We start from the raw sequence: 288,358 nt of genomic DNA, 5'->3' as shown, positions 1-288,358 counted from the left end.
AATTAGCTACATCATAACAGTATAATGGGGGGACGTGGGGGGTATTCTACACAAGAACAATTCATACTGGTTAAGTAGAAATGGGAAGAGGATAGAGCTAGAATATTAACTTATTCTTTATAGACCTTTATATCATTTCCTTTGACACAACACACTCATCATTTTTGTACTTTAAAAATCTTAGAAACGTGTTTTTGAAAGTGACAGTAACTTTTTAAAAGTAAAAGCAAGGATTGCCTTGGCACATGCTCTTCTTTCTACATAGAACATCTTCCTCGGGACACCTGGGTGGCTCAGTCAGTTGGGCGTCTGCCTTTATCTCAGGTCATGATCCCAGTGTCCTGGGATGGAGTCTCACATTGGGCTCCCTGCTCAGTGGGGAGCCTCCTTCTCCCTCTCCCTCTGCCTGCCACTCTGCCTGCTGGTTCTCTCTCTCTCTCTCTCTCTGTCAAATAAGAAAATAAAATCTTTTAAAAAAAGAACATCTCCCTCTTGTTTACATCTCCCTCTTGCTTATGTGAGCAGTAGTCTGCCTTTCCTCCAGTTCTCGTTTTGAAAGCTGTGTTCTTTGGGAATGCTGCAGACAGTCACATGCTTTTTCTCAATGTTCCTATAACATTCTAAATTTTGCTTAGCCGAAGATTAGTAATGATTCCTATTTGTCTGTTTTTCCTGTTGTATTATATATTTTATACATTGTCTTATTCAATGCTGTTGTCTCCTAGCACCATGCCTAGTAATACTGAATGGCTTGCAAATCTGTGCTGAATTCATGAATGAATGAAGAAGCGAGTGAATGTTGAGATACAGCATTTGGTATGCTTGTGGGACCTTTGCCTTTATGATGCTTATGAAATAGGCTCAGTAAGAGTTCTACTTTCTTGCTCATCTTGCTCATTTCTTATCATCGTTTCATGCAAGAATATATGCGTCCCTGGCATAATTTTCAATACCAACATCTGCGACCCATAAGGAAGGAATAAAAATCTCCTATAATAAGTTGTCAGGCATCGTGGAGTAGGAGGTGAAATTATACTACTTCAGACCCACATTTTGAGTTCTGGACTCACCATTTATTAAGTGTGGAATTTTGGAAGAGACTTTTAACAACTTGCTCTGAGTTTCAAGTTCATCATCTGTAAAATGGAATAAAAATTGCTATTTCAAAGATTTATGGTAGGGATCAAATGAAATAATATATGTGAAAACACTCTGTGAACTATAAAGTTAGAGGTACATATTTTTTATTATAATGCAGATAGAATGAAGTCTTACATTTCCTTCTGGAGCACTAAGGTTTTTCCATTGTTAGGGTGAGACATACCATATTTAATTTTTTGGGCATCTCTGGAGGGAACATTCATAGGATCATAAAATATTAGAGTCTGAAGTTGATCACAGAATTCTAGGCCATCCTCCCCATTCTGTAGCTAGGAAAACTAAGGTCCAGAGAAATGTTCTGACTTTACTCACGTCATAGGGGAAGTTGGTTCAACTGAGGTCTTCATATGCAAAGGATTGTCTTAACATCTTTTCACCGACTCACTTTTTTGTGCTGCAGAAAGAAACTCATTTCAGGCAGAATTTGCCTTGCTTTGACAGAAAAAAGTACTCTTAATCCCAAGCACAACACAAAGACTTCTTTGAGGAATTTATTCATGTGTTGAGCAGTGAATTCAATTATTGCAATGACAAATGCAAATTTCCTTGAAAAAAAGGTGTCATCTGTTGGCCAATTCATAAACGAATCTTACTGCACAGTCTGCGTGAGCTTGTGCAAGCCTTGTGCAACTCCAAGGAAACAAATATTAATGGCTATGAAAAAAAAAAAACCACAAAAACTCTAAAGTCCGACCCAATAAGAAGAGAGACTGTGAACCACAACTCTGCCTTCCCATTGATACTGTGTTTGGGGAATTGTTTTGGGAAGCGAGCTCAGGGTTTTGTTTTTAGTATGGTAACAATAACTACCCCTTACACTTCAGAAGGCCTTCAGAATTTTCAAAGCAAGATCACGCACATTCTCACTTTGATCCTCACAACAGGCCTGTGATGGAAGCATGCAATTTTCTAAGAAAATCCACTCATGTTTTTCAACTGATCTCCTCTTTTGTTTCAGGCATATTGCGACTCAAGGAGCTACAAGTCTCAAGTGCAAAGAGTCAGAATAATTCAGAAAGACAAACATAATGGTTGAGTTTTTCTAAAGGAGGTGCGTGCATGTGTGTGTGTGTGTGTGTGTGTGTGTGTGTGTGTGTGTGTTTATGCGAATGATAAAGAAATAATAAGCAAATGTGGGAGGGACTGGAGGAGAATAGGAATTCCAGTGGCCCTAAGGGAACAGATTACACATAAGAACTGGATATGCTCCTTTAAATTTACTATTTATATGCTTCTCTTTGGATAAGGCTAACGACTTTATAGCCTCAATTTTGAGGAAGTTTTTTAAAAAGATTTTATTTATTTCTTTGGCAAAGAGGGAGAGAGAGGGAGGGAGAAAGAGCACAAGCTGGGGGAGCAGCAGGCAGAGCCTGAGGTGGGACTCGATTCCAGGACCCTGGGGTCATGACCTGAGCCAAAGGCAGACACTTAACCAACTGAGCCACCCAGGCACCCCAATTTTGAGGAATTTTAAGTTCAACATGGCAGGGGTAGTCATGGTTGAATGATTTCTTCAGTAACAGAGATCATTAGCTATGGGATAGCGGCACTGGGACAATATAGTATGGTGGGTGGGAGTGTGAACTCTGGAGACTACCTGAGTTCAAATCCCAGATTCAAGCTTACTGGTTGTGTGGAGTTTTGTGTAAGTCACTAAACCTCTCTGCTTCATTTCCTCTTTTGAAAAATAGTTATAATAATAGTATTTACCTTATAGGGTTATTGCGAAAATTGAATGAGTTAGTATATATAAAGCGCTTGGAACAGTGTCTGATACGAAATAAGTACTATATGTGTTTGCTATCATCATCATCGTCATCATCGAGCATCAACATTGTTTCTAAATCTATGTCCCCAACCTCTTTTTGCACTAGGTATTAGAGGGCAAAGTGTGTCTTATCATATACAAGGCTTTATATTTTGGCGTCAATATTTTCTGAACCTTTTCACATAATAAATGTGAAAGGATTTTGCAACTCATTTTGGAATTTCTTACACGGGGATTAGAAGTCCTGGCTCTAGAGCCAGATGATATGCACAAAATCTCTCCTCTACCACTTGCAAGCTTTGTGATTCTGGGCAAGATATTTACTCTAAACTGGAGCTTGGTATAATAATGGTACCTACCTCACTGGGTTGTTTGAGGTTTAAATGAGATAATATATGCAGAGAGCTTACCAAAAGGGCTCCACATAGTTGTGAAATTCGTCACCATAAAAGAAGGAGGAAAGAGAATATACTTGGACTCAGAAACTAAACTTCTGGGGTGCCTGGGTGCCTCAGATGGTTGAGCGTCCAATTCTTGATTTCGGCTTAGGTAGTGATCTCAGGGTTCTGGGATTGAGCCCTGTGTCGGGTTCCATGACCCACGTGGAGTCTGCTTAGGATTCTCACTCTCTGGGCACCTGGGTGTCTCAGTTGGTTAAGTGGCTGCCTTTGGCTCAGGTCATGATCGAGTCCTGCATGGGGCTGCTTAGCAGGCAGCCTGCTTCTCCCTCTCCCTCTGCTGCTCCCCCTGCTCATGCCCCCTCTCTTGCTGTGTCTCTCTGTCAAATACATAAATAAAATCTTAAAAAAAAAAATTCTCACTCACTCCCTCGCCCCTCCCCTTGCTCATGCTCTCTCTCTCTAAAACAAATCTCTTTTTATTTTTTTAATTTTTTTTAAAAGATTTTATTTATTTGACAGAGAGAGATCACAAGTAGGCAGAGAGGCAGGCAGAGAGAGAGGAGGAAGCAGGCTTCCTGCTGAGCAGAGAGCCCAATGTGGGGCTCGATCCCAGGACCCTGGGATCATGACCTGAGCCGAAGGCAGAGGCTTTAACCCACTGAGCCACCCAGGCGCCCAAACAAATCTCTTTTTAAAAAAGAAACTAAACTTCTATTAAAAAAAAAAAAAAAAGGAATCAAAAGAATAGCTAAAATGTAACAAGAACTCACTGTTTGTGCCAAGTGTTATACTAAGCTCTGTATGTGCATTATCTCATTTAATGATGATAAATAGATCATTTTAATATTAAATATTTATATATATTATATTATTAATATAAATGTTAAATAAATATTAATATTTAAATATTGAATAACATTTGATAATGATAAATATATCATTAAATGAGATATCTCATTTAATGACTATATCTATATCTATATCTATATATTTTTAAAATTCCTGGTGTAGCTCTATCATCTTTTATTCTATGACACAATTTTGAGACTGTTTTTTTTCTCTTTTCCTCTAAACAATCACTGTCAGCTGACCTGGATTTATGATGCTTTAGTAAGGATGCTGAAAAAGTGAGAACTGTATCAGTTTCTTCAACAGTTTTCAAGACATCAAAGTCTCCATCCTAAGGTACTCAAACAAGAAGGACATTATGCACTGTGCTGTTTTATAGGGTAACTCTATGTTCAACTTTTTGAGGAACCTCCATGCTTTTTTCCAGAGTGGTTGCACGAGCTTGCATTCCCACCAACAATGTAGGAGGGTTCCCCTTTCTCCACATCCTCGCCAGCATCTGTCATTTCCTGACTTGTTAATTTTAGCCATTCGGACGGGTGTGAAGTGGTATCTCATTGTGGTTTTGATTTGTATTTCCCTGATGCTGAGTTATGTGAAGCATTTTTTCATGTGTCTATTGGCCATCTGGATGTCTTCTTTGCAGAAATGTCTGTTCATGTCCTCTGCCCATTTCTTGATTGGATTATTTGTTCTTTGGATGTGGAGTTTGCTAAGCTCTTTATAGATTTTGGATACTAGCCCTTTATCTGATATGTCGTTTGCAAATATCTTCTCCCATTCTGTCTGATATTTATATTTTAATTTTTTAAAGAACCAATATATTATTTTCCATGATGGCTATACCAATTTACGTTCTCAGTGACAGTGCATGAGAGTTCCTTTTTCTCCACATCCTCACCAACACTTGTTATTTCTTGTCTTTTTGATTCTAGCCATTCTGACAAGTATAAGATGATATCTTATTGTGGTTATGATTTGCATTTCCCTGATGGTTAGTGATGCTGAGCATTTTTCCATGTGTCTCTCTGCCATTGGTAGGTCTTATTTGGACAGATGTCTATTCAAGTGCTTGACCCGTTTTTAATTGGATTTTTTGTGTCTTTTTGGTGTTGAGTTGTATAAGTTCATGATACAATTTATATTAATCCCTTATCAGAATATTTTCTCCTATTCAGTAAGTTCCCTTTTGTTTTGTTGATGGTGCAAAACGTTTTATTTGAGTAGTCCCCATAGTTTTATTTTTGCATTTGTTTCCCTTGCCTGTGGAGACATATCTAGAAGGATGTTGCTGAGGCCGATGTCAAATAAATTAGCGCCCATGTTTTCTGTTGCGAGCTTCATGGTTTCACGTCTCACATTTAGGTCTTGAATCCATTTTGAGTTTATTTTTGTGTTTGGTGTAAGAAACTGGTTGCACTGGATTCTCGAGAAGATGCTCAGTTATAATCCCTGGTCTTCTTTGAGAGCGAAAGCTGACTTAAACAGATAAACGGCTGGCCTCAAAAGCACCTCGATTGTTTGAAGGTATCGACCATCCTTTTGCTGTAAGGCAAATCCTGGGTTGTATGTATGCCTCTTATAGGTGATGTTGTGTATTTAATCTAAGGTCTAGATATTCTGAAAACACTGATGTAGGCTTTATGCTTTATTTTTACAAACAATATAGATAATAACTTTTTTGGCTGAAATTATCTGGACCAACATTGCAATGACAGAAATGTTCCATATCAGCAATATTCTATACGGTTGTCACTGTCCACATGTGGCTCTTGAGCACTTGAAACTTGGTTAGTGCAACTAGTGTATTGTCGAATAAATTTCTAATTTTACTTACTTTTTAAAAAGATTTTATTTTATTATTTATTTGACAGAGAGAGAGAGAGATCACAAGTAGGCAGAGAGGCAGGCAGTGGGGGGTGGGAAGCAGGCTCCCTGCTGAGCAGAGAACGGTTGCAGGGGTCGATCCCAGGACCCTGAGATCATAACCTGAGCCGAAGGCAGAGGCTTTAACCCACTGAGCCACCCAGGTGCCCCTAATTTTACTTATTTTAACGTAACTTTAAAATGTTAAAACCAAATAGCCGGGTAGCACAATTATCTGTGGCTCCGTGGCTGCTTCTTTAAGGTCTGTCCACCGAGAGAACCTGGGAGCAGGAAAGGGCCCAGAAGAAGCAAAGTCCAAAAGCAGTAGCAATCTAGTGTCTGGATCTTGGTTCCCCAATACTGTTCTCTGCTAAAAGGAACCAGAGCTCCTTTGAGAAATGACTGGTTCAAGGGCTGAGGCAAAGACAATCTAAGATCAGCCCAGAGCCTTGTTTAATCAGAAACAAGGATATGTTCAAAGAATAATGGACACATGTTAAAAAGACACGGAAGCGTTCTGGTTTTGATCCAGATGGAAAAAGCCTCCCCCACTCCATTGCTTCCACTGACTACAACTAAAACCCTGGACAGAATGTGTAAAGCAACTATCAGAGGACTCTGGGAGGGGGGTAGAGCAGCAGACTGTGGGGAAACCCAGTGTCTGAGGGACTACCCAGCCGTGAACCTCCAAGGTTGCTTCTCTTTTCCCTCCTAGGTATCCTGTCCCGGGTTCTAGAGCAGCCTAAAACCTAGAACTACAAGTGGGTGCAGATGGGAAAGCCTTTAAGAAAAGCCCATGCTTTATAACCAGATGGCTTAGAGGGGGCAGTCCTGTGGGACACAAGTCTTTTAATTTTTCCCCTCTGAATGAGAGCCAGCAAAGAAACAGCAGGTCACATCTCCTCTCCAGTGACAGCAGCAGCGGAAGTGACCCCTGTAGTGTGCAGCTTCTGAAATTGTCCCTACCCTTTACCAGGCGAGCTCCATTGACATGGGCAGAGATGCTCACTACAGGGCTGAGCCCTTGTGAGTTTCCAGCATACATCAAGTGAGCGCCAGCAACAAAGGGTCTTTACTGAGATGCTCTTCCTGCTATGGCCAGTAATTCAAGACGGCCGTACCTATGTGAGTTGAAAAAGCTGAATCCTTATTGGTGCTCTGGATAGGATAAACAAAGGAAGGAGACAGAATACAGAATAAAAAATAATATTGGGGGTCTCAGTATAACTGTGTGACAGGGAAGCCTGACCCTCTCTACTGCTCCCAGACACCTGCTGCTATGTACTCCTTATCTTGACTCCGTTATAAACAGCCATTCACTGGGAGGCAGCCTGGACTGTTTCCTACCTCAGGCTACTACGTTGCTTGCAGAGGCCAAGGTGGCACCACGTGATCAGAGTGGGAATAGAGTAGCAAGACTATTGCTGAGAGACAGAAACCATGAGAGTGGTGTCTGCGTTTAGGGATATGAACGGAATTTCTGGCTTTGGGCCTTCGTCTGCTGTCACTAACAGAACACGAGCTGTCTTGCAGCCCACCATGGTTTTAAGGGTTGTTATTGCCAGAGAGATTGCAAGCTTGCAAAATAATGTCTTGAAATCGATTTGCTTCTTTGGCAATCCCTAGATGCCAGAGCTCAGAGCAATAGGAGAGAACTGCTAAAGCAGGGCAGCCTTCAGAACAGGAATTCCCCCAGAGCATACCTTCCTGGAGCAGCCATGAGGCATGGGACAGTAGAACTTCCCTCACTTGCAAACTTAGCCTTCACTAACACCAGCAGAATTTTGTTTCTCTCTTTTCCTAGGCTAGGATGGCTCAAGACATGTATCTACTCCTCCCCTATCTTCCCAGGCGCAAGATCTCCTCTGGGGGTCATCCCTCCATGTTCATCCCAGCCCTGAGAGTAGAACTGAAAGCAGAGAAGGAGGAGGGATCATATTGCCTTTGGACCCAGGTGACGTCTGGATGTTGAAGCCTGGCCTGATATGTTTTTCCCACTTTAAGAAATACCCCAGCCCTGAGAAACTTCCTCACGACTGATTGAAATTTCCTTATTATCTGTTAAATTGGGAGTTTGAACTAGACGGGTATTCAAGTTTTGTTTTGTTTTTTTTTTTCCAGATTCCTCTGGGGCATAGGACTCAGGCATCTCATTAACTAAAGTGCACCCTATTTAAGGAGCCATGGCATATGAATGGGTCCCTCTAATTCCCTGGCACCATGCCACCTTTGCAGTAGGTTTCTTAGTGACTATCCATTGATTACTAATCTGGGCCAAAGCCAACACAGCTAAACCTTCCTCCATATAGGTTCATTTTGCCTTACTGTTCTTGCCTTGGGCTGTTGTAGTCTTTTGATGAAGGTCTTAAATTAACAAGCTCGTTTCACATCTAGAACTAAGACAACCCTTCCTGTTCACCCCATTCCAAATGAGAACAATTTCATCCCTATCACTCTAAGATCCCTTGTCCCCAAAAGCTCAGATACCAATTAGCCCCCATTGGAGATTAATAAACAATACAATAATGACAGATAAAAAGACTAATTCTTTGGCTGAGAGAATCACTTTAATTAATTTAATCCTGGCTGAAAGATCAGCTGTGCTCAGGCCTGCTCACCAGCAGGGTCCATTTATCCCAGTCTGTCCCTTCCTTGAAAGCCAGGGTGTGCTTGGGAGCTGGCCCTTAAGCAACAATGAGAAACAGATTGTACTGTCAGGCTTCATTAAAGGTCATCATTAGTATTCCAATTTGAAGACCGTAGCTCTAGCTCAACCTTTTACCAATTCTTTCCTGGCGCATTGTGAAGTTTGGTTCAGCTGTGAAATGTAAAATTTCTCCCTGGGCTCCTGGCGTCAGGATGGGTATCGTTTGACGCCTGTCGCTCTGCAGCTTAAAGGGCAAATCCCCCCCGGGGGAAGTGATGGTCCCAGGACTCTATTTGAAAATCAAGTCCTGTGCAGCTGCCTGGGATCCGAACATTTCAAGGGATGGAACTTTCTAGAAGTCAGCCACAGCAATCAGAAATAGGCCTTGTCATCTTACCTGGGGATCTATTCCAACTGTTCTTTTGCAAAATAGCTGAAAAAGACTTCTTAGTGGAACCCAAGCTAGTGACAAATAGGAACCATCATCAAAGTGGGAAATTGCCCTGGGACAAAAGCTCAGTAGAGGGGTGGGGGAACTACCTCCCCACCCTCCTCCTACCCTCATCCACCATTAGGTCCCTCAAAGCACGCGCTCAGCGGGCTTTGGGGAGACAGTTTTCAGACTGCTCATTGCGCACAGGATAGGAAATGGTCATTTTCCTTCTCTGCAAACAGCCAGTTTTCTAACCACTTTACCTCTGCTGAAGCAATTTTTATTTTTAGGTGATTGTATGCATAGGGGTAAATTTTTACATACTTTTTACCCTTTTTCCTAGTAAGTAGAGCAACATCCTAGTTTCTGCCTGTTTTTTGGAATGAGGTCACCTCCTCTGGGTGCCTCTCCATCACCTGTCTTCTCTGACTCCCTGCTGTCTGGTTGTTTTCAGCTGCTTATTTTCATTGTTTTTCTCTTGGCTCTTTAACCTGCTTGTCTCACGTCTGTTGGTGGCAGGCCATGATGTTCTTTTTTAAAATTAGTGTCTCTTTTGTACTGGATTCTAATCTCCAAATGAATCTGTCCCTGGAATGGATCTTATCCCTTCCTTCCCTCCATCCCTCCCTCCCACCGCTCCTTCCCTCCCTCCCTTCCTACCCTCCTTTCCTCCTCCTCCTCTTCCTCCTTCTCTCTCTCTCTTTCTCCCCTCCCCCTCTCTCCCACCTTCTCCCTTTCAACTTGTCATGGTTCAGGTCGGTAAACAACGTCTAGGAGAGACAAAGTTAAAACAGGAAAATCAGTGGACTGTCAACCACATTTGTCGACAAACACCTGGTGTCCAGAGTGATGTGTTACTGATGACAAGGTCTCAGTGGGGACGTTTTCACAAAATCAGGGGGAAAGTAACTTTTAAGAAACTGCACTTATAAATGAGCCAACTTAAGCCCAAGTCTACCTTGCTGCAGTGGTTTCTGTGTCTGTTTGAGTGTCCTCTGCAGCAATATATTTTGAATAGTCCAGCATTAACCATAAGGATGAAGTCTTAACAATCACAGATCCCTCTGGTGAACTCTGCTTCTGATAAAGCTCAGCCCGTGTCAGTGTTTCTGTGGGGTTTCCTCAGACACCTCCTCTCCAATTAGACGTCACAGCAGCCTGTTCCGTGTCCTGGAGCTGTCCAAGTACATCCTGGATGATAGCAACGTCAGCACGTCATTCTAGCGTTCTAGCTGCTTGTCTGTGAGTAGCCTAGAAGCAAGGATGGCTTGTGGTTGTTCTTCTTTTCTTTATTTTTTAAACACTTATGCTCCTAGTACAGGCCTGGCACAGAAAGAAAGTTCAGTACAGTTTGACTTAGAGAAATCACAATCACCACTTGGCTCTTAGCCCTCAGCACACTGGACTGCGAGTTCCATGAGGACACAGGATGTGAAGTCTTGTTCACTGCCATACTCTTGGCAACTACTATAGTGTCTGGGGGCATCGTAAATGATCAAATGATAAAAAAAAATTAGTTTTGGAGTTCCTTCCTCATCCAAGAACTCTATCCTTCTAGAACCCGAAGCAGGGATCATATTTTAAGCCTCTCATTTCTGCTCCATATCGATGTTGATAATAAGGGAAATCCCTGGTTATTTGTGCAACACTCTCTAGTTCACAGAGTTTGGCTGTGTAACGTGTCCTGTTGGACCTACGGTACCAATGCCTTTTGGAAGTAGTGAGTCAAGAAGAATGGTGATGATCTCTTGGAGTTGTTTTGCTAGACAGAGCAATCAGTTGATGAGTACCTGCTGCCTGGGAGACAACAGGTGCATGCAAATTCATCAAATGAACAAATTACTGAAGTATTTACTGATCATCGATTGAATACACACGCTGTGTTAGGGGTCCTGGGAAATATAAAAAGTATAAGATATAGATCTTTGCACAATAGGCTGAGGGAATCCTCAGCAACTTTGTTTGTGTCCTGCCCTTCTGCCCAAAAGGGCCCTACTGCCTTCATTCACGTGGACATCGGTGCTCTCTGTGGCTATAAGTTATGAGGCGAACAAATCCCATAAATCATTCATACTTTAGGGTAAATTCGTGAAAAAGCTCCCACCATAGGTTGAATTCTGCTTCTCAAGTACCCAGTATAGGACCAAAAACAGAGCAGACAGTCTGTAAATTCACAGAATCTGATTGAAACAGGAGAGGAAGGGGAGAACTCGAAGGAGGGTATCATCGATGGAAGGACTTGCAGTATATACTATGGCAGCAGGGCCTTCTTGGCTTCCCTTAAACTCTAAACAGTTACTTACCTTTCCTTCCGCTAATCCACGCAACACCCCATGCCTTCTGCAGAACTGTGAGATAAAATAAATGCCCTTTGTTACAACGCCTCGAGTTTGAGGATTGGTTTACTATGCAGCTTTATTGCAGCAGTAGGTGACTAACTTAGGGTGGCACAGGTGCTTCGAGGGGCTTGTCTGGCGTCGGGGGGTGGTTGGGAGGGTGTGGATGACATGAGGGAAGCCACGCAGGCGGCTCAGGACTGCACCCCACTCCGACCACCGACCACCGCAGCCGTACTTAGATCTACTGTACATACCAGGCTGTGAAGAAGGGCGTCTGAAGCAAGGACCTTTTCAAACCAGTGTGCTATTTGATTTCCAGTGGTTTTCACAGACTAGAGTTTCTATGATCCTAGGAAGACTCCCAAGTTCTGAATTTAAGTCTCACTAGACATAAATGTGACTCCCAGAAATAAATACTATCGGAAAGGAAAAACAGCCCCCCCACTGGACATTTCCTCTGCGTTTTCTCTGCTCATCAGACGCCCTGCATGTCGCCTAAGTGGGATGGATGAAAATTTGGAACTTCATTTGGTCCCTTCTTGGTACTCATTAGTGGTGCTGTGTGGCCGCCTGTCATGCTACTGTTTAAACCCGGGGGGGGGGGGTCTTTTCTGGATGGCAGGCTCCGTGTTCTTTGGAAAACGCTTTAGTGCAGAACCCCCTGTAATGGGCAATTGCCATTATTTGGCTGCCCAGCCATTCATTAGTCCCACGACTTTTTTTTTTTAATGCCTTTATTGAGATATAATTCATGAACCAAGAACTGTACATTTTTAATATGTACAATTTGATGAGTTTAGACTTATGCATACACCCATGGTGCCATCACCACAATGACGGTAATAAATATCCTTCACTTTCAAAAGTTTTTTGTGTCCTCCTTTTTTCTTGTGGTAAGAATGCTTACTATGAGATGTACCCATTTAATATATCTTTAAGGGCACAATACCATGTTAATTATAAGCACTATATTGTATCACAGACCTTTGGAACTTACTCATCTTGTGTAACTGAAGCATTGAACAACAATTTTCCATTTCCAGCTCCTGGCAACCACCATTCTACTCTCTACTTTTGTAAGTCTGATTATTAATATAAGTGGAACCCTACGGTATTTGTCTTTCTGAGACTGGCTTATTTCACTTCATATCATGTCTTCCAGGTGTATCCATGTTACGGCAAGTGGTAGGATTTTCTTCTTTTTTAAGGCTGAATAATATTTCATAGTATGTATATGCCACATTTTCTTTATCCATTCATCTGTTGATGATAGTTGGATTTTCTCTGTATCTCGGCTACTGTAAATAATGCTGCAGCAAACATGGATGTGCAGATGTATCTTTGAGATCCTGATTTCAATTCTTTTATATATAATACCCAGAAATAGAATTGCTAGATAACATGGTAAGTTTATTTTTAATTTTTTGAGGAACCTCCATACTGTTTTGCTTAGGAGTTGTACCATTTTCCATTCTCACCAACATTGTACAAGGGTTCCAATTTCTTCATATCCTTGCCAGTGCTTATCTTTCCTTTTTTATAATTGCCTTCCTAACTTCTGTGAGGTGATAGCTCTTTGTGGTTTTGATTTGCATTTCCCTGATGATGAGTGATGTTGAGCACGTATTCATGCCTCAGTGGCCATTTCATATATCTTCTTTGGAGAAATGTCTGTTCATGTCCTTTACCCATGTTTTAATCAGGTTACTTGCTTTTTTGATATTGAATTGTAGGTAGTCTCACTTCTTATTTCCTTTCTGGATACTTCCCTTTTGTGTTGTAGTCTTGGTAGGAGATAGTAGCTAGCTCCTATCCTAGAAGCCCAAGGTGCTAGATTTCACTCTCCATTTCATGTAAGATATAATAGACATGTGACTTCTGGTGGATCAATCTTGAGCAAGCAGTGCAAGGATTTGGGAGAGATGGACATCATCTGCATTGCAGAGTAGACTTCGGACTAGACTATTGGTGTAGCCATTCCTGATGCTTACCCTCCCAGGAGTCTCAGGAGTCTCATGCTTCCTTCACTGTCTCCAAGCCTGGTCTCTCAGCCTCTTGGCAATTCTGTGAGCACCTAGTGTCTACTTTATGGACTTCTTTTGTTTTTCCTTAATATAGCCAGAGTCTGTTTTCTTTGTTCCTCTAAAAAATTCCAGTGATACTCTCTGCAGGTTCACTTTCCATCTGCCTCTCCCTCTATAGAGTCTCGTGCAAAGAAAATGGTGGATGTGCTAAATGTCTGAAGGGAAGGATACAGGCAAGAGACTGGAGGTAAACATCATGTTTACAGAGTCTCAGACTTCAGTTCCTTTCTGAGTACCTTTAGAATAAGAATAAATGGACTTGTGCTTTAAAGTAGTTAGCTAAAGCTTTATAGTTATTCTAACCTATGATAGGAAAATCTGGAGTACACTATGTTCTTTCAGCCTCCCTCCTTCAGAGCTATCCAGTGGTTCCCAGTCTTTAGTGTGCCTTAGGGTTACCTGAAATATTGTTCATACATAAACATGCTGGACACCCTCTCCCCATCCTACATCCAAAGATTCTACTTCAGGAGGAGATTCTGATGAGGAGGGTCTTGGTATTAAACTCTGAAAAGCACAGGAAGCCAACCTAAAGATGAAGACGTTACACAAAGAAGGAAAAATTCAAGAAAATCAGACAGAAACAATGGTAGAGCCCTCTTCAAGCTGTACTTAAAGTTGGATCCACTGTAGAGTTAAGGAAGAGAATACATTATTTGTATTATTTTTTAAGACTATGTTTATTTATTTTAGAGAAAGGGAGCACTAATAGGGGGAGAAGCAGAAGGGGAGGGAGTTGGGGGCGGGGGAAGAATCTCAAACAGACTCTGTGCTAAGCGTACAACCCGATGTAGGGCTCCATCTCACGACCCTAGGACCATGACCCGACCTGAAACCAAGAGTCAGAAGCTTAACCAACTGAGCCACCCAGGTGCCTGTACATTCCTTGTATCCTCTAAGCTCAAATTAAAGTTGGTTTTCTGTTACTTACAACTGAAAGCATCCTAACTGGTATTAAAATGCTTTCATCTCATACATCTGATTGGATAATCACAACCACCCATGAAGAAGGTTTTAGTTTTATTCCTAGTATCAGATGATTAAACCAGGTGAAAAAGCAGTAATCTTTGCATAAATTGAGCATAATTTATAGAGGTAGGTCTTCTTGAGGCATAGTGACCCTCTATTAAGGAAAATAGGATTTTTACCCCTATTGGTACTGATTTTGTGTTTTACTACCTTCCTGAAGTCTTTTCTGAAAACTGGGTCCATTCTGATATTCATTATGAGCATGTAATTCAGTTTTTCTTACATGGTTTTATGTTTCAGTATTTCTTTTTTTTTCCAAGTCTTTCATGAGTTTCTCAAAGACAAAGAGCACTTCTTGAATCCCTCACATTCCCTAGAAGATGCTCGACCTAGAAGATTGCTAATTACTGGCTGACTGGATTAAAACAAAAGGACAGGTAAATGCAAGGGTAGAATAAAATGGTTTATTCAAATGTGTAACTGAGTTCCAGTAGTTTCTGACACATAGTCTGTCCTTAAAATTTTTTGCTGAATGAATATCAGTAGAGCCTTTCTGTTAAAATGAGACTTCACATCCATGACATTGGCAAAGGGGCTTTTTAGCAAAACACTGAGAAATTAACAATAGGTTAATACAGGGTCTTATCTATCTTCAAAGAATAATGGTTTGAGATTGACAGATGCTTTGAGATTGAGCAATTTGAAGATTCTTTGTGATGCTCTTAGCATCAGTGCCAGTAGCACTAACCATGAGATGTTTATAGCTCAACTTTCACATAATTTAAGATCAGTATTTCTGATTTGTTGTGCAGCACAGAGCAAGAACTGGCTTACGCTCAATAAAAATTACACCATACTCAGACCACAGGTTAGGACCCATATGGCAAAAAGATTTTAAAAATTAAGGAATCTAACCACTGCTGAGAACCAAAGATTGAGATTCTAGATTTTATAGTGTATGCCTACTATGTTTTAATAATATTAATAATTACAAAACCTTATATGTTGCCTAAGTCATAAAAGTTCAAAAATGTGCTCTTAACTAGGCGTTTCAACATGACACGGTGGACTAGACAGCAATTGTTTTAGACTAGAACACCTGATTCCATTTCCAGCTGTAACATGTACTGCGGTATGGATGGACTTGGGCGGGTCATGAACCTGAGAGTTCTTTCCTCTACTGTTAAGTACAGATGACACTAAAACCCACTCCACTGAGTCAATATGAGGGTCCAATTATGCAATAGATGATGGAAAAGTACTTTATTAAATATATCATTTCAGGTGATTTGTATGGCAAGAACAGAAATTTCCAAGTAGATGGAAATGTTGGCTTTCATAACTGGAAAGCCCTGAGATGGATTAGGCTCCACCCCTCTTCTGTGTACAGCTCTGCTCTGCTCTTCTAGTAGGTGTATTTATTGGTAGGTTGGTTTCATTCTTAGTTTTACAATGGCTGCCAGTGGTATTCTGGGCTGTGGACTTTCTCCTTCACATCTAGGAGGAAAGGTGCTTCCTATAACCTTCAAACAAAATTTCTAAGTTTTCTCGTGATAGGACCACTCCTGAATAATGACAGAGGTCAGGACTATTCAGATTGGTATAGAGCAATCAGGGCTAACCCCAAGACCAAAGGATGAGATCAGTATTACCAAAAGTACATAGATACTAGAAAGTGAGTAATATTTTCCCAAAAGAGAGTTAGGAAACTAAGGGAGGAAGGAGGAAATAAACACTGAGTGGACACAAATCTTTGCTCCACTGTATACAAGCATGGCTTTATATTCTGATTGATATTAATACCATAGCTCAATTTGGTATACGTCTGTGTATTTAATCTGTTTTACAGTTTTGCTTTAAGATATTTGTGAAGGGTTTAACTCATGCTGTTTCCTTCCTTAGTTTTTGTTGCCACTTCTCAAATTACTGACAGTGCCCCTATAATGAGAGTCATATACACATTCAATTTGTAGCATATGGAAATACATAGAAAACTGGAAAGCCCTGTGCAAATGGCAGATACTTTCCCTGCTACTTTGCTTGTCAATATGGGCCTTCGACTTTGGGGCTGCTGACTAGCATGTTAGGATTGCGTGATTCTCTGGACGGTCACATTCTTTGGAAGCTAGATTTATTCATAAAGGATATGCATTTTACATTCCAAGACGAAGCTCCTCAGCCCAGGCCTTATTAGACAACTTAGCCTCAGGCTTTTCTGAAACAGGTGGCTCACGGGCTCTTAGTATAATAGTACTAGTCATTTCGGTAACGGCTTAATTTGTGTAATGGCTGACAGTTCCCCAACTGCTTAGAAAGTCTAGGAGCAGTGGATGGGTGCGGGAATTCTGTAGAACTTTGTCCTAGGTGTCAGATCCCTGCGTGAGTGGAATGTCCAATATAGATGGAGAATAATCATAACCAAAATTCCTAGTAGCATAATTGTTTAAGATCTAAACCCGATTTTAGTTTTTTATAAACTTCCTAAATGTCTGCAGCTTTGTGATTATTGAATGTTTTCACATACCTTAGCTCATTTGATTCTCACATCTCTTTTGAGGTAGGTGAGGACTATTAGCTTTACAGATGAGGAAACCGAACCCCAGAAAGGATAAAGGATTTGGCCAAAGGTCAAATAGAAAGTGTCAAGTCCAGATCTTTTGATTCCAAATTCAGTGGTCTTTTTCCATGTATATCAGATTCACTTTGGACTCCAGGAAAGAACTTAAACATTCGTGTGAGTAGGCACATAGAATCAATTAGTAAGATAGGAATAGAGTCCTGGGGAGTTTTATAAGGTCAGAAGAGTCTCCACCTTAATCCCAAGAGGCTGCAGGAACGGCTTAAAAACTCCAACTCTTAAATTCGGGAGTTCTGGAATCCATATTTCAAGGGCAGATCATCATTCCAAGAGCTTTGATTACACTGTTAAGAATGACCTACCCATATTAAAGCATCTGTTTCTGACAATTAACATGTTTTATTAACAATTAGTTTCACTTTTGAACCATGACCGCAGAGTGAACTAATGTTCTCTGGCAGTCTGTCTTATCCCAGGGAAAAGAGGAATACCAACCAAATGAATTGATGTTGGCCCTGTCGGAAGTGTGTGATCTCCCCTGTGCAGTTCCAAGGGGAAGGACCATCCAACTTTAAATTGAGGAATTTAGTTGGCAGATGAAGCCATTCATGTGGCCACTAGCCATAGTTACCCAAGTTGATAACCATTACTCTCTTAGAATTGGTTTGATTTAAATCACTAGTTTTCCTACAAAGAACACATTTTTGGTTTTCTTCTTTACTCCGGTCAACATATAGTCCTTGCAACTCAGATAGTTGCAGTGAACATTTCTTTTTAAGATTTTATTTATTTCTTTATCAGAGAGAGAGAGGGAGAGAGAACATGAGCAGGGGCAGAGGTGGGCAGAGAGAGAAGCAGACTCTCCCCTGAACAAGGGGCCCAATGCGGGGCTCAATCCTAGGACCCTGGGATCATGACTTGAGCCAAGGGCAGATGCCTAACCAACTGAGCCCCCACCCAGGTGTCCCTGCAGTGCACATTTCATTATCAAAGCACAATACATTTAAGATAGTAGCTTTGATATCCATTTTTGTAGAATATTAGTAAACTGAATGATGGGTCGCCTGGGTGGTTCAGTCAGTTCAGCGTCTGCCTTCGGCTCAGGTCAGGTCATGATCCCCGGGTCCTGGGATCAAGTCTCCTGCCAGGCTCCTTGCTGAGTGGGAGCCTGCTTCTCCCTCTGCCTGCCCCTTCTCCTGCTTGTGCTCTTTCTCTCTCTCTCTCTCCCTTTCTGTGGCAAATAAATAAATAAAACCTTAAAAAAAAAAAGAAAACTGAATGATGATTTTGTTATAAGCAGAGTGAATTAAAGCAGGTGCTTTTGAAGTTACAGGAGAGGGTGGTGAATCCTCTCCAGTATAACATGGCTATGTGGGGGTTATTTTTTGTTGTATTAGCACAACCAGACTATTGCCGAAATTAACTTCAAATAAATGCTTATATTTTGGATGTTTTATCTTAATAAGCATGTAAAATTATTTTAACACAACAAGCACATGTTTATCTTAAGATTTAATTACTATGTTTGCATTTCATTCCAATCATTTACATGTAGCTCGATTTGTACCAAAAAGGATATAAGGCAGGATGCTACATTATAATTAAAAAGTAAGGTTTCTAAAGGGTATATAGAGAGAGTATTTCAGATCACCAGAAACCCAAAATACTAGCAGCTGATATTGTACTCATCTTTTTGCTTATGTACAATATGAAAATAAATTCAAGTCTTTCTACTTGAATTCCCAGATGAATTCTTGATTCAGCCTGGATGTGTCCAGGTCGGTAGTGATGGTAGAAATCTTCCTGAATCTGCAGAATATTTACCCCTATGAAGTGTTAGACTCCCATGCAACAATCTCTGGGGGACCAGGGAGCTTCAGGGACTCCTTCTGGTCCTTGGTTCTCCTTTCTTTAAACTCTCACCAGACAACATTGACTTGTTCACTGATACATTCATAGCACAGTGATTTATTATGATTGAAATCATGGAAGGATGGTTGTTGTATGCCCAGGTGAATTCTTTTCACCAGTTAAGGTTTGGCAGTCTTTTATATTGAAAAAATAAGGACTACATTATTATTATTGTTACTACTGTTATTAGAACGGGTATTGGGATTTGACAAGAAAAATGGGATTATGAATTCTTTTTTTTAAATTTTATGTGTATTTTTTTTAAAGATTTTATTTATTTATTTGACAGAGATCACAAGTAGGCAGAGAGGCAGGCAGAGAGAGAGTAGGAAGCAGGCTCCCTGCCAAGCAGAGAGCCCGATGCGATGTGGGACTCAATCCCAGGACCCTGAGATCATGACCTGAGCCGAAGGCAGAGGCTTAACCCACTGAGCCACCCAGGTGCCCCGGGATTATGAATTCTTGACCTGCTGGGCTCTACTCATAAACCTTTGTTGTTGTTTTTAAGATTTTTAAAAATATTTTGTTTATTTATTAATTTGACAGGGAGAGAGTGAGAGCACAAGCAGGGGGAGCAGTAGGCAGAGGGAGAGGGAGAAGCAGGCTCCCTGCTGAGCAGAGGACCGCCTATGTGGGGTTTGATTCCAAGACCCTGGGGTCATGACCTGAGCTAAACCGACTGAGCTGCTCAGCGCCCCTTAAGGTTTCATATTTAAGTAATCTCTATGCCCAACATGGGGCTCAAACTCACAACCCCACATGCTCCACAAAATGAGCCAACCAGGCACCCCTCATAAACTTTCTTTACCAACATCGTTACATATAATAGGACATTTTCATCTGCTGTGTTTCTGCAGAAACTCTAATTTCTACATTCCAATGAGTTATACTATACCAATCTCCATAGTCAATAGATGGTTTTTCACCATGAGAATGCATGTTCTAAACTAATTACACTTTTCACCCAGGAAGAGGAGGAAAATGAACTGTCTGCTATCGTAATCAGATTGCATATTACTTATCTTGCTCAGAAATGGGAAGCATTGTAACAAAATTTGGCAATAATAGTAATCAGTTCTGCTGCAGCTCTTTTGTCCTGAGCACTTCCTGTCCCTTGTCCTTTCCAATTGTCCCAAGAATCTTGTGTGCCAAGGCATCCGTTCTAAAGGAAGTCTGTACACTTTTACCAACCTTCCCCACATCCCCCTACCTCCCCGATCCTGACAGACACCATCGTGTTCTGTTTCTAAGAGTCTGACTTTTTCCCTTTCCTGACCGTCTGTCGCTGCAGTCAGCTCTGACATACTTAGCACTGCACTGCCCTCTTGTGCTCTCCTCCGAGCTGACAACACCAAGACCAGTAAAAACCCCTCACTGCCTTCCTCCTATGCAATCTTTCCTTTTCCACTTCAACAGTTGAGTTTTACATTTAAATTGAGATTTTCGAAGGTTCTTTGCAGATAATGGTGTCTTTGTCCACGCTGGAATCCTGAATGCTCCCTCCCCTGCACTCGAGATTTTCTCCCCTTCATTGCTCTCTTAACAGTAAATTGCATAAAAGTGGTAAAAAGACCCCAAACCAACCAGTTTCTAAGAGCTCTGATGTTTGAAAGACAAACTACAATAGTTGTCAAGTAGCTGACTGTGTTCTGACAATTCGTTTTTATAATGACTCAGTTATGAATTCCCATTATAAATAACTAATCCATGTCCAATGGATCTCCTGAGAGGAAACCTATTTGACAAATGGCCAAACTGATGAAAACTCCAACTCAAAGGCGTACTTAAAATGACTTCAGAAGAAAAGAAATATAAATTCCTCAAAATGACAAAAATGCTAAAAGATTTTTTTTTTTTTAAAAATCCTCTCCCCAAAGTAAACCAAGACAACCAATTTTTGTAAAACCGGTAACGGAGAAAAATTAGGTTTTTTTCTAATTTAGTTTGCTCACCGAACCATATTTTGACGAAATTGTCCTAGGAGCCAAGTTAATTTCAACCAAATAGCTTTCTTCCAAATTCTATGTAGCTAAATTATTTCCAGTTTGCATTTGGCCAAATCCTATGCTACCCTCACAAGCCAATCAATATAAGACATTCAGTCATCAAAATGAGGTTTTTAAACCTCTTTTACCCAGAAATAGTATGTATGTATTAAATTTATGCCTTCCTTTGGATATCTTGCTAGGTTTTTCAGCCTTTTCATAACCATATAATTTGATCCTCACAGAAAGCTGAGAGATCATTCCTATTTTACACCTGAGGAAATGGAGGTTTAGTGAGGCTAAAGGAGTAGTGGCAAGGCTGGGATGAGACCCCAGATCTTTCAGGCTCTATGCTGTGGCCAGTTCCATCACAACAGTGACAAGAATGTAAACCCTGCTTTTTCCTTAAGGATGGAGCCTAGAACAGAGGTGAGAACATTCACATTCAGTTGAGGTGGACTAAGCAAGTGCTCACAGGATCCTGCTATGGAATCTGAAGGAAAGGAGCTCGTTTTAAGGATAGAGTTAAAATATCTATCGGTCAACATGTGTACACATGTGCATTTAGCTCTTATGATGAGATGATATGGAAGAAAGAAACAAAAAGGGATTTTTAAAAAGATTTTACTTATTTACTTGAGGTAGGGGGAGAGAGCACACACTCAAGAGGGTGGGAGGTGGGGCAGAGAGAGAAGAGAGCAGACTCTTTGCTGAGCAGGGAGCCTGATGTGGGGCTCGATCCCAGGACCCCGGGACCATGACCTGAACTGAAAGCAGATGCTTAACCAACTGAGTCACACAGGCGCCCCCCCCAAAGGAATTTTTGACCAATGTTGTCAAATGCATAATGTTCTGAAGTAATCTAGTCTCCAAGTAGTCCAATGTGGTCAAGGAAAGCTGAACCATATTTGTTTGTTCGGCCACTCAGAAAATGTTTGTTTAGTGCCTATATTGTGTCAAGTGTCCTCCTAGGTGTTGGGGACATAACAGAGGACAACACAAAGTCCTGCCTTCATGGACTGTTCCTACTAGTAAGACTGTAAATAGGAGTGCATGGTGGGTAATTGAGGGATAAATGTGAGGGCTCTGATAGTGACCTTGACCAGTACTCAGGGAAAGGAAAAGTCAGTGGAGGTTCCAGTGTATGGAAGTGTGCCTGTAACATGGAGTCTCAAATGACCGAGGTCATACTTTCTAACATGTTACAAAAGCACATGGTTTTGTCATTTCTGGGAACATCAATTTTATAGTAAGAGTAAGACTAGAAATGGCTTCAGACCTTGATTCTTCTATTTTTTAGCTGTGTGAACTTACATGGGCTACTTAATGCTTTTTACTGTTTCCTCATCTATAAAATGAGAATCATATCAGTACCCATTTCATCTCTACCTCATAGAGCTATTATGAGGATTAAAAGAGAAGACAGTAAAGACATGGAAATTACTTTGCACAGAAACTGACACAGATTTGAGAATTAATAAATATAGCTGCCATATAAGTCAGGATGCTTTCAGTTGCAAGTGATTGAACCAAAAGAGAGTTTATTGGCCTGCATAATTATATGAGACAATGCCTTAGGACCTAATCTCTCTGTGATTTCAGCTGGACTCCCAAGGATGGGTAGTATCTGGATAAGAATGAACAGACATTGAGCTCTTAAATATGACACGGTACCAAACACTTTGCATGAATTATCTCAGTGAAACCTTGCAACACCCAACGAGGTAGGTATTGTAACCTCCTCAGTTTACAAATGAGGAAAGTAGGGCACAGGCAGCTTCCTAGCTAGAAAGTGGCAGAGCGGGGAATCAAACCCAGCTGTCTTACTCCAAGGCCTTTGTGCTTATCCCTTCCACAGACTTCCTCTGAAGACGTTAATGGTGAATAGATGAAGAGGCTAAGGAGAGTTCCAGAGAGCATTATGAACATTTGACTTGTGAGTTGCTAAGGAGTTCAGGAGGAAATCATGTGTTCACTTTTTGTGTCCCCGCCAGCATCTAACCAGCAGGCACACAGAAAGCAGCTAATAGATGTTTGACAAATGGATTAGTTCATCCCTAGCAATCTCCTTTACTTCTGCATTCTCCAACAGTGCTTAACTATTTTTTCATTTGTGAACTACCGACCTCGCCCAAAAGTATTAGCCAGTAAACTTATGCCTATAGTCATTTCATTAAAAAAAAAAAAATCAATCAGGGGCGCCTGGGTGGCTCAGTGGGTTAAAGCCTCTGCCTTTGGCTCGGGTCATGATCCCAGGGTCCTGGAATCGAGCCCCGCATCAGGCTCTCTGCTCAGCAGGAAGCCTGCTTCCTCCTCTCTCTCTCTGCCTGCATCTCTGCCTACTTGTGATCTCCGTCTGTCAAATAAATAAATAAAATCTTTAAAAAATAATAAAATAATAAAATAAAATAAAAAGAACTAATAGTGAGCATCCCTTCACTACATGAAGATCAGAGAGGATTTTCTAACACTGGGGGTCCAGAGAAGACAGACGTTTCCGCCATCTCTGGCTCCCCCTGGTGCTTTGTGGCGGAAACTAATCAAGGGTGCTGACGCGGGCGGGAGTGGAGGGGCGTGAAACCGAAACCGGATCTGTTTCCTACAGGATGAGCACACACCCTTACAGACCACACTTTCGTTTTGTCTCTCCGCACGCTACTGTAACCAGTGCCTGTGTCAGGAGTTGTAAAATATTATGTGACCTGGGCTTCCCCAGTCCCCCTAGGGGCTGTGATCTCCTTTATCAGTCTGACTTCTCCCCCCCCCCCCCCCCGCTCCTATTCCTAGAGAATCACACCGCCGGTAAACAGCACCACGTAGGGGAAGTGTGTGTCACATGTGTTATCCGGCAGGACCGCTCTCACTGGCCTCTAGGTCTCTCCCTCTTCCTCGGGCCAAGGCTCTGAATTCCCTGAGAAGTTGAAACGGCGGGAAGTTCTCTTCGGAAGAAGACTCAGCTGTTCCCCATTCATTTTTCCTTTACTTAAAGAGGCTTGCCCTTTGGTGTCGCGCACTTTGTGTTTCTTCGCTAATGAAATGGGCCTTTTAGCTCTTCAAGCCTTCTTGCACACACCAAAGAATTCTTACATGCCAGTGCTGGACTCGAACAGAGCTTAGGAGGAAAACTCAAGTGACAGATTCCCACATGGCCTTAAATCAGGTGTCCTGCCCCAGCAGCTGGGAAATAAAAGATTCTTACACTGAAGCTGGAACCTGCCTTATATTTCCATATAACTAAACAATTAGTGATCCTATATTAAAATTATGAATAATATGGCTGACTTTCAATCGGTGCTTAGTAGATTCTAAATACATTGCTGAGTACTCTGCGTAAAGCATCCCACTTAATTTTCACGAGTCCCCTGTGAAGTAAGTCATGTTATAATCCTCATTTTACAGATAGGGAAACTGAGGTTTAGAGAGGTCATGTGCTTGAGAGACACTACGGCTTTCAGAGAATCCGTCAGGGGTCATTGTTTGAACCAGAAGACTGTTGTTCCAACGCCAGTACTACCTACCTACCTTTCTAACTAGGTGAATTTTGGTGAGCTGCTTAACCTTTCTGTGCCTCAGTTTCCTTATCTGTAATACCAAAAATTCCTGCTCTGTAAAGATGTTGTGGGTATTAAATGAGTCAATACATAAGTCATTAATGGTACATGACATGTAATAAGTACTACACTTTTTTTAAAGGAGGAGTTAGGCTCGGGATACTTCAGGCCACTTACATGGTCTCTTTAAAGTAAAGACTTTTTGTTCTCCTTATGGATATTAGGAAATGGATCCTAATAACATGTTCTGCTGTGGTGAATTTCTCCTTCGTGCAGCAGATTCATCTGAGAAGCATTAAAAACTATGGATCTTGGAGCACCTGGGTGGCTCAGATGGTTAGGGTCTGCTTTCAGCTCAGGTCATGATCTCTGGGTCCTGAGATGGAACCACATGTAGGGCTATCCGCTCAGTGGGGAGTCTGCTTCTCCTTTTTCCTCTGCCTCCCCTCCGCTCAGCTCTCTCTCTGTCTGTATTAATGTCTCAAATGAATAAATAAAATCTTAAAAAAAAAAAACCAACGATGGATCTTGATTCTAGGTCTAGGGCAAGACCCAGCCATCTTCATTTTTCTGAAACTTCAAGAGATGCTTCAGAGTAGTCAGAATGACAAGTCACTCAGTACTTAGATTTTCTTAAAAACAAAGTTTGCAAAGTTCCTCCCTGTAACAAGACATGTATTCAGTGCCTGTCAAATGCTAGGTACTAAGTGCTTTATTTGGATCATCTCATTGAACCACCCAACAAAACCTCCATGAGTTAAGTAATTACCATCATTCACACTTGACAGATGGGAAAGCCAGGGAATAGAAAGTCTAAGGAACTTGCCAAAAGTCATTTAGCTGCTGGTGGCAGAGCCCGGACTTTAAACCAGGTGCACTGATCCCATGGCATATCCAGTTAACTAGCCTCCTCTGCCTTCCCGTGTCCTGTCTAATTGGAACTTTGCCATTAATCTGGGCAGTCAGCTGGTTTTGCTATTATCCCCCCATTTATAGGTGAGGAGACTACAAAGAAAGACTTAACCAAATGTACAGCAAGTCACGTTGAAGCTGGGGCTTATAACTTGAAATCCTATGCTCTCTCTATTGCACAGAACTTTGAATAACCAAGGATGACAGTTATTTTAGAAAGTCTCTCATATACTTTACTTCCTCCTCTTTCCTGCTGTGATTCTCCAGTCCACACCTTCCTGCTTTGGGTTACTCTGGTGAGGGCTTCAACTACAAGCCCTCTTCTGTATTTATCCCTTCTCTGCATACCCCTGCCAGCTTCACCTTCACCCACTAAATGCAGAGCTCATCGAGCAACTCTTTTGCTTAAATTTGACTAACATTTGTCCCATTTGCCATCTGTAGTGGGTTGAATGGTGGCCCTCAAAAGATATGTCCACATCCTAACCCCCTGTGAATGTCACCTTATTTGGAAAAAATAATCTTGACAGATGTAATTAAGTTAAAGGTCTCCAAATGAGATCATCTTGGATTACCTAGGCGATCCAACGACAAGTATCCTTGTAACATAGAGAAGACACAGACACACAGAGGAGAAGGCCATGTACAGACAGGCAGAGTGAGAATACTATAGCCACAACCATGGAATGCCTGGATCCTCCAGAAGCTGGAAGAAGGAAGGAACAGTTCTCCCCTACATCTCCAGCAGGAACGTGGCCCTGCTGCCCCCCAGCTGCAGATTTCTGGCCCCCAGACTTGGGGAAGAATAATTTTCTGTTGTTATAAGCTGTCTGCTTTGGTGATTTGTTATGGTGGCCCTAGAACACTAGTGCACCAGGCCTTCACTTCTTCTTGACTTTTAGGGCTCAAGACATCTGTGGCTTCCCCACTCATCCAGCCCTATGTCTCAGATAAACCCTCTGTTCCAGGCTGGTTCCCCTTCATGGTCTTCTGTCTAGGACCCTCAGATCCTTAACATGATTTCCCTCTTGGTGCTGCTGCTGCTGCTGCCTCTTCTCCTCCTCCCCCTCCCCCTCATTCTTCTTCTTGAAAATTTTATTTATTTATTTGACAGAGAGAGAGAGATCACAAGTAGGCAGAGCAGCAAGCAGAGGGGGAGGGAGAAACAGGCTCTCTGCTGAGGAGGGAGCCCAATGCAGGGCTCGATCCCAGGACCCTAGAATCATGACCTGAGCCAAAGGCAGACATTTAACCAACTGAGCCTCGCAGGCACGCCTCATGTTGCTTCTTCTTACTGGAAAGCAGACGTGCTAACACAATGAATTCCCCCCTCAGAAGGGAGCTGTCTTTTGAGGTGTTGTGGTTTGGGGAAGGAGATGAGCTCTGCAAGGACATGGGGTGGTGTGGGCAAGACACCTTTGTCCATGAGCTCCTTGTCATATTTCCTCCTCTTTTTAGCCTTCTCCATGTTGTCACTATTAAAGAGCACGCCTGAGGCTTACTGCTTGCACAAGTCATGCCTCGTTCTTGGGCATTATCTGTAAAGTAAGGGTATTTGACATGCTGACCTCTTTCTCTCCTAGGTCTCCTATATAGAAAATCCATGTACACCAAAATTTTCTTGAACACCTACTAAGTGCTAAACACTGCCCCCAAAGCTAGGGCTCTGGTGGTGAGATAAATGTGGTGCCTGACCTCATAAGGTAGACGCTTCTTGGGTTGATGGATACTTGCTTGGCCACTTGGACTTGACCAAGGCCACACAGCTATTCAGAGGCTGTCCAGGATTTACATCTACTTCTGCCTGACTTAAAAGTTCAGGAATTCCAATGTAACTGGTGCACTGGTCAGAGTTTTGGCAGTAAATAATAGTGTGTTCAAATGGTAGAACGGAAGAGCTTTTAAAAAGAGAAGAGTTAACAAGGGTGTGGAAAGGTTAAGAAGAACAAACAAGGAATGGTGCTGGGTCCCAATGCCAGCACTAGCAGGAGGCTTTACCACACTAGGGTCTGAATGGGTGGCATCAGGAGGTGCTTACCAAAACTTGGGAGAGTGCCTGTAACTGCAAGGGAGGTGGGCAGGCAGGAATTGTGCTCTCTATCAGAGCGCCAACCCACAAGAACCCTTAAGAAGGGACTTGGGAGGATAAACACCCTAAATTCACACTTCTTCCCCTTTCCATCTCCTGCCTGTGCTTCCCACTGGCCAAATTCTACCAGAAGCCAGAGGACAAGGGAGACCAGATGGTGCATGCCTTGAAGGTCAGGTCTGGGGTCATGGAAAAAGGTGCAGGGTGAAAAGTAGGTCTGCAGGGATAAATGAAAAATGCCCAGCAACCAGTGTTTTCCAAATGGTACTCATTTAAATACTATCTTCATGAATTTGTCATATCCTGCATGTACTATACATTCCCTTTTTCTTAGTATTTTTTAAAATGTTTAATAAATTTTTAAAATTTCCTCATTCTTACATCCTGTTTTAAATGTATTGCTAGTAATAAGTATTAATAAATGTACTAATAGTAATTAAAGTAATATGCCACTACTTTAAATTGAATAAAACCATTGAAAGTACAATGGTAAGAAATCAAGTTTAGTAAATTAAAAAAATAAGTAATAATTACAATGATAAATTATGTTAGGAGGTCCTTTACAGTCTAGACCCCACCTGCCTCTCCAGTGTCCTCTCCTCTGTCCCTGTCATATGCTTTCATCCTCCCATCTTGATTTTTTTGGCCCCTCAAAACCAGCCACACTCCCACCTACCACATTCCCCCAACATAGATCACTGACAGAATACACTCCAAAATGCTAGGGAACCTGAATATTACAACAACAAATATAGGACAATCAGCTAAAAACAAGAAGAACTATGCTTTCATAAAAAAGATTCTAGAATTGCAGTAGTATCACTAAATATTTTGTCATTGATCTGGATATCTAGGTTCTTGTTCTGACACCAAAGTTTAACTCTATGATGTTAGATCAAATATTTAACAGATATGTGACTCAGTTTCTCCACCTATAAAATGAAAAAAAAATTAGCATGGCAGCAGGAAAGGAAACATGGCACATATGCCAAGAGCCCTCCACTCTCACAGCTTTCAAAAGGGGGAAAAAAAAAACCACTGTCAAAAACATAAGTAGATATACTAAATCAGCCTCCTAAATTGTTGAATGCAATTCATGGTTGCATTTGTTCTGTGACAGGGAATACTGCAAAATTTTCTTCCAAAAACCTATCTCTACCAAATCCAAACTCTCTGTTCCCAACCAGATGTCCCAGTCATGCTACATTCATGTATAGCCCTCCTTTACAAAAAAAAAAAATTATCCAGTATGGATGTTTATGGATAAATGGATAACAAATGGACAAGTATGACCACTTCAGATGCCATTTAACATCCATTCGCTTTTCTTCTCTTAATAGTGACATCTGCTTTCCTTGGGGGCTCTACCTCCTCACCTCCATCCAGGCTTCATTCCATTGGCCACGGTGATGGTCAGAATGTAATCAGAATGAAGAGGTACAACTGGGGATTTTTGTTTGCAATTGTGACCTTTTCTGTTAAACTTGAATCTGGGAGGATGCACTTGATGTCTTGAATGATCTCCTCTCCTCATTTCTTCACCCTGCTCTCTGCCTCTGAGAAACCTAGTCTGCACCATGCAAGTTCCCCCTGACTTCTAGTTGAATTCAGCCAGTTAAAAGTACCAGCAGGAGACCAGAGGGAGGGAGAAGAGAATGTCTGGGGTATCATTCCCCTGACTTCTCCCCAGTGGAGTCTCCTCCACTGAAGATCACAGCTCCTGTGGGACAGTCCTCTCTAAGTTCTGGTGACTCATCATCTCTCCCACCTTTGATCTTTTAAACACGATCCTTTTAGTACACTTACCCTAGATTACCCACTTGGAGTGCCATTAGCTTTCCTGTCTTCGACCCTGGCTGAAACAGAGGGTGAAGGGCTGGAGCTGCTCACATCCTTCAGGTTATCTTGTGAGGTCTGAAAGAAGATCAACTTGAAGGAGACCAGAGTCCAGGCAGCCAGAAGGACTGAGTCCTGGCCCTGTTGGCTAAGACCTGACTCTAGGTTATGCCCACGGCTGTCACGCACACTAATTTTTCATTTGCATGAGCCAGTATATTTTCTTTTTTGCTCCAAGCATTTTGAGGTAGTGTTTCAATTGCTTCAAACAGAGTCTAAATTAAGGTGTAACTAAAAATATAGCTGAAAAGTGAAGATGCACGGATTCTTGACCCTAAAGAATTTCCATCTGAGCCAAACACGGAACGACCCTTCCAGTTCTGTCTCCATGAAGCCCGACCCTACGGCAGATCATATTTCAGGTTTCTGGGAGATTCGGTCTCCCCTACACAATATGTGTGTCCTTACAGTACTCACCTACAATATAGCATGGGTGAGAGTCTCTGCTTCTTGGAGCAAAATAAACCTAATAAAACAGTTCTCATTTTACAGGTAACAAAATGGAGGCCAAGATAATGAACAGACTTCATTTAAGTAAAGGTGATGTCAAACCTGAACTTGCTGCATAGGTCTTCTCACCCAGGATCTTTCCATGTTCCTTTTCCCCTCCTTCCCTTATGCTTTTCTCTCTCCACTGACCATGGACTTTTGTGGCTTAGAACATGTCACATTATCTCAGGGCTTTGATGCTTGCCAACTGTCAGAGAAAAAAAGTCATGGGCTTGTCTTTCTCTGAGTTTCCATCACTTGTCTGTATACTCACTTGGCATTTAGCATGTGCAAAACCCTATGAAGGTTTTGGGGATGCTTGAGAATGTTATCATGTACTTCTTTTTGGCTCCTCAAGTATTATTCATGACTTGCCTTTTCAGGTGAGAGTAATTGTATCTGGTATCTGATTCATCTTGGAAAAATCTATAGTACCTAGCACAGTATTTAGCTCACATTAAAAAATCACTAAGTGTCCATTGGCAAGATTGACTAAAAGGGTTTTAGGCAACTGCTGGCTAAGCCTCGGAAGCAAAATTATGGTGGCTCCAACATGACAGACGTTCACTTCTCTCCCACTGCCCACAGGAGGGCAGACAGTCCAGGCTGGGTAAATGTCTCCGTTCTAGGAAGTCATCCAGGGACTCAGGTTCTAACTTCTTGCTCTGAATGGGCTGGGGTGTTTTCTTCCCATGGTCAGAGCTGGCTCACTAGGTGGCTTATTGGCTCAGTATGCACCACATTCATGTTCTGGCCTAATGATAGGAGGAAAGGGAAAGTGGAGGGAGAGCAGGTAACTTCCTTCTTAAAATGTGATTCAAGGGGCACCTGGGTGGCTCAGTTGGTTAGGCCTCCAACTCTTAATTTTGGCTCAGGTCACGACCTCAGGGCTGTGGGATCAAACCCCAGGACCAGCCCCATGTTCAGCAGGGGGTCTGCTTGTGGATTCTTTCTCTCCTTCTCCCGGCCCCGGCCCCGTTCATGCTTTCTCTCTCAAATAAAAAAATAAATCTTTAAAAAATGCAAAAATAAATGAAATAGAATGTGATTCAAACAGGTACATATTATATCTGCTTGCCACTCATCGGCTAAAACATTGTCACATGGTTACATTGGCTTGCAAGTGATACTGGGAAATACAGAATTTAAATGGACAGCCATGTGGTCAGATATATTGCTAAAAGAAAGATGAGGAGCCATATCATCATTTAACATTCACTAAATGACTAAAATTAAAAAGGTTGATGATACCAAGTGGGTAGGAGTATAAAATGGTGTGTTCAGCTGAGCGAACTCTTCAGTCATTCCTCTCCTAGGTATTTACCTAAGAGTAATAAAAATACATGTCCACAGAAAGACTGGTACAAGAATGTTCATAGGAGCCTTATTCATCATAGCCAAAATCAGGAAACAAACTAAGAGGAGAATAATGTCCATCAAGAGGAGGATAATGCAACCTGTTGTGGGATATTCATACAATGGAATGCCACTCAGCAATACAGAGGAACAAAGTACTGATACATGAAAAAACCAGGGCTGTCTTAACCATTTGGCACAGTAGGTACAGTGCCCAGGCCCATGAGAATGTTCCAATTTCTTTACAATCAGGAGGAAAAAATGAACTTTAAGCCTGAAGAGAACATTTAATTAATGTTAATTAATACAGACATATTTGTATAGTAACACAGATATAAAAGATGAATTTTTAACTTTATTTTTTTATTAAGAAAGGGGCCCATGAGGTCACTAGGGCCTTTGAAGGTCATAATGCAACCCTACAAACAATACGGATGAGTCTTAAAAGCATGTTGAGCAGAAAAACTTGAGGCACCAAAGAGTATACGCTGTACGATTTTATTGAATGAAGTTCTGTAGGAGACAAAACTAATCTGTATTAATAGATCAGAAAATGGTTGCTTCTTGGATGGGGAGGGATTGCCTAGAAAGAGAAATGAAGGTATGATTCCAAGATGACTGAAATGTTCTACATCTTGGTTTAGGTGGGTTACCTAGGCGTATACACAATTGTCTAAAATCATGGAACTGAACTGTTAGGACGGGTGTGTTTTATTGTATAGCAATTATGCCACAACTAAAAAATAATAAGGAAGAGAAGAAGAATGGACAGTAGAGGAAAGTTAATAATCTCTGCAACAGATACGATGAACGAATTCTTGAGACAGGGCTAGCTAACAAGATTTTAAGTTGCATTTTAGTAGAAAAGCTGTAGGGACTAAAGGGAGGGGTCTAAGCACTGTGACAGGCCAGTGGGGAACAAATCACTCTGCTCTGTATCATTCAAGGTTTTTTATTGCAAGCAAGAGAAAGTAGCTCTGGTTAATTTAAGCAGGAAACGAAATTTTTGGAAGAATAACAGAAACTATAAAGAACAGGCTCTGAAAACAGTCTGGAATTAAGGAGGCAAAACACAGAACCGAGCACACCATCAGCTGGCTGACAGATCAGAGGATGCCCTTATCCTATACCTTTGTCCCACCCAGCCAAACCCTATCTCAGGCTTCCACTGCATCTACTTAATACTCCCCGCAAAGCGGAAAAACCTGGATGGCAGTGTCTGATGAACTGAACTCAGGTCTCACCTACATACAATTCCCAAGGAGTTGAGTGAGGTAACAAAGCTTTCACTTGGCTTCTAGAGTGGGAGGTGGGGTCCTGCCTCCCACTTATTTTGGAATTCCCAAAAATAGGGATGGAATTTGAGTCCTGGACAGCCCCAAATAACCAACAACACACTCTGTCTCTGTTGTCTGAACAACAGATATTGTGATTCTATCTCCTTGTGATTCTAACTCCTGTCCAGAACTTCCAAGATCCAGAGCTTGTCTGGTGTAGACTGTTACGTTCTAAACACCGCTGATGTGGCTTGGGAGAGCGAACCACGGGATGGGGTGTGGAAGGTCACCCTGGCTCACCGCCTGGGCCAGGGCAGGGAAACTGGTTATGCTGGTGAGCTATGGCGAGAGCAAGGCTTACACAAGAGAAGTATCTGAAAGGCAGATAGGACAGGACTTGATTAAAATGGGCTGTGGAAAAGCCAGGAAAAGGAGTCAAAGGGGACCGCCCAAATTTCTGACTTGATAGAGGAGGGAGAGGTGAGGAGTGTGAGAATGCATAGGAACAGTGAGACCCACGAGAGGCAAGGAGTAGGTTTGTTCCATCTGTTTGGGGTGGTTGGGTGGCAAAGGTTAAGGTTTTGACGTGCTGAACTTGAGACAGAGTTGTCCAATATACAACTGAAACGTTTTAGAAACCAGCAAAGGTCCGGTCTATTGGCTGAGGCCATGGATGGGGCGAGCTTAGCCTGGGTGGTGACACGAAGCGCGGAAAGAGGGTGCTCGCGATTGCTGACGTTTAGGGGGCGGTCTCCAAGCTCGCGACACCGCCTGGCGCCGCGCACGTGTTGGTGGCGGACCTGGCCCTGCGCCCAAACACCCGTCCGCACCCCGCCCTCCCCCAGGCCCCGCCCCGCTAGGCGGGGCGAGGAAGCGGCGTCGCGGAGTCACCCGAAGACGTAATCGGGTAGGCGCAGACTCTGCTGCTGGAGACCCCCGGGAACACCTGGGAGGGGCACCCGCCAAATGGGGCGAGGGGACAAAGAACCGCGGGGAGGGGGTGAAGCCCGGACAGCCGGGCCCGCGGCGCTGAGCGCGGCGGCGGTGGCGGCTGCGGCCGTGACACTGGTCGCCGCCCTGCTCCTGCTGCGGCGTGAGGACGCGGGGTCGGGGCCTGGCTCCAGGTAACCCCTCCGCGCAGGGGACCGAGCTGGGCCCTTGCACCCCAGTGGGGGGAGGAGGGATGGGGTTGGAACCCGGAGTAGCGTCGGGAACGAGGCCTTTAGATGCCATGGCACCTGGGCGCATTCTCCTGTTAGGGTCCCTTCGGAGGTGTAGATTGGCTCTGGTTCGGGCGATGGCCGGGGTGCCACGCCCTGCGGGTGATTCAGCACTTTCCCCTGGGCCGAGACTGCGGAGAATAACATATCTTTTCCCAGAGCAAATAAACCGCCACTGTTACCCCGGATAAGCAAGGGCCATCCCTTAAACATCCCAAGAACAGCAGCTATCGATGTTATTTCTGCAGCATGGCCGAGACTGAGGCACTGCCGAAGCTTCGGGAAGACTTCAGGATGCAAAATAAATCTGTCTTTATTCTGGGCGCCAGCGGAGAAACCGGCAGAGCGCTCTTAAAAGAAATCTTGGAACAGAGCCTGTTTTCCAAAGTCACGCTCATTGGCCGGAGAAAGCTCACCTTCGATGAAGATGCTTATAAAAATGTGGTGGGTATTTGAGCTGGAACTCAAAAATGTAATAGCAGTGATTCTGCGGAGTGAACATATATTCATGTCTAAAGGCTGAACATTTCCCGGCCTGTGGTGGAGGAGAGGTGATCACAGTGTGGCCCAGAATGGTGTGTGAGAGTCCCTCCTGGAAGCTGGAGTCCTGGTTACAGGCCCGGGTTGGCCTCCCCACTCACTGTATGACCTTGGGCAAAGCCCTTCTCTCCATCTAGACCCCTAGAAGGCCAGCCTGGCTTGTAATGAGGGCTCAGAAGACAGAAGAGCCAGTTTTCAGAGCCATTCAAGCTGGGTTCTGGAGACCACCTGATTACCTGGGGCCATTTTCTCAACCATTTTGCCTGTTTTATTTACCTGCCCACTCAGTATTAATGTCAGTTAATTGCAGGCAAGGTCTATGGCAATAAAGGTGAGATTATTCACCTACAAGAATTGCCGTACCTAACTTCCCAGGGCTGTAGCCTTGTAAGTGGAATATTCTCTTCATTGTCACACTTTCATGGTTCACCAAAGGATACGCCAGACTTCCCCTAAATGTTTGCAGTCTGAGCTCTGTGGAGATCCCTTTCCCCATGTAAAGAGAGTTGTGAAATACAGTAAATTAAACTATAGTGTGATCCCGAGACCCCCATAGCTATAGAAGTTGGTCCCACAGGCTTCACAGGTAGAACATCCCAAACAACAAGTGGTCTCACAAATAAATATTCTTAACCCCTGTAGGTCCATGGTCAGATCATTTTACATCTATTCTGTGTCCATCAGGACTTTTCTGTTCAAAATGGACATCTTTGCTCAGACTTAGTTCATATGTGGTCTTCACATCTGGCTTCATGGAGTGTGTCAAATACCTCTGGTAATTAGAAACTGATACTGAGTTCTGTGCTTTGATAATTGAGTATTGGTGGCATGTCTTTTGGTTATCCACTTAATGGGAACATATTTTTCTTCAGCATGCTCACAGTGCCAGAAAAATCGTTTTGAAAGAGCTGATGGTAGGGAAGGAAAACTACATTTTATTTGAATTCCTGGATGATGAGAACTTCTCAAACTATCTTTTTAAAGTTTCACAACAAAGTTGTGAAGTGACATGGAGGTTCTTTTTTTTTTTTTTTTTTTAAGATTTATTTATTTGTTTGAGAGAGAGAGAGTGAGAGAGTGCATGAGCAGGAGGAGGGTCAGAGGAGAGGGAAAAGCAGACTCCCCGCTGAACTGGGCTTGATCTCCCCATGACCTCAGCCACAAGCAAGAGACGGACCCTTAACTCTCTAAGCCACCCAGGCATCCCTACATGGAGGTTCTTAAATCTGAGTGAGCACAAGAATTACTTAGGATGCTTATTAAAAGTGCATTTTCTGGGGTGCCTGGGTGGCTCAGTCATTAAGTGTCTGCCTTCAGCTCAGGTCATGATCTCAGGGTCCTGGGATCAAGCCCTGCATCAGGCTTCCCTGCTCAGTGCAAAGCCTGCTTTTCTTTCTCCCACTACCCCTGCCTGTATTCCCTCTCTCACTCACTCTCTCTGTGTGTCAAATAAATAAATAAAATCTTTTTTTTTAAAAAAAGCATTTTCTGCTTCAGAAGTATTGGTGTGACACCTCCTAAGATGCCTTTTTATCAAGCACTCACTGGCTGATTCTAACACGGGTGGTTCATGAATTGGACTGAAGGAAAGATTATCATTCCCATTTTATTGCTGGAAAAACTGAGGCATATAACTTGACCAAAATTACATGCTTACTAAGTAGCAGGCTCAAGAGTTGAACCTAGGCCTTTGAGATCCCAAACACCATTACTTGCCCTGACATTGTACTTCACTGGTGTCCCTCCTGGTAGTATAGACAGGTCTTTTATGTTTCCAGAGAGAAAATTATAATTGAACCTGAATTTAGAGATCTGAATCACTTATGGTCCAGTTATGTGTACCATGGACATACAGTGCATTGTTGATTTTGAATTCAGATAATTGCTTTTTAGTGGGAAAAAGATGAGCTTGCAAAAATTTTTTATAATATGATTATGCATTTTCCTTAATTTAACTTCTGTTTAATTATATTATTAAACCTGGTTTGTCTCCCAGCAAAGTATCCATTTGGTGAACAGTACCTGTAACAGTCACTTGCTCATAGGTCTTAAAAACTACCCAGTACCTTATTAATATTGTGTAAGTTATTAAGTGTATCCATGTTTAATATCTAATGCCCCAATTTTTTGCCACTCTGCACCAGTGCCACTCTAGCTCTATCAGAGGTTTCTTAGTAGGTAAAATAAGCACTCTGTGGAATTATGATTCTCGTGCCGTAGGAATCTGCCCTACTAAATAGACGTGCATGGAAAAGATAGAAGAAGAATGGCAGGAGAAAGAGATGCCAGAGCAGAGAACTTGCAAAGTTTGATGATAAATGAGAAGCCTGTTTAGTAATGTTCTGTAATTTATTCTTTAAATCTAGAGGAGTATTTTTTCCCCTCTTTTTTAATAACATCAAGTTATATACAGCTGTGTCCTTGTTGTCTAGAATCAAGAAGTGGTGGACTTTGAGAAGTTGGATGACTACGCTTCTGCCTTTCAAGGTCATGATGTTGGATTTTGTTGCCTGGGTACTACCAGAAAAAAAGCCGGGGCGGTAAGGAAGACATAGACCCCTTTCTCTTTCGCTGGCTGGTAATGTCAACGATTCCTTTCTTGCTTACTCTTTTTCTTTACATCCGTAGTGCCGACATGTAATAAGCTCTTATCATTTACGATTTCATATACTGCCGTAGCCTTTGCTGTACTTTGAATAGTACTGATAAATTCATCTTTCCTTCAAAGTAACCCTTGAGTTCAGGCCTTCGTGCTGGAGACATCATAAATATTTACAAGGTCTTGCCTCTTACAAATATTGCTGTCTTTACATCCCCTGACTAAGGCAAACCATTATGTCTGAGTAAAAGTAACTGGCTCATGCTGTTAGCAATAAGCTTTTTTTTTTCTTATAAATGTTTTAAATTTAAAGCGTTCTCTCTCACATGAATGATTTACATCAACCTATTTTCATGCCAAGTTTTAAACTTAAGATACAGAACATCAGAACAGAGGCACGATTCAGCTAGCCATTAGTGATGACTCAGCCTTTAGTGGTGATTCAGCCCTAACTGACGCAGAACTGTTCTAATCCACGTTTTATCTTCTTTTTGATGGTGTTCTAAATCACTTCTGCCTCTGTCCAGAAGTCCTAGGTTACTATCTAGTTAAAAGTCATTGCTTACGGGCGTCTGGGTGGCTCAGTGGGTTAAGCCTCTGCCTTTGGCTCAGGTCGTGGTCTCAGGGTCATAGCATCAAGCCCCCCATCGGGCTCTCTGCTCAGCAGGGAGCCTGCTTCCCCCCCTCTCTCTGCCTGCCTCTCTACCTACTTGTGATCTCTCCCTCTGTCAAATAAATAAATAAAATCTTAAAAAAAAAAAAAAGTCATCCCTTACTATGTAGATCCTCAGCAAGTGTTACTACATCTTAATTTATACCTTGACTATAGTTTATTCCTCTGGCAGGAGATTGTCAGAGCTAAATGTGTTTATTTATTTATTTATTTATTTATTAGAGAGTGCAAGAGTGAAAGTGGCAGGGGAGGGAGATGGGAGTGGCAGAGAGACAGGGAGAGAATCCCAAATGGGCTCCATGCCCATTGCGGAGCCCCGAAGTGGGACTCGATCTCACAACCCTGAGATCATGACCTGAGCCGAAAGCAAGAGTTGGATGCTTAACGGACTGAGCCACACAGGTGCCTAAATGTGTCTATTAAATATGCAGGACCATGATGTTGCCGTGGGGCCTTATCATAGATTTATAAACAGGCGCGTGTATCAGACTCATTAGGAGGGCATGTGGTTAAGAACTGTTGGTTCATATCAACTAAGGAGTTCAGCTCAGATGTATTTCTCTGGCCCTGTTGGTGATTCAAAGAATATTCTATTTATGCTTTTGGTAGGGATGTATTTCCAAATCTTCTGCGGTTCTGTCATGTCCACTTTGGAACCCAGCTGGGTTTTGAGCTCTGTGCTGGGAAGTCTGGATTATAGAGAAGTTTAATCTCCCAGGAATTAGCACATTGTGTCTCCTAGAAAGGGTCATTTTCCTGCTCAGCATCTAGTATAGTTTCTGTCCCAGAAGAGTCACAAGCAGTGTGCCCTCCAAAAAGCATTGAAAAACTTTTGTTCTAGTACACCGCAAGTTGAACTGTCTGAAGTGCTAGCCTGATTTTGGCAGTGACTCAGCAAAATAAAAACCACTGCATTAGGCATAGAGCAGTTGATTTTCATGACATAAGGCAAATCTCATTATAGGGTGCCCCAAGAAAAAGTCTAAATTGCTTTGTTGCACTGAAATTGTGTAAAGCAATTTTAATCAGAGGAATCTGATATCTTCCCTCTCCAGACTATTTTTTTTTTAAGATGGAGTTGGTTCCCCACCCCTCAGGCTCCAAAATCAGTTTGAAAAGATAACAGGATTAATGGGTAAGCAGAGAAAAAAACTAGTAAGCCAAACGTAATCTCAGAAATGAGTTGGGGTTTAAATGGTTCAAGAGGATAGTGACAGAAAGTAAGCTGACATTTCTTCCAGAAAGTCTTTTTTAAAGAAATTTGATGCTAATTTAGGTTGGATGCAATACAAAATTTGGAGGTTGTGATAACTTTAGGCAATTCAAAAGAGGTGACAGTTCACAGATGGCTAGGTAGTAATAGTTGTTTGATGGGGACTGTGGGTTTCCAAGCTCATCCTACTGGTATTCTGGGTCGGCAGCCCTGTCTACAGAAAAAAGAGCTCATCAGGTAGATACCAAGAAGCTGGTACAAGCCTGGTGTCATTCTGGAGCTGTTTTGTAACTGGAACATCCCGCAGTTTACCTTAGCAATAGGACTTTCCAGTATAGAAATGTCAAGAAATTCCGGGTTTCTGTCTCATTATTGACACCCTCTGAGTAGCCATCTTGTTTCTCTGTGATCTTCAGTGTGTGAATTTGCTGGGGCTCTTATAACAAAGCACCATACCTAGGGTGGCTTAAACAGCAGGAATTTAGTGTCTCACAGCTCTAGGGGCTTGAAGTCTGAGACCAAGGTGTTGGCAGCTTTGGTTCCCCTGAGGGCTGGGAGGGAAGGATCTTCCAGGCTTCTCTTCTTGACTCATAGATGACATAGATGACCTCCTTCTATGTGTAACTCTTCATTCAGTGTTTTTCCCAAGTACGTCTGGGATATTGGGCTCTGTCCAAATATCTCCTTTTTACAACAGCCCTAGTCCAAGTAGATTAAGAACCACCCTACTCAGTATGACCTCACCTTAACTTAATGTCACCAGCAATGACACCATTTCCAAATAAGGTCACACTCTGAGATACTAGAACTCATGATTTCAACGTGGGAGTTTTGGGGAAAACATTACAACCCATAAAGTTCAGTCTTCTCAGATTTCCTCTGAAACTGGTGTAGGGATAGGTCTGTTGGCCCTTTCAGCTGTTTGGAAAACCATTTCTTTAAATCGTGTTAGATGCTGATCTTTCTCACATCCACAGGCCCCAGCTCTCCAGTCCGTGCAGTGGCTTCCTTACTTGGCCCCAGATCTACTGGGTCTGAATCTCCAAGGCTGGAAATTTGGCAACTATTTGTAGCATCTTGGGAGATTTAGACGAAACCAACCATCCTCTTGTTGGAGCTGCTTTCACAAGGCATTAGGGTGTGTTAGTCTTCCTCTCCTGCTGCTTTTCTATGTACTGGAGTCCCAGATGGCCTTCAACTGGCTTTAAGAAGCAACTTGTGTGCAAGTAAAGGTTGCAATACCCTTTGAAGACATTGGCTTGGGGTGTAGAGCAGAAACTCGCAGATGTCACTGAGAATAGCATTTTCTCCTTATTTGTATTCAGAGAAGGATGTGGCTAGTGAGTTCGAGGTGGTATCATAAGGTTTTGCCTCTCCATTGGCTTCCTCGCAGTCCAGGTTCTTGGATTCTGTTGAGTGGACAATGCCAGTAATGTGATTAAAGCAGCCATTGTAACATTCATGAAGCCTTGTTAGAGTCTCCTGGCTTCTGATTCTAATGAAACATCCTTCAAATCCAGGGGTTTGCGGACCAAGGCTGTGGGCCACATACAGCCTTTGTGTTTTTGTATAGCCCATGGAGCTAAGAAGATTTTTGTATTTTCAAATGGCTAAAAAATATCAAAAGGGGAATAATATGTCATGTGAAAATTTAAGAAATTCCAATTTCAGTATCGATAAAGTTTTATTGGAACACTACTACTCTCATTACTTTATGTATTATCTGTGGCTGCTGTGATGGCAGAGCTGTGTTGCTATAACAGAAACCTGCAAATCTGAAAGGGTTTGCTCTCTCATCCTTTATGAGAAAAGCTTGCTGCTGTTGTAATGTGTACCATTTGATTCGATGTCTAGAAGGGGGCTTGTGAAGTCATAGGGCCTCTGTGGCTTGAGCCTGTGGTTGGATACCAAATAGCCATGGGACCTTGGGTGAGCTGGGTCGCTCCCATGGGCAGGTGCCTCCTCGTCAGTACTGAGAAAGAGGTGGCCACTGAGACTCCCTTTAGTCTGCAGAATTCTTTGACTTCCATCACCCAGAGAAAAGAAGACCCCACATGGAAACATTATGTGAGAACATAAGAGATAGACTCAGGAACCTTAGTTATCTGTTTGATTTTCTTTTTATATCCAGAGCTTTTTCCCTAACCAGGATCTTGGTTCTACCACTGTACATCAAATAGAGAGATGCTCTCCAGAAACACCAACAAATGAGGTCTTGGATTATACCATTTGTTGTTTTTCTGCATCTCTGTCTTCTAGTCTAATTTATAGGCCTGGGTTGAAATGGGAGTAAAGCAGAAAGGAATCTGAAGCAGGAATGTGGCTAAGTGCGCCCCTTTACAGAAGGACAGATCCTTCCTCCTTGGAAAAGGAAGCCCCGGATGTTGAGTCACTGTGGGGTGCTCTCTGGTCATGCCCGTCAGTGCTGAAATACCTCATTAGGAGAGGTTGTTTGTAAGCTGGTGTGTTCCTAGTTTATAGGCATGTGTAAAGAAGATTAGAAGAAATACTTAGTAGTATTTCTTAAAGAATTTCTTAAGTAGTATTTCTTAAAGTAGTACTTGGATTTTAATAAGATTTAAAGAGTAAATGGTTTGTGGAGCCTGTGGAGATTCTGCCAAGTTGTATTACGTTGTGTTTATTCTTTCGAGCGGGTGCTGGGAAAGGAAATTTATAGTAGGAACTTACTTAATCAGTTCCTTTTTCTGGAAGAAGCTCTGATTCCTAGCTTAAAATAAGACACACTGAGTAAAGAATCATAAAGACACTGCAACAGAATGGTTGTAATGCTCTCAGAAGAGATGTCTTTTCTCTTGCCATATGGTTTGGGAAACTAAATATGGTTTTTCTGGGAAAACACATGAAAACTGTGTTTCTGGGTTATGAAATAGCTTGTTTTAGCTTGTTTCTTCTTCTGTTGTTGTTGTTGTTGTTGTTGTTTTTATCTGCACCGCTAGAGAACAAGAAAGGAAGTTAATTAGATTTTAAAGACAGCTTCCTTCTATCTCTAAATGGAATCTTCCTCACTGCAGAGAAAATTAGTGTGTGTCGGTATCTCCAAGTCTGTCACCAGGATCCACGCTTAAGTTTGGTTTCTAAGTCCTTGAAAGCCGTTGACCCCTCTGCTTTTGAGTTTCATTCATCAGCTAAAAGGCCACGCATCAGGGTGGGGGAAGTGAAATTCAAAAATTGTGGGCTTGGAAAAATGCGTATTTATAATTAGCTTGGGGGCTCAGAGGATTTGTGAAATCATTTTGGATTAACAGCCATTGATTGCTAATAAAACAATATTTAGCTTTGTCCAGAGAACAGCAGTGGAGAAAGGTATGGGCACCTCATCAACAGGGCCCATTGAACAGGGATGACGGGCCCAGTGTGGGGGTCTGCGCAGCAGCGTGGGCGCTCGTCCTTCACGGAGCGGTTGTCAGTTGTTAGCCAGGCCCGTGAAAGGAAGGACGCCAGAGTCTGATGGCTAGGGTGGTATTGACGTGCTCTCGCTGACTAATCAGATTGAAAAAGTCCCATGGCATTTATGTCACTTTAATTTTCATCAAACAATTGGAGATGGCAGGACTCTATTAAGAAGAGGTTGATCCAGAACTAAAGCCAAATAAATTAGGGTCTCAGTTTAATCAAATTATCCCTTTACTGGCCCTGGATTAAGGGAGAGAGACAGCGTCGGTCCAGGGACTTGTGATTGGCTGAATCTTTCCTTTATTTTTTAAAGAAGCTGATGAAAGGAAAAAAAAGCATTTTATCAGAGACAACTATGATGACGCTTCCAAGAAATAGGGCTAAAACAGCAGCAACAATGAAAAGGAATTGATTTCACCAGTCAACGCTGTGATTTCATTGTGAATAACAGACCTGTTCTCGGAATCAGAGTTTGGGGATTCCTTCAGCACATGTAAAATCTCAATTCGGAGACTGGCTCTGAGGAGACTCAGGGCCCTCCCTGAGGGGCAGGGCAGAAACGCGGTTTGCTTCACACAGGTGTGGAAGAGCAGCACCGTGAGTTGGAGTCAGTGCGTAGGCGAGTCTGTTGTGAGGCTCAAACGTGGACGTGTACAACATGGAAAAAGGGGTGGTGATGTGTGGTGACCAGTGACGTTTATGTTACGCCAAGTGAGACCTAACACTGCTCTGCAGGTAGCGGGTGTGGTTAAAAATATACTGTCACTGCTGACAGGAGGACAGGAGAGGCTTTTGGGGTTCAGGATGACATTCTAGTTCTTGATCTGGGGGTTGCTTACAGAGGGTGTTCAGTTGATGAAAAGTCACCGAGCTCTATACTTACAATATGCTTACTTTTCTTTTATGACTGACTTCCACACAAATCTGGAAAAGTTTGGGCCTGTTGTTTTAAAATTGAAATCTGATTAGTTTCCTATTGCTGCTGTAACAAATTGCCTCAACTTTAGTGGCTTAAAACAATATAAATGTATCATCTTACAGTTCTATAAGTAAGAAATGCAACATGGATTTTGCTGAGGTAAAATCAAGGGGTTGACAGGGCTGTATTCCCTTCTGGAGGCTCTGGGTGGGGGGGCGAATCCATTCTGTTACATTTTCCAGCTTCTAGGGGCCGCCTGCGTTCCCTGGTGTGCAGTCCCCTCCCTCCCTCTTCAGGGCCAGGAACAGGGGACTGAGTACTCCTCACACTGCATAGCTCATCCCTTCTCTTCCGCTTCCCTTTTCCACCTTTAAGGACTCTTGTGATTACATTGGGCCCAGTTGGATCACACAGAATAACCTTATTTTAAGGTCAGCTGATTAGAAACCTTAATTCCCCCTGCAGCCTGAACTTCCCTTTGCTGTATAACCTAACGTATTCACAGGTACGGGGATGGGCACACAGACATCTTTGTGGGGCCACCCCAGTTATGAGTGAGCCCTCTGCATTAGCTGCAGGCAGTGTGAGATGAGCAGGAACTGGGCACAGTGGAGAGCATGACTCAGAAGCAAGAATCAGCATTCCGCTCTCAGCTTTCTCTTCCGACCAGACGTTCACCAGATCACTGGACCTTGTTTTCACATCTCCCAATGAAGCGGTTGGATATGGTGTTTCCGGAGGTGCAAGACCCACCTCTCCTTATGAAATAAAACATTTAGGATCAATAAGTCCCCTAGGGTAAATCTTGAACTAAAAAAAATCATTACGGTGGTAACATAGTCTTCCGATTTGGAATCATCCTTATAGAAAACCTCATTATGTAGTTGTAGGTCTAAAGTTTACTAGGCTTTAGACTCCTCTCCAGCACTCTGGATTTTGAGGATGCCAGCATTGGTGGTGGTCCTGAGAGGCTGTTGCTTCCGGCTTTCCCTCGTCTGGGTACAGGCATGTGTCCCTCCATTAGGCCCTGGAAGTGAGTTTACATTCTACTGTTTGCACCATTCTCCCCTCTCCCATTTATTGCCACTTAGTTTTTTTTGTTTTGTTTTGTTTTGTTTCCTAACTGGATTTGCCTTTCTCTGCTTTCATTGGGCTTTTATTCATCTGTTTAAATCTTTTGAGATTACCTGTCATGTGTTGCGCATACACTAATGCTGAGATATGAATTGAGAAGAAATACCCTACCAGTACACTCACCCAACTGAGTCTAGACCAGGGGTCCCCAAACATTCTTGATTATATACCCATCAGTAAAAAAAGTGAGGATTCACTCTTTCCTGGTATATGAAGTATATTGTAAAACATACACAAAAGTGGGAAATTAAATGGACTTTGTTCTGATAGTGCCTGGATAGTGTTCTCAGCTATGCCACAAGACCCCTGCCCATTAGAGCTGACACAGAGAAAATTGAGAATCGGTAAGTGACTAAAAGACAAAGAGATGTGTGACTTCAAGCCATTTCTTAGCCTGGTCTTATTATTCCTTTTGTTCCTTGCAGATTTGTTTGGTGTTTGTGTCTCAATGTCACTGTTCTTATTATTTCACTGGCCTTGCTGCCGCAGCTGGGCTCTCTGTCCTGAGGATCACACTTGGAGCGTTTCCCGGAGCCTCTGCTTGGACGCATTTTATTTAGATTCCTGTTCCCCTGCAGGCCTCCTAGCCTGTCGCCCAACCTGAGTAGTCATCTTTAAGATGAACTCATAGCTTTTTGGAAATAACTCACACCCTTTTTCCCCCTCAGGAAGGATTTGTTCGTGTCGATCGAGATTATGTCCTCAAGTCTGCAGAGCTGGCAAAAGCTGGAGGGTGCAAACATTTTAACTTGCTGTCCTCTAAGGGAGCTGATAAGTCAAGCAGTTTTTTATATCTGCAAGTTAAGGTTTGTGCACGTTTCTGTCTTTCATATACTTTGGAGAACCCTGGCTAATTGGCAATACTAAGTAATGTAAAATGTTAAGTGATGCAGAAATGCACTATGTTATCCATTTTTTCATAGCAGCAGGTACTGTTTTTTGCATGGATATATTTTGTAAACAGGAGTGATTTGAAATCCAATGTCTTTCCCTGTGTTGATTATTTGATAATCACAAAATCAGTTGTGACAGCTCTGGTCTTGAATGGCAGAATGGAATCTTAGTATTAGAAGAGACTTTGAGGCAGTGATTCTTAAACTTTCCCAGAGTAGGTGATATTGTAGTATTGGTTGTGGCTCTTACCTCAAGGTAACTCTAATCTGCTTCTTTGGGGATTCCCCAAGGCTAGCCCCAAGTTTGGTAATTTGATAGAAGGTCTCGCAAGACACCACATATAGTTATATTCATAGCTATGATTTATTACAATAAAAGGCTGCGAAGCCCAAAGTCAGTAAAGAGAAGGAGTGCATGGAGTGAAGTCCAGAGGAAATGGGTGTGAGCTTCCAACAGTCTTCTCTCAATAGAGTCGCACATGCTTAATTTCTTCAGCAATGAGTGTTGAGAAATGAGAAAAATTTGCCTGAGCACTGGAGTTCAGTTTTGATGGAGTCAATTACATTGGCACCTTGAGTGTGGAAAAAAAATTATAAACTTCCAGAGGGAAAGCAAATGTTCAACATAAGCCACATAATTTGTACAAATAGCTTAGGCAATATAAACCACCCTATCAGTTAGGAAATGATGGGGACACTCCTGAAATCCAAGTTCCCAGACACAAACCAAAGGTCACCTTGCAGGCAGACCTTTCTAAGGTAACAATGTCCGCCTGCTATGTTAACTCTTCTATGCACCCTGCTAATAGAGACAGAACCTATCTTCATAAAAGCTAAGAGATCTGTCCACATAAACACTGGTATATGAATGGTCGAGGCAGCATTATTCACAATAGCCAGAGTAGAAACAACACAAATATCCATCAGCTGATGAATGGTTGAATAAAATCTGATACATATATAGGAAAGAATATTAGTCACCCGTAAAAAGGCATGATCCATGCTATAAGATGGGTGAACCTTAAAAACATTATGCTAAAAGAGAGAGTCCGGTCACAAAAGGCCACAAGTTGTAGAATTCTGTGTATATGAAATATCCAGAATAGGCAAATATAGAGACAGGAAGATTAATGGTTGGCTAGGGCTGGTGGGGAGGGGATGGGAGTAAGTGCTAGTTGGTGTAGCGTTTTTTGCAGGGGGGTGAAGAAATAATTCTAAACTTAGGTTGTGGTGAAGTATATCTGTGAATATACTAAAAAACATTAATTTTTAATGAATTTTTTAAAAAGCTACCCAAGATGATGTGACGTGTCAGGTGAGGCACCAAATGAACAGTATGAACAGGCCAAGAAAGAGGAGAGCGTGCCACTGAATTCGCAAGGCCTTCAGGTGTCCCTGTGGCCTGAGCTCCTCTGGCACTTCTGTTCTTAGAGATGCCTGGCATGAAAATTCATGGTTTGTTTAACAAATTTAATTTAAAGCCATCGTATAGATGTAATCTCACTGTCTCTTGAAATCCGATGGGATTTGTAAGGAAGACAGTAACAGAGAGAGTCTGTGCATCTTCTGACCCACTGGAACTATCTAGAAACCAGAAAAGGGTTGATGTTCATCAGCCTGCAATGTTAATTCCAGATTAAGGAGAAGTTACTCACTGATGGCTGAGCTCCTAACAGGTTACCTACTCTCTGGATCTGTTCTAAAATCAGTCACATGAGAGGCCGGACTGACTGGGCAGCCATCCTCTCATTCAGGACATCTTTTATAACTCTTTACTGCCTATCGGGATAAACGATCTCTTCCTTAACTTCCCAGATTCGAAAATTCCCGATAACAATATTTACAATTGTTGAGACCCGCAGAAGCAGATTATCTTCAAACCCCCAAGTTATTCCCTTCATAAGCATTACGGTAAATTGGTCTTCTTGATTAAATACGAGTGGTTTTTATTAACAGGGAGAAGTGGAAGCGAGGGTTGAAGAATTACAGTTTGATCGTTACTCTGTCTTTAGGCCTGGGTAAGTATTCATACTTCCTAATAGTACGCTACTGTTCGTTATTCCCTAGAAGTTAGTTTTTCATGTGAAGAGGTTGACAACTAGGGTATCTAAGGTATGAAAAAAGTTGTTTAGAGTTGAATTGCTCCTCTGAAGAACATGCCTTCTGGCTTTGAAGGAAAGGGTAGACCATTTGTTGGTGCCAGGTTCAGAGTAGTCTGGAATTTCCTGGGTCGCTTTTGCTGCCTTAAAAAAAAAAAAAATCCTCTTCATTCGCCAAATAAAACCTTTCACGCATTGTATTAATCTGTTTAGGCTGCCGTAACAGAATAACACCACAGACTGGGTGGCATAAGCAACAGAAATTTATTTTCTCGGAATTCTCGAGGGTAGAATCCAAAGTTAAGTTGCCTTCAGAGTCCATGTCTGCTGAGGCCTCTCTTCCTGGTTTGTAGATGGCCTCCTCTCTGTGCCCTGACATGGTCTTTCCTCTGTGTGTGTGTGGAGAGGTATCTGAAATCTCTCCCTCTCCTGTAAGGATACCCATCCTGTCAGATCAAGGTCCCACCCTTGTGACCTAAACTAATCCGAATTACCCCATAAACGCACTGTTTTCAAATACAGCCTCACTGGGGGTTAGAGCTTCAACATGAATTTGGTGGGCACAGTACAGTTCATAACACCCTGTATGGTCTGAAGACAATAAACCATCTCTTCCTCTGCTTTTCTTTTTCTCTTTAGAGTTCTGCTGTGTGATAGGCAAGAATCTCGCCCAGGGGAGTGGTTGGTTAGGAAATTCTTTGGCTCCTTACCAGAATCTTGGGCCAGTGGGCACTCTGTGCCAGTGACGACTGTGGTTAGGGCAATGCTGAACAACGCTGTGAACCCAAGTGGCAAGAAGAAGGAACTTCTCGATAATAAGGCCATCCATGACCTGGGGAAATCCGATAGCTCTCTCACGCCATGACCGTACCGGAGAAACACTTTCTACTGGAACTCAACACCCACTGCCTAATTGGTACTTTCAGGGTCTAAAAAAAGTCAGTGTGCTTTAACTGTGGTTTCCCTAGTTTCAGCTGCCGGATCCAGTAACAAATTACTGTGTCCTGCACCAGCAGTGAGGAGCCTGGTCGGTACATTGCCCAGGGATACATCGATACATTGCCCAGGGAGCTTTTCAAAAACAGAGATCCATAGGCTGTACCTCAAACCTCTGAAGCAGAATCTTCAGGGCATGAGCACAGGAACCTGTTGTTTTTCTTAAAGCTTCCCCTAGTGGTTCTGGTGCCACTGGTGGGGAGGCCCGCTTTGAAAGGCTTGTCTGCACAAATCTTATATGTTATGCAGATGATTTCTGTTCTAAAATTGTCATTTGTGTCTTTGAGTTACCCACTGCTGACTGCCGTTATTTGTATCAGGGGCATCTTGCCTTACTACTTCTTTACGATGTATAATAAAAGCCATTATATAACCGAGCTTGTAAAATTCATGGGAGAATTAAATATAGGAAGGAAGATAAATGGATAAGTCCTGGGTGATCATTAGGAAATGTCTAAGTGTCAGTGCTGATACGCAGCATTTTGGCCAGTGGAATGACAGAATAGAGCTAGTATTTATCCAGTACTGGCTAAGTACCAGCCTTTACTCTCTGTCTTGTAACCCTCCACAATCCTTACAGTCCTTACAGGTGCTACTATCATCCCCATGTCTCAGATGGGGAACTGGAGCTCATTGTGGTTAAGTGCGTTGCTCAAGGGACCAAAGCTGAAGACCAGAAGCTGGGAGTGGCAAAGCCAGGATTCTAACCCGAATCAGCCTGACCCATAGCTTGTATTATTTTTAACCACTCTCCAAAAGCCTCTGGTAGCCGTGTATTTCCGGGAAGTAACAGTTAACAGTGACTGGATGAGTACTTGCTATGGATGAATAAAATTGAAATATTTATTTCTTTTATAGGGTCTAGGATCCCAGTAGTGATTAACCACAAAAAGTTCACATAGCCAGTAGAAGTGTATGTCAAAGTGCCACACTTTAAAAACTATGGAAAAGGAAAGAAAGATGTGGAAGGAGGGTCAAAGTCGACTAGCTAGTGTTAATTTCCATCCACGAACAAAGGTTAGTGGTGAAACCTGTCTTAATGTCTATGCTGAGAGAGACAGTGATTTGAATGATTCAGTCCATTTTTACCGGGTCTGTAGTATGCCAGGTACATTTCAAGCTTCAGGAGACACCAGAGGATAAAGGCCATCCCCTTTAATTGGGGGTATATATCCGTAGAAGGGATTGGACAGTCCCATTGTCAGTCACCCAGGAAAGAGACGTATTTTAGGAAGGGGTGGGGTCTTAGGATGTGGACTTTAGGAAGGAGATGGAACATTTCTCCTGCCAGGCAGGGGTTCCAAAGAACAGCATGAAGTGAGGGGACCCCATGAGGACATCCTGAGGCCTGTGGGCTCTAAAAGCAGCTAGCCCCAGTGGCCAATTTTAACTTATTCTCTCTCTGTTATTTCCTTACCCACCAAACCTTCCGTCAGGTCATGTTTAACTTTTTGTTCTGGCCTCAATAGTGAGATGGGATGTTAGGGGGAGGGTCAGTCTGTGTTCGTCTTTGGAGTAGAGAGGAAGGTGGCTTCTTCCCAAGCCCAGCATCGTGGTGAGACACAAACTTAAGAGACAAGATTCTGGCTCAGTCACCCTTCTAGACTGTGGGTTACTTACTTTAGTGTTGACTGGGTGTTACAAAGGAATTTAGCAGATTTCCCTCCAAATGTTACAGACACAGGGAGATGATGGCCTATGCTGGAGAAGGAGTTTATGTTGGAAGGATGAAGCAAAAAGGTAGATGGGCCCAGGTTACAAAAGGCCTTGAATTCATTCACCATACTGAATGCTTCCTATGCTCCTGGACACACAGGAAGTATGGATACATCAGTGAACAGTAAGTCTAACCTGTTGGAGCCAGCAGCTATCCCGGCAGTATAAGGACAAATATTAAAAACTAATATTTGATAGATTCTGTCCTCTGGTTTACAGATAAGAGGAGTACATTCAGAAGAGTTTAGCAATAGAAGGCATCATTTTTATTCAGCAAATTTACCAAGTACCTACCATGAGTTAGGCCATCTATTATGTGCCAGAGAAATGAAAGCAAAGAGAAAAGGCCCTTACCCTCATGGTACAGTGTTGGGGGTAAAACCAGAACAAGCAAACGAACAAGCAAATGGTACATGCTAAGAAAGAAACTAATGGAGGGCTGCTGGAAAGACGGTGGAAACTTCTTGAGAAATGATGGTTCATATTTGTGGAGAATTCTTAGCAAAAGCTTTGAGGTGGGAAGATGATCAGCTCTAAATCAAAGGCTGAAGGGTTGGGTTGATATGGAAATCAGGTAGGATTATGTGGAGTCTGGTAGGCCAAGGTAGTCAATTTAATTGGATAAACATGTGCTAGTCTCTGGAACTAAAGCTTGGTCAATTACCTACAGAAATTACTGCTGCCCACTCCTACCCAACAAAGCGGTCTGTAGTTTGAGTACACGTTAGGAAAGGTGAAAAAAAAGGCATGAAGCACAGAACCTTTGTGTTCTTCCCACCCAGCAGCCATAACGTCCCTTTCTGAACGTATGGAAGAGCCACTCTCAGCTGCTACCCATTGTTTAGGATAAAGTTAACAACTTACTGCCCAAGCACTTTACACGTATTAACTCATTTTATCCTTATAGTGGCTCTATTGCTAGTGCATTCATTATCCCTGTTTTGTAGATGAGGAAGTGGAGGTGGTGAGAAGTCAACCTTGCTCAAGATCAGACTGACAAAGTGACAGGAGGAGGATTCAGACTAAGTAGGTTGGATCTGAGTCCATGCTCTCACTTAACCACTGCACTTAAAAGACTAAAATCCTTAAAACGGTCCGCCAGGCTTTGGCACCTATGAGTGCTCTAGTACGCCCACACTGGCTCCTGCAGTCCCCTCTAGACCCCAAGGGAATCAGAGATCCCAGAATCAGTGGAGTCTGAGGTCCTTGCCTGCGCTCCGCCTCCTCTACCACAAGAGGGCGCCGCGGGTCGGCCGCCCCCTCCACTAACAGCCCATTCGGTCGAGTTGGAGACGCACAGAGGGCGCGGTGGACACTGTAAAGCCGCGGCGGCGGGTGTCTGCGCTTCTGGGTTCAGGGGCGCAGGCGAAGGCCTCCCGGAGAGACCTGCCGCAGCGCGAGGAGGAGACAAAAGTCACATCAAAGCCTGCGACGCTTAGTACCAGATTCATCGCCGAATCTGCGCGCGATACGTGAACCTTGGCGCTGGAGGAAGCGGAGAACGGGCTCCCGCCCCGCCCACGCAACTCACGTGACCAACGATCGCGGCCTCGAGGCCGGAAGCGCTCCCAAGCCCGCGCGCGCGCGTTCTCGCGTTTCTGGGCGGCTGTGAGGCTCCGCGAGTGGCATCCCTGCCGCGCGCTCGCGCTCGTTCCTAGGCTTCCGGGCCCGGAGAGCTCGGCGGCGGCTGCGCGCGCGCTGCCCAGCCTGGTCCCCGCCCCCAGGCGCGCGGGGTTCCGGGCAACACAGCCATGTGCTCCTTAGCGTCGGGCGCTGCGGGTGGGTATCCCTGGCTTCTTAGCACCCTGTTCGCCCGGCGCGCAGCCCGCGGGGCGGGAGAAAGACCTACCCCTCCCGCTGCCTGTCCCATTTGCGGGGCGGGACGGTGGGGCCTAGCTGGGAGTGGGGAGGCGCTGGCGAGGGCCGCGGGGGAGCGGGGCGGAGGGCGTCGCACCCCCCACCCTGCTCCTCGTGCGTCCGGCTCGCACTGGCGTCCGTCCGGGGCCGGGCTGATCGTTTGCGTGTGCTAGGCGGCCGGGGCGCTGTGGAGGACGAGGACGACCTGCCAGAGCTGTCCGACAGCGGGGACGAGGCCGCCTGGGAGGATGAGGACGATGCCGAGCCCCCCCACGACAAGCAGCAGACCCCCTGCCTGTTCTGTGACAGGTTCGTCCGCCTCAGTACCAGGCGCCACCCCTAGGGTGCCCGCGCCCGGTGCGTCCGTGTGGCCCGTTCGTCTGAAGCCTGGCCCGAGCGGCCTGGCCACGAATCCTTGAACCAGTGCTGTGGAGTGAGGGTTTGTTGAGACGAAGCACCGTGCTGTAGAGGGAGGAGCCGTGAACTGGAAACCACGTTATACTTGCTTCTTTTCCGCCGGCCTCAGTTTCCCCTTGCGTGAACTCTGAATCTGTGGTTCCCAAGTCTAGTGGTGCACCCTTGGCTCCTGAGACTTTAAAGGATGCTCAGCCCGGCGCCTCCGCCCTTCTAAATCAGGCGCGGGACCTCGGAATCTTACATTTTTATAAAGGCATTTTCTGAGATGATTCTGAGATAAGTTTGCCAGTCACTAAACCAGATAATCCCTGAGGGCCCTTCCAGCTTTATCGCTCTATAATTCATTAATGAGTGCAGAGCTTCTCAGGTGTACTATTTCCACTTGCGCCATCTGAAGAATCACCTTTGTTAGGTAGGGGCTTGCCATCTCTTGAAGGGAAAGAAATTGATGCCCTTTTCACTTAGGGAGAAAGAAGCGATGGTATCAGTAACTCGTTCACAAAGGGTTTGTCGTATATCCAAATCCATGTTTTTCCACTTAAAATTCTGCCTCTTCATCTCAGTAAGCTTTGACTCTGGTCAGCCTTTTGGAAGTGGGTGTGAAAGAGGCCTGCTTGGCATCGGCCAGTGTTACTTGAACAAACATTTTCCAGTTTTCTATAAATCTAGGCACGGTGCTGATTGGTGGTATATTAGCTCCTCTTGATTCGTCATTGTTCTCACATGTAGCGCCATTTGCCTGGGTACAGAATGTCCACTACACTCCAGTTGTCGTAAAATAACACTTATTGAGCATCAGGGGTGTACTTCGTGGTAAGCCGTATAAGTACAACAAGGTAAACATTTGTTGAAAAGTAACAGCTGCATAGGTGCTAGGCCTGTGAAGGAGATAGGTAGCTCCTCGCTGTGTATTCCTATCTCAAGTATCCTTTAGTTTCACAGGTCACGTAATGAAGAGGCTTGGTCCTCACCGTGTCTGTAACACAAGTACTTTCAGAACACTGCAAGGTCATCTTTGAAATAAGCACTTTGGGAGTATGCCAGCTGTAAAAATTACATTTTATGCTTTATTTCTAAAAGCACTCTGAGCACTCTCAGTTCAAAGCCTCTGGAAGTAGCATTGACACAGAGCAGAAAAGAAATCTTCTGTAGGGAGTTTTCATCTCTTGAGAGAAACTATCTTTCAAAGGGAGTTCTCTTCCTTAAAAGCTTTTTGATAAACTTAGTGCTATTATTCGGCAAATAAATTAACTTTGACGTTTAAAATGTAGTTTGTAGGGTATATAATGGGACACAGAGGTTACTAGTTCCCTTTAGAAATGCTGGGTCTCTCTCATCTACAGGCATGTTTGATTTTTCTTAATTGGATATAAAATAGGACTTAGCAGAATGGGGGGAGGTGTATTTAACCTGAAATCAATGTTTAGACTTTTGAGAGGACTATTTCATGAAGTTATGGTTTGATTTTTCAGGTTATTTACATCTGCTGAAGAAACATTTTCACACTGTAAGTCTGAGCATCAATTTAATATTGATAACATGGTCCATAAACATGGTGAGTATTTTTTAGAATAAAGGAAATTTTCATTGTAGAATTTAAGTTCAAACTTTGTATTCTTCCAGACCTTTCCTTTCCTACACAAGTTCAGTGTCATGAAAAATACAACAAAAACCTCTCTTACGAAGTTTTTTTGACAAGTGGCCTTCGAAGGAGGACTAATAATAATCATTCTTCTAGATGAGATTCACTCTATTTAAGCTTATATTGACTGTACAACTAAAAAGGGGGAAAAAAGCAACCTTGGCATATGATTGCATTTTTATCATATTAGAATTAGGGAGAGCAAGGATAGAGGTGGACTTTGGAAAAGGAGGTGGGTCATTGTGAAAAAAGACAACTTACCAGTTCAAAGCATAACATGAACTTCAAAGCAGAAAGGTTGAGTTTGTTAAGAGTATAGAAAAAGGAGTTATGAAGTTAAGGTGGTAAGCAAAATATTTAGATGATTCTTTTCAAACTTGTGTTTGAACATACTTCCCTTATAATTAAAGTCTACTTTTTTAAATGTATGCAAAAGAGTTACACTGTTCCAATAAAATTAACTAAATACAGAATTGGGGTTTTTTGTCCCTGTATTTGCTATCAAATAGCAAATACATTAACATTAAATGTGTGATGAAATATGTTTATAAATCATAAATTCAACTGCGGCTGCTTTTATAAGACATGAATGATTTATTGGTTTTTTTTAATGTGCATTTTTAAACTAAATTAGAATCATACTCTATAATTTTTAAATTTTTTTTACTTAACGAATAGAGGTTTTTATATGCTATTGTGCATATAAAACATCTTCAATGCTGTTATGTTTCTCATAACAACATTTTTCACAACAAATAATACTCAGTTGGATATTCTGTTACTTTTCCATGTTTTAAATGGTGCTTCATTTCTGGAAAGAGAACAAGCCTCTTTGTTTTTTAATTTATATCACTTACTTAATGTAAAAGCTGGTGTATAATTTGAATACTCCATGTCCAGGCAAAATTATAATTTGGTAGGCACCCTAAAAATAGGGGATTTAGAGACTTTTGGCTCTAATATCAGCTGCCAAATACTTGTTAAAATCTATAACCAAATTTTCCTGATTTGTATTGTTCTTACAAATGAAAGTTTGAATTCAAAAAATTAATTTCCTCCTTTTTCAGAAATGCAAGAAAAACATTAGAAATTGTTATCCATGTGGCTGTTTCTCAATTAAAATACTGAGAAGTATTAAAGATACTATTCTAATTCTTAATTAGAAATTCAAATTATTTTAAGTTGTAGTTTAGAGAACAGAAATATTTTATTATCTAATCAGAGAAGCCTCTATAGAATATGCCATTTAAACAAAATGCATATTAAAATAGGTGAATTATCTTTTTTTTCCTCATTAGGACTTGAATTTTATGGATACATTAAGCTAATAAATTTTATTAGACTCAAGGTAAGTCGGTAGCTTCATTTACAGTTTTGTTTGGAAACTAAAGAAATACCACAGTTCCTGTTGGGGTGTTGATTTTAGAAGAATTCGAAGAACTGCTATGTAATCATACTGGGGGAATCATGGACATTAGGAACTAGTACAACGTAACAAGCACCAAGTAAATGAATACACACCATGCTTAGTAAGGTATCATTTTTAACTATGTCCAAGAGGTGAATTGATGCTATGTGAAAAAATAATTCAGTGTCGGATAATACTGATACACAGGATTTCCCTGAATCAGAAGTAATTACTAGTGTGATTTCAAGTACTGTGGTTGTCTTTTTGTTCTATTTTTCAAATACTTAGTCCTTTTTTCACTTCTATTCCAATGAATGTTTATGATGCTACTTCCCCTAAATCCAAACAATAAAAAGGTGCATTGAAACCATATTGCTTAATCTAAGCAATCATCCAGTCAAGTTAATGAAATGACAGGTGAAGCAGAGACTCCTTAGATACAGATTTTTTGTGAGGTAGACATGGTTCCCTTTGTTTTTTTGCTTAGTTTTTCTACTTTTTGCTGGGTGGGGGCGTTGTGACTATATACAATGAAAAAACATGCAATTAATTTTACATCCAGAACCCTACAGTTGAGTATATGAATTCCATATACAACCCAGTGCCTTGGGAGAAAGAAGAGTATTTGAAGCCAGTATTAGAAGATGACCTATTACTTCAATTTGGTAAGATGAACCTACTGGGTCTGCTTTAACACAGGGTCATTTATAATGGCAAATGGTGGTTAAGTTTTCTAAGAAAATATATCATCTCCTTAATTCTCTAAAGACTTTACCAGATAGTTGGTTTCAGTACGAAAGCTGTTTGATAGTTACAGTGACCATTACTAGAGAGAAATTTAGAGGTAGAAGTTTGTTTCAATACTATGTATAAGATGTTCTGAAACATAGGGACACTTGAGAAAATTTTTTTAAAGATTATTTATTCATTTATTTGACAGAGACAGTGAGAGAGGGAACACAAGTAGGGGGAGTAGGAGAGGGAGAAGTAGGCTTCCTGAGGAGCAGGGAGCCAGATGTGGGGCTCGATCCCAAGACCCTGGGATCAGGACCCATGCGGAAGACAGATGCTTAACCACTGAACCACCCAGGCGCCCCAATAATTTTTAATTGTAGACTAATTTTTAGTCTACTAAAATTGACTAAAATTTTAATTTAGCTAATTTAACTAAAATTAACTGAATTTTAAATTTATTTTTAATTAACCAAAATTTTTAAATCTACTGATTCAAAATGACTTTTTTATTTTTTTCTGCTTCAGTGTAACATTGAAGTAGTTTTAATAGTATTTGCTGCTTTTGTCTGATGCATTTAGATCAGATAATTGACTTAATTTAAGACACCTAATTTACTGAGATTTTGTTTTGATGCAAAACAGATCCCACTCGAATTTCCAGGGGCTTATCTACATACACTAACTCTACAGCCTTCCTTGTGGCAGGGCCACTTTCATTTCTTGACTATAGCTTTCTTATTTGCTCTGTGTACTCGCTCATTCCTTATTTTACTCTTTTTAAGATTTATTTATCTGAGAGAGGGAGAGTGTGAGTGTGTACATGTGAGTGGGCAGAGAGGTTGAGGGAGAGAATCTCAAGCAGAATTACTGCTGAGTGTGGAGCTCGAGGCGGGGCTTGATCCCAAGACCTAAGAGATCATGACCTGAGCCGAAATCAGGAGTCAGGCTCTTAACTGAGTGAGCCACCCGGGTACCCCAGCTCATTCCTTATTAAACAAGGATCTTAGGAAAATTCTATTGGCTTCTTATAGATACTTTATTGTTATAACTTATCAGGGTTAATACTTTTTTCCCCCTCATTTATACTTATTTAGATGTAAAGCATTTGCTCTCTTCAGGTCAGTAAGACCATTCTAAAAGGACATGTCCCTTCACATACAGAAATTTGACAGTGTGGACTTGAGCAGTTCTCTGATTAGTGAGAGCTATAGAAAACTACTCATTTCCTTGAGAAGGACAATCATTAAGATGTATGGTACTGTGATGTAGTAGTTAGGACTTTAATGTTGGATTCAGGAACTGTTTAACCCTGGACAGAACTTTTTGTTACTAAGTTTTCATCTGAGATTCTTTCTGGCTCCAAAATTTGGTGAGTCCCAGGTTGATTTTTTCCTGTTTTTACAAATTCTCTCTAATCTCATTTCTCCCCAGAGTGATCAAAGTGACCTCTGATAAATGACAAAGTGCCCACTAAGTGCTCTTCATGACTTCCTAAATTCAAAATCATCCACTGAACACTCACAGGATAAAAGTAGTACATCAAATGCCTTAGAAACATGAAGAAATGACTCTTTCCCATAGGGAGGCCACAGTATTAAGAATATTTTGTTTTTAAATGTCTGTCTTGTATTAGGTCAAATATGACAAGTTTTTTGAGAAGTAGAAAAGGTGGTACTGTTCAGAAGAGGGAAAGGTTATATCAACAGATATTGAATGTTGTATGCTGGTCACTGTGGGTGCAGATCAGTATTGAATCTAACTCTCCAATGGGTATATTAAGTTAATTTCCTTCAGCCCTAATTTGTAAAAAGGTTGTAATGACACTTAACCTTGTAGATTTGTTGCAAAGATAATGCATATTAGCACAGTACCTGTCAGAGGGTTAACTGCTTAATAAAAGAGAATTTATTGTTACTAGCAAATAAATAAGGTCTACAGGAGTTTGGATGAAGAAGCCACGACTGTGATCTGGAACACTCAAAGAGGCCAGTAAAAAAGGAGAACTTGAACTGGGCATGTCCTTGAGTGTGCTGCCTGTGTTCTCTCAAATAGTGCTCCTAGCCCTTGGTGGAGAGAGATGGAAGAGAAGGTCATTGCTGTCTTGGCTCCAAGCTTATTGACCACTGAACCTCCACTGCCTTTCAGTAAATATTTATCAAGCATCTGCTAAGTATTAGGCTTTGAGGATTTAAAGATGATCGAATTAATAAAAAAAGATGACTAAGAAAATAGGCAATGCAAGTATAGTATAAGGGGAGGCCAAGTAACTATAAGGGAGAAACCTGGCAAACACTAGCGTAGCCAGATAATCACATCAGTGATAAATCACGTTGATGTTATAAACTCTTTATAATGTGTGATGAGAATGGCACTTTCCCTCTAGTCTTCCTCCCCAAAACCAATAACCTCAGTCTAACCATGAAAATCCATCAGACACACAAAGTAAGGGTCATTCTACAAACTACCTGACCAGTACTCCTTAAAACTATCAAGGTCATCAAAAACAAGAAACATCTGAGAAATCGTCATAGTTAAGAGAGGCTTAAGGAGATACGACAACTGAATGAATTATAGTATCCTGGATAGGCTCTTGGGACAGAAAGGGGATGTTAGGGAAAAACTAATGAAATCTGAGTAAATAAAATGAGTTGTGTTTTTTTTAAAGTACAATGTAATATTTGGAAAATATTCCACAGAGTGTCGGTATTCTTTTATAAACAAAGAACCTTTAAACATTGAGGGACAAAGGATCAAACACTTGATAGAACAATAGGAAAAAGTACATGATGAGATAGTTCACCAAAAAGAGTTCAAAAGTAGCCCAGCAATGAGATACCTTTTCTTACCTATCAGACCAGTAAATATTTTTAAAATATGACGTATTTTATTGACAGAGAAGGTACAGGCACTGTGATACATTGCTAGTAGAATGCAAATTTGGCAACACCTAACTAAACTGTATGTGCCCTTACTTTTCAACACAGCAGTTTCACAGATAAGAATCTGCTCTGAAGGTACACATCCAACATTCTGAAAATACATGTATGCAAGATTATTCAAGATAACATTATAATTTCTAAATATTGACAACAGCCTAAGTGCTCATACATAGAAGAGTAGTTGAGTAAACTCTGGTAGGTCCACACCGTCTATTAAAAAAAAACAACCCAAAGTTCTCTGAACTGATAGAGTGATTTCCAAGACATACAGTTAAATAAGAAAAGGCAAAGCTCAAAGGAGTATCTATGGTGTGATATTCTTTTCATGTAAGAAAGGAAGGGATTTGAGAAAACGCGTGTGTCTGCTCATTTGTACAAGAGAAATACAGTAAAGATAAGCTAGAGACTAGAGAGAGCAGTTAACGTATGGGGTTTAGTGGGACAGCGATAGAAGGGCACAGTGGGGTGGACGTAACAGGGATAATGGGGAGTGACATTTCTCGGAGAATGTACCTTCTGTATAGCCCCCACTCTTAGGACAGAAGTATTATTTCTCATAGTCTTCATGTAATTAAAAACAACAACAAAGCAACCAGGAGGTATGAGGGTAGTGGTGGTGCAAAATGGAACACAAACACTTAATGAATGAACTTAGCTGTATTAACACAGGACTAATGTAATGCTGAAGGGGGTGGGGAAGGAAAGAGCTGTTTGAGTCACTAAAATCTTGACTGGATATTGCAAAAAAGACTACATAAATTCTGTAATCTAGTCAGTAAAGATTTTTCTCGTAAGGTTTGAGCTAGCAATTCTCGGACTATGTATTGTCTGTGATAGCATGGACAAGTAAGTAAATATATTACAGATAATAAGAGCTAGGTTTCTCACTGTTGGGAAGGAGGTGTCAGATAAGGAAGTACAGAAGGATGAAATGAGTCCTATAGTGATAGATTGGAATCAGAGGTATCAGTATCAACTCAGTTTTTAATATACATGCACATAGGTATGGGAATACAGGTGTCTGTGCATGTGTCTGTTAGTATACACACATGTATTTCCTGGCTCTGTTGAGAAAGCTTAGAAAAACCCCAGTAGCAGTAAACATGCCTATTGCCCAGATTTTAACACCATTGTCCAATAAAAATTTTTTTAAAAATTTGGAGAAGTGATTGATTCCATGGATGGCATAGGGTGATACAAGACGAGTCTGGAACAGTTTGTGCCACAGAGTAAGGAAGTGCTTAAAAAGGAAAGGGGGGGGGGTGGGGGTGGGAAGAGGGAAGACTTACAGGTGGGAAGAAGGAAGACTTACAGGAATACAGGAGCCAACCTGAAGGACTCTTCATGGCCAAAGCTTGAGTAATTTGAGGAACACAAAGTGATAGTACTGGGTTTTAGCTCATAGGATAGAATAAATATACCTGAATCCATACTGACATAATCAACTAAATAAATAAATGGAGAAGGAGCAGTTCAAACCTAGAGTAAAATTTTAGAAGGGAAGAGAGAAAATGACCATCATGCAAACACCGTAGTAATAACTTGCAGAAAAGATGCACCAATGGATGCTAAGATCAGTGGGTAAAAATTTAATATGAAATAGGATTTGCATAGTTCAGAATATCTCCCCAGGAAGTTTAAATACAAAGGAGATGTTAACTTTTCCAGCAGACACTCCCACAACTGACTGATCAAGGTTAACATGACCATTAATAAGTCCTATTGACACCTTGGAAAAACGCACTCAGGATACAACATCATTTTTCTGCTGTACTTTATTCCAATAATGAAAAAACATCAGACAAATTCAAGTTGACAGACTGACTGTAAAATCAGTCCTCTAAGGAGTGTCAGATACAGTTTTTGGGTCCACTAGTCTAGAAATAGTTCGAGGTATTGGATATTTTAGTTGTGATCTTTTATATGTTTTTTAATTTCTCTAATTCATCAGTCATTGATGGGGTGTATTTACATTTCTATGACTGAAGAATTGTCTGTTTTTGCCTTTTAATTCTATCAGTTTTTGCTTTTGTGAGGTTTATACTCATATACTTATACTTTATACTTATAATTGTTATGCCTTCTTGATGAATTGACCGTCCTTTGTGGTAGTTCTCAGCTGCCAAAATGAAGTATCCAGGTGATCTGAACCTCCTGAGACAGAATGTAGATGTGGAAATTCATCTTCCTGAATATGGTTTAGGACTTTGAATTAGACTTTTGATACATTGTAGTTATGGATCTTAATGTTGACTGAATCGTTTCTCCTTTTCAACATTTCCTTTATATGATTATCTACATATTATTAGTGTTGAAAGATTATTCTGTCTTCTATTGCAGCAAAAAGCAAACAGAGAAACTTGCTGAAACAAAGAAATCAATTCCTTTGTTCAGTTCTCATCTGTAATTTAGACCAACAAGCTGGCTTGTAAACAGTTTGAAGAAGTTTGAAAATGAGTTGTAGTAAGAAGTAGAAAATATGGTGTACTGTCCTTAACATATTTTGTTGTTCTCATTAAATTTTGGTGAAGTAAATAGCAAATGAATCTATAGTTGTTTTAAAACAGTGACTCAGTATTCTGCCAGACTAATTGGAGATTAGTGGCATATTTTACTACTGCTCTTAGACGGAGTTCAGTGTAGGCTCTAGTCTAGTCTAGTCTTCTCATGTATTTGTTAAGCTTAGTTCTTTTTTCTCAACTCTGTAAGTGTCACAACTAAAAACTGAATATGGAAAAATAAAGCCATATTTCTTCCAGTGCTTTACTGAAGAGAAAATATATCTGCATCATTTTTATTGTTTTAAGTTGATCTGAAGGTTAATTGGACTGATTAATAGACACTGGGATTTTGACCACAGTCACTAACTCCATATATTAACTTCTGTTTGCAGAGTTGTTAGTTCTACAGTGGAAGTTAATGAGTTTATACATCAAGATATTAAAGTTAAGTCTTTTGATATTAGGAATTAGGATGTCAATAATACCAGCAATAAGACATTGGTGTATAGATTACACTACCCATTACCTAGGATAAAAAAGTTACTGAATGTATAGAATTCTTTATGTACACACTGTCCTTAGTGAATATCTAAATGTAATACCTGTTATTCTATAGATAAAGACTCAGAGTCTGAGAAGGGACCTAGTGTAGTGGCAAGAATATGAGCTAGGAGGGCAGGCATGGGTTTGTATCTTAGTTTTTTTATTAAATCACCAAGTGACTTCGGGCTGCTCCCTTAATTTCTCTGAAATTTATATTTCCCATGCCTTAAAATAGGGATAAATATTCATATCTTGGGTTTGTTTTGAGGAAGAAACAAGATGTAATGTGTGTTCTTGAAAGAAATCTGGTGATCAATACATCTTAGGGCTTTTTCCTTCCATTTTTTTGCTTCTTCCTGAGTTTGGTTCAGTATAATTAATGCTTTAATATATGGTTAATTTAGCCACCTAATGAAAAAGTTAGACTAACAGAATGCTCTTTAAATTTAAATGGAAACAGTTTGGATATTAAAGATTTATTTAACTAGAAGTACTTCTACAACTATTTCTCAGTTGGCTGCATAATAGGCACTTAGTATATATTTATTGATAACATGTTTATATTTGCTTCATTGTCAGAAGATGGCCTGATAATAATGTCCATTTATTTCTTTAGATGTAGAAGATCTTTATGAACCAGTGTCAGTCCCATTCTCATACCCCAATGGACTCAGTGAAAACACATCTGTTGTTGAAAAATTGAAACATATGGAAGCCAGGGCACTGTCTGCTGAAGCTGCATTAGCTAGAGCGCGTGAGGATCTGCAAAGAATGAAGTAATTTATCAATCTTACAGAATATTAGTTATTTAGATCCCCAAAGTAATACCACTAATAAAAAGGTGGAATATGGTAAAACATTTCATGTATTGGAAAGCACAATGTAGGTATTTAATTTTAAATTTATTTTAAGTTAATGAATGGTATGCAACATTTTTATATGTTATAGTTGATTAACAAAATTTTGTGGTTTTACCTGTTTTCACATTCTTTATAATTACTTTTGTACTTGCGGTTATTGTTATAGGAGTGTTGTCCTCTTGAGTGTTTTTGTTCTTTGATATTGCCTTCCTTTGAATTACTTGGTAATCTAATAGAATCTAATAGATTTCTCCACTTACTTTTTTTCTCCTAGCCTCTTAAGGGGGAGTAATTAATATTTTTTAGATTTGGGGACAATACAGTGTTGAAATTTTTGTTTTTAAAGAACCAAAATATAATTATGTAGTATTGGAAAACGAGATACATAGAATGATTTTGTCCAGTGAGTAAATTAGCCTTCTACTGGTTTACTTCACAGAATATACTTCACAGAATTTAATGTGCATGTGAATCACTTGGGAATTTGTTAAACTGTACATTCTGATTCAGAGGTCTGAAGTAGGGCCTGAGATTCTGCATTTCTTCAAAGTATAGCTTTAGCTGTTGGATTTTTGTAAGTTGGTTGCCATTCCCTCAGTACCCATTTGATGGTTTGCTAGAATGTCCAGGGAACAAAGTGTAGCTGACTGTGGTTCCCTTTCCTTTTTGAGATTTTATGCTGGTTAATCTAGTAACCAACAATAACTTCACTGTCTGCCCCCGCTCCTTAGCATCTCTCCCCCGTGCATACGTTATAGATACTTAATATGTTGTCATCAGAGAGGGAATTGAGTTTTAGAGCTGCAGTGGGTGGTGGTGGTGTAGGTAAATAATTCTCAATTTGGGTCAACTTTCTGCCCATATAACCCTTTGATGAAATATTGTGGTTTCAAAGAATATTAATAGTGTTGAAATATACCACAATGATTCATTCACCTGCTAAAATAAGATTTTAGAACAATAGAAATAATAAAATTGAATAAAAATAATGTGGTTTTGTTCAGTTGAAAGATACAAACAGCTATAATCTTCTGTTGGCAGTGTTTCTGTGGTTCGCAGAAGGCATATTTACGTCTGAGTTTGCACATGCTGTTGCTTAAGATCCAGCAGGGGGAGCCTTCCGTTGCTTCAGATAGAATGTTGAGTTAGAGGCTCATCACACTGCATACCAGACTCCCTCCCCTTTCTTCTCCCTCAACCTCTAGCCTTTCCTTTTTTCATGGTCCAATAAACCTGTCTCAGGGGTGTATTTCAAATTGATTACAGACAATTTGCTCAGGATTTTGTGATGAACGCAGATGTCAGAACCTGCTCGTCATCTACTACTGCCATTGCAGACCTCCAGGAAGATGAGGATGGCGTTTATTTCAGCTCATACGGGCATTATGGGATACATGAAGAAATGCTAAAGGTTAGAAAAGAGCACAAAGTGCTCCAAATCCGTGCTAAAGGAAAAACCGAATGAAACAAGTTCTTAATATATATTCTGTAGGAGAACTGGGGTTTTTTTGTGTGTTTTCTTAGAACTGCTTTTTAAATCTCTTTGGTGCTTTATAGCGCATCTTGGGTTAAAAAGACTACAGGAGCATCACAGCCACTGTAAATTCAATTTAAGATCATTCTTAGTCTTTATGAAATCTTTACTTTTGCTTGAAATAAAACATTGGAGAAAACTGCTGCTGGTTTTCATCTTCTCAGGAGCAACTATTAAATAGTAACATTATACATTTGCCTTTTAATGTACAAAGGGGATGATTAATTTTAGTGTTCTAAATAGTAATATTGACTTCAGTTTGGGCAGATAATTTTTTGGTAAAAAGCTTAATTGTAAATAATTTTTATAATTGTCATAGCATAACTTTGTTACATTTGAAATCATCGATATGTAGAATTTCCTAAATTGGTCAAATCAGGTTTTTAAATTTGGTTAGTTTTAATTTTTATAATGATAATGTCCATATAAAATATAAGTAAATTTCTAGCCATACCTAGTAATTACACATTTGATTATGTATTATAGATTGTAAAATAGTAACATCTAATTTTTTAATTCGATAAAACTATGGTAGAACAAGTGTTGGAATGTAAAAAACTTCATGAAAGTGTTAGATGTTCATCTCTGTAAATTTTAGATGCCACTGCCTTTTCTTAAATCCAGCCAACAAAAAATGCATTCCTAAATCCTTCCTCACAAGATTGTTTTATTTTGGAAAGCCTGGAGACCATGTTCCTCTGACACAGATAGATTTAAAATAACCAGGGATATTTAATAATAACGTATGTATTTTGTTGAGTCAGGTTTGCAAGATCACAGGGTGGAGGTCTCCTGATTAATAGTAATTGTAATTACTTGGGGTGTGTTAAAGCAGTGTCATGTCATTTCTTTAATAATGACATGTCACAGTAGGTTGTGCTTTTTGTTGTCACTTGGGTAATGGCATAGCATTATAAATAAGTTATCTTATAAGTGATAAATTATTTTAAGTCGGAGTGAGTTTGTTTAAAAGAAATTGATTTACTCTGTTTTCTTTGTTAAAATTAATTTTATTGTGTCTAGAATTCTTTTTAAGGGGTTCACTTAAGCCCATGTTTGTCATTTTAAATCACCCCATCAATTTAAATGCCATGAACCTTTAATGCCTTTGGTATGGAAATTGTGTGGGTTTTCAGACAGATAAGGTTACTGAGACTCCAAGTAGGTAGGACTTAAACGTATCCTAAATACAATCATCAGGGAAATCCATTTTGACTACTTATTTCCAAATATCTGTCCTGGACATTTGTAGCTGTATATCCATAACTAGAGGATCTTTACACCTGGTCATACATCTTTAAGTCCTTTTGATGTACATATGGATTTAAGAAATTCCACCTTGAAGTTTTCAGTACTACCTTTTCCCTTTTAGAGAATCGTTTAAGAATCCCTATTAATATAATTTTCCATGCCTCACTTCCCATTAGCTGTTACACAATGTAATTACCTCTCCTTGGGGATGACTTGATTAAGTGTTCATAAGAAATAAGCATATATTCCTTGCAAAAAGAACTATTTATCCAATTTATATTTTGCTAACTTACATACTGTGGGTGAGTAGGAAATGTTCTGTGTATCTAGCAATATTCTGTTTCTTATCAAAGCAATTCTTAGCTCACATAATCTGTTTAAGGTTGTGCTATTACCACAATCTCATTTGATATTTGTAGATAATTTAAAATTGAGAAACCATGGATTGGATTTATTTTTATGCTTAGAATTAGCCTTGCTTTTATGGTAAGAGTATTTGGATTTTTTGATTGCTTAGTCTCAGGTATTTCAATGATGGTATATGTTGTGATTATAATTATAAATAAAGGTACTTGTGATCTTACTTTCTAGAATTCAGATGAAGATAACATTTTTGAATCCCAGAGATAACAGCTGATGGAGGGATGGATTACATGAATTTTCAAAATCCTTTGCCACTTTATCTTTCTGAAGAACAGTCATTCTTGACTAATGTTGTAAATCTGAGATGTATCACTCTCTTTTTTTTCCAAGAAAAATATTGTTCATCCTGGTAAACATTTATCACATCATAGTACCATTATATAATTTTTCTTTACTGCATTCTTCTGATTGTATCTCCATCTGACTCATGCATTCCTTCCACCTTCATGAGCCTATACATTTAAAACATACTGTTATATATACATAAAATTCATAGTATATACTTTTCTGTAGTCTCATTCTTAAATTTTTTTTGTATTTGTAGGAATAGTTCCATGGCACTTTACGAGTCTTAAAAAATGATGTTGCTTCTTAGTATTAGAGCTTTTTTTGTGTTCCTTAGTTTAAATAGGCTGGTGAAAAAGAATTTTTTTTAATTTCTGTTATCTTATTTTGAATTGAAGTGTTTGTGTTTTCTTAGAATATATTTTTACAAGTGGTTATGAGTGCTAGTCTTTTATTTGCTTGCATTTTCATTTTTAGTGGTTTTCCTTTCAAAACTTCAGTTACTGAACTGAAGCTCTGCTATGCCCAAGGCACTCTGGTATACTTTGGATTTTATTGCACGTGAATGAAAGCAGATGGATCTATAAAAAGAGCCCGGATGAAGGACTGTAGTTGAGGGAACAGCGGTGCATGGATTTAGGACAGGCATTCGGGTGCTTGCGATCAAGTTGGAGCAGTGGTGAGGCAGTGTGGTTGGCGAGAGCTTTCTGAGTGACTGCCTCCTAGACTGATGTTCACTCACCAAAAATCACTGGCTGTAGTACAAGATGAGTATAGAAATGACAAATGTATGGAATGGTATACATTTTTTTATATAAAGCAATTAGAAATAATTCCATCAGAAAACATGGAATTAATTCTGCAGTTCCCCATTTTTTTATATCCTGTAATTAAGTAGAACAACTTGGCTTTTAATTTGAGACATTATATGGGGTTTGGGGGGGTTTTTCGGCCTAAAATTGTTTTTTGAAGAGTATGAATTGCATGAATTTTGATATCATAGTATTTGCTGTAACATTTCTCTTTACCTAGTGTGAAACCTAAAACTGGAATTCCTATTCTATTTTTATTGTGCTCATTTTATTTACTTGGCAGCAGAGGCCCTTACTGCTTAATTTGCTGTCTATATGTGTCTCAACTAAAGTAATTTAAAAGGGAATCGGCTCTATTCATGAACTAAAATAAATGTTCACATTCAATGCCTGCGTCAGTCGCAGGTCATGTGAGACTCCAGAGTGTAGAAGTCTCAAATGTGAGCTGCAGGGCTCAAATGATTTACCTCTGAGATTATAGGCTTTTAAGCATCATTTCCTACTACAGACATTTCTAGAAACAATACAGGATTATAAACCAGATAGGTAATGATCAGTGACTTTCTTAGAAAAACCATACTCCGTGTGGCTTCATTTTTTTATATGTAACCACAACTTTTAACATTTCTCTGTTTTGGCTCTTTTTCTCCCATATTTTAACGTAGCATTTTAACATTTAACCTAGTAGACTCCCTTTACTATACAGGCTCTAGACTCCAGGCCCTATTTGGAGCAAAACATCATGTTCAGCTTCTGTTAGCTTTAATTATCAGTTGAAGTCTTGAAGTGATAACACGTGGTGAGACAAAAATGTGTACATCTTTAAGAATTTAGACCTTATCCAACTTTCAGTAATTTTCTTTGTGTGTTGTTAGCATTTCTATTTTTTATTGTTTTCTTTTAGGACAAAGAAATTAAGCTTAGCTTTCCAAGCAAACTAGCAATGTGTGATAAAATAACAAATAATCTTCCTAGAAATTTTTATATTTTCAGTCTATCCTATAAACAGAATGTTTTTCTTTCTCCACTCTAGGACAAAGTACGAACAGAAAGTTACCGAGATTTTATATATCAAAATCCACATATCTTCAAAGACAAGGTGAGCAGCATTGGCTACAGAATTGTACCTTTCGCGAGGCTCTTGGGCAGTAGAAGTCCTCATTTGGGTCTCATTGTGCTAGCAGTTGATTTAGTGTACTCTGGCTTTATTTCGTGGGAGACTTTTATGACGCTTCTCTGTGGTGCAGAATCCTGATAGCAGAAATGCTGATTGGTGCTGTTATTCAGTCTACAGATTTTTTTAAAATTGAAATTCATTAAGTACAATGACATGGTATAGTTAAACTTTACTTATCCAGATTATTTTGCTTAAACCATATTGTTGATGTACTGTGATTCCTATGAAATTCAAATGTATCAGATAAGCCCTGTACCAAAGCATACTTTTAGTGATTAGTATGTGTTAATTAGTTAAAAATTAATAATTTTAAGACGTTATAAGTAGGGTCAAATATTGTAAGGTAGAACTTAAGTGCTTTCTTTTAAGACCTCATCTACTCCTTTATAAGACACTTTGTGTTTTACATTTAGTCTTAATACCATTTCAGGTTTTTTCAAAGATAGAATTTCACACTGTGTGTGTGTGTGTGTGTGTGTGTGTGTTTGAAATTTTTGTCATTTGTATTTCCTCCCTTATGAATTGTTTTCATTTTTTCTTCACTTCCTCCTTCCCTCCTTTTCTGTGTTGGCATGTTTACCTAAAAGTTCAAATTTTCTGTTTGTTCTTTCTTGGTGGAAATTAGTCCACTAATTTAGTAAAAAATATTATCATTTCTGCCACATATATACTTTGTTTGGGAATTTTCCCCCACCCTTTCCACTTCAAGAACATATATATTGATAACATACCAGGTTTTTATAATTCCCCTTTCACCTTCATTTTAAAAGGTAGTTCTCGAAGGTTATTTTATAAGCTTCACATGGTATTGCAGCAATGGCTAGCAATCTTTATATTTAAAAAAATCCTTTTCCTGATTTGCATTTTGTTTGGAATATAATACAGATTGGCTTTTCATTTTCCATATCTGTTTCCCAAGAGCTATGTTTTACTTGTGACTTCACTGAGTTAGACAGTTGGAATTTATATGGTTCTCTGATATCTTCACCAAAGCATTACCTAATGAAAGGTTTATGATAGTATGTGTTTCTTTGTATTTACTGATCCCCTGTATACACAAATAGGTGATTTCATTTTTAAAAGCTTGGTTTTTATCAGTTCTTTGTACTTAGCTTTTTTGTGTGCTTTTTACATGTTATGACAGCAGAGACTAAGAATTTTTTTATAGTTTTTATATTTATACCCAAGTGCTGGAACAATTTATTTAATATGTCCTAAAAACCATTTTGTTTCCCATGAAGCAAGTGTGTTACTATTAAAAATTTTGCTTTATATTTGTAGGTAGACTGTGCCCAGATTTTTGTTTTATTTTTTTCATTAATATGTTGTAGAGAAATTAAGCATGTACTGGTCTGGGCATCATTAGTCCTGCCTGGCTTCTCAGGAACCAGATAAATAATAATTTTAGACAAGTGAGTGGATTTCTTTGGGCCTCATCTGTAAAATGAAATCATTTTAACCCCTTCTGGTTTGAAGATATTATGATTTTTTTTAAATTGCGAAAGCACTGTTTTTGAGCCATCTTTTCATAATACTTTTTGATATAAATACTGTAAGAATTTGTTAAGTGAAAGTAAGTTAAAAGTATCTTTTCCAGTAGATTTCCAAGACTCTACTGAAAAGGCATAAATATCTGTAATTAGAAGAGTATTCACTGAGAAATTAAGTAATTCTGAATATTTCTACATGTAGGGAATGCATCTTAGTGGATTCATAGACATACACAGTCACTTCTGCTTCTAGTTTTTTATTTTAATGGTATTATAGAAATGTTATATATATTTGTTACACATTTTCAGACAAAATACATGCCTATGGAAAATAGATAATGTTCAGTTATTTTGTGTTTTACTTACTGCTCCTACTGAAGACAGTAAATCTGCCAAAGTCAGAAAACAGCTTATTAATAATTTGGGACTGTTTTTCCTTAGCAGTTTCTCTAAAATGTTTTCATCTAAGTTAATCAATGTGTAATTAGTTTTGCTTGGCATTTATGACTTCTCAAAAACATACTGCAATGTAAAATATTAAAACTATCAATTTTTAATTCCTTAGAACACTTTCATGGTTTAATTTCTGTAATTAACAATATTTAATAATCTAGAGCTTTCATATTTTTAAGTGCTGTGGAATACTATTCTTTATTATACTGTGGCTACAGATTTAGAAAATTTACTATCATATATTTAAGTAGCATTTGATAATTTATATATTGCTTTCAAACATGTTGTGTCATTGTCACTGTATAATATACCTGCAACTAGGCAGGGCAAGTGTTTATCTCATTTTGCACATGTAGATATTTGAGACCAATAGGTTAATTGACCTGCCCTAAAACAGGCAGCTAAAATAAAAACAAACCTGAGGGTTTTTACTCCTAGTTTGGTGCCCTTAAGCCTATGCCATTGCAGTTGAAACACCATTATGTTAGGATAGAATGAATAATTAGAGTGGGATGCATTAGTTATATTTTAATTGACATTATTTTTCATATTTAGTCATATGATTTTTGTGCGCCATGATAGAATATGTTCATAAAATTATTTAAATCTAATTCTTTTTTAAATGTATGAAATAACTTATTTTCCTAAGTTTTATTAACATTGTTTTTGTTTGCTTTTATCTGTATTAGGTAGACAAATTTTATACAACCCTAGCTCCTATATCATATTATGTAGTGCATAGTAGAGATTTATTTTTCAAAAAGGTGTTTATAATTACAAATGCGTTTCTTCCTTGCTTCTCTTTCTCAATCCCCCTTCTTGCCTTCTTTCCTCTATTCCTTTCTTATTATTGTTTGAATTCACAAACCTCCTGTGGAGGCCATATGGTTTCTCAGATTTAATTTAACTTTGGGTGGCATTTAATCGTGTTATCATGCACTCATAATTTCTATTTGTAGTCCATTGAAGAAATTCACAGTTAAGTGCCTTCACTATCCTTTTGATTATTATCTACAGTTAAATTGATTCACTTTTTTCCTTCTCCTTTTTTTTTTAAGAAAAAGGAATCAAATTCCTTCAACATTTTATAAAATAATGTTAGTTTATTCTGTCATCATTTTTACTTTCCTTTGATTATATTAAGTTTTTAGTTTATTACCTAGTTTTGAGCTAGGTGTAATAAGTAATTAATATATAATTAAAATATTTTTTTAAATATAGCTTTAGAAGCAGATTGGCCTATGTTTGCATGTTAGCCTTACAAATTAGCAACTTTATGATCCTGACCTGTACCCTTTTCTCTCTCTGAAACTCTCTCACATTCCTCATTTGCAAAATGAGCATTAAGACACACACACACACACGCATGTGTATATAAATTATGTGTGTGTGCATATAGTGTTACAAAAGAACACATACTTTAATTGTAGTATATAATATGTATCCTTTTGTACTAAGCTTTCTTCATTCAGCAACTTTCCTTAGAGATGATTCCTTATTAACATTCTTTTAATGGCTCATATGTCCAATGTAAGAATGTCCATAAGTTTTAATTTTTAATACTAGAAATAATTCATTTAAAAATATAAAATACTTAAATTTGTTTTTAAAATACATAAGAGTACAATAATAACATAAATTCCTAGCAGTAGACTTCCTGAGTCAAAAAAGATTATTTATACCTTAGATGGTATTAGTGCTGCCAGCCTGTCTTTCCATAAACAATGTGTGACTGTTGATATTCCCAGTCACCATTACCAAATACTATAGTATCAAACTTCTAAATTCCACTCTGACTTTTTATTTTTAATTTTGAAATTTTGCAGATACTTTATTTCACTGAAAGTTTCTAGGAACTTAGCACTTATGATTATGTTATATATTTTTCCATTTTTATTTTATGCCATATAATATTTCAAACTAATGTACTGTAAGCATATATGCTACCTATTATAATATTTTCTTGCTGTTATGGTTAACACATTTTATTTGTAACTTAAGGAAATGTTTTAGTTTTGTTTGCAATGACGTATAGTTTCCATCTTAAAATCCTTAACTTCTTTTTGTTAAAGTAGTTATGTTAAAATGTGGTGACTCAACTCAGACGGGGCACAGATTCTCTCCGGATGAAAGCATCCGGGCCTTGTCCTTCTTTGGGGGACACAGGATAGGAGACACAGAGTAGTAAACTTTTGACAATTTTATTGCTTCAGTGAAAATCAGGCTGTTTAGATTTTCTCTCTTTTGGAGTCAGTTCTAGTAAATTATGTTTTCAAAATATAATGGAATGAAGCACTCCACTCATAACAGTAAACAATATGGAAGATAAAATGCATATGAACAAACTTAAATAATGTGCAGGGCTAATATGAAAAAAAACTTTTAAATCTGAAGAACATGATAGTTAATTTAAACAAACTGAAAGCCTGTGTTCTTGAGTAGGAAAACTCCAATTGTCCTTTTTCCCTAAATTAACTTAGAATTTTTAGCTCAATCCCCATAAAAATACTAAGATTTTTTTTAAAGCCTAGACAAGTTTATTCTCTTGTTCTTATGAAAAAATAAATATACAGAATTTTCCAGAAACACTGTGAAAAAAATTTTGCAGTGAGGGTGGCCCAGAGAGTGGACCAGCCTTACTAAGTGCTAAAACATTCTGTAAAGCTTCTGTAATTAGTATAGTTACTGGTACATGATTATATAAACTAATGGAGCAGAATAGAAATCCAAAATATATACATAATTTTTACTTAATGCTCCAGGTCCCATTCAGGTTGCTGTAACAAAAATACCATGAACTTATTAGTGGCTTGTAACAACAGAAATCTATTTCTCACAGTTATAGAGGCTGGGAAGTCCAAGATCATGGCACTGGCTAATTCTGGTGAAGGCCTGCTTTGTGGTTCATAAAATGCCTTCTTCCTCTGGAGAGGAATCTGTCCTGGGGCCTCTTTTATAAGGGTACTAATTGCATTCATGAGGCTTTGCCCTTATGACCCAGTTACCTCCCAAAGACCCTCGTTTCTAATACCATCACTTTTGGTTAGGATTTCTACATATAAATTCTGGAAGGACACAGATATTCAGCAGATCTTAACAGTCAATATCAAATTAGTAAGGGAAACAGACTGTTTAATAGTGTGTTGGAACAGTTGGTTAGCCATCTGAACAGAAGTAAGGTTGAAACCATACCTCTTAATATAAACTATGATAAAAACAGTATATATATATATATTTTTTTCTAATATTTTATTTATTTGACAGAAATCACAACTAGGCAGAGAGAGAGGGGGAAGCAGGCTCCCCCCTGAGCAGAAAGCCCGATGTGGGACTCGATCCCAGGACCCTGAGATCATGACCTGAGCTGAAGGCAGAGGCTTTAACCCACTGAGCCACCCAGGCGCCCCAAAACAGAGTATATTAATGAAACCATAAATATACCAGAAGGAAATGTATGAGGATGAAATAGGGAAGATGGGGAGGGTCAGTCTAATTATGAAAATCCAGAAGGAAGCCATAAAAGACATGATTGATGAGTTTTACTGTAAGTAAAGAATTTCTACATAACAAAAGTCACTGTAAGCTGAATCAAAAGACAAAAATATATGCTGAGAGTGGGGCACCTGGGTGGCTCCATCAGTTAACTGCCTTCAGCTCAAGTCATGATCCTGGGGTCCTGGGATCGAGCCCCGCGTCAGACTCCATTGTCAGCATAGAGTCTGCTTCTCCCTCTCCCTCTGCCTCTCCTTCTACTCATGCTCTCTTTCTCTCTCAGAATGAATATATTTTAAAAAATCTTTAAAAAAAAATCAGTCTCTCATAGCTACTAAAACAAGAGTTCCTTAAAAAAAATATGCTGAGAGAAACATTCCAGGTTTTATTATGGAGGTTTAATTTCCTTAACTTACAAAGAATTGTTGTTTGACAAGATTTGTTAAGAAAATTTTGATTAGAAATTTGATAAGAGAAAACTTGACTGGAGAAATAGAGGAGGGGTATATAAGTAGATAGTTTCTAAACAAAGAACTACATATGGCTCTACAATGTAAGGAATGATGCTAGATCTTGTGATAATGGAAATACATGTTTTAACTAGACCAGTATATTATTATTTTGTACTTGCAAGATTGGCAAATAGCCAGAAGTGTGATTGTATGTTCCATAGGCTAGTCTCACCTGTAAGGACATCAGCACTTAAACGTTGCTGGTTAGATTGGCCCAAGGAAGAGAATTTATTTGATTATGTCTGCCATGATTACAAATATGTATATTCTCTGTGATAGATTTGCTCATGTGTGAATGCAGTTGGGTATAAGGTTATTTATACCTTTGATTATCTTAGGAAAATTTCAGAAACTACCTAAATGTCCATCAGTAGAGAACTAGGTCCGTAGATTATGGTGCAGCCATAATATGGAATCCTATACAACTGTATGAGAGAAAGAAGTTCTGTAAATTGATACAGAAAGATCTCTACATTACATTGTTAAATACAAAAAGCAGTACAGAGCGAGGGTAAAAGGGGAAGGAAAAAAAATGTGTTGCATTACATTTGCATAGAAAGTCTCTTGAAGGATAACTAAGAAATACAGTTTTTATGTTTAAACTATTTGACTTTATTACCTAGCTGAAGAATAAAATAATTCTTGAACAGTTTAATAAATTCTTAATTCTCGTTCTGTTTTTCTTACGATAACTTCCCGTTACTCAGAATAAAATCCAAAAGTTCTGTGTGATATGGCCCCTTCTTAACCTCTGACCTCACCTCCACCTTTTCTCACCCAGCTTAGCCACATTGGTCTAGCTTTGCCTGGTATTTCGTGCCTTGCCTTTAATATCCTCCGTGGCCAGAAGACACTTCTCCAGATCTCTGCATAGAATGCTAATTGCCTTCAGTTCTGTGCTCACATGTGGGGAAACATATTCACAGACCTATTTAAAATTCCGAAAAGATGTGTCCCCTCTTCCCTGCTCTAACCTCTACTCTGGTGCTTGAATTTCTTTATAACACTACCACCTGACGTTATTTTATATTTGTTCATTCATTGGTCTTCTCCACAAGAGAATCTCCCCCTTCCTTAAGACAGGGGCTTGGTCTTGTTTGTGGCCATATCCCATCACTGTGATCAGTGCCTGCTCTTAACTGCACTAATATTTACAGAATACTGAAATCATTTCATATTTTGGGATAAGTACATAGGATTTAGACCATCAATAATGAAAGACTTAAGGCCCTACAGTTTTCAGTAATTTCACAGAGTAGTATACCTCTGAGTACTTTGCCTAATGTGTGTCCTCAGCAATTTGTTTTTGTTTCTGTTTTTTTTAAAGATTTTATTTATTTATTTGACAGAGAGAGATCACAAGTAGGCAGAGAGGCAGGCAGAGAGAGAGAGTAGGAAGCAGGCTCCCTGCCAAGCAGAGAGCCCAATGTGGGACTCAATCCCAGGATCCTGAGATCATGACCTGAGCCGAAGACAGAGGCTTAACCCACTGAGCCACCCAGGTGCCCTGTTTTTGTTTTTGCAGGTTTCACTATACAATCCTGAAAATAACATGCAGTTCTTGATTTAGAAGTAATTGCTTTTTACTTGTCTCCAGTATCATCATTTTTTTAAAAAAAGATTTTATTTATTTATTTGACAGAGATCACAAGTAGGCAGAGAGGCAGGCAGAGAGAGAGGGGGGAAGCAGGCTCCCCACTGAGCAGAGAGCCCTGTGTGGGGCTTGATCCCAGGACCCTGAGATCATGACCTGGGCCGAAGGCAGAGGCTTAACCCACTGAGCCACCCAGGTACCTCTCCAGTATCATCTTAAACTTTGATTCTTATTATTACCTTCACTAATGATAATGAGTATCATTTTTATTTTATTTTTTTTACTTATTAAAGATTTTATTTATTTGAGAGAGAGAGAGAGAGAGACAGAGATAGTGAGAGAGAGCACAAGCAGGGAGGAGAGGGAGAAGCAGGCTCCCCACTGGGCAGGGAGCCCGATTTGGGGCTCCGTCCCAGGACCCTGGGATCATGACCTGAGCCGAAGGCAGACACTTAACTGACTGAGCCACCCAGGAGCCCCGAGGATCATTTTTAAAACTTATATTTTGAAGTTCTGAATTCTGGAAGCCAATGTATTTTTAATGTACCTGTATTATTTAAATGAGTTGAATATTTAATTTTGGATCTGGAGGGGATATGACAATATTCTACATCTAGGATTCCTTTATAAGCATGTGTTAATTGTATTGGATGAGGCTCTTACCTGCTTAAGTTAATTCCTGCCTTTCAAACTTGAGAAAGTTTATTTCGGCTAAAATTTAGAACTACTAAACCTTAATTAGAGCATGCATACATACAGTAGGGAAATTATAAACAGAATACTTCCCTATGAGGTCTATACAAATTACATATTTCATATAAAACATCTCTTAATTTACATTGTTGCATCTGATTGTAGCAGAATATAGCCAGATATGCTATTGAGAATGTAAAACAACCAGGGTGCCCAGTTGGCTTAATCAGTAGAGCACAAGACTCATTCTTGGAGTCATGAGTTCAAGCCCATGTTAGGCACAGAACTTATATACCCCCCCCAAAAGAATTTAAAACAGCCCATTGTAATGATTTTTTTTTTTTTACGATTTTATTTATTTATTTGACAGGCAGAGATCACAAGTAGGCAGAGAGGCAGGCAGAGAGCAAGGAGGAAGCAGGCTCCCTGCTGAGCAGGGATGTGGGGCTCGATCCCAGGACCCTGGGATCATGACCTGAGCGGAAGGCAGAGGCTTTAACCCACTGAGCCACCCAGGCGCCCCTTTAGTTTTTTTTAATAGAAATTACTACTATCATTGATCTGTAAAATTTTAAATTTTGTGGTCTGTTCCTTCCCGGTAATGTCATATATATAAATAGAACTTAAAATACTAGACCTTCTCAATAACATCTGTTTTTTTATTACACCAGGTGGTTTTGGATGTTGGTTGTGGAACTGGAATTCTCTCTATGTTTGCAGCTAAAGCTGGGGCAAAGAAAGTTCTTGGAGTTGATCAGTCTGAAATACTTTACCAGGCAATGGATATCATAAGGTAGATGTATTTTAAGGCTTGATTTAAGATTATTTTTAAATATGATGATTAATCCTCTTGTCTGTAATAGCTGTCTGAAGCAGACTCAAGACGTGTGTCTTTTAGTAAAAATTCATTCCAGAATAATAAGATTTTAGGTTAGATTGAACTAGGAATGTTTGAGGTATGAACAGTCATTTCACAGTTCTCACTGATGAGAATTATTTTTATACAATTTCTTATCTTTCCAATTATGGATATAAATATGCTAATTATAATAATACAAAATTAGAAATCATTGACATATAAGGTAATATTGTTAGAGGACTCAACAAAACTGAATATTCATTTCATATTCAGCAAATAGCAATCAGACTAAAGACTAAGGGTTATATTTTTCCTTTTTTACAATACTAACATTTGCGCCTCCTTCAAATTAAAATAAGTGAATTCCGAAATGATTACAAACAAAGCAGAGTGGATTTAGATTATCTCCTAAAACTTAATTTTATTCTCTATAATATCTCCTCTCTTTGAGGAGTTAGGTTAATTGATCAAGGATTGACTTTACAAATTGGCTTATGTCATAGTAAGAAGGACTTTATTTGAACTATGGCTTAGAGAACTAGATTTCTTCAGCTGTGTTCTTAACAAAGCACCTTATACTTGGAACTTGGGAGTAATTTTCAGAGTAAATAACTAATAGGAGCTTCTCAGCAATTCTCTCCCCCATGGCTCCCCACTGCTTTATTGAGATAAAATTGACATATAACATTGTATAAGTTGAAGATATACAATGTATTGCTTCCATACCTTTGTGTATGCTACGGTTAACATTACCTAACACCTCCATTGCATCATGTTACTACCATTTCTTTTTGTGTTGAAAACATTTAAAATCTACTCTCTTAGGAACTTTCAAGTGTATAAACTTTTAAGTGTATAAATACAATATTATTAACTATAATTACCTGCATACACTACATCCCCAACAATAGTTCTTAAATGGTCCCCCCATTGATACTTCATGTTCTGTTCTTAAAATTGATTAATATTAATTCTTCCTTATTAGTATTAAATTTGAATATAATTATGTAAGATGTTTAAACTTGTAGATATTATTGTATCATGTAGAGTTTAGTGTTGTGGTTAAGAGTGCAAAGTTTGAGTCAGGATTGGTTTGAATCCTCACTCCTGCTTACCAGCTATTTGAACTTAAATTATATCTAACCTCTTTGACACCTGCTGTTTCACTGTCAAAATTAAAATAATAATACCTCATGATTATGAGCAAGGTAAGTTATAAGTAAGATATACATATAACTCTTTGGCATATTGCTTGGCACATAATAGGTATTCAAACGTTAGCTACTATTATTATTAACAAGTACCAAATTGATCTTAATGAAAAATTACAATGGTCTTGGTTAGATTTTTCATAGTTCTGGGTTTGTGCTTATTCTTTTCATACTGGAGAAAATGGCATATATGTTGCATGTATATAGGTAACTCTGTAATCTAGTGAAGTTTTTCCTAGTTCTTAGGATGCCAGTAAGGACATCATCATCATTTTGGGGTTTCCATAAAGAACACCCTCACTTGCTTGTGCATTGCCATCCAAACAAATATGAGAACCAGAGTTCTCAAGAAGAGATTGTTTTAGAACAATTATCAAAAATACATTTTTGGTAGGAAGATTATGGTAAGATATTTCTACTTGAAGCTCTAATCTTATAAAAGACCATGTACATTTACATGTTAATTTTCACTTTTGGTTTCTACAAAGTGCTCTCATTTTAATTCCTTTATGGAAGAAAAGGAAAAGGATGGTGATAAGTCATTTTATTTTATATTGTTTTATTTTTGTTTCACATAATTGCCTAGTGACTTTTTAGAAATATCTTTATACAATGATTATATTCACATTCATTGTATATAAAATGTAGTGCTGCAGTGTATGGAACTTTTGCATAAGGGCATTTATTGAAAATGACTTAGCACTCGGTTTTAGGTACTTCATTTTAATAATAAAAATTGCTGGGGTGCCTGGGTGGCTCAGTGGGTTAAAGCCTCTGCCTTCAGCCCAGGTCATGATCTCAGGGTCCTGGGATCAAGCCCCGCATCGGGCTCTCTGCTCAGCGGGGAGCCTGCTTCCCCCTCTCTCTCTGCCTGCCTCACTGTCTACTTGTGATCTCTCTCTGTCAAATAAATAAATAAAATCTTTTTTAAAAATTGCTAACATTAATTTAGTACTCTCTGTTGAATCTCATTTGAGGTAGATGTAATTACAGTATATGATTATCCTTATTATAGAGATGAAGAAATTATGGCAGAGATTGAGTAAGTCTCCATATTTGTAGTGGAGCCAGGATTAGATCCCGGGCAGCCTGATTCCCTCATCCTCACAGCTGATTTACTGGGCTGTATCTCCGTTTAACTACTTACAGGGCTTGTGTTAGTTGTACTCAATAATTTGCTTTACTTAGAACCCATAGAATTTGAAAATCAGCCCTTTTTGCTTTAGATAAATTTTGTTTTAGCTAAACCAACATTACACTGTTTCTGAAGAGATTTTGACCTTTGCCTATTTTATTTTGTGAAAAAGATAGTTACATCCATAGTGTCTGTAAGCATCTCTCCCTTGTCTTCCATTTGAAAATTTGAAATTTATACTGTTGGGTAAAAGAACTTCTATTTTTCTATTTGTGAATGTCTCTCTAAAAAGGTATGCAGGAGACAGTTTACTGTTAAAAATCCCACAGTTTACTGGCTAATTGTTCTACCAGATGAGGAGGCAGTCTAGCATATTTCTCTCAGCATCTGGAAACACATGACTTGATTTCTGGTTTTGGCTTTTTGATTAATTAGCTACATAGTAATGATCAAATTACTTCTTTAATCTCCGGTTTCTTCCTTTATAAAGTGAGGTTGATGGTGGTAAGATTGTTATAAGGATTGAATCCATTCATGGTGGTTTACAAAATGGCTGACATGTACCTGCTTACTAAATTTTAGCAGTAAATGTAATATTATTAATTAGTAGTAGTAGTGGTATGTTTAGCTTGGCACCAGTGCCTCAAGTAATATTTTATATTTTGTTGGTTATGTTTCTAAAATATCATTTATTGTAGCTATCCCCCCAAAATATGATGACTCTCTTTTCTGCATTTTTTCTCCCAATTGTTCACAGTCTCTACTCCCTTAAACCATTAAACTTCAAGTTTTGGCCAGTTTCATTCTGTATTCACTCTCTTCCCTTCAAATCTACTCCCATCTTCTTTCTCTCTCTTTTTTTTCCCCCAAGATTATTTCTTCCTCCTCTTTCTCGTTTTTCTTCTTCTTCTTCTGTAGAGAGAGAGCTGCTGCATCCATGGGGTGGATAGGAGAGACAGAGGGAGAGTGAGAAAGAGTCTCAAGCAGACTATATGCTGAACATAGAGCCTGACCTGGGGCTGGATCTCATGACCCTAGAATCATGACCTGAGCCAAGCCAAGAGTCAGACGCTCAACTGACAGAGCCACCCAGGTGCCCCCTCTCAAGTTCTCTTATAATTGTCTATTATTGTATATTGGAGCTTTCCAGAATTATCACAGTCAGTGAAAACAACTCTTCCAGTTAGCAGGCTCTGAGTCTTTGCTCTTCTGAGGCTGTTTTGTCAGCAATCTGTACACAGTAGAGTTTCTATAAAACTCTGTAAGCTTATATCTGTAAAAAAGCACTTTAAATTCTAAGAGGGACACTTTTAAAATGCATTTTTCATTATTTTTAAATATATTTAGTGTACAGTCCTTGAATTACATTCAGAATGTGATAAAATAATTTGTATCCCTTTATTTAAAAAAAGAGATCTAATATTTCTAAAGAAATGAGTTTAGAATGGAGTAAATAATGATTTTAATCTAAACTGACATGTATATTAGGGCTTATAATATATATCACACATAAATATATATGTATATTTGGGCTTAAGATGAAGGTCAGGCTTGCAGTTTTGAGGTTGCAGACATGATATAAAGTAGAATATAGGTTTTCAAAGATGTTGTATTAGCAGGGCCAAATAGAACTCCAAGTGAAACATGGAAGGACGAAAAATTGTCTCTTATTCATGCTGTTGTACTTCGAACTCCGCAGTGAATGATCATTTTAGAAACATAAACTTACCTAAGGACAGCAAAGCTATGGAATTGCCAGACAATTGTATACTGTGTTCACCCTGAGGAAACAGGGGTAGCATCTGGTAAAATTTTTGATGTTAACTCGGGCTGCCTTTGGCTGCTCATTGACTCAGCCATGGAATAGCTCATTATTCAGACTTCTGCATGTTGTTGCACAGGAGCTTCCAGGAGGAGGTTGATCCATCATACAGCCACGGTGCAATGCTTTCAGTCTCACCATGACATTAAAGATGCAATCTTTTATATTGCCTGTATCTAGAATACTGTTAGAAATGAAACATTAAGAAAAGCCTAGAGAATATTTGATCTGTTGTCATGTTTATTTAGGTGTCCTCTGGATTCTAGGACAGGAGCTATATTTTCTTAATCATTTTATTCTGAACACCTAGCAAAGTGTCTGATTCATGGCAGATGGCTTGGTAAAGTTCTTTGAGAAGAATTGACATAATGATTTCAAAGATAGTGGTGATTCCTATATCAGATTTGGAACAAGATCACAAAATATACGAGGATAAATTCTTGAAGTAAGGATGTTCCTTTACATTTTGTTTCTAAATTCAGTGGAAATAACACAGAAGAGTGAGTTAAAGCTGCAGAGAATTTTGAACTGCTAATGAAGTTAAAATGGCAGAAAACATATTTGCTGCTCAAAAACTGTAGAATTCTAATGAAGGTAATGAAGGTGATCGAGACACTGTACAAGAAAACTAAATTCATTTCTTCTCCACCCCACCAAATTCTTAATTTCCTGTCCGCTCAGTGATCCTGTTTTGAAGGTCTCATGACTGCCCTCTAGTCCAGTGGTTCACTGGGAAAACTCCTTACATTCAATATAGAGTTGTATTCACAGTTAAGATTTATATACATAGCAAAAGACATAGTTCAGGGACAGCAAGAAAAAGATACCCTTCAGTAAAGAGGTCATGTAGAGGCTCCCAAGTAATCCTTTCTTCGCAAGAGTCACGCAAAATGTACATTTCTCTCTAGCTGCAAACCTCAGAGGCACATGTAAGATGTCTCTTCCTAAGGAAGTTTGCTTGAGTCTTAGAGTCCGTAGTTCTCAAAGAGAGCTGGTCATATAGGCGCCTGCTCTGTGACACCCCCCCCCCATGGTGTAAATGCATGTCAGACCCCACGTACACAACAGGAATATTCATGTTTGCTTTAAACATGGTGTCAGGCTGGTTTTTCTTGGTCCATGGCTTGGGGCATATAGAAGAGCATCATTACCCTCCAACTATGTGAGTGTTCAGGAGTTTTGTAGAGTCTGGTCAAGAATTATTGCCATGGTTACAGAGATAAGACCTGAGAGAATAGATCTGTATTGGTGCTTTTCTCACGGGTAAAAATTGAAAACCTGGGATTCATACTTGACTATTGCTTCTTTTTTTTAACCAACATTCCTGTTGGAGAGAATCCTGTTAACTGAGAATCCTTATTGTTTCTCAAATCCATCCCTCGTCTATCATTGACATGTCTTGAATCCATGTCTTAATTCAGATTCTTATATTTCTCACCTGAATTCATACAGCTGCATGTAACCGGTTTGGTTATTTGTACTTTGCCTTTGCTTCCAGCAGCTGTCAGCCATTCTCTCCAGGGCAGTGGGACTGATTTCCCTACTCAGTTCTCCTCCCCTTTAAGTAAAAAAGTAGGGGAAAAGAATGTTTTGTGTTGGGAAAACGTAGAGAGGATAAAGAAGAAACTAAAGATTTTCTGTGATCCTAGTATGAGAGATCACTATCAGCATTTTGGTAAGGCTTTTTAATTTTTATTTATTTATTTATTTATTTATTTATTTATTTTTTAAAGATATTTATTTATCTGACAGATCACAAGTAGGCAGAGAGGCAGGCAGAGAGAGAGGAAGGGACGCAGTCTCTCCCCACTGAGCAGAGAGCCCAATGTGGGGCTTGATCCCAGGACCCCCCAGGACCCTGGGACCATGACCTAAGCTGAAGGCAGAGGCTTTAATCACTAAGCCACCCAGGCGCCCCTTGGTAAGGCTTTTTAAAGCTTTAGGTCAGGAGATGAAATACATAGAAATGCAAGATTTTCCAGAATTTCAGTTCCTCAAGTTTAGACAGGGATTTTTCTCTTTTTTTTTTTTTTTTTTTTTGCCACCAGGAAAGGTGATGTGTGTGGCACATGGTAGGTATTCAGTTTAAATATTTAATGAATGAATTTATAAATTAATAAATTTTTAAGACCTGGGACATCAAACATTCAAAGGTAAATCAACATCAAACCTGAAAGCCCATTTTCTGTGCCTGAATCCAGATGATTCTTTTCATCTTTTTTTTTTCATTATATTAGAAGCCGAGTTATTGCTAATTTTAAACAATAAATGTTTTCAGTGCTGGTAATCCCACAGCTACACACCTGTAAACACAAATGATAATTTGGGAGGGAGGCAGTTCATTGTATTTAAGGAATGTACAACTTATTCTGACTCTATGTCAGGGGCCTGCATTTGAAATGATCTGCCTGGTAGTATTTATTTTTCATGGGATGTACTTGCATCTATCCTTTGTCTCAAATGGTTAAGAATCCTTGTTTTTTAGGGTACCTGGGTGGCTCATTCTGTTAAGTGTCTGCCTTTGGATTAGATCATGATCCCAGGGTTCTGGAATCCAACTCCACGTCAAGCTCCCTGCTTGGAGGGAAGCCTGATTCTCCCTCTCTCTGTACAGCTCCCCCTGCTTGTGTTCTCTCTCTATCAAATAAAAAAATAAAATCTTAAGAAAAACAAAATCCTTGTTTTTTTGTTTGGATTTATGAATGGAGGACTAGATTTTTTAGTAAAGATAGCTGGAATGTGATTTGTCTCTGAGAGGAGCAGAGGGAGACCTCCCTTTCTTTCATTGATTTTTCGGTGTCCGTCACTTCTACCTTGTATACCTTTTTACTGCAGGGCTCTGTGTTGTGAAGAATGACTTCTACCTCCACTATAATCTCTGCTATGTACACTAAGCCCTGGAGCCTTCTTGACAAGTTTACCAATAGAATTTAACCCCCTTTCTTCTCCCACTAAATTATCAGAATCTTTGCTTCTTTGATACCACCTCCTAAAATCTTTATGCACTTTTCAATTTATTGTCGTATTTTGCATTGCTTTATTGTCATTTCTGTGTGCTTAGGGAACAAAAGAGAAATATCTGTGCTTGGGTGCCACAGTAAAATGAAAGCAAAGTAATACTATGTAAACCTTATATGTTTTTGTATCAGGATATTCCCTCCCTGCCCTTCCCTAGCACTCATGTATTCTTCTAGACGAACTCCATAATTACTTTGTTACAAACTTTAAATGCCACCTACTTGACTACAGGTCTTCATTGCAGGAGCTTCTCTGATGCTTTACTCTGCTTGCGTTTATCTCCCTATTAGACCATGTTCTTCTTTGGACTAGACGAGGTCTTTAATCTAAGTCACATCGGACAGAAGTACATTACACATTTGATCCTATGTTTCCCGTTCTAAAAAATCATGAAATGACTCTTTACTGCCTTTAAATAAAATCTAGACTCTTCAGTATCACCTCTACCTCTCATAATCGTCACTGTGTTCTTCTTGCTCTAATCATATCGAATTATTTATAGTTCTTCAGATTTGCATTTCTCTTCCATACACACACACAGACACATGCCCACAGAGGTGACCCTCCCTTACCCACAAAAACATGTATGTCTTTTTGTGGGTACTGGTTAAACTCAAATGTCCCTCACTTACTTAAGGGCTTTTTATATAAGCTCCTGTGATACCCTATGCTGCTTACTGTTCTGTCTCCCTTAGACCGTGTTCATAAATGTGTGGACTGTGTCTTTCAACTCTGTATGCCCAGTATAAGATAATTAATCATGCTGATATTGTGAATCGTGAAATAAAAGTTAAATTGCTACTTTTATGATAGAATGACCAATATTTTCCCCATCTTATTTCCTAACAGAATTTTCACTCAGAAAAATAGATGGTTTTAGTACTCACTGGAGTACTCACTGGAGTTAAGAGACTTACTTAAAATATTCTTCTTCTTACATTGTCATATTTCTGTAGATTAAAGCTATGCTAGTTTCTGAGCCGGTGATTCTAGAGATAAAATTCATTTGGCATGCTTTTATGCTAAAGAAAGGTTTAGTGAGTAGACACTTGAGAAAAGTCAGTAAAAGGTATAGTTTTTTTCATGAATGGGAAATCAGGTGGTGATTAAGATGAGCAGTCTCAAGAAAGAGGTTATCTATGTGAATGATACCTGTGTTGAGCTGTTTAATACAGAATTACTGGGAATTATGGCCTTTGTCTTTTTTTCTGTGTGTTGCCTGAAATCTTAATCTTTCCTGTTATATTTATATTTGAACAAGTAATTACTGATGCAAGTAGGATTATGACTTGTAGCAGACAATAAACAGCCTGAGCAGATGGCCTTTTACAGAACACATCTTGTTTCAGCATTAGCATTCTGAAGATATTTCCAGGCAATGGGAAGATTTTGCTCTTTTAGGAAGCTCACTTTTTGTTTATTTTGAAGTGTTTGTAACTGTTGGAGCCACATAAATATTTTAGTAAATAGTAAGCAACCACAGCAGTTTTATCAGAAATTTTATTAAGTGCTTATTTGAAAAAAAAAACAAATATAATAAACAATTCCTTTTTCTTAACTTTTGTGTGAAATATAACATATGTATTAAATGTGCATAAATAACAAGAAATTGAACTTTACCACACTGTAGATAGAATCCCACCCACCTCCATTTTGCCCTTTTTCAGTCAGATGCTGCCCTTGCCTCTTTGAGTTACCATCTTGACTTTGATAGTAATTACTTCTTTTGTTTGCTTTCTACTTTAACCACTGACATTGCCATCCATTTAAGATAGTTTAGTTTACTCAACTCTGATTTTTAAATACATAAAATGATATATTATGCATTCTTTTTGTCTAGATTCTTATAGTCAACATTTTTTTTCTTAGTGTTCATTCATGGTACGTGTAACTGGAGTTCATTCCTGGTTATTATTGTAAGGACTGTAGTTGATGACTATATCACAATTTTCTGATCCATTCTTGGTGGACATTTTTTAGGTTTTTCAGATTAGAGCTATTACGAAAAATTCTATTACAGACTTTTTATATATAATGGTTCTGGTTGGTATTGTCTTATCTTTTCCATTTTTTTCCAGTTGGTCTTAGAGCACCTCATTACAATTTAAATTTGCATTTCTGTGGTTATTAATGAGGCTGAGCACCTTTTTCAGTGATTACTGGCTGTTTGAGTTTTCTTTTCTGTGAAATATCTGTTGATATCTTTTCTCAGATTTTTGTTGAGTTGGAGCTTTTCCTTTATTTGTAGGAGATCTTTATATTTTTAAAATTTTAGTTGTTTATAGGTGTTATATAGTGCAGATATCTTCTCTTGTTCTTGTGTGCGTTTTCCCTTCATAATGTCTTTTGATGTACTGAATTCTCAATTTTCACACAGCAACATTCTTGTTTAAGGCTATTTTTGAGCTTATTGAGATATTCTCCTATATTCTGTTGTAAATGCTTTATAGTTGTGTTTTTTACATTTAGGCCTGTGATCTCTTGGGCATTGTTTTTGTATATTGGATGAAGTAGTGATCCAGTTTTATTCTTTTTTTTTTTTTTTTGTAATCTGTTTAAATGACCTAGTTGTCCCAGTCTCACTTATTACAGAGACCATTCTTTGCTCTCCACTTTGCAGTGTCATTCATCTTTGTCAAGAATCAAGCACCCATATATGAGGGTAGTATAACCTTTATACTGAAATTCTACTAAGGCAGTAGAACAGAAAATTACAGGTTACTCATTCATGAACATATATGCAAAAATTTTAATCAAAATATTAGAAAACTAATTGAGCAATATATTGAAAGGTAAAGTTTATCCCAAGAATATAAGGTTGGTTACGTATGAGAACATCAGCCAGAACAGTCTATTGAGATCATCTCACTAGATGTAGAAAAAATGGCTTGATAAAATTCCATATCCATGCCATATATCAGTGGATTACAGTTCTTAGCGAACTAGAGCTAAAAATGAATGTCCTAACATGAGATATAGTACCTACAAAAAAACACAAGCCCTAAGGCCCATGTCTTGATGAGGCATTGAAAGCATTTGCTTTAAGTTCAGGAATAGGACAGAGATATCTGCCATCACTATTTCTGTCTAACTCTGTAAAGGAGATCCCAGTACAGCAAGGCATTAAAAAGAAAGTTATGAGAATTGAAAATGAGAAAAGAAAACTATTCATATTTACTAATGGTATGTTTATAAATATGCACTTCAGAAATAAATGGTAAATAAATTATTCCAATAATAAAATTATCAAGACGCTGAATACAAATCAATATACAAAAATTACTTGTATTTGATGTGGTGTTCCATGATTCATTGTTTGCACGTAACACCCAGTGCTCTATGCAATACGTGCCCTCCTTACATCAAAACTAATGATATACTGTATAATGACTGACATAACATAAAAAAAATCAGTTGTATTTCTGTAAGGAACATGAAACACTTAAACTTTGGAAATTAAAATATATCAAAGTGTATTGTTATTATTTCTAACCTCCCAGATAATTCAAAGACATTAAGTCACTTTTAATGGAAAATTTATCCACAGGTTGAATATCCCCCAGTAGAGGTTACACATGAATCACAAGTCAGCTGTTTTAACTTCTTCTTATAACATTTTCTGCAATAATTTCTGCTAAGAATAACCCTGTAAAGACCCTGATGAACCTACTAAGATATGAACCATCCTCTACAAAGCTTGTTACTAACTCCTTAGTAGTGAACTTATCTAATTCCTCTTTTTCACACTGTTTTTCCAAAGCCATCTAAACTGTCCTTCTCAATGAGCTGGGTTTTGTTTACTCCATTTTTTTCTTTTGTTGATCCCACCCCTTTCTTTTGTATGTCAGCAACATCATGGAGTCCCATTCTTGGTAATTAATGTAATCAGAAACTACATCTTGATTACAAGGTTGCATAAAATGCTCAAGAATGGGGGCACCTGGGTGGCTCAGTGGGTTGAGGCCTCTGCCTTCTGCTCAGGTCATGATCGCAGGCTCCTGGGAACGAGCCCTGCATCGGGCTCTCAGCTCCGTGGGGAGCCTGCTTCGCTTCCTATCTCTCTGTCTGCGTGCCTCTCTGCCTACTTGTGATCTCTGTCTATCAAATAAATAAAATCTTTAAAATGCTCAAGAATGAGGAGTCACTGAGTTCCACATCATCATCTCTGTCAGTAGCATTCAATCATATTGTTATTTGTGAAGCCAGTCTAAGTTTACTTGCACTCACAGCATTCCTTCTGCTTTAGAGGGCTGGCTATCTGTGTGTTGGGAAGAGGATAGAGCAGTTACCCTCATGGGGTAGGTATACTGTAGCCCAGCTCTTACTTACTGAGCATTTAGTTGTTGTACCACCTAGAAGCACCTGTTCACCGCAACATAGGAATCTATCATCAACTCAAGTAATCCTTTCTGCTCTGTTGTATGTAAAATAAGTGATGCATCCTCCTGATTGTCCATGCCAGTAATGATTCACTAGGCTTTTCTGGTATGTCTTTGTGAAATGCCCTATTTCTTTCACAAAATACGCCCAGCACTCAGGAGTCCTCTCACCTTGTCCTCCATCTACCTTTGGGATAACCTATAGCCGTAAGTTCATTACTTTCCTAATGGATACTTCATCTCCCCAAGTAGCCATATAAGCACAAGGAGGCTTTCCAGTGAGAGGAAAAATTGTTCTTGCAGGGTTTTTTTCTCCTTCCTCTCTCTCCTCCCTGAAAGGACTAGTATTTCTCAGACATGCTAATAAACAGCCAGAGAATAGAACTTTTCACTGTCTTCCCTTCCGCCTACTGATGCCTGCCAGGCCAATGGCCAGTTTCTATGAGTCTGAGTATTCTCATTTCATACCAAAGATGTCTAGGTAACCATCTGAGGATTAATCTTTCTATTTTTTTATTTCCCTCCTTTTCCTGGTTTAAAAGTGCCCCGAACCTTTGTGATTCATGGATCTGTATGAGAGTTCTCCTACTAGCACCACACTGAGCTAACTTATTTTCCAGTAGACTCACACAAATCTGGTTACCCAGAGATATTACCCAGTAGTAAGCTTCATTAATAATTTCAAAGATATTAACAGTCAAGAGACTCATGTAGTAGGGAACAATCTGGTACATGGAGAGGAGCTCCTTATTTAGAGATCGTGTGTCTACACTGGGTGAGAGAATACATGCCTGACATAGAGAAGGAAAGACCAAAGCAGCTGCCCTTAATGTCCCAGACTTCTCCCTAATTAGAACCTCTAAATTGCCTATATTTTTGAAATTGTAAAGCTTGACCCTGGGTAAAATCTGTGGTTCGTGATCCTTTGCATTCACTCACCCATAAGTCCATCCTCTTTTCTTATTCCTTCATATTTCAGTATCTGAGATCATTTTCCATCTTCCTGAACTAATTCTTTAACATTTTTTTTCATTGTGTACTTATGGCTGTAGCCAAACAAAATCAAAATGGTGTTGGTTTGTTCAAAAATATATTCTGCTTCTATCTTGGAGATATTTTATCTGTGTGGCAATTCTGGATTGGTGTCATAATGCTCTAGTATGGAAGTCCACAAACTTCAGCCATGGACTGGCCACATGTTTTGTAAATAAAGTTAGGATATAGCCATGCCCTTTTGTTTACATATTGTCTATAGCTGCTTTTATCCAACAATAGCATTTGAGTAGTTGCAAGCAGAAACCATATGGCCTGGGAGTCTAAAATATTTATTATTTGGCAAGTTAATAAAAAGTTTGCCTACCTCTGCTCTAGTTCATTGGTATTATCATTCTATTACCTTCTGGCCTCTGTTGTTGCTATTAAGAAGTCACATGTCAGAGTAACTTATTTTTATTGGAGATAACCTGTCTTTGTTGGAAATTTTGTCTTTGTTTTTGATTTATTGAAGTTGTAATTTATAGATTTAAAAGAAATTAGTCTTAGATTCTTTGGATTCATCTGTGGCTTAATGCTTTTAGCCTGTTCTAGAAAATTCTTATCCTTTTTTTTTTTTAAGATTTTATTGTTTATCTGCCAGAGAGAGCGAGAGAGTGTGAGAATACAAGCAAGGGGAATGGTAGGCAGAGGGAGAAGTAGGCTCCCTGCTGAGTAAGGAGCCTGATGCAGGACTTAATCCCAGGACCCTGGGATCATAATCTGAGCTAAAGGCAGACACTTAATGGACTGAGCCACCCAGGCATCCCTCATCCTTTATTTCTTCAAGGGTTTTTTTTTTTTTCCCCCTGTTCCTTTTATTTCTTTTCTTTCTGTGACCTCATTTTTTTCTATTGTAGATCTTCTCACTATGTTCTTTGTCTTAGCTATGCTTCTGTAGTGCTCTAAAGTGAGTGTTAGCAAACCTTTTTGTAAATGGCCAGATTGTAAATATTTTAAACTTTGTGAGTCACTTGCGCTGCTTCCTTCTAGCTTGCTTCTTCCTTCTTAACAACGCCTAAGCCTGTGAACATACAAAAATGGGCACAGGCTAGAAGGCCATAATTTTACAGTCCTTGTTCTAAAGATTCAATTCAAAGACAGATTATGTGTAACACTCAGTGCTCTACATCAGAAACTAATGATGTACTATATGTTGGCTAATTGAACATAATTTTTTTTTAAAAAGGCAGATAAATAAATAAATAAATAAATAATACATAAATAAGTACATAAAAAGACCGAGATTGTCAAACTGGATAAACATAAGACCCATCTATTTTCTAGCTTCAAAAAAATCCAGTCTAAATACAAAAATGCCATAGATTAGAAGTAAAAGAATGGGGAAAGGTAATGGTATGAAGACACAAGTAATTTATAAAGCTGAAACGAATATATAAATGTCATATAAGCAAAACATTATAAAACTTTAGGAGTTCAGAAGGGTATTTCATAATGATAAAGAGATTAAATAATCAAGAATATGTGATAATACTAAACCTATAGTCATCTAACAAAGGCTTCAGAATACATGAAGCAAAAACACAGAAATTAAAGGGGAAATAGACAAGTTTATAATCATATCAGGAGATAATCAGTACTTTTCTGTCAATAATTGATAGAACAAGTAGATATAAAATGAATAGAAGTATAGAAGATCTAGTTGACACTTACATAACACTTTATCAAAAAATAGCAGAATGATATTCTTTTTTTTTTTTTTTTTTTTAAGAGAGAGATCACAAGTAGGCAGAGAAGCAGGCAGAGAGAGAGGAGGAAGCAGGCTCCCCGCTGTGCAGAGAGCCCGATGCAGGGCTCAATCCCAGGACCCTGAGATCATGACCCGAGCTGAAGGCAGAGGCCTATCCCACTGATTCACCCAGGCGCCCCAGAATGATATTCTTTTTAAGTGCACATAGAACATTCATCAACGTAGATTACATATAAGACAATAAAAAGAAGTCTCAATAAGTTGAAAAAAAACTTAAATCTTATAGACTGAGCTTCTTAGCTTACTAAAATTTAATTATAAATCAATAACAGAAAGATATCTGATAGATCCAAAATATTTGGCAGTTAAATAACACATTTCTAAATAACGCATGGTTCAAAGAAGAAATAACAAAAGAAAGACTATAGAAAATATTTTGAACTGCATTAAAAGCACAGTGTATCAAAATTTGTGGGATGCAGCTGAAGCCATACTCAGGAGGAAATTTAGTTTTAAATGCTTATATTAGAAAAGAAGAAGTATTTAAAATCCATGATCCTAATGTTTCATCTTAAGATATGGTAGAGAAAGAAAAGTGAAATATACCAAGAAAGAAAGTAAAGATCAGAGGTCAGTGCAATACAAAACAAAACAATAGAGAAAATTAATGAAAACAAAATATATTTAAAGAAGATAGCATTAATAAACCTCTAACTGGAATTATCAAGAAGAAAAAGAAGATACAAATTATCAGTATTAGGATTGAAGAGGGGAACATCACTACAGATCATATAGACAAAAGATAATGAAGGAATATTACAAACACCTTTATGCCAATAAATAATAACAATTTAGGTAAAATGGAAAAATACTCTGAAAAATGAAAGTTATCAAAATTGATTCTAGAAGAACTAGAAAGTCTGAATATACCTAGATCTAATAAATAAAATGAATTGGTGGGTGCTTGGGTGGCTCAGCCTGTTAACCGTCTACCTACGGCTCAGGTCATGATCCCAGGGTCCTAGGATCAAGCCCTACATCAAGGCTCTTTGCTCAGCCGGAGCCTGCTTCTCCCTCTCCCCCTGCCTGGGCTTCATCTCTCGCTATCTCTATCTCAAATAAATAAATAAAATCTTAAGAAAGAAAGGAAGGAAGGAAGGAGGAAGAAAAGGAAAAAACAGAAAATGAGTTGGTAATTACAATCCTTCCCATAAATTAAGCTGCAAGCTCAAATAGCAAATTTCTTATAACATTTAATGAGGAATTAATACTAAACTCTTAGAGGTGGACAGGACCTTTCACAACATAATTTAAAAGGCTATTACAGTGATACTAAAGTCAAACAGATATTCCAAGAAAATAAACTACAGACCAGTATCCCTATGAACATATATATATTTTTAAGATTTTATTTATTTGCGAGAGAGAGAGTGCAGTCAGAGGTAGCGGCAGGCAGAAATCCCATCCATGGATGTATGGATAAACAAAATTGTTTTATCCACACGGGAATACTAAGCAACAATAAGGAATGCACTAGTGATATACACAAAAGTATACATGAATCTAAAAAGTATGCTTATTGAAAGAAACCACACGCAAAAACGTACATTTGTTATCATTTCATTTATAAGAAACTACAAAATAAAAATCTAATATGTAATGAAAGAAGGAAAATCAATGTTTGCTTGTGAACAGGAGGATTTTCTGGGAAAGAGTACTAATGAATTCAAGGAGGTAGAAATGTTCTGTATATTGATGATGATATTGATCACTCAAATGTCTCTCTTGTAAAAGTCAACAAAATTTACCCTTTAAATGAATGCACTTAATTTTATGTAAATGATACTTCAGTGAAGTTGGGAAAAGACGTCCTCCTTTGTTAGCAGAAAAAGTCCTTTGTAATTCAGATATACATCCTCTGAGGAATGAGAGTTTATTTAACTAGATATAAACTTAGCAGCTTGCTTTTAACTTTTTGAAATCATCTCCTTAACTCCGTTGTCTACTTCATATTTTAAAAGGAAGGTGAAAAATACGTGCTAGTCTTAGACCAAGCATATCAAAATACCTAATGAATGTCAGTGGACAAGGTTAAATAATTTAAGGTGGTAGTAGACAGTCAGGTTTTATGCAGCATACAATATTTTGAGGAAATAACGTGCTGAGGATGTATGTGCTGCTTTCACAGATATTTGATCCTCATAATAGGCTGTGAAGTAGATAGGGAAGGCATCATCATTCTCTGTTACACATGAGCACACGGGCTCAGAAGATTATGATATAATTTGATGAAGATCACTTAGCTGACAATTACTAAGGGATCTAGAGTTCAAATAAAGAGTTTCTGGCTTTTAATTCTCTCTTCACTGTGAAACACAGCTTGCCTTTAAAATATACTCTTGTTGCCTGCTCTGTATGTCTCTCTCCACCCCTCCCTTTGGAAAAAAACAAAACAAAACAGTAACTTTATTGACATACATTCTTGATAAAATTCAGATTTCTTTTCAGGCTGAAGTTTTCAATATTGGTTCAGGGTATTGCCATATTAATCAGAAACATTTGCGGACATTTATGCAGTGATCAAAAATTAATTCTAGTGCTCAGGGAGTAATCAAACTTAGAACATACAAAATAACCCGAACAGTTACCAAGAAATTATGTAATTTGACTAGTTTTCTGAGTCTAACATACTAATTTAATTCATTATAATAATTTTCAGACTAAATAAACTTGAAGATACTATTATACTAATTAAAGGAAAGATTGAAGAAGTTTGCCTTCCGGTAGAAAAAGTGGATGTTATTATATCTGAGTGGATGGTAAGTGTTTATAGAAAAGACTTGTATTGGTTTTAAAAAAAGAAAGCAATGAATAAGGTAGTAGTTTTCTGCATTTAATTATATTTGATAAATGGCCGAAAAATGGCATTATTTTAAAAACAGCTACAATCTTTTTATGGTAGTTTATTCTGATATGGCACTTACTGGCTATTTGTAATCTTATTAAAAAGAGAATAAATTAGCTTTTTTACTTTTAAAATCATAATAAGGAATTATTATTTTTCTGTTTTCTAAATTTGTAGAGAACTACAATTGTTTGCTGAAAAGTCTTTGAGGTCTAGTAAGGACTTACTAGGACTGTTTGATCAAACTTAACATGATGTTGCCAGTATTGCTGTAATACTGAATATCCTGTCTTTCTTATGTCAGGCCATGTACTCAGTGTCCTTTATCACACAATAAAATTGAGATATGTTATATAGTTTTAGAATTTGCTTTGGAAATCATCAGTCAGGGTACAGAATGTTTATTTTTAAATGTATATGAAGTAAAACTAATGGTATTCAACAACTAATTTGACTTGTTGATAATGCCAATTTGATGAAGACAAGTTAGTACTTCTAAATAAAGATTTGTTAAGTATTTGGAAGGTTTTTAAGCCTTTTTAAAAAACCTGTATATGATACATATATTTTCACTAAATGAACTTATCAAAAATTTTTGGGAAAATGCATTATGCTTTATATTATCTGTACATTTTGAATAAACATAGCAAAATAGGAGGGATTTCAGGGAGCTTTTGAAATGTTCAGATTTAATGTATAAGTAAATTTCAGTCTAGAGCTGGTGACAGTCACCATTGTTAGTGGTACCTCTTTTGTACATGAAAGAGTATGCTGTTTTTTTATGGTAGAGTTGGCTTTTAATAATTTTTAATCACAGTGTCATTATTTATCTTATACCAAAGAATTTGTATTAGCACTCTGATTTCTTGTATGATTTGGGTGAAAAGATAGGGGTTTAGTTACATATAATTAAAAATCCAGGATCTTTTAAAGGTGCTTTGTAGAAGCACATTTGAGGCATTTACTCAGGAATAATTTATAATAGTGTATACTGAATGTTGGCTGACATCCTCATTTCTCCAGGGACCATTTTGCTTTTCTTGGAAAATGCATCTCTTAAATTACTCCAAATTAGGATATAAGCAAACTGAGACAGACTTTACTAAACTTCCTGTCACCTCAGTTGAACATTTTTGCATATCTGGGTATAACTAGTTGCATCGTTCTTGACCTGCCTAGCAGAATTATACTTCTAGATATTGATGTTCTAGGAATTTTTATTTTAAAATCTGAAAGATGATCTAGAAGTACGAATATTCTGTTGAAATCTTAGAGCCAGTTGGTATAATAGCAAAAAATTAACTAGGTTGACTGAATTTGTGAGATCGTCACATTTACAATATGAACTTTATTGAAAGGCTGTGCTGGTCTTGGGCTTATTTGTCCTCAGGTGCATTTTACACACTACCCCTACTTGCTTCTGTACTGAAGGAGGGCTAATTCTGCAGGCTGCTTTTTCTAGGCTCCAGGGACAGCCATCTTCCATGGGGTTTGAGAAACCCAATGGGAAACACTGATGGGGGATTTAAAGAAAGGGAAAAGTCAGGACATTTCTTTGCTTCTGTTTGCCTCTAGTTATATTGCTGACAGAAGCTATTTCTTTTGTGACTCCAATTCCTGCTGGATAAGTCTGTCATTAATTCCAGTGACTGTGTGACTCTGGCCGCGGACTCTTGCAGCAGTGCTTCTTCCTTTTGTCTCTCTAGCCTAGGAATAGTAGTTCCTTCCTGGTGTCTGCTGGTGTCTAGTTGTCTCCGTCTCTTCTTGATCACTTACCGTATCGTATCTTTTACCCTTTCTGTAAAAGGTAACAACTTCCTGCATTCATTTTTCTCTATTTCATGACCTATGGTTTCTGGTCTCCTAGACTGTAATTGGTGTAAAGGGTACCTCTCATTTTGGAGGATTGGTCAGATATGATCTCTGCCTTTATTAGGAAGGCAGTATAATAGAGATAATTCTGAGTCACAGGAACCTGGAATGAAAACCAGTTGTTTGGAACCAAGATGCTTTCAGAAGCCCTTCCCTAAGAGAAGTAAATCAGTGTATTCAAGAAGTGTTAACTAAGAACTTTTCCTTATTCCTCTTTACAAGGGTGTAACTTAAGAGTTTGCATTATCTTACTGTCTCCCTTTCCTTATAGGTATCAGTGGAATTGAAGTCTAGCAGATGGTGTTAAATGAGTTAGGTGGAGCATTAGACACTCTAATGCAGTTATTCTAAGGCAGTCAACTTTGGATAGCCTTATTTCTCTAATAAAATTTGCGTTAAGCTTTTTAAATAGGTTTGTGCTAAAATGTTTGAGTCAACTTTGTGGATTGGTAATAATCATTTATAGTACTTTCTAAATCCTATAAGTTCTTATTTAAATTGGGTACTTCCAGGATTTCTGAGCTCAGTAGTTGGAAAATTCCAAATACCTAATTAAGCAGGAAGAACAGATACGCTTTTTAAAATATATCCAACATTTTCCAGATATTTCTGCTTTGGCTGAAATAGTGGGCAAGTGGTAAATCATTGAGTTTTTTTTTTCAAAGATTTTATTTATTTATTTGACACAGAGAGAGATCACAAGTAGGCGCAGAGCAGCAGGCAGAGAGAGAGAATGGGAAGCAGGCTTCCTGGTGAGCAGAGAGCCCAGTGCGGGGCTCAATCCCAGGACCCTGAGACCATGACTTGAGCCGAAGGCAGAGGCTTAACCCAATGAGCCACCCAGGTGCCCCAATCATTGAGTATTTTAAACGCACATTTCCATTAGCCAGCATCTTAAAACTAAAATATATTGCATAGTATCCTCTTTCCTTTTTTTTTTTTAAACATATGGTGGTAATGATACAAAAATCTAGAAACACACAATTTTAAGCCATAGCATAAATTTTTTTGTCTTTTTTAAAAAGTTCAACAAGAAAAGACAAAAAAATACATACTCTGCGTAAAAATTGGACTCAGATGTTTAATGTAGCAATGTAGGTATCATATGTTACAGAGATGTACATCTCTTTTCTTCTCCTGTAGTCCCCTAACTATTCCATGTTAATCTAGATTTATTTTTTTGTCTACAACTATTCATGAACTTTGCCTTTATTTTGGAAGATGTCCTTAGTTAAGGATGTAATTTTAAAAGCCAAACCATTGCTATTAGCGTGTTATTTAATAGGACATCACTTGCCTCTTAGAGTTATGAATTTCAAGATTTAGGCTTTCCTTTAATTTTACATTTTCATTTTTATTGAATGGAATTTCCATTTGTTAAAATTTTTGTCAGTTAAATAAATAACTGATATTAAATAAATAACTGATATTAAATTAGCCAATATTAAATAAATAACTGAAATAAATAAATATGAGTTAAGTCAGTTTAATCTCTACAAGATGTTAATATTTATACCCATGAGTATCTCCTTTCTTTATCCATAAATTTACTCCACCAATAGAACCATTCTTTATGACAGTTTATTTCTAATTGCCTAATAAAACTGTTCAAAGTAAGTGTCCCTAATTCTTTTTTTTTAAACATTTTATTTATTTATTTGACAGAGATCACAAGTAGGCAGAGAGGCAGGCAGATAGAGAGAGGGGGAAGCAGGCTCCTTGCTGAGCAGAGAGCCTGATGCAGGGCTTGATCCCAGGACCCTGGGATCATGACCTGAGCCGAAGGCAGAGGCTTTAACCGACTGAGCCACCCAGGCGCCCAAGTGTCCCTAATTCTGTGCTACAGACCAGTTAAGCCAGATTAACTCATTTGGTGTTCGTGTTTTCCATCTATGTCTTTAGCGTGACCTCCTTGTAAATATGTAGATAAGATCCTGGCATCATATGATACGATTGCCAGCAATGATTCTTGTTTGCACCTTTATTTTTCTGTCATCAGAATTATCGGCAGAATTACACATTATATTTCATTATCGTGATCATTACTGACCTGCATTCAAATTGCCTAAGGTCCTTTGTTGCAATTTTTCTATCTCAGCTTGCTTTTCACAGAAGCTACCTAAAATTTTTCTTCACTCAAATATTCTTGGATGTGTCCTTGAAATTTAGGAATTAACTTTCCTACCCCATCTTCACCAGCACAAGTGTATCTGACATGCATGCACACACCCATAGTGATATTGTCTGTTCATATTTAATACTCTTTATTAATGAGTAGCATTTCAAGATACCATTTAAAAAACAACATGGCTTGTGATTTGGCTTATCAGCAATCCACAGAGTGACCAGGAAGCCTGTCATAGGTCACATTTTAAACTGGTGGGTGTTAAAATATTTTTGTCATCTTTAGTTTAGTCTGACAGTGAAGCCATGCCATTTCAGCCAACTGCCATGAGGACAGGTGGCCTTTCCTGGTCTGGTTTTTAACAACACAGATTACACTGTATTGTAATTAATTGTTCATGTACTTTTTTCCTTTCTCCTGAGACTGGGAGCCAGCATTTACTTGGTATGGCCAAATTCTATCACAGGGCTTAGCATTAGTAAATGATGAGGGAATGTACCCCACAAGAGAACTTTACCACGTAGAAATTCACTGGCCGTAGATATGATCTTATTTATAATTTGCTATACGGCACATGAACTCAGGGGGGAAACATATGAGAGGGTTAACCATGTTGCCCTGAAGTCAGACTGCCTTACCCTTCGCCCTTTTGTGCTGCTTGGGTTTGTTGCCTTGGGCATGTTACTGAACTTGTCTGTGCCTCAGTTTCTTTCTCTATAAAATGAAGATAATAGAAATACCTACTTCATAGGGTTTTTATGAGGATTAAATAAATTAATAGATACAAATTTCTTGAAGCAGTTTCTGCGCATAATAGAATCTCAGTTAGCTATTTGGTTTTGAAAGTTGTATAGTCTGTTAAGCACTTGCTAACTAATGAATGAGCTGCCTAACTAGGTTATTCAATAAGTAAAATTTGAAAATGATAATATACTTGAAGTAAAGACTATTAACACTTAGGTGAAGAACATTCTTAGTGCTTTTCCCTTGGTTTATGAGCCCTGTATTAAAGCAGAAGTAGTAATGTTGTTTACTTCTACCTGTGAGTGAAAGAAAGCTCCTAAAATTTCTAGTTTGCATTTTCAGACAGTTGGACATTTAATATAAACTCACTTAGATGATCCTATGTAACTGAGGTGGCACAGTGGTAATTATTGTAATTAGTGTGAAGTGTTTCACCTCAAAAATTATCCGTGAACAGATACTTGATTCACAAGAATTGAGTAATCATATAAATGTCACCAATTTGTAATAAAGAAAACTTTCTTACACACCTCAGCCTGGATTTAGAGAACCTGCCAATCATGTGTTTGAGAAATAACAGATTAGGTATAGTATGAAGATTGGGGAGGGAAAAAGCATTATTTGTATTTCTTTGAAGTGGAATGCAAAATTTCACCAATTTTTAAGATAAAACATCAGCTTTCATAGCTTTTTAAGTCTTCCCAGGGCTGATTTTACTAAGTCCTTCCTAGTTCCTTGGGAGTTTCAGTTCATTCTCTTTTGCCATTAGAGCTACTTTAAGGGACAAGTTTAAGAAGCCATGACTTACACTGCTTTTTGAAACTGATTTAAAAAGGCTTGATGAGGGGAGGGGCCGGTCCCGGCACGCGGCGGAGCAACGGAGCACAAAATCAGGACTTTTAAAAATCTGCTCCACGGAAGGACATCGCTCCAGAGGCTAAACCGGGGTGCAGCTTACGTGGGGTCAGCATAACCCCAGGTCCCACAGGATCACAGAAGGACTGGGGGTGTCTAAGTGTCGCAGAGCTCGCAGGTATTAGAGCGGGGAAGCCGGCTACAGTGACAAAGCCCAGGAGTAAGCTCTCAGCTCGGGGTTACTTTGAACCTGTCGCAGGCTGGGTTAGCTCAGAGCGTGGCTGGAGGCCAGGGAGCGGAAGCGACCAGGTGCTTTTCTCCAAGTGCAAGCGACTGAGCGCTTTTCTCCAAACGCGACCAGAAGCCAGGGAGACGGGAGCAATTGGGTGCTTTTCTCTGAGGGCGCACTGAGGAGCAGGACCCCGAGCTCTCGGCTCCTCCGGGCTAGAGATCGGGACGCCGCCATAATCATTCCCACCCTCCTGAACGGAAAGCGCTCAGGGAACAAAAGCTCCTGAAAGCCAACCCAAGCGGATTACTTAGCCCGGCCCCGGATAAGGGCGGGACAATTTCGCCTGCGGCAAAGACACTTGAGAATCACTACAGCAGGCCTCTCCCCCAGAAGATCAACAAGAAAGCCAGCCAAGACCAACTTCACTTACCAAGGAGAATAGCAGAATTCCAGAGGAGGAGAAAGCAAAGCAAGGAATTCATGGCTTTCTCCCCATGATTCTTTAGTCTTGCAGTTAATTTTTTTTTTATTCTTCTGCTAATTTTTTTTTAACTTTTACCCTTTCCTTTTTTAACTTTTTTTCAAACTAGTTTATCTTAACAATACCTTCCCCCCCCAAAATAATAATAATAATCTTTTTTGAACCTTCATTATTATAGTCATATTTTATCCTCCATTGTATCTAACTATATTTTTTGTATATACATATATTTTCTTTTTTTAATATTTTTTCCTTATTTGTTTAGTTTTCTTTTTTTTTTCTTGTTTGTCCCCTTTCTCCCTCCCATGATTTGGGGTCTCTTCTGATTTGGTTAAAGCACATTTCCCTGGGATCTTTGCCACCCTTTTAACATTTTATTTGCTCCTTTATATATTCTTATCTGGACAAAATGACAAGGTGGAAAAACTCACCACAAAGAGAAGAACAAGAAGCAGTACCGAAGGCTAGGGACCTAATCAATACGGGCGTTGGTAATATCACAGATCTAGAGTTCAGAATGACAATTCTCAAGGTTCTAGCCGGAATCGAAAAAGGCATGGAAGATATTAGAGAGACCCTCTCCGGAGAGATAAAAGCCCTTTCTGGAGAACTAAAGGAACTAAAATCTAACCAAATTGAAATAAAAGAAGCTATTAATGAGGTGCAATCAAAAATGGAAGCTCTTACTGCTTGGATAAATGAGGCAGAAGAAAGAATTAGTGACATAGAACACGAAATGACAGACAATAAAGAAGCTGAGCAAAAGAGAGACAAACAAATACTGGACCACGAGGAGAGAATTTGAGAGGTAAGTGACACCATAAGACGACACAACATTAGAATAATTGGGATTCCAGAAGAAGAAGAAAGAGAGAGGGGAGCAGAAGGTATATTGGAGACAATTATTGTAGAGAAATTCCCTAATATGGCAAAGGGAACAAACATCAAAATCCAGGAGATGCAAAGAACGCCCCTCAAAATCAATAAAAATAGGTCCACACCCTGTCACCTGATAGTAAAATTTACAAGTCTTAGCGACAAAGAGAAAATCCTGAAAGCAGTCTGGGAAAAGAAGTCTGTAACATACAAGGGTAAAAACATTAGATTGGCAGTAGACTTATCCACAGAGACCTGGCAGGCCAGAAAGAACTGGCATGATATATTCAGAGCACCAAACGAGAAAAACATGCAGCCAAGAATACTATATCCAGCTAGGCTATCATTGAAAATAGAAGGAGAGATAAAAAGCTTCCAGGACAAACAAAAGCTGGAAGAATTTGCAAACACCAAACCAGCTCTACAGGAAATATTGAAAGGGGTCCTCTAAGCAAAGAGAGACTCTAAAAGTAGTAGATCAGAAAGGAACAGAGACAATATACAGTACCAGTCACCTTACAGGCAATACAATGGCACTAAATTCATATCTCTCAATAGTTACCCTGAATGTTAATGGGCTAAATGCACCAATCAAAAGACACAGGGTATCAGAATGGATAAAAAAACAAAACCCATCCATATGCTGCCTACAAGAAACTCATTTTAGACCCGAAGACACCCCCAGATTTAAAGTGAGGGGGTGGAAAACAATGTATCATGCTAATGGACATCAGAAGAAAGCTGGGGTGCAATCCTTATATCAGATCAATTAGATTTTAAGCCAAAGACTATAATAAGAGATGAGGAAGGACACTATATCCTACTCAAAGGGTCTGTCCAACAAGAAGACCTAACAATCGTAAATATCTATGCCCCTAACATGGGAGCAGCCAACTATATAAACCAATTAATAACAAAATCAAAGAAACACATAGACAATAATACAATAATAGTAGGGGACTTTAACACTCCCCTCACTGAAATGGACAGATCATCTGAGCAAAAGATCAACAAGGAAATAAAGGCCTTGAATGACACACTGGACCAGATGGACATCACAGATATATTCAGAACATTCCATCCCAAGGCAACAGAATACACGTTCTTCTCTAGTGCACATGGAACATTCTCCAGAGTAGACCACATCCTGGGTCATAAATCACTTCTCAACTGGTATCAAAAGATTGGGATCATTCCCTGCATATTTTCAGACCACAATGCTCTGAAGCTAGAACTCAATCACAAGAGGAAATTTGGAAAGAACCCAAATACATGGAGACTAAACAGCATCCTTCTAAAAAATGAATGGGTCAACCAGGAAATTAAAGAAGAATTGAAAAAATTCATGGAAACAAATGATAATGAAAACACAATGGTTCAAAATCTGTGGGACACAACAAAGGCAGTCCTGAGAGGAAAATATATAGCGGTACTAGCCTTTCTCAAGAAACAAGAAAGGTCTCAAGTACACAACCTAACCCTACACCTAAAGGAGCTGGAGAAAGAACAACAAAGAAAGCCTAAACCCAGCAGGAGAAGAGAAATCATAAAGATCAGAGCAGAAATCAATGAAATAGAAACTAAAAAAACAATAGAACAAATCAACAAAACTAGGAGCTGGTTCTTTGAAAGAATTAATAAGATTGACAAACCCCTGGCCAGACTTCTCAAAAAGAAAAGAGAAAGGACCCAAATAAATAAAATCATGAATGAAAGAGGAGAGATCACAACCAACACCAAAGAAATACAAACAATTATAAGAACATACTACGAGCAACTCTACTCCAACAAATTCGACAACCTGGAAGAAATGGATACATTTCTAGAAACATATAAACTACCACAACTGAACCAGGAAGAAATAGAAAACCTGAACAGACCTATAACCAGTAAGGAGATTGAAACAGTCATCAAAAATCTCCAAACAAATAAAAGCCCAGGGCCAGACGGCTTCCCAGGGGAATTCTACCAAACATTTAAAGAAGAATTAATTCCTGTTCTCTTGAAACTGTTTCAAGAAATAGAAATGGAAAAGAAACTTCCAAACTCATTTTATGAGGCCAGGATCACCTTGATCCCAAAACCAGACAAGGATCCTACCAAAAAAGAGAATTACAGGCCAATATCCTTGATGAACACAGATGGCGAAAATTCTCACCAAAATACTAGCCAATAGGATCCAACAGTACATTAAAAGGATTATTCACCACGACCAAGTGGGATTTATTCCAAGGCTGCAAGGTTGGTTCAACATCTGCAAATCAATCAATGTGATACAATACATTAATAAAAGAAAGAACAAGAACCATATGATACTCTCAGTAGATGCTGAAAAAGCATTTGACAAAGTGCAGCATCCCTTCCTGATTTAAACTCTTCAAAGTGTAGGGATAGAGGGCACATACCTCAATATTATCAAAGCCATCTATGAAAAACCCACTGCATGCAAATATCATTCTCAATGGAGAAAAACTGAAAGCTTTTCCGCTAAGGTCAGGAACACAGCAGGGATGTCCGTTATCACCACTGCTACTCAACATAGTACTAGAAGTCCTAGCCTCAGCAATCAGACAACAAAAAGAAATTAAAGGCATCCAAATTGGCAAAGAAGAAGTCAAACTATCACTCTTTGCAGATGATGTGATACTATATGTGGAAAACTCAAAAGGCTCCACTCCAAAACTGCTAGAACTTGTACAGGAATTCGGTAAAGTGTCAGGATATAAAGTCAGTGCACAGAAACCAGTTGCATTTCTTTACACCAACAACAAGACAGAAGAAAGAGAAATTAAGGAGTCAATCCCATTTACAATTGTACCCAAAACCATAAGATACCTAGGCATAAACCTAACCAAAGAGGCAAAGGATCTATACTCAGAAAACTATAAAATACTCATGAAAGAAATCAAAGAAGACACAAAAAGATGGAAGACCATTCTGTGCTCTTGGATCGGAAGAATAAACATTGTTAAAATGTCTATACTGCCTAGAGCAATCTATACTTTCAATGCCATTCCAATCAAAATCCCACTGGTATTTTTCAAAGAGCTGGAGCAAATAATCCTAAAATTTGTATGGAATCAGAAGAGAAACTGAATTGCTAAGGAACGGTTGAAAAAGAAAAACAAAACTGGCAGCATCAAGTTGCCTGATTTCAAGCTTTACTACAAAGCTGTGATCACCAAGACAGCATGGTACTGGCATAAAAACAGACACATAGACCAGTGGAACAGAGTAGAGAGCCCAGAAATGGACCCTCAACTCTATGGTCAACTAATCTTCGACAAAGCAGGAAAGAATGTCCAATGGAAAAAAGACAGCCTCTTCAACAAATGGTGCTGGGAAAATTAGATGGCCACATGCAGAAAAATGAAATTGGACCACTTCCTTATACCACACACAAAAATAGACTCAAAATGGATGAAGGACCTCAATGTGAGAAAGGAATCCATCAAAATCCTTGAGGAGAACACAGGCAGCAACCTCTTCGACCTCAGCCACAGCAACTTCTTCCTAGGAACATTGCCAAAGGCAAGGGAAGTAAGGGCAAAAATGAACTATTGCGATTTCATCAAGATCAAAACTTTTGCACAGCCTGCAAACAGTTAACAAAACCAAGAGACAACTGACGGAATGGGAGAAGATATTTGCAAAAGACATATCAGATAAGGGGCTAGTATCCAAAATCTATAAAGAGCTTAGCAAACTCAACACCCAAAGAACAAATAATTCAATCAAGAATTGGGCAGAGGACATGAACAGACATTTCTGCAAAGAAGACATCCAGATGGCCAACAGACACATGAAAAAATGCTCCACATCTCTCAGCATCAGGGAAATACAAATCAAAACCACAATGAGATACCACCTCACACCAGTCAGAATGGCTAAAATTAACAAGTCAGAAAATGACAGATGCTGGCGAGGATGCGGAGAGAGGGGAACCCTCCTACACTGCTGGTGGGAATGCAAGCTGCTGCAGCCACTCTGGAAAACAGTGTGGAGGTTCCTCAAAAAACTGAAAATAGAGCTACCCTATGACCCAGCAATTGCACTGCTGGATATATATCCTAAAGATACAAACGTGGTGCTCCGAAGGGGCACGTGCACCCGAATGTTTATGGCAGCAATGTCCACAATAGCCAAACTGTGGAAAGAACCTAGATGTCCATTAACAGATGAATGGATAAAGAAGAGGTGGTATATATATACAATGGAATACTATGCAGCCATCAAAAGAAATGAAATCTTGCCATTTGCGACGACGTGCGTGGAACTAGAGGGTATTATGCTTAGCAAAGTGAGTCAGTCGGAGAAAGACAACTATCATATGATCTCCCTGATATGAGGAAGTGGAGATGCAACATGGGGGCTTTGGGGGGTAGGAAAAGAAAAAATCAAAGAAGATGGGATCGGGAGGTAGACAAACCATAAAAGACTCAATCTCAAAAAACAGACTGAGGGTTGCTGGGGGGAGTGGGGACAGGAGAGGGTGGTGGGGATATGGACATTGGGGAGGGTATGTGCTATGATGAGTGCTGTGAAATGTGTAAACCTGGCGAGTCACAGACCTGTACCCCTGGAGATAAAAACATATGTTTATTAAAAATTTTTTTTAAAAAAGGCTTGATGAAGATAATTGTCCTCAGAGGTTTTCTTCTCTTGGAGTAAAGATCTGTTACATGTTATATTTTCTTTACTAGAGGCTCCTAATTGGTAAAATTTAGATGGCAGAACTATGAAGTCACTGTTTAGTTAGGTGAAGTGAGAATTAGGGCAGGAGTGAGTTAACAGTAAATTTTGATCTGTTCTAATGAATGAATGTTTTTTCTGACCTGTTTTTGGTAGATTATATATTTTGAGTAAATACTTCAGTAGTGGTGATACATCGATTTGGTCTGCGCCATTTTCCATTCTCGAACCTTTATCCATTTTTTTTCCCTTTATCCATTTTTAATACTAGAACATTTATTTGGGAATACCCAATTTAAAGTAACGTGAAGTTGAGTGAATGTGAGGACCTTCTCAGGAATTCAGTATTCAGTCTTAATTTTATTAATTTGTGCTTCTATCCAATAAAAGCAAGTGACCAGAAACAAACTCAAGGTTTAAACTGGTTCCTGTTATTAGGAAATGACATGTAATTTGTTTTGATCAGTTTTGCTAAAGGTTTGTCACTGCTCTTTCCAAAGAACCCGAATTGTGCCTTTGTTGATTTTTCTCAATCAACATTTGTTTTCTATCATATTGATTCCTGCTTCAGTCTCTATTATTTCCCTCTACTCTCTTTAGAGTTTGATTTGCTGCTCTTTTCTAGCTTCTTGAAAAGGAAGTGTAGATCATTGATTTCCAACTTTTTTTTTTTTCTAGTACTTGGCATTTGAAGCTAATACTTCTAAGTACTGATTTAGCTGAATCCCACATTCAAGTGATTTTTTTGGTAAGATTTTATTTTTTGTTTGTCAGAGAGAGAGAGAGAGAGAGCATAAGCAGGGTATGGCAGGTGGAGGGAGAAGCAGGCTCCTGCTGAGCAAGGAGCCCGATACGGGACTCCATCCCAGGACCCTGGGATCATGACCTGAGCCAAAGGCAGACGCTTAACCAACTGAGCCACCCAGGTGTCCCAACAGTCAAGTGATTTTTAAAAATCGTTTTAAGTATTACTTTTTTCCTGAATTATTATCCTTTATGCTGTTATTAAAAGAAGAAACACTCAAGTATTATATTTGGGAGATAATCTACCATTAATAAAATAAAGGCACTGCGGCCTTGTTCTCCACATAAGCTGATGAGGTGCTCTAAGGAGCCCTCATTGCAGAACCAGTAAACCCTGAAGAGCACCTATTTTACATTTGTTTTCTTATGGATATCAGTTTTGACATCATTTTCTCTTTTCTTGTTCAGTTCTATTGTGACCACTGTTTTTTAGAAGAGAAAATACACACACACTTTTTTTTGTTAGATAAGGAGTAAGCCAGACTGTGATGTGCGTCACAGGCAATCACAAAGAGATTGCAAAGACAGAAAGAAACCTCATTCTTTTATATGGCCAACAGATACAACCCATTACAAGCTTGTTCCCAAGATAAAAAATAATAAATTTTGTGACTGTTTTTAATTCCTAGTTTTTTCCATTTCATTATGTAACCAGAGAAGGAAATTCTGGAGTGCAATTGTATAAGAACTTGAGAGGCACTACATAATTCAAATACTTAATAATGTTTAAGAACTAACAGTTCCCACATTCAGTGTGCTTATGGCTCATTTTGGCATTCTGCGAAATTTCAGTCAGTTTCTTTTGGCTGTATTTCTTTTGAAGATCTTTATTTTTTAATTTTTTTTCTGAGCACTCCTTGTGTATTTGAGTTGCCAGTCTGTTGTTAGGACTCTTCTTTCGTTTTCTGCATCTCGTGGTTTCTGGGCACATATTAGAATTTAACTCTCTGTCCCCTTCGAAGTCAGATGTGGCCCTGTGGCTTACTCTGGCCAGTGAAAGTCCTATCCAGTCAGAATGTTTAATATCCAGTGCACAGTTTGCCTTATCCCCTTTCTATGCATCAGTTACTGTGGAAGCTTGTCAGCCTGACTCCTGAGGAATTATAATAAGCAATGACTCTTGTCAGCCTGTAATATAAGAAATAAATCTTGTTTTCGGTGATGATTTGGAAACTGTTTGTTAAGGTAGGATAACCTAGCTTGTCTTGATGGATACCACTGATGGATTCCCTATCAATTATGTTTGTTAGCAGCACATAGCTTGTCATTGCATTATTTTTTGGTGTGATTTGATGAATAAGACAGTCTTATGTTTACCAGAATTCTTTTATTGTTAGAGTTTTTGTTTCTTGCTTAATAAATCTTTTTAGAATTGCCATTACATGTTTATTAGACTTATCTATCTTCTATGCCTCTTATACTTCTTCATATTTTCTGTTGTTCTGACTCTTTTGACTGTATTCTGGATAATTTCTTCAGTCTTCCAACTTTTAACTAATTTTTTCTGAATCTTTCTAATTATCTGTTAAACTCATCTATTGAGTTTTATCTCTTTAAAAAATTTTTTTAGATTCTTTTTTTTTAGGTTCTTTTAAAATTTTGTTTGCTTGTTACTCTTATCTTCAAGCCTCTTAATCTCATAAATTATAAATTGCAGGTCTTCTTTTGCTGACTGTTGTTTCTACTAGCCTTCATTCATGGTGCTTGGTGCTTGTTTATTTGAGTGTGTAGTACTATTAGATACTCTGCCATTTATTTTCTAATGAACTTTATCTATGGAAAACTCTTTGGTGCTTGGGTTTTACCCCAAATGATTTGACATTTGTTTTGCTGTGTACCTGGGACATTTACAAATGCAGACTACTGTCACTTATTCTTTTTAATTTTTAAAAACACTTTATTAGGGAAAATTTCCAATGTAAAAACTTCAGAACGAATGTTTCAATGAATCTTATGCACCTATCACCTAGCTTCAACAATTATCAATATTTTGCAGTTTTTGTTTTATCTTTGCACTATTACATTTTTTTGCTATCTTTTTTAATGATAAAGACTTTTTAAAATCCATATTTATTATGCCTTTATGTATTATGTCATTGAGCCTAAACAAAATTACCAATATAGGCACAATTCCATATTACAAAAAAAATTCCTAATATTCAGGCTGTGTCCACATTTCCCTGATTGCTTCATGAATTATATATATATATTCTTATATTTGATTTGTTTGAATCAGGATATGAGTTATATATACATGCTGCATTTGATTAATTTGTCTTATAAATCTTTTTTTAATTAAGCTCTTTATTTTGAGTTAATTGTAGATTATATCACATGCAGTGGTAAGAAATAATAGAGAAATGCCTTATTCTCTTTACCCAGTTTCTCTTAATGATAATAGCTTGAAAATCTATGGTGCAACAGCACAACTAGAATATTGATAGTGATACCATTGGATACAGAACAGTTTCATCACTACAAGAAGCCCTTCTGTTATCCTTTTATGGCCACACCCACCTCCCTCTTCTACTCCCCAGCCTTGACTTCTGACAGTCACTAATCTGTTCTCAATTTGTATAATTTTGTCATTTCAGGAATGAAATGGAATTGTACAGTATATGGCCTTTTGGGGTTGGCTTTTTTCATTAGTTTAGTTCCCTGAAGATTCATCCAAATTATTGTACATATCCATAGTCTCTCCCCTCTTTCTTAGTAGTATTCCATGGTATGGATATACCATACTTGTTTTAACCATTTAACTTTTGAAGAATATCCAGGGGCTATTGGGGCTTTGGGGCTCTTGCAGATAAAGCTGTATGAACATTTGTGTATATAATTTTGTGTGTACATAAGTTTTCCTTTCTCTCAGGTATATGCCCAAGAGTACAATAGCTAGTCATATGGTAATTGCATGTTTAGTTCCATAAGAAACTGCCAAACTGTTTTGCAGAGGGGCTGTACCATTTTATATCCTTACAGGCAATACGTGACCATTCCAGTGGCAACATCTGTCTACATTCTTGCCAACATTGTATATTCTCACTATTTTTTAATTGAAGCCATTCTGATATGTGTATAGTGATATCTTATTGTAATTTTTTAAAAATATTTGTTATTTATTTGACAGACAGAGATCACAAGTAGGCAGAGAGGCAGGCAGAGAGAGAAGGGGAAGCAGGCTCTCTGCTGAGCAGAGAGCCCGATGTGGGGCTCGATCCCAGGACCCTGAGACCATGACCTGAGCCGAAGGCAGAGGCTTAACCCACTGAGCTACCCAGGCGCCCCTCTTATTGTAATTTTAATTTGCATTTCCCTAATGGTTAATGATGTTAAACATCTTTCCATATGCATATCTATCTGCCTTCTGTATCTTTTCTAAAATCAATAAAATGTCTGTGTCTTTTTCTCATTTTCTAATTGGATTTTTTACTGCTGAGTTTGGTAGTTCTTTTTTACTAGCTTTTAATTGGATATGTGGTTTGCAGATATTTTTCCCAATCTGTAGCCAATCCTCTTAACAAAGCCTTTCACAGAGCAAAAGTTTTTAATTTTGATGAAGTCCAATTTATCAATTTTATTTTTATGGATCATGCTTTTGGTATCGAGTCTAAAATCTATAGTCTATAGGTTCACCTTCTCCTTTTTTTTTCTTGCCATTCTTTGAGAAACTGAGTCAGTTGCCCTGTAGAGTTTTCTGCATTCTAGATTTTGACAATTGCATCCTCATGGTGTCACTTAACATGTTTTTCTATCCTTTGTATTTCTTGTAAACCAGAAATATGGGGTCCAGAAATAGAGCTTTAACATATTAAAGTTGTCCTTCTTACCCCAGAATACTTCGTGGGGAGCAGTGGTGGTTAGTTTCTGTTGCATTGAACAAGGGACTCAATATCTGCAGTCAAATGCTCTTCCACTGAGCTATACCCCCTCTGGTTGTCTCTTTCTATTATGTTAAAGTTGATCAGTGGCTTTTTGGAGCTATCAGGCTAATCTATTCATTATAAACCTACCTAATGGTTTTAGAAGCATTGAAAATGATTTCCTTACTTCATTAAAAGTTGCCAAATTATGATTTTCTACCTGTACCGATTATTCTTTATTTGTTAGCTGAAATTATTCCCGAAGTACTTTCTCTCATGAAATATTTGGTTATGAACCGTAGTTGAATAGGAAAAATAGGATAAAATCTCAATATTTCCTATTTATTTGCCATTTTCAGAGTAATGAATTATCAATGCAATGTCATTGCTTGTATGTTTATTTTCGTAGACAGATGTAGCTAGTTTTTTTTTTTTAATATGAAAAATTTTGAGTTTATACTGATTTTTCCAAATTAAGATTATGGAATTTTTAAAGCTTTTAATTTTATACTTATATTTCTTCTCTACAGAAAATCTTGATTTTTAAGATAATGCTAATTACTTATTGCCTTTATCATGTAATTGCCTATTGTAGTTTCACAAATTTTATACCACCTTTATTACTAACAGTAAGGCTTCTACATGCAATTGAAGATTTCCTTGTAATTTCTTTTGTTCTAGAATATATCATAGGAAATGCACAGTGTACTGTGTTTGAAAGTCATTTGAAGTAATTATTTTCACTGGTTAGGTAACCAACGTGACATACAATCAGATTTATTTATTTCCTGTTCTTCAATTTGGGACATTGTTTCTTCCTTTATTTAGTTTAATTTTGTGTTTTAATTATGAAGAAATGATGTGATTCTATTTCTTTTGTCTCTTAGTGAATAACCTTTTTTATGCTTTTGACTTATTTAAAAAATATTAGATATGTATGTATTTATATTTTCACTCTTGTGTTAAACAAAAGTTAGCATATTTTATAAATTGTTTTATATATATATATATGTACTCTAATAGAATTCTCTTTAATAAAAATACTAGCTAATACTTTAGTTGTAATTTTTAAAGTAGAATAGCCAGTTATAATTAATGGGTTTTTTTCCGACTTGTATGGGGGTTGAGAACACTTTTAAAACTTAATATTCAGGGTGCCTGGGTGGCTCAGTGGGTTAAGCCTCTGCCTTCAGCTCAGGTCATGATCTCAGGGTCCTGGGATTGAGTCCCACATCTGGCTCCCTGCTCAGCGGGGAGCCTGCTTCTCCCTCTGCTCCCCCTGCTTGTACATGCTCTCTGTGTCAAATAAAGAAATAAAATCTTTTTTAAAAAAAAATATTCTTTGGGGCACTTGCCTCGCTCAGTTGGTAGAGTACACAACTCTTGATCTCAGGATTGTTGTGAGTTTGAGCCCCACGTTGGAGAAATAAAACCTTTTTTAAAAAGTAAGAATTAATACTGCATTTCATACTCTTATCCTTGGAAACAATCATGATTCTGTAACTCTGGAGTAAGACCCTTAAGTGTATTTGGAAAGATCTTGAGATGATTCAGTTTTGCCTTTTTCTTTTTCTTTAAGATCTATTTATTTATTTTAGGGGGGGTGGAGCATGTGAGCAGGGAGAGGGGCAGAAGAGGGTAAGGGAAAGAATTTCAAGCAGACTCCCCTGTGGAGCCTGCTGTGGGCCTATCACAACCCTGAGATTATGACCTGAGCTGAAACCAAGAGTCAGACGGTCAGCCGAGTGAGTCACCTAGGCACCTCTGGTTTTACCTTTGATAGTCTTGCTTATTGGACCTTTTGCTGCAGTTTGAACAAAAGAACCAATTTGACTCTCCGTCTTTTGTTCATTAAGTGAGAGTGCCATCTAGGGGAAAGACCTTTAAGATGGTAAAGTTTTTAAAACTTCAGAAGAGTATGCAGAAGGAAGGAAGTAGCCTTGACAGAGGGTTGAAAGCACATAATAAATGGTAGCTGCTATTATTATTATTTTATTATTATTATTTTCATTTTTCTTGCATGGAAAGGAACAATTAAGTGAAGTAATAATAAAATAGGAGCTGCTCTGACAAATAGTTGTTATATACATGTAAAATACTTTTTGACTGAATAATACATAGAAGTTACAAATTTCATCTTGTCTTTACACTACCACTCAGGACCTACACTGAATCCCCCAACAAAATCTGTTACCAAATTCTAGTGTATCCTTTCTGAAACATTATAATAAGTTATAACATATGTCTCTACTTCTTGTCACATTCATTCATTTCTTCAACAAATATTGGGAGGCTGCTATGTGGCTGAGGCTGTTCTAGGCAGAATAAAGCAGTAAACAAAATACATGGCAAGCCCCACCCTTATATCTAGTTTAGAATAAGCATATTCTGCATATTATCCTACACCTTGCTTTTTTCTCCTCTTTTAAATCTATAAATTTCCCATTATGACTACTGTAGCTGTATCCTGTAAATTTTTTGTTCAACTCAAAATATTACCTTGTGATCTCTGCTTTGGTAAATGAATTATTTAGAAGTGTGTTGTTTAATTTCTAAATGTTTGGAAATTTTTTAGGTACCTTTCTGTTAATGATTTATGATTTAATTTGGTTGGTATCAGGGGACATAATGTATATGTTACCATTACATTAAATTTGTTCAGACTTGCTTTATGGCCAAGAATATGGTCTGTTTTGTTGAGTGTTCCACATTCATTTAAATGAATGTGTATTCTGCTGTTGTTGAATGGACTGTTATATACTTGTCAATTGGGTCAAGTTGGTTGACAGTATGATTCAAATCTTTTAAGTGCTTATTATTTTAAGTCTATCTGTTCTATTAACCACTAAAAGAAAAATAATGCAGTTTCTACCTATAGTTCAGGAGTTGTTTCTCTTTTGACTTCTGTCAGTTTTTGCTTCAGGTATTTTTATGTAGTTTTTAGGTACATACACATTAGAGTTGTTATGTATTATTGATAAAGTTTGGCTTCTTTATCATTATGAAGTATTGTTCTTTGTCCCTGTTAAATTTGGTCCTTTAGTTTACTTTAACACTTTTCTCATTAATTGTGTACTATTCCAGACACATTTTAACATTTACAAACAGATTTGAGTGTGTGTTTCTTTTGCCTTCTCCCAGACTATTGCATATTATATAACTAGTCATAAAATCTTCCTTTTAATAAATTGTGAAATACAACATGCACAGAAGATAGGATAAACTTACAGACGAGTGTAAGAAATAGTTATATATGGGGGCCTGGGTGGCTCAGTGGGTTAAAGCCTCTGCCTTCAGCTCAGGTCATGATCCCAGGGTCCTGGGATAGAGCCCCACGTCGGGCTCTCTGCTCAGCGGGGAGCCTGCTTCCTCCTCTATCTCTGCCTGCTTCTCTGCCTACTTGTGATCTCCATCTGTCAAATAAATAAAAAAAATCTTTAAAAAAAAAAAAAGAAATAGTTATATAATGAACACCTGTGTAATCATTAGTTGGATCAAAATATAGAAAGCAGCTGCCAAGTATCTTTTCAGCTTTCTTCAAATATCTTTATATACTGATTTCATCTTCAGATGTCTTTTTTTACATATCTTCTCAAATATATTTAAATTTCTCTTTTTATTTTTTAATTGTGTCTGCTACAACTTCTTTCCCATCCCAGAAAGCTTACTCTACTCTACTGACCTCTGTGGTAGTCATTTACTTGCTTTATGTTTTTGCCACTTACATTTATATTCCTAATCAGTTTAGTTTATATTTTCCAGTTTTTGAGATTTATGTAAATGGAATAAAAACATAACTATGTTTTTGTATTAAAAATAGCTTTTTGCTTGCTTCACTAAGTCATGTTTGTAACATTCATCAATAATGCCAGTATGGATCATTTGTTCATTTTCATTTTTGTATATTCTATTATGTGACTGTTTAACAGTATGTTTATTATGCTACAGTTGGTGGACACTGGATCATTTCCGGTTCTTTCACCATGACAAATAATAGTGCCGTTGTATACAGGTACATGTGTGCCATTACACTCAAGCGTGCTTTTCTACACGTTTATCTGGAAGTAGAATGGCTAGATAACAGGGCGTACTGCTCTTCTCCATTACTAGATGATGCCAGACTTTTCTTATTAAGGGTTGTGAAACTTTTTTTTATTGTTCCATAGACTTGTCAACACTGGACATTGTATGATTTTGTAATTATTGCCACTCTGCTAGTTAATAGTAGTTTCTATTTGTGTTGAATTAGTAATGAGGTTCACCAGCTCTATATGTGATTATTGGCTCTTTGGATTTCCTGTTTTGTATAATTGTGTATAATTCTTTGTCCATTTTCCTTTGGATTATCTGTTTTTTTCTTTCCTTTTTTTTTTTAAGATTTTATTTATTTATTTATTTGACAGTTAGAGATCACAAGTAGGCAGAGCAGCAGGCAGAGAGAGGGTTGGGGGAAGCAGGCTCCCCACTGAGCAGAGATCCCAATGTGGGGCTTGATCCCAGGACTCTGAGATAGTGACCTGTGCCTAAGGCAGAGGCTTAACCCACTGTGCCACCCAGGCGCCCCTTACCTGTTTTTTTCTTAATGAATAGTGTTCTTTGTGGGAAGTAAAGATATGTGTGTGTTTGGTATCTTTTCAAACTCTGCCTTTTTAATTCTTTTTATGTTCTTTTGATGAACAGAGGTTCTGAATTTTAATCTAGTCAAACTTATGTCTTTTTCTTTATAGTTAATACTTCTACCCCACCCCAGAACATGAAAATATTCTCCACAGACTTTATGTCTTTTTAAGCTATTTGTAAGTCTTTAATTCACTTAGGTAGTTGTGGGAATAAAAATTGTCAGTCTTTCTGGAGGCATTTTGATGACACAGATCAAATTCTTAAATGTGCATGTCTTTTAATCCAGAAATTCTGCTTTGAAGAAGTTTATCTTAGCCATATATGTAAAACATTGAAAAGATGTCTGTGTGTATATGTGTGTACATATACATGTTCAAAACATTATTTTTCTTACCTATTCCACAGTAAACAAATGCAAAACCTACAATATTCTTGTTGCATGATAACAGCGGCCATCTTGCCTTTGCCAAGTGTGTGACTGTAACACCTGTCTCAGTCATTGTAGAGCTGTCAGTAAGGAAAGTATCTCAGTATTTTCTCTATAACATTTGTGATACATTCATTCGCATTAGCACATGTTAAGTTGAAAGAGGCCAGAGATAGACTGGGGAATCACTGAAAAAAACTTTACAATTCAGGTATTCAGTGTGTAAGGCTATTATAAATGTTAACAGTGAAATAAATAAAGATTATATTATATCCTGTAAAAACTGAAGTTTGGTACATTTTTAGCAGAGAGCATTGTAGATTAGGAGAAAGTACTGATCTAATTACTTTTTGGATGTCTTTAGAGCGGTTCTCATGGTGAAGGGTATCCAGTTTTGCCCACCTGGGAATATTTGGGCATTGGGAAATGTATGGAAACATCTTAGGTTTTTATAGCCGGTAGAGGGGAGGCGGTTAGGGAGGAAGAGAGACAGGAGGAGAGTGCTGGTGGGCCTGTGGTAGGTAGAAGCCAGGAGTACTACTACACATCATACAGTGGACAGGATTGTCTCCACAAGAAAATATTACCTGGCCCAAAATGTCAGTAGTGCCGAGGTTGAGAAACCCTTTAGTTCTCATTCCTATGCACTGATAATAACTCAACTTCTAAATGAGATCATATTATAAAGGACACGTAACCTAATATGGGACATCAAGGAAGATTTTCTTTAAAAGGTTATCATCATTAAGAATATATTTTGTCACACAGATATACAATAGACACTTCCTTAACCAATCTGCATTTAATTCAGCAAATTAATAATGTTCTGCGTTCTCTCTGTATAACGTGCTAGATTTCAATGGCTAACTGAACACTTAAAGCAGGTAAATTACCTTCAGGGTGCTCCTCCTGTTTTGCTTGTATTAGTTGTGTTATAGGTTTACCAAGAGCTGATTGTGTTAGTTTCCCTGCTTCTTTATATAATATCAGTTAATATTAGCATAAACTATTGAACACACTATAAAAAAGATTCCAGTTGAGTAAAGTAGTGAGTAAAACGATTGTGACAGAATAGAAGCAAGTAGGTGGGAATTATGGAATTCAGAGATTCGCCACTTGGCAAGGTACCCTTAGATTCTTTTTTCTATTTTAAAATAACCCAAACTGGAAATTACTTACAGTACATTATAAGTGTGGTTTATGCAATGAAAATTGTGATGATCCTCATTGATAGATTCCCCCTTAAAGAGTATTAGTTAAAAGGGACGCCTAGGTGGCTCAGTCCTTAAGTGTCTACCTTCCGCTCAGGTCGTGATTGTGATTCCTGGGTCCTGGGATCGAGTTCCGCATTGGACTCCCTGCTCAGCAGGAAGCCTGCTTCTCCCTCTCCTACTCCCCCTGCTTGTGTTGTCCCTCTCTGTCAAATAAATAAATAAAACCTTTTTTAAAAAGTATTAGTAAACATATCTACATTTATTTGTGTTTTTTTCTTAAAGCGTCTTGTTTTCAGTTAACAACCAATTAATAGTCCTAGTCACTGTAGGTAACAGTTCTATCTACAGTAAATTTTATAGAACTGAGAGTAGTATTGGAAAAAAGTATCATGAAATATTTATTATGCTTCAGAAGTATACTGAAAATTGGGTTTAGATTTTGTAGCCAATCTTTTATTTTTATATTTAGATAAATTCAGTTATTATTTGTCACTAGACTTTCCACAGATTAACTCTTCATTTTATCTGGAACTCTCCCCTGCCTCTCTTTTTTAATAATTAATTCTGCCTCAGGGTGTATCAGTAACTCAGTTATTTGTACTAAAAAAAAGAGAGAAAACTTTATACTGAATGTATCAGAAGTATCTTTTATCACTAATTTATTCTAAGGAGATATGAACAGACATTTTAAAAATAAGGTTCCCATTTCAATGAATAATGTTAATATCTTAGTCCCAGATTTAATCCAATGTGTTCCTTTTGTGGTAACTAATTTTTGAAGTATAAATGCAAATTTTAATTTTAAAAAAGTAAATGTCTCTTTGGAAAAAAGAGTGCCCCATGAGCATCATGGGAGAAAATATTGGGTATAATTCTCTTCCAGATGGCACCCCTACAGGTGAGGCAGCAGCCTGTGAAATTACAGTCTGAATTACACTGCAGATGAGCCGGGCATTTGGAGGAGCGCCTTCTGATATCAGTAATAAATGACTTGGTTCAGAACCAAGGACAGTTCCCAGGAAATTAAAGGCTGTTCTATCACGTAGAGAGCCTATAGTAAAATGAAGTTTAGCAAAGTGGAAAGTTGAGAGAAAGGACAACAGTTAGCAATACATATATAAATCTTTTCATCTGCTAATATTTAAAGCTAGGTATGTTAATTTATTTCATAGATGTCATATATTGGTTCTACATATATTCTAATATTTGCATTGATTTTCTAAACTGATAATTTTCATAATGTACAGTGCTTATACCCAGTTGCCAACTAGGCTATCACTCTGACATATTATGACTCAAATACCTATTATAAATTCTAATCTTATTTGATATGTTTAATGGGAAATTTTTCATTTCAGAACACTCGAGTCCTTAATTACAAAGGTAATATAATACAAACACTAAATCTTATTCTCATTTAGGTATATCAATTTAAGAAGCAACATGGGGGGGTTCCTGGGTGGCTCAGTCATTAAATGTTTGCCTTCACCTCAGGTCATGATCCCAGGGTTCTGGGATTGAGCCCCTCATCGGGCTCCCTTCTCAGCAGGAAGCCTGCTTCTCCCTCTCCTACTCCCCCTGCTTGTGTTCCCTCTCTTGCTGTATTTCTGTCTGCAAATAAATAAAAAAAATTTTCTTTTTTTAGAAAAAATCAATATAAGATAGTTATTCAGAACGTGACTCTGTAGTTAAACCAAGGTTCAAATTCTGGGTCGTTCAACTATTTCTGTGACTGTGAGCCGTGTTTTAAATCCTGTAGTTTATGCCAGCTCTTGATCTCAGCCCAGGTCTTGTTCTCAGGGTTGTGAGTTCAGGCACCATGTTGGGCTCAAAAAGCGTTCTTAAAATACCCAGTTTTATTAAGTACGAGAAAAATAAGAAAAAGCGGGTACTGTTTCATTTTTAACAAATATAATAATGTGTGATACTAATAACTCTTATTTTTTTATTTATTCAGAAGTTTTTTACTGAGTTCCTACAATCTACTAGCCACATTTATAGCCCTCAGGAATGCACCTTCAAACAGTATAAAGTCCTTGCTCCTCTTGGACCTTACATTTTAGTCAAGAGTTAAACACAAAAATAAACCACATTTTAATTCATGAGTGTCACAGTGAAGTACAAAGTAAGGTAAATAGATGGAGCTTAATAGAGGAAAAAGATGCTATTTTATGTGGAGACATCAGGAAAATCCTTTTTGAGGAGGTAATAGTTGAGCAGAAATCTGACTGCTGAGTGAAATGAATGACCAATGAAATTGTCAGTCTTCACTGAGTCTAAATGTGAAGAAATATTAATCTGTTCTTGGTTTGAAGGAATGCTTTTCCGCTGATTTACTAGTTTAGCTAATCTTTAAGTTAAGGCTTACAAACTGCTTCGATAGATCGGAGCCTCATCATATACTTACATAAGCAATACCTCGATACTGAAGTACAAAATTTATAGCTATAGAATACCATTATTAATCGTACAACAGTGCAGAGAGAAAAGGGAGATAAAAATGGGGAAAGGTGAAAGAAGAAAGACTTGCATTAGCCTTCTGCTTCCATCCATATTAGCCCAGTTCTACGACATGGTAGCTGAGCCCACATAGTGATTTCTACCAAATTAAAGAATTATGTGATACAGTTTTTCACAGGTTTTATATATTAACCCTGTGCCAAGAACTGTGCTAAGTCCTTTACCTGTATCAACAAAAGCATTTGATTGTTTGCTTTCAGAAATTCTCTGATCAGTAATGATGACTGATTGAAAAAATGGCAAGGAACAACATGGCATTTATTGAAAGAGTATTTTTGCTGCCAAGGATGATTATCTTTCTTTTGTTTGTTTGCACTTGATTTTACTGTTTAATTTAGCAGCAATAGGAATTGAATCATAAAACCAGTGTCTTCTAAGGGGAGCAAAAAATCGTCCAGTGTTATTCATCCAGTCACATGACTTAAGGCATTGAACTTCTCTATTGTTGATGTCTGTAATGTGATATTAGGTTGTTTGAATAGTTAAAACCTTAGGAACTATCTCTAATATGGTTTAATCAGAATTGTAAGCTTAGTGAAGGTAATCATTATAGGCTATGTGGAAAAATGTTTATTGATGTTAACTATTTTAAATAGAAGCAGACATATGGGAGTGTCTTAAGTGTAAATACCAAAATTTGAAGTATTAAATAAAGCTGGTTTGGGGTTTTTTTGTCTTGGGGGGAAAAATTCCCTGTGATTATCTTTGTGAGAAGAATCTTAACGTTGGAATTGGCACTAATTTGGCCATTGTGACCAAATTATTTTTGGGGGGGTCTTAAAATTCTATTTCTTAATGTAAAGAAATTTTGAGTGTTTTATATTTTTTTGTATGTGCACACATATACATAATCTTCACCGGTCTGAAAGAAGTGACACAAGAAAATGTATTCTCTAAACCCCCTGGAAAAAGAAAAAAGAGGAATTCCAGTTCTGACTCATGGGTTGTAATATAGGACCCATTGACTAAATAAACATGAGATGATTCTGGACAGCCTGGTAAAACTTTATTTTCTAATTATCAAATATAATTTTAAAATTTTGATAAGCCTTCACAAATATATTTTTTAAATAGCTCTTAAATTTTAGGCTAAATTAATAAGATTTATTGTTCTAATCTTTTATATGTATTAACATATTTAATCTTCGGAACAGCCTTATAAAGTAGAATACCTTAGTTGTCACTTTATAGATGAAGAAACTGAGGCACAATGATATTAATTTGTCCAAGGTCATATAGAGAAAGGGGGCTCCATGATGTGCCCAGATGGCTCAGTCAGTTAAATGTCTGCCTTTGACTTATCTCATGATCCCAGGGTCTTGGAATCGAGCCCCCCCCCCCAAGCAGGGAGTCTGCTTCTCCTTCTCCCCCTGCCTCCTCCTCCCCCCTCCCCACTCATGCTTATGGGGTCTCTCTCTCTCTCTCAAATAAATAAAATCTTTTCTAAAAAGGGACTCCACTGGGATTTAAACCCAGGAGTATACCCTTTTCACCACTATTGGCATTGACTGTAGCACCGGTTTAAAATATGCCACAATTTAATTTCTAATGGATAGCCAATAATAACTTTATCATAGATATAGTAAATAAGCATGTTGTTAGAAGGAGCTACTTTCAGTTACTGATGGAAAAGAGTTTGGTTTATTTGTAGTACATGGAGGTAAGACAGTTTGGACATAGGAAGCAAATACTTAGCTTTTTGCCAACTACTTTGAAAGTTAATACTAAAAACAGTTTGACACAGTGCCAAATCAATGACAAACTAATTTTTTTTGCCCCCTTCCAAAAAAGACTAGACATACTAATGAATATTTAGTACGTATCAAAATGTGAATTAATTTATTTTATTTAAATTAATGTTTTAACATGCAGCAATCTTGCAAATAGGGACTGTTTTTTCCCTATCAAAATGTTTTACCAGCTGATCTTTTTCCTTTGTCTGTGCACACATATACATAGTCTTGGCTCATCTGAAAAAAGAAGTAATACGAGGAAAACAGAAGACTTCTCTTTGAATAATTCAATTAAAATTCACTTTAATCAACACACGAATGCTTATTTACAAGGAGTTGTGTGCATAGATCTGCATGAATTATGTCAGATTGATAAAAATTTCTTAGTTGACTTCCAAAAGTTCCTTGCTATTTGAATACACAGATAATATTAATAGTGAACAAACTTGTAAGAGTTAGACATATTACTGAGATGCTCTAACCAGAAGAACAGCTTCCACCAAATCCTTAATTTTCCTAATGTAAACAAATTAATAAAAGGCTTTGTTGCTAAGTTTTCCTTTTGTAGACAAGTATTTTCTTTTCAGTGAATTGGCATGTTGCTGGGAGTGGGTAAACATCAATGTAGAGTTGCTAGTGGCAGTTTAATTAGGTGGGTTTTTTTTAAAGTGATTCAGGCTTGTGAGCTGTATTTTCTATAAATTTAAATGTGCTGTTAATCTTTTGTGAAGATTTGGGGCACCTCAGTGGCTCAGTTTGTTAAGGGATCTGCCTTTGGCTCAGGTCATGATCCTCAAGTCTTGGGATTGAGTCCTGCATGGGGTTCCCTGCTCAGCAGGGAGTCTGTTTCTCTCTCTGACCCTCCCCCCCTCTTATGCTCTCTCCCTCTCTCTCTCAATCTGTCTCTCTCAAATAAATAAATAAAATCTTTAAAAATAATGATAATAATCCCTTGTGAAGATTATCCATCTCAAGTTTGCAGGTTTTCCTATTCTAGAGACCCCTTTAAAAAGATGCGATGTTGGGGGGTTGGGGAAGTAGGAAAAGAAAAAATGAAAGAAGATGGGATTGGGAGGGAGACAAACCATAAAACACTCAATCTCAAAAAACAGACTGAGGGTTGCTGGGGGGAGGGGGGACGGTAGAGGGTGGTGGGGATATGGACATTGGGGAGGGTATGTGCTATAATGAGTGCTGTGAAATGTGTAAACCTGGCGATTCACAGACCTGTACCCCTGGGGATAAAAATACATTATATGTTTATTAAAATAAATAAATTAATTTTTTTAAAAAGTCTTTGTTCATGTGGCTAAAGAGTATTGCATTTGTCCTGTCAGTTATTTGTGCACAGAACAAATGAGTAAGTGAGAACAGTTTTTATTTAGAATGCTGTCATTAGGGCAGAATTCCTGTTGGTTTGCTGTGCTAAGCACTGTACTGAGCACTTACTTGACTCTTCCTGCTGCTCCAGGTGGGGAGCAGGGTAGACTCTAGAAAGAGAAAGACTGACTCAAGCTGTCTTTGATCGATCCCTTACTCATGATACCAGTAGTGGTAAATTTTCTTTTCACCTGTGCTATGATTATCCTTTCTGGGTGGAGGATTCATTACTGGTGTCTAAAATCTGGAGTACTGCAGGGCTGTATTTCATGAACATAGAACACAAGTTTTGCAAGGTATTGATAGGTGTAAAGTAGGGGAAAAAAGAGATTTGTAAGCAAAAGGGTAACATATAGTTAAGATATGTTCAGTAGTCCTCTTTACCGTAACACTTCCCAGAACTATCAACGTGATGACGTGCATTATGAATCTCAAGAGGAGGATAAAGCATCTGGGGTTTCTTAAAGATTCCCTCCTTTTTTTTTTCTTTCTTTCTTTTTCTTTTCTTTCTTTCTTCCTTCCTTTATTTATTTACTTTTTTAACAAAAGAGAAACTCACTGGATAAGAAGCTCTTTGGGAAATGCTATTCTAGACTAGGCTTTCTTTTTTTTTTTTTTTAAGATTTTATTTATTTATTTGCCAGACAGAGATCACAAGTAGGCTGAGGCAGGGGGTGGGGAAGCGGACTCCCTGCTGAGCAGAGAGCCTGATGCGGGGCTCGATCCCAGGACCCTGGGATCATGACCAGAGCTGAAGGCAGAGGCTTTAACCCGCTGAACCACCCAGGTGCCCCTAGACTAGGCTTTCTTAACCTTAGCCCTATCAACTTTTGGGGTTGGACCGTTCTTTGTCATAGAGCTTCTTGTGCATTGTAGCATGTTTATCAACATTTCTTGACTTTACCTGACTAGATGCCAGTAGCACCCTTCCTTGCCCCCTGGTTGTGATCATCAAAAATGGCACTAGATATTGTCAGATGTCCTCCAGTGGACAAAAATCTGGTTGAGAACCACTGTCTGGATTAATACTGCAATATTCTAGGTAATTAGAGGGTACATTAACAATTTCTGTCTCAGATTTTCCTTTTAATGAGGAAGAAACAATGGTCTAGAAAGCAGAAGCACAGATTAAGAAGGTTCAGTACATTTGACTGTAATAAACTGTCTGAGTCCACTTTATACCCTGGCCTGATTTTTTAAATGTACTTGGAGAATTTAATGCAGAAGGTAACTTCAAACTTTGTAGAAAATTACATGGCAGAGACCAAAAAATATCTTTTATAGAGAGAGTAGCCCAGATATTTAAGTTGACATACTTATGAGGATATTGATTACACATTTCTAAAATCCTTTTTTTATGTTTATTTATGCAGGGCTATTTTCTTCTTTTTGAGTCTATGTTAGATTCTGTCCTTTATGCAAAGAACAAATACTTGGCAAAAGGAGGATCGGGTGAGTAAAAATTCTAGTTTTAATAATGTAATTTTAGTCTGGCAGAACCAAGTGAACCTTTGGATTTCAAATAAACTATGCATGACTGAGAAAGTTCCCAATAGAAATGAAAGATGTTTCCATTAGATGAAGTTTGAAGACAGTCGTTTACTATACTGTTGATAGTAGAACATTATAGAAGATATGCAGGACTCCAAGTTAATGGTATTTCAAGAATGCTTTGTATAAAAATACTAGTGGTAGGATTAGCTTTGGAAGCTATTTGATGTTGAGATCAAAATCTTAACAGAAACTGCTTTTGATTTTTAATCCTTATGACATCTAGGTGTTTGTTTTTTTCTAATAGAGTATTTCATACTAGGTTGGAAAGTACCTACTTTACTGGAAAATTTTCCGTGACCTCACTATATAAACCTGTCATCTCTGTAATTTAATGAGAACATTTAAAAAAATGACTTTATGAAGTGCAGCATACCCAATAAGTATTTTATACTGGATGTACTGGATTTTTTATCAGTATTTTTTATTGGATCCCAATAAATTTGGAAAGCTTTCTCATATTCTGTATACTGTAAGTGAGATTGTGTTGTTATAAGCCTTCTGCTGTGAACAGTTATATACAAACAGTCCGTTTCAAGGCAGGGATTATATTTTATCCATATTTGACTCTTGAACAAGCTCTACTGCTCCTGGAACATAGATAGAGCATCATGTAAGTTTATTGAATCAAGTCATTAAAACTGAATTGAATGGCATCTGTCTCCCTTCATTCACCTCTCCCTGAACTTTCACTTTCTCAAAGCTTCAAGATCAACAAGTGGTTTCTGTGGCCAGAGTACAGTTGTTAAAATTATTATGTAAAGGGGCACCTGGATGGCTCAGTTGGTTAAGTGTCTGCCTTCAACTCAGGTCATGGTCTCAGGGTCTTGAGGTGGAGCCCTGCTTAGTGGGGGATTCGCTTCTCCCTTTCCCTCTGTCCCTCTCCTTCCCTCCCCTCATCTCATGCTTTCTGTCTGTCTCAAATAGATAAATAAAATATAAAATCTGAAAAATTATTATGTAAAAAAAGGTAGATGAAAATTGGACATTTTGAGCTAATGACATAAAGCACTCGATCATAATTATGCCTCCTGCCCATCCATATTCTGTGAAATCACTTTGGCAATTATGGTACCGTAAAAATCAGTGAGGCCAAAACAAAGCACAGAAAATTCTCCAGTACAATAGAATTCTATTATACTAGCTTTTAAATGGTTTGCCTTTCTTTTTCAAAATACTTTCATTTATTTTATCACTATATTTCCTGCAAGCATTTCAAGATGTATTACTGATCTCTGACATGAACCTGGCTAGAATTTTTAGATATACTTTACCCTGCAAAAATCGGCTACATCTATCTATAGTTGAGTGGCTTTTTTTAAAATGACTGTTATACTTAGTGACTGAAACTAATATCACTACCATTTGTTGATTGTTCTACTAGCTGCTTAATACTATACTTTTATTTATATTATTACATGTATAATCGTCACAACAGCCCTTTGACTTTAGAAACAAAGGTGTCCTAGAGGACGCATATTAAGTGGTCAAGCTTTGACTATTTTTTTTTAAAAACTGAGATCTGCCAATTCCAATATTCATATTCTTTTCAGAATCCCTTTTTGTATCCCTACTAAAGTGTACTTTTTTGATTCTGATTCTTGCCTTGACATTGTAGGAAAGATTCAGGAAACTGTTTCCATACCTCCCCGAATGGTATTCATTGATCTTACTGAAGGACTGACAGCAACTTAATGCATTTAAATGGAACTCTCAGTGAAATTCATTAAGAACTTACAGCATGAAAATAATGAGGTTATAGTTGATGAAACAGTAACAGAGTATTTCCCATCATCAGGGATGAATTGGAGTCTCCTAAGTCTAGTTCTTTTCATATTTTTATATAGCTCGTATTAGCATTAAGGTAATCTGGAAGCATATTGAAGAGAGGGCAGCATTTAACTGCCTAGGCAGTGCTATTGAATGTTGCTCATTGACAGAATTGAGAAAAGAAGGCAAAGTCGGAAATGAGTAACGTGAAGTAGACCATTTAACTTCTTTTGTGTTTGAGTATGCCTAATGAATATCACCAGTCATCAGGTGCTCGTTCTTCTGTTACAAAGCAAATTTTTCTTTTATGTTTTTCTGAAAGAAAGATTTAATAAGCAGTTAATGCAATGATTTTTTAAAAAGAATGATTGAATTATGAGAGGGGAAAATACTAAAGATTCATATCAGCATGAAGGGACCACAATTGATATTTTTCCATGAATTTAGGTTCAATTTATGTCTCACTATACATATGATGGTATGGAGGAAGTCCTTTATAAAACACAGTCAGCCAGAGTGTATATTCTCCCTGTTATCACCTAGCAAATTCTCCAGTATTTTGGAGGTATTTATTTACCACTATTACTACTAATAAAAATGATTTTATAAAGTTAATGAAAATGTATTTACTAAAGATTGCTTCTACTATTTTTAGCTAAGATTTATAAAGTACTAGTTGTGTTCAGGAACCATAGTGTTTTACATTCAGCTAACCTATAGATAAAGAGGAAAACTAAGAAAATGATATGCTGTGGACAGGGAGATGGGTTAAATACCTAATGGGTATAAGGAGGGGCACCTGTCATGAGCACAGGGTGTTGTACATAAGTGACAAATCACGAAATTCTATACCTGAAGCTAATATTGCGTTGTATGATAGCTAGATGGAATTTAAATTAAAAATTGGGGGGAAAGAATGATGTGCTATGACCTATGCATATTTTTACAACTAGAATTAAGACAAAAACAAGTTTTAGGATTATTACCTAGAATGTATATATTTTATACTCTAACAGTGTCAAATACTACATTTTACAAAAATTGGAAAAAGAATGCAGGAGGCAGGTGGGAAGAAGCGTATATACTTGAGTTGCATTATCTTTAATAGCAAGAATTCATGGAATCTCATTTAAAGCTGACAAATCAAGTAATAGAATTGTAAGCACATTTAGCACTGCAGAGTTAATATTAAAATAGTAGTATTGATTAAAATCTAGCAGTGAGGATTGTGGTGAGAGACTATCTATATTGATTGTAGTGGTGATTATGTGACTGTATATATTTATCAAATCACGTACAATAATACACCAAAAAGGCCAAAAAGAGCAAGTTTTTTTTTTTTTTAAGATTTTTTATTTATTTATTTGACAGACAGAGATCACAAGTAGGCAGAGAGGCAGGCAGAGAGAGAGGAGGAACCAGGCTCCCCGCGGAGCAGAGAGCCCGATGTGGGGCTCGATCCCAGAACCCTGGGATCATGACCTGAGCTGAAGGCAGAGGCTTTAACCCACTGAGCCACCCAGGCGCCCCAAGAGCAAGTTTCATTATTGCATATAAATTATACCTTAATAATAGTGACATTTAAAAAATGTGAAGTGCCATTTCCCACCTTGAAGTCAGTTGGACTATGACATGGTTTGATTTCTACTAAGCTGCATATTAACTCTGTGCCCACTTCTGTATTCACTGTTAGTATCATCAATACATTATCTTTTGAATTTAAAAAAAATATGAAAAAAGGGAAGGGAGGAATAAAGAAATATACTAATTTCATCATTGTTCATGATAGGAGATTAATAGTGTTGAAAATAGAGAACTGAAAGTATTCTGTAATGTAATTACAAAGTTAGCTATGAAAACAAAAACACAAACTTCCTAAATGTAAGAACTAATCCTTGGGAAAAAGTCCAAAAGATCATGTAGTGAACTACTTAAAAACAAAAGAAAAATTACAGATACAGAAAAGATAAAATGGGGTAAAGGATGATCCAAAAAAATGTTTGTCATATCCATAAATGTAAACGGGTTAAACTCACCTATTCAGAGAAAAAAAATTCAGTTTGGATCACAAAAAAAAAAAAAAAAACAAAAAACCATAATTCTCTATACTTTATAGAGGCATATCTAAAACAAAATTATTTGGAAAAGTCTAAAGGATGAAAATGGATAGGCAAATCCCCTCATAATGAAAGTAGCAGTCATGGTGTTATTGATACCAGACAAAAGGGAATTGGAGCAAAATGTTGTATAATCAATCATATGAGTAGGGCTTAGAGCTAAGACATAAAAATCATACCTGTATTCATAGATAGTCAAAAGGTTTTTGATAAAATATAATTTATATTCTTGATTGTTTTAAATGAGAAAATATGAATAGTGAGATATCAATAAATATCAATGATAAATATATTATATAAATATAATAAATTAAAAATACAAATATAATAAATTAAAATAAATATAAATATCAATAATAGCTTATATGATAAAGTATACTTATCTCAACTGAAAATCTGTATCATGGTTAATGGGGAAATACTAAACACATTTCCTCTATAATTAAAACAGGATTTAGATGGCTACTATTACACCATTATTTAATATTTTACCAGCAGTACTAGTCAGTGCTGTTAGAAAAGAGAACGTAGAAGATAAATCAAAAAGGGGATAAGGGGCGCCTGGGTGGCTCTGGGTTAAACTCTGCCTTCGGCTCAGGTCATGATCTCAGGGTCCTGGGATTGAGCCCTGCACAGGGCTTTCTGCTCAGCAGGGAGCCTGCTTCCCCCTCTCTCTCTCTGCCTGCCTCTCTGCCTATTTGTGATCTCTCTGTGTGTCAAATAAATAAAATCTTAAAAAAAAAAAAAAAAAGAAAAGTAGATAAAACCAGTTTATTTGTAGATTTTGTGATTCAGACCTAGGCACTTCAAGTGAATCAACTAAAAAATGATAACAAATAATAAAATAGTTTAGTACATTATTGAGCTACAAAATAACATAACTAGAAATAAAACTTATACGCAAACAGCTTTACTACTAAAAGACAGAAAAAGGATAAATAATTTTAAAGATAGACCATGTTCTTACAAAAAGACAATCAGTGCCATAAGGATATTGATTTTCCCAAAATTAATTTAAAATTTAGTGTAATCCAAAACCATTGAGATTTGTTGAAGGTAGATGACAAGTACATGAAAGTTAATTATGCTCTTTTATTTCTGTGTGCATTTGATATTTTTGTAGGATAAATTTTATAAAATTATAACGTAATTCCAACAAACAGTTTTGGTGTTTTTAATTAGGATTTTTTAATTTTTTGGTAGTAATGTAAAGGAAAACTGAGATAGAAGGGTGTCAGTGTGGGGGAGCAGGGGACAAGAAGGCTAGTGGTACCAAATTTAAAACATATTACAGAGCCTCAATAATTAAAACAATATTCTTGAATGGACAGATAAATTGAACAGAATTGAGAATCCTGGTATAAACCAAATAATATACGGCATCTCATATAATTTACTATAGTAAATTATATTGAGACAGGTAGCCCTCTGTGTTAAAGTAAAAAAAAAAAAAAAAAAAAGGGCGCCTGGGTGCCTCAGTTGTTAAGCATCTGCCTTGGGCTCAAGTCATGGTCTCAGGGTCCTAAGATTGAGCCCTGAGTTGCCCCGTGTCAAGATCCCTGCTGAGCAGGAAGTCTGTTTTTCCCTCTTCATTTGCTGCTCCCTCTGCTTGTGTGTGTTTGCTCTCTCTCTCTCTCTTTGTCAAATAAATAAATAAAATTTTTTAAAAAAGAAAACACAATAAATTATAAAGTAAAAAATGCACACAGTGTAAATATTACATGAGTCAAGATTAAATGCAGAAAAAATAAAAATACTGGAAGGAGACATAGGTTATTTCTTTATAAACTTGGGAAGTGTGGCTTTCTAAACAAGAACTTAGATTCAGATGCCTTTATTAGAAGAAAGATTGATATATTTGATTATATAAATAAATTTCTAAATGGCAGCATATGCCATATGCAAAGTCACATGAGAAAGTGCAGACTGAAAAACTTTTCAATTCCTGTCACCAACAAAAAGCTAATTTCCTTAATATCCTACAAATAAGACCACAAACCCAATAGAATATTGGGCAGAGAATTGAATGGCAGCTCACAGAAAAGGAATACAGATGACTCTTAAAAATGTGCTCAGTCTCTGTCCTCTTAAGAAAAATGTCCAATCTGAGGACTCTTATTCAAGGTTACACTGAATACTCCTGTGTTTTTCTTGACGTTGCAGCTTTGACATTAAGGTCTGTGGTGCATTTCAAATTAATTTTGTGTGGGGTGTGAGGTAAGGATAGGTGTTAATATTTTCCAGCATTTTTTGTTGAAATGATTATCCTTTCCCATAAATTGTGTGGCATCTTTGTTGAAAATTAATTGGCCATATATGTTTGGGTATGTTTTTGTACTCTGTTCATTTGATCTGTAAGTCTCTTTTTTCATCAATACCATACTGTCTTAATTACTATAATTTGCTTTGGCAGTTTGGTCTGTGTGTGTGTATATGTGTGTTTGTGGTTTTTTTAAAATAAATTTTAGAATCTTACCAGTTTTGAATCTATCAGTCTATCAATTTTAAAAAGATTGCTAGAGGGACGCCTGGGTGGCTCAGTTGGTTAAGCAGCTGCCTTCGGCTCAGGTCATGATCCCAGCGTCCTGGGATCGAGTCCCGCATCGGGCTCCTTGCTCAGCAGGGAGCCTGCTTCTCCCTCTGCCTCTGCCTGCCACTCTGCCTGCCTGTGCTCGTTCGCTCTCTCTCCCTCTCTCTCTCTCTGACAAATAAATAAATAAAATCTTTAAAAAAAAAAAATAAATAAAAAAATAAAAAGATTGCTAGAATAAAAAAATAAAAAGATTGCTAGAATTAAGATAGGATTGACTTGAATGAATAGATCAGCTTGAGAATAATTAGCATCATAACAATGTATGAAGTCTTCTAAACCATGAACATAATACATCCTTTCATTTTTTAAAGCCTTTAATTTCTCTTGACACTATTTTGTAACTTGGAATGTAGAGATCTTGTACATCTTCTGTTAAGTTTATTCTTTATTAAAAATTGTATTTATTTGAGAGAGAGTGTGTGTGTTATGTGTGCATGAGTGGGGGAAGGGGGGACCTGGGAGAATCTTGAGCTGACTCCGCACTGAGCATGGAGCTCGTCACAGGACTCAGTCTCACCACCCTTAAATCATGACCTGTGCTGAAATCAAGAGTCGGACGCTCAACCAACTGAGCCACCTAGGCACCCCTGTTAAGTTTATTCTTAAGTATTTAATTTCTTTGGTCATTTTTACAAGTGGAAAGTTTTAAATTTCATTTTTCAGTTGACTACTACTAGTATAAAAATAAATTGATTTTTGTTTATTAACCTTGTATCTTTTGACCTTGCTAAGTTTACCTGATAGTTCTAGGAGTTGTTTTATGAATTCCTTAGGCTCTTCTATGTGACCAGTCATGTTGTTTGCAAATAGAGACAGTTTTTTACTTCTACCATTCCATACTTTCTTCCTTTAATTTGGGGGGGCAAGAGGTGCTATAAGTCTTTGAATAAAATAGGAAACAACTCCACTGAGATATAAATAAATAAATGAATAATCTGAAAGTCTGATTAAGAATGGAATGTTTACCGGGACGCCTGAGTGGCTCAGTTGGTTGGGCGGCTGCCTTCGGCTCAGGTCGTGATCCCAGCATCCTGGGATCGAGTCCCACATCGGGCTCCTTGCTCGGCAGGGAGCCTGCTTCTCCCTCTGCCTACCACTCTGTCTGCCTGTGCTCGCTCGCTCTCTCTAACAAATAAATAAATTAAAAAAAAAAAAAAGAATGGAATGTTCACCTAGTTTTTTAGAATCTCCCCACAAAATAACTACTAATTACAAAAGAGTAGATTTCAGCTTAGAAGCCTAGCAGTGTCCACCTTCATCAAGTAATCAGGGTTGACATTCTCAGGAATGGGTCAGATTAAAATTGTGGTCACATAGGGGCACATAGAAATAATTCATTTCTTTGAAACATCCTTAGAACTGATAATGGTTTTGTAAAATCGCATAGAAAATTTAGGAGCTCATGAAGGGAGATATCCTCTTCCACATTACTAGAAAAGAATGTTGTTTGTATTGCCTTTCATTACAAGCAAAATGAAAAGTTTTTCTCCCTCACAAAACTAGACTCACTTTTTTCTGGGGTTCTTCAGAATATACATCTTTGAGTTGTAATTATCAAGGTTATGAAGTTGAGGACTGCGTCCAATACAATGCACAATTACCAGGGCAGTCAGTTCCTAACTTACAGTTTTCTGATCTTGACAGACCATTATAATTTCTGGGGCCTTTTGTTAAAAATATGGATGTTCAGGCCCCACATCAGATCCTTTTGAACCAAAATGTAGGGGGAGAGTCCTGTTTTAAGAATGTGTTCATTTGGATCTCAGGGTCCTGGTATCAAGCCCCGCATCAGGCTCTCTGCTCAGCAGGGGGCCTGCTTCCCCACCCCACCCCCGCCTCTGCCTGCCTCTCTGTCTACGTGTGATCTCTTTCTCTCTGTCAAATAAATAAGTAAAATCTTAAAAAAAAAAAAGAATGTATTCGTTTGTTTGTTTTTTTAAGAACTTATTTAAAATATACATTTACCTTTGTATCACTCGAGGTTACTGTTGGAAGAAATAGAAATCTACCTTGGCTATTCAACAGAGCAGGACTTTATTAAAAGGATAGGTAGGGTAGATTTTTAGGTTCTTGTGAGAACTAGAAAACCGGGCTAGAAGTCTATGCAGCCAGGAATAATGTTTAAAGTTATGTTACAGGACCCCGTTAGAAGTGATTCCACTACCCTAATATTGGGCACTAGCTGACATAAGACATTGCTGATCTTACCAACAGCAGGCATTGCTGCCTCTGAGAAGTATCCAGAACTTTAGATGCTTATCATTGGTGGACGTAGGTCATATGTGTATGCCTAACTTACAAGGGAGTGAGCGAAAGGAAGCTTCTGTCATTTTCAGCCTCCATAGAGGAGGCAGGCCCTGCCTCGTTAACATAGAGAATTTCACAAATGGTTCAGAAGTGGGCAGCAAAATAGAGTGGCAGATACAGGGGAGTATATGCTTCACCAGTACTTCTGTCTCTGTCCACAGTTCTGCATTGGAATTTGCACTGGAAACCTGATGTATGTTATGAAGTCCCCATTTGCTTCTCTGCCTTCCTTGATATTCTTTTTTTTTTTTTTAAAGATTTTATTTATTCGACAGACAGAGATCACAAGCAGGCAGAGAGGCAGGCAGAGAGAGAGAGAGGAGGAAGCAGGCTCCCCGCTGAGCGGAGAGCCCGATGTGGGGCTCGATCCCAGGACCCCGGGATCATGACCTGAGCCGAAGGCAGAGGCTCCAACCCACTGAGCCACCCACCAGCCCCTGCCTTCCTTGATATTCTTTATGTAGAAAGCTAAATTGTACAGCTTACTCAGTGCTCCCTCATTTCTACTTGGTTGCTTTCCTTTTTAGTTTTTCTTTTTGCACCATGATCTCCTTCCCTAACTCAGCTGGAATAAGTAAAGCTGAATGTTTCCATTTCCTCACTTTGCCCTGACATTTTATTAATCTCCAATCTTTCTCAACCCCTTTTACCCTCCTCTTTCTCTGTTAACAAGTGCCCATTTACGTGGGGGGAGTGGGACTCCTCTTTCTCCTTCTTCCATTTGAAAAGCATAAAATGTAGCATCATGCATAATGCAAAGCATATAGACTTTGTGGGTAGACCTTATGTTGAATCCCTGCTTTGTCAGATAACTAGTTATCTAAGTTAGCTGATTAAGACTGGTAATTGGGCAAGTTACTTTACTTTCAGTTTTCTTATCTGTAAAATGAGGATTATAATCTAGCTTTATAGAATCAGAATCATTAAATGAGTTGCTTGAAATGAAATGCTTGCTCAAAATGGTTAATTCCCCTCCTGAGTTACATCTGGTAAACTACAGATTTACAGTGAAATGAGCTATAGCTAGTAAAATGAGATTAGTGTTAGGTTTATGCTTTATATAAGTTTTAAAATTAATTTAAGCATCATACTATTAAGACTTGACTTTCACACAGTTTATCTCAGTGTAATCAGTCACTGCTCATCGTTCATAGTGCTTGGAGGTTTGCCTTTAGTATTTCCATAATTCACTGTCTACTTTCTCATCTTCAGATCTGTGTTTTTCATATTTGTTATTTTTGTTTTGTTCAGGGATATTGTAGTAGGATCATTTTTCACTATTTTTCAATATATAATTTTTCAGTGTATCTTGCAGCTAGCTAAGCTGGGCCTAGTCACTATTTAATAAGTTAATGATGGGAAAATGTTTCCAATTTCCAAATAAGGGTTTTTTGAAGATATCTTTATTATATAAATTGGAAATTGATTTTTAAGCATATTCAGCTTCAGAATCTTTGCTGATTTAGTAGCTTAGTAGTATACTTCCCTTTATACATATCAGTCATTTTGTCATTGACTGTTTAAAATCCTTCTCCATATTGTTGACATGTGTTGTGAAAAGAATAGTTTATTTTCACTTATTATCTCCTTTTATTCTAAACCTTTTTACTCTCTGGTTATTTATATACATGCAGTGATGCCAGTGCTTACTAGGAATTATTTTTTTATGCATCTCAGTCTTACCCTTTAGTGTCCCAAAGTTTGTGAGGCATTTCTAAGGGATAAAGGATTTCCCATCTTTATCTATTCACCATGTGAGCTGTTCTAGTGACAAATGAATTCTGGGCAGTGAATCGAGAAGGACACAGATGTCAAAGCCATGAATTTATAAATGTTCTGTTAAGAGGGTGCTTTGTCCAATCAGCGCTTTGTTAATTTCACCTACAAAAAGGAATAATTATTCAATTATGCTTCTATCTGACAAAAATCAAATGACAAATGTGTCAGAATGTGAAAGTAAAGGGTTAGTCAGGATTCTGGCAGGTGGCCCAAAATTTTAGCCAGCTGTGAGGAGGTGGATATGGAACTAAACTGACCTATAATACTGATTACAGGTCCTTTATGAATATTCATACTTCTTAGTAACAAAGATAAAAAATAATTTCCTTTCTAAGTGCTAACAAATAAACCATGATTTTCTGTATCTTTGTGAAATGTAATTACTTGAAAAGTATACCTCAACCCTAGAAAAAGTAAAGTCAGATTCCTCTTTCGTTTGTTTCTACTTATTACCAAGCTATTTTTAAAGTTTTTAAAATTTATTTTAGTAAATTGCATTTTTTCCTTATGAAAACGTTATCCTTATTTCTTGCTAATATTACTAGTATATCATAGTGCTTGATACAGAGCCAGAGGTCAGCAAACTTTTTCTACAAAGGCCAGACAATAAATATTTTCAGCTTTGTAAGCCCTCCAGTCTCTGTTCCAAATACTCAGCTTTGCCTCTAGAACACAGTGTAGCCGTAGACCATAGGTAAATAAATGAGGGGTGGCAGTGTTCCAGTTAAACTGTTTATAGAAACAAGCAGGGGCTGAATTGGGCCATTGTTTGCCACCCCTTGATATAGGGACTAATGATATTTTAAATTTTTCACAAAGATTTTTAATAATATCTGAAATAGAAGAACTAATTTGAATGTCTGTGCACTACATGACTCGGAAGGATACTCAGTTTCCCATAGACCATAGTGTGAATGGCATTCCCTGAAGTAGCACAATATGGTGGCTCTGATAATTACCTCCCTCATCCATTTCTCCCTTATCCATATCAGGGGTGTCCATATCTGGCCTGCTGCCTGTTTTTGTAGATAAAGTTTTATTGGAACATAGCCAAGCCCGTTTATTTATTTATTGTCTGTGGCTGGTTTCACAGTTCTAGCAGCAAAGATAAATAGTTTCAACGAAGACCACATGGCCCACAAAACCTGAAATAGTTACTTTACAGAAAATGTTTGCTGATCCCTGATCTGTATCCTAACTATATTCGTCTTTAAGGATGGAGTTACAGGGCAAAATGTGTGAAACTTGTATGATGGTCATATTAAGTCCAACAAAAGATAGCTAGAAGTTGCCAAGTATCCAAAGTTACTTTAGAATTCTGTTTCTGCTTCAGTGTTTCTCACCAAAGGATCTGGTTTAAGAAACTAAACATGCGAGGCGGCTGGTGGCTTGGCCGTTCAGTGTTTGCCTTTGCCTTGAGTAATGATCCCAGGGTCCTAGGATTGAGCCCCACATCCGGCTCCCTGCTCAGAGGGAAGCCTGCTTCTCCCTCTCCCACTCCCCCTGCTTATGTTCCGTTTCTCACTGTCTCTATGTCAAATAAATAAAATCTTAAAAAAAAAAAAAAAACTAAACTAAACTAAACATGCTTTCCTGTGGCTAATGCTCTTGCTGGCTCAGCATAGTCAGCAACAAATCAGATACCTTGAAGAATTTGTATTAGTCAGGAATTTAAACAGTTAGGAAACCTAACCATGTGTGTGGAAGAGGAGGGCAGTGGAAGTAACTCAACAGTCCATGGTAGCCCAGTACCCAGTGCTGTAGCCCAGTGCACTAATCACATCTGCCTCACATGCCCCTTAGGCAGGACTTGAGAAACTTCTTATCATGACATAGCACCAAGTATTTTTTCTGCGTGTCTCACACGTCAGGCTTGAAAGGAGCAATCACTTTGATGCCAACAGATCTTATCATGGGCTTTATTAGGAAGACAGTTTAGTACTGCTATCATTGAATAATAAATTCCGAAGGCTGTGGATAGAAACAAAGTTTGGAGGAAGGGGAGGCTTATTTCTCTGCTATTTAAGTGTAAAAACTAGTTAGTAATCATGAAATTATTTCTTTTTTGCATTGCTTTGATACATCTGTACTTTCAGTTTATTGATATAAGAAAATGTGATTTCTATTTTAATATATGAATCCCCTGAATTTTATTTGAAGGACAAAGTTAATTTTGTTATTTATTTGTCAGAGGAAAATATTTTTTAATTTTATTTATTTTTATTTATTTATTTGAGAGAGCAGAGTGAGCAAGAGAGAACACAGGTGGTGGGGGGGAGCAGAGGGAGAGAGAGAAGCAGGCTCCCCACTGATCAGGGAACCTGATGTGGTGCTCCATCCCAGGACCCCAGGTTCATGACCTGAGCCACCCAGGTACCCCCAATATTTTTTTTTAATTTGGTGCCACACTTTCTACCCTTGTTATTAGAATAGTTTCTTCCTGAATCACTGTCTTCCATCACCTCTCTTAATACTCTCTTGATTTTCTTCTTGCTTAGGTAGCCCCAGCTTCTCCGCCATTTATTATCAGTCTCCTTTCCTTTTATACAACCTTTAAATTCTGGTACTCATCGTATACTCTCCCTGCATGACCTCATGAGCTCCTATAACTCACATTTCCATTCATATGATCATCGTCCCAGATTTATATCTTGAGCCCAGATCATCTCTTAAATTTCAGTCCTGTTTATTTAGCTGCTTATTGGATATTTTTACCCATTTGACCCATAAGCACTGAACTCTTTTGTTCCTCTTGAATCTGCCCTTATTTATTCCCTAATGTAAGGGTTAGTACCAAGATCTGCCCCACTGCTAAAGCTAAAAATTGTTGTCCTTGACTCTTCCCCCTTCATTACCTCCACAGCCAGCCAATCCTGTGAGTTCTTCCTCCTAAATATCCCTCGAACAATGCAGGAGTTAGGGGCATCAACTGCCCCACCCTCTGTGTGGTCAAAAATCTGTAACTCTTGATTCCCCCAAAACTTACTACTAATAGCTACTGTTGATTGGGAGCCTTAACATAAAGAGTTGATCATTACATTTTGTATATGTATTATATACTGTAGTCTTCAGAGAAAAGGTGTTATTAATAAAATCCTAAGAGAAAATACATTTACAGTACTGTACTGTATTTATCAAAAAAAAAAATCCATGTGTAAGTGAACCTGTGTTGTTCAAGGGTTGGCTGTTTATATCTCCCCCTTTCCTTTCCCACAGCCATCACTCTACTTCAGATCACCGGGGTTATTACAACTATCTCTTATTTTGTCTTTGTCTTAATCTTGCACCTTTCCATTCATTCTCCACATTGTATTCAATCTGGCTTTTCCAAAACCAAAATCTGATCAGGTTGTAATCCTGTGTAAGATTGTTGACAGGCTTGTTGTTAGTCTTAGAATAAAATCCAGTTTACTAACATGGTCAATCCAGCCATGTTTTCTTTGCTCCCGTTTTACCTTTGTAGTCTTATATCTCATTCTCTTAAATTGGAGTGTATATTAATTGTGACCCCATATGCACGCTGCTCACTCTGCCTAGAACACTCTCTCCCTGCTCCTATTTCATGTGGTCTTCAGTTCTTATATACTATCCTACACCATTGCTATAGCCATATCTGAATTAGCTCTTTTTGCTGTGAGCTCCCTCAGTATCTTCTACCTCCCCTTTCTTACTATTTATTACATCACCAGTAATTGCCCCTTTTTAAGTGATTTGTCTCTTTCTACATGTTTCAGAGTAATGTATAAAGATTTAGTATCTTTGTAAAGTTAGTATATTGTAAGTTTAATATTAACAAATATGTTCATTTCTGGTTTATTTGATTATGCTCTCTTGTTTTAATTATTGTAATAAGAACCCATCATTGAAATCCTTATTTTAGTCTTGCCATCACCATAATGGAAATCTTTTTTTTTTTAAGAGGCTACAAGATGGAACTTGGTTATTTTCCCTGATCTATATCTGTGTTAATCCCCCACTACTAGTAATCACTTGCTAATAATTTATACTGATGATTTTGGGATTTATATTTAACCTTTTTAAAAAAGTATATTTTTGCCACAAAGGGAGATAATGATAAATTGTTGGGAATTTCATCTGTTACAGTCTACCCTGATATTTGCACTATCAGCCTTGTGGCAGTAAGTGATATGAATAAACATGCCGATAGAATTGCTTTTTGGGATAATGTGTATGGCTTCAACATGTCCTGTATGAAGAAAGCAGTTATTCCAGAAGCTGTTGTGGAAGTTTTAGATCCAAAGACACTGATTTCAGATGCTTGTATTATTAAGGTAGGTGTTTTTACCAATTGTATTTTAACAGAATTGCCATTTTTATCAGTTTTCATTTATGAGTTCAGTATTTGAAATTAACATATTGATATTATATATGGGCTTTCAAAACAGTGGTTATCCTTCCTATATTAGCCAGTCTAATGTACCTTGAGGTTATAGTATTTACCAGTTGACTGTATCATCCATTGGAATCACTTATCTTTTTGTATATCAAAGTTCCTTACTCTGAGGGGTTTGAAGGTGAAGAGTCCTGCTGTATTATCATTTATGCTTCATCGCCACCTCCATGGCCTTATTCTAGTTTCTCATTTACAGTGAGATTATTCACTCATATCATGTGTTCTATGCAGTTTAACATCTCACGTTCAAATCTCTTCCACCTTTTCAGATTAAGTAATTACACTGAATTTGCCTATGAAGCTGACGCCCTACTCTGTTCAGATTTCTCAGTTAATTCCTTTTGTGTTTTAAAATCTTACCATTCATCATGTTACTCTTTAGTTTTATTGTGGATTTTGCTGTGTCAAATTTACATAGGTTAAATAATAACTTTGCAGTGAAAAGTCATTGCTTTTCTTAAAAAAAATCCTTAACTTGTCTGTTTTAATGAGAAAAATATAGTTTGTTCAGTTTTAGGTTCAGAGCATTGTCTGATATTTGTAGTCACACTTTCATAGCATCAATAATTGCTCTCTGCATAGAATGGATATTCAATAAATATTTGTTTATTTTCTTCATAGATTAAATATTTAAAGTTGGCATAATATAATAAACTTAAAAAGTTTCTCAACAAGAGCAAGCTGATTAAAATTGCACTTAGCTTTTAAGAAAAAACTATAATCTCGTTAGTGATTATAGTACTGTTGAATCCTATGGTACACTGATAATAAGAGATTTGTTTGCATTCCTTGATTCTGGGTAGGAGTGTACAGTTCCAGCCAACTCAGCCTCAAGGCTGTGCAGAAAGAGGAGGGTAGTGGGGGGAGGGACTGTTTTTCTCTATAGTGCTCTCTTTGTTTAATGCCCAAAACTTCTATGAATAAATAGTTGAAACAGAAGATTTTAGACTAATAACAAAGGTGTTCAAAAAGTACACGTACTCTTTCTCTTTTTTTTAAACATTAATCAGCATTTATTTACTTGTTTGTTTGGCTACATATATTTTGTTCCATGTTCCACAATGCTCTATAAATAAAACTCAACCACACTGTAACTTCTTTAAAATTTTCTCAAGCTATTTAAAAGAGGGTAATGGCTCAAGTACATAGTCCTATGAATTGTGTATGCTGTGTCATAATCTACTCATGGCAAGTCAGGCCTTCATGACCTCCCTGCTCTCCAAAGTGAAATGAAGAAGGAATTGAACCAGGGCAGAACAGGAAGATAAGGCTCTTTGGCCATTGTTTTCCTGAGTTGAATCTTCTTCCTTGGTTTGGCTCTTTGATTTTATCTGTTACGGTTTTTCCTAATATCTAACAAACTTTTCTTCCAATGCAGTTACAAAAAGGAATTCTAAAATACCTTATCCTTTTCATTAGCCTTTGTTTTCAAGTTGGCATTTCCTATAAAAATGTTGACTCTTATCGTGTATAATTTATAGCAAATGTATACCACTAATGGTATACAAAATTATTTTAGTTGGAAAACAAGAAAAGAATTTTATTTGAAGATGTTTTAGTGTATCTTAGAAAAACTCTAGTACATCAGAGCCATGATTTGATATATAGTGTTCTTACAAGAAGTCTAAGTAAAAAAATACTCATTTGGTTTATACAAAAATTAAACGATAGTGCTGGTAGCCTTTAAATTTGAAAACAACCCCAGAAAAGAAAAAGAAGGGAAAAAAAAAAACCCAGAAGTGAGGTTCGAATGATTAAACTTTGCAAACCATTGGTTTACAGTAATCCTTTTGCATAGAGAAATATTTATCTGTTTGGTTTTGGGTTTGTTTTCACTATTTTTTACTAAATTCTTCCTTCCACTCTTTCTTAATGGGTAGCAAATAGATTGCCATACAACATCTGTCTCAGCTTTGGAATTTTCTTCAGATTTTACCCTGCAAATTACAAAGACATCCATGTGCACGGTAAGCGGTTTCATCTCCTTTCACAAATCTCACTAGCAGTGCAGTTGATGGGCAGGCTAATGAATTAATTACCAGACCTGTGATGAATGAAAAAGACTATTGCCTTCGACAGTCTGTCTTTGCCTTTGTTAGGCTATTGAACAGATCTGTTTTGATGGGTCAGTAGACTTCAAAAAAGTTAGTTTAGTTGAGAGGAGAAAGTACTAGGACACCATGTTTGCAATGATTTTTCTTTATAGAGTCTTCCTTATTACCTCTCATGTAACTAACTAAGAGCACTCATCTTTATCTTCATAGACAAGTTCATGTCCTACACCTCCTGATAACTCTTAACACTCAATATAGATGGAAGTAAAATATGTTCATTTGGTATAATATTTTCTATTCCCCTGTAAAATATAAGAAATAAAAGATGATTTACCTTTCTTTAAAGAAGCATCCTGGTGTAATGGGCATTAGAAAAGTTAGTCTGGATTCACATTTGGTTCTGGCACTCACTAGTTCCTTTCTTTGCTCAAGTTACCTAGGTAATCTATACCTCAGACTAATCAACTGCTTTAAGAGAAATAATAATAATTTCTATCTTGTAGACTAGTTACACAGATTAATGAATTAATATATGTGGAAGCACCTACAAAGTAGCCAGAAATGTCAGGTTATTAAAATATATTAATTTTTTTCTTAAATATTTTCTAAATGTTTATTAATACTAAGATAACAGTATTTTTTACCAGGAGACTCAGAATGTTAATAAAATGTGAGCCTTTACTTAAGAAAGTATGAATTTATGTAAGTGGTATTGATACAAATATTTATATTAAAAATTAATTGTATACTTTTTGAAATACTAATTGTACCCTCAAAATTAAAATTTAACTGAAAACTGTATAATCTGTAACTGTGTGAAACAGATTATAGTCATGTTGACTTTGACTCTTGAACCTGACTTTTTAAAAGATAGATATACAAAAGATTTTATGACTTCTTAAAAATTGTTTCTGTTCATTTTGATCTAATAATTATTTTATATCAAGTGAATATTACGGTGTGTTTGGATGTTTTGAGGAATTCTTTTCATTGAAATTGTTTTTACAGTTTTTAAAAAGTAGCTATCTAGATCCCAGATTTTTTATTTTATTTTTATTTTATTTGGGGATATCTATTATATTTGTTTAACTGATAAAAACAAAATTTCATTCTTCCCATTCATTTCTCCCAGATTTTCTATTTGTCCTTTATAGTAACTGAAATAATTTGTTCGATTGAAATTACAGACTAAAGGTTTTAAGTCTTAGAGTTAAGCTCTGTGTTTGATGTTAGTAATCCTTGAGAGTTAAAAAAAGACCTCTTGATTAATGACAGTTGATTGATCTATAAGGGAATTCTTAGATAGAAATTGGCATATTACCAGTATTATTAAGTAATATTATTTCAGGTCATCTTTCCGTGTCCTTCACATGAATCAGAGGCGGGGGTATAGCTCAGTGATAGAGCATTTGACTGCACATGAATCAGAGGAGAGCAAATGTAAAACTGTAGTGAAGACTTGAAAAGCTGTTTTTAGCTGTGGATATTTTTTAGCTTTATGTAGACAGAGGAGTTTACTGAGTTTTTTTGAAATGTTCTTTATTTTTGGGGTTATTGGTCAGGGTTCTTAGTTTTAGACAACAAAGTCCAAATCAGCTTGTTAAAGCAAAAGGTGATTTACTAAAGAGGTAAGCAACATAATTCCAGACACTCTGGGAGAGCTAAAGGAATAGACAAAATACTCTCAAACCACATCTTAGAATTAGCGTGGCCGCAAAACAGGCCTGTACCACTGCAGGCCCTGTAAACCCAAGAGCCCCGGCCCTCTCAGTGAGTGGTAGGCCCCACTGACGAACCCAGATGAGCAGAGCTCTTCACTCCCATCCTGTTCCTATACCTCCTGCCCAGGTCATGCTGTCCAGTTCCTCCATCCAGATCTTTATTCAGCACCTCTGGCAGCACATAGGTCAGGTTGTACACTAGTGATTAAAAAGTCTTAGGAAGCAGTTTTAGCTGCAGTAGTGTTGTGCTACAGAAGAGTTTCACAGTGCATGTATAGAATTATTTTCTATTCCTGTTACATGCCATAGAGTATAAGAAGCTTTTTGTTGAAATAAGTTGTACTTACCCTTTAATGATCTTGGTTTGATTCTGTATATTTAAAAGAATAAAATGGAAATAAAACACAAAAAATCTCATAAAGTCTGTTTAACACAAAAACTGTAATAGAAATTTTTGTATTAAAGAACTTATCAAGTATGTACTTGCTGCATTTGTTCCCCTATAGAGTTCCGTAAGAAAAATGAATCCAAAAGAAACTGGTACATTACCTTCTTTCTTTAAAGAGCCTTTTAGATTTATATTTTTATTCCCAGCATGCCTGAATGATTTCAGTATAAAAGTCTGGAAACAAGGTAAGTCTGGTGTTTAGGTAGGAGGTGGCAGAAGGTTGAAGTGGACTTGTATATAAGTCTGATCACTGCTGAAGAACATACTCCTATAATCACCTTTGAGAGGATGTATAGTTTCAGACCATATTTATTGGATATATGCCAGGTACTGAACATAGAAATTTTAGTACTTACTCAATTTTAATCCTTCTGAGATTATTCTGTGAAATAATTTGTCAATAAAAATTGTCTTGGTGATAATGTCTTAGTCATTGAACACTCGCATGCCAGACAATGTGCTAATCATTTTAAAATGATTATTTCATTTAGTCTTCTTCTTCTTTTTTTCATGTAGTCTTCTTAATAACCATTTGAAGTAGGTACTAATATTCCCGTTTTTGGGGTGAAGAAAAATAAATCACTGTGCCTTACTTGTGAAATATACTGACCCCCCTAAAAAACAACTTTGGTAGGATTGTACAAACTATTAAAGGAAGATACAGAAACTTATGAATGAGATATTTGAGGTGTGGAAGAAGAGAGGTAGCCTGTTGTATTTGAAACAGATCTGAAAAATCTAAAATATGTTGCATATGAAACAGGTCTGGAAAATGTGATTCTCAGTCAATAGTCTAGCAGTTGTTGGTAGGGAGGGAGAGTGTGTGATCAAAATACGCTCTTTCTCAGAGAAAGGGCTAACAGATTTAAATGATAAAATAAGTGACATAGCCCATCCTCTTTGTTGCAGAGAAAAAATAGATCTTCAAAAATTTTTTTTCTTCATATTTTCAGAGTGTATTTTTTGTTATTTGGTCAAGCATCTGCATGTCTTAAGAACAGTCTTTCCTTCCCAGCATGCTTACCCTAACATGAGCCTGGCATGAATAAGGGTTTGTGGCCTGTAATGCCTTTATTACAGTTTCATTATTTGTGAGTCCCAACTATCCATCCATATCTACTCCAACTATCTTTTGCTCTTTGAGGTGGTGCCAACTCCGTACACTCTTCTGCTACCAACCATCTGGAGCTATTATACAAGCCTAGTCTCTAAGGCTACTTTTGAATAGATAGATTATTCGCCTGGTTACTTGGGAATAATCCACAACAAAGGTATTAAAAAGGATGAGTGCCTAATTGGAACTCTGTTTCTCCTTTATAGTGTAAGAAGAATTAGTGAAAATACTTAAAAAAAAAAAAAAAGTAGTACCTGCCAAAGAGATGGAAAAAGTTACTTTGGGGAGGAAGAGGTATGGCTTCTTTAGATAGGGTAAAGAAAAAAGTATCTGCTTTTCTACTGCTGAGTACAAACCTTCAAATATATTAAAAAATATTAAAATCCTCCTGCTTAAAACTTGAATGCATAGCCAAAAAGTAAGATGGATGATTTCTCTGAGTAGTTAAGCCCATTTTAAATATATGCATAACCATTTATTTCTAATGAGATTCTAAATTTGTAGCCTAATTAAAATATTAGAGGAAATTGGATTTTTCAAAGTAACAAGATGCTAAGAACAACCCCTTTGCATTTAATTTCAAAAGCATGTGTGCTGTAGACTGATAGTGTTTTTAGATGGCTTTCTCAAGTTTGTTAGAACCTTTAATAAAACATCTTTTCTTTGCAGTGTTCACCACCAACACACACAGGCACATACACACACCACAGAAATTCGATAGCGTTTTTAATGTAGTGTTTTTGCGTTAACAAACTTTTTTATGTTTTTGGGAATTTAACAGGTTATGATAATCATATGTGTCTTGGATCTTGGTTAAAGATAATTTTCCAATGACTAGTAGCGCATACATAGCAATTTTTTAACATTTTTTTATGTATCTTATATTATTGACAGTTTAGGTCAAATTGCCTTTGCCTTTATGATGAGGTATGAATTATGTTAGCATCTGACTATCACAACAGGCTGCCTAACATTGCAGTAAATGAGCAATCAAGTCCATTATTATATGGAAAGTTTACAAGTGTTCAAAAGGAAGTGGTTTAAAGCCATACAACTTAGAACTAATATGTTATATTTTGTGAGTTCTAGTGTATTTTTGTCATTTATGCAATTGTATAATATTCTCCCTTTGTGTTCCAGAAGGGTTTATACTGGCATCTGTGTGTATAAGCTCCTTAAAGATATAGGCAAGCATATGCATTGAATGACTCTTCATACTGCCTTTTATGTAACAAATGAGTTGTTTACCTTAAAAAGGAAAATATTTAAGATGATTTTATCAGATTACATGTATAAATCTTGTATGTATGACATGTAAAGATTTTTATTTGATACATTAACTCTTAGAGCAGTCATTTTTATATGTTAATTTCAGCATTATATTTTCTTTTATTCTACATCTCTGCTAGCGTGCACTAACAATGACTGGTACAACAATGTTCAGTTTGTATAAACTTCCCTTAATATATTTCTAAACTTCATTTAACAAAGAACAATATTTTTCCTAGGCATTTTTCTTTTACTACAGTTGCTAAATTAAAGATGAGCCACTGGAGTAAATAAAAACCAGCAGACTTTTTTTTATATTTGTATTTAAAAACCTCGTACAGTAAAGTCTTCCGGATTTTATCAGAGTACACTAATATGAGTATGGTGGCATTGAGAGGGTTTTAATTTTTATCATAACTTTAAAAGTCATTAATATAAGAATTTATATTAACAGATTTTTCAGTTAAATATTAAATACTATGTCCCAGGCACCTGTCTGAAATCTATGTACAAAGGTGCACACACGCAACACACACACACACACACACACACGCACCCCTGTTCTCTGTCCTGAAAAGGCACTTAAGTGACAGGAGTCAGGGGCTAAGAAAATTTCAGTATGAATATAAATTATGAGTATAGGTGTATACACAGAGTGGTTTGGGGACGGGAACACAAAAGTGGTATTTTCTGGAGGAAATGTTGTAGTTGGTAATTAAATTCTATAGCCAAGATTCTATGAGGAAGAAAAAAACACTTTGCCTCCCCCCAGAAGATTTTATTTTAAATGAGAAAACCTGATTCCAAGGATAAAAAGGTTGAAGGAAAAGACTGAAGTATAGTAGCCATTTAAGAAATTCACTTTGGGATAATTTCTGTTAACCTATTATTTAATTCACTGTTTTTTTTCCCTTCATCTGCAATCTTTCTGCTGTTAAGATAGCCGCTAAATACTTTCATGTTAAATATCATGTTTTTCAGTTCCATAATTTCTATTTTCATTTTTTGAGTTATCATTCTTTCATTTTTTTTAAACCAGTTTGGTCAATCTTTTTATCTAAATTTCTTAACATATTTATAATCACTCTTTTAAGATCTGTTTGCTACTTCCCTAAGCCAACTGTGATTCTACTCTGTTTTTGTTTTTTTTTTTTAATTTTATTTACTTAAGTAATCTCTACACCCAGTGTGTGGCTCAAACTCACAACCCTGAGACTAAGGGTTGTGTACTCCTCCAACTGAGCCAGCCGGGTGCACCCCTGTTGCTTTTTTTCTTTTGATTATGGGTCACGTTTTCCTCTTTCTTCTCATATTTCATAATTTTATATTTTGTGCTAGCCATTATTTGAAAGGATAATACAGATTAAATAGGTAATATTTTCCCCTAAAAGGGGTTCCATTTACCTCTGCCTGCCAGCTAGGTTTAAAGGGCTGATACCTTTTACCAAATTTGGAATTGAGCTTGGTCGGGGCTAGGTACCAGGGGCACAGGATTAGGCCCCTCTCTCTCACAATTTCTTGGGAAGACAGTCAAAATACAGCCAAGTTTAGGGAGAAAAACAAAGTCAGGATATTTATGAGGTTTGGAAAATCTGATCATCAGTGGATCTATCAGTACTGAGGAGGAAGTTGGCAACAGGAGGAAAGGTCCTCATGTGGATTTGGCATGGCTCATGATCTAGTTGAGAATTGGTAGATGCAGTGAGAGGGTGAGTTTCAAAGTCTATCTTGAAGAGTAAACAGTCTAGTTGAGCTTTCTCTTTTAAGAAGAAGGCATTTACTCTCTCGGGATTAGTTGAAAGATCTGTTGTTCGTGTAAACAGGTTTTCTTAAGGTGCCTGAAACAAACAACTTCATCTCCTAGGCAAATGGCAGAGTTGAGTAGTAATGTCATGTTGATGGTGACAGTGAACTGTATGCTTGCAGATGATTTTGGCTGTGGAATCTAAGCATTGCAAGAAAACCTCTGCCTGCTTCGAAGACAGCTACAAGCTTCGTCCACCTTCTGGGTTTGCTAGCTCTACCTGTCGGGCTTCTCCAGACTCTAGTGTACCATACTAGCACAGACTTGCCCATTAAAAATTGACTGGGTTCTCCTTCTTCCAGCTAGGTGCTGTGCCTACAGCATTTTTTGCTGTTTTTCCCACCAAGGGTCCCAACATTGGATAAATGCCCTCAGGTATGAAAGCCACTGTTTCTCTCTGCTCAACTAGGGAGGGCTGCCTGGCTCATTGCTCTCTGGAAATAGTTAATCTAGACTTCTTTGCCTCCAAGATTCTTCTATAGTATCAATGAAAAATATGATTGTTTAGTTTAGTGAAGGTTTTTTAAATTTTTGTTGTTATATCAATGTGAAGATCCTTTGCAAACCTCTACATCGTAACTAGAAACAGAAGTCCCTGCATGTGTTGTTTTTAAAAGCCCAATGTGGAAAATAAGATTTTTGAAAGTTGGGAAAAATAAATGAACATAAATTCAGTCCATGAACTAAAAAATAAATTGTATGTTACCTCCCAATTCTCGTTTTGGTTTTCTTCCCCCTTTTTAAATGACATACTTGATAAATGATAGATATATTTAAGAGACACTGATATTTCTTTTGAGGGAGTCAAAACAAGTCTTTGGTTTATAGGTTTTTTTAAGGCTAATGCAAATGTTATTAAATGAAACTTTAAAATGTTTAAAATTCAAACTTTAATGATTCCTTACTCATAGTATTGTTTTTATTTTACTTTTTAATTAAGCTTTAAATTTTTCCAATAGCTTACAAATAAACTTAAGATGAGCCTATTTCTTTGTAATTGTGTTCTTAAATCTTCTTTCAAGGCTTTTGAAAAATCTCTGACAGTTGAAACCTGCTAGTTCCAAACTCATTTCTTGGGTATTAAATCAGCTCTTAGTACTTTTAGGTGTAAATTGACCTAATTTTGACCTTGCAAAGCCATCAACTAAGGAAACTAATTACTAAAACACATCTGTGCTGCTTAGAAATTGTAAGATTTGTTTTGAACTTGCATCATAGATTTTAGTGGGACATCTGGTATATATTTTAATAGGCTTCGTTAAGTAAATTTTATGTGTTGGGGGGAGGACATTTCTAATTATGTGATTCTACCTCCCCGTCAGTTTTAGATTTCTCTTTATATGAATGACCATAAGATCTAGAGCATGGTCCATAACTTTGTACTCTTCTCTGAAACCTAAACCTTTGTAGTTAGGCTTCGGTGGTGGTGACAGTACTTAAATCTCTTCACTTATTCTCAAACTGTTTTTTGAGTAGCATTATGTGCTAAGAGCTGAAAGGCATTGGGGATATAATAACAAGCCAAAACAGTTCTATTCACAGAGCATAAATGAGGGAGACTGATATTTAAATTCACTTTATGGTTACATGTGATAATGGCATTCTAATTATATAAGAAAGTGTCGATATTTTTTAGAGATGTAAACTGAAGTGTGTCGGGGAGAAATGACACATCGGGCATTTGCTTCAGAACAGTTCAGCAAAGATAAGGGGGCAGAGGAAGAATAGATGACGTAAATTTACCAAATAGTGGTAACTGTTGAATATGGGTGACAGGTACTCAGAGGTTCTATAATTGTGTGTGTGCTTAAAATGTTTCATACGTAGATGTTTTAAAAGAAAAATACTAATGGCAGCATACTAAGAAATGCGTAAGAGTGATAAGACAAAGGTACTATGCTAAGTTGTTTCCATACAACACGGCGACCTACTATTATAGTAGCTACCAAAGCTGAACACATGCTTACTCTGTGGCTTAACTGTTTCACTTTTAGGTCTTTACACAACAAAAGTGTGCTCATGTTTGCCAAAAGATATGTACACAAGTGTCCATTGTGGCCTACTTCATTATAATCCCGAACTGGAAACAAGCTAAGTGTTTATCAGCAGTAAAATGGATAAATTAATGTAGTATATTTATGGAGTAGTATATGTCAATGAAAAAAGGTGATCCTGAATATATGCTACAACATGGATGAATTCTTCATGAACAGAAAAAAAAAATCTGGAAAGTTTAAAAATATACCATGGAGTGCCTGGGTGGCTCAGCTGGTTAAGCACCCGACTCTTGATTTTGGCTCAGGTCATGTTCTCAAGGTCCTGTGATCAAGCCCCACATCAGGCACCGTAGTCAGTTTGGAGACTGCTTGAGGATTCTGTTGCCCTCTGCCCCTCCTCCCAACTTTAATGCATGCATGCGTGCATGTGTACGCACATACTTTCTCTAAAATAAATAAGTCTTTTTACAAAATAAACAAAAACGTATTTTTTAATACAACATGGCACTCGGTTACAAGCTGTCTACTTCATCTGGAGCCCACCCAAAGAAATGATTTGTACCATTGCCAGAAGAACTAGTTGAATTGAACTTACTGAGGGATGGTTTATACATTAGGGATTTTCCAGAGTAATTTTTTTTTAAAGATTTTATTTATTTATTTGACAGATAGAGATCACAAGTAGGCAGAGAGGTAGGCAGAGAGAGAGAGAGAGAGAGGAGGAAGCAGGCTCCCCGCCGAGCAGAGAGCCCCATGCGGGGCTCGATCCCAGGACCCTGGGATCATGACCCAAGCCGAAGGCAGAGGCTTTAACCCACTGAGCCACCCAGGCGCCCCCCGAGTAATTCTGATTACTTGATTTAACCATTATGTGACTAATTCTTCACATAATATATGACTCTACTGTAAGAGGAGGCTTTGTCTCATATTCAGAGGGATTCTATCTAGTTCTGATATTGTTTATATTTGACTAAAGTCCAGGTGTACCCAATGCATTGCCTATAAAATCTTGCATACTTCTGTCTGACCCCCACCCTGTATCTTTCTTTTTTCCCAACCACAGAGTCTAGCCTTCTGAGCTAAAGCCCAGAGGATTTTAGCCTTTTTAAAATCTGGATTTTTTTCAACTTACTTTCTGTGGTTAGTTGCCTTCCTGTCTATTTTTGTACTTTTTCCTTGGAAATATACCATTAAGAAAAGTTTAATTTTTAAAAAAGATATGTTTCCCAGTTCCTAATAACTTTGAGGTGTATGTTCATTGAGTAGAGTAGCGGGATGAATCACCTGCAGTATTAAACCATTATTTAAACCTGCTCAGAGAGAATGCAGAAGTCCACAAAATGAGAAACCCTGAACGTGAGTCCTTAGAGTGAAGAGATTCTTGTGCTTGAGCCTCCTTTGAAAGCCATGCTGTAAATAATGCTTCTGAATCTGCATTTTTGAAAGTTCATTAACAGTGGTTTTAAAGCCTCCAGTTGAGTTATATTATAAAAGGATTTGAACATCATATTGTTCTAAAATAGAATTTGAGTACAGTGTTGAAATTCTTCTGTTGTATTACAATCATAATTTAATTCTAGATAGGAATAGGGTCGTGCTTGAAATCAGCAATGCCAAGGGTCAGAATAAATTTGGGAGAAATAATCACACTCAAGCAGGACTGAAATACTTATCTCAAGCACAGCAATAAGCATAAAAATGGTTTATTTATCAAATAATCAATAATAGTGAACTCTTGATTGGATTGTCAGGGGAGTTCCCCCTAGACTTATCTCAGAAGCTGCCAATTAGCATTATTACGTTGTGATAATAAATGAGTTTGACCAGGTATTTTCCTCTTTGATTTAGGCAGTTATCCCCAGAGTAATGACCTATAAGGAAGTAATCTTCTCGGTTCAGATTTCCTTTGACTCATGCTTTGGCAGAAGCCATCGCGAATATTGGCATTCAGAAATTCTGAACATCCTAAAGCACCTAATGTTTCCAGCTGTCTGATGTATACATATGTATTCACAGGATGGATCAGTCTTTATTGGATGATGAATCAAGAATTGGAAAAATAAATCTTGTTACAAATACTGTATGGCTCAGAACATATCAGTTACCAAAATCAGTCCATCTTTCTCTTTTCTAGAAGACTGAATGAGAAAATGGCCAATCATGAAATAGTCGGGAGTTTACTAAAAGTGATTAAAATAAAAAAGGAAAGTTTAAATAGTGTTAATGTAACTGGTTAAAAGCTTCAGTTTTAGGGGTGCCAGGGTGGCTCAGTTGGTTGAACATCTGACTCGTGATCTCAGCTGAGGTCTTGATCACAGGGTCGTGAGTTTGGGTCCTGCACTGGGCTACATGCTGGGTGTGGAACCTCCTTTAAAAAAAAAAAATAGCTTCAGCTTTAGACCCAGTGAACTGAGTTTACTAGTATGACTTTAGAAAGAGGTATTTAACTTCTCTGAATTTCAGATTTTTCATCTGAAAAGTGGAGATCATAACAGCAATACCTACCTCCTTATTATTTTGAGTGTGCTAAATGAGATAATGCACGCAAGCACTTACCACTACGCCTGGCACATAGAAAGTCTCCATAAAATAAGCCAATTAATATTTCATTTGTTTTCCTGTCTTGTTGCACTTTCAATGAAAAAGTTGTGTTGGTTTTTTTTTTTAAGATTTTATTTATTTGACAGAGAGATCACAAATAGAGATCACAAGTAGAGAGGCAGGCAGAGGGGATGGGGGGAAGCAGGCTCCCTGCTGAGCAGAGAGCCCGATGTGGGGCTTGATCCCAAGTCCCTGAGATCCTGACCTGAGCCAAAGGTAGACACTTACGGACTGAGCCACCCAGGCACCCTCAAAGACTACTTTCTTTACAGGCAGAGGTAATGCAATGAAAACTCTTTAATTTGTCCATATACCTGACTATCTGATGTATTGGGGAAATGAGACCTTTCTTCAGAATGCTTCATTTATGCAAATCAGCTGCTTCTAAAAGCAAAATCACTTCTTTTCTACCTGTAGTTTTACAAAGAGTCACATTTTAAATTTCTAGATCATGAAGACAGTGACATAGCTATTACAGAATGCCCTTCGCTTTAACAAAGATATGTCCTGGCTGTCCCAAAAGATTGCACCATAGCACTCTGCCTGATTTCTTATTCTTTTCTGCTTATCCTTTAATTCAGCATCCAACCTCATGGATACAGGGTGGGTCCTGCGGCCCCAGAAATGTAAGTTATTGTCTCACCCAGCAGTGTGCAGTGGAAGCAGTCAAAAAACCACTGAAATTACAGATATAAAGCCAGAATTTATGACAACTGGTATAATTACCTTCTTTGAAAAATTGCAGCCTCTACAGGGCAAACATAAATGAATGCCATCAAGTACTTAGTTCTCACTTCAGCTGTTGGATACTTTTTTAGTAGGGCTCAGATGGGGAGGAGGAAACCATCTTTTTACCTCACTTTTTTTTTTTTTAAGATTTATTTATTTATTTGAGAGAGAGTGCACTTGAGCTGGGGTGAGTGGGAGGCAGAGGGAGAGGGAGAGAGAATCTCGAGCAGGTGCCCTACCAAGTACAGAGCCTGATGCATGACTGCATCCCAGGACCCTAAGATCTCAACTTAAGCTAAAATCAAAAGTCAGATGCTTAACCGACGAGTCACACAGGTACCCCTACCTCACTTTTCCAAAGAGAAAATACCGTTCATTTCTGGAAAGCAAAGTGCACCACATCTTCTACCTGCCCCCTTTTTCCTGTCTGTCGGAGTTTCTTTCAGTGTTTGATCTCTTAATTTATAGTCCCAAAGGCCTGTAAAAACAAGTGGCATTTGGAATGTCTGGGTGTCTCAGTCAGTTGAATGTCTGCCTTTGGCTTGGGTCATGATCCCAGGGTTCTGAGATCGAGTCTTCTCAGTGGGAGTCTGCTTCTCCCTCTGCCTACTGCTCCCCCTGCTTGTGCCCCGCCTCTCTCTCTGCCAAAGAAATTTTTTTAAATCTTAAAAAAAAACAACAAAAAAACAAGTAGCATTTGGTACGACTTGATCACCTAGAAACAAAAATGGGTTTTAAGAGTTTTCAGTTTTAAACCTCTTCAGCCATCATTAAAGGTTTCTTTTGTTTTTTGTTGATTTTTAAATTCAGTATATCTCCTATTTTGTACTTAAAATTTAAAATGTTTACTTATCATTGATAGTATTTTCTGCCATTTGAGGAACTAGGAATGGGCCATAGAGCCTTTAGGTGGGTAGTTTTTAGGGAACATTGAAAAGCAGCATGAAAAATGGAATATAAGGAACAATAAGCATTGGTATAAAACAGTGAGAAACTGATGCTATGCCAGGAAGCAGATAGGAGATAGAAATCTAGAGAAGCAGTGGGCTGCAAGTTGTTTAGTGGCAAGCACACACACGCAGAAATGCTTTCCAAGACAACTTTTCATTTAAGCAACATGTATTGAATACTAGTCCTGTGTATACTAGGATGCTAGTTCTGGCTTCTGTGTTAGGTACTGCGAGTACAATACAATATAATCTCTGACCCCCAAGACCTTAGTTTAGGAGAGGCCAACATATAAATAGATAATTGTAATATGATATTCTATAAGAGAATTTTAAGAAGAGAGGCATATAAAAGATACCCCTGGCCTGGCACACTCTTACCTGCTTTTCCTCAGTAATCCTGTTCATACTTAAGATTTTACTTTAGCCATGGCTTCTTCCAGAAAGCCTTCCTAATACTGTGTGCACTAGATTAATGGGGAGCAAGTAACTGTTGCCAGCGTAGACTTCAAGGAATGTTTCCCTAAAGTAGTTGACATCTAATAGCAATTTGAATTTTAAAAATAGGAAGTTATAAGAGAAGTAAAGCATCATGATTTTCTTTTCCCAAAGGCTGGTAGGAGTTGAGCATATTATATCACTTCATTATTCATTTATTAGTTCTCTCAATTAGCAACTCTTTATTAATTTTCTATAGAGCCTGCACTTCCTGGCTCTTTCATGCCTTTGTAACTGCACAGTTGCCTTCACTGTTGAGGTAGAATGTCCAGGTGTTGTGCCTGGGCAGTGAGGATACGGAGGAGAGCACAGACATAGTGAGACTGCCCTTAAGGGCTGTTGGGCTCTGTAATTAAACCAAAAGCACTTTGAGCATGGAATGTGTTATTACAGGGAGAAATAGAGAAACATCTATTCAGCGGGATTAGAGAAGACTAAGCCCAGAAGAAATAATGTGTAAACAGACACATGGTAAATGAGAAGAATCTAGTTTAGGGAATGGGGGAGTATTACAGGCAGAGAGCCTTAAGTAGGAAGGAAAAAATGCAGTAATAAATCTGCCCCCTATTATGGTGGACTACATAAAATGGAGTGACCCTTTTGCTGAGAAGAACTATAAAAGCTAAAGAAAATATAAAACACTATTTGTTTGAAGGTATCAGAGACATAGTAAAGCATTATCAAGCTAAAACTCAGAAAAGAAGACAATCCAGAGAAATGAGACTGACGTTTGGGTCTACTTTTGCCCTATAGGCATTTACCAATTCAGAAGTAGCAGCTAAGACTTGTATAGCCCTTTGATAGCCTCACATGGATAGGAATAGAAAAATCGGGCCTTTGTGATTCCCCAGTGCTTTGCATTGTGACCATGAAAGACTGCACCCAAGAATAGGGTAAAATTTCAGATAAATAAACCCTTCCATGGACTGTAGCCTAGCCTCAAATCATCTGGGTGACCCAGGAAATCCTCAAACCCCATTATTAGATTAATATGATCTTAGGGTTTGCCAGCACCCCCAGATTCATTGCACAAAGATTCTTTCTAGAAGATCGTTATCATTGGCCTTAAATTATTTCTGCAGTTTTTCAGATATAAGGTACAGATTATAGTCAAAGGTAATCAGTCACACAAGGACACAAGACAACATAAATCAATAACCAGCTGAAATAGTAAGCAATAAAAACAGAGCTCCAAGTGCTCCAGGTTTTAGATATACCAGATATGGACTTTAAAATAACTCTTTGGGGACCTGGATGGCTCAGTCGTTAGCGCATTTGGCTCTTCAGAGTTGTAAGTTCACGCCTGATTTTAGGCATGCAGCCTATTTTTTTTTTGCATTTTTTTTAATTTTAATAAACGTATCATGTATTTTTATCCCCAGGGGTACAGGTCTGTGAATCACTAGGTTTACATATTTCACAGCACTCATCATAGCACATACCCTCCCCAAGGCATAGAGCCTATCTTAAAAAGTTAAAAATAAAAATAACTATGCATACTAAGTTGAAGGACAAAAGAAATTATAAATTTCAAGCTACAATTGAAAACATCTAAAAAGAATTATAGCAGATTTGAAAGAGTTGAACATATTCTGAAACTTAACTAAAATGAGTTTAGCAGCAGATCTTAGCACACTGGTGTAGAGAGGTTTATTGAACTAGATTTTAGGTCAAAAGGAAATATCCAGAAGGAAGCATGGAGGGATACAAGGGGGAAGATTTGGGAAGGGCAAGAGATATAGAGGATACAAGAAAATAGATATAGAGGAAAAGTCCTAATATATCTTTAAATGGGAGTACCAAAGGAAAGGAGGTGAGAATAACCACCAGTTTATTCTCTGTATTTAATTAAGAGTCTGGCTTTTTTGGTCTCTTTTTTTCCTTTGGTTTCTTAAAGTCCACATATGAGTGAAGTCATATGGTATTTGTCTTTCTCTGACTTACTTCATTTAACATTATGCCTTCTAGGTCCATCCATATTGTTGCAAGTGGCAAGATTTCATTCCTTTTTATGGCTGAGCAATATTCCGTTGTATAAATATATCATAGCTTCTTTACCCATTCATCTACGGATGGACAGTCGGGTTGCTTTCTTATCTTGGCTATTGTATATAATGTCGCGATAAACACAGGGATGCATATATCTTTTCAAATTAGTGTTTTCATATTCTTTGGGTAAATACCCAGTGGTGGAATTACTGGATAATATGGTAGTTCTATTTAATTTTTTTTGTTTTCCTTGCCAGAGGAGAGATATCAACAAAAATGTTTCTATGGCTGATTCAAAGAAATTACTACCTGTGTTTTCTTGTAAGAATTTTATGGTTTCGGGTCTCACATTTAGGTCTTTAATCCATTTTGAGTTTATGAATAAGATTAACTTAAAGGTTCATCCACTTCCAGATACATACCCAAGAGAAATGAAAACATATGTCCATACAAACACTTAAACATGAGTGCTCGTAGCAGCATTCTTTATAATAGCTAAAAAGTGGAAGCAGACCAGATGTCCATCACCTGGAGAATGAATAAACAAAATGTAGGTCCATACAGTGAAGTAGTATCTGTCCATAAAACAAAACATATATTGGTATGTACTACAGCATGGATGAACCTTGAAAAGGTTATGCTAAGTACAGGTAGCTAACCATGAAAGCATTCCATTTATATGCTCTTGCATTTCTATGATTCCACTTATGTGAAATGTTCAAAATAGGAAATCTATAGACAGGTCTGGGATTAGAGGGGGAATGGATACAGAATTTCTTTTTTGGGTAATAAAAATGTTCTAAAATTAGATTGCAACAATGGTTGTGCAACTGAATATTCTTTAAACTGAATTAAGCAGTTTATTTAAATATGAAAATTTTATGGTATGTGAATTATATCTCAAAACGGGGGAGAAGAGGGGTGCCTGGGTGGCTTAGTGGGTTAAAGCCTCTGCCTTTGGCTCAGGTCATGATCCCAGGATCCTGGGATCAAGCCCAGCATCGGGCTCTCTGCTCAGTAGGGAGCCTGCTCCCCACCCTCTTCTCTCTCTGCCTGCCTCTCTGCCTCCTTGTGATCTCTGTCTGTCAAATAAATAAATAAAATCTTAAAAAAAAAAAAACAACAACTACTTAGTGCCTGTCAGTCTTAGACTGGATAAATAAACTGTTAGTCAGATATGCCTTACAGCCTTGTAACAGTTTAAGTAATGTGCAACAGTGTAAGTGAATCTAAAAAACAATAGTGAGGAAAGTAGCCAGTCCACAAAATACTACATGATGTGTGATTCCATTTATGTTGAAATATGTAATAGGGAAAATGAATCTGTGATCTTAGAAATCAGTATAGCGGTGAGCTAACAAGTGCTGGTGAGGATGTGGAGAAAAGAGAGCCCTTGTGGCTGTTGGCTGGAAGGTAAATTGGTGCAGCCACTGGGGAGAACAGTGTGAGGTTCCTCAAAAAATTAAAAATAGAATTAATATATGATCCAGCCATCCCACTTCTGAGTATATGTAAAGGAAATGAAAACAGAATCTCAAGGAGATAGCTGCCCTGCCATATTGATTGCAGTCTTAAAACAGCCAAAATATGGGAGCAACCTTTGTGTCGATCAGTAGATGAGAGGATAAAGAAGATACACACACATACACAATGGGCTATTCAGCCATCAAAAGAAGGAAATCTTACCATTTTCAATAACATGGATAGACCTCGAAGGGATTATGCTAAGTGAAATAAGTCAAACAAAAATAAGTACTGCGTGCTATCACTTACATGTGCAATCTAAAAATCCAAACTTACAGAACAGAGAGTAAAGGTAATAACCGGGGATAGAGGGTGGGAGAAATGGGGAGATGTTGGTCAGAGGATACCAACTGAGTAAGTTCTGGGGATCCAGGGTACCTCATTATGCTTACAGTTAATAATACTGTATTATATCCTTAAAAGTTATTAAGAGAGTAGATCTTAAGTATTCTCACCACAAAAAAGAAATGATGATTATTTGATGCAGTGGAGGTTTTCACTAATGCTGAACACATTAGTGGTTAATTACTCATTAATTGATTAATGAGTAATGGTAATCATTTTGCAGTATATGTGTATCAAATCAATACATTGCACACCTTAAATTTATAATCGTTATGTGTCAATTGTATGTTATATGTCAGTTATATCTCAATAAAGCTCGTGGGGGGAATCAGAATAGTAGTTACCCTTTGGGCCGGACGTGCCTAGGATTGGCTCAGGTGGATTACTGGGGTGCTGGGATGTTCTATTTCTTGATCTGAGTGTGGGTTTCTTGATCTGAGTGTGGGTTTCATGGCTGTATTTTTTGAAAATTCATGGTATACACGTAAGTGCACTTTTCTGCATATATACTGTACTTTAAAAGGTTTTTTAAAGTGAAAATATTAGTAAATGTCAATGATTATTGAATATATAGAACAGTATCTTGTGTTTATAGCTAAGAAAAAATGTTGAGCAGTTAGAGCATGTAAGGTCTCAATTTATGAAATGTCAGAATTAAAGTACTTATGTTGTAGGCTCTGAAGAGGTGATCTCTTCTTCCCCTGCTAAAAGCATTTTAGTAAGCAATTTTGAAATTACAACAGACCCAGATAAGTAAATTTGAAAGAAATTTCAGTTACAACCTGGAAATATTTTAAGTAGGTCAAAAATTAATTTTATTGAGTTTTTTGGTAAAAATACTTTTTAAAAAATATTTTTAGACCTATTGTCTGTTTTGCTACTTCCCCTATTGCTTGGTCTATTCTAAACAATACTCAATTTGGCAATATCCCTTGAGGAGTATATGGCACTTAATATGTATTGTTCCCTAGAGGAATCATGGAAGAAAGAAAAGATGCAAATTTTCTCTTGGGATAAAATAGAAAATTAATTGAAGGAGAAAGAGTCCATGAGTTAAGGTATAGTTAATAGTGGGAGAAAATCATACACAATTTTCATATTTGTTGATTTCATCTTCTTAGTTTAAATACCAGTTATTACAGCAGAGTTCATACTCTTTATGCAGCAGCTTGCATAGCTTATGTTTATATTATCATCTTGTTTATGTACAGTGATGTAAGCTATAGTAATCATTTTTATGTATTTTCTTCTTACGCTTTCTTTACTTGCTTCAGACTCATCATCAGTTGGCTTTTGAATTTTGTATTAAGATTTTGAAAGGACTACTCCAACAAAAAATGAATTGTATTTTTGTTATAGTGATTCTGCTGCATGGATTACAAACACTCTATCTCCATGCTTGGATAAACTCCATCAAAAGCACATTATCCTCCTACTTCTGTGGCCAGCTGCCTAATTGTATCTGCTGTAACCACACGCTGTTGGAACATGATACCAATGAAGAACAGAAATGATAAATTACTCCCTGCAGGTGATAGTGATAATGATAATTTTTAATTTCCTTCTTCCTCACAAGGTCTAGTCTGATCTTATTTCATTGGCTGCCATCCTGTTACATATACACATGATACATTTTCTTTAAAGAAATATTCATCACACCAAAATACATGAGAAAATAATTTTTTATTCCAAGTCATTGTTCTTCAGATGAACATTTATAAAAATGAAGTGCATTTACCTTTGTGTGTCTGGGACAAACAAAACGTGGCTTAAAACAGATTTTTTAAATATTCAGTTTACACATACTGTGAGTTTTTTTCTTCCTATTTGTGAAATCCACAAAGAAGAAACAGTTCATTTTGAAAGACTATATTCTAATGCTTAGGAATGTTTAAGATGCACAACAAAGCTACGTGCCTGAATTATTTTCCTATATATGTGGAGGATTCCCACCAAATTACAAATGTGATCAGACTGTCCCAGAAGTTTGCTGCATATGCATGTATTTTTCTTTTATTCTGTTTTCTTCTATAATGAGCACTGTTGTTGTTCTTAATTACCACAGACGCTCCCTTCTCTCAGTCTAAGGACTTTTTTTTTTTTTTTTAAGATTTTATTTATTTATTTGACAGAGAAAGAGACAGTGAGAGAGGGAACACAAGCAGGGGGAGCAGGAGACTGGAGAAGCAGGCTTCGCGCTGAACAGGGAGCCCGCGATGCTGGGCTCAATCCCAGGACCCTGGGACCGTGACTCAAGCCAAAGGCAGATGCTTAATGACTGAGCCACACTCAGGCGCCCCTCAGTCTAAGGACTTTTTAAAAATTTTTCCGACGGTGGTATAATTCAGTGAGATGTTATTTATTTAACTGTGACCTTGCCTTTACAGATTAATCCAACTTCTGCAGATGTTTTATTTTAATGCTTGTTTTTTCCCCTCAGCAATTCCCTTTCCCCCTGACAAGATATACATGTGGAACAAAAGAGAAATGTATCCGGTGCTTAGGCCTTATAACCTATCTGATCTTTTTCAAGCGCGTCAAGCTGTGCTCCTGTTACTTATTACCATTGCCTGTTAGCCATCATTTTCAGTTTCCTGTGGTTGTTTATTCTTATATTTGAATGACTTCCACAGAGAGAGTGTAAGTTCATTGAAATTAACATTCAACAGACCTAGAGGTAGCCTGTCAAAGTGATGGTAACAAGGTGGTGAAACTAATGGAAAAATAGTGGCATATTTATGTTCTTCACCAGAATAAATAGCTTTGTCCCTAAATCAGCTGACATATGTGGTTATAATGGCTTTGCAGAAAATAAAAACACTAATCATAGTTCAGTTGGGTTTTATAGTCTATGATTCAAGTTCAATAACATTTTTTCCTCTTTTTGTCTAATATCTTATTTTAATTATTAAGGACCACTTACAAGTTGAGGGGAGCCCTTTCCCTTTCAGTAGCATTCTGCTTGAGGGTTAATACCCATTTTAAAACCAGAAATGCCCTTTGGTTTTTTTAGAGCAAGAGTTTTCTACTTGCTCAGTTATGTGAATCTTTTTGGAGTTTTGTGGGGTTTTTTTGGTTTGGGTTTGTTTTTTGTTTTTGTTTTTGTTTTTTTAAGATTGATTTATTTATTGTAGAGAGAGAGCAGGAGCAGGAAGAACAGAGGAAAGGGATCTGAAGCAGACTCCACACTGAGCGTGGAGCCCCAGGTGGGGCTCGATCTTAGGACCCTGAGATCATGACCCCAGCTGGAACCAAGCGTGTGTTGCTTAACCAGCTGCGCCACCCAGGTGCCCCGGTTATGTGAATCTTAAGTCTGATGAGTCGATTATCTGCACGTAGTTTGTTTTTTGTTTTTTGGGGGGTGGTTTTTTGCACATAGTTTTTTATTGCAGGTGAATTTCTTCCTAGCTTCTCATGCTTCTGCTTCATGGGTGCTGTAGAACTGATTTTGGTATTACCCTCCACCAGACATGATTAGGGAGGTAAATCTGTTTGAGTTGAAGAAACTATGATGCATTTCAGAGGGAACCATAAAGTAGATGTGAATTCAGATTTATCTTTGTCATAGGTCCCTGCCAAATTCTCATAATCAAAGTGAATTATATCTTTATTTTTATTTATTTTTATTTATGCAATACTATAGATCATTTAACTCAAGTTTTAAAAATAATTTATTATCACAGAAGCTGTTCATTTTTATGGGAAATCTAAATTATGGGTAAGGCTGATGAATATGCACATTCCAAATCTATCATCTACTTTCAATCGCTTGGTGATTATCTTTTCAGATATGTACATATGTATTCACATTTGCATAGCATGTAATAAGTGCCGATAATATATATATTATTCTTTTACCCAATAGTATATTGTGACTGCTTTTCCAAATTGATAAATATTTACCTATAGGATTATTTTTGATGGCCAAAATGTTATCCCATCATATGGAGGTATTATGATTTGTTAACTGGTCACCTGTTGTTGAAAATGTGGGCTAAAATTGGCATCTTATAGATAAATCATTGCAAGCATACTCAATAAATTTCCATAGAATGTTTTTTGGAAGTTAAGATTTACTGGGTCAGTGAGTATGTGCATTATATAAACATTTTGACTGAGCCCATAACATGTATTTGCACAACAGAATAGTACACAGATCTTAAGTGTAGTTTGATAAAATTGCACAAAGTGAATACCTACCATGTATCCAGCAGTCAGCTGAAGAAACAGAATATTACCGGCAGCCCAGGAGCCCTCCGTGTAACCCCTTTCTAGTTTCTACCACTGTTGAAGGGTAACTACTATTGTGACTTACAACACTGTAAATTGTGCTGTTTTTGAATATTCTATATGTAGATAGAATCATAGCATGTGTACCATTTTCTCTGTGACTTCTTTTTAATACAGATGTCTTGTCTTTTATTATGTATTACTAAGTTCCCTCTAGAAAGGTCATTTCAGTTTATTTTCCCAGTATGCATGCTACTTTCCCCACTAACTATGGATATTATCTTTTAAAAAATGTTTTCCCCGGGGCACCTGGGTGGCTCATTGGGTTAGAGCCTCTGCCTTGGGCTCAGGTCATGATCCCAGGGTGCTGGGATCAAGCCCCTCATCGGGCTCTCTGCTCGGTGGGGAGCCTGCTTCCCCCCCCTTCTCTGCCTGCCTCTCTGCCTACCTGTGATCTTTCTCTCTGTCAAATAAATAAAATCTTTTTAAAAAGAAAGTTTTCCCCATCATGATCAAGGAAAATCGTATCTGATCATTTTAGCTTACTCATTTTTCTAAGTAGGTCAAACATCTTTTACTTACGCTTATTTTTCTTTTATAAATTTCCTGCTTTGTTTTCTAATTTCTTTTGACATTGTTTTCTTACTAATTTGTAGTAGCTTAATGTAAAAAAGGACAGTGTCCCTTTGTTATATATACATATTGCAAATACTCTCAGATTTCTTCATCTTTTAATTTGACACTAAAATTTTATTTTATTCAAGTATAAGTAGCATACAGTGTCATACTAGTTTTGGGTGTACAACACCGAAACTCCCTGCTTGGCGGGGGGCCTGCTTCTCCCTCTGCTCTTCTCCCTGCTCATACTTTCTCCCTCTCATTCTCTCTCTCTTTCAAATAAATAAATAAAATCTTTTAGAAAAAAAAGAGTCTGGGGTTTTTTTGTTTGTTTCTTTGTTTTTGTTTTGTTTTGTTTTGTTTTAAGATTCCACATGTAAGTGAAATCGTGGTATTTGTGTTTCTCTAACTTACTTCACCTAGCATAGTAACTTCTAGGCCCATCCATGTTGTTGAATAGGAAGATTTTATTCTTTTTTATGACTGAATATTTCAGTGTTTGTATGTACCACATCTTCTTTATCCATTCATCTGTCAGTGGGCACTTAGGTTGCTTCCATATCTTGACTATTGTAAATAATGCTGCAATAAACATAGGAGTGCATGTATCTTTTCAAATTGGCGGTTTTGTTTTCTTGTATAAATACCCAGTGGAATTACTTGATCATATAATATTTCTATTTTTAACTTTTTGAGGAATTTCCATACTGTTTTTCATTAGTGGCTGTACCAGTTTCCATTCCCACCAACAGCCAAGTATTCCTTTTTCTTCACATCCTCATCAACACTTGTTATTTCTTGCCTCTTTGATTATAGCAATTCTGACATGTGTAAGGTAATATCTCATTATGGCTTTGTTACTAAAGTTTTAAGCTTCTCTTGAGTTTCTGCCTATGCGTGATGCTTAAAAAGCCTTCTTCACATCCCAGTTTTATAAACATTAAATATGTTGGTGGGATTTTACTCTTCCTCCTCCTAACCACCCAAACCCCTGCACTGATCTTAATGATTACATCTACATATGTGGAAAACCCCACCAAATGATGTTATATCATGTTTGTCTTAAAAAATCGTAAGTATTTTAAAGGAGTTCAGAGGGGAAAAGTAATCTTTTGTACTTAACAAACTATTGATCATTTCTGTTGTTTTTCTGTTGTTTTTGATGTTTCAGGTTTCCTCCCAGTATTATTGCTCACCAGCTTGAAGAACTGCCTTTAACATCTCTTCTTTTTTTTTTTTTAAGATTTTATTTATTTATATGACAGACAGAGATCACAAGTAGGCAGAGAAGCAGGTAGAGAGAGGGGGGGGAAGCAGGCTCCCCGCTGAGTGGAGAGCCCATTGTGGGGCTCATCCCAGGACCCTGGGATCATGACCTGAGCTGAAGGCAGAGGCTTTAACCCACTGAGCCACCCAGGCGCCCCTAACATTTCTTCTAAACTCTTTTGGCAATGAATTCTTTTAGTTTACCTTTACTTGAAAATGTCTTTATTTTGCCTTCATTCCTGAAGTATATTTTTGCTGGATATAGAATTTTGAAAGGTTTTTCCCGCTCCTATGTTTTTTTTCCATCTGGACCTCCATTTACATGTATGTTAGTTGCACGGGCCCCTGAGGCTCCTGCATTGTATTTCAATCTTTTTCTGCTGATTTTTCAAATTAGATACTTTCTATTGACCTATCTTCACATTCACTGTTTTTTCTTTTTTCCTCCCTGTCATCTCCATTCTGCAGGTCAGCCCAGGGAGCTTTTTGTTTCAGTTATTACGTTTTTTAATTCTAAAACTTCCATTAGTTTTATTTATTTATTTATTTATTCATTCATTCATTCATTCATTCATTTAGTAGTTTCTTTTTCTCTACAAGAATTCCTATCTTTCACTTCATTTCAGTGTGTTTTCTATAACCCCATTTCTGTTGCCTCATAACAGCATGGTTATAATTCTGTTTTAAAGTTTTTGTCTCATAGTACCCAGCTTCTGGGTCATCTCACAGTTGGCATGTGTGGATTATCTCTTTTCTTAAAAGTTAAAGACATTTTCCTGGTTCTTTGTGTGTTGAATAATCTTGGATTGTTTTCTGGATGTTGTGCTTGTTATGTCGTGCGTACTGTCGGTCCTGTTATAATTATCTAGAGAATGTTGTTGATGTTTGGTGTGAGCGGGCAGTCAACCCAGTTAAAGCCAAAACATAAGCCCTGTCAACCGTGCCTGGGCAGGCAGTGGTTCACATCTCAGTCTAGTTCTCTAAATGTTTGCTGTAGTATTTTGGGCTCTCCTACACATACCCTGTTTAGTGATTAGTCTAACTCGCACAGCTTTTTCAAATCTCTCTTATGTTCTGGAGATCTTTGCTGATTGGAGGTTTTCAAGGCCTGTGCCAGTGATTGAGATTTTAGTTCCATTCTCTCAGCCTTTGTTATGTTGATTTGGAACTAACCTGTAGTTCAGAGGTCAGGCTGAGACTTTTTCGGGTCCCTACAAAGTAGCGTTCCTCTCCTCCCCTCATGATTCTCACATTCTCTTTTTTCAGTTGAAAATTATAAGTTCTAAGTCTGGTTATTCACTGATTTCTTAAAGTGTCCTGACAACATAATAAGACTAGCTGAATTTAAGAAACTGAAAATCTTAACTGAAATGTATTGAGAATGTGCTACATGAGAGACCTATGCAAGTTAAGGAGAACAACAATATGAATTACACATAGGCTTTGTTTTTAAAGCAACAGTGCCATCTTGGACGCCTGGGTGGTTCAGTTGGTTAAGCGACTGCCTTCAGCTCAGGTCATGATCCCACGGTCTTGGGACCGTATCCCATCCCACATGGGGCTCCTTGCACAGCCAGGAGCCTGCTGCTGCCTCTCCCTGCCGCACCCCCTGCTTGTGCTCACTCGCTCACTCTCTCTGACAAATATAAATAAAATCTTTAAAAACACACACACACATTGTAGTCTGATAGCACGACTAACTATAAGTAGTATGGTAAGTTCTGTAATAGAATTGTATATAATAAGTACATTCTCTCAGCAAATATTTATTGTGTACTATGGGCCAGGCACTGCTCTGGACACTGGTGAACAAGACTGGCATACAGGAGTAAATTTAAGAAAATAGTTGAATTAGTCTATGGAGGGATACCAGGAAATCAACTGATAGAAGTCATGTTTTAGAAATGTTCTGAGTAACTACATAGTTTTCTATAATAATCTGTACCTGAGTACTACATTGTTTTATATTTTGTCTGTTTGATAGAATTATAAATAGTATTTTGATTCTCTCTTGGTATCTAAAACGTAATGAACCTCAGTGTTAAATATTGAACTTGTTTTGGGCCCAATCCATATTAACCTCACAGATCAATAAAAGTTCACATTCTCAACAAAAGCAGGAGAGTACACAAATTAGCTAGCTTTATAGTGATTTTTCAATAATCGGTGTCCTATTCTTAACACCTTATAAGCTTTTTTTAATGCCAGTTTTAAAAATAGATAAAGCTAATGCTGTTAGTGAAAGAAAAAGGGATGGTATCATTTAAATTTTAAAAAGAAATAAAAATTACATATCCTCATCTGAATATTTGTCTTTTTTTTTTTTTTTAAGATTTTACTTATTCATGTGACAGACAGAGATCACAAGTAGGCAGAGAGGCAGGCAGAGAGAGAGGAGGAAGCAGGCTCCCTGCCAAGCAGAGAGCCGGATGTGGGGCTGATCCCAGGAGGCTTTAATCCACTGAGCCACCCAGGTGCCCCTGAATATTTGTCTTCTAGAGACCGTTTTATACTATCACAGTAACCCTTAGAATTACCTCAGAAGTTCTCCTTTGGGTATTTGCTTATATGTTCTATTTGAGTACTATTATATATTTTTAGTTTATCTTCAGGAAAAAAGTGACATTTAAAAATTCTGTTGATCTCATTACAAAAATATTCATAGTACTTTGCTTTAAAATTAGATGCACAAGATCAGAAGAAATTAAATGAGATCTTTGTATAAAAGAGTATGTTTAAGTGAAATTTATTGCCGTGTCACAAACCACCTTAAAACCAAGTACCTTGAAGTCACAATCATTTAGATTTATTTGTGTATGATTCTGCAGTCCGGACTGGACTTGTCCTCTAGTTCTTCTGCTGGTTTCTCCCCAGGTCTCTTGGGCTGCTGCAGTTGTCTGGTTTGACTGGAGCAGAGAGCTCCAGAATGGCTCCCGCCTGCACAGCAGCCTGTCTTTGGGAGAGCATGGCTCAGCTCTTGGGGCTGGCTGAGGCCTCTTCCTTCGTGTGGTCTCTCACTTTACAGTAGTCTACCACAGTCATTTCTCTAATAAAACACATATTGATTATTTGATTAGCCTTGTTGCCCTTATTATTATATTGTTTCTGTGGGGGAAAGCCAAATTCTATAACTTCATTTTTACGTGTAACATCTTTTCCAGGAGAAAATAGTGACCTGTCATAAGTATAAGAGGTATCTAGTCTTTGAAATGGTTTCTTTTTGCCATTATCTTGAAAGACTGAATAATTGTTATGTCATGTAATTAGTTTAATTTTTTTTTTTAAACAGGCAATTGCTGGCTACTTTGATATATATTTTGAGAAAAATTGTCACAGCAGGGTAAGTATCATGAGTTTTCCCATAAGAATTAATTATGTGAAATACATTGTATTTTATTTTTGTGCCCCAAGGTGTTTGATCATAAGCATTTTGCTGTTGTAAGCAATCAGAGCTTGTATTTGATGTAGTAGATTAATGTAGCATGATATTAAAAATCTTGTACTTCATCAGATACTTTTGAACTCTTACCAATGCAGGTCGTGTTCTCCACGGGCCCCCAGAGTGCCAGAACACACTGGAAACAAACAATATTTCTATTGGAAAAGCCATTTTCCGTTAAAGCAGGTAAGAAAGAAAAGGGAGAGAAATGTCTTATTCTTTTTGAAGTAAACATTATTCCTTCATTCTACAGTGACTTTTTCTATGCCCACTGTCTTTGAAACAATGCAACATGCTAAGTAAGATAAGATGTTCTTAGAGCTACATAAATTTTAGATGGCATATCATTTCAATAAAGTAGTGATTTAAAGAAAACTCTTACTTAGATTAGATTTATAATTCCTGCCAGTTAAAATGTGCTTTAATATGTAGCTTTTATTTTGAGTACCACAAAATAAATCTGACAACTTTTCTTTAAGTATTAACTAGTAGTATATAATAAGTTGCAAATATAAGTAAAAATACTTTCACTTCCAAAGTGACAAAAGAGAAATATCACTGATAGAGGTGAAGTGTAAATTTAAAAGAATGCTATCCAGTAGTTACGGTGTTCAGTATATGTGTCTAGAGGGCTCTCCCCAGTCTGTACCCGCTCAGATCTTACACGGTGCTCAAGGACTGGCCCAATTCTGCATTCTTCTGTCTTGCACCTCATTGATTGCTCACTCTGATGAGCACCTAGAGTTCTTATGTACCTATACCCTTAGCTCCAAAAGTTAGAATTTGACTGTGGAATCTCTGTTATTTAAATTGTTTATTACATATAAATTATCCTCCCCCACCTTTACAGAAAACTTTCTGACTATATGAAGCCTGAATGTATAACAAACTTCCATGAAAAGAAACTCAAAATCACTAGGAACTCAGGGAGAGAGGCCAGTTAAAACTACGTAAGAGACTTTCTTATCCATCACTACAGGGGAAAGAAAAAAAAACCATAAAATTTAACAAGGCCAAGTACCTGCAAATGGAACTTTTATACTCTTCTGAGAGTCTTTATTGGTACAGCTTTAGAGAACAGTTTGCTACCTTCAAGTTAAGTATAGATGTATAAGTATCCATCGCTAAAACCACAGTTTTTTCTAGGCATGTATTCTGAACAGTCTCCCTGCGGTCTGTCTACAACAATCTTGACAACAGTATGGTTTGTAGAAGTGAAAAATTGGAGGCACCCTGAATGTCCATGAACAGAAGATAGATAAATATGATAGTTGCATACAGTAAAATCTCTGTAACAGATTAATCATGTATTTGTGAATATCAGAAGCACCGTTAAGCAAAAAAAGTTACAGAGTGATTCCTACAATACATTGTTTATATGGAATTTAAAGACCTGTGAAACAGTTTCACATGCAAACACACACAGTCAAAGTAAGAAGCAATACTTAAAGATGATAACTGGGGAATTCAGTATGGCTGCCCCTGCAGAAGGATAGAAATGGGATCGGGGAAGGCTTTAAAGGGGATTCAGTGCCATAGACCTGAATTATTCCTTTTAGAAATTGAGGGAACTGTGGGAGAATGTTAAGATTTGACAAAACTTGAGTGGTGGGTGTGAGTGGTCATTATACTATTCTCTATATGTTTTAAATATTCCATAAAATTCAGTTATAGTTTGATTTCACTGTTGGTGCATAAATTGAATTTGGTAGATGCACATAAACACTATTAGAGTAAAGCAACACCTGTTGTCATGTTTTCACTTTAAGATTGTAGTGCTATGGAAATAAAACCCTGATGGTCTCATTTTCTCTTTCTCCAAAAAGCTTGAGCACAGCAAAACTGAAGTGTGATGAGCACAAATGAAATTTTATTACATTTTCATTTGGTTTTGTTTGGTTGGGTTTTGTATAGCTTTGGTATTTGGATTGATACTTGGAAACTTGAAAATGTTGCTTTCTTCACAGTTCCTATTTTATTATCTTAGTGCTTAATTTTAAAGGTAGTGCTAATTCATTCATGTTTAAATCTTGAGAGAGATTTAAGATAGCATTTGAATTTTCTCCTACCTAATTACAACAAAATATTATTTTATTCTAGTGAAATTTTGAAATCCTATTTATTACCCAGTAATCCTTAGAGTAATTGATTCAGCTTTTTCAGAATACTGTGAAGGAGATATATGATTTTAATATTGCTTTGTCTACATTCTGTATTTCTTTCATTGCCATTGTATATGTGCTTGTATTTAAATAGTAAGACCAGTACACCACAAAACTTTGGAATCCCCTAAAATACAACCAGGAAAAACTTAAAAGGGAAATTTCAAAGTAAGGAAAATGTGGTCCTTCTCAGCTATGAAGGTAAAGAAGGGATTATATAAGGAACTACAACTCCTTTTTGGTTTTTTTTTTTAACCCTTCTAAACCACTGGTGATAGTACTAGTGAGTAGAAACCAGAAGTTGCTGGGCAGAGTACTAAAGAACACATGCTAATCAGCAAAAGCCTCCAGAAATCTACACACAATGCCCCCTTAAGTTTTTTGGGTTTTGTTTTGGTTTGGTTTGGTTTGGTTTGGTTTGGTTTGGTTTTTTGCCCCCTTGAGTTTTAGATGAGCACTAAGATGCATGGAAGTAGGATGAAATGCCTGAGGTCAAGCAAAGCGGCTGAGGCAGCTGTGAACAAATAGTTCTCAGAGATTCCATGTAGCTCTGGGGTATTTGAGTTTTAGCCAGCTAGAGTGGGGACTCCTTTTGGACTCTCTTCAGTCCAGAAGGACCATAGCTTCGTAGTAGGAATAAACTAACCCTAAACTAAAGGCTAACCTGCTTGTTCCTTAACAAAGCTTAAAAACAACCCTTAAAAGAAAAAAAGAAAAAAGAAAGAAAAGGAAAAAAAAAAAACAAAAACCTGGACCAAAGTAACTTTATTGGCAACAAAGGAAAACAAAAAACACTGAACAACATAAAATTCATCATGGCCCAAACTTCCAATCAAACGCTGAATGCAGGAAAATGTCAGTTGAAAAAGAAACAGATCCAGAAACTAAATTAGCACACAAGCACATTGAAACCTAACTACTTTTATATGAGAAGGTATTTAAAATCCAAATAGAACTTCTAGAGATGGAAATTAATAGTATCTGAAGTGAAAATGTCATTTGATGCAATTAACAGAAAAAAAGGTCAGTGTTCTTAAAGATGCAGCATAAAATATATCCAAAATGAAGCACAGAGAGGGAAAAAAGACTTTTTAAAGAAATGAACATATCCACAGTATCCAGTGGGAAAATATGAAGCACACTAATTTAAATGTGATAAAAAGTCCCTGAAAGAAGCAGGGACAGAAAATATATTTGAAGATATAGTAATGGCCAAATTGTCTTTCATTTGCTAAAAGCTATAACCCACAGATTGAAGAAATTCAATGAACCCTAGGTATGATCAATACAAAGAAAACAACACCAAGACGTAGCACAAATTGCCAATAAACAGTGATAATAATATCAAAAGTATTAACATGAACCAGAGAAAAATGAAACAGAGCAAAGAAAGAATATCAGAATATTCTTCAGAAACCATGTAAGCCAGATGATAAATGACATTTTCAAAGTGCTAAAAGAAACTGTCAGTCTAGATTCTATATTTAGAATAAATGTATTTCAAAAGTGAAGCCTAAATAAAACTTTTCCAGAAGAAAAACACTGCAAGAATTCATCTCCAGCAGACTGTCAATACAAGATAAAGTAAGCTTCTCGAGTGAAAGAAAAATACCACCAAGTGGAACTTGAATCAGAACGAAGGAATGGGAAATGTCAGAAATGGTAAATGTGTGACTTCGTAAAAAAAAGAATTTGTTTACTTATTTTGTAATTTCGTAAAAGATAATTTAAAGCAAAAATAACATATTACGGGTTTCAAAACAGACATAAAATGTATGGCAGTGATCAAAAAAATTAATGAGAAAATGGAAATATATTGTTTTTACATTGCACATGAACCAATTTAATGGTAAATCATGATAAATATGTATATTGTAAACACCAGAGGAACAAGTAAAAAAAAAATTTTAATTAAGCCACAAAATATAACTGATAAGCTAGTAGTGAAGATGAAATGGAATCTTGAGAAAAAGATTTGGCTCAAAAGAAGATACAATCATAAAGAAAGAGAAAACAAATGGTATGAGACATCTGGGTGTCTCAGTCAGTTAAGGTCTTGGTCCCCGGGTCCTGAGATCAAGCCCAGCATTGGGCTCCCTGCTTGCTGGGGACTCACCTCACTCTGCCACTCCCCCTGCTTGTGCTCACTCTCGCTTGCTCACTCTCTTTCTCTCTGTCAAATAATAAAATTTAAAAAATATATATTCAAACATGGATAACTATATTAAAACTAAATGGTCTGTATATCCACATAATGGAATATTATTGAAAAGAAATAAACTCTGATGCTATGAAATGACATGGAGGAATCTGAACGCATATTAATAAGTGAAAGGACTAATCCGAAAAGGCTACACACTGTGATTCCAGCTATATAACATTCTGGAGAAGGCAAAACTGTGGAGACAGTTGGGGGGGGGGGGGGCAGTGGTTGCCAAGGGCAAGGGATACAAATAAGCAGAGCACAGAGGATTTTTAGGGCAGTGAAAATAAGCTCTCTCACCGAATGCACCTTGAATAAACCAGAATGCATGAACAGCTGTTTGAGATCCCTGAAAAGTAAATAATATCAGATAAATTGGAGAAGACCAGAATTCAGACACCCTGAACTGGTGATAAATTTATGATTTGTTTGCTTCCAGTATCCCCAGTCTGGTCTCCAGGCAGCCTGAAACTCAGAATTAAGGCATCAGCACAGACAAACTAGCTCCTCTAATTCTAACTTGAGGAATGGGGAAAGGATCTCCTAATGCTTAGAGAAATCCCCATTTTTCTTTTCTTTTTTTGTCTTTGTTCTCTTATATCCTAGCCCCCAAATAATCCCACAGTAGCTGCAGTAGGGATCCACAAACACCTTAAACTCTGAGGGATAGTATGTAAATGAGTGGGTGTGGCTGTGTTCCAGTTAAACTTTATTTACAAAAACAGGCAGCCAGCCTCAAAGCCTTCCATAAAACAAATCTCCAGGCACAGATTGCTTCACTGCAAATTCTTCCAACTACTTCAAAAAGAAATAACACCAATTCTATAGTCTCTTCCAGAAAATAGAACTAATTTTATAAGGGCCTCGATACCAAAAACCAGACAAAAATTGTACAAGAAAATTAAACTACAGAACATCTTTCATGAATATAGACGTACAAATTGTCAACAAAATACTAGCAAATTGAATCCAGCAATATTTTTTTAAAAAACAATACAGTAGGATCAAGTGGGGTTTAGTCCAGGAATCCAAAACTGAGTCAATAATATAAAATACAAAAATATCTTAGAATCATTTAATAGTCTCTTTTTTTTTTAATTTTTTCAATGTTCCGAGATTCATTGTGCACCGCACCCAGTGCTCCATGCAATACGTGCCCTCCTTAACATCCACCACCAGGCTCAGTCAACCATGTTAACAGTCTAAAGAAGAAAAACCACATGGTCACATCAGTGGATGCAAAAAAAAGCAATTGAGGGGTGCTTGGGTGGCTCAGTGGGTTAAAGCCTCTGCCTTCGGCTCAGGTCATGGTCTCAGGGTCCTGGGATCAAGCCCCACATCGGGCTCTCTGCTCAGCACGGAGCCTGCTTCCTCCTCTCTTTCTGCTTGCCTCTCTGCCTACTTGTGATCTCTGTCTGTCAAATAAACAAATAAAATCTTTAATAAAAAAAAAAAGCAGTGACAAAACTCTGGTTTCTCTTCAGATCGCATAAATCTTTCGCCTTATCTATTCATAATAAATACTCATAGCATACTAGAAATAAAAGAGAACTTCCTCAACCTGATAAAAGGCATCCACACAAGGTCCATAGCTTAGCATCATACTGAATGGAGCAAAACTGAATGCTTTCCCTCTGTTTGGGGCAAGGCAAGAATGTTCACATTCACCACTCCTATTTTCTTATATTGGAGGTCTTAGCCAGTGTGATAAGGAATGAAAAAAGAAATAAAAGTCACTGGAAAGGAAGAAATAAATCTGTCATTATTTACAGGTAATATAATTGTGTCCACAGTGAATTCTAAGGAATCTAAAAAAACTATAGAACTATTAAGAGAATTTAGCAAGATAGAAATTGACAGGCTGAAAAAAAAAAGAAAGAAAGAAAGAAATTGGCAGGCTGATTCTGAAATTTGTATGCAAATGCAAAAGACCTGGAGTAACCAAGCAATTTTTCAAAGAATCATATTGGAATCCTTATACTATGTGATTTCCGAACTACTAAAAAGTTATATTAAACCAGACAGTAAGATATTATACTATAGATAGACATAGAGATTATTATAACAAGTAGAGAATCCAGAAATGGAATTACTTTTGTATAGTTAATTAATTTTTTTCCAAAGGGTCACTGTATTCAGTGGGAAAATGATAGTCTTCAAGAAATAGTGTTTAGAACAACTTAAGTATTTGTACAGGAAAATCGTCTTAATGCTTACCTTATACTGTATTCAAGAACCAAATCTAAATGGGTCAAAAACCTAAATATAAATGTATAAAACTGCAAAACTTCTGGAAGATAACGTAAGAGATAGTCTTTGAGACTTGGGGTAGGCAAAAGTTTAGAAGGTGAGATAATGGTAAAACCCATTGCTGCACACATAAAATGTGCACATTTTACCGTAAGTAAGTTATGCCTTACTAAAGTTAATTTTTTTTTAAAAACCCTCACTGGACTGTCAATATTTCCAGGGTAAAATCCAAATTTCTTTCCATGGCCCTTTACAATCTGACCATTTTTCCTCATTTCCAGTCCCAGTGTGTTACATTCCACATCAATAGCCCATCATATGCTCCAGCTCATATGGACTTATACAGACCACTCATTTTTTAGCTAACTTTCCTATCTTTTTTTACTCCTTGCCTTAGTCTAAGATAGTCTACCTAGAAAGCTGTTTGATCTCTTTCACTTGATAAATTTCAGTTTTCTCTGCATTACCCAGCTTATTTCTATAAATCTTCCCTCACCTTAGAAAATTAATTACTATTTTCTTTGTTTTCCTAGATCATTTCATGCATACATCTGTGTTAGTACATCTCAGTATGCTGTGATAAAGGGTTCTCTAATAGATGATAAGTTATTTGTCTTTCTCCTTTTTAATCTGATGGTAGTATTTGCCATATTGTAAATATTTTACTGAATGTACAAATAAGTATAGTAATATGCATTGTCATTGAAATCTCATTTCCTCTAATCACCTTGGGTGACATCATGCCAAAGGCATTTACTGGCCGTTTTATTTGGTTGTCCCATTTTGTCAACTGTGATGTTCTCAAAAATTTTATCATACTATTGAACTTGAATAGCTTGGTGTTCAAATTTATCTTGGCATGTTTGAAGAGTTCTCTGTAGTTGTGTTTAATTAAAACTAAATCATAAAACTAAAAGTAATTTTGGACTCATTATGCTCTAAAATTATTAGATAAAATTAAATAAAGCCAAGAGTGTCTATTCAGAATAATTTACTGTGCATATAAGTCTTGTCTTAGTATCCAGAAACTAATATGATAAGATTTTTAAAATAAAATATTATAAATATGTCTTTCATTATGCTGCCTAGATTGTGGGGCATGGGGGCGGGTGTGTGAATATCTTCAGTAATAGTAAATCTCTTTTTCCACCCTTAAGGGTAGACTTGATATTTAGAAAATAAGAAAAGATGTTGTGTGAATAAGGAATTTCTCAGGCTAAGAATTGTACATTTGACCAAAAGCAAAATGGAAGTATAAAATAATGAGCCTAGTTGGTTTTCTTTGGTGTTTGGCTTTTTTATTATATTTTATTCACAGCCTAGATCTAAAAATATTTCAGAAGAAATGCTGTTAACATTTGAGCACTTCTAGCATTCTGGGAGTAACAAACCATCATCCCAGAATTAATACTTTTAAAGTTGTTAGAGAACACTTACTTTGAAGTTTAAATTCAATGTGTTCGTCCCCTTTCCTTTAATGTACAATTTTTTACTGTGTGAACTTATATGGCAGTGTTTACTGTAAAAATCCATATCTTTTTCATGTAATTTCGCTTCAAAAATATGACTAAAGTCAGGCTATTTATTTTTCTTTCTCTGTATGTATCTAGTAAGCTTTTATATGATGGAAAATCCATTTCTCTTTTCCTCTTTCATTCTTTAAGCTCTAATAGTGATAATAATGATTTAAAAATTTTCCCCTTTCTGGGGAAATGAAATTTCATTGCTCTGGAAGAAATTAATTTTAAAAAGCCACTAGAACAGAATTGAAATGAAATCAATTTTGCTCTTGATTGAACTGCAACACTGCTTTGTGGTACTAATGGCCGTCTGCCGATGATAAAAACAAGGTGGTAACAGCTCAGCTCCACAGAGAGTGTCCTTTGCAGCTCCCACACTATACACATGCTTAACAGCATCAGTCATTTTATATCTATTTGACACTGATTAATTACTACGATCCCTTCTGGTATTACACCTACTGACTTGGCACTTTTGTCAGGCCTAAACAATTGACGGGAGTTCAGCAGGGTGAATTATGTATTTATTACTGTGACCCTTCATGCTATTTAATTAACTTAAATAAGTGCTGTTTGCACCCTCATTTTGAAATTAAGATTATTATAGAAATAGTTACTTTGCTTGTATTTCATTTTAAGACATGAAAATTATACTAGTTTATAAGGGAATTACTGTTACGACGTTTTAATTATTCAGATGTTTTGTTTACTATTGATGCTTAAATTTTTTTTCTTTCATGAAAATTTATCAAAAGTATCCATAACTAGTTCATCTTGACTTGTGCTACATAGAACTCTTCAATGTATCCTTTAAACTTGAAATGAAGAGTTTGATGACCTGCTTCAGAAGCTCTATAGAACACTTCCATTTTGACCCTTATCTTAAGGATTGAACTTAAATCAAACAGCAGCAACCATTAGAGGACATGGACTAAAAAGAAACATTTGCAACAATACCTCATATCCATCAACAAAATCACTAATTTGAATGCACAAAGGAATTTTTTTTTTTAGATGGTGGTTAAACATTTGAAAGGATACCCATCACCACTGATAATCACTGAAATGCAATCAAAGCAATCAGATTCTGGTAGTGTTTAAATAACAAAAGTATTGTATTGTTTTCTTTTGCTCTTTTTTGTTTCGTTTCTAATAACACCAGTGTTGTTGAAGATGGTAGGAATTAAAAACTGGAATATACTTTATGCCTTTTTTGAAAGTATTCCACTTCTAATCATTCATCCTAAGGAATCAAATCCAAATTCAGTTTTTTTTTAAATATTCACTATTCTAAGAAGTGAAAGTAATAGAAGTAATAGTGTTTCTTTGTTTGTTTTTAAAGATTTTATTTATTTATTTGACAGACAGAGATCACAAGTAGGCAAAGAGGCATGCAGAAAGAGAGGAGGAGGCAGACTCCCTACTGCATGGAGAGCCCGATGTGGGGCTCGATCCCAGGACGCTGGGATCATGACCTGAGCCAAAGACAGAGGCTTTAACCCACTGAGCCACCCAGGCCCTCCAAAGTAATAGTGTTTTAAATTGCCTTTCTTGGGGCACCTGGGTGGCTCAGTTAAGCATCTGCCTTCAGCTCAGGTTATGATCCCAGGGTCCTGGGATTGAGCCCCGCATCGGGCTCTCTGCTCAGCAGGAAGCCTGCTTCTCCCTCTCCCACTACTCCTGATTGTGTTCCCTCTCTCGCTGTGTCTCTGTCAAATAAATAAATAAAATCTTAAAAAAAAAAAAAAGTAAATTGCCTTTTTTTTTTATTTTTTAAGATTTATTTATTTATTTTGGCGGGGTACAGAGAGAGAGAATCCTTACGGTGACTCTCGGCTGAGCATGGAGCCCGACAGGGGGCTCCTCCCACTATCCATAAGATCACAATAGGCACTGAGACCAAGAGTCAGATGCCCAACTGCCCAACCTACTGAACCACCCAGGGGCCTCAAGTTACTTTTCTTTGAGTGTCTTCCTTGTGATTTTTATTTTGATTTATGGAATATTTTGAAGTCTTTTGTTTAAGTCCTAAATGTTTTGGGATTATTCAAGTATCTTCAAGTATCTTTCTATTAATTTTTAATTTTATTCAGTTTTGGTCAGAGAACATATTCTGCATGATTTCTTTATGTTTAAGTGTATTAAGATTTGTTTTATGACCCAGCATATGTAGATGTAATCTGTCTTGGTTCTGTAGATGTCAACCAGGTCAAGTTGGTTAATACTGTGTTAAATCTTCCATATTCTTTCTGGTTTTCTATCTAGTTGTTATTGCAATTATTGACAGAGGAGAAGTGAAATTTCCAGCGATAATTGTGGATTATATGTGTCTTCCTGTGGTTCTGTCAGATTTGCATCATGCATTTTGAAGCTCTGTAGTCATACAGTCATAAATAAGGGTCATTAGGTCTCTATGATTTGAATGATAGTTTTGAAATATGTTTCTTTATCTCTGGTTGTATGTTTTTTCCTGAAGTCATCTTTGTCTGATGTTAATACTGCCATTTCAGACTCTCTATGATTAATGTAGAATTACATTATATAGAATATTATATAGAATAGTTCTCCTTCCTTTTACTTTGATGCTGTCTCTACATTCAAAGTATTAAACATATTACAGTTAATATTATTACCTGTGATACTAGATTTAATTCTGTCATTTGCTATTTTTTTCTGTATCCCCTGTTATTTCTTGCTTTTTTCCTTGTTACTCTTTTTTTTGGTTGAATACTCTTTATTATTTCATTTTATCTCTACCCTTGGCTAATTAACTACATGTGTTGGGTTTGTTTTTATAATTGTTGCTCGAGAGTTCCAGCATGCCTTTTTAGCTTACCAGACTACCATCAAACATTGGTACACCATTTAATTTATAACTTAAGACTCTCAGTAATTTACTTCCATTTACCCCCTCCAATCCTTCGAGCAATTGTTATAAAAATTTCACTTCCCCAGATGGTGCTATACATGGATTATCTCCCAATACATTGTTGTTATTTATGCTTTAAATATTCAGTTATGTTTTAAATTAATTTTAAGTTTTTTCATTTTTTTAGATCTGCTTTGTTCAAAAATTAAACATAAAATTGTCCTAAAAATTAAATCTATTAATTTTTTTCCAAAATGAGTGAACTATCTCACGATAAGCAAAGAAGTACTAGGTATACATTATTATTTTTCTGCCATACTGTATTCCTTGAATTCTTAAACACATCTTTTGCCTCTCTTCCATAGGTGAAGCCTTGAAAGGAAGGATCACAGTCCACAAGAATAAGAAAGATCCACGTTCTCTCATTGTGACCCTCACATTGAATAATTCAACTCAAACTTATGGTCTCCAGTGAAAAGGCTACGAAAGCACAACTAACTTGCAGTTTTTAGTATGGGGGTGGGTTATGGGTAGGGGTGGAGAGAGGGGGTTTTATGTGAGCATGTAGCTGATGGATCTTTCCTAATGAGTCTCCTCAAGACGAGAGACATGTGGTAGGAATCTCATATAATTCAGCTAAGGAAGGGAACAACAGTTCCTAGTGGACCACCTACATTATTATCACAGTCTTGGAAGTCTGCTCAGCAAGATTTTACAAATGTAACCATTACATTGAGTTTAGCTATACTGAAAATTATTTAAATAGGCCTAAATTTGAAACAGAAGTAGTCTTTTGTTGTTTTTAATGTTTCTTACTATACATTTTAAACACTAGTAACTGATGAGTTACTTGGGTCATGTTTTATTAAACTAGTAACTATACACAAACTATTGTACATTTTATTGCTGATTTCTACTCTGAGTAGTAGTTTTTAATTGTATTATTTGGTAGAATATTAGAGTATAAGTAAAGAGCAAGTGGGAGGGACTAAAATATGGAAAAGAACATCACACAAATCATATTTGAAAGACAGCTTAGTTGATGACCCTCTAGTTCTGAACTACTCATCTTTGCAGATTTCGCCAGTTTTCTAGTACTGCCCAGGAAATCTAATTTCAATATGTTTATCCTAGGTTTCATACAAGTTTTTAAAGGTCGGGAAAAATAAATACTTATTCACTAATATATCTTTTTCAAACTAGATTTACGTGCAAAGTTAAACATGTAACTATTAATCTACTTACGGTTGTGTTGTTTACAGTTATTGACTCAATTTGAAAGGCAGAATAGAAGACATTCAATAAAATGTGTACAACAACCATTAACATTATAAAATGTTTTAACATACTAAAGCCTTTTATAAGATCCGAAGCATTTTAAAAGGTCTTATCAAAGGAATCATCTTTAAGAAAATGGGGATTTAAGGACAGCTGGGTCATACACTTTTTTCAGTTCAACAGCTGGTTCTTTTTCAAAATAAGACTTATACAAGGCAGCATGACGTGGTGTTGAGCCGTATAAGCTCTGGGGTCGGTGTCTAGGTGCGGGCTCTGGTGACAGCTCTTACTTGCTGTTGGATCGTAGTCATGTCCCTTCACCTCTCTGTCCCTTTATGAATATGCCAGTTCATGAGTTAATACATTCCAGCTACTTCAGTCAGTGCCTGACATATAGAAGACATTCATTAAATGCTACGTGATAGTACCATTAGTCAGTCAAGGATCCCTTCCACAGAACATGTGCTGTCTACATTATATTTGTTTGGGAATTGTTCCCTCATCAAATAGTGCCCTTAAGTACATGAATGGATGGGGATATTTGACAAATTAATATAGCAAAACTCCTTTAAAAGTTGTCTTTTGGTCTTAGGGAACTGGACTACTAGCAATGGCAAAATTAACCCCTTCAAATGATGTATTTCAGATCATAGTCTTTTAAGTCTTGGCTTCTTCTATAAGCATAATTTCTGTTTTCACTGGGTTAAACCGGCCAGCTTGTTTTTGAATTTAGAACATTATTAGAAATGTGTGGTGCTGATAATTTAGCTCAAAGTACTTTAAATTTTGTCTGGAAAGACTTCAGGTACAAATTTGGGTATAGTAGAGTGATAAAAATAAGGAAGCCCTGGGGTGCCTGGGTGGCTCAGTGGGTTAAAGCCTCTGCCTTCGGCTCAGATCATGATCTCAGGGTCCTGGGATGGAGCCCCGCATTGGGCTCTCTGCTCAGCGGGGAGCTTGCTTCCTCCTCTCTCTCTGCCTGCCTCTCTGCCTACTTGTGGTCTCTGTCTGTCAAATAAATTAAAAAATAATAATAATAAGGAAGCCCTGTAAAAAGATTTAATGGATTTTTTTTAATTTTTTATTTCTTTTCGTCGTAACAGTATTCATTGTTTTTTCACCACACCCAGTGCTCCATGCAATCCGTGCCCTCCCTAATACTCACCACCTGGTTCCTCCGACCTCCCACGCCCCCACCCCTTCAAAACCCTCAGGTTGTTTTTCAGAGTCCATAGTCTCTCATGGTTCACCTCCCCTTCCAATTTCCCTCAACTCCCTTCTCTCCATCTGATTTAATGGATTTTTAAAGTAACCAAATACTGCCTAATTTTTTTGCCTTATTTTTCATTCATGTAAGTGAGTAACAAATTTTTCAACTATTTAAAAAAGCATTTCTCAAAAATGATTTTTTTTTTGAAAACTCCTGTTTGATTTGCCTAGATTTTCATCCAGTGGCTCTTTTGATTTTCTCCTGGTTATAAATAGGCCAACGATAGTTGGTAGGTCTCTGCCTTTCCAGGCCAAAACATTCTAATGTGTGTACCTAAACATTTTATGAAACCATTAAGAGTCCAAATGTTAGCTCTTTGGAATTTAGCCATTAAGCTGGTACAAAAAATTAAAACTTCATAGCCCCTGACAGTGATAAATGCACTGTCCTTTCATGCTGTGACCGAGGCACATTTAGGGATAGCAAACTACTCTGTCCCAAGGATTTTATTTCATTTCCATTAAGAAAATACATTTTTCCTCCTATTTTTATTTGTGAAAATTAACATTGTTATATTGTAACATATAGGATTCATCCAACTAGTCATCTCTATTCAGTCAAAGAGTAATTTTTGAACAGAGCATTTTGGAAGGAGTGTTTCAACAAAACAATTCTTGAGGGTGGACAGCATTGCACAAAGTGGTCCAGTAAGGAACCCCAACTGCTAGCACATTATAAATTTATAACACATTATAAATGAGGGAGCTGTCATTTCCCTTTGAAATAATCCCTGTTTGAAAAGGAGGGCAAATAATTCTGGTCCTGTAGGGTTATTTGCTTCTTACCACTTAATCTAGGTTAACCAATCTGGTCCGCCTGTGTTTTCCATTAACCTACCTTTCTCTCGTTTTAAAGTGGAATATCTAAAACATATTGTGTGAAGTTACTGAGCTGAGGTCTGCAGTCCGCTATCAGGTGGAGCAAGCTTGCTGACAGTACCGCTAAAAACGTAGAATAGGAAAGATTAAAACAGGATCATGTATCATTTAGCTCCTGCCAGTCATGCCAGAAATGATCCTTTAAGCTGTAGCATAGATCCAGAACATCTAGGGATTCAGATTTTTCTGTGACGAATATCTCAACAATGGTATTAAATCTACCATGCTGTCATGGAATTTGAATCCGTGATGAAAGGCAAGGTCAGTGAGATAGCTGAGGCCAAGGGTTGCCTACAGTGGGTTGGCAGACCATGGCTGGGGCCAGATCCACCCCATTGTCCATTTTGATAAAGTTTTTCTGGAGCAAAGATAGCTAATAGTGTACATAGGCTTTCTTCATACCCAATAGAACACATTACAAAGACTATAGTTTTTACAAAAACTTGAAGCTAAGCAACTAGATGTACTTCAATTATGAAACTTAGAGGATTAACCAAGACTTCACCCTAATTTAAAATACATATATATAGTATTTACATACTTGACGTGTCCAGTGCCCTGTGCAAAGGAAATTAGTACACTAAAATTTTGTAGCTGGTTATCAATTTCAGTTAGACAGTTTTAATGAGACAGAGAAAGGTACAAACAGAACTTTTTCAAAGTTAGAAATGGTTGAACCTCACCCACGAGCTACAAACTAAACTAATGAAGGACTTCTGTGAATCTCACTAACCTCTGGGTTTCTAAGAGGGCTCTGGACCCAAAACCAACTGCCAACATTAGGAGAGACAGTTGGGGAAATTGCTTTATATCAGCACTTTTTAACATGCCTTGAGGCTCCCAATGCCTGCCTTGCTTGGTTCTCACTCTAGAATGTGGTGTTTAATCACTACGCCCCATGGGAAGGTATGTAAAGACCCTGCCCAGCTATCAAGCCTCGGAGGCTCATGTATTTTTAATGATTTTGTGTTTGTTTCCTTACTATGAAGTTAGGGTAAATTTTTCCAAGCAAAATGAATAAGCAAAGTACTTTTAAAGTATCTTAGTAATTCACTTGTCTTTTCCAATAAAGTTTTCAGTGTAAAAAAGAAAAAAAAGAAAAAAGCCTACCAAAGAAATGGTTTTCTTATAGTGCCTCCACATCTTGACTAACGTGGAGTAGTTAGCATTCATTTAGCTCTAGAGTATAGCTAAATATATTGTAAAAATATATTGAGTTCGTTGTAATTTTTTAAAATTAAGATAACAGTAACTTAAATACTAAAGGAAGATGAAACCCCAGCCTCACACTTTTTCTGCATCCCAGGCTCATATCCCTGTGCAGTTCTGTGTGTCTCCTCTTTTCTCTCTGAAATCCCTTGCCCTTCTGAGGATATTGCTTCCCCTGAAGACCTCTTAAATAGTGACTGTCCTCTCCCACACCACTTACCTCCCCAGACTTGGGTGTACATTAGGTGACTTCCTTGCTTTTGGTTGCCAGTTATGGACCATTCTCTCCAAAGTCCTTCCTACCCCCTCCCATCTTTATCTTCTGTCAACAAGACTGTAACACAAACTCTCCACCTCCAGATTAATTTCCATTCCTTGAAGTTTTAACTGCCACCACTGCCCCACACTGCTCCTGCTTAATCAGTGAGTTTAAGATTTCATGTGAATGATCCTTTTATACCCTGACCTTTTGGCTCATTGACCTCATCCAGTGTAAATTCAGCCACTCCTGTGGTCATCCTGTAGAACTGGCCATACCCAGGACTCAAAACTCCTGTGTAAATCTCAACATTAAGTATCATTCTAACTCCCTCTGTTTTCAGCTCACTCTCTTTTGTGATCCAATTCCAGCAGTCCTTCAACTTCACCAAGACAAAAATCCATTCATTCATACCACATGTCTTCTGTCCCTCACCCCTTCCTGTTTACACTTCCCTCTTGGATCAGTTTAAAATCCATAGTCCGTCATTATAATCGCCCCCTTTCATATCGCTGCTACTTTTTCACCTCTTCTTTCACTTTTCTGTACTCGGCTAAACCACAATTCTGCTTCTAGTCCAAACCCATGACTGCACGTATGCAGCTCAGTAAGGCTGGAGGAAGGCACTCAACCATACCGATGGTCTAGTCTTAAATTTATGACTCCTAATCTCCGGTGTCCAGAAGTCATTCCTTATTTTCTGGTCTGTTTTTCTCACAGTCTCCTCAATGACTATTTTACACTCCTTTTATCAGCCTATAGAACCTCATCCCTCATTCTTTCAGGTGAAGTCCTTGTTTCTTATTTTACCAGGAAAAATGTGAACTTCCACAAGTTTCCATACCACATGCCCCGCCAATTTTTATGCCCGTATACTGCTTCCCCACTAAGTGAACGTCCACTGCTTCTAGCCAAAGCTAGCCTCTCTCCCTGTGTCCCACATCTCCTTCTCTGAGTAGTTCAAAGATAATTGCTTCAGCATGTCTCTCTGTATCATCAAATTTTCCCTCCACTATTCTCAAGTTAACATACAAATAGGCCATTATTTCACCCATGGTAATTTTTTTAAGTAGACTCCATGCTGGATGTGGAGCCCAACACAGGGCTTGAACTTATGACCCTGAGATCAAGACCTGAGCTGAGATCAAGAGTGGGATGCTTAGCTGACTGAGCCACCCAGGTACCCCAATGGTGAAAAAAATTTTAACCTCACTTTTCCCTCTGCTATTGCCACATTTCTAGTTTTTCTTTTACATTGAGACCATTCAAAGAGTTGTCCATGTTCATGGTCTCTGTTGCCTCGCTTACCATTTTTTGAACAACTGTATTGAGGTATAATTTATATAAAATAAAATGCACACATTACATGTACAGTATAACAACTTGGCAAGTTTATGCATATACTCAACACCCCTGTTAATATTTAGAACACTTCTTTCACACCAGAAAGTTTTCCTGTGCTACTTTGCAGTCAACATGTATCCCCACTCCCTCTTCCAGGCAAAAACTATCCTGATTGCCATCAAGATAAATTTGTTTTGCTTGTTTTAGAACTTCATGTAAGGGGGGTCATATCATATGTACTCTTTCATTTCTGTCTTTCAGCATAGTGATTTTTTGAGATTCATCAAGTTTATTTGTGTCAACAGCCCATTCACCTACTGGTGAACATTTGGATTGTTTCCAGGCTGGAGCCATTATGAGCATTGGTGTAGAAATCTTTTTTAAGCCTGTGCTCACCAGGAGCACTGCCTCCATCACATCACTGAAACTACTCTTATCAAGGTCACCAGAGAAGTGTGCATGTTGATACTTCCAGTGACCAATTCTCAGCCCTCATTTTACTTGAGCTACCAGTAGTATTGGATGCTGAGGATCACGCTCTTGGCCTTCTCCACTCTCTCTCTCCTTGACCACTCTTCAGTTCCCTTTGTTGGCTTTTCCTCACCACTTCACTTTTTACATGTTGGCACCTTAGTCCTGAGATCTCTTTTCTTCCCGTCTTTCTGCCCATCTTCCGTCCCTTGGTGATTTCATCCAGTCTTACTATTTTAAATACCTAGATGTTGATGTTTTCTCAGTGTGTATCTCCAGCCGTCTTTCTTCCACTGCAGACTATAGCCCGCCGCCTGCATGCCATGTCTACTTAGATGTCTCCTGGGCATCTGAAACTTAACATGTTCCAAAACTATTTCTGATCATCCCCAAACCCTGCTCCTGCTGTCTTTCTCTACCTCACTTAATGCAATTTCTTCTTTTATTAGCTCAGGCCAGAAACTTTAAGGTCATCCTCGACCTTTCTCCTCAACTCCACATCCAAACTGGCCAGCAAACTATTGGATCTACCTTTAAAATATATCCAGAACCAGGGACGCCTGGGTGGCTCAGTTGGTTAAGCGGCTGCCTTCGGCTCAGGTCATGATCCCAGCGTCCTGGGATCGAGTCCCACATGGGGCTCCTTGCTTGGCGGGGAGCCTGCTTCTCCCTCTGCCTCTGCCTGCTACTCTGTCTGCCTGTGCTCGCTTGCTCTCTCTCTAACAAATAAATAAATTTAAAAAAATAAATAAAATAAAATATATCCAGAACCAAAATAGTTCTAACTACCACCACCCCCATCCTGGTCCAAACCAACAACATCTTTCACCTCAATCATTGGTTCTCAAAATGTGGCCAGCAGACCCCTGGTGACTCCAAAACAAAACTCTTCTTGCAGTAATACTGACACATTGTTTGTTTTTTTCACTCTATTGGCATTTACACAGATGATGCAAAAGCAATTATAGGTAAAAGTGCTGGCCCTTTAGCACAAATTGAGGCACCAACTATACTAATCATTTTACTCTTCATTACCACATACTCTCTTTAAAATGTCCTTGGTGATGTGGTAAATACTAATTTCATTAGATCTTGACCCTTGAATATGTGTCTTTTAATATTCTTAATGATACTAATAAAACACTTGCTGCATGTTAAAATATAATATTTGTCTCCTGGGAAAGCACTTATGCAATTGATTTATGACCTAAACTAGCCACTTTTTTCCATGAAATATTATTTTCACTTGGAAGAATGACTGACAAACTATAGCAGCCATTATCTTGCAAAAGAGAAAAAAACTGAGCTTATCAATAACTTCAAATAAAACAAGTGGTAGAATTTGTTGCTAATGATAAAATGCTGGTTTTCAAGCTAAAATTGGAATTTTTTAAAATCTATATCACTATGAGCTTGAGGGCTTCCCAATCCTTAAAGACTTAAAGATTAGTGGTGTAGGGGAAGAAAAACAACTTTATGCTCTTTTCTTGAGTTCTCAGCTATGACCTCTAATGAAAGACAGACTAACAAAAGAAAAGCATACAAATTTACTTAACACTGATATGTTTTATTGCACTTAGCTTTATCGTTCTTTCCAGATTTTTTGCAAATGGAAGGTTTGTGACAACCACCATTAGTGCCATTTTTTTTCTAACAGCATTTGCTCACTTCTTATCTGTAATTTCGGAAATGCTCACAATATTTCTGACTTTTTCATTGTTATGATATTTGTTATAATGGTCTGTGGTCAGTGATCTTTGATGTTACTTTTGTAATTGTTTTGGGGCACCACAAGCAGCACCCATCTGAGACAATGAACTTAACTGATAAATGTTGTGATTGTTCTGACTGCTCCATGGACTAGCCATTCCCATCTCACTCCCTCTCCTTGGGCCTCCCCTAGTCCCTGAAAGCAACAGTATTGAAATGAAGCAAATTAATTACCCTGCAGTAGCCTCTAAGTGTTGAAATGAAAGGAAAAGTCACCTGTCTCTCACTTTAAGTCAAAAGCTAGAAATGATTATGCTTAGTGAGGAAGGTATGTCAAAGGCAGAGACAGTCTGAAAGCTAGGCCTCTTGCACCATTTAGCCAATTTGTAAATGCAAAGGAAAAGTTCTGGAAGGAAATTAAAAGTGCCACTCCCGTGTACACACCCACAAATTGTAAGAACGTGAAACAGCCTTATTGCCGATAGGGAGGAAGTTTTCAGTGGTCTGGATAGAAGCTTAATCCAAACACAACATTGCCTTTAGCCAAAGCCTAATGCAGAGGAAGGCCCTGACTCTCTACAGCTCTGTGAAGGCTGAGAAAGGTGAGGAAACTGCAGAAGAAAAGCCTGAGGCCAGCAGAGGCTGAGTGGTGAAGCTTAGGGAAAGAAGCTTCTCTGTAAGGGAGAAGTGCAAGCGGAAGCTAACGGTGCTGATGGAGAAGCTGCCGCCAGTGACCCAGAGCATCCATCTAGCATAATGATGAAGGTGGCTACACCGAACATTCCCAGTGCGACAGAACAGCCTTCTTTTGGGGGAAGGTGCCATCTAGGACTTTCACAGCTAGAGAGAAGTCAGTGCCAGGCTTCCAAGTTTCAGAGGACAGGCTGACTCTCTTATTAGGGGCTAATGCAGCTAGTGACTTTCGGTTAAAGCTAGGGTTCTTTTGCCATTCCAAAAATCCTAGGGGCTCAAAGAATTATGCTAAATCCACTCTGCTTGTGCTCTGAAAATGGGACAACACACCCTAGATGACAGCACATCTGTCTACAACATGACTTACTGCAGAGATGTGCTGCTCAGGGGGAAAAAAAAACACAACTTCCTTTCAAAGTACTACTTACTGCTCATTGACAGTGCACCTGGCACCCAAGAGCTCTGATGAAGATGGACAGCGAGATCGGTGTTTTCGTGCTTGCTAACACCACATCCATTCTGCAGCCCCATAGGTCAAGGAGTAATTTCAACTTTCAAGGTTTATTTAAGAAACACATTTTGTAAGGCTAGAGCTGCCACAGATAGGGATTCTTCTGATGGGTCTGGGCAAAGTAAACTGAAAACCTTCTGGAAAAGATTCACCATTCTAGATGCCATTAAGAACATTTGTGATTCAGGGGAAGAGGTCAAAATATTAACATGAACGGGAGTTTGGAAGAAGTTGATTCCAACACTCATGGATGATTTTGAGGGGTTTAAGAGTTCAGCAGAGAAGGAAAATGCAGGTATAGTGGAAATAGCAAGAGAACAAAATTAGAAGTGGAGCCTGGAGATGTGACTTTCTGAAATCTCATTATAAAACGAAGAGTAAAAGACTTCCTTCTTACAGCTGAGCACAGAAAGTGGTTTCTTGAGATAGAATCTGGCCCTGGTAAAGATTGTTGAAATGACAACAGATGATTTAGAATATTACATGAACTTAACTGATAGAGCAGTGACAGTTCAAGAGGGTTGACTTCCATTCTGAAAGAAGTTCTACTGTAGGTAAAATGCTATGACATAGCATCACATGCTACAGAGAAATCATTGTATGTGAGTCCATCAATGCAGCAAACTTCAGTGTTGTCTTATTTAAGAAATTATCACAGCCACCCCAACCTTCAGCAACCACCACCCTGACTAAATCAGCAGCCATCAACATCATGGCAAGACCCTCCAGCAAAAAGATTATGACTCACTGAAAGCTCAGATGATGGTTAACATTTTTTAGCAATAAAGTATCTTTAAAGGATGTATGTTGTTTTTAGATGTAATGCTTTTGCTCACTTAGACTGCAGTAGAGTGCAAACATAACTTTTATACAAATCAAAAAAACAAGAAATTCAGCTGACTGGCTTTATTGTGATATTCGCTTTCTTGTGCGGTGATCTGGAACTAAACCTACAATATCTCTGACATATGCCTCTAAGTTTTACATAAACAGGAGCCTTCACAAGGAAGTAAAGGAAGACCCAAAGAAAATTAAGGCTGAGGGTTTCATGCTAGGTTTGATGAAGAGTGGCAAGTTGTAGGAAGATGTGATAGGACAAGAGGTAAGCTAAATGTCGTAAACTGCGGAAAACAGCAAGGCCTGTTCATTTGAGGCCTATCCTCTCTGTGTTCCTTCATTTTGGAGTTATTCCTCTTTTCCCAGGACAAGAGAGCCCCTCTCACATGAGGGTTTTATGACCTAAGGGGAGAGTCAGAGAGTTTTTTCTGAAGGTGGGATAAATCATGGGAACAGTCAAATATATGTTCATTCTGATGGCCACTGGTGAACACTGAGTTCACCTATTTACTGAGAAGCAACAAATCGCAAGCAGAGCTAACAAAATGGAAGGAAGGGAGGGAGGAAGAAGCCTTCCTGCACAGGCCATTTCTCAAATTCCTTCAGCTTGAAATATTCAGTGTGCCAAGATGCCATATTTTCGGGTAGCATGTTCTGAACCTGATCAAAAGTAATAATAACATCCTTGATTGTTGATACTATATAATGTTGAAATGTGTCAACATTTGAAAGATCTACGTAACTCTGTGAACTAATATTCTCCCCCACTCAAAATGTGTAAGGTTACAAATATTCTTTCTAAGGACAAGATAAACCCTGGATTTTAATGAAACAATATAAGTTTATTGATAAGTTTCAGATTCCACATTGCAAATGACCTTTAAGAAACTACAGCTTGTCAAGTTTGGGTTGGGTATTGAAGAAGATTATCTATACAAGTCCTTATTTTCTTCATCTACCTCAACCAAAACAATGTATCTTAATAGACTAAATGCAGAAGCAGCTATGAAAATCCAGCTGTATTCTGCTAAAGCAGAGAATAAAATGATTTATAAAAATGCTGAACAACATCACTCTTACTAAATATTTTTGCTTTGAAAATATAGTTATTTCCATAAAAATATATTAATTTTTTAACATGTGGGCTTATTACTCAGTAAATTAATAAGCCAATGTAAATGTTTCTCATTTTTAATTTCTAATATGGTAAAATACCAGTAGATGTAACCCACATGAACAAAAGCTCTTTGGGATTCTTAGTAATTTTTAAGATGTAAAGGGGTCCTAAAACCAAGAAAGTTTGAGAACCACTGACTGAGATTTTTTTTAGGACTTTGCTAACTTTCCTTTGTGCTTCTGACCCATTCTACCCTTCCCCCTCCTGTCCTCAGTACGTCAGCTGAGGTAATCCTTTTAAGATTAAATCAGATTGTTACTCATTTACTCAAACACTCCCAGAAGCTTCATATCTCAGAGTAAAAGCTAAAATCCATACATTCACCCACAAAACCCTTTGCAGTCTCACACCCTGTTACTTCCCTCCCTGGAACCGTTTCCTACATTTTCTCACCGACTCATCTTCAGCTGCTCACACTTGATGGGCCTCCTTGCCACAGATGGTCAGCGAACTCACTCCGACATCTCCTTCAGGTTTGGGCTCAAGAGTCACTGTCTCAACAAGATTTCTCTGCCAGGCCAGAGTAAAGTTCCAGAACCCATGCTCACAATCCCAATTCTCTTCCGTCCTTTATTTTTCTCAGAGCACTAATGCCTCTAACATACTATATGTTTTATAATTTATCTTTTCTATTGTCTTTCTCCCTCCTCTAGAATGTAAGCTCCAGGAGGACAGGGATCTTTGTCCATTTCATTAACTGCTGTAGTGTGCACTGGCACATAGTAGGAGCTCAATATATATCTGTTGAATAAAAAAATGAATGCAACGTCTATGACCTATAATCTAGACTGGTAATTTGCCATAATTAGCCAGTGATACTATGGCAGTTTCTCCTCTTTAATCACTTATTTTATTATCTACAAATTACTTCATTTTACCTCTCCGAATTAGACCTTTTACATATCATCAGTGCACACTTAAATGTTTCTTTTTTCTCAACCACAGTGATATTTTAAAACTTCAAAGCCTGGGTGCCTAGGTAGCTCAGTTGGTTGAGTGTCTGACTTGATTTTGACTCTGGTCACGATTTGAGGTTTGTGAGATCGAGCCCCATATCAGACTCCACGCTGGGCATGGAGCCTGCTTAAGATTCTCTCTCTCCCTTTCTCCATCCCTTCCCCCAGTCCTGCTCCCCCTCCAGAAGAAAACACAAAACTTCAGAGCCTAAGCGAGCAAATGGTTCTAAGCCCACAGGAAAACCCTGAATTTTCATTTTCAATAAAACTCCCCAGAACATGCAGACCTGTATCTGGGGACAAGCTACCAGTAGAGAAGTTTTCTGAACCAACAAGCTAGGACTGATTTTTGGTATTTTCTGTATAGTTGACACACAATGTTACACTAGCTTTGGGTGTACAACATAGTGATTCCACAAGTTTATGCTGTACTTACCACTAGTGTGACTGCCGTCTGTCCTGATGCATCACTATTAAAAAATATCTGACTGCCCCTTGTGCTGTGCCTTTTATTCCTGTGACTTGCTCATTCCGTAACTGGCAGCCTATATGTCCCACTCACCCACATTTAATGATTGTTAATTTACTTGCATGTCACTCCTTTTCAAAAACTAGATAATCTGGTGCATTCTAAAATTGGCAAAGGCGGGGGGCGCCTGGGTGGCTCAGTGGGTTAAAGCCTCTGCCTTCGGCTCAGGTCATGATCTCAGGGTCCTGGGATCAAGGCCTGCATCGGGCCCTCTGCTCAGCGGGGAGCCTGCTTTCCTTCCTCTCTCTCTGCCTGCCTCTCTGCCTACTTGTGATCTCTCTGTCAAATAAATATTTAAGAAAAAAATTGGCAAAGGCTAATTCTGCTGTATTGGTAAGGGGGTGAAAATTGCATGGATATAGTTTAAACTTCCTTAAAAAGATCAAATATATCATTTTTTTAAAGATTTATTTATTTATTTTAGAGAGAGTGCAGGGGGAGAGGAAGTGGGAGAGAGAACCTTGGGCAGACTCCCTGCTAATCCCAGAGCCAATGCAGGCAGGGCTGGATCTCACAACTCTGAGATCACAACCTGCGTCTAAATCAAGAGTTGGATGCTTACCTGACTGAGCCACCCAGGCGCCCTTCAAATATATTATTTCTAAAACATCTTAATACTGTTTCATTTATTAATAGGGAAAGAAGGAAAAATTATGAGTAACTAAAAATCTCTTCAACACACAGCTACATAAACTAATAATATCAATAGGAATCGTTTAGCTAATGAGAAATCTTGATCAGAAAACTTTGTTAAACCCTATAGATTCAGTTTTATAGCAATAGTGACAGCTAAGATTTCTTTCGAAGTGGTGTTTTTATCCCCATCTCTATCCTAAAGGTTTTTGAAAGAACAAAGCCTTTAAGAGATGGCTTTGAGGTGTTTTCGGAAAGCAAGCAGCGTACGATTTTCCCTTCGTTGGTACCGGACCAGAGACCACAGGGACATGAGTGGAGCCCCAGGTCTTTCATGAGTGTGTGCGTCTCTAATGACTCTCCTGCTGGGACCCTAATAGGATTTATTCCCCTTACACCTTCATCTGCTCTGGCTCCTCATGCTGTTCTATGGTATTTAGTTTAATGAGATAACTCCTGTGATCCAGGGCAAAAAAAAAAAAAAAGAAAAGAAAAAAAGAAAAAAAAGGGGGCCTGTGTTTTCCTTAAGTAGACAAAGGATAGCTGGGGAAATTCAGAATTATTTTCTTTGCCGTTATTTTATGTGACCAATATTTGATGGCAATCCTGAATATGCCGAGCCAGGAAGATAACAGTAGTCAATGGGCAGACTACATCTCACAGAAGTCCATTTAGCCTTGATAATGTGGAAAGACAGCAGCTGGGAGGGGTCTGGGGTGGGCAGCCATAAGAACTTGAAGTGATCTAGTGTCTGTGGAATAAGCAATAAAAGTGTATCTGTGAAGTGTTTAAAGTAACTAATGATGGAAATAAGATTAATAGACACTGGGAAGGTTATGGCAGTAGAAATAAGCAAAATCCTCCTCCATCATAGAAAAAAGGAACATAAAATGCCTAAAAGGGATGCACCAAAAAATAGAGATATATTATTTAGGAATGTAAAAGTGACCACAAGAAAAATTTTAAATTATTTAATAAATTTAAAGAGGTTAGCTCTTGGGAAGAGTTGCTCCAGAGGACTGGAGCAAGGGAATCTTGTTTTATTATGATGATTCTTCTCTTGTACTCTGCGATTTTATAACCAAGCATATATACAATTATATATATAGTAAAATATGTGTGTGTATGTGTATATAGTGTAAAACATTTTTATATATAGTAAAATATAATAATATAGTATAATATACATAGTAAAAATAAAATATTTAGGTAGTAAATCTGACCCCCTCTGATACTCACGTTGGGGCTGAAGAGAGAGAAGGAACAGGGTCTGGGATGTCCCACCAAGGGGCTGATCTGGTGTATCTGATTTAGTTGTTGGCCTTGTTCAGGTGTGAATGAAGAGCACGAGGATTTGCGTGGCCTGCAGTGGTCCTGCTGTCCCGCCTTCCTGTCCGGATTTGGATGCAAGACAAGTAAAGGCACATGAGTAAAGAGCATTACGAAGTACAGTTTCAAAACTGAGTTATTTCCACATCCTTCGGGTGGCCTAGAGAAGTGGTCCTGTCCTGGTCAAGCTACCTATAGAGGATTATAGTCATGAAATAGCTCGGGGAGGGGTGGCCCTTTCTCTGCCTCAGCCCCATAATGAGTCATACTTTAGAAAGAGAAATCTTGATTCTGTGCTTGCTGCTTATGCTGGAGCTGGAAGAGATATATGACTAAGTAGCTTGTTGGGTCAGAAATCTTCTCTACTGTTTGCTTTTACCACTGGTAAAAGACCCAAGGGCAGGTCTGCACATTCCGGGGAACTTTATTGAAAAGGCAGATCCCTGGGTACCATCCAAGGAGATTCTCACGCTCTAGGTCTTGAACAGCGTCAGGAGCCTGCGGTCATTCAGACCGGGTGTGGGAGCACGGCTTTAATCTAGTCTGGTATATGTAACCCTATCGACAGTCTTAAGAAACAGAGACCAAAGCTCAAAGACATGGAGTCATTTTCCCCAAATCGTACTTACCAGTGAAGTCAGTATGTTAAGCATCATGTCTGCCACGATGTGCTGGTAAATGTTTAACATCCACTCCTCCCAAAACAGACCTCCTCCCCTAAAAAGAGCCCTGATGTGGAGGCTCTGCCAGTTTTGATGGTGTCAGTACCATTACTGTGGCTGATTTCAAGTTACCAACATGCCATCCCTGAACGTGGAGCTGGGGAGATGCTCAAGAGCCCACAAATTTTGCACATGTACAGAACAGTGACCGGAGTAGAGCTACAGGCATAACCTTACATAAGAGCCTAGATTACAGTCAAGTGCAATTAAGTCATTACGAAGCTGTAAAGTCTTAAGGATCCATTACCTTTGTAATGTAATTCATTTAATTGTAGGTTTAATTTTTAATAATGACTGAGTTGAGCCACTGGCTTTCACAGTCACCTGAAAACTGGACACCTGACTCACGAGCTGCCCCAAGCCAGTGTGCCTGATCAAAGCCCTCTCTACAGCGTTTAGCAACACATGGTCTGTGGAATACAAATTCTGTAAAATCTTTTTAAAGATCAAATATGTTTGGGAAGTGCCAGATGGTTGATTTGCTTCTTTAAAAATCTACCATTTAGATTGGTGTATTGTAGTTCCTGAGAAGTTTTGGGGTAAGGAGACCTGTTGACCTCAACACCAAGTTTCCCTTTGTATGTAACAGCTTTCAGCATCCTGCGTGGTGGGAGCTTCTCTGAGTCTACTTGGGGACACGTGGTGCGTTTGGGGAAATCCTAGCACGGTGATTAAAGCACTGGCTCTAGAGCCCGACCACCTGTGTTTGAATCCTTGTTCCACCATTTCCTGGTTGTAGGTCTTTGGGCAAAAACAAACTTCCTCAGCTACAACGTAGGCATAATAGTAATTCCTATTTCCTGCGGTCATGGTGAGGGTTAAGTGAGTTAGCAGATGCACAAAGTGCTTAGAGCAATGGCGGGCCCCTGAGAAGTGCTACCTGAGTACACGTCAGGATCACCCTTGTTCTTACCCCTCAGGACTTCTAGGTTTCCCAGCAAGGAATATGGGAGGAGGCCATTGGTTCAAAGCATTTCTAGCCAACACTAGAAGGATTTAGGATTTGTCATTTTCTTCCCAGAACCTGCCAACTCAGACTGGGATTTTAGATTTTACATTTCAATAAAAATGCCCTTAACTGGAAACCATTTGGATAGACCGGGTGGTTGATGGAGAGGAGTTTTCTCTTGCCATCCAGAAGATGGTGACTTTACAGCAGGCCTCTTCCGTCTGAGTCAGCATCGTCAGGAGCACAGATTGTCACCTTTCACAGAAGACTGGCTCTGGGGCCTGGTCTTCCTTGCTCTCCTCCTCCTCCTCCTAGCACTCTCTTCTCCCGGGCACCTGAAGGGCATGAACCCCTCCGCTGCTCTGCCTTCTTGCCAACTTAGCACACCGCATTCGGCCTGAGTAAAAGGGAGGGCGGGGAGGGGACCGCACACGGAATCCCACAAGAGCTGGGTGAAGAGACGCTAGCTGTGACTTCACCTTAGTTCTGTGGAGATCTGTTTATTTGAGAAAGAGTGAGTGTAGGCAAAGGGCATGAAGAGGTCACTCCAAAAAAAAAAAAAAAAAAAACCTTAAAGACCAACAGACATAAAAATATTTCTAACCTCACTAATAACCAAAGAAATGTAATAAACTTAGGACAACATATTTCTTATATTAGGGCAAAGCTTTTTTTTTTCTAATTGATAAAATCTAGTAGTGGCAAACGTGTGAGGAAACCAGCATTCTCTGACACTGTTATTAGGGAGTATAGAACCTTTTTGGAATACTATTAAGTACAAATCAATATTTGAAATCCATATGTCCTTTGACACAGCAATTTGACTTTAGAAATTTATTGCAGGAAAATAAAATTGGGCCAGGTATAGAAGGCTCAAAATGGCTCATAATTATAAAAAAATGGGAAACAAAACTAATTATGTATGTGATAGATTAAACTGCTGGTCTCAATTCTTCACCCCAATCTGCACTCACATGTCTCTCTTCATCATAAGCAAAGTCTATTTCCCCACTCCTTGACTTTGGGCTTGGCCATGTGGTGTGCTTTGAATGGTACATGGGCAGATCCTTGGTTCCAGAAAAAGGATGAGAGACATATGGAGGAGGGCCACCCTCGCCGCTATAGACAGAGCCCCTATAAACTGAAGCAGAACAACCCAGCTGAGGCCAGCCTAAGTCCACCAAACTCCAGCCAGCCTGCAGACATGTGATACATATATAACATTATATGTATCCATCTGCGTCTCTATGTGGAATCTATATAGACTATGTATAATTACATGAACTATGTATAAGTCGCTACAACCGAAGGGTGATTTATCAAACAGCAGTTGCTCACCAATACAGTCCATCGGTAGCCCACGTGTGCAATACCACACTGTACAGCTGGTACAATCTCTACTTACTGGCATGGAAAGATGTCTACTCAATATTGTAAAGTGAGAGAAATCAGATCCCAGAACACAACCTATCTAGGTACAGTCACACACACATACGAATACAAGAACGGATGTTCTTGTGGAGGGTGGGAACAGGAATTTTTTTTTTCCTTTTCTCTGTGATTTTGTATATTGCTTTTATTTTTCAAAGAACACCTGTGTTTTTTAGGATTGGAAACATGGCGACGGCAACGATTGTGATCTATACTGAGAGAACAAAAAAGACGAGTCTTTTTAGAATAAAGAGAAATGCAGTTAGGAAAAGAGAAGCCCAGGTTACCCGCAGTCTTGAAAGGTGGACAGAGTTCAGGTGTGATGTATTGAGAACTAGAAAGAGACATATTAAGCGTTAGCATTGATCAGTGCTCACTCTGTGTACACTGATAAGTGAACAATCTCGTGTAGTCCTCAAAGCTACCCTATAAGGTCATAATTTTAACTTGCCTCATTTTACAGAACAAGAAACAGGTTCAGGGAAGAGAAATAACTTGCTCTGGATCCCACAGCTTGCGTTTGAACCCAGATCTGTCCCCAGAGCCCATTTCCCTTCCAGCAGGCATGCTTATTCTCACCGCGTGGCTTTGAGGGAAGGAACGGCATGGAGGATGACAAGGAGGCACTAGGTATGGAATCCAAACACGTGAGCTCTTACAGCTTGAGGGGCTGTGGACAAAGGATAGGTGGAGGGCATTATAGCACAGAGGAAGGGTCAGAGAATCAGCCACAACCCAAGGCCCAATCGTATCTCTTAACACTTAGGAGCTGAGTGATTATGCACCATTTACCCAGGCCCCTCTAACCCTGGCTTTATCCTTCCATGAAAATGTAGAATAATTAATAAATACCTCCTTCATAGTAATGGGAATCACTTCCGTGCCTGGCACATGAGCCCCCAGTCAATGGTTGCTAATATTTTAATAGAAGTAAAAGCACTTTTTGGAAAACATAAAATGCTCAACAGATACTAATGAACAGTTTGAATGAACACAATATTGAAGGCAGGGAGACATTCCAGTGGAAGAATCCACAGGACTTGGCAGCTGGCTGGCACCTGCAGATGAATGAATGTGACAAGTTTAAAAGATCACCGAGATTTCAAACCTGGATAAATAGTGAGGGTCTTGACAAAGAAAGCTTCATTGCTGATTTGTGGAAAATGTGTTGAAAAGTGTTTGTGGCAAGGAAGGCTGTCTGCGAAGGAGATGTTCATTCATCGATGCACAAATACCCATCATGTGCCTGCCGTACGCCTGGTGCTGTAGTATACTCAAACACTTTGGGGGGTGAGGGGATGCTGGGCGACAAATCTCAATCAGATCATCACACATGTAAGTGTAAGATGCATCTGTGATCAGTGCAGAGAGAAGAGGTACATGGCGTTATGAAAACAGAAGAGGAAAATGTTTCCTGAGAAAGTGATGATTCAGCAGAGATCTGAGGGATGAATGGAAATGTAAACAGGTTAGTTTAGGTTGTCCCCCTGCAGAGGTGTGATCAGCTTCCTAAAAGGCCGTTCGTATTTGGTGATGTCAAGCAGAAGTTCTTAAGCTTGAACGTGCACCTGAATCACGTGGAGGGCTTGCTCACATACCCCCCGCCTGGATGTACCCCCCCCAAGTCTGATTCAGTGGGTCTGGGCTGGGGCTTGCGAGGGGAAGCCAGTGCTGCTAATCTGGGGCCCCCCTTCAAGAACCCTGCTGTAAACGAACACCCATAGCACCTCTTGCCAACGAACAGAACTAAACATGAGCAACCTCTAACAAATGTTTTTCAGGTTGCGCACCACAAAAATCAATTTCCAAAGTCTTTTGGTTGAAACGATTTTACACCAGGTTGAATGTTAACAGTACATGTTCAACCTTTCTCTTTATTGAAAAATGAAAAAACAGAAAACACCACCGTAATCATAGCCTCGCCCTGCAGTTAGCCCTGGGTGAACAAATGTCAGAGCACTGTAAACACGCTAATGGAATCTTTGAAGGGGAAGAGGAGTGCCTGGCCCGAGAAACCACTGTGGGTGCAGAGCCAGATGGGGGGAGCTGGCTGGGGAGCGGGTTAATTCCAGATGATCCCCTAATTTCCAGCATGGGAATTCTGTTCTTTAGTGGCTGGGAAAAGGGAGAGGTGTCAGCCATCAACCACTGATCTATGTTTATGCTTTGCAACACCACACAAGAAATCCATGAATACATCCCCTTCTAAACAAACCAAAGCAGTAGAATTCAGGCCTTCTCGGCACTCATTCTACTCTTCCTTTCCCCAGAGCTGATTTCTGGTGTCAGTTCAGCGTTTGTTTTCAGACCCTCTTCCACGCAGTTTCTATGGGAACAATTGATTCTGGTTTCCCGTGAAGCTATTACCCTCCATGTTGTTGCACAACTCACTTTTTTTCCCACTCATCGATATGTACTATGGATTTTTCCACGTTGGCACAGAACTCCAACCACGCTCCTCTTATTTTTTGCATATTACTGTGTAAGAGAGAACCAATGAGGTTCCTTCACAGACACACAGCTAAGCTGCTTCCTCTCCTGCCAGGTTTGCTGCTATTTCGTTCTGTTTTTTCAAGCCTACAAGCAATGCTGGAGGGAACATTCTTGGACATGCCTTCCCATAGGCAGGTGTGGGCGCTTCTTGAAGGCACATATGGAGAAAGAGCACCACAGAGGCCCAATATGAGTATTTTATGTTTTAACAGATAGTGGCAGACTGGCCCCCTACTCCCACCGGGGCGGGGGGCACTGCTTCCTTATACATGTGCCAATAATTGGTAAGACCAAACGTTTCTATGCCACCATGCCGGGAGGTGAAAAAATAGTATTTCATTCATGTTTTCGTCTTCATTTCCGTCATCACTAGTAAATCTGAGCATATTTTTTTTTAATCTTAAAGATTTTATTTATTTGACAGACAGAGATCACAAGTAGGCAGAGAAGCAGGCAGAGAGAGAGGGGAAAGCAGGCTCCCCGCTGAGCAGAGAGCCCGTTGCCTGCTTGATCCCAGGACCCTGAGATCATGACCTGAGCCGAAGGCAGAGGCTGATCCCACCGAGCCACCCAGGTGCCCCTGAGCATATTTTTATATTTCTACTTTCCATTCAGTTTCCTTAGCTGTGCATCACCTAGTCATGACTGTTCTTTTGGGCTAACTTTCTCTTATTGATTTGAGGCATTGCTTATGTAATCTAAACGGGAATCTTTTGTCTCCGTTTCGTGAACACTTTCCCCCATGTGTCTTCATTTTAGCTTTGGTTATGGATGTCTCTTCTAGGATGGAGAAGTTTCATTTGGAAGAGTCAGATTCATCATCCTTTTCCATGTAAGGGCTTTGCCGTCTGTATTTTGTTTAAGAGGGTCTTTATTCCTGTCTTCATCTAGCCTGGACCCACTTACGTGAATTATCTTTAATGCCAGTGAGTCGCAGAGCCAAAGTGATCTCACATACGCAGCAGTCTAGTCACTTCATTGCAAAGCTGAGGAGATGGGACACAAACAGGGAATGTGGTGTGCGATGCTAACACAAATCCCCCACCCCGTAGCTGAGCGACAGAGCCAGGCCTTGAGCCCGGGGTTCCAGATCCCAAGGAAGAGGACTCTAAATCGTTCCCTCATGCACTCACCATGACTTTGAACAATCTCATAGAGAGACCCCTGCCTGAGAGAAAGGTCCATGACAGTGGACCAGAAGGTCGGAGGGCTTGGGGAGAGGCATGCCTCTCCCCGGACCCAAGCTGCCTGTCCCCTCACTTATGGGGAGGCGGTGTGGCTCTCCTACCTGCAAGCTGTATGACCTTGAGGAAGTGATGTGCTGCCTCAGTTTCCTCATCTGTGTGGCAGAGATCAATAATAGCACATACCACAAAGGGTTGTTATGAGGCTATGTGCGATGATTTCTCCATAAGGATTTAGCATGTAATTTATATCCAGTAAATATTAGCTATTATTTGTTAATCGCAATATTGCTTGTTTCTGGAAACTTCTGTAACTTGGGTTTCTGAGGCTTCACCAGCTTATGGGTGCCTGTTTTGGGCACCTCTTGTCTACTCTTCCAGATCCCACAAGCCTGCTTCGGACTCCGGCCACTGTGTGGTGACCAGTGCAGCAGAGACTTCAGCCTGCTTTGAGCAGGGGCACTAGTCAGTACCTCCCATTGGGTCACCTCTCCTGCCCCAGGCCTCCTCTGACAGCCTGGGTGGGATGCCTGAGAACTTGCTGGAAGTGCTGGGCAATTAACACCTTTGGGCCACTGTGACCAAGGGGTACTGAGCCAGTGGACAGACACTTCCCCCTCTTCATCCCTGGGCACAGTCCTGAGATGCAGGCCATTAGATTCCCAGCAGCTCCCACACATCACGGGGTTGCTGACTCAGCAACACATCTTCGTGGTGTATGTTTCACTACCCTCGTCCCTCCCTCCAGCTCCTTGGGAGCATGTTCCCAAATAAACTAACTCCACGCAGGCCTTTATCTCAGGCTCTGCCTTCAGGGAGCCCAGGCTAAGACATAAGGGGACAGAGGTATCTCAACTGTCACATGCTGGTATCCAGCACGGGATCTCAGGCTCAGCCCCCTAATCCAGCACCCTCCTCCTCCCACAGTATTTCTGGGAATCCTCAAGGCCAGCTCCCCTGTTTCCATGTGTCTTCCCCATATCTTCTTTGCTCTGGGACCCTCACTTATCGTCACTGCCTGAGAAGCCACTTAAGGTCCTCTGATGTCCTTTCAGATCCTGCCTGTGCCGGGTGAGGATGCACCCCTCCTCAAAGCACTGTGTTCTGGCATTCCCAGACCTGCAGCCCTGAGGAATGAAGGCAGCATTACATTGGCTCAGGGAAGCCTCAAGGCAATGGGAGAGCTCATGGGAAGGAGGACATGCCCTCTAACCATCTCTTGTCACCTATCCCTTTGGCAGGCTGCATGGGTCTGCCCTGCAAATGGCTGCTCCAGCGTGTCCTTCTGCTTGCCCTCTGTAGGGCTCAGACAGAAGTCTATGGGATCAGGCTGGGGACCAATAGCCTGGCAGGTACCCTATTCCCCTCCCCAACCCTGTCTTTTCTGCTAAACAAGTCTTTTCAGGATTAGGAAACTGAACTCATCTGTTTATCTCACAGATATCTGAACCCCATTTTAGACTCTAGCCAAGACCTCTGGTGTGCTTGAAAGATAAAGGGCCCCGTGCATTTTACTGTTGCTGATGTCTGCATCTCAGAATCGTTTCACTGGGCCTGAGACATACCTGGTAATTTTCATTCAGTGGGACTTGGCTCAGCTGTTATGGCTCCAAAGCCTTCCTTGTACCCCTCCTCCAAACAAGGCAGGGAGTTCCTTTTGCTATCAGCAGAACCGAGTATGAGCTCTGACTCCTGTCTGACGATGTTGCAATCATTTCTAGTGCTGACACTCCCATCAGACTGGCCAAATCTTGAAAACAACAGACCAGTCAAATCTTGAAAACAGCTTGTCTTTGCCTTTAAATTCCCAGTTTACAGTGTGGCCCTTCTAGGCCCTCAGAAAATGCTTTTCAAGTGAATGAATAAGGCAGTAAAATACTGAGATCTTCTGGGAAGTGGAACTGTCACTAATAGATGGATTCAGACACAGACCAGCTCAGTAAGACAGGGTAGTGCAGAGGAATCTAAGTGCTTCTTGCTCCTTCCTCTGAGCTGTATGCTTTGTGACAACACAGAGTCCATGTTTACTGCTGTATCCTCATACCTGGAAGAGAGTTTAGAACCATATATGCCCCCCATCAATATTTATTAAATAAATGAATGACCTACAGATCTATTTCTATATGTCTTCTCTCTGGAGACACTAACTAGCTTTATTTTCTGATTTTCGTCCCTTCCCAGGAAGGAGGAGGGCCTTGAACTAATCTTCCTCCCCTCCTCCCAACCCAATGGAGTACTGCAGACGCATTTTTGCAGATGTAAGCTTGAACCTCAATGTCAGGCAAGCCAGAAGTGCACCCCAGAGAGCCAGGGGGAGCAATGATCCAGAAACACGGTGCTATGGATGGGCTGAGAGCAGGTGAGAACTTGGCCACTGAACTGAAACTGTAGGGCAGAAGGTAGAGAGGACTGTGGTATATTTTTCTTTTGATTTACTGCTTTTGTAAGAAGTGGCTCATGTAATCAGAGAATTATGAAGATAACTTAAAAATCACTACACATTCTGCAATCCTGAGGGATTAACATTAAGGTTATGAACATCCTTGCAAGAATTTCTGGATGCATGTCTTAGGTTACATTCACCTACAGATGACTGACAACCAAAATGATGACGATATAAACGTGATCACAGCTCATTTCTCTTACGTGAACGTCTGCATAGGTGGTTCGGGATTGGCAAGGATCTCCACCGTGTCAGTCACCCTGGCTCATTCCATCTTGTCACCATACTGTATGTGGCCTCCATCTCATGTTCCCAAGGACAGTATCTGCATTCTAGAAAACAGAGGAAGGAAAGAGAGAGAGAGAGAGAGAGAGAGAGATTGCAAGAGAGGCCAAAGGAATACATATATTTCTGCTTATATCCCATTGGCCCGAACTAAGTTACATAGCTGCAAAGGACACTGGGAAATGTAGTCCTTGTTCTGGCAGCCATGTGCCCTGCTACAAATTCTATTACCATGAGAGAGGGGAGAAACGGATATCCAAGGTATCTGGCAGTCTCTGTCATAGTATGTAACAGGATCACAGAGACAGTATAATACAGATTATAAGCACTGGAGATAACTGTGGGTTGAAATGGCTTTGCCACTTACTCTCCAGTTTTCTTGTCTGTAAACTTGGGGATTATAACAGAACAAACCTATTCCATAGGACTGTTGTGATGATTGATGAGCTGATGTATATAAAAGGGCTTAACACAGCACCTGACAATAAGCTCTCAGTAAAGGGACCAGTTAATCTTCTGTTCTTTTTTTTTTTTTTTTTAACACTCCCCAGTACAGCTTGGATAAAGTTCTAAGTTATCATCTGCAAATGTACTTATCTTATTCTTTTAATGACATCATAGGATTCCATTATGTGGCAAGAACATAATTTATTTAACTAGTCCCCCCTTGATCACCATTTTAGGTTGTTCCTAATTTTTGCCATGATCAATGATACTTGCATCAACATTAGTTTGTCCTTGCATCATTATCTCCTTAGGGTAAATTTCTAGATGTGAGATAGCTGGGTAAGCCTCATACAAGCAATTTTTGTAAGTAATGACATTTCACCAAAGGTGGGTATTATTAACAGGTAGCTCCTGAGGATAAGGGAGCATTCCATCATAACCAAGTTTTGAGCACCTACGGTATGCAGAACCTTGTGCTAGTGGCTGCAGAGGGTCCAGAGAGAAATAAGCCACGCCCTGTAATCGAGAGGAAATAACCAGTGAGGATTTGGAAATACAAAATTCAGATGCTGTGTGTATTGATGACCTGGGGCTCGAGCTAGGGTGGGAGACGGAGAAGGTCTCCCTGAGGAAGACCTATTTCACCTGGGATCTGAGACCCAAAACATGTATATGTGTGGAAAAGGGGAGGATTGGAGCAGGAAAGCATTTTCCAGGGGGAAAGGAGAATGTGTGTCAAATAGATAAGATAATGGCTAAGAACATAAACTTGGAAGCCAGAGTGTCTGAGTCCAAGTCATGGCTCTGCCACTTATTACCTGAGAACGACTTCTTCATGCCTCAGTTTTCTCATCTTTACAATGGGGGTGATAGTAATTATAGGGTTATCATCAAGATTGAAGAAATTAATACACAGAAGTATTTCGAAGAGCTCCTGGCAGCTAGAAAGCACACTGTGTCAACTAATATTAATGCTTTCATCTTCCTGCCTTTGCCTAAAAGTCAGCCCAAGACTGAGAGTTCAACAGTCAGCATCAAAGCTGCCCTTTGTTTCCCCCATTTTCCCCAAGAGGAGTTTTGTCTTTCACTTTTTCAACATGTATTACTGAGCACCTCCTAGAGTGTAAGCCAAATAGTCCCGACCCAGGCTTCGAGAAACAACTGTCAGGTGGTGAGACATGTTTAAAATTAAAAACCTCACACAAACAGAAGCTCATTTACCCATGAACCAATCTGTGTTGTGCAGCGAAGCGCAGGGTGATCTGGGAGGGCTGATCAGGGGCAGGTCCAGTGAGGACAGGTTGAAGAAGACCTAGGGGACTGGGGGGGGGGGGGGTAGGGGAGAGAGGAGACTGGCAGAGGGAGCAGTCTCTGGAAGGACTCTGAGAAGGGCTTGTCTAGCACGTGGGAGGGACTGAAAGACAGCAGTGAGCCAAGGGGAGGAGGGAGTGAGGGCAGAGGCACAGAGGGAACACAGCGGCAGGCATTGGCAGGAACACAGGAGGTCTCCAGCGCCCAGACAAAGACCATCTCAGAGTCTCAGGGTGGGCGTGCTGAGTCCCATTATGAACACCCATGTAGCCTCTCCGATGTCTTCACTTTCGCCACCCAAAAGCGACCTTCCTTCCAGCCACTAGTTTCTCAAAACTTCCTTGTACTTGGCTCCCAAATAACCCCGAGCTCAGCGGGGAAGTCCTCCATACGAACACATGTTCAGGAAAGAAACAGCATCTATTAAATACCTAGTATGGACCAAGGAATGCTCTGAGCCTTTTACCCATCTTTCCCCGTTTACTGCCTGACAATCATGCAGTAAGTAGTATTACCTCCTTTTGATAAATAAGAAAATAGAGACCCAGAGAGCATAAGCAACTTGCCCAAAGTCACACAGCCTATCAGATGGTAGAGTCCTGTGTCTGAGGGCCTTGGGTAAACAGTTACTCCGTATTGCTGAGACCATGGGGCAGTGCTGGGGCTTCACATGGGCTCGTTAGAATCTTAGGAGACCACTTGGCTGTGCAGAGTGATAGTTTCAGGCAGCAGCAAGCTGAAAATTACAGAAACCTCTTTTCAACCAAGTGTAGAGTTCATTAAGCTGCAGGGAGCTCTTAATATCTTCAGCATTTCCCGGCAGCTCTCTGCTCCACGAATAAAGGAAAGAACTAATATCCATCCCTAAAAAAGTGAATGAAAGCTTTTGCTAACTCAGTACTGCAGATGAGTGTCTCCCCCATTTGGCCGCAATTACCTCGGCTGGTCCCAAGTTACATCATTGCTAGTGAAATGATTAACAAAATAATGGTAATGATACCAACGGTAAATTAAATGGAAATAAAAGGAGCTCAGCGTACTATTCAATTTCCCACTTGGGGACCACTCCTAAGTTGTGTTCTTCAGCTTCCCACTGGGAGTTTCTACATGTAAATAAATATGCCTGGTTGAAACTGCAAACTTGGACCTCGGTACGGGCCTAACCCTGGGATTGCTTCTTTCTCCAGCCAGGGAGAGTTCCCGAGGCTAATGTCATGAAGATGGATTCCCCCTCCCCCCAAAATGTTCCAGTGAATTATGTAAATAGAGACAAACACCTTATAGGACTGACCTCTGTCACAGAATTTGACATCCTCCTGCCCTAGCCAAACCAAGTGGAAAATTGGATTTAAAGAAAACGAATCAGGACTTCCATTGCAACCCAGATGCTTTGTGGTGTTTGGGTTCTCGCCACTACAAATCAACACAACCCCACCAAGAGAAATGACCAACAGATGTGACAAGGAATGGGCATGGCCGTTGAGGTCCACTTCCTGTCATCAGCGGGTACCTACCTTGTCAGAAGCCCTTTTATTTGGGTTTCAGCCCTAGTCATTCATTTTTCTAATAGTTTGCCCTACAAGAAGATTAGAGCCCCGGCTTTAAAATCCAGCTCTGCCTCTTACTGACTGTGTGATTTCAGACATGTTACTTAAAAAGCACCTGGGAACCATTTCCTCATCTTTAAGATAAGGATAATAATAGTACCTATTGACGATATGGCTTTGAGAAGTAGAGAACACAGTGCCTGACCCAGACTAATTGCTCGAGAAATGAGGTCTGTTCTTACTACTATTAGCCTCCAATTAAAGGTGGATTCCATTTCAGGAAGAGTATAAATTTGGTTTTAGACTCTGATTTTTAACATGACTTGAGGCTGTCTTAGGTCTTGAAGTTACATTGCTATCAGCTTGTATAAAATTAAGCTGTTCTTTTAAGAATTACCTACCTGACACTTATTAGCAACGTAATTTGGAGCAAAGCCTACCTTCACAATGTCTTAGTTTCCTTTTTTGTTCCACTGAAATTGAACAAAGATAGAATTATAAGACTCTTAGAAGATAAAATCATAAGAGAGATGAAATTATAAGACTCATAAGAAAACATAGGAGTAAACTTTCATGACCTTGGATTAGGCAATGATCTCAGATATGACACAAAACGTACAAGTGATAAAAGAGAAGATTCACAAGTTGGACTATATGAGAACTGAAACCTTTTGTGCTTCAAAGGACACCATCGAGGGGTGCCTGGGTGGCTCAGTGGGTTAAAGCCTCTGCCTTTGTCTCAGGTCATGATCCCAGGGTCCTGGGACTGAGCCCCAAATCGGGCTCTCTGCTCAGCAGGGAGCCTGCTTCCCTTCCTCTCTCTACCTGTCTCTCTGCCTACTTGTGATCTCTGTCTGTCAAAAAAAAAAAAAAAAAAAAAAAGGACACCATCGAGAAAACGAAAGACAACCCACCGGATGGTAGAAAATATTTGTAAATCGTATATATTAGATAAGACTTGAATCCAGAATCTCTGAAGAACACTTACAATTCAACAACAAAAAGACAAATAAAACAATTTTCAAGTGGGCAAAGAATTTGAATAGACATTTCTCCAAAGACTGGCAAATGGCCAAAAGGCATACAAGAAGATGCCCCACATCATCGGCCAGAAGAAATTCCAAATAAAAACCATACAAGATCGTACTTCTCATCTACTGGAATAACTGTAAAAAGGACACACAGTAACAAGTATTAGTGAAGACGTGGAGAAGTTGAAACCCTTATATACTGCCAGTATAAAAACGTAAAAAGGTGCAGCCACTTTTGAAAAACAGTCTGACAGTTCTTCAAAGGATAAACGTAGAGTTCCTTAATGACCCAGGTGCACCAAAGTGGAAACAATGCAAAGGTCTATTGACTGGTGATGAACCTTGAAATCATTAGGGTAAGTCAAAGAAGCCAGTCACAAAAGACTACATATGATATGATTCCATTTTTATAAAATGTTCAGCATAGCCAAATACATAGAGACAGACTCCAGAAGGCTGGGAGAAAGCAGGAAATGACTGCTGGTGCGTATCGTTTCTGGGGGCGGTGGGGTGGTGATGAAAATGAATTTTTAAAAAATTTATTTATTTTAGAGAGGGCAGGGGAGGGGCAGAGGAAGAGGAAGGAAGAAACCCAAGCAAACTCCCCACTGAGCACAGAGTCCAACAGGCGCTGGATTCTACTAGCCTGAGACCAGCACCTGAGCCAAGCCAAGAGTCTGAGGCCTAACCCACTGAGCCACCCAGGTGAGCTGGTAATGAAACTTATTTAAAATTAGACTATGGCAGTGTTGGTCAACTTTGATATATACTAAAAACCACTGAGTTTACATTTAAAAAATTCAGTGGTCTGGGGACACGATAATTGATTTGGACCTTGTCCCGTTTAACACGTTATAGAATAGAAGCGGATCTTGGAATGGTGCTGGGCCCTACAAGGAAAGAATGACCCCCTTCATGTTTGTGCACCATGAAGGAGTCAATTTAGCCTGGGTAGAGTGACAAATCCCATTCCCCTACTATAAAAATTCGCTAATTCATGGGTTAGCTGCTGCATATGCAAACTAGCGGTCAGGCGCTTTATAACCAATGACGTTAGATGAGATGCTTATCACATGCGCATGCGTCCTGACAGCAGCCCCAGGAGGGCTCAGATGAGAAACTGAAGATGGAGGGTTGCAAAGACAGGAAGTTGAGGGGTTAGATGCAAATGCAAACAGCTTGACCCTAAGGACCTTGGCCATCTTCCATCCTGCCTGACTTCCTGTATTTGGGTGCAAGTGTGTGCTTAATCGGCAGTGAGCAAATAACGGACTTAAAAATAACCTTATCGTTTCTAGCTTTAGTTCTTAAAAGCAGGTGGTATGCTCATTCATTTTTTAAAGCTGTGACCTTAGCTTCCCTGGATGCTCGGGCAGGCCCTGCGATTTGCTTGCAAGGCACACGCTCTCAGCTTTCCAGGGCTAGATACACGCCTCTTATCGAAACCAGGCTGACTGTACTTTTTAATTTTTCCTTTGTAAATGTCTGTAGGGAACAGCTTCCCAGAGGAGCTTCCCCTGGAGCTCCGCATTACTCCGCAGCTGGGAAGTTTGCTCCAGAAGCTCTAAAGAAGCCAGATTTCAAAGTGCCTGTCCCACAGTCCGCCGTTCCTCCAACCTAAACACCAGAAAACGACTCTTGGAAGGTAGCGAGCTGGACGAAGCTGCAAATTGCGAGGCCCCGCCTCCGGCGCTGGTCATCCCGCGGAGGGGGCGGGGCAGGTGCAGTTAACTCGTGCCCCTCCCCGACCCGCCTCTTCCTGTGCACGCTGGCTGCGGGGCCTCGTGCTGCCGCAGCCTGCCGCAGCCTAGAATGTTCGTTTGCCACGTGTTTATACCAGAGAAACCTTGGCGCAGCTCTGGAGCTAGGCACAGGTAAAAGGAAGGTGGGTGCCCACCCTCGGCGTGAGCTGCCAGGCTCCGCGCGGACAGCCGGGCCTCCACCGTGAGGGCGGCTCGCTGGGCCAGGCGTCCTCCTGGTTCCCGCCCGCGTCCTTGCCCCGCGCATGCGGCTTGTGGCCGAGGGAGGCCCCGCAGCCGTGCCCTAGGTGTGTGCCCAGTCGCCAAGGCCCAGTGGACCGCTGTGGACACCAGAGCTCCTTTGGGACGATGGTTCCTTTGCAGGCATCTAGCGGTTTTGCAAAGGAGCTGTCAAGGTCTGTGTTTTAAAAACAAAAACAAAAAAAGCACCCAGACCGTGAAAATTCAGAGTTGTATGATGACCTCAGCCGGGGGGGTGACAAAAGAGCCCCAGAACGCCGGATTCCCCCCTCCTCCATACCTCCACTTGCAAGAAGGGCTCCTGCGTGGGTGGGGTGGGGTTGGGGAGTAGTGCTGAGTCCAGCCTCAGGATTCCTTGTCTACAGCCCATTTACAGGCAGGTCCAGAGGGTCCCAAGGCCGCGCTTGCGCCCCCTTCGGGCGTGGCCTGACCTCCCAGCGTCAGACTCCCTGCTCTAACGAATGTTTCTTTAACTGGAGAGGCAGCCCTGAGAGTGGGAAGAACCCGACGCACTCGACGTGGACAGTCAGGTCGAAGAGCCAGTCAGCGGTCTCCTGCCTTACTGAGAGGCAAGAAAGCAGCGCGGAACATGAGGCGGTGGAGATCGGTTCGTCTTCCGGGGCTCCAAGGAAGTAAAGTAACACACGCACGTACTTCGGAAAACCGCCTGAAGTGGACGGAGGTGGCGAGACCTCCCCAGCTCCCTTGCCTGAGTCACACCAGGTAAGCACTGCCTTCTTACCCAGCACAGTGGGTCAGGTTAACTGGAGTGGAGGAAGCCTGGGCCAGAGCAGCTTGGGCAAGGGGGTTGGGGGCGGGGGGCTGAGGCCTGCTCTCTGTGTTCCTCCCAGTCTTTCCCTTCCCAGGGTCAGTCCAGTTAGGAGGCTTCCAAGATCCCCCAGACCTGGTTGGCTCGTGCGGCCCACCCCCGCCTTGTGCAGGCCTCCCTTTCTGCCTTTGTAGCATGTGGGGTGGGACCTGCGGGGTCAGCTTGCCACTCTGTGACTCACTGTGAAACCCAGGCTCACTAATAGAATCTGAAGCTCTTCCTGCTCATTTTCAAGATGGTTCTCTGGGGTTTTTTATTTCTGCCAGTCTCTCTGCTTCTGGCCTGAAAGCGCTAGGCCACAATCAAATGATCACAGCAATTGGTGCAAGACAATTGCTCTGATTTGCTATTTCTTCAAGTCTGGATTACCTGCAGTAGCCTTTCTAATTAAGCCGCTTTGAGCACAGGATTTTAAAACTCACAGGTATCAGGGTCCTTCAAGTCATCAGTTCTTCCCAATCTGTCCCTTGACGCCCTTTCTCTAAAATACATGCACCCTCTTTACTATCCTGAAGTGAAATTCAGAAATAACATAAGTAACCTGTATACACGATTTTTTAAAAAATCATCCTAAATAGGAGAAGTTAAAGTAATTTATTAGGAATATATACTTTAATATGGACGTATTTGGGTACAACCCAACTAGAGACATAATGAAAGAAGTCAGAGCCTCCTCCTACGCATGTAATCATGTATATGATTCAACGTATATGCCTGCGTGTGCTCCAAATGCACAGGAATGCAGGGGTATTGTATTGGTGACTCAGACCCATGAGTTGTGTCAGTTTTCCAAAATGAGTCCCAGCGTTGGTGGTTTGGTGGTTCATTTCGTGCTGGTCGAAGTGAGTTCTAAAATAATTTTTTTTAAAGATTTTATTTATTTTTGAGAGAGAGAGACAGAGTGCATGAGTGGGGGTAGGGCAGGGGAGAAGCAGATGCCCCACTGAGCAGGGAGCCTGATGCCAGGCTCGATCCCAGGACTCTGGGATCATGACCTGAGCCAAAGGCAGATGCCTAACCGAATGAGCCACCCAGGCGCCCATTTCCAAAAGAATTTAAACAACTCTCAATTAAAGTAATAATAACAAAGTAACCCAACAAGTTCTACTCCTAAGTATATGCTCAAGAGAAACGGAAACACATGTCTGTGCAAAGACTCGTACAGGAATGCTCCCAGCAGCATTATTCATAACAACCACAACAGGGGGACCTTCCAAATGTTTATCACCTGGTGATGGGTTGAAAAGAAGAGTGTGGTACACTTCAGGGGAATGCTATTCAGCAGTCGTAAGAAGCAAGCAGACTAATCATCCATGGCACGGTGCACCTGAACCTCAGAAAACGCTAGGCTAAGTAAAAACAGAAACTCAAAGAGCCATGTGTTGTATAATTCTATATATGTGAAATTTCTAGAAAAAAAAATCTGCTGAGACAGAAAGCAGATCAGTAGCTGCCTGGGGTGGGGCAGGAATTGACTACAGACAGGTACAAGGGACGGAATTGTTCTGACTCTCCATCGTAGTGATGGTGGCCCGACTTACCAAGGCTACCAACTTCACTGAATTGGTTACATACTTCACTGTAAAGCATTGATAATGCTTTAAAAATGAGTGAATCTTATAGTCTGTAAATCACAACTCAATACAACTGTTTTTAGGCCGTACTCTACCTGATTTATATGGTAATGCCATTTTCCCAAAAATTCAGTGTATACTGGTTGTGCCAAAAATGAATTATATTCATATTTAAAGCAGAGCCAGGTTCTAACATCAGATAATTATGAACAAGTTTTTCCTGTCTGTAAGTGTCCAGTAGGACATGGGATAGTTCACTGTGAGGGACAGTTCACAGTGAGGGACTGTCCTGTGTATTGTAGGTTACCTACTATTCCTGTCCCCTGCCCAGTGAATTCCAGAAGCAGCCTCTAGTCATTGTGACACTGAAAATGTCCCTATAGAAGTCCAAATCACCCCCTAAGAAGTGGTTTCATCCCCACCGACAATTCCTGATGGAACCCAATGTCACGTGGGGAGACTGAGGCCAGGTGACAGGCAAAAACTTGCCCAGGATCCCAGAGTGAGTGAGTGCTTGGCTGCATTTTGACCCGGACATTCTAAATCACACTTCAGATTCTCTGGCCTGGGTCAGACCTGTACCATCACTGTTGTTTCTCTTTCTCTCTGGACTGCTACGTCCTTTTGGTACCTGACATGCAAACAGCTCAGCTTCATTCAAAGTTATATAACTGAAGAGGCAGGTAGGAATGTAGAGATTGTCAGTATTATGCTAGCCCTGGAAATTCATCCTCAGGGAGCTCAAGCCACAGGGACAGCTGGTTCTGTGAGTCCCAAACATGAAGCTTCAGTGAGAGAATGAGCCCAGCAATGTCAGGTACCCTCCATGTGACTGCATTCCCAGCCTCTCCTCCTGGGGCAAACACTATTAATGGATCATGGCACGCCTGCCTTCTGAGACCGGATGCAGACTCCACCTCTTTCTCAAGACAGCCATGGTTAATTAACTGAAATTTTCAGAAGAGACAAATGGTTACTGTCCTAGGGGTGCTGGGTCCAGAGAAGGGAAATGGGCTGGGTGTGGGTATGAGACCAAAAGCCACCATTAGTCCAGGAGGAGGAGGAGAAGGCTACTGGGTGTGATAACAAAGGAGCAGACCAAAATGAAAGACCAGACAAGGACATTGGAAACAACATTTCTGCCTTTAGTTCAGACAGATGGGTCCTCAGAGAGCAGATGCTCAGTAACTGCTTGATGAATGACCACTGAGAGAAGAACAGGGACGGTCTGTTCTGGTTTTATAGCAACCTCTTGGTCAGAGCCCAAGTAGGTTCGTGTGTGTTGCTCCCCCGAAGTGAGGCTGGAATCCGGAGGCCTCTGAAGCTGAGCTCATGGCCTTGGCTCTCTGGAGAATCCTTGTCGTGTATCAGAGGAGATTGATCCTGGACCCAAGCGGTTCTCCAGCACAGATGGACGTGATCACAAGAACAGGTTTCTCTTGCAGGGAACCAGAGAGACTCATGCAATGGCTAAGATTTGGGGAAGAGAGTCTAGTGGCCAAGTGCATGAGCTTTGGAGTCAGGCAGACGTGCATTTAGATCCCAACATCGCCAGTTACTAGCTTTGTGATCTTGAGCAAGTTGCTTAACTTCTCAGACGTCATTTTTCTCATTTCTCCATGGGATCTAATTCACAGAGTGTTGTGAGGATTGAATGAATGGATATTCGTCTGCCTCGTAAATATCCACTTATCTCTCTGTCCATTTGAAAGTAACCATGAAATTGGGGCGCCTGGGTGGCTCAGTGGGTTGGGCCTCTGCCTTCGGCTCAGGTCATGATCTCAGGGTCCTGGGATCGATCCCCGCGTCGGGCTCTCTGCTCAGCAGGGAGCCTGCTTCCTTCTCTCTCTCTGCCTACTTGTGATCTCTCTCTGTCAAATAAATAAATAAAATCTTTAAAAAAAAAAAAAAAAAGAAAGTAACCATGAAATTTAGTGAGGATGGCCTGCGTCCCAAGCTTTAAGGAGGGGTTACGACTGATCTAATCACTTGGGGTGATCCCAGCCCTGTTGCTACACTGATTGGTTCGGGGATGAGTCACCTTGGCTGTGCCAATCACCATGGGGATTTTTCCTGGTTAGTTCAGTGTGGTTCAGTCAGCAAAGTTTAGAAATGTTGTTTGGTGGTAGGAGGAGGACTGACACACACACACTCTCTCTCTCTCTATTTTTCTGTCTCTCTCCTCCTAGGAATGAACGAGGCCTTATATGGCCTCAGCCTCTGCCAGAAGCTGTTTTGCATCCATGAATAAAATCTGGCCTGCAGAAAGGCAACACATGGACAGAACCAAATCACAGAGAAACCAAGTCAGACCCTTGATCAAACCTTACCTGACCCAGTATGATCTGTCCTTGGACTTTTTTTTTTTAAAGGTTTTTATTTATTTGACAGAGAGAACACAAGCAGGGGGAGCAGCAGGCAGAGGAGAGGGAGAAGCAGGCTCCCCTGCATAGCAGGGAACCCGATGCAGGGCTCGATCCCTGACCCTGGGATCATGACCTGAGCCAAAGGCAGTCGCTTAACTGCTGAGCCACCCAGGTGCCCCTGTCCCTGGACTTTTAAAGCAAAGTATGAGTTGGGCTTCCTGTTATTTAAAACGTAAAGAGTTAGCACTTATCGGTGCTCAATGAATGGTAGCAATTGGTCCTATTAGTATTTTGATCAAGAGGATTACTAATTAAAGACCAAATAAAGGTTTGACATTTTCGTCCCAAGATACAACACAATTTTCCCAGTGGCATTCTGCTATTTCACATGTTTCTCAAACAAGTTAATTCAACAAATTATGATTGAGTTCCTACCACGGGACTGGCCTGGTGCTGGGTGTTCAGTTACAGCGGCGAACCAGACAGATTAGGTGCTGCCAAATGCCCAGACCCACTGACTGGGAGAGCCTCACTCCCTCACCACCCCTCTGAGAGTTCTTTTTCCTGCTGGGCTGAGAGGGTGACCTGCACGCTCTCAGGTGTGTGCATCCCTGAGAGGAGGGAATCCTTGCAAAACGATCACGCACCTAGAGGCTCTCTGTGAAGGCCAAGCCACTTAGTGTGGCATCGGCTGGGCTCACTTACTCCTTCCTGCTTTCGGTCAGGTAGAACCCTCCTCACCTTCTTCTCCCCCTCCACCTTCATGGGCCTTCAAGACCTTACCAGAAGCTCTCCTAGATGCTCCCTAACTGAGGCAGAAGCTCACCGTCGTCCTTGTGGGACCTCACGGAAACCGCCGTTTCCCTCCCCTGCTCCCTTAGTCACTCCGGGGTTCCGGGTTCCAGCTGCTCATTCTTCCAGCTGTCACAGAGCCCTGCCCTCCAGGCTCCAGACTCAGTTCACCCTTACCTGTGATTGCCAGCCCCCTGCTCTGTGGCTCGGGGGCTCGCTTTAAACCTGACTTCCCCACAGGGGGCTTGTAGGGGTTCTGAAGATAATTCCATTAGGCTGAGATTCCTGACTTCTGTTGTAGCTCCTGGCACCCTGCCTAGTCTTGCCTCATGTTTGAATAAATTCCTACTTTTAACATAATGGGGACAGTGCCTTGTCCTGGCTCAAAAGCTACATTGCAAAAAAGGAGGGGGCGGGGAAGGGGGATGCTGCATTGCTATCCCATTTTCTCCAGCGTTGCTTTTCCTTTTGTCATAGATGCTGAAAGCAAACAAGAAACACATATTTAAGGGGGGAAACTCACGTTATGGCATTTGATCAAGTGGAACGTGAAAGCCTTCCATCCATGTTTGCCTCAGTCCCTCTCTGAGGCAACTGTGCTGCCAGCTGGCTGCGTAGCTCTGACCCCTGTTGTCCTGGGTTCTAGAGGCAGGCCACCTGCATTCAGATCCCAGCTTTGCCACTGATCAGGCGTAGATGTTGAACAATCTAGCTAGCCTCCCTGAGCCCTGGTACCCTTATGCTGAAGTGAGAATAATAACAGAACCTACTCTTGAGGCTGCCCGGGGCGGGGATGGAGGGACTAAAAATAAAAAAGGCGGTAAAGCACTTAGAACAGTGATTGGCATATGGCCAAATGCTTAACAAATGGAAATTATTATTAGCCCCATTTTCAGTAACAGCCATACGGGGTTCCGTAGCTGGATGTCTTTTATTACAAGCTCATGTGGTTTATAGATTTACTCCAGACTCATGATCTGATGCTGAGAATGAGTATTTGAAGTTGGGGCCACTTGGAAAACCCCGGATCCTTGGCTTTGGTTTTCCTATTTGGAATCCAGTGACATTGTTTGTCCCAGCTTCAGGTGGTCATGTGCTGGCTAGCAGATACTGCAACAGACCATTTTCTAGCAAGGGTCACCTCTGCACTCTTCTAGACGTGTTCCTGAGCCACACACCCTTTCTTTCCTCCCGAGTTCTGTGTCCTGGGGAGCCCGCAGCCCAGATGGCCACCTCTGCTCTGAGCTGAGCTTGCTACCCATTGGAATCAGAGCACTTTTTCTCTCTGCTCTTCAGCATGTGAGGCTGACAACACCCTTGCTTCCTAGCAGGTTAAAGCAATCCCAAAGTATCTTTGACTAGTTCTCTGTGCTGGAGAAAAAGAAAGGAAAGAAGTAACAGACCAGATGGATCTAAATTGAACACACTTTTTTTGGCACTTAATTTCCCTTAGGCCGAGTGCAGAAATCATCTGGGGGCCTTCTGGGAATACTTCCCAAGCAACGCCTGGAGTTTTAACCATTTGACAGCCGTAAACCGTATTGAGCCTCACGGGGCTTCGCTCCCCACCCACCGCCCAGGAGCTCAATCAGAAGCTACCATTTACCCTGGGAAAGCGTCCTATAAGTGGCACCAACCAATCTTCCCCAATACAAGCAGACCACAGTGGTGCTGACACCACACTCAGCAGAAGATGCGGGGACGAAGGAGAAAGAGCCAAGACAGCCCCCCAGAAGCCAACACTCCGCCTTCCCCGATTAAGACGGCCGTGCCTCTGTTGTCCCTTTGTGTTCGTGGTGTTGTCCCATAGCTGTCTCCAGATGAAAGGCAGAGAGATAGGAGGTGGGATTCCCATTGTTTCTGGTTCACCCCCCCGCATCTGGCCAGCTCGCTGGTCGATGAGGGTCTTACATCCATCCCAACTTTTGCTTCTCTACAGTCTGTTTTCTAGTTCAACAAAATGTACCGGAACCGTGGGGGACTTTGTTGGCACTCGTCTGAAAGAACACACCCCAGCAGTCCTCCTTATTAATTGTGGGGCCTCCAGCAAGGCACTTCACCTCGCTGAGTCTTGGTTGTCTCATCTGTGAAAGGGGAAAACAATGCCCAGTGCAGCGTGTTATTGTACAGATGAAACGAGAGCCGCCTCACGAGGGCTGATGCCCAGTAGGTGCTCAGGAAATATCTTTTGGACGATGAAGAAATAAACGGAGACTTGCAGTTAAATAGATGGAATTGATTTGTACGTTCACTTTTTTATTCTTCTCCAAACCATGGAAAAATGGAGATAAGCAGATAAATAGAAGTGTAAACTTAACAGGGACACATAGAACAAAAACAGCATAGCCTTGATCTGTGATCCCTGAAGGCACAGGAAGCAAAAAAGAAACCGTCAGTGTAACACCTCCCTGTCAGTTAGTCCTTGCATAACAAACCCGTCCAAACACAATGGCCACAGGTCGTTTTATTTGCTCACAATTGTGTGAGTCCGTGGTTTGGGCTGGGCTGGGTGCTTCTGCTGGTACTAATTGAGTTCAGGATGGATGCAGTCGGGGGAACCAGAGGGCGGGTCTCCGCTGTGTGGTTTGGCTTCTCCCTCCCCGTGGTCTCTCACTAAGTAAGAAGTTGGCTTTGGCTTCTCCGCCCAGCAGTCTCAGAGCTCCTAGCAGCCAGAGGCTATTGCCCAGTGTACAAACTTCTGTTGATTAGCGTCTGCTAATGTCCCATTGGCAAGTCACAGATTCAGTGTGGGAGAGCCAGGATACCTTGATTCACGGGGGAACATTCTGCAACATTATTGTACAACTTCTGAAGCACATTCGCCATCTTGCTCAGGGAAGAGGATCATGTGTCTATGGCCTCTGGATAGAGATGTTCTCCAGCCGTACTGACAGAGCCAGAGGCAGAGCAGAAGAGATGAAAGCAGGTGGGCAAGTGAGAGCGACTCAGCCGACCAGAGAAAACAGAAGCCAAAGTCCGAAGTGGGGGGCACCAAGAAGGAAACTGGTTCCTTCTACGAATCTCCCTGAGAGTCAGAAATGGAAGGCACCAAGTACATCTGAAGTTCGGAGCTCAGGTGGGGCTGTAAAGAAAGGAATGGGCTGAATGAATGCCCTTGTGAGAGGTACTGTCCTGCCACTCTGCCTCTTTGGTCCTGCCCTGCTCGATCCCATGAATACCCGTCCATAGCGCAGAGTTAAGAAGGACCCTGAGCAAGGTGAAAACAGAAGGATTCTCACCTTGGGAGACCAGGCACTGCTGAAGGTGGGAGTGCCCTACTAAAAACAGGGGGATTACTCTGCTAACAGTAAAATAACAATAATAAGAAAATTAGATGATGCCACAAGTGATTATTAGAAATTTCCAGAGAGAGGGGAAAAAAAAAGATTATCAAAGACTTCAATACATTTCAGTATAATTTCACAGTTTAAGGAAATGAGTTTCCAAATTGAAAAGGCCCACTGAGCACTTCGCAGAATTAATTTAAAAAGAAAAATTTTAAAGAAAAAGAAAAAAACAGAACTAAGGGAAATCGCCGTGAAATTTCAAAACACTGGGAATAAAGAGAAAATCCTAACCGCTTCCACAGAGAAAAGATAAGACAAACAATCAACAATGAACACGTGACCCACGACGGTTCATAAATCCACATGACATCAGACTTAGTGCCCACAGTAGGTGCTAGAAGATAATGGAGATGTGCTTTCAACATACTGAGGGAAAATGATTTTCATACTAGAATGCCATTCTCAGCCAAGCTGTAACTGCGGTGGTAGGCTAATGATATTTTAGACCTAAAAGACCTGAAGAAATGTACCTTACGTGCATCATTTCTCAGGAAGCTACAAGAAATAAGGAAGACACAGAAACCAGAAAACAGGACCTGCCTGTTATTAGCATATTGTCTCTTACCTCAGAACTATAAACCCACACTTGTAATAGTCTGCTACGTTATGCTGGGCAGAGACTCTGAAAACCCCTTCCACCTCGGCCTGCTGGCTCCCTGTTAAGTTGTGCTCATGGGGAAGGGGTTTGCCAGAGGGGGATGGGAGGGCTGGAGAGGGAGGAAGGGAGGGAGAGGAGGAAGGAAGGGACTTGCACCCTCCTGTTTGCCTCCTATCTGCAATTCCTGAGAGGATCATGCTGGCCATATCTTCACCCTGGCAGAAAAACCTTGAAGCAACAGCTGAAAGCACTTCGCAGTTTTCCCAACACTTGCAGAATCTACTTTACTGTGCTCTAAAGATACCAGCACCTGCCAAGCCATCGCCTTCCTGCGCACGCAGTTAAAATCACCACATGATTTCTGAAGCCTGATGGTAGTGAGAGGAGACCCCCGCACAAGGGGCTGTGCTTCGGACTGGTGGGTCGCTTGAATGGAGAGACCCAGCTGGTGACCTTCCTGATCTGTGCTCTTTGCAGACGACTTCCAGAATCATTCATTGAAACATGGAATCTGTTTCTCTGCACCCTGATTCCGGACTGCCACTGTGACTTGTTTGGTCAGGAAAATGAGATGGAAGTCATGGTGAACCAGTTCCAATCCTTACCTCAGGAGGTCTTGGGTATTGCCTTTCTCTGTCTTTAGAGTCCTCGTCTGCACCATGCGGTCTGAGCTAACCCGCTGGAGGAAAGAGATCATGGGGCATGCCATGCTCTGGCCAGCTTCCCCACCTCTACCCTCCCAAGCAGGGCTGCAGTTAACCGCAGACGCCTGAGGGAGTCCCGCTAAGCCTAGGAGGACCAGTGCGAAGAGCTCAGCCCACATTACCAACCTGCAGGACTAGGAGCTGAATGAAGCGATTGTTGTTGTTTTTAAAGATTTTATTTGTTTACTTGACAGACAGAGATCACAGGTAGGCAGAGGGAGGGTGGGAAGCAGGCTCCTTGCTGAGCAGAGAGCCTGATGCAGGGCTGGATCCCAGAACCCTGAGATCATGACCTGAGCCGAAGGCAGAGGCTTTAACCCACCGAGCCATCAAGGTGCCCCACAATTGTTTTTAACCACTACATTTTAGAGTGATTTGCTGTGCAAAAATAGCTGGCTGATGTACTGACTTAGTTAGAGAGCAGCCAGCCCACACTGGAGCAAGAGGACTTGGGGCTCACCAATGAATGTATTCAAGAAACAAAATGGTATCATTAGATAAGCTAATATGTTTGAATATGTTGAAAGAATATTTACATCTCTAGGGAAGAGTTAAGTAGTGATTTACTTTGAGATTCATTCACAGAAAGCTAGGCAATTTATAACAAAAAAATAATATAATTTGTACAATCAAAATTTATTATACAAGAAAGACAGTGTATCTTAGTGTTTGACAGGTCTCCTCTATGAATAATATCCACACAACCATAATAAAGCAAACACTGAATATCGTTTTAACCTCGAAGTGTGACATAATGATACTGGGAGGCTGGGGGTAGGTGTGACTCATGGGCGCACGTGTGAGGCAGGATGAAGAGGTAAAGTGGGGAGAAACCTAAATCCCATCTTCCAGAATTAGAAATCAAGAAATAGCGGAATGAATATATTGGACGCATAGAGACAGATTTCAGAACAAACAAATTAAGTAGATGCCTCTGTGGAGTTGTAGTATATATATAAAATAAAATTCAGATTTACCAAAATGGATGACCTTTGTGGATTTCCTTCTGTGGTAATTGCAACTCACTATTGTGAACTTGATTCCCAAGACTTGGTTTCAGCAGTTCTGTCTTTCTGTATTTTTACTAGTGGAAATGCAGATAATATTCCTGAAAGTTCTCTTGCGTCCCTCAGGCCCTTGCTCCCAAATCCAATCACTGTCTCTGGGTCTCCCTCCCAAATATGGCGGCCCGCCTCTCTCCACCACCATGTGTGTGCAAGAGCTCAGGACATCTTCCCAAGCAGTTTCCCTGTCTCTTGTCTTTCTTGTTCCCTCCAGATATTCTTCACTGAGCTACCAGAAATGATCTTTCTAAACAGGTTACCTCAGGTCATGGCCCTGTCTAAAATTCTCCTTCATCCACTCAGTAAAACAGCATGCATGGTCCTTCCTGGTGTGGGCTCCCCCTTCCAGCCTCATCTCTTGCCACCTGTCAAGCTTGTCTCCAGCCACACTGAGCCTCTTCCCACCCCTTGTTTTTGTCATGTTCTGGTTTTCTGCTTGGTTTTTGCACATGGGATTCCTTCTGGCAGACCCTATTGGTTACCAACTCAAAATTCACTCTTCCTTTTCTTTTCACTGAACAGAGTCCTAGAAATCCCTCAGTCTCAGGGAATACAGGCCCTAGTCTTAGTCTGGAGGTGGGCGTATAACACAGTTCTGGCTAATTATATGCAAGAGTTCTGGCTATGGAGCATCAGGAAAGGGTTTCCCTTCCTGAGAAGAGGAAGGTACGCAAGCAAAAACTCTCAACCCCGTGGAGATGGGCAAGACACCTGGACCTGCTGTAGAGCAGTGGGAGGAAGAAAAGAGGTGCCTCCTGGGACTCGGGCTTCCTACAGCCTCCGCACCCATGATAGAAACACCACCTGACATTTTGCTGTAGAAAAATAATTCCTTCCTTGTTTATGCCACTGTTGACTGGGCATTACTTGAACCTGAAAGTGTGTATGTTAGATATACCTACACTAATCAGCCTCGGGCCAGCTCATTAAGGAGCTCTGTCCCTCACCCCGTGCATCTAGAGCTTCTTTAATTATAGCATAATGGCTCATAGCACCAGCTCTGAAGCTGGAGTGCCCAGGTCCATCACCCAGCTCTGTTACTAGTTGGTACCTCGGACAAGTTATTTCTCCTCTCTGTGCCTCAGGTTCCTTGTCTATCAAATGGGGATAAGAAATTAATAGTTTTATCTAATTATCCCAGGGAACAAAAGAATTAATATATGTAGTGTACTTTGTACCTGACTCCTGATAATCATTCCCTTGAATTTTGCTGTTATTAAATAGTAATATATTACCTTCATCATAGTTAATCACAGTAGCCTAATAATTCTTTTCCCTGATAGGTTGTAAAGTTCATGAAGGCAGGAGTACCTCTGTCTAGTTTATTATACTCTTGGGGATACTTTGTCTAGACATATTGCCCAGTAAATATTTACTGAATAAACAAACATAGATCATACAACATAAACAGTATACAAAAAGCAAATCAAGTCAAACATTAACCCAGTTGGAAAGGCTTTGTTCACCTGAAGTCAGTGAAAGGAGTTATAAATTCATAGCCCTGTGAGTTCTAGAAGGCTACTGCAGGAAAAATTCCCATCATTGCTTCAAAAGACAAAACACCCGTCTGCTCATCAGACCCCCAGTGAGCAAGTTCCATTCCATCAAGCGAAAAAAACCACAGGATCAGCCAAAAGACACTTCACAGCCAATGCTGAGCCAGGTGTCTGTAAGCAATTGCCCTGGCCTTGTCCACAGGTGGCCTTCGGAAGATGGAGAGTGTATCAAAGATGGGTTGTGGGAAATAACAGTAAATCAAAGCACACCAATTCCGGATAACTGTTCCTCCAGTATCTTTCTTGGTTTATTCTGATTTATCAAGCTTCTCCTTGCCATTCAGACCAGCAGCAGAGGACCTCCCACCCTCAGGACTTTCAACTCATCCTTACCCCTCACTTGAGCTGGAGCGTCATGACAGCGTTCTCCTTCCCAGTGTGTGTGAAAATAGGGAAGAAAACTCTAGCACAAGAATTGTTGCTATACAAGTATTTCCGATGTTCTGGTTAGTATGCAGTGTCTTTTCCCTCATGTGTGCTGACAGGTAAGCCAGGAAGAAATACGCCCTGGGTCTTCAGAAACTTTCTACCATCCACCCTCCTGATAAATCACTTTCTTATCTTTCTTTCCCCATCACCTTGAGCAATTATGGCATCTTGCTTTGCAAAAGCTCAGTATTTGGAAAACTGGTTTATGAATCTGGTAACCTTTTCTTCCCTAAAGGTTTTTCCCCCCATCACCCAGAAAACTAAGGGAAAGAGAAAAGAAAGGGGGGAAAATGTGTGTATTTTGTGAGATTTAGGAAGATGAAAATTGAACTTATTTAATATTCCCATAGTTACTTTGCAAGAAGAACTGGAAAAGGGGCACAAGAATTTGATCCTTTGGATAACAATAAGGGTGAAGCTACATGAGGCATTTTCTTTTAAAAATGTATTTATTTTTTGTTCTGAGTAAGCTCTAGGTCCAAAGTGGGGTTTGAGCTCATGACCCCAAGATCAAGAGTCATATGCTCTACCAACTAAGCCAGCCAGCTGCCCCCTTTTAAAAATATATTTTAAAAAGATTTGTAGCCCTGGGGCACCTGGGTGGCTCAGTGGGTTAAAGCCTCTGCCTTCGGCTCGGGCCATGATCTCAGGGTCCTGGGATCGAGCCCCACATGATCGGGCTTTCTGCTCAGCAGGGAGCCTGCTTCCCCCTCTCTCTCTGCCTGCCTCTCTGCCTACTTGTGACCTCTGTCTGTCAAGTAAATAAATAAAATCTTAAAAAAAAAAAAAAAAAAGATTTGTAGCCTCTGCATTGATCAGACTTTAAACCACCTTCTCCAGAGGGTATCAGCTCCAGAGATCACCTGGTAACAAAGAGAAAGAACAACAAAAATAATAATACTAGCAGCAGCTTTCATGTGTCAAGGACTGTGCTAAACTTTGCATACATTACTTCAGTCACTCCCAACAAATCCATGAGAGAGGTTCTATTACTCCCTCACTTCCCAAAAGGAAAGAAAAGCATAGAGAGGCTGAAAACCACTTGCCTGAGGTCATGGAGCTAGTAGTAGAGGAGCTAAGACCCCAAAGAGGTCTGACTGGAAGGTGCCCTCTCTCCACCAATGTGGGAGCGTATATAATATGGGTTACCAGCATGGGACAGCTACCTGGAGCTGCTTTAAGAGTGCCTCCCATCTCCCCAGAGCTTCTCCCTTCCAAGTGCAAGATTTTCATCAAAGAAATTGCCACAAACAAAGAGGGAAGGCCGAGGTGCAAAGTGCAGCTGGCATGGGTACTCTGCTTGCTCCCAAAGCATTTTTAGGGGCGCCTGGGTGGCTCAGTCAGGTAAACATCCAACTCTTTGATTTCAGCTCTGGTCACGATCCCAGGTTCTGTAGGATCGAGCCCCAGGTCAGGCTCCAAACTTAGCAGGAAGTCTGCTGGACATTCTCTCTCTAGCTCTCCCTCTGCCCCTTCCATGCTCACACTCGCTCTCAAATAAATAAATCTTTTTTTTAAAAAGTATTTTTAACAACAGTGTTATTAGGCACGTATTTTTCATTTGCAACAACAAAAATCCCCATCCCTTTCTAGGATCCTTCATAAACCCAGAGAAGGTCTGCAGAAGAAGTCCCTGCACATCACCTTCGTCATCCTCCCGCTCGCTCTGTGATCTTGTGCAGGCCTCCGTCTCTTCATGCCTCCTTTTTCTCATCTGTAAAGTGATTGGAATAATAACACGTGCCTCAAGTCATGGGTCCAGAGGGCAGAGCCTCCAGCCACAGACGATTATTTCCAGGCCTTGAAACCTGGTGGAATTTTGCAAGGTTGACCTCTTTCTTCTTTCCGTCTTCTCCCTTGAGGAAGGGGATGTCAGTAACTGCCTGCCCCACCATTGTATTTTGGAAATAAATAACTTGTTTTCTAACTTCCCAAGTTCCCAGAGGGAGAGGAATTTTGCTGGAGGATGGATCATACAGAGCCTCACCCATACTTGATGTAGATGATTTAAATGAAGAGATTTGGGACTTCTGACTGGATGATGCTTAGATGAGACTTTGGATTCGAGTTGATCCGTTAATGGGTTGAAGTTTGGGAGAATGTTGGGGTGGGGTGACTTTATTATGCATGTGAGACAGATGTGAATCTTTGGAGTCCAGAGCACAGTTAGCAGGAGGCTGAAAAACGCCCACCCCCCCAAAAAAGATATCTGTGTCCTAATCCCTGGAACCTATGAGTGTTATCCTATATGGGGAAAGAAAAAAAGAAATCTGCAGATGTGATGAGGTTAAGAATGTCGACATAGTGAGATTATCCCGGGTTATCCAGAAGGGTCCTAAATAAAAGGAGGGCAGAGTGAAATTTTTCACACCCAGAGAAGGTGATGAGACAGACTTGACCCTGAGCTAAGGAATGCTGGCGGCCTCTAGAAGCTGGAAGAGGCAGGAATAGATTCTCCCCAGAGCCTGTGGAGGGAGAACAGCCATATACACACCTTCACTGTAGCTCAGTCTTCTGGCATCCAGAGCTGAGAGAAAATAAATCTCTCGTTTTAAACCAGCAAGTTTATTGGGCATTTCTTAGCAAAGCATCCCACTTCCAGGTACCAGAATCTCTTATTTGCTTCTTGGGGCTGCTGGGGATTTTGGAAAAATTAAATGATTGCATACATGGAGAGGCCTCAGAAGAATGCTTTAAAACAATTGTACTTCGTTTCGTTAGTGTTGTCACTGTTACGGGCATTGGAATGTTTTCAGGAAATAGAACTTTGCCGGGTCCTTCACCAGGGGGTCCATGGATATGCTGGAGTGAAGTATGAATTCCTAGAATTTGTGTGTAGAACTCGAGGTGTACGTGCATATGTATAGTTGTGGGTCAGTTTGCCAGACCACAGATCAGGTGGCATCAAGAACAGAAATTCATTGTCCCCCAGTTCTGGAGGCTAGACACTTGAGATCGAAGTATCATTTGGTAAGACTGGTTTCTTTGAGGGCTGTGAGGGAGGAATCTGTTCCAAGCCTCCCTAGATGACCATCTTCTCCATGTCCCTTCACAAGATCTTCCCTCTAGGTGTTCTGTTGCCATGTCCAAATTCTCCTTTTTCATAAGAATACCAGTCATTTTAGAGTAGGACCTACCCTCGTGACTTCATTTCAACTTGATTATCTCTGTAAAGACTTTACCTTCCCCATAAGTCACCTTCTGAGGTCCTGGGACTTAGGACTGCAAAATATTTTGGTGGGGGGAGGACACAATTCAACCCATAACAGTGTGGATGTTTCCAGAACTTTCATCAGCTCTCAGAAGTATCCAGGACACATGCTCATATGTGCATGGTCACACTTGCTTCCAGAGAATAAAAACCCTCTCAAAGGATAAAAGACTAGAAGGTGGGCAGCAGTTAATGAATAGTTTTGGGGGTGGGGGACTTCCAAGTGCCCGGATTCTCCTCTCAATAGGCAGATGCCAGTGTTACGTGGTTAAGCAACCGAAACCATACTTGGAAGTAGGCTGTTTATTTGTTTTTTGTTTTTTGTTTTTTCAATTTATTTATTTGTTAGAGAGAGAGAGCGAGCGAGCACAGGCAGACAGAGTGGTAGGCAGAGGCAGAGGGAGAGGGAGAAGCAGGCTCCCCGCGGAGCAAGGAGCCCGATGTGGGACTCGATCCCAGGACGCCGGGATCATGACCTGAGCCGAAGGCAGCCGCTCAACCAACTGAGCCACCCAGGCGTCCCTAGGCCGTTTATTTGAAGGCCATGGCTGCAGTGGAAGCAGCACGGGCTGTAGCCTGACACCCATCAGCCTTGACTCCTCGGCTCTGTGTGGCCTCATGCAACTCACTCAACTGCTGAGATTGTTTCTTGGTCTGAAAAATACCACCTGCCTTAAGGCTATGGATACAAGGTACCAAACACAGAGTCCTGATCCCTGCAGGTGGGCAAAGACCTGTTCTCATTATGAGTGGGGTACAGCTAATGAATGGGAACCAGCCCAACAGCAGCGGAGAATGCTGGAATAGCGGTGGTGACTCACGCTCTGCCCTCAGTCGGATACAGATGCTGCTTGCCTCTTGTAAGTGACCTTGGCAGGCCAGGCTGCCAGAAAACAGTATTCAAGAAAAATGGTGCCCATTGGTCTTCCAGTCAGCCAGAATGGCAGGTAATCCTATAGTCTATTGCATGGATATGGCCCATGGCCCCAGTTTGACAGGAGATTCTTGCTCCCACCTGGGGCAGGCTCAGTTTCACGTGAATTAGGGTAAAGTCTAAAAAAAAAAAAAGTCTAATTTTCTGCAACAAAGAAACCCCAAAGGACAGCAGCTTAAACGAGAGAAATGTATTTGTGTTTTATATCATAGCTAAGACATGGTAGGCAGCCCCGCCATACTTTTCAAGATTTATTTATTTGACAGACAATGATCACAAGTAGGCAGAGAGGCAGGCAGAGAGAGAGGAGGAAGCAGTCTCCTTGCTGAGCAGAGAGCCCGATGCGAGGCTTGATCCCAGGACGCTGGGATCATGACCTGAGCTGAAGGCAGAGGCTTAACCCACTGAGCCACCCAGGCACCCCAGCCCAGCCCACATGGCTCTTACTTGTGGGTCCAAAGTGGTTAACCGCCGCTCTCCTCGTCTCTCAGCCAACAGGAATGGGGAGTATATGCTCAGGGTTCTTAAGGCTAGACCCTGAGAGCACACAGCATTTGCTCATACACCATTGGCCAGAACTTAGTGACAAGGGCTCACTGAGCTATGAGGAATATTTGGATATGTTATCTTTAACTGCCAGGTACCCAGCTAAACTCAGTTACCGTGGAAGAAGAAGAAAACAAATAGTGGGCAATACAGCCTTCCTTTCCTCGTGTGAGGTCCACCAATGGCCTTGTCCTTAGATAAGTGACCTTCTTGATCATGCTTCTCTTCAGGAAACACCCTTGTTCTGCAACATACACACATACACGGACACCTGTGTGATTGAGAACGTATCTGCGGGCCTCAGGTCCACAAACAGAGATTCGAGTTCTTATGACTGCATGGTATTTTGCAGTTTACTTAGCTCTCACCATTCCCTTGTCCTATTTGATCTTCGCCTCAGCTTTGAGAGGTAAGCAGGACTTACTATCTCCATTTTAGAAATGTAGATATTTTTCCAGTGCTATGACAACTTGCCCTGCTCAAGGGCAGAGTTCGACAAGAGCTGGGGATGAACACCCTCAGGAACAACCCCCAGCCAGTAAGGGATGAGGGTCTGTGACACATTGCCTCCTACATTCCTTGTCCCCTGGTGGGAGAATTCGGACATGGTGCCTCAGAGGGACCAATGGGCCTAAACTCCAATGGCCCACAGTGGTAACTCACTAACGCTTTCTTTCCTGACTCTTCTCCCATTCCTGTCTTACCTTCCTTGCTCCCTCAGGGGGTCCCCTTCCCAAATAGTCCACCTGCATCAAAGGCCTTGTCTCAGAGTCTGGCCTCTTCGAGTCCTTTCCCAAAGCTTCCCAAATTGCGGTTGAGATGTAGCTTTGTTTTCCCCTTGGATGATAGTCTGTAAACATGGGTCCATAGAATTCTGGGTGAGTCAGAAAACATGTGATAGAGGGACTGACAGGGTCCAGGACTCAGAGAGAGGATCTTCATGCTGTTGGCAGCCTGGAATCCAGCCCACCTTGAAGCTGGCTCCATTTTGACTTTGACCTAGCCATTACTTGGTACCTTGTGCTTCAGATAGTTTTGAGTTGGTTTCTGTCCCTTGCAAATAAAAGAGTCATGGTGGGATGATGTTTATTTTTTTCTTTCTGCTTGTATTTTACTATAATATCATCTTAAAAAAACATTTTATTGGCCAAATTGACAGAATAAAGTTCTAAAGGGGGAAAAAAGTATTGGAAATGTCTTTGACAGTGTCACCTTGAATAACCCATGTGAGGACAAACCCACCATTTTCTCTTAGTATCAGTGAAACCAGGCCTTCATGAAACAATGGAATCACTGAACCATGAGTTGTCACAGGCAATCACACTCCCCAAATGCTCCCACAGCAGTGAATGACTGAGGGTCTTTCCTTTGTCAGCTCCACCAATCACCCAGGCTTTTAGAATGGTTTGGATGTAGCTTCTCATTTGGCCCCAAAGCTGTGTCCAAGTTAATGACTTGGAAAAACATGCCATCATCCATATCATCTGTAAAAACCAGAGAGAGCCCTGAATCAGGCATTTCCACTGTAGAGGAAGCATTCACAAGTCCTGCCCATTTCAATAATGTTTGCATTATTTCTCACAACTGTTTAATTAGATCTTGTGTAAGCAGATGGGCTTTCTTCTTTGGTCCTAATAGTTGTAAAATCTGGATAGTGTGCATATTGACAATTATAAATATTTGTAGTTAACAAATAATATTCTTTTCACTTAAAAAATTCCTTTATGCTAAAGAGAAAGCTGACTTAGTCTTATGGAAATGTACTGTGGCTTTTTGTTCTATGGCATTTTGTAGCCCTAGATTGCTGGGCATCACTGGGGAGAGTGAGCATCACTGGGACAAACCCCAGAGTACAGTGACCCTGTGCTCAGGGCTTGGGTACGTTTTCATGTACAGGTCTGTATCCATGTCTTGAGGCAGACCTCAAACTGTTCCAGATAAGATAGATCCAATTTTCAGAAATATGCAATTCCTTTAAATGGTAACTTACTATAATCTGTAATAAATATGAGAAGGGTGGCGCCTGGGTGGTTCAGTGGGCTAAGTGTCTGGCTCTGGATTTCAGCTCATGATCTATCTTGGGTTGTAAGAGCTCTACCCACATCAGCCTCTGCACTGGGTGTGGAGCCTGCTTAAGATTCTTTTTCTCCTTCATCCTCTCCCTCTGCTTCTCCCCCTCCCTCTCTAAATACATATACATATGAAACAATCCAAATGTGAAATAATGGCTTATTAGTTAAATTGTGATGTACTCATATACTATGAAATATCTGTGGCAAGTAAAAGTGATTAAAAATGATAATGTAGATTTTATGGCAATGGGGCAGAGTATATCAACTATATATTATAAGTGGGGGAAAAAAGCAGATCCCAAAAGACTATAAACAGTATTATCTCAATATTATAAATACAAAAACCATCTTTCTGTACATGAAAGTCTAGGAAGTCTTACAGCAAAATGTTAATAGGATATATTTTGGAGTGGTGGGATTATATATTTTTATGTTCTTTGAGCTTTTCCAAATTTTCTAATGAACATTTATTGATTTTATAATGAGAAAAACAAAATAAAAAACTAATTAAAATACAAAATTATATGTTTTAGAGAAGACAGGTGACATATAAGAAATCAGGAAGCTATTCTATGATTTTTAAGGCACTCATTCAAAAACACTGAGGGCCTTCAGCATGTCAGTACAAGTAGAAATACAGGGCTTTTAAAAAATCAAGCCCATCTGCCTTTGACGTGTTCACAATTTAGAAAGGCACTGTAATAGAATTTTCTGCAATGATGGAAATGTCCTCTGCACTGTCCAGTGCAAGTAGCTATTGGGTACTAAGAACGTAGTTAATGTGACTGAAGAATGGAATTTTACACTTTATTTTATTTTCATTTAATTTTAATTTAAACAGAAGTAGCCACAGGTGGCTAGTGTCTTTCCTGCATGAAAATGATTAGAATGCACCAAGTGCTAGAGAAGCACACACGATGGAGATACTAACTCTGCTCACTAAAAGCCTCTGAGAGGAGATAGGTTTTGGGCAGTGGGTCTAAAGGTATAGTTAGGAATTCACTCTGGAGGGAGAACATTTTGGGCAAAGGACACTGCAGATGCAGAGGCATAGACATGACGAGGCCTGGAACTTTTAAGAAAGAAAAAAAAAAAAAAGTCACCAGGCAAAGATCATGTCCCATCAAGAAAGATAAGGAGGGAGCATCTGGGAGGCTCAGGCATCCATCTTCAGCTCTGGTCATGATCGCTCTGGTCGTGATGGCTCAGGTCACGATCTGGTGCTGCCCTGGCTCAGCAGGGAACCTGCTTCTCCCTCTCTCTCTGCACTAGCCCCTGCCCTACCTCCCTGCTCCTGCTCTTTCAAATACATAAATAAAATCTTTTTTTTTTTTAAAGGAAAGATAGGGAGAGTAATACCTAGACAGCTATCCAGTAATATTAGATCTACAGAAAGGAATCATTTTGTTACTTGTTTAGGGGAATAATAGTGCCACAATTCAGGTAGTAACTTTCAAACCCACTAAAACCTGATTTCTCAAGATAGAAGGAGCTCTTTGTCCAAGCCAAACACTATTCTAGAAGTTTTCATGTACTTTATCTCATTTAATCACCAAAGAAACCCCATTTTACTGAAAAGGAGAACAAGGCTCACAAAATAAGTAACCACTGGAGAACACACAGCTAGTTAAGTGGCTGAATGTGGATTCAAACTCTTGACTTAGGTCTAATTTTAAATTACCATAAAAAGATCAACATCTATAAATATATCATGTTATTCCTATCCAGGAACACCTTGAGACTGAAAATAGAAACAAAATAGAAACACTCTGAAACAGAATGCAGACCTGAAGAGATTATGTTAAAAGATTTCACGGTTCATTTCTATACTCTAATGATGATATCCCAGGAGACAACTACCATCATAATAAATTAACACTGGGCTGTCTTTCAAAGATCGTAGACTGAGTTGCCATTGTTTGATATGGTCTTGTCCTATACTGAGTGCTGCAGATTATTAGAACCAGCAGTACCAAATTTGGTGCCAATGTCCATAGCCCCTTAGACCCAATTTACAAGGGTACCACCAAGTGACAAAATCATAAGTCCCAAAACTTACCTGTGTTACCTACTGGTATAAAGAGTCTTGAATTTTCAAAGTCCCGTGTCCTGGACCATTATCTTGACCACTGTGTCTTTCTGAACTTCGTTCAGATTCAACTCAATAGCCTTGGTTAACTCCATCAACTGCTTTTATAGTGATTCTTCCCAACATCTGTTCTGCTCTACTTGTGGGAATTCCTGCTAGGTCTGCGTGACTTTGAACTCTTTTTTTTTTTTTTTTTTTTTTAAATTTCACTAACTAGGACAACAACAGAAGGCCAGGGGAAAAGGAACATTCAAGAGAAAACAGAGAATCATCTTTACTAACACTGTAGACATAAAACAACAATTTTCTTGCACTTGGTATCTTAGAAATCTCTTATTTCCAATAATGAATATATTTGAGACTTGACCTCTGTTACATGGTATTTTCCATTTTGGGGAAATTTGAGCAGATGGATAAACAGGGAAGAATGTGAACTTGGAAGGAGAACACTCATCAGTTAATCAAACATACACAACTTGTAAAGCAGGACTACTTGAAGAATGATGAGAATAAGGAGCAGAGGAAAGAAGTAAATATGTTGTTTACCAGAAAGCATCGATATTGTCATTATGGAAGAATTAGAAACTGGAAATTCTCAGTGTCGTGTAATTTTAGTTTATTTCATAGTTGAGTGTACGTTACAAAGATGGGGGTGGGAGGCTCACAGCATCCTCGTGTTTTCCACACCATGTCCTCTAGCGGTTCCGGCCCAGCAGAGCTAAGAGATAAAAATGCCAGGACCTTAGAAGGAAGACTAGCCAAATATTAGTGGCTCGGGTTCTTAATTAACTGAATTCTTTTTTCTGAGTTCTGCTCCTCAGAGGAAGACAGTAAAATGGATGGAGGCTGAATACTTTGTAATAGAAGTAGCCTGTTGGGTGAATATCCTCATTAATTAAAGCAGTAGTTTCAAGGGCTGAATTTTTAATATATCATTTGTACCTTTTTTTTTTTTTTACATAAATTGATGACTAGGACAATTACAACCTTTTTTAAAGCTTGGTTTTCCCACTCTTTTTCCTGTTTCTTTGGTTTTTGTTTGTCCTTTTTATGTCTCTCTCTCCTTCCCACTCCACTTATCCCAAAGCACACTGGGTGCCAGTATGTGTGTTTTCACATTGTACTGGATCTCTCTCTGTCTCTCTCACACACACAGTCGGATCATGTTATACACCTTTGAATGCATCTTGCTTTTCTCCCACAACTCCTCATGAAAATCTGTCTGAGCTGACTGTGTGGCTCTAAATCATGCTTTTTAACAGCTGCAAATCATTCCATAGTTTAGCTCTATTATTTATCTAATGTGGATATTTTTTCCCTGGGCTTTTTTTTAATCAACCGTGCTATAATCAACATTCTTGCACTGAGCCATTATTTCCTCCAGTAGATTGCTAGGCGTGGAATTGCCGGAGCAAAGGAGAGCACAGTCCTTTTCTTTCTCTCTCCCTTTAAAAGAATAGATGTGAGACTTTGTTTCTAATTTGCAAGTGACCTTGAGCATTCGCTTTTCCTCCTTCGACCTCTGTTTTCTCACTGGTAAGGGAGACATGTGGGACTGTAGATGACCTTGAATGTCCTTTGCAGCTTGTTCTAAACTTATCTACATCTGCGCCTGCGCCCACTGCCCTGTGTTTTGCTGCAGTGAAGTGAGAATCATCCCCACTGCTGACTCAGGAACAAGCGTCCTGCCTGTCTGAGTCTCAGGATTTGGAACCTACATTTTGCATGCAGACTAGTCACTTAGCTGAGCCACTGATTTCCAGCCTTGGACTCTACTGAAATGCCTTGGTGAGGGAAGCTGTCCTTGATTAGTTCGGTTCTCCATGACACCTGAGGTCCAGATGAGAACTGGACAGTAAAGCTCATTACAAATCTCCTACCTTCTGTCTTTTTTCTTGAGATTTACCTTGATCTAAACAAAAGGTGTCTCCGGAGAACGGTCACAGCACCTCTGTGTTTGGGTACCTTTTCAGGATGCTCCCAGTTTTCCTTTAATGAAGATAAATACTTGATTATTGCACGACCAAACCAATGAATGAGAAGGGAAAATGTTGCAAAAATGATTATCTGCTTTGTAAGGCTTTCTACTCTGCGCATGTCTACCCATTTTAAACCTATTGGACTAGGGAGAAGGAACTGTTTTATTTGCTAAATCTGATGGACTTTGAACAGATAATTTTTCCAGCCTGAGTAATAACAATTGCTTATGGATAGCAAACCAGGTGGCTGACCCTTCTAGGCACTTCACATGCCTACTCTCACTTAATCCTCAAACAACCCTTGAGTTAGGTTAATACTCTCATCATCCTCATTTTACAGATGGAGAATTCACCCTCAAGGTCACAAAGGCTGGGCGGTGGCGAAGTCTGTCTACGGAATCCATATTCATAGCACAAAACAACACTGCAGTGGAACTGGACAGTACTGGGCAAGTGGGACAAAAATACGGCAGGGCTTCTTAACTCTCTCATCAGTGACACCTGAAACCCACACTGAGCCTCTGCATCTACTGTCTATAGAGGTTCAAGGTGTTTACACCCAAATCACCCAAACGCCAGCATCCCAAGTGGTGGGGTGGACCGGAGTCAACACAGATCTGGACTCAAGTCATAGCTCTGCCCGCTGGCCCTAGGCAAGTTTCTTCCCCTTCCTCTCAAACTAGCCCCTCCGCTCTTTCTCACCTGCTCTCCCGAGGAGGAGAGGAGGCTGGTACCGCCAGCGCCTGCTAACCCCAGAGCGGGCGCTGGTAAAACCCCCGACTCCTCTCCCTCCTGTCTGCTTCCCTCGTGGGGTGGAGTGTAGCATCCTGAACGCGACGGGCCGCACTCCAGGCCTTCTCCTGCCTGGGTTCCAGTTTTCCCCCCGTGTCGTGGCACAAACACCGGACCGGGACGGCCCCTTCTTCAGTAGACGCCACCCTCTCCCCCCACAAATGCCGTATAGACCCGGATTTTCACAAAATAGCTCTTTATTTGCTTATCTGCAGGGAGCGGGGGGCAAAGTGATCGAGGGCGAAATCAATTACTATTTTTCATCTTTGACAAAGTAATTAAGGCCGTAGTGACTGGTTAATTCCGACCGAATGGCTACGCGGTGATGGATGCGGATTTACGGCCTCTTTGACGGCGGCGCGCGGGCCAGATTATCACTCCAAACAGGCGCCGCGGAGGGCGGGGGCGGAGGCCCGAGTCCGCAGGACTGGCACCTTTTATTCTAATTCTTTTTTTTAATACTGCGGCTCCGTCCCGGCCCTGCCCAAGCGCGGACACCCAGCCGCACACCCGACGAGCTGCCCCGGGCTTTCAGCCTCGCCACGCTCGCTCCCTCCCGCCCTCGCACGCCCCCAGCCTGCCGCCCGCCGGGCCCGACACCCCGCCTTCGCGCCGGCTTCACAGCGACCCCTCTTGGCCTCCCCGCCCCAGACCCTCCCTCCACTCGGCACGCAGCCCCTCCTTTCTAGAATCTTGCGGCTGGGAGTGGCGAGGAGTGGGAAGCTCAAGCAGCGTCTCCAACCCCCCCCCCCCCGCAGCCTTCCCTGCGCGTCAACCGCCTCGGAAGGGCCCGACTCGTGACGGGCGCTACGCGGGAACCCAAGTGCGCATTTGGCCGGGGAGGGCCCGCTGGCGACTCGTCAGGCCTGGGGGCTGAGCGGGGGCGGGAGCGTCACTTGTGCCCGGGGCCGCAGTACTCCCGGGTCCCGCCCCAGCCTGGGACGTCAGTGCGCCCCGGAACGTCGGGGTGCAAGTGGACGCGCCACCCGCTCCCACGCACGGCGGGGGCGGTTCAGGTGCACGTAGAAAGGCCAGAGCCTTTCCAAGTCGTGACTGCCCGCGGAGGAAGTCTGTCCCGGGCCTGCAGCGGGAGGGGGGGGGGCGGCGGCAGGGGGGAGGACGGGGGAGACCTACCCGACCCAGGCTGTCAAGCCTGCCCCTTACCCGTCTGGCATCTTGGTTTGGCTCCTTGGAAAGTGGGGTCTGTTTCGGAAGAAGCTCCAACAAGACTCCCTCGGCTTTCCCCGGGGCTCCCAGAGTCTAGGGTGTTTCCTAGCGCCCACCGAGGCAGAAACACGCGCTCCTGCGGGCTTTTGGGCCCCGCCTGGTCTGTTGACCCTCCTACTGCCAGAGCCCAGCATAGTCCCACCCGGGTCTTCCTTACTCCTCCTCCCCGACCTCGCCTGGTTTCCTGAGGAGCGCGCCTCCAAAGAGAGGGCGATTGGGTCCCCGCGACGTCCCTGTAGGAGGGGTGGGGGGAGATTCCCGGGGTGCGAATGAGACTTTCTAAACCAGTTTCCCGAGCTTCTCAAAGGTTGTTGCCAAAGCTAAATGTAATAATTCATGGAAAGCTCTTGCACAACGGTTCAATATTGAGAGCTTAATAAACGTTAACTCCAAACTACAATAAAAAGCGACCTCAAACCCGGCAAGCAAGGCGACTCTTAAGGAAGGCTTTATCAGGGAACCTATGCTCGTTCCATCCTAGTGCGGACCGTGGGTCCCAGCTGGTTGCCCTCGGAATGACCAGGCGGGCTAGCCAGTGAACCGCGGCACCGCAGCGCTCTCGAGCAGGTCGAAAGGAGGCGGGAGGGGCCTCCGCAGCGCCCCGGGCGCTCACCGCAATCTGCCGCCGCAGCCTCCCCCTGAGGCCTCCGCGGCATTGTCCTACTGCCGCGTGAGGAGGGCCCAGCCGAGTGCGACGGAGCCGACCCCGAAGCGGTGGGGCGGGCTGCGGATGGCAGGGAAGAGACTGAGGGCCTTCCTAGACTCCCAACCCCCGAGGCCAGGGGTTCCCCCAAGGAGGCCGGCCAGAAAGGAGAGAGGGGAAGCGTTTTATTACGAATCCCCTTTTAGTCGTCTTTGTAAAGGTGTCTTCCCTTTCTTCTGATCATAGCCATTGCTTTGCACTAACAGGAAAGCCCATCTTTTTATCTTTAGGGCCACCCCTCGCTCCCGCCACAGTACGGTAGATCATCCTATCCTCCCGTGGCTTCCCGGTTGCCCAGCCGTGCTGCCTGGTTGCCCAGCCGTGCTGCCTGGTTGCCCAGCTGTGCTGCCTGGTTGCTGGAGATCGCGATTTGAAGCATCTCGCAGACCTTGCACTTCCACAAGCCGGCTGTGGTGGGGTTTTATTGAGGGGCTATGAATAAAGAATGGGTGTCTTTTGACTTTGAAAGTGACCTAAGAACGAAGTCGCTGTTGAAAATAATTTCCTCTTTATTTCTCGAAAGTATTTTCAGAGGAGCCTAAAAAATACAACGAGAACAATCATAATTTTACCCAGAATGTCTTTTGTGTTACTAGAGATAAAATAGGAAGGCAGGGGCGCCTGGGTAGCTCAATCGTTAAACGTGTGCCTTGGGCTGAAGTCATGGTCCCAGGGTCCTGGGATCTGGCCCAGAGTCGGGCTCCCTGGGAACCTGCTTCTCTCTCCCTCTCCCACTCCTCCTGCTTGTGTTCCCTGTCTAGCTGTCTCTCTCTGTGTCAAATAAATAAAATCTTTTTTTTTTTAAATAGGAAGGCAAATATTAGACCTCAGTTTGTAAGCGAAACCCCTAGTTTTCTGGGCGGGCTGTCTAACAGCCCTCTAGCACTGGTTGTCTCCTAGGGTAAGGCCGTGAGGATCTGAAGTCCGCATACATGCAGGCAGGTACATCTTTATAAATGAAGGACGAGTGAGCACCAGCCATTCCAGAGCTGTGGTGCTACGTGCAGACCCTCGATCTCTGGGTAATATTGTGGAATCCGCCGCCTGCAGATCAGAGAGGCAGCTGTGGGATCTAGAGGAAGAGAAAGATGGAAACATGACAGTGATTTAATTCCTTCCCCCTCTCCCACCTCATAGCCCAATCCGCTCTGTTGGCGGCTGCGCCTCGCCTTGGGTGCAGTGGGACGTGTCCCTCCCATGTTTCCCTTAATTAGGAGGAGGCAAACTTCTGTCATCCCCTCCCGCCGGCTTCGGTTTAGTAATCAGACCCACATGAGTCACGCCAAACACGCAGCCCCCTCCCGCCGGAGGGACAACTGGCCAGCGTACTCTCGGCTGTTGTCCCTTTAAAACTCGAATCCAAGGGGGTAATGATTTATCAAACTTGTGTTATCAAGAAAATGTCAAACGAAGGGCACCTTGCTTTGCACTGACGCAAACCTGGCCTTTCCCAAGGAGATATAGAAAGCGCCTCTCTTGCTGGAGTCAAACCCAGTCTTGTCAATAGCTGGTTTCACTCTCTACCGGTTCAATCTGTTGCCCGTGTCAGACATGGTGAGTGTTTGCTTTTGTTCTTTTAAGAGAAGAGGGAGCTGCGGGTGGAGGGAGGGCAGATTCGTTTAGAATACTTCTTTTTGAAGTGTTCTGTGCATTTTGGAAGAGGAAGGGAGGGCAGTTCTCACAGCTGTAGGTATTTTGTTTTTGCGAGCATCACTTGAGGTCGGAAAGAGTTTCCTGAAGCTGTGGAGGTTGGAGAGATCTCTTAACTGGGATCCTGGGCACTGTCCTCGGTGCTGAAAGCCAGGTGCCGGTACTGAGGCTAGGCGCTCCGAGTCCTAGAGGCTATTGAGATAAGAGCGCTTGGTGGAGCCACGGTACTTAGATCTGGTGCAAATTAATGAGTTCTGTTCTGTGCATTTATGAAAGATGGTTAGATGAGATGTGTGCTGTTGAGGTGAAGGTTATATGACCATTCTTACAGTATAGTAGTAAATATTAGTGCTAATTTTTAGGGAGCCCTGAAAGATAACAGGAGGAAAGGAAGCAGACAGAAAAAGCACCGCAGGCATTTCTCTTCATTTGAAACTCAATTGAGAAAAAGCAAATGAAAATTAGTCCTGAGTTTTGGCCCCCAAGCAGGTGTAGGGGCATGAAGGACATTAGACTCCTGTGATTAGTTATTGGAGGGAGAAGGAGAATCCAAAAACTTTGCATGTTGTTTTACATATCTGGGAATCTGGAAGTGTGTAGGTTGTGAAAGATAACAAACCTGGTTACTATCTTGTGTTTTACATCTGGTTTATTATGGTGATTGTGGGGTTGTTTTTGTTGTGTTGATTGCAGCCCTTACCCCTACCTTTGCTACCTGGAGGGTAGGGATGGTGCGCTGGGATTTGCACAACTGATTTGGCCTGAAAACCCCGCTGGTGCCAGGGCATCAGCTTTGTGGCCACAGCTTGCCTAGTGCTAAAAAAAAAAAAAAAAGGCAATGTGCATTATTGAATGACAAAGGAAATGGGGCGGAAAATTAAAGAATCTTTCTACAATGGTGATGGGGAGGTGGGCACCTACAGCCGTGATGTGAAATCCAAAGAGAGCAGGGAGCTCATGGCTGTAGGGTTATTTCCACCCTCCTCTTCTCCCCCACTCCAAAAAAAAAAAAAAATTCTATTTCCTTAGTTTTCCCACCATCAAGGAGAGGAATAGTAACCGCTTTATGCCATCTGGTTATTGCCAAGGCGGGCAAATTGAGAAATACGGTTTTTCTTGGAGAGGGGAAAAAAAAATTCAGATTCCAGTTTATTCCGTAGATAATGTGTCTGGACCTGAGTGGTGAACGTCTTTATATGCAGGTACAGGTATTTTTAAAGCAGCCGTGACTTTGTGTGTGTGCACGAACTTCACATTGTATTTGCAGGATTGCGGTGCTCCCAAAGAAATGAACACACAACCAGCCAACGACCTGGGGGCAGCGATGGCGGTGGGCCACCGCGATGGCCCGTGCGCGCCCAGGACGAGCCCGGAGCAGGAGCTTCCCGCTGCCGCCGCCGCGCCAACGCCGCGTGTGCCCAGGTCCGCTTCCACGGGCGCCCAAACTTTCCAGTCCCCTGACGCGCGAGCCTGCGAGACCGAGCGGCCGGGAGTGGGGGCTTGCAAACTCAGTAGCCCGCGGGCGCCGGCGGCCTCCGCAGCTCTGAGGGACTTGAACCAGGCGCGCAGCGCGCAGGCCGCCGCTCCTTCTGGGGCCGCCGGGCCCGGCAACGCTCTTCATTGTAAGATTCCGGCCCTGCGCGGCCCCGAGGGGGATGCTAACGTGAGTGTGGGCAAGGGCACCCTGGAGCGGAACAATACCCCGGCTGTGGGCTGGGTGAATATGAGCCAGAGCACCGTGGTGCTGGGCACGGATGGAATCACGTCCGTACTCCCGGGCAGCGTGGCCACCGCTGTCGCCCAGGTAAGCAGGTCGCGCTCAGCCCGCGCCGCCTCCTGCTCCCTAGGCGTGCGAGGCGAGCCGGGCTGTGGCGGGTGCACGTGTGCTGATGGGGAGACCGGTTGCCAGTGCCGGGTAATGGATGCGGGAGGCAGCTTTGGGGCTTCGGAAGCTCGCACTGCGCTGGGGTCCCCAGTTCAGGGCGTGAGGGCCGTAGTGACCCAGCCAGAGAGATCGAGAACTCAGGAGCTGCCACTACCTGTCCCTCCCCATTCTCAGTAGTCTCAGACACTGGGGTGCAGCTTCGTTAAGCAGTTGAGGCAGATAGGTTTATGAAAACAGGACTCCCCCTTTTGACTATGACTGAGTTTTTTTTAAATGTTTTTCCTTAATTAAAAAAAATTTAAAAGGGGCACCTGGGTGGCTCAGTCAGTTGAGCCTCCGGCTGGATCTCAGCGTAGGGTCCTGAGTTCAAGCCCCACGAGTTGGGCTCCACGCTGGCCAGAGCCTACTTTTAAAAATAAAAATTTAAAAACAAATGAATACCGAGGAACACAGCCCCCATATCGCGCCCCCCCCCCACGGCGGGAATAACAGTTTAAGTACCACAGCCTTTTCACTTAGAGTTACCAGTTATCACATGAGAACTCACTGATTGATGAGAGGTGGGTTTACATGAACCTGCTTCTGAAGCTTAAGCTTCAGGACCCTTCCCAAACCCAGTACCTTACTTCGTTATCATAACCTTGTATATTTTGGTGTTCTTATTTTAAGGGGAAATCTCTCAATTGAGTAAGTTCCATGCCCCACAAACCTGGACCTGGATTTGATCCTTTATGCTCAACCAGAGGCATGAAAAATCCACAAAGCAAATCCCAATCCTGGGTTAGGGATAAAACAGCTAATACTGGTTACTATTACCCTCTCTCTTGTGGGCTCTTGTCTTCTTCCATTTCCCTCCCATCCCCCTCCTTCCTCTGATCTCTTCCCTCCTCAGTCCTGTCTCACCTATTTTAGCTCTTCCCTTCCCACCCCCAGTCTTCCTGCAGTCTCCTCCCCTTCCCTGGGCTTGGGGGCTAGGCATGCATCCCGTGGTGGGTGCCTGAATAGAGACATCTGCCTGCGTGAGATTTCAGGTTTATACAGCGCTTGTGTTCATGGTCATTCTAATGTTTGTACACACACACGCACACACACACACTCATCCACAGGCTCACACTGCAGGAGCCCAGATGTTAGAATAAGAACTAGAAATGAACGTACACTGGGGCTTTCCCACTTGCCTCTGTTTTTGGAGTCCACTTCTGGAGTGTTTGTCTGTATATATTAGCTGCCTCTGACAGCATGTGCCCAATAGTGTGACCCCAGGTGGAGGCAGAAAATTGTTTCAGATGCCTTGCTTAACCTCCGCACTGCGGCAAAAGCAGCTGGAACTCCCACCCCTTTAGCTGGGGAAGAAAGGGATGGTGGGTGGGGCGGGAGGTGGTGTGCCTGGGAGAGGAGTGGGGGGGGGTATGTTGCGGATGTTCAGAGCAGATGAAGCCTGGCATTTGCCTATCTTCATCTCTGCCCATTTTTCTGTTCTTGCCTTTCTGACACCTACGTTGGCCCTCCTCTCTTCCAGAGACTTCCTCCTGTCCTGATAGCTTCTTTACCGCCCACAACCTGTGTCACAGTATGAGACCTACCAGGTTGCTAGAATAGGAAATGAAGTATGACTGAGGAGGCAGAAGCCAGGCGGTGACTTGGGTCCCTGGAACCTTTGTGTGGTGTCCAGGTGTCCCGAGCATTTTGAATTTATTTGAGGTGGCTTCACCTCCGTCCTTTGGTGCTTAGTAGTGAGGCATTTCAGAACGAGGTACTGCCCCTAAGAGAGCATCTTAGGGTGAATTTGGAGAGGTGAGCCTCAAAGGTCCATAGATTGCTGGAGCTGGAAAGTGCCTCAGGGGATAGTTATCCTGAGCCCCTCGTTTTTCAGGTGGGGGCACAGAGGCTCAGAGAGAGCAAGTGGCTTGCCTGGGATTATCCATTGGTAAAGTTTAGACCAGAACTCAAGGCTTAGGATGTCCTGTCTCTTACCATATCTACCTTCTCTGTCCTTCCTCTTGTTTCACACCCACATCTCCCTCCTGCCTGTTCACCTTTCCCTGGTGTTGAGAGGTGACCCCCTTGAATTAGCGTATGAGACAGGTTCTGCCTATAGGCTTTGGCAGAGAACGTGAGGCAGGGGCTCTGGCTGGCTTTGGGCATCGCAGCTCTATTTCTGGACTAGCAGACTCCAGAGGGAGAAAGGGCTGAGGAAGTCGTGTGTTGAGGGTTTGGGGGAGGGAGGGGGTTGGTTAGGGATCTGCTTGCTGGGCATTCTAGGCATGATATTGGGGGGCTGCTTGCCAATTGAACTCTTGGTCAGGGGTTGGGGATGGAGGGACCTGCTTGCAACCAACCAACAGGTTCAGGGTTTGGGGAAAGTTGCTTGCTGGTGTGCCCTGACTGCAGGATTTGGGAAGGAGGGGTTTAGGGGTCTGTTGAAGAGGAATCTTCACATCCGAATCGGGAGCCTGCTTGCTGGAAGGCTCTCAGTGCAGGGTTGAGGGGTGAGGGCCCTGCTTGGAGATGCATCTTCTCTTCCAAATTGGGGTCCTGCTTGCCAATGCATCCTCGGTTGGAAAATGGGGGCCTGCTTGCCGGGAAAGACCCTTAGCAGGGGGGAGGGGCGGAATGGGGCCTGCTTGCGACGGACCCTCCCGGGGCTGTTATCCGACTATGTGCTTTTCCGCCCCCAGGAGGACGAGCAAGGGGATGAGAATAAGGCCCGAGGGAACTGGTCCAGCAAACTGGACTTCATCCTGTCCATGGTGGGGTATGCAGTGGGGCTGGGCAATGTCTGGAGGTTTCCCTACCTGGCCTTCCAGAACGGGGGAGGTACGGCTTTTCCGGTCTTTCCGCCTGCGGCGCGGCGGGGCGGGCACCTGCGGGTTGGGGAGGCGCGCAGAGCCCTGGGAGGGGGCTGGGAGGGGAGGCTTCCAGCAGCCTCCTCACGCTCCAGCCCCATCCCCAGTAGGCATCAGTGCTGAGCCAGAGGGCAGGAGGCACTGTAACTGGTTGGCACTGGATGCAGGAGGCTTTTATCAGGAGACTCAGGGGAGAGGTGGGCCTCCCTGATCCCCCACTGAACCAGCCGGCCGGACTGGGTCCCCAGCCAAGTGGGCATTGACAGAGGGGAGTTCAAACTCTAATTTAGCTGACGAACATTCTGGTAGCAGCACACTTTATGTACCTAAACAGCAGTAGCTGTGTGGTCCTGGACACCAAATTAAGGACGGTTTAAGATTATAACCTGGAAATCTGAACCTACCTGGGAGACTTTGGGAAGGGGTACTTGAGTCACGCAGAATGCAGACTGTGAGTGGAACACACGGCGTGAGTGGAGAGAAGCCGGGGCTTGTACTCTCAAAAACCTCTCAGAAAAATTTTTTTAAAAAAATTTTAAAAAAGTTTTTTTTAAACCCTCTCAGAAGTATCCCCACAGATACACCCTCTTGGGCACGTGTGGGGCAGATTTTGACTTTAGCCAAATTAGCAAAACCAGTTTCCGTTTCATTGGTTTTCACTGGGTGGAAGTAGCTGCTTTTAAAGGAAAACCATTTCAGAAATGGTAAAGATGCCAGTTAGGCACATGCCAGCTCAGCTCAGTCCGCTAGAATCCCCTGTACGTCTTGTGTGCCCACCAAGGAGGAGGGACCCAGCACGTTCCGGGTCCTTTTTGTTTGCCCTCGCCACCCTGAAGCCACTTAACCAGTGGCTTGCCCGCCCCACACACTGCCCAAACTGACAAGTTCCCATCTCGGAATAGGAATTTGCAACCTAGACTCCCTCCCAGGACCAAAGAGACCCTCACGCCCGCCCCCAGGTTAGGATTTTTGTATTTTGTTTTCTCTTGGGTGGGCTCCAGACAGGAGACAGGTGCTTCCCTTCCCCATGGGTGATTAAAATAGAAAAACATGCCTTCTCCCCTCCAATTCCAAATAAGGACGCACTGACAAGTCCTTAGGAGGACTGTGGACCCTTTGCAATCAGAGATGCCCTAGAAACAGAAGAACGTGTGCTGACCACACAAACCTAGGCCCCCTAGCTGGGTTTCCACTTGGTTTTCTGCAGGAGTCCCAGCCCAGGGTGCAGGAATTGGGCTGGAGATGCTATACTAAGGTTTCCATTGACAGGGAGCAGCTGGGTGCCGCAAGATGGGCCTAGGGAGGGAGTTTCAGCCGGGGGAGGCGAAACTGCTCCAGTTTTGCCCTCCACTCTGTCCCTGCCCCCGCCCCTGATCGCCTTTGTCTGCTTCAGGGGTTCCAGGAGCTCCTTGTGGAGCCAGGCACAGGGAGGGGGAGGCAGACTCCTCCCCACCCCCTACCCCCCACTGCAGCTCTGGCAACCCCCTCCCGGCCCTCAGCACTGGAGAGATCCCCTTGCCTCCTCCTTCTCAGGAACAGAAGAGAAGGATTGCATAATCCACATCTTTCTCAAAAACCCCACCAGGAGAGGCTAGAGCAGGATCCCTGGTTTTAGTTTCCATCCGTTTGAGGACACTGCTGGACCTTCCCTGCCTGGAGAGGCCTGGGCAGGGGTCCTTCTGCCAGACAGGAAGTTGGAAAGAATAGACCGGAAAAAAATCAGCTTCCCTTCCCTGGAGCACAGCATTCTGGGCTCTGGCATCCCTGATGTCCAAATTGGCTCTGACCCATGCAACAGTCTTCCTGGTCCAATCTTTTCAGAGATCATGGGTGTTTCCCACAGCCTTCCCAAACAACCTACAAGAATCGTTGAAGGGAAAAGAGCCCCAGAGAACCTCACGCGGTCTGTGGAGGCCTCCCGACTGCTACTGTCCTGGTTGGGGATGGGAGGTGTTCCAGGAAATTAAGAGATGAAGAGTTGACAACCTCAGGAAGCTAGATAAGATAAGACATCAAGTCTAGATAAGACACCAAATAAATATTGTGAAGTGCTCAGTGCCTGGGGAAGTGACTGTGGGAGGATGGAGGAAGGAGGCTTCTTGGAGGAGGAAGCATTGGAGTTGACCTTGAAGACAGAAGGGACTTTTTATGTGGGGAAGGACGTTGAGAATTGCTGGTGGCTGTAGTGGTGGGGAGAGGGATATTCTAGCCACTTGTCTGGCAGAGCAGACCCAGGACCCACAGCCAGGAGGTGTGCTGGTAACTCGGGTTATTGCACAGAAGGGCTCTTGGAATCTACCTTAGTAGATGTTAGGTCCTCAGAGGGTAGAGATGCCCAGAAGATTTCACCAAACCTCACTCCAGTATTGAGTCAAAGGTGTGGATTTGTTGCATGCTGGAAGAGCTTAATTTGGGGACATTGAAATGCTATAATAAGAAAAGAAAAGAAGAGAAAAGAATAAAACCCAATAGCACACAACCCCTAGTCACCCATCCAGGGGGGAATTGGAAAGAGGAGTGTGTTTGCGGGGTACTCTCGCATTTTGTAGAGGAGGGCGATTAAATGTCCCGGGGTGCCTTTGGCTGAGCTGGAATATCAAAAGTTTCCTGGAAAATGAGGGTGAGCCAGCTCCCACCGCAGAGGGCAAATGTGGTCCAAGCCAGCCTTGGTCTCCCAGGGCTCTCACTTGCTGCTCTCTCTTCCCAAGGTGCTTTCCTCATTCCCTACCTGATGATGCTGGCTCTGGCCGGGTTACCCATCTTCTTCCTAGAAGTGTCACTGGGCCAGTTTGCCAGCCAGGGGCCAGTGTCTGTGTGGAAGGCCATCCCAGCCCTACAAGGTGAGTCTACCCTGCCTTCCCGCCTCCTCCACCCTATCATGCTCTCTCTGGCACCACGTGGCCTCCAGGAAGGCCATCTGCTTTTGTGAACAGTAAAATTGATGGTTTCCTTTATTTGATCAATTCCACCTCTGAGACCCTCTGGAAAGTGACCTAAGATTGCCTCTGGCATTGTTCTGTTCCCAGGAGAATGCCTCAATGTTCTTGATAGAGTTTCCTCCACTGTTCGTGTATCCGTGTGTAAAAGAGAGCCACCACCTAGCTGTCCACCCTGCGCCCAACTGTTAGAATTCCCTAGGATCGGGGTTGGAATAAATCCCTGGAAATTTTGCTTCCGCAGGCTGTGGCATCGCAATGCTGATCATCTCCGTCCTAATAGCCATATACTACAATGTGATCATTTGCTACACACTTTTCTACCTGTTTGCCTCCTTTGTGTCTGTGCTGCCCTGGGGCTCCTGCAACAACCCTTGGAACACACCAGAATGCAAAGATAAAACCAAACTTTTATTAGGTAAGTTCGGATATACCTACCTTAAGTGGTGGGCACAGAGAGTAAAACAAACAACCACATATTCTTCATTCTCACATTTTTAAAAAAACTATATTTTATTTATTTACTTGACGGAATGTGTGAAAGAGAGGAAACACAAGCAGGGGGAGGGGGAGAGGGAGAGGGAGAAGCAGGCTCCCCAGTGAGCAGGGACCCCTACTGGGGACCAGACCCCAGGACCCTGGGATCATGACCTGAGCCAAAGGCAGACGAGATGCTTAACCGACTGAGCCACTCAGGCGCCCCTAATTCTAACATTTCAAGAGCTCATGGCTCAGAGGAGGAGTAATCAAACTTCGCTTGCTCATGGCTAATGGGTGTTAAAAATGCAGATTAACAGGCCCACCAGAGAGTCTGATACAGCAGATTTGGGTGGGGTTGGGAAATTGGCATCTTAGGAAGGTCTGCAGGCAATTCGGTTTGTTTGCAGGGGACAAGTCGAAAGCGATGGGGTCTGAGTCATGTGATCCTGGGTCCACCCTTGACAAAACTCTGCTCAGTGCATGAGGTATCTATAAGGACAGATGTTCGACCCAAAGACCTCTGACAGAAATGTGGATAATGCAGTACCTAAAATGGGGATGTCGGTCTGCCTGGGTAGCCAGGGAGAGTTCCTGAAGGTCCTCTTCAGACCTGAAGTCCCCTGGGACTTGAAGGCTTGTGGGGAGCTTTCCGCTTTCTGGGTCTAAGACAAAAAAAAGTGAGGAGGAGCCAGGCAGACTTGTGGGCCAGACCCTCCGGTCTAAATGACCTCCCTGCCCCTGACAGGACGTGGGTCTGGGTCAGGTAACTTCGCTCTCTGCATCTGTACTTTTGTCTTTAGTCAAGTAGAAATAATAATATTCTTTATTCTTTATCTTTACCTCACGGGATTGGTGTCAGGCAACAAGAAACAAATGGCACGGGAGCCCTCCAGAAATCGAGGTGCCTCGGCCGCCTTTGGTCTCCGGTCATTTCAGAGGGGGCGTCAGTAAGCAAGCCGTTCCTTGTCTTCCCAGCAGCTCGGTTATTCCCTGTTATTACCTCAGTCTGCACTGAGGTCAGACTCCAGTGATGTCTAGCTGGTGGGCTCCTGGCTCCTGCGCCCCTACAGCCAGCTCACTGCAGAGCTGGGGGGTTCTTCAACCCTTCGAGTGTGTTACGAGAGAAAGATGAATTTTTCCTTCCTACACCCCCAGGGAGATGCACAAACCTAAAGGCCCTAACGTACACTGGCGTGTTTTTACACACGGGCATGTACATGCTCGCCGTGACTACCTGCACCTAGATTGGGTTGGTTTTTTTTTTTTTTTTTTTTAGATTTTATTTATTTTTGAGGGAGAGGGAGAGAGAGCGCACAAACGGGGCGGGGAGGGGCAGAGGGCGAGGGGGAAGCAGGCTCCCCACCGAGCAGGGAGCCCACCCACCTGATGCAGGGCTCGATCCCAGGACCCCGAGATCATGACCCGAGCTGAAGGCAGATGCTTAACCCACTGAGCCACCCAAGCGTGCAGAGGTTTTGAATACGAGCTGAAACTAGAGACTTGTACCCATTCAATTCAAACTGTGTTTACCCAGAAGTGCTCAGGAGTCGGGGGAGCAGGGAGACTTGTGGAGGTTCCCAGGTGTGTGGCTCACTGATGGTATGGCCAAGAGTAAGTGTCCCTTAGACTCTGTGGGCCTCAGTGTTCTTATCTGCACAGTCTCTGTGTCAGTGGGTTCTTGGCTGAGGGCAGCGGTTCTCAGCCCAGGCTGCTGCATATCAGAATCACCCGAGGAACTGACAGATCAAAACGTCACTTAGGTCCACTTCAGACCAATTAAATGGGACAGTTTGGGGATGGAGTCGAGGAATCTGTGGTCTTAAAGTTCCCCGGGGAACTAAAGAACCACCGGGTTGGAGTCTGCCCACACCCCTTCGTTAGGATGCCCCTCACCATTTTTGGACTGGAGGGCCTCACCTTCTTGCCGCAGTTTCTGCCCGCCCAGGGGTCACCTCTGCAAAGCTGCTCTCTGAGACAATGCCGCTTGGTAGCCGTTCGCAGAATCACAACTAACAATGAGCTGCTGGAATGGTTTGCTAGAACATTTCCCAGGCTCTAGGACCTAGATGCAGAAACACCTCAAGGTCGTCTCGGAGCCTTGCTTGTCCTTCCCAGATCCTGCCTGGGAGGGAAGTGAAGTACCTGCTGAAAAAAGGGCGGCTGGCTTGGTTCGGGCTCCGTGGGGAGTTTCCCTCGAGACTTCCATCAGGTACCTCGTGGGACACGGTGATCAGTGTCCTGCAGTGGTCCTCCAGGAGGGAACATAGCTCAGAAACAACATTCTCGTCAGCTGATGATACCCACTGATATTTCTCTAGCACCTTAACACTTACTGACCGTAACCACATCTTACATACCGCCTACCGTGGTAACCCTTTTACTCATGTTTAAGCCCCTGGCTTTGGGGAGTGTCCAGTCTGGCTCACAATAGCCCAGGAAACATTAAAGGCAGAGTGGGGGCATTAGCAGCTGAGCTCCTAGTCGACTGGTACAAACCATAAAAACTATGCAAGCTCTGAGCAGAGAGGAACAATGGACATTTTTCACTCTGGTTATTCCCTGGGAGCACATGGACAGGCTGGATAGATTTTTATCTCATTCTTAGCAAGTGTTTTACATTTTTTGCTTTTTTTTTTTTTTTTTTAAGCAAGATGTCAGTCACCACTCTCTTTGTGCAGCCCCCTCCTTCTGCTCGTCTCTGTGCTCTCTGCAAATGGCCGTGCTCTGTTCCTGGGGCCAGGCTCACCCTTGTGGATGTATTGGTCCTTTAGGGTCCTGGGCTGACTTCAGAAAGGTGATGATGGTCTGACTTGCAGAGACACCAGCCCCGCTGCTCTGATGGACAAGTCAGGAGTTTGGACAGTGGATATTCCAGATTCTTTCCCAAATGGCCATTCTGAGAGAGGCTTGTTTAGGAAATGGGGGAAAAAAAAATCCGTTCCCCTGGGTCAGTGTTCCACTCCAGGCTCAGCCTCTCTCTGTAGCTGCCTTACCAGGAGAGAGCGGGCCACTGGTCTTAGGAGGGAGGGATTGGCTGGCTCGCAGTTAGGACCTTCAGCCATAGCGGGGAGGTGTCTGTCCCATGGCTGGCTCAGCCGGGCTGGGGTCCAGTCGCTCTGGAGGCCCACCTCACCCGTGAGGTGCCAGGGCCCTCTAAACCACCCAGCCCGGGCACTGTCCCTGGGTAGAGGCTGGGGTCCCAGCATATTTCTTAAGTTGTAGGTTATAAGAGACACTGTCTTCCCCAAGAGGACCCAACCCTTCAGGTCTCCATAAGGGAGAATGGCTAACCCGTGCCCGGACAAGGGACACCAGTCACCGTCCTGTGAAATTTAGGAGCTGGCCGCGTCATTTAAGATGGGGACACCATAAATACCATTTCTATTTCTGGAATGGCTTCATTTTCATCAGCACTTTAATTCAGTGATCCTTTTCCCTCCCTTGTCCTTCGTGTGCTTTCATTTGTCAGTGAGAGAGGCCCATTCCACCAGCTTCCGATTTAGCGAGATCCTGATCGCGGGTCTTTGTTCCGCGTTGCGGGCCGCAGCGTGGGGCTGGCACAGCCCGTCATTCCCCCGCCGGCCCACCTGGAGGCGCCGGGAAACACGCTGCCGCCGCCCAGCGGTGGGAAGGGACACTGCAGGAGGCTTGCGGCGGCTGGAAGCCCGCCGCAGTGACGCAGGAGTGGTGTGACCTTGCGCTCCCGCGGCGGGCAGGGATCCGGAGATATCCAGAGCCCAGAGCCGTTATCTAGCGAAGCTGCCCCGCGCGATTCACAGTGGCAGTTCTGGAAGCAAGCGATGTGGCGTTTGCCCGCATGTTAGCGACGTCTTCAGTCTCAGGGGATGGATGCACTTTTTGGCAGGAGGACAGGAAATCACTACCGTGCTTACTTGACAGTGGTAGAGCCCTTTCCGGTCTTCATTCAGATCGCTCCTGGGGAGGCAAATGCTCCCTCTGTAGATACTTGATAGTTATTGGGCCGGAAGCCCTCTGGAACTCTGTCATTTGATTACACTAAAGAAGAGAGTGTTGAATAAGAAGGTATTCTGAGGACATTCAAAGCAGTGGCTCTCCACCCCGGGGAGATTTTTCAGGAAACGTTTGATAATGTTTATAGGTATTGGGGGTTGTCGCATCGCGATGGTGGGGTGCAGGTGGTGGCGGGTGGACGCTCCTGCCATCTAGTGGGCAGAGGGCAGCGGTGCTGTCCCGTGTCCTGCGATGCGCGGGACAGCTCCCCCTGCAGGGAACTCTGGCCCCGAAGTCCGTCGCACCGTGGAAAACCTGGTCTGAGGAACTCATCAGAGGGAAGAGATTCTTTTAAGTGTGGTTTTTTTTTTTTTTTTTAAGATTTTGTTTATTTATTTGACAGAGAGAGATCACAAGTAGGCAGAGAGGCAGGCAGAGAGAGAGGAGGAAGCAGGTTCCCTGCCGAGCAGACAGCCCCATGTGGGGCTGGATCCCAGGGCCCTGGGATCATGACCTGAGCCGAAGACAGAGGCTTTAACCCACTAAGCCACCCAGGCGCCCCATAAGTGTGGTTTTTAACATTTTATCCGATTTAGTGAGATATTCTGGGGGAATGGGTGGGAGGCCATAGGTGATTTGTGGCTGGCCAGTGGCATTGTGGGAGAGGATGCTAAGGGCTAGAGATGCCCACCCCGTAAAAAGATATAACAACGATGACTGAGTTATGGCTAAAACCGATGGAGTCCAAGAGTGCTCTAGGCATTGTGAGAATTATTTTTTCATCCTCGGTGTCACTTACTTTGGCTTTTGCAGCAATTTTGTGACCTAGACACAACTATTATCCAACAGGAGAGGCTTGGACAGATAAAGGAACTCATCTAAACTCTCCAGGCAGAGGAGCCTCGGCACCCATGGTCTTACCCACTTTGTTGTTCCACGGAGGGCATGCACTGGGAGCTCATGTTTCAGACCTGGGGGCCCATGTGCTCTTTTGTTGTCATAGTTCAGTCCATGATACTTAAAAATAATTTGATCTTATTTCCAACGTTTTAAAATGGAGAGGTTTCATGTAGATATGCACGTTTTCTGTGTCTTTTTTCCAGAACACCTGGAAGAGGCATGGCACGGGTTGGCTGGAACATTCTCTGGTCTGCCAGAGTCCCCACCTCCCCTTATTACCCTCTATTTTATGCCTTCATCATTTGTGTCACCAGCCTGCCTTCTGACGCTGTTCGAGTCTATGATCCCTGCTCTCTGCTTCATCTCAGGGTGGCTGAGATCATGGCTCCCAGTGAGAGAATGCTTGTTTGCCTCCTGGTTTTGCTGCATGATCTTAACAAGCATGCTCTTCTCTGTGCCTTCGTTTCTTTATCTGCAGCGTAGACAGGGGCCATACCTACCTCGTAGGGGTGATGGGAGGCCTAAATTAGTTGGTACATATGAAGCACGGTATCTAGTATGCTTCACGTAAGCGTTTGCCATTGTTACTGTTGCTTTTCACTCCTTTGTAAAATAGTATCTTTTAGGATAAAATAGTGTGTTGGTGGACTCTACTTAAACTATCTGTCAAGTGATGAGTTTTTATAAAGCTGTCAGAGAGGCTTGTAATATGGACAGAAAGACTTCAGCTTGTTCCTATTTAAAATGAACATAATAGGGGCGTCTGGGTGGCTTAGTCAGTTGAGCATCTGACTCTCGATTTCAGCTCAAGTCATGATCCCAGGATTGTGAGATTGGGCCCCACCTTGGGCTCCACACTGGGTGTAGAGCCTGCTTAAGATCCTCTCTCCCTCCTCTGTCCCTGCCCCCGCTCTCTCTCTCTCTAAAATAAAGTATTACAGTAATATACACCTGCCAGATCTGATGAGGATCTCATGGGATAAGCATTGTTAGTGTCCATCACACTAAGAGCCACATGGTGAGTCCCCTTTCCCCACCCCAGCCTTGGTCAGGCTTTCTCAACCTTGACGTTCTGCACATTTTCACCGGATAATTCTTGGTGGCGGGGGGCTGTCCTGGGCACTGGAAGATATTTGGTGGCATCAGGGGCCTCTACCCACTAGATGCCAGTAACTGTTCCCCAGAAATGACAACTAAACATGTCTCCAGACATTGCCAAGTGTCCTCTGGGGGACAGCTTTGTCCCCAGCTGAGAAGCACCGTGTGGGGTCTTGCTGGAGGCCCACAAGCACATGGCATGGCAGCTGCCTCCACTACCCCACGTGAGTGTGTGGAAAGCAGATACAGGCTGTGTCTTAAAGCACTTACTGTATGTTGACTTCAAGGTGACCTCCTTAGGAAGCTACCTGTGAAGTTAGTCCTGCTGAAGGCTTGTTTACTTCTGATGAAATTTCAGATTGCAGATTTCAATTTTCAAAATTCAATTGCAGATTCATTTTTGCAAGCCATTTGTTTTCTGTGGACTCATAAGGATCAGGGTTTGAATTCCGATTCTCTTTCTTATTGGCCGTGTGATTTGGGTAGAGTTAGTTAGCCTCCTTGAACTTTTCCCTCACTTTTTTAAAGACTTTTTTTTTTTTTTTTAAGATTTACTTATTTTTACTTGAGAGAGAGAAAGACCTGGAGGCGGGGAGAGGAAGAGGGAGAAAGAATCTCAAGCAGACTCCACGCTGAATGGGGCTCAATCCCATGACCTTGAGATGGGGACCTGAGCTGAAATCAAGAGTCAGACACTTAACTCAGTGAGCCACCAAGGTGTACCCCCCTGCCCCATTTTTTAAAAAGGCGGTAATAGCACCTACCTCTAGGCTGTTGTGAACATTAATGAGATAACATGTGCAGAATGCTTGGCACAGTTCTGGCCATATAGGGAGTGCTCTGAAAACAGCAGCCTTTGGTATCAGCACAAGGCACTGCTGTGGGTCCCAGGGGCTCCAGCATGAATAACACATAATCCTTGGGTTCGTCTGCACCTGGCTGTGCTCAGTTAACACTTCCCCAAAGTTACTCTCCAATATTTGGCGAGTATATTCGGCTCTTGTTTTCCAGTTGCTAGAGAGAGACGTGTGTGTGTTTTCGTACAGATCTCACCGTGTTTCTGCTCCGTCCTCTCTTACAGATTCCTGTGTCATCAGCGACCATCCCAAAATACAGATCAAGAACTCAACTTTCTGCATGACTGCCTATCCCAACTTGACAATGGTTAACTTCACCAGCCAGGCCAATAAGACATTTGTCAGTGGGAGTGAAGAGTATTTCAAGTAAGACTTTTTTTTTTTTTCCCCTTAACTTTCTAAGGGAAACCCAGTGAATGAATGAATTTTCAAGTTGTCATCTAGAGGTGTGGGTGGCCCAAGGGATGGGTTGCTTCCCTCTGCACCCTCCCTACCTTCTTGAGGGACCTGGAAGGAAGGTTTCTTCCCTGATGGGCTTCTGAGAGCAGGTTGTTGGTCGCCGTGGTTCGGGAGAGCGGAGGTGACTGCGTGCTTCTGGGAATAGAATTGGCGGTGCTGTCACTCCCGATGTTGGTGATAGAACACTGCAAAACCTTCAGCCGATGGGGTCAAAGCAGACGTTCAGTAAACTGGGTGTTGGGTTTTTATTTTTAATTCCTCTGAACTTCAGAAGGGAAGAGAGACAAAAAGTAAGAAAACAAGTCATCGTTGATGACTTAGTTTAAAGAAGAACTATTTTTTTTTTAAACAGTTTTGCCTTACTTTTGTACTTTCTACATCCATTTTTTTCTGGTCTTTGAGGATTGAGGTTCAGGAATATGAGGAAATCCTCAGCCATTCTAGGAAGATTTCATAAAGTTTATGGAATGATTTTTTAAGGTAGATAAATGTGGAAAGAGTTCACTGAAGGGTAAATAAGGAGTGTTCTCCAGTTAAGCTTTATGCCAGGGTTATAAACTCAGAGGTGCCAGGGGCTTGGCAGGGAGGTTTTGGAATATGAACAAGACGATAGAGAATGGTGGGGACTATGGCAAACTAGAGAGCCTGTCTGCCACGTGGGAGGGAGGCTGCTGCTGAGCTCCCAATGGTCACTGTCTTGTGGGAAGTTGGGCCACTGCTGCTAGAACTTCCATTTTATTTTATTTTGTTTTTTAAAGATTTTATTTATTTATTTATTTGAGAGAGAGAGAACAAGCAGGGGAGCAGCAGAGGGAGAGGGAGAAGCAGACTCCCTGCTGAGCAGGGAGCCTGATGTGGGACTCAATCTTAGGACCCTGGGATCATGACCTACCCCTGACCCTGGGATCATGACTTAATTGACTGAGTCACCCAGGTGCCCCTAGAGCTTCCGTTCTATGAGAGGTTGGAAATAAAATCCAAATTTTTATGTGTCTCTCCAATTTTAAATGTTAGCAAACTTATTCAAATAAAACACTGGGGCCAAATAAAATTCACATGTCAGTGGACCCCTGGTTTGTGGCCTTTACTTAGATAGTAAGAAGTGGTCATTCATATCCCCAGTAATTCTCCCAATTGCGAGTAATTCCTATTCCAGCTTTTCTCTCCTGTATGCACTCAGAGGGTACATGGAACAGGACAAAAGGGGGAGTTAGGCTGAATGATGACATAATTCTTTGTGAAGATAGTATAGTGGGTCTTGATTCACCCTTAGTACTGGGAAGCTGAGTTTGACCTGGTGGTTAGACAAAATCTGATCACATAATCCATGTGGTTGGAATGATTCTAGGTCTGCTTTTGGTGGTCCGCACTAATCCTCTGGGGCCAGTCTTCCTTTCCAAGAAGAAATGTTATTAGCCTTTGGAGAAGTCCCTTATTAAAGCATGACGTGCTTGGCATGGCCGAGATGCTGTGGAATTAATTGTTGCCTAAATGGTTTGCCCATGAGGGGAGTGGGGATGCGGGGGGGAGCCTTGGCACTGCTTGGGAAATGTGTCTCCTAAGGTTTGGGGGCCCACGTCACTTCCACCCTTGGTCAATTTTACTCAATTGTTTTTTTTTTTTTAAGATTTTATTTATTTATATATTTGAGAGAATGAAAGATAGGGCATGAGCAGGGGGAGAGGGAGAGACAGACTCCCCACCGAACAGGGAGCCCACCCCAGGGCTCATGACTTGAGTTGACAGCAGACGTTTAACTGACTTAACACGGGCGGCCCACTTTCCCTCCACTCTTGAGCCCTGATTGCCGCAGGGGCTGAGTCAGAAAGGAGCATGGTTGTTCTAGAACGCAAGGCTGTGCGCTGATTAATGGCCTCCCGAGTCCACACTCACTGGCGGGCTGGAGGACACCGCTGCCAGCCAGGCCAGGAGTGGTGCCACCTTCGCGTCCCTCTGCAGGTCAGAACGTTCTGGGCTGACGTTTCTGCAGTCCCATGGAGTCTGGATTCTAGCCGGCCCTTTGTTCAGATCACAGAGAAATGCTAGGCTACAGCACGGTGCTTGCATCCAGAATCCCGGTGTTGGTCGTTGCAGAGTTGAAGGGATTGTCTGAGTCACCACTCTGTGTCCCCATGACTACCTCCTGTCCCCAGGAGGGCGGCGGGGCTACAGGACACTGCCAGGAGTGTGGGGGCTGCCAGGCGGGCCATGGCTTCTCGAGCAGATACACAGATGACCAGCAGCCCCCTTCTGTTCACATGTTCTCGGTCTTTGTGTTCCTTGGATAAGGGCCAGCCAGCCCTGCTTTTCCATTTGAGCCAGCCTCGGCCAGCGCCCAACGCAACTGAACTAACCTACAGAGCAGCAGTTTTGGTCATTGAGCCTCGTGACTCTTTTACGTTTAAAATTATACAAATGCAATTGGAATGCAGCCTCTTAAAAGAGTAGAGCACTACAGAAAATACACAAAAATCATCCTTGATGGTTCAGAGTGCCTGTTAGTGGTGTGTCCTTACAGAAAGACCTCAGCCTCAGGAGTGCCTGTCGGCAGGCTGGGCCAGGACCCCCCCAGTGCCACTGGACCTGTCACACCTGTCCTGGGGCAACTCTGAATGCCAGTGGAGCTGACTTAGCCTTGTTCAGAGGCTGCCCAGGGCCATGAGAGGCTTCCCAGCCTGTAACTGGGAACTGGGGAAATCCGGCTGGCATTTTTGCAGACAGCTGTGGGCTCGAACGCAGATCAGAGCATCCCTTACCCTGATCTCGTTAGTCCCTAGCTGGCAGGGTGAGGAGGGCTGGGGTTTATCCAAGACTCCTGGCTTTGCTGGGAGATGAAAGCCTGCAGACTGTCACCTCCCTCCCTCCTCATTCCCCTCCTTGCTCTCTCTTTTCAATTTTAGGTACTTTGTGCTGAAGATTTCTGCAGGAATTGAATATCCTGGGGAGATCAGGTGGCCACTAGCCTTCTGCCTCTTCCTGGCTTGGGTGATTGTGTATGCATCCCTGGCTAAAGGAATCAAGACTTCAGGAAAAGTAAGAACTTGTGTTAATCTTAAAAAAAAAAAATCTCTGGGACTCCCAGGTATGGTTGTATCATGAAGCCACAAAAGAGCCCTTTTGTGGCAAGAGAGTCAGGATACATGGGCGTAATTCTGACTCTGACCCTGAGTAGCTCTAGGACCTTGGGCAAGTGACTTCACTCCCATCTGGAAAATGGGATAATAACACCTTTCTTTCAGGGCTGTTTTGAGGACCAAATGAGACAAATGCACACCGAGCTCCCGAGGGATGGTGTGGGTCCTGATTCATTTCCTTCCTTTCCTGTCGGGGACTGCCACTTCGTTCAGCAGATGGGACCCGTGTCCATGATTCGGTCACTCTCCCTAACTCTAGAATTAGTGCTACTGGCTTTTCGCTTCTTGGTGTCGCTGCCTAGTCAGTTAGTGCTTCTGCTGAGAAGCTGGATAAAGACCAAAATTGTGAAGTGGATTCCTTTTCAACACTCCCACCACCATGTTCTGGACGTTTCATGCCCTTTTTGCAACCCCCACAGCCAAACACTCTTCCACTTCACGTGCCCAAAGCACGACATAGTGACAATCCTGCCAGTGGGATTTTTGTTGAGTAAAGACTGGGCCATTCTGTCTGAGCAGTCGCTTGGCTGGCCCTTTGGAGAGGTTGGAATTCCCACCCCAGGCTCAGTTCCAAGGCACAGAAGGCAAGGAGTCTGGGAAACCCCAAGATACACCGGACATTCTTGTAAGGGTCACACTGTTTCCCCTCATCTTCTTGCTGCTTTAGGAAAAAAAAAAAAAAACCCTGTTAAACAGTTAACCGGTCACTTGATGATAATATTATTTAATCATCCTAAGGATGATGATCCTAAGGGTGGCTCAGAATGAAACCCAAGATGTCTTTTAGGCCCAAGGAATGAGTGTGGCGGTGGTGGGCTCAGACCAGAGGTTGTGGGGTTGGTTTGGTCTAGGTGTCAGGGTCTCAAGCTCTTCCTCCCACCTCCCAGGTGGGTTTCATAACCCCCTGCCAGGTGCCCAAACCTGGCACCCATCAGTGCAGAGCTGAGCCTGTCTTCTCGCTGGGCCCATGGCCGTGCCCATAGGTGCCTTTGGATAATAGCTCTTTCTGCTGCCCGCCCTGTAATCTGCAGCCACAGGGACTTGAGCTGTGGGCTCCAGCAGGATGGTCCGGATTACAAGAGGCAGGGGCTGCACCTCAAATCACATAAGGTTGGGGGGGGAAGCAGACTGGGGGGTGAGGAGCTGGGTTCTAGCCCAGGGCTTCCCATGGGATTTGCTGTGTGGAGACATCTCTACCTGGGCCATGAAGCCCGGCTTAGCTTCTGGTTTGCTCTTAGCTTTTATTTGTTTTTCTACTACAATGAAAAGCAATTTTTCCTTTATCTCACTCTTGTGGAAGTCTTCAGCTTCCCCCATTTCTAAAGTAAAGGCAGTCAGGCTGGGGGTGTCTGAGATGCTGGAGCTCTAAGATCATTCTGTCTGGACACTTGCTGGGGGAGCTGCTCTTAGTTTTCCTCTCTGGCCTCAGTTTCCCCTTCTGTAAAATGAGAGCTGGGATCACATGACCCCCGAGGAGCCTGCTAGCTCTGAATAAGTGGTTAAGACTCGATTGTTTTTCTAAGGCAGCAGGAAAATCAGGGAAATGTTGAGATGACCCTTACAACAATGGCCCACGTGTCCTGAGGTTCCTGAACTCCTTGCCTTCTGTGGCTTGGATCCCAGCCAAGTGCTTGCTTAGCAAGAGTGGCCAAGTACTTGCACAAAGAAAATATCACTGTTGGGCCTGTCCCTTACAGCTCGAGATAGAGACAGGGCAACCTTGACCGTGATTGACATGGCCAGAGAGGTCTCTAGCGGACAGGTCTCTAGCAGGATAGGGTAGGTGGGGACTGCCGGAGAGAGGTGGTAGGTAAGGAGGAAGAACGGTGGTCCTGTCGGTGACCTGAAGAAGGATGGCTTGCAGGCTCTAGAGTTGGAGCAACCCAAGTTCAAATCCTGCCTTTATCACTTTTTTACTGTGTAACTTTGGACAAATCGTTTGACCCATGGAGCCTCAGTTTCTGCATCTGTAATTGGGAGTAACAGTATGTATCGCATAGGATCGTTATAGGGATTAACAAGATCGGCCACATATAATCCCCGGCATATGGTCGGTTCTTCACTAGCATTGGCTTTTCTCATTTTTGTGACAATGAGTGTCTGATATAGTGGGTGGGCACCGCACCACTCTGACATCCTGAAAGCTGCAGCTCTGGTGGGGAAACGGGGAGAGGAAGGGAGCTTTATTGAGCACCATGTGCCCAGCCCTGTGCTAACTGTGGCGCGTGCATCAGTTCAGTCATTTGCACAATGGCCCACTGAGTAAGGACATTTGCTCCTATTTTATAGATAGAGAAGGTGAGGTGCTTCAAGGCCGAGTAAAATTGCCTGAGGCCACACAGCTTTTAAGTGGCCATGGTGGGATCTGAACCTAAGGTATTTCCCTTTAAAGCCTGGACTCTTCCCAGGCCACGACATCCTTTCCCCAGGAGGGGATATTAGGAAGAGATGGGCATGCAGAACTGTGGAGTCGTTGTTTGCACAGCAGGGAGGAAAGTCCCCCCACCGGAGCCAGCACCCTGGCGTCCCTACCCCATCTCCGCCACCACCAGCTGTCATTGGCAGGGGGGCAAGTCCAAGGAGGCACTGGGGCCTTACTTTCCACATCTGCAAACTCAAGGCTAAGAATGAATGTTCTCTAAGACCCTTTGAGCTTTATTAGCCCATGGTTTTTTAGGACAATGTTACAACTCGTTCTTTCTATTGGTTTGGGAGTTAATCCCTAGTGCTAGATTTTACAGGTTTTCCGGTCTGGGAAATTTTCAGGAGCCCTGGGATGGTAAGCTTTTCTTTTAGATCTGCTAACTTCTCATTTTGCTTCTTTGAGAACGGTTGCCAACTAAGGATCGAGGATTTTTTTTTTTTTTAAATGAGGAATGCCACCAGAAATAATGAATCCCAATTTGTTATCTTGCCCTGGGGTGTGCACACATTGATCATGCACGGAGCATTGTTTGAAAGCCAGGGTGAATGCTTGGCTGAAGCTCCTCATTCTGACAGGCTCCTTTGTAATTGAAATCCCACGAAGACTGCCAGACTGCCATTTTTCTCTCCCTCTCTCTCTCTCTCTCTTTTTAAGTTTTTATTTATTTATTTATTTAGAGAGAGAGTGACAGAGAAAGCACAACAAGCACAGGGAGTGGTAGGCAGAGGGAGGGGGGAAGTAGACTCCCTGCTGAGCAGAAAGTCGGACATCGGACTTGGTCCAGGACCCCGGGATCACCACCCAAGCCAAAGGCAGCCGCCTTTGCGGGTATGGACACTGAGTCTCAGAGAAGTTAAGTCATTTCCCAAGTGGTCCAGTTCATAAGGGATGGGGATAGGATTTGAACTCAGGCTTTCAGGATGGGATCCTGATCCCAAGCTCTTGCTTTTACCCAGGTATTTGGTAGACAGGTAAGTCTCATCCAACCACAGTCCCCAAGTTCTGCTGATGTTACTTCCCAAATGTTTCTTGACTCCGGTCCCTCCCAGGAGGGAATCCAGGAGCATCCAGAATCCAGAATCCAGGAGCATCCTTTGACTGGCATACAGGGCCTCTCGTGGTGTGCCCCAATTGTTGCAGTAGCTCCCTATTTCCCACTGAAAATGCCCATGCCCCCAAGGGCCCCCCATCACTCTTAGCCTCCACACTATGCTATCCTATGGGTCGTCAGACCTTTGCCCTCACATGTCTGCCTTGCCCACTTTCCTCCTCCACCTCCTCTTGCCTCCCTTAAGTTGTCCTTGGCCTCTAGATCTGGCTCAGGTGTCATCTCCATGAATCTTTTAGCAAATTCCCAGGTTGGGTTGTAGAGTGCCCCCCTGGACTTCATAATGTCCTGGGTGCAATAGCGTGGCTCAACAAGCGGACATTATCTCTGGGTTCTCTAGGTCCTGAATCCCTTCTTTCTAATGCATCTGACACCTGGTACAGCGTCCAGCTCTTAGCAGGCTTGTGGAACTTAACTGCACTGAATGACCATCTGTTATAAATCAGGCTATGCCAGTGCTTATTAATCCACACAATTCTTTTTTTAAGAACATTGTCCTTGTGCCCAGTTTACAGAGGCAGAAGCAGATTCAGAGAACTTATTAGCTTGTCAAAGGTCTCACAACTACTCAGGGCCAGATGTGTGGTTTCATTTGAACTTAAATGTTCCTTTTATTATTATTATCATCATCATCATTATTATTTTTATTAAAGATAATGATAATAAGAGGGAGAGGAAGAGAGACTCTCAAGTAGGCTCCCGGCAGAGCATGGAGCCCAACGCGGAGCTCGATCCCACAACCCTGAAACCATGACCTGAGCCAAAATCAAGATTTGGACTCTTAACCACCTGAGCCACCCAGGTGGCCCTAAACGTAAATGTTTCCAAGATCGTGCTCTTTGCACCTCGTCAGGCTGCCTCCCTTAAGGTGTCTGTATACACAAGGATGGAAAGCTTGAGCTAGAAGATCCGTCTCTCATGGTGGATTTGGGGACCTCAAGCAGAGGGTGGGGTCAGAGTTGGGGAGGAGGGAGGCACATTACTTTCCTCCCTGAGTAGTTCCTCAGGGAGCTGTCTCCTCGGCAGCTGGGCTGGGGGTGGGGTGAGGTGGCCCCAGCCTTCCGCACTGCATGCCACACGGCCACAGTCCTGGGTGTCGCCGCACAGACTTTGTTTCTGGTTCTCCCTGCTCTTGGGTCCCTGGGCCTGCCTCGTGCCCCCAGCCTCGGCAGAGTCTGGGGGAACCATCCTGGCAGCCTCACCGTCAGGCTCGTGGGTCCAGTCGGCCTCTGTGGTTGCCCCTGCAGCGTGGCCACAGCCCGCAGTTCAGCTCCTCCCAGCCTCCCTTTTGGATGGTTCTTTCAGGTGGTGTACTTCACGGCCACGTTCCCGTATGTCGTGCTCGTGATCCTCCTCATCCGAGGGGTCACCCTGCCCGGAGCTGGCGCTGGGATCTGGTACTTCATCACGCCGAAGTGGGAGAAACTCACGGACGCCACGGTGGGCTTATGCTTTCATTTACAAACCCCGCTCTGGGACAGCTGGACAAGGAGGGACAGACTTCCTCCTGCAGCAGAGCTCACTGTTTGCTTTTCCAAGGTCCTGATATCCTCGGGCTGTTGTGTGCTCGGGAGCTCTTTCATGAGAAGTGGGCAGCAGGGGGCATTCTGACTCCTGGAGCCGTTGTCCTCCGTTGTGGTCCTCCCTCCCGGGCTGCCGTGCAGTCTGGAATAAAGAATGCCCTCCCCTCATTCATAGCATTGGGCCCCTCATACCACTCCTCTGATACTCATTACCGTGTGTTGGGAATGGACTTCTGCTGGGTGGACAATGTCAGCACAAACCATGACAATTATCCCTGAAAGGGCGTGGACACATTTCCAGACTTGTGACGCACCGACACGGAGTGAGCGCAAGCTTGTACTTTCTCTTTGCCTATCTGTGCAGGCAAAAATCCCCAGCTCCCAAACCTCCCAAGGAGGGGGTTCTTTAGTAAGTGAATTTTCTCACCTTAAAGAGAGACTCACTTCTATAGAGTACATGGAGAACACATAGCCATAGCTTGGATGGGTTTGACTCCACCTAGCAGAAAACCCCCAGATGATGACAGTGTGAATAAGAGTTTACTTCCCTCCTATGCGCTGAAGTGGCCCCGGGGCACATAGTGAGGTACTCCACATAGTGAAGGCTCCACAGTGTTCCAGGCTCCCGTCTTCCCATTCTCAATTGCTCACTTCTCTTACGACTGCCGGAACTCCTGCCATCATAGCAACATTCCAGGTAGCCCAAAGGGGTGAGGACAGGAATGGAAATAGGTACCCTCCCTCTCTTTAAAGAAGGAGAAGCCTAGAAGTCCCGCATTACACTTGACTTTCACATCATTGGTCAGAAGCAAAATCATGGGATTATCCCCTCCTAGCCGCACTTGCCCTGGATGCTGGGAGGCAGTCCTTGGGCCGGATGAATGGCTGCCTCTAAGGAAAACCATGGCTTTGTTACTAAGGAGTATGGGAGAATGGATGTTGGGGTAGGCACAGACTCGCCAGCACACAGCACTCACTTGAACTTTCTCTTTGCATATTAAAAGTGCAATTTTAAAACTGGATTTAATTTATAAAAATGGTGGGAGGTCTGTTCTGCAGATCACGTAAGTCTCTAGTGCTAACTCCTGAGCAGACTTCTGGAGTTTTATGAGGACAGGGCCGAGAAATCACCGAGAGAACCAGGAGGCATTGTCAGCCAAATTCAAGGAGGATGTGGCTGTAAGATCCACTGGGCTTTGGCACAGGTGGTTTTGCTAAGTGGGGGGAGCTATAGGACTTCACCTTTCTAATAGTGGGGGACGTCTGTGAGAATGTCAGCTTAAACAGACCTTTATCTTGTATCCATGACTGCATTTGGCTGTTGCAGCTGTCTTTGGAGAGTGTATGCAGCAGAAGAAAGGGCTCTCCCCTTCTGCTCAGCTTTATCCATGGCAGGACGTAGAAGCATGAAATGTATATGTAGTTTGAGTTCCTCTTCTTTGCTTACAGTCTCCCGGGTAATTTCCTGCCTTTTTGGCTTCCGGCACAAACGATGCATATTGGTGCGAATGTCCTCTCTCTCCTGACTACCTCTCCACTGGGGAGGAGACGTGGCACTGGGCAGGAGAGACTCCCCTCCCCTGGGCCAGCCTCCTCCTGACCTTGGATCTTCTCCCCTTCGGCCTCCCAGGTCTGGAAGGATGCTGCCACTCAGATCTTCTTCTCCTTGTCTGCCGCATGGGGAGGCCTGATCACTCTCTCTTCCTACAACAAATTCCACAACAACTGCTACAGGTATGTGGGGCTGCTGGAGGGCCGAGCAGCAGGTGAGTGGGATGAGAGCGGGGATGGACCAGGGACTGAGTCGCAGACTCCTAAGGCCACATCCTCCACTTAGCTTGAAGCAGAGCCAGAGGGCTGCCTCTGCCGGAGGGGAAACCACCCGCAAAGGCCTCACTGTTGGCTTCTGGTGGCCCGGACCCCAACTTGCAGGGCTGTGTCCGACACATGGCTCCGGGGCTGTTTATGGGATGGAGCTGAGGCTCTCCAGAGGTTGCCCTGCTGCCCATTCTGTCCTGGGACAGTCGTTTGTGAGCTATGGAGACAATCACATGGTAGTCCCGGATGGAGTATGGTCACTGTCACTTGACAAATGTTTTTCCAGAGGCCCCTGTAAGGAAGGCAGCAAGGTCCAGTGAAAGAAAACTCTGCTGATGCGTATGTTAAGTAATGGAAACGTCAGCAGGTGTGGCGGGGTCCCTTTCACGATGTATGTGTGCATCAAATCATCAGGCTGTACACTTGAACTATATTACCGTTTGTATCCATTGTCATACTTCAGTAAAGCTGAAGAAACAACGCGGAATCTGGGTCCCCATCCAGATCTGTTAATGAGAGTATCTGGAGGTGGGGTGGGTCCAGGGGTCTACATAGCCAGATGGGATCCTCGGGAGATCCTGAAACGTGGTGAGAGTGAGAACATTTGGATGGTGTGATATTAAGGCCTCTGCAACCCCAAAGACCTCCACCTGGGAGAGCTTGGACAGCTCCTGGAGGAGGTGACATCTGAAAGTTAAACACATCCAGCAAGCGATAGAAAATAAGGTCTGTTCTCCTGGAAAGCTGATTTAAAATAGGAAAGGGGGGGAGGAGGGAGGGAGGAAGGAAGGGAGGGAAAGAAAGAAAGAGAGAGAGAAAGGAAGGAAGGGAGGGAGGGAGGGAAAAATGAAAAGAGAAGGAGTGCCCAGAGTCAGATGGACTTGGATTAGGATTATAACTTCACCATTTACTAAAACTTGAGATGCGGGCAAGATACTTCGCTTCTCAGAGCCTCTTTCCTCTCCTCTGTAAAATGCAAATGGTAGTATCTTGTGGAGAGGTGAGAGCTGATGTATGCAAAGTTAGCACAGCAGTATTTCACATCTAGTAGGTACTCAATAAATGGTAGCTGCCATTATTATTATTATTATTATCATTTTCTAATAATGTATAAGCTATTTTGTGAACCAAGAGGAAGAGATTAAGTGCAGCTGTGACCTGAGCTAGCTGGGATGGTTCCAGACAGGTGAGATCTCTGCTGGGCCATGTTCCAGCAGGTGCAGGGGAGGTGGGAGTGTACGTTACAGGGCGGGAACAGCCAGCAGGGGGCATGAGTGTGTATCTGTGTCCTCCTCTCCTCCTTTTGCCAGGGCACTGGTCGCCCTGGCGGCCGTCCCACCCCGATGACGTCCTTTTAGCTTAATTCCCTGTGTAAAGACCTTGTCTCCAAACACAGTCACCTTCTGAGGAACTGGGGGTTAGAACCTCAACACAGGAATTTGGGGGCACACAATTCAGCCCGTAACAGCTAGAATACCAGCTAAGGTGTGTGAACCTCGCTGGTCACAGCTGCTCATTAATGTATGACCCCAGAACCCGTCTGAATGCAGTCCAAGGGGGTCGCATTGCTTTGCATTTGGGTAGAAAGGAGGCTCTGTGGTGTGGCAGAAGGAACACGGGGCTGGACAGGGAGTCTGGATTCAAGTTCTGACCCACCATGAACGAACCCATTCCCTGCTCCTGTACCTCTGTTTCCTCATCAGTAAACTAAGGGGTCAGACAAGGTGGGTTGTTCACCAAGCAGTTGCTCTGGGCCAGGCTTTGCGCACAGCAACCTGTGAGAAAGCTGGGGTCAGTGCCACCATTTAAAATCACGTGGAAAGCAGTGACTTGCTCCAGGTCCTACCACCAACAGGGGGGAGGATCAGGATTTGAATCCTCTCTGAGGCTCCATTTGGCCTGACCTTTCTTCCCAGTCTAGGGTGGGCCGGCCAGCCGGCTGGGAAACGGCAGCCATATTACCAGTAGAGGGCGCCTGGGTGACGGCAGAGGGCTGGTCTTCCCCTGCCTCACCCCCGGGGTTCTGGGTGCTCCAAAGCCAGGCTGTCCTCAAACCTCAAACCCTGGTGGCCATTCACGGTCCCACCGCCTTCTCTTCTCTCGCATATGATTCCTGTCCTGGAGTCTTTGAAAGGCTCCATCCCCTCTGTCTCTGCTCTGATGGGCCGTCCTGCCTCTGCCCCTTGGAGGAGAGGAGCCCGGCCTCTAGAGCGCCTGGGGCTTGAGCTCGGACCAAGAGGCCCAGGAATAGGGCAGTTGGAGAAATGTTTTTGAGCCTTTCGGTGCTTAGAAAATCGACCCCGGGGGGTCTTTGATCAGGACCGTGAAAACGTGTAGAAGCAGACATGGACTCACCAACATGTGTGCATAAGAACACACAGGCATGGATTTATGTGTCCTTCCCCTTGTCCCTTCCGACTCGAAAAGCACAGCTAATGGCACACTCTCGTCCCCTCCCCCCAGGGACACTCTCATTGTAACCTGCACCAACAGTGCCACGAGCATCTTTGCCGGCTTCGTCATCTTCTCGGTGATTGGCTTCATGGCCAATGAACGCAAGGTCAACATTGAGAACGTGGCGGACCAAGGTAAGGTCACCTCCTGAGCTCCTGACCTATGCCCTCTTGGGAGTCTGGCCTTCTGGAATAGAAGGGACAGTGGGACAGCCCAGGGTCCCTTTGTTGGGAGACTCCAGGCGGGGCTAGAGCTGACCGGTGTGGCTCACCAAAGGGGTTGCTGTAAAAGCCGCATTCCTGCTTCCCTCTCCTCTCCTCTGTCTTCCGTTTCTTCTCTTAAGTCAGCTCCACCCCGAGTAAGTAAGCTCTACACCTGTTGCACCTGTTAAGGGCAGGTAGAGCCCTAAACTTCAGGCGACCTAGTGGTCCTGGAGCTGGTGTGGGCCCCGCCCGCTTCAGGCTGCTTTCCTTGCAGAGAGCCCTGGACAAACCCGGTTCGATGCTGGGCAGGAGCACTGACTTCCAAGCAGCCTTTTCCTGACAAAGCGCTTTCTGCCTAATGATTAGCGCAAACGTGCTCTCAGGACTTCTGCTTAGTTAGCAATGCAGTACAATGTTTACTTTCTACCCAAATGATCGCTATATTAGTGGCTGACATTTGTATGGAACTTTCGAGTTTGTAGGGAGCTTTCCTTTTTATCTCACTTGGTCTGCATTTCTCGCACAGCCTTTTGTAGGAGGTGCTGGATAGTTTTATTTAACTCTTTCTTATTTCCACCCAGTTTACTAGGTTTCTGTGATGAACAGATTTCACTGTGGCCGTCGCCTGTTATTACGATCATGCTCTAATCAGATGTTTATGGGATGCCTCAGTGTCAGGACTGGGCCAGGGACATGTGGGGACGTGGCCGTCCGCAGTGTGTCCCTGTGGGCAGCTTCTCTGTGCCATTGCCTTTGTTGGAGGAGCTCACTGCCATTCTCAGATGATGGCTCGGATGCCAGCCTGGGAGGGAGCAAAGTCCTGGAATGTCACCTTCTTGGTGGGCTGCCGGCTCTCAGCTGGTCCCCCAGGGATAATTAATTATGGCTTCAGCAGTGCTGCCAGTGCGGTGCACAGCGGGCCTTAAAGAGTTAAGAACTGGCACCTTGCAGGGGGGTAATTACCTCTCCCTGGAAAGAGTGTTAAACCCAGAGGGATATTGGTTCTGCAGCACTGCATTTAACTGGAGTTTCAAGAGAGTGCCACCCCCCCAACACCCTGGGGGGCGAATTGGGGGTGAGAGGAGGAGAGAAGGCCTTGTCTTCGTGGGTGCCTTGCCACCTGAGCTGTCCTCATTTCCTCCCAGCAGAGTTGCTGGAGCAGGAGGGTCCTGCCCCACTTTCCAGCAGATCTGAGGTGTTTGTCACTTTTGTGACATTACAGCCAAGCTCCCTGGGAATCAGTGGCCGTGTTGTCGGGGTTAGGAGTCCTGAGATGTGGGGTCACTTTAGTTCACTCTTCTGAGCTCCTTCCTGCCCCAGGAAAGGGATTTGGGGGCACATGTCACTAAAAGCCGAACAGGATTTTGTTTTTTCTTTGCAAAGAAAGACTAAGACAATTGCCTATGTTTCTTTCTGAGATGGCCCCTTTCCAGATTTTACTCACTTTCTCTGATTTAAGCGGGGAGGAGAACACTTCCTACAGGTTCTAACACCTTGTGTTAGTGTGTGGCGGTTTCTCATCATCACCAGCACAGGGACGGGGGAGGGGACACTGGCTCATGAGGCTTCCTGTCAGACCTCGTGGGGCAGCTATCCCTGTTCATTTGGGTGGACACACATTCTTAGACATGAATTGCAAGATGTCTGATTTTCTCAGGGACGATGGAGGCGCTACAGAATCTGGGACGGGGGTATGGCGCAGGCCTGGGGTCCATGCCAGCCCCACTCCCCCCTCGCTGGGCAACATAGGCATGCAGACCATCAGTACCTGTTTGCTGACCCAATGTCAGTAACTGTGTTTTGGTCTTTAGTCCAAAACAGGTTCTCTTCTCAGGGGAGGCATTTTTGTCAATGTCCTTTCTCCAAATCTCATTCGGTTTTGGGGGGACACAGGTAGGATTGGTGATGACACCAGGTTGTCCTCTGCTTCTGTGATGAGTGTAGGAAAGGGGGCATGTTCTTCTTAGTCATCTACTCCAGAAAAACACCTTCCTGGGAAGTCAAACTTTTTTTTTTTTTTTTTTTTTTTTTTAGGATTTTATGTATTTATTTGTCAAGCGTATACCAGCAGGGGGTAGGGCAGGCAGAGGGAGAAGCAGACCCTCCGCTAAGCAGGGAGCCTTACATGGGACTCAGTCCCAGGACTCTGGGGTCGTGACCTGAGCCGAAGGCAAATGCTTAACCAACTAAGCCACCCCAGTGTCCCTGGGAAGTCAAACTGTGTGTCACTTGCTAACCACCTTCCTTACTGACTGTGGAGCTGAGACTCACGGTCCAAATCCACCCGGAAGCTGTGCCGGCAGCAGACATGCTCTTTCTCCCTCAGAAGGACTGGGTTAGACCGCAGTGCGTGAACACAGACGTGTGTATTGGATTCAGAGCTCCCAGGTCCGGGTCCCTAACCATTCAGAGACACTGCTGATGAGAAGGGACACTCTCAAACAGGGACTGCCCGTCCACCCAACTGTGTCTCTCACCTGGATGCCAGTCCTTCCTTCAAAGAGCACAGCGGTCTGGCAGTGTCTTCTCTGAGAACTCTCCCTTTGTCACAGGCTTCACAGCAGAGAGCCCTCCCCCAGTGGGCCGGGATTGTGGGGTCCCGCGTTGACCAGAGCCCTGTTTCTGTCTTGAGTGGTTCTCTAGGAGACAGGACGCCAGAGACCTCCTGTCCAAGCTGCTGACACGCAGAACCTCTCCCATCCCCTCTCAGGAGAAGAGTACGGATGATCTCTGTTTCCTGAGTTCTTACCAGGTCTAGGCATTGCTTGAAGCCCTTTATTTGTATCCATATATTTACATCTCACAGAAGCAAATGTATTGATGTTCACCCAGAGAGAACCAGCCGCACCTCAAGTCTCTTGGCTGGGAAGAGGTGGAGCTGGTTTTGCAGTGCCAGGGGGAGGGGAGCTGTCACGAGCCTGCCTACCAGCCCCTGGGCTATACTTACACTGCTTCCCAGTGGGAGAGGAGACGAACAGGGCTCGGCCTCTATGGGACATCCCGGCCTCATCCGGGGAAAGCTCTGCTGGGACTCAGTCAATCCCTTTTTCCAGTAAAACATAACAAAAGACCAAGCTGAGTTGTACAAACTAATATAAAAATGTATTTTAAAAATCCACTCCCTGGCTGTCTTAGATAAACTGACTTTGCTGGAAACGATGCCTTCACCTGGGTGCTCTAGGGAGGCAGATGCGATTGAAGAAGGCTGGGTGTTTTGAAATCATTTCCTGCCTCCCCCCAAAAGCAGGAAAGCCCGAAGGGCCAAATCCTGTTAAAGCAATCAACGAGGTGCTCCGGCAGTGGCCATTACAGGACCTTCTTGTCCGCTTTATGGGCCCAACTGTCGCCAGAGCCCCGAACTGGCTTCCTCGCTGTTCTGCGTTTGAGAGCTGTTTTGAACTGTACTTTAATACAGACTTCAGTGGTTCACGCAGGGGGCCCTCAGAGCCGGGCAGTACCGTCTGGTCGATAAATGCATAAAGCGGGGCTGTCTTAGGCATTCAAGGCTTTCTATTTTAAATACCCCAAGGCCCTCGGCAGCATTAAGAACAAACAACCTGATAAATTCTGGTTTAAAAAAGTGCTGCTGGGGCACCTGGGTGGCTCAGTCATTAACCATCTGCCTTTGGCTCAGGTCATGATCCCAGGGTCCTGGGGTCGAGCCCTGCATCAGGCTCCTTGCTCAGCGGGAATCCTGCTTCTTCCTCTCCCATCCCCCTTCTTCTGTTCCCTCTCTCGCTATGTCTCTGTCAAAAAATAAGCAAAATCTTAAAAAAAAAAAAGTGCTGCTATGCTCGAGTTATAAAAACACTACTTGCTGTGATAATCTGGTCTCCAGGCACGCGCTGGCTGCGGATTAGCCTGGCATTCGCTTGTCTCTGCCCCTTATCATTTAGTTTTCTGTTTACAAGGAAATGTATAACTGCTGGGTCTTCGGCCATGGTGGGTCCCAGCGATTTCCCCAGTGAGTCTGTGAGGCAGGTAGGAACGGCTAGCAGGCTCGGTGAGGGCGGAGAAATGGCCCCTTAGACATCCTCTGCCAAGACTACTTGTGGGATTTGTGGAAAACCCTGAAGCTCATGTCCAGGTTCATTGTCCGCTCAGATAAAAGCGAATATTCTGTGAGTGCTCCAGATGTGCGAGGCACTGGTCTCAGTGCTCTGCCTGTGCTCTCTCCTTTGTTCCCCGTAAACACCCTGTGGGGACTGTTGCTCTTCCCATTTTGCAGATGGGCAAACTTGAGCCTTATAGAAATGAAATGACTCATCTAGGGCTGCAGAGCCGGTAAGTCATGGAGTTTGAATTTGGACCCGGATCTGTCTGACCATGAGAGCCCAGACTCTCTTCACCCTCGTGCTGTGTCTCTCAGCCCCCTCTTCCTAACTGATGACCAGTGGATTGATGTAGCCCCGTCTTTACCAAGCCTTTATAGGGCAAGATAATGAGAGCGATTGATGGATTCAATGATTTATGCAAAAAGCTTCTCCAGGAGAAGCAAATAGGGAGGGAATGATGTCATTCTGGGCACAGTCTAGCCTGTAGAGCTGGATTTCTTCACCTCAGCACTCTTGACCTTTGGGCTGGATAATTGTTTGTTGTGGGGACTATCCTGTGCATTTCATTCCTGGCCTCTGCCCACTCGATGTCAGTAATCCCCCACTCCTACCCCAGCAGTGAGAGCCAAAAATGTCTCCAGGTACTGCTTAATGTCCCCTGGGTGGGGGTGGGGGGGCTGTACTTACCATTGGATGAGAATCACTGTTCCACAGGGTGGTTCTTAGATGCTCCCCCAACTCATCAACATGAAGATGGGGCTTGCCTGAGACACAGCCTGGCTTTGGACTCAGTCTGCTTTGGTACTATTTTTAGCCTCCCCTCTGAGTTCCCCAAGGTGCGGACCTGATGCCCCTGGTCCTTTGCTTCAGGGAACTTGAGGTCTAATGGGGAAAATGGAAGGAGATGAGGGAGAATAACAACCGGCAGAAGCAGCATATGCTGTGTCTGTGGAGAGGCCCCTGTGGGCTTCCAGGAAGAGGGGGCCTGGAGCTGGGCCTGTTTGCAGTGATCTCTCTTGTTCCTTTCAGGGCCAGGCATTGCATTTGTGGTTTACCCAGAAGCCTTAACGAGGCTGCCCCTCTCTCCATTCTGGGCCATCATCTTTTTCCTGATGCTCCTCACTCTTGGACTTGACACTATGGTAAGCCCCTCCCCCCTTTGACGCCTACCTGAGGCTCCGCCTGAAGACCCCCCTTTCCTGGACCCTGCATCCAGCCTGTGGCAGGGGTGGGCTTGGTGGTCCCCACATGTTTCCCCGGGTGATATAGGATGGTGAGGTCCCTGTCTGGGGCTCAGGATAGCTCTGTATTTGTGGGTGACTCATGGGACAGTGCAAAGCAGCCATCCTCCCTCCCTTCCTCCTTTCTGCATGCAGGTTTTAGCCTGTGTCCTTCCTTTCTTTGGTGTCATTTTGCCCATGCAAATTCTGTGGGGCTGGATCAGGGAGAATAATATGAAGTCGATTTTAGGGAGATTGCCGTGGGGCTGAGACTGCCACAAATCTTACTGACAGGCACTCAGAGTTTAGTGGTTGGGTGCAAAAAGGGTTTTTTCCTCAAGCAGAAGATCAAATTCGAGGTAAACTGGAGGAAAGGAATTTACATCTCATGAATACAAAGTGAAGCTTCAAAGTCCGTGATGGATGAGCGTGAGTGCGGTCTCTGGGGGCTGGAAAGGCAGCTTCTCAAGCTCACATCCTGTTGGATCCCCCTTGCTGGCCTTGTGCGTTGGACTCCAGCAAAGCCCTTTAGACCCATCAGGGGAATGGAGTCCTAAGAACTGAACCTAATATACGTACCACTTTCCTTGGTGGAAAACACAAAGGACTTTGGGAAGATTTTGGGTTGGGTGGCTTGTCTGAGCTGCTCCTTTCCTGGCCCCATTCCAGTTTGCCACCATCGAGACCATCGTGACCTCCATCTCAGACGAGTTCCCCAAGTACCTGCGCACACACAAGCCGGTCTTTACTCTGGGTTGCTGTATCTGTTTCTTCATCATGGGCTTTCCGATGATCACTCAGGTAAGCAGCCTGTTGGCCGCAGGCTTGGGGACAGGGGACGCGGGAGCCCAATGGCTGATCTATCCTTTTATCCTTAGCTCTTGGGCTCACAGCAGTAGCCAGTCACTGCCATATCTGTGTAGACAGCACCAAGTCATTAGGGATTCTGCCCACAGATGGAAACATGTCCCCTTGGCTGCTAGTGTTACTTGTAGCATCTTCGTAATTGAGATGTAGGCTTCTCGAGCCAACAAGGCAGGTGTGTCCTACTTTAGGAAAATAGAATACATGAAAATCCAAATTTACTGGCCAGAGAAGTTCCCAGTTGGTTACTTGTTATCCCTGGGAGTCTAACAGCGACGGGATTCCTTCCAGTCCTGAGTGTCTTGGTGAACAGAGTGTTAGCCCACTCAGCTTACATGTTCCTTTTGCTCTCTCTGTGACCCGGAGCAAGTCACCACCTTTCGGCCTTAGTTTCTTCATCTGTGAAATGACGAATGGGAATAGGAGGGTCTCGAAGCCTCATCTGTTGTAGGGAAATGGAAAGGGCCAGGTAAAGATGCAGGGGGATGTGTGAGGAATGCCCAGTGACACCTAAAGGTCAAATGAAGGTCAGTCAAATGCAGATTTATGGGTAGAAATGACGATCTGTTGCTTAAGGCAAAAATGAAGCCATCTGCCTGCCTTTACCTGTTCATCCTTCAGATGTTGATGTTTGCTTATTAAGAGTGAGACATTTGATTGCTTTTTGTGCTTGTTCTGTTGGTTGGCTGAGTCTCTCGAGGGCCTGCTTTGCTCACATGGCAAGGCCTCCAGCCTGCGTTCTGGACCAGGCTTAGGTTACTATTGTGGAAGGGAGGGGAGATCCTTTGGCTCCTTGCTTACCCCTGACTCTGTCCTACATGGAAGGATTGGCTGTTCCCAGTGGGCAGAGCCTGGATCCAGGCCCACTGACGTGGTTCCTCTTTCCTACCAGGGCGGAATTTACATGTTTCAGCTTGTGGACACGTACGCGGCGTCCTATGCCCTCGTCATCATCGCCATTTTTGAGCTAGTGGGGATCTCCTATGTGTACGGTAAGGGGACTGCCGCGCCAGCACCCGGGGATTGCTGAGTGACATTAAGGGATCCGTGGCGAGTAGGTTTTCTAGATTTACTAAGATAATGGAAGTGTTTAATTCCAGCAATTTAGGAGACATAAGGGACCTGTACCTTTATTTCCAAATTTGCTTCTGAACCGTGATCTGAATGTATCTGAGGAGGAAAAGGTGGCTGAAGGTGAGACCCAGAAACCCCTTTGTTTCAGAAGCTCCTAGGACCTGCCCTCTGGGTATGGTCTGGCATGTGAACAGTTAAGATCTGGGGATGGGGCCAGATGAGGGAGGAGGAGGCCTGCTTTGCAGGTGTGAAATTATTCCCTGGTCTTGCTAGTGGCAGTCCCCACCCTGTGTAGCTTGAGTGAAGAGTAGCTTCGAAGCTGGTCCCCAGATACTGTAATGAGAAAAGGGACCTGCAAGCTCACAGATCTTTAGGAAACTTTATTAACATCATGGAAGTCTGTGATGCAAGCGTGCCACCCCAGCTTCTCCGGGGAATAAACTTCCAGTTTCCTTCCAGTTTAGTCTGTCCTCTTATCACCATAGCAACTTGCATCCCGTAACTAGGGGACAATTATCAAGAACAAAAGGAAGGCAATCAGCAGGTGGCATCTTTGCCCTTTGTGTAGAGGTGCTTGTGCTTGGCGGGGGTCTCACTGGGTGATCTCCTGGACCCCCGGTGTGTACTGCCAGTCAGGTAAGAATGCCCTACTGAGTTCAAGGCGTTAATGACTTCTTTGTGCCTGGAAGTCTCAGAACCATCCCCAGACTAAGGTAGTTAGAGTCTCCATAGCAAACCCAGGGAGGTGAAAAATGTCAGGTTGGACTATCTTTTTGTATTTTAAAACCCAAAAGAAATCACAGCAGGCTGTAAATTAAGAAGAAATGTAGGCTATCCCTTGGATGTGCATGAGGGACAAATGTGCCAAGAAGAGGGGCCAGGCCAGAGGGCTCTGTGGAGCTCCCCCTTTAAAGGTAGGGACGCAGTGAAGTCCACTGGGCTGCCGGGTATCCTTGGTGGGAACATCTTGCTTTTAATGTCAAGTTTCTTTTGGAAACTTAGCCCCTTATGGGGTCACCAGATGGTCCGTTGGCAAAGTCAAGACAGCACTCCGTTTGCAACACTGGTCCAAGTGCAGGTAGCCGTCTTGACCTCCTCTGCTTGCTCTCCGTGTCCTCACTGATAATTGCCACAAAAGGCACACCTGCACAATTCTGTTCTATAGAACAGGGCTGTCCAGTGTGGATTACAAGCATCATTACAATAGAAACATTACAAAATTTTTAGTTTTTAGAAGTGAAATTGCACCCCTGCCCCTTATAAATCTGATAGTAGAGTTCTTGGTTCTGAAGGAAAAAGAAAATCCTGAGTGCTTTAGTCCCTGGGACCATCCAGGAAACTGTCTGGACTCTCAGAGAGCAAGGGTCTGGGCAGCCTCCAGAGCCAGGCCAGCTCTGTGCTGAGCTCAGGCTGAGCACAGGAAGTGGGTGTGAACCTCTGATTTGGACCTGGATGGAATTTTTAGAAGTGAATCTTAGAAGACATATTTGAAATAAACTAACATAATTGCTGGAGAGGAAAGGAAGAGCCTGCACATGCATATAATTTATACTCCAGAGGGTGGTACCTTCTCTACTGAGAGGATGAGGCCTAAACTATGCAGTTAGTGTTAGGCTATTGAACACGGGCTTGTGAAGAATGAAACGTTCCTGCCTGCCTCTCCTTGAGGGTGCCCCAGCAGCACTTGCTAGGTCTTAGTAAGCATTAGGAATGACAGGCTTCAGTCCATTAATAACACACACAGGTAAATGTGTGTCAGTAAATGAACAGGTATTTATGAGGCGCTTACTGTATGCCCTTTGTGCTCCTATGAAAGCGGGGAGGTACATTCAGGCACCTTGCTGGCTAGCTACTAGGACGAGCAAAGCCACGGCACGCTTACCATTGAGAGGAAGGTCACGACTCAGGTGTGCATGCCTGGTTAGGGCGCTTTTGCTGCCCAGAGATACAGGTGGCCCAGAGTGGCCAGGAAAACCTCAAGAAGGGAGCCTCTCAGAGATAAAATCATATAAAAGAGAATAAAGCCTGAGACTTAGTGGGTGTTGAGTTTATCGCTAACCAAGGTAAGGAAAATCTGAACCAACACATAGGGTTTTGACTCTGAGGGATGAGACCTTTATGTTAATGATAAATGAATAATGTGAGGGACACACAGTACCGGAGACCTAATTTGTGGGACCTAGCACAAAGTAAAAGTGCAGAGTCCCTCACTGAAAATGCACTCAGAATTTCAAGATGGCAACAAAAGCCCATTCCTCTGGGGGCAGCACCCTTCTGGGCGTAGGGCTCTGTAGAAGCACACAGTTTACACGCCCCAAGGATGGCCATGGCCCCACGGGAGGGAGAGCGGCCCCCTGAAGACCACATTCGGACCAAAGGCAAGGGTGTGGTTTATAGAGAAAGAAGCCATGAAACTGCATAGGTGAATGTGATTGGCTGGTTGAAGCCAGTGTTTGATTTCTCAGTTCAGGGTTGGTGGTGGTTGTGAGGAGCTTGTTGTGGGCCAATTTCTGAGCCTCAGATCTCTTTGTTGAATCTACAGTAGTAACCATAAGCTTACCATTTTTTTCCCTTCTGTTTTTCTGTCAATTCGGTGATGAGCAATTGCTCAGATCTGTTTTGGAGCCTATCTTACTGCTCTGGGCTCAAGGTCGCGCAAAGGGAAGTTGCCATGTGCATGTCCCAGGTTCCACAAACAATTCTTTTATCAAGAGTTGGGCCTTGGGGCGCCTGGGTGGCTCAGTCGTTAGGCGTCTGCCTTTGGCTCGGGTCATGATCCCAGGGTCCTGGGATCGAGCCCCGCATCGGGCTCCCTGCTCAGCGGGAAGCCTGCGTCTCCTTCTCCCACTCCCCCTGCTTGTGTTCCCTCTCTCGCTGTGTCTCTCTCTGTCAAATAAACAAATTTTTTTAAAAAAAAGAGTTGGGCCTTGAAGATAAAAGGAATTTGTGTCGGTGGAAAGGACAGCAGGCAGAGGGAGCCACAGAAACAAAGGTCTCAGAGGAAGGCAGCCAGTGACTTAGTAAAGGATTCAGGTGGGAACTTGGGTGAGTCAGGCCATGGGGGTGGGGGCCTTGGCGGGGGGTGGGCCTGTGGCTAGGCAGGAGTTGGAGCTAGTAGAGGATGTGAGAGGGCTGGAGAGCCTGGCTCAAGAATGAGCGGGAGGCAGGAAGATGCCTGGTGGCTCCCCCTGGTGTCCCTGGGCTGTATGTGCAGGGCCCTCCCACAGGTCGCCGGAACCGGCAGAACAGTCATGGGACCTGGAGCCAGCTGGAGGCAGAAGCCTGCTGGCCGGAGCCCCCATGTGAAGCTCTGAGAGGGAGATGACTTTCCTGACACTGAGCTGGCCCTGGGACCCAAGCTCCCCACCTCAGTCCCAACACCGCTTCTTGGCAGCAAACTGCCTCTTGCTGGAACCTAGTACCCGTTGTCCACCCCTACCTACAGCTCTGGGTCTAGCTCCTTGGCCCCTCTGCAAAAGCTTAAGCCCCTTTCCCGCCATCCCCCTCCTCCAACAGGAGGCCTATCTGTATGTCTTCCTAGAGTCTAACCCTGAGCCCCAACAAATGAGTTTCCCAGTCAAGCTGCATGCTGTCTTGGGAGATGGTCTACTGGAGAGGAATAAAACAGGGTTGAAAATGGTAACAGTAACTTCTAGAATCTTTTGTTTGTTTGTTTGTTTGTTTGTTTAAACAACTGAGGCCTGCCCTCAGTGTCTTGTGTGCATTTTTCAGGGCCTCAGCTTTGCCTTTTATTCCTTTGAGTCTCTTTCCTCACTTGTGCTCAGAGAGTAGCGCGCAGAGACCCCTCGCAGGAAGGCATTTGATAACACTAAAGAACATGCACAAATGACAGATCCGCAGATAGTTCAACGGCTCAAGGCACACAGTTCTTGCCTGTGGTGAACACAGGGAAGCAATTTGGACCCTGTTTGTGTCACGGATTGAGCTCCCCGGTCCCCCCAGTAAACCAGCAAAAGCTCAGAAAGAGATTCCCTTTCCTGAAGTCGCACAGGGAATGAGAGGTGGAGCCAGGAATCGGCTCTTCCATCCGAACTCCCCACCCGGCATTCTTCGTGGCGCTCACATTTGTGGTTGTCCTGATCAGGGTTTCTTTAAGGTAGAACAGAAAGCTGGATTTGGAGTGGATTTTAGAGCAGCTGTCTTTGGTGAACCTCCCAACACTGTTCCCGGTGCAGGCCGTTCGTTCTACAGCTGGCCTCGGGCTTGGCTGTCCCCTGTCATGGCTGTGGTCAGCATCCTGCTGATTCACGGTCATGAGAGGCCGCTGACGTGCCGGGTCTGTGCTGGGCACGGGGTCGAAGCACACGGCAGGAACTACGGGCCGTGGAAGGCCTCAGCACCGGTCGTTTTGGTGATGGCGGCTAGCTCGGACTTTGAAGGTAAACTTTAACATTGCTCCCAATACTGTGAACACAGGTATAACGGAGCGTACAGTTGAGTGAATTTTTACCAGATCAAGATACAGAATATTATCAGGCCCCCTTTTTTTTAAGGGGCTGAGATTAACTCTTCTCTTCCCTGGAGGAACACCGGTCTCTGCTTTCTACCCCAGCGAGAGACTGCTTTTTCACGTCCCAATATTCTTCCAGACCGCGTGCAGCCTCAGTGCCTGAGGGAGCAAGGCTAGAGGGAAAGTCTGGGCGGAGGCAGGGACTGGGCGCCGGCCAGGAAGGCAGTTGGTGCAGGTGGTATCCAGGGAGGGGATGGCATAGGGTAAGAGACAGCAAGTAAGGGCTGGGAGGGGAGCCCCTAGACACGGAATCCCCCTGCTCCCCATGGCGCTAAGGGCAGAGGACCCAGAAACCCCAGGGCGCTGGGAGAGCTCGGGAACAGGAGGAGCAAGGAGCCCACATCTCAGGCAAGAAGGTCTCGGGCTGTGTAGAGGGTTATGCTCTGTAGGAAGAGGAGCCGTGGAGTGGGTGCTTTCCTTGAGGGATGTCTCTGCCCCCCTTGACTTGTAGTGTACCCGCTTTTCACATAGATGACCCGAGGAGGAAGGAATAGGGAGATTTAAGCCAAGGCGGCTGGGTCCCTGGTCAGAGCTGCTGACCGTGACGGAGCTTGAAGCCAGGGACCTTTCCTGTCCTGTCAGCCCAGTAACCCCCCCATTGAGGAAAGCCATGCATCTGCTGAGCTCAGGAAACAATGCGAGGAGTTGCCCCATTCCCGAACCTTCCTCAGCGGCTCCTGCTTCCAAAGAGTGACTTAAGGTTCTTGGTGAACCGAGAGCATGTGGGGTTGGTGGTTACACGTGGCCGTGAGAGGTTACTGTCCTCTGCCTGGTACCAGGACAGCAATGCTTTGAGTCCCAGCAAAGTGGGCAGTGGCCACTTGGAGTTTACTTCAGTGTTTGCCTGTCGTTATCATCTCACACAGAGTGAAGATACGTCGGCTCATGGAAGAGTAGCCTTGGGAGGGTGGGGACAAAAACCGACGTGCATGGACTCTTGGTCTGAATCCCCAGGATTTCATTGTCCACCGTGCTTACTGACCGCAAACATAATTGGTGTTGCCAGAGTGCTGCTAAGCACACAAGGCCATCTCCAAAAACAACCACGCTGGTGACTGTACTGGGCTGTGGCCATGCTGAGATGCCTGGCCCAGGCTGCTACCGAGCTTTTTAGATGTCACCACAGGATGACATTTGTGAACCTCACCCCAGAGAGTATTTACTATCTATTTAAATGTTCAGTTTTCCCTAATCTTTTCGGCAGTGAATCATTTGTCTGATGGTTTCTTGCATAATAGTGGTTATGCTGACACCAGGCTGGGGCCCTCTGTAGCCAATGGCACTGGAGTGAGGGGCTCTAGAGCCTGTCCTGCAGCCTCCCTGCCCCCCAGACCTCCCCCATCCCCGCCATGGCCCCTCATGCTCTGTTTTCACTTGTCTGTCTGCAGGCCTGCAAAGATTCTGTGAAGATATAGAGATGATGATTGGATTCCAGCCAAACATCTTCTGGAAAGTCTGCTGGGCGTTTGTAACTCCAACCATTTTAACCGTAAGGATTGCATGCTTTGTCATGGACGTAGGACCTCGCGTGTGGATGTGCTGCTTTATGTTTAAACAAAGCCTATCATTCTTGTATTTCAGAAGAGGAAACAGGCTTTATAGCAACTCACCTAAAGGGGCTTAGCTGTGACTCAGGCAGTCTGGAGCTCTCTGATGGGACATTCCCTATTTTATCAGTCGGCCTCACATACCGAGAGCAGATAACAATCACATTTCCCCTGGGCTAGTCAGTCCCAGCTCTGTTCAAAGAACATTATGTGTGTATCTTCCTCTCTCCCTCACGGCAGCTGGTGGGATTGGTTTTAAATCATCCCCACTTTACAATTGGGGAACCCGACACCCACAGGTTATGTGATTGCCTAGAACCGCACAGCTAGTTATGAGCAAACACAGCCTGAGTTCGAACCTAGGCAGTTGGCTCCAAAGCTCTTGCTCTTAACCACTACTCCATACAGCTGCTCTACAACTAATAGAGCATACGTTAGACTTTTATTATTCCCTTTTATTGTTTTCAAGAACTATCTTATCATCCTCAAGTGCAATGATGACATTTTGAGATCATCTGACATTCATCTTCTTAAAGATCAGAGGCCTTCGTGTGTCAGTAAATCTGCATAGGGACTTACATGCACATCCATCATCTCTTTTATTGTGCTTTAGGCTGCGGGCTTTGCCTTGATCCACCCTCCAAGCACAGGCATTGAGAAGACCCTGCCTTTCCCCCTCCTCTGTGGGTTATGTACGATGGGTGTATCTTGGCAAGGCGGCGGGAAGCTGGCTGTAGTTCTCCTTAGAGCCAGCAGGTGGCACTAGAAACCAGATCAAGACCCTTGTTTTCCCACACAGCACCAGGTTCTCTAAAGGAAAACCAGACAGGATGGAAGTAAAATTGTAAAGAAAATATGTATTTCTTTTTTTTTTTTTAAACTGTCACAGAGTGAGTTTTAATCAAAACATCTCAACTGCCTTCTAAAAAGACATGAGTTTAGACAGAAAAGCCATCCAGCGTTTATTTTCTTTTGCACTGACACGGACATCATAGTGAGGCCCCCATCAATGCTCACATTTTAGAGGCTGTAATTTGCTGAAAAGTCCCACGACACTTGGGGGGGTGAGGGATGAAAAGAACTAAAATAGATTTTTTGGTTTCTTGAATTCAGAACTGAAATGTGTATGAAGAGTTCAGATTTACCTAATTGGTGGAGGAAAAAAAAAGTGAGACTCTCCTGCCCAAGGCATTCTCTGTCTCTGCTGAGCATTACCCCAGTTACTATTACATCTGATTTATTCTTGGGTGAGATCAAGGCCTGCCTTTCCTTCCTGTCTTGGAAGAGATTAAACTTCAGAGAATTTTTTTATATTTTGCAGAAACATATGACATACTGATAACAACCAGCACTACTATGTAGAGGCAGTTCTAGTTAGAGGCAAGCACTATATGAGCACTGCCCCTAAAGACTCTGGCCCCTCTTGTTGGTTGGTGATTCTTCCCCCCCATTTTACAATTGTGTACACTGAGGCCCACAGAGGCTAAGGAGCTTGACCAACCCGCAAAGCTTGTGGGAGGCAGGGCTAAGTCTTGAGTCCAGAGCTGTCCCGGCCTCAGTAAAATTCTCAAAGCTCAGTGCTCTCCTCTCCAAGTGGAGTTTGGCCAGTTTTTGGATAAAAAGAATTCTTATCTCTGTGAGCAGAAGGTCGGGGAAAGAAGTTCTAGGACCTGAAGTGATTTTGGAGAAAGTTTCTCAACTCTGCCGTGTTTTACTTTTATCTGTTACGAAGCTCATAGCAGAAACCTGTAGAGATCCCAGAAAATATCCCAAACCAGATTCCCCTTCTGTGTTTGGGAGCTAGGGACAAGTAGAATTGGTCAATTTCATCATCATTGTCAACTGACATACCTCTCTCCAGGGCCTTCCTTGGCTGCCATTAGCAAGAAGTCAGAGCGAGCCTTACCCAGTGGTGATTTAGCGTCACTCATGGCCAGGCCCAGCTGAGGGCAGGGTTTTATCAAAGCTGGCTTGGCAGAAGGAAATGTCTGGCAAGATTACATTTGCTCAGATAAGTTTGATGTGGTATTTGTACAACTGGAAATGGGTACAAAAAGACCAAGCCCGACGCTTGTTTTTTGCTATTTGCCCCTCTGTAAAATGGATATTTGTAGTGTGCTGGAATGAGCTAAGATTATGGGTTTATTTTTTATTTATTTATTTTAAAGATTTTATTTATTTATTTGACAGACAGAGAGACAGCGAGAGTGGGAACACAAGCAGGGGGAGTAGGAGAGGGAGAAGCAGGCTTCCCACTGAGCAGGTTGCCTGATGGGGGCTCAATCCTAGGACCCTGGAATCATGATCTGAACCAAAGGCAGACACTTAACAACTGAGCCACCCAGGTGCCCCAAGATTATGGGTTTAAATTACTTCAGAGACCTCTGAAATAAAATTGATCATTTTTATATGTGCCTTCTTGGATTTACAGAGCTATAAATATTCTCCATGCAATTATTGTATACATAGTCAGATCACGTTACTGAATTATGCACACACATAAGCAGATGTATTGCTATTTATATAGTAAATGAAATGGAGCAACTTACCATAATTACATTAGGCCCTACTTCCAATAGACTGGTTAATAAAGCTTATAACTCTTAGGGGCGAAATGTTTAAAAGGGTCCTAGAGTAAGGCATCTCTTTCCGTAGGAGTAGCATTTTCAACAGTTGTCTTCAGGCTCGCGTTGCTTTGAATCAATACATTGAATTATTGTTGCATTGAAGTAAACGCTGGCCCCAGCAGCCTGGGCTCTGCAGCAATAATGTAGATATGCCTTACACTGGTATCGTGCTTCATGCTTTCCTCAAACTCTTCCATACATCATCTTTCCTGATGTAACTCCCTCCAATCATTTTTGGGCAATTATTTTACTGCCTGAGATAGAACAAGAGTGTCAGGAAAACACAGCACATAGGTCATCATTATTCAGTACATTGTTCTGGACCGATGCTGCTGTAGGCAGGATGAACACGGGCAAGGATACCCTTTTCTCCAGGCGATGCTGCTCCTCAAAGGCTTGGCAAGAGCAGTTAGAAGCCCCATTCTGTCCCTTCCTGTCCAGCACACGTGTTCCCTTGCTCCTTTCCAGCTGCACTCGCTGTGTCTTCAGAGGGTTTGCCTGGCCCTTGCCAGTGAAAGTGCGCAGGGATAGGAGAGCACCGGCAGCAGATAAATCAAGACTGCTCTTAAAATTGAGGGGGGACTTTTGAGTAAATACCTGTTCCCAGAAAACCCCTGTGTTGTGTCCACGATGTGAAATATACCCATTGAAGACGGAGAAGTCTGCGACGTGAAGGTCCCTCAGCTAGTTAATGGCAGAGGTGACACTGGCCTGCTGGTCCCCACGTTCTTGGCACAGTTTGGTGACGAGGCCCGTTCTCCTTGAGTTGGTTGCGAGTGGGCTTACTACAGGACCAGCTTCTCACTCAGTCACCGCCGTGCGGACCCCTCACCTCTCACTCGGCAAACTTCAGCAGGCGGTAACGGGATGCTGGCCGTGCCCCGTTCAAAGAGAAGGCAAAGTCGATTCAACTCATTAAGAAAATTAAAATACATAAATGTAAAGGATTTTTTTTTTTTTAAGATTCTATTTATTTATTTGACAGAGAGAGATCACAAGTAGGCAGAGAGGCAGGGGAAGCAGGCTCCCTGCTGAGCAGAGAGCCCAATGAGGGGCTCGATCCCAGGACCCTGGGATCATGACCTGAGCCGAAGGCAGAGGCTTTAACCCACTGAGCCACCCAGGCGCCCCAAGGGTTTCTTTCTTACAACAAAAATTGATTATCCCTTATAAGAAGTGCAGACAGCCCCTTTAAGACCCCCATTACCACCCATCAGTCACCTCGAGGTGTATCCTTTAAATTGTCTTCTCAGCCTGGGCACGTGTGGGCACATGTGTGCATGTGTGTGTGTGTGTGTGTGTGCACGCACATGTGTGTGTGTACACTGATACGCCTGGCTCCATTCCAGGGGATGGCAAACACAGGGTCTGCCGTGTGTGTCTTCATCTCTCTGAAATTCAGTTTCTTCCTTTGGAAAGTGGATCATTACTAATACCTCACTTTTGGGGTTGGTCTGGGTGTGAAATGAGAGCAGAGGTAGGAAAGCACCAGACTCATGGCAGGGGCTCAGCATGTTGCTGTTAGGAACGAAGACTTCGCATCACCCGCCTAACACGTGTGTTTCTCCTTTCTTCCCAGTTTATCCTGTGCTTTAGCTTCTACCAGTGGGAGCCCATGACCTATGGCTCTTACCGCTACCCTAACTGGTCCATGGTGCTTGGATGGCTCATGCTCGCCTGTTCTGTTATCTGGATCCCAATTATGTTTGTGATAAAAATGCATCTGGCTCCTGGCAGATTTATTGAGGTAATTCCATCAGCTCCTTTTTCCTGCCATCCCTTCCCCAGGGAGAAGCTCTGAAAGCTCTGTGCATGAAAAAACAACAGATTTGGTAAACTTCTTCCCAAGGGAGACGTGGTGATTAAGTGTTCGCGGTTGCCACCGTTTCTATTAAACCCATTTTTATTACGTATCATTGCTCTAATGGAGAGGCTCAGCCAATCCGCAGGCCAAGCTGTTATTATGCGATTTCTCAGTGCAGGCGACAGCTCTGGGGAATAAGCCATCAGAAGCCCCCCCATCCCCCTCGCAGTTTAAATGCAGTGCTTGGATTTAACTACATGTCAGATTCCCCCTTTCCTGATCTTCCTCTCTGTCCAAGTCTTCCTCCAAACATCTGTTACCTTTCCATTTTCAATCACTGCCCCTCCCTGTTGTGCTGGTATTAGGGATGGCTGGGGGGCCCAAGCTGGTGAACATGTCACCGTCCCCACACAGTGTAATGAAGGGTCCGGGGTGTGGCTGGTATGAGGCGAGACTTGTCTTTGTTAACCCCTTGCTGGACCCTTTCCTTGTTTCTTTCCTCATTTCAAAAGAATCCCCACGCTGTCTCCAGGGTGGATGGGAAGGGACCGCCCCTTGTTGAGCCACCAGTGACGTGTGGTCAGGCTCTCATTGTGAGAAGACACTTGCCCAGATGCACTAGGAATAGACCAGCACTGCGTCTGTTTGAAAGTCCAGAGGTCAGGCCTTTTGGACCAGACCAGTGTTGCTCAGGGTTGGCCCAGGGACCAGCAGCATCGGCATCCCCTGGGATCTTGTGGGAAATGCAAAGGATCAGGCCCCAGCTCGGCTCCGCTGAACCAGAGCTAGGGAATTGGGACCCGGTGTCTGTAGTGTAACCGGCCCTCCAGGTGATTCTAAGGCGACCTGGAGTCTCAGCCTTGCGACTCCCCTCAAGTCTCAGAGGTGCTGGGATAGACCGAGGCCAGGAAACGCCTGCCGGTAGAGGGTAAGGAAGAACGCTGTACAGGCTTTGCTCTTGGTCAGTCAGACTGAGGAAAGGAAGAGAGCATCCCACGGAGGCTCTGGAGGGAGAAGCAACATGAGAACAAGGTGTGTGAGTAAAGGCCTACCACAAATGTCCATGTCGTGGGGAGGTGACTTTTATCTTCAATGGTCTAAAGATGGAGACAGAGTTGACAAAGGGAAGGTAGGCATCTCCTTGCTGAAGTGGGATTCCAGTTTCCATCCTCAGGAAATTGTCTGCTGTCCCCTCCAGGTAAATTCCTGTGGGCCCTTTTACCCCCAGAGATGGCTCCCTTTTGCCCCAGAGGAACCTCCCGCCAACTTACCCAGGAATCTCGTTCCCTCTGAACAGCAGCTAGTGTAGCCTCTGCTGCTTCTGCCTCGGGGCGAAATTCCCTAAACGGATGAGTTGGCTGTACAAATTTATTATGGTTGATTTGGGACACAAAGGTTGCAAACCGATGATTAAGGGGAGATTAAACTAACAGCTCCGAGAAGCAGCTTCACTTTAATAGGTGATAAACATGTAATTGTTCCCCCTTATGTTTTCAGAAATATGTTTGTTTTCTTTTTTTCCAGAAAATATTCCCATCAAATTATGTTTCTGTAAAGTAAGTTCAGTTGCAGGATTAGAGATGTTCCCATTATTTCTAGCTCTCTTGCAGTGAACCCACACTGCCGAACCAAGTCAGAAGCATCTATTTTTGTCAGCAGATAATTAAAATCTTTGCTCACTCTTCGCAATGTGTCTTTGGGGTTGCAGTTTTCTTCCCCGGCCACTTATATACTTTGGGGAAATATGCTAAACAAAATCCAATTATTTTGATGTAACAACCCACTGTTGAGACTACAGAACAAAAGTAATTGAGCTCATGTCCTTCGCAGACCGTGTTTGGCAGTGGAGAGAGGAAGCTTGCAAATTCTCTTCATTTGGAGAGAAAAAATGTATCATTAAAATCTGGGCCCTTTATCCTCGATTAATCTTGTGCAAGGCAGACCCTGAGCAATCGTAGTATCATTCGCAGGGTGATGTAAATAATTACAGGTGAACCAAACTCAGTTTCCTCTTTAACGTCCTTGGCCTAATTAATTGATAAGGCTGACCTTCCCAACTGCTTCTCCTGGTGGGGGACCTCTTGGCCTAGGGAGGGGTTCTGGCAAAAGCGGTGGATAGAGGGGTGTGGAGTAGGGGAGGAAGGTGTATTACTTCCATGACCCTGTGTATCTTTGGCTTCTTTGCAGAGGCTCAAGTTGGTGTGCTCGCCACAGCCGGACTGGGGCCCATTCTTAGCTCAGCACCGTGGAGAGCGCTACAAGAACATGATTGACCCACTGGGAACCTCTTCCCTGGGACTCAAACTGCCAGTGAAGGATTTGGAACTGGGCACCCAGTGCTAGTCCACTGGCATGGGATGGCCCAGACCTGATTGCGTTTTTCCTCTCTGCCTCCCCGTCATGTTTTCCCCAGCTTTCTTCCCCCGTTCTTATGTCTCCCCACATCTTGGTTCATGGCCGTGCATGAGAGTGGTTATGTAGAGAGGTAAGACATGGCGTTGCATGCTGTCGTGAAGAGCTAGACAGACCACTTGAGGCACTTCTTTGCCCGAGTCCATGGTGTCGGTTTCCAGAAGGGTTGGTCTCCTGAGCATAGGCCTTTACCCAGCAGGAGTGGCTCAGCCAGGTGAGCGCTTTCCAGTGAAGTCACAAGTAGGTGTGCGCGACTTGGTCAGTAGGGAGGGATCTGCTGTGTGTGTTGTTGGTGGTGGTACCATCAAGACATATATAGGGCGGCAGACTCACAGGACTGGTATCTGGACTCGGTCGTGTTGCTGAGCAACATAGTGATTTCATTCAGATGCAGAAAGTTGAGGAGAGTGTATCTGGAGCGTCGGCAGTGGCTGCAAAATGTTTTAGAATAAGGAGGTTTGGACACCACTGAGGTGGCTAATAACGTTCACATTTCCATTTACACTTGGGGATCTGCTTTCCTTCATCTGGACCGACCATTTCAGATGTGCCAGGAACTAACACTTCCATCTCTTTGCACTGGGAATCTCGGTGAAGAGTTCTCGTCCCTCTCATGTCTTTTTCTTTTTTTTTAAGTAATCGTATGTGTGAGTTCTCTTGGTCACTTTCTCCACCTGTGCACAAGAAGCCATCGTGTAATTTGCGCCTCTCTACAGTCAGAGTAGAGGTCCATTCTGGTTTCTACGTGACATTTAGTGCCATGGTTCAGTGTCATGACTCCATGTTCCTTCTCCTCAAAATGTCTTTCTATGAGCTGTAGACACCTTGTCTCTTAACCTCTGGGAAAACAAGATTTACCCCGGTTCTGTCTGTATATTTTATATATATAAGACACGACCTCTTACAAGACTGATATCTTCTCAATTTTTACTCTTTTTCATTCACAGTAAAGGCCAACTGTGGTCATAGAGAAATCAAAAAGAAATGCTGAGTTTAACAGAATGCAACCATGATATTCACTGTGCTGGTAGTACATTTTAGGTCACTGTATTTACAGGAATTTCTGATAAATACAGCTTAGGTAAGTAGCAAGTGAGCCAATTAAGACTATAGCTTTTAAGACTACATTTAGACAATTCAATTTGAAGAGTTCTCAATTCGCAATACTCATAACTGTGCTCTAATGAGAGCGAATCATATGTCTGGAGAGATTGGCGAAGCCGTGACCTTTAGTACCTTCTTGTACCCTGAACATGCATATATGAAATTTTTAAAATGTGCTATGTGTTCATGTAGTGTGTACGTGTAGTGGTGTTTTCTATCCTTATAAATATCTTACAAATCACTGTAGAGATGGTGAGTTTAGAGTAGTGTAGTCTGGATTTTTTTTTTCCTTACTGTAATAATATCTAAGCCTAAACTTGTTTCCTTTAGGGGAGACCATTTCAATCACTTTCTATTTGTTTGTCTTCATATTATAGGGTCTCAGGCAAAGTTTTCGGTTTAA

At 41.3% G+C, this 288,358-nt stretch overlaps 3 protein-coding genes across 4 annotated transcripts; all 3 read left to right on the top strand.

The window, feature by feature from the left end:
* The first annotated feature begins 33,262 nt into the window (after positions 1–33,262).
* Positions 33,263–48,636, top strand: HTATIP2 (HIV-1 Tat interactive protein 2). 2 transcript variants are annotated; one of them, XM_080815838.1, is made up of 6 exons: positions 33,263–33,468; positions 34,030–34,225; positions 36,754–36,861; positions 44,942–45,079; positions 47,123–47,184; positions 47,905–48,636. In XM_080815838.1, exons 2-6 carry the CDS (start codon positions 34,031–34,033, stop codon positions 48,128–48,130), a joined length of 729 nt encoding a protein of 242 aa, XP_080671964.1. In that variant the 5' UTR covers positions 33,263–33,468; position 34,030; the 3' UTR covers positions 48,131–48,636. The 2 variants fall into 2 exon arrangements, with proteins under 2 accessions (XP_080671964.1, XP_080671963.1); XM_080815837.1 differs by having other exon boundaries at positions 33,455–33,685.
* A 2,893-nt stretch (positions 48,637–51,529) lies between these two features.
* Positions 51,530–180,554, top strand: PRMT3 (protein arginine methyltransferase 3). The gene is made up of 16 exons (XM_080816665.1): positions 51,530–51,756; positions 52,008–52,143; positions 53,724–53,806; positions 55,192–55,241; positions 55,864–55,966; positions 62,636–62,795; positions 64,146–64,290; positions 68,218–68,283; positions 77,267–77,388; positions 94,482–94,581; positions 124,476–124,554; positions 139,324–139,511; positions 141,514–141,600; positions 168,077–168,127; positions 168,325–168,412; positions 179,596–180,554. The coding sequence occupies exons 1-16, from the start codon at positions 51,729–51,731 to the stop codon at positions 179,703–179,705; spliced, it is 1,596 nt and encodes a 531-aa protein (XP_080672791.1). The 5' UTR covers positions 51,530–51,728; the 3' UTR covers positions 179,706–180,554.
* A 59,338-nt stretch (positions 180,555–239,892) lies between these two features.
* SLC6A5 (solute carrier family 6 member 5) lies at positions 239,893–286,782 on the top strand (the record flags this gene model as incomplete). The annotated part of the gene is made up of 15 exons (XM_080815836.1): positions 239,893–240,423; positions 243,183–243,321; positions 246,059–246,190; positions 246,531–246,704; positions 253,818–253,959; positions 256,953–257,085; positions 262,025–262,159; positions 263,873–263,976; positions 266,524–266,648; positions 271,802–271,914; positions 272,662–272,793; positions 273,749–273,848; positions 279,850–279,950; positions 284,215–284,382; positions 286,627–286,782. The coding sequence occupies exons 1-15, from the start codon at positions 239,908–239,910 to the stop codon at positions 286,780–286,782; spliced, it is 2,370 nt and encodes a 789-aa protein (XP_080671962.1). The 5' UTR covers positions 239,893–239,907.
* Positions 286,783–288,358: the final 1,576 nt, after the last annotated feature.

The sequence above is a fragment of the Martes martes genome (assembly GCF_963455335.1).
Source record: "Martes martes genome assembly, chromosome: 10".
In the NCBI taxonomy this organism is placed as follows: domain Eukaryota; kingdom Metazoa; phylum Chordata; class Mammalia; order Carnivora; family Mustelidae; genus Martes; species Martes martes.
The sequence above is the reverse complement of the archived record's forward strand: the minus strand, read 5'-3'. Positions and strand labels throughout refer to the sequence as shown.

Coding starts and splice junctions, on each gene's coding strand:
- HTATIP2 (XM_080815837.1), top strand. CDS start 33,528: ATGGGGCGAGGGGACAAAGAACCGCGGGGAGGGGGTGAAGCCCGGACA. Junction 33,686..34,029: donor GGGTCGGGGCCTGGCTCCAG/GTAACCCCTCCG, acceptor TTATTTCTGCAG/CATGGCCGAGACTGAGGCAC. Junction 47,185..47,904: donor TACTCTGTCTTTAGGCCTGG/GTAAGTATTCAT, acceptor TTTTCTCTTTAG/AGTTCTGCTGTGTGATAGGC.
- PRMT3 (XM_080816665.1), top strand. CDS start 51,729: ATGTGCTCCTTAGCGTCGGGCGCTGCGG. Junction 62,796..64,145: donor GAGGATCTGCAAAGAATGAA/GTAATTTATCAA, acceptor AATTGATTACAG/ACAATTTGCTCAGGATTTTG. Junction 168,413..179,595: donor GCCATTTTCCGTTAAAGCAG/GTAAGAAAGAAA, acceptor TCTCTTCCATAG/GTGAAGCCTTGAAAGGAAGG.